Consider the following 288,358-nt stretch of genomic DNA (forward strand, 5'->3'; position numbering starts at 1 on the left):
GGGGTTTTACACCGGTGGTGATGTCACTGCTTTGGCTGACCCTGATTGGTTGGTGAGGGCTAGGGTCCAGTTACACGAAATGGAGGATAGCTCCTCTGCCCTGCCCCACAAGGAGGCAGGGTTCTAGTCAGGAGTTAGCCTCGCCTTGCCCTGTCCTCTCAGACTGTAGCTGGGAACACATGCTAAGCTAGCCAGGTGCTGGGCTGGGCTGTACTTTAATCTGAAGCACAAACTATGGGCAGTGGCCTTTATTCTGGCCCTGCTGTAGACAACATTGGACTTCTTCCATGGTGAAATGAACAAAGATGGGACCTTGGAGGGGAACTCCCTTAATTTTACATCATCAATAAAGATGTCCATGAAGCTCTATCTTCCCATGGGAGTCTCAGAAATTTTTTTTCCTCGTGGCACCCCAAGAACTCTACTTCTACTGATAATTTGAGATCCCCAGCCAATTATGAAGCTAAGATAGGTAGAGGGGAAAAAAACAAAAAAACAAAAACAAACAACAACAAAAAAACAACCACCACTTTTTTGTCTCCCTGGCAAAACCTCCAAAAGCCTCTTGATTCCCCAATCTCTTCATTTCTCCCCTCTCCCTTGCACACCAGACTGCCAGCAAGTGGACTGGAAGGTGAAGAGCAGCTGTGATTTTCCAGTTAAAAAGTTGCTCAGCGTGAGAAGGGGATATGAGGAGGCAGGGAGGAAATCGCTCCCGTCAGGAGGCATGGAGCTCTCTCACCCGGACTTCCTGGGAAATGAAGGAGAAATAATAGGCGGCTCACATTTACAGCCCAATGGCCTAGGTGGTATTCCTTGAAGAAGGGAAGTGCTTATAAACCCCTCCTGGGGCTTGAGCAGGTCTGACAAGTTGGAGGAATTGGGTGGCCTGTCTGCTCTTTGGGGGCAACTTTGGAAAGCTGAAAAAAACAAATCAAGGCCTCAGACGCTTTGCAGAGTTGCTTGTTCATAACTCTGGGAGTACACACTAAGCTGATGATTTAAAAATCTGATTATATGTGACATTAAAAATGTCACAATTATCTTCCTTTCATAGTGGCTTCACTTAGGGTGCCTTATATCAGCTTGGGACCGAATTGACAGGAAGGCTTATTATCCTTATTTTTGAAATAAAAATGGGTATAATCTAAGTGAACCACCTGCTCATTTTTTAGGGGAGTCTAATGGATTATTATTATTTTAAATGTAAAATGGATATCCTATGTTAGGGGTGTCGAACTCAATCAGAGAAGGGGCCAAAATCTAAAATCCAGCCTAAATCGCGGGCCGAATGGTTTACTGAACAGTCATAAACTGTCATTGTGATAGAAACACAGCAGAGTGCAGTGATGACAGCGTGGTGCGGGCCACATTGCAAGGCCTGGCGGGACGGATTTGGCCCGCGGGCCTTGTGTTTGACACGTGTTAATAAAAGGCTAATATGCAAATTGACCAAACTGTGGAATGATGGGTTGCTATGACATGCACTGACCACCAGGGGACAGACACTCAATGCAGGAGCTGCCTCCTGGTGGTCAGTGCACTCTCCTGTGGAAGTGCCAATCAGCCTGAAGCCAGACTCACAGCTGGTGAGCACAGCAGCAGTAGTGGAAGCCTCTCCCGCTTCCACGGCAGCACTAAGGACCCCTTGGGGTCTTGGACTGCAAGAAGGCGCAGGCCAGGCCGAGGGACCCCCCATCCGTGCACAAATGTCATGCACCAGGCCTCTAGTGTTGGTAATAAGAGCCAACCACTTAGCTATGTTCTTTACTAAGGCAATCAAATGCCATACTGCCATTGCTTTCTTTGTTTTTGTAAGAATGTTTCAGATTTGGAGTTCTCACCTTAGGGGAAGAGGGATGTGTGCACAGGTACATTTGGCAAAAATGTTTTGCAAATTTAGATGGAGTGCCTCTGCACATAGGAAGGTTTGCTATGTTTTAATTTTTCTATAAACTGGGAAGACTATGTTTTCTAGCCTGGGAATAACCCCCACTTTCCAGCAAAAACAGAAATAGGCAAACAAACAAACACTTCTATTGAAAAAAATTAAAAATAGTAGGAAGGCCAGAAGCAATCTAATTTCAGTAATATTTTAAATAAATTAATGACCTGTGTTTGTGGCAGCAGACGCTTGGAAAAGATAGAGCTAACAGATGGGCACAAATAAAAGCAACAGGAAAACTGGGAAGGATGATAAATATTACCTGCAGGCCATTTTTATGCCCCTTGTTAATTAACCACCCTGCTCTTCATTCAACAGAGAGGCTTCTTTTCCTTTTTACTCTGAAGTTCTTTCACGTCATATTGTTTTCTTCCAGACTTTCTCATAGGCGCCACCACCCCTCTGCGTTTTTTCTATCCCAAAATCAGCTTCGATTTTTCAATCCCTTGTTCTCTTCTGCTTTTCCTGCAGTGACGCTTCTGCAGGGGAGAAAGGAAGGACATTTCCTTTACCTCTTGTCAGCTTCCTAACACTTTTCTTGCTATTAATGACTAACAACCTTCTAGCCCCTGGGAATACAAATTCCTTTCCTATAAATTGTTGTGTCTACTCCTGTTGCCCATCACTAAAAATATAACATGACATTATTGATCTTCCCCTGCCCCCTTTCTCCCCCTTAGAAGAGTTTTTACAAATGAATTGGTTGTGCTCTGTACCTTTTAATGATTCATATTTTCTGATGTCCAGTTTGGCAGCCTTGGCAGGGTAATTTAGTTGAAAGAACATGGGTTTTGGAAATAGCCAGTCCTTGGTTCATATTCTGGTTTTGTCTTTTATGAACTAAATGACCTTGGGTAAGATTTTTAATCCTCTGGGCCAATCCAAGAATGATTTCTGCCATCTTAGTTTGCTAATGGGTCTCAGGGAAATGTGGTATATACATCACCCGCACCTCCTTTCACCTCTGATAGCAGAATGCCAGAAAAATATGGCCAGTTAAGGTTGCTTTGAGTCAATCATGACTTTACTTCTACAAAGTTTACTACCTTCGTTTTCTGCTACAGAGAAAGCATAGTTGCTGAATCAAATGAAACTTTCCTGTTTTCAACAAGCCTTAACTGGGTCCCACAAAAAAGTTCTTGTCTGGCCAGAAGAGACTGGGTTTGTGATAACATAGTTCAGCAGGCATATTATTATTATTATTTTTTTATTTAAAAAATTTTCTATGTATTGATTTTAGAGGGAAGGAAGGAAATATTAAGAGAGAGATAGAGAGAGGGAGAGAGAGAAAGAGAGAGAGAGAGAGAGAGAGAGAGAGAGAGAGAGAGAGAGAGAGAGAGAGAGAGAGAGATTTGTTGTTTCATTTATTTATGCAATCATTGGTTGATTCCTGTATGTGCCCTGACCAGGGATCAAACCCATAACCTTGATGTATTGGGATGACACTCTAACCGAGTGATCGGTCAGGGCTTCCCTGATATTCTTGATCTCTCCCTTTATTTATATTTCTCATGGGGCTTTGGAAAAGGCAAGAAACAAAACAGGGGATGATGCTGAAATTCCTTTTTTTTGTGTGCAGCAGCCCAGGAGTGGTGGAAGGTCAAAGAGCTATAATGAAACTTACTGCGTATTTTAGTAATTCTAATTTTAGTAATTCCAATCTCAGCCCTTTGTCACTTCCTCAGAGAAGTCTTCCCTGATCATATGATCAAAAGTAATTCCTCCAGTCATTCTCTAATCATTGAAAGGATTCAGAATGAGCCTCCTCAAAATGTGCCACTTGGACATGAAGACTATTTTGACTTGAAGGCAATCAAAACTTGGCAGACTAATCAAACAAACAAACAAACAAACAAACAAAAAACACACCCAAAACTTTTACCCCTTCTTGAATTACCTACAGAAGTTAGATACTGTGTTTCCCCGAAAATAAGACATCCTTTGAAAATAAGACCTACTTACAGGTTTCCTTCTGAGTGAAATATAAGGCATCCCCCCGAAAATTAGCCCCCCCCCTAGACTAAACGTGAGAGATTTTGGTCCACTGATTATGAAAGAAATGGAGTCACAAGAAATTCACCAGGAAATTCAGGAATTGGATTGTTATGATGATGTTCCAGAAGATGATGGCATGATTGTCATTGAATAAATGAGTAAATTCTTGATACTGTAAGATTCACAGTTTGTCTGGTTTGACAGCTACAGTACTACCGTATCGTATACAGGTAATAAATTTCCTTTATTTTCATTTAACAATAAATGTGCACCGTATTCTTCTTCATGGAAAAGTAAGACATCTCCTGAAAATAAGACCTAGCGCATCTTGGGAGCAAAAATTAATATAAGACACTGTTTTATTTTCGGGGAAACAGGGTAAGTGGCCTGACCCAGAAAGAGAGATAATTTTTTACTTGAATGACTATTTGTAAGGACAAACATCTAACTACTAAATATCTGTTCTTTTCTAGTCTTATGAATTTTCCCCCTTTCCCTTTGAAGACCCAAGCCTTTGTCCTATTCCTTGGCTCAGAATAGCATAGAAGCCTCAACTTGCCCTTGAATTTCTGTCTTTATGGAATCCCTATGCATACACAATTAAGTCGGGTTTTCTCCTATTCATTTGTCTTACATTAACTTAATTATTAGACCAGTCAGAAGAACCTAGGAAAATTTTTTTCCTCCCTAACATCATCCTTCTGCTATCATCACAACACTATTTAAAACTTGCTGATTTATGATGACTCAATTATGTTTTCTGTTATGTTCCCACCACTGAACTAGCAACTCTATGACAGCTGGAAACTTACCTTATTTTCTGTTATAGCTTCATTGCTTAGAGCAGTGTAAGGCAAAACTAGGCCCTCAATAAATGCTTGCGACATAAATAATTAAGCTTCAGGCCTTGCTAATGTTGGAACTTACCCTGGCATCTATCCGTGAACGAAGGCAGCAAAGTACCTAGCTTAGGCTGGCTCAGATAACCTTAGCTGGTTCATTAATGTGTCTGCAGGTAAAGTGGGCATGGCAGGGCAGGTTTCTTTATTAGATTCCAGCTGCGTCCCAGTTTAGCACAGTAATGTACCCATGTGTCATGACTCCTCAAGAAGAACTGGGCAGCAGGTACAAACAGTTTTAGTTAGTTCATGGAACAGTAATTGACACAACTGTTCGCTCCTGACTTTTAAAACACTATTTTAGCCTGTCTTCTAGAATGTTACTCTCTCTTAAGTCTTCACTTACCAGCATTCCCTTTCAGTATTCACCATTCCAATCTCTTTCCACCTTCATTTTCTAGGTGATTCATTTACCGAGTTTTCCCGAAAATAAGACATCCTCCGAAAATAAGACCTAGCACATGGAAAAATAAGACATCCCCTGAATATAAGATCTAGCGCATCTTTGGGAGCAAAAATTAATATAAGACACTGTCTTATTTTCGGGGAAACAGGGTAGTTGCATGGCCTCAAAAACTTTCCTATAAACCTCAAGTTTATATCTTCAGCCTAGACCTTTGAATTTCATACATGCATTTCCAGTGGCCCATGTGATAGCTCCACTTGGACAATTAACATTCATAGCCTTGGCCATGTGACTTTACATTTTGTCTCCCTGGAGAGGCAAGGTCCATTCTTCCTGCCACCCCTGCTGAATCTGAGCTTAGCCATCTCACCTGCTTCACCAAAAGTTTGAAGCAGAATTCATAGTGTGCAAGTTCCAAGCATATTTCTCAAGGGAGTGTGTTTGTTTCCACTTACTTTCTCATGATTTTGTCACTTCTTTGAGAAGTACAAGATCAGGCTAGCCTTCTGGTCTCAGGAGGAGGATAAGAGACTTAGACTAGTTTTTCTGGAAAGCCAGACTAGAGCAGATTATCTGTAAACTAGACCAGTTCACCTGTAGACAGGTAACTTGTAGACAGGTAATAAGATTAGTTGAGGGTAGCCTAAAGCAGCTAATCTTCATCAAACCCCCAGCACTATAATAAATAATTATGGCTTTAAGCCATTGAGATTTTATTTAAACATTTTGATTAGTTAATTTGTGTAGTGCAGTGTTTTTCAACCTTTTTTGGGCAAAGGCACACTTGTTTCATGAAACAAATCACGAGGCACACCACCATTAGAAAATGTTAAAAAATTTAACTCTGTGCCTATATTGACTATATATAAAGTAATTCTCTTGAATAGGAATCAAATAAACACAAAGAAAGTATTTTATAATTACTTTATTATGAAATATTAAGTAAACAAAATAGTGAAAAATTATAAAATTCTTGTCTTGTCTGCACCTACGGCACACCAGGCAACATCTCGCGGCACACTAGTGTGCCGCGGAACAGCTGTTGAAAAACGCTGGTGTAGTGCATGTTTCATATTTAAAGAGTATAATTTAACTTTGTATACACTGGAGATCTAAAAACACGTGGTATTGTCAATCCTTTTAATTTTAGCTATTCTGAGAGGTAGGTGGGGGTATCCCATTGTGCTTTTAATTTCATTTCCCTGATGACTAATGAATGGTGTTGGATATCTTTTTATGTGCTTTTGGGCCATTTGTTTATCTTCTTTTGTAACTATTTACTTAAATTATTTGACCTGTTCAAAATTGTGTAATTTGTCTTCATATCTTTGAGTAGCAAGAGTTCCTTGTATATTCTAGATATGTTATTTGTTAGATATATGTGTTGTAAATATTTTCCTCCTATGGCACATTTTGGTTTCTAAACAGCAAAAGTTTTTCAATTTCATAGAGTTCAATTTATCAGGTTTTTAAAAATGGGTTGTGCTTTTTGTGTCCTACAAGCTATTGAATTTTCAGGTGGGTTGTATGACTCAGCACTACCCACTACAACTGAAGCCTAAGAAATATCTCAAAACTAATGTGTGTCCAAAACTGGACCCTTTCACCTCCTTTCAATCTGCTCCTCCAACAATTGTCTTCATCTGGAAAAAATGCAATCCTTTATTCCAGTTTTCAGACACACACACACACACACACACACACACACACACAACTTTTTATTCTCCTATTACTGTCCCATTCCATGTAAAACCATCAGCAAATCCTATTGGAATTCCCTTCAACATATGTCCAGAATCTGACCATCTCTTGCCATCTCTACCTCTATCACATTGGTCCAAGCTGTCATGATTTGTGCCCTGGATTTTTTTGTGATATCTCTTAATTGGCATCTCTGCTCCTGCCCTTGTTTCATTATGATCTATTCTCAACACAGAAGCCAGAGGGATATTTTTAAAAATTAAAGTCCTAATTTTGTCTGTCATCTGCTCAAAATCTTTACAAGGTTTCCCTAACGTTCAGAGTAAAACTCAAAATCATTATAATGCAAAACATCCTGTACAATTTTATCCCCCACCTCTACATTCTCTCAGATATTTTCCATTACACTCTCTCTAACCGAAATATTGCTCCTGCAATTTCTGGACTTCCTGTTATTCTTTGAATATATTATGCAGCCACCTGCCTCAGGGCCTTTGCATCAGCTATTCTCTATATCTGTAATACTTTCCTTCATTATATTTGTGCCCACAAACTCCTTCATTTTCCTCAGGTCTCTACTCAAATGTCTTTTTGGCACCTAGCATTATGTGCCTTACTATTATTTTTTATATAGCACTTCTCACCATTTGATTTTTATACATTTGTTTCATATTTGTTTCTCTTCACTTTCCCCCCCTCCTCTACCTGCCAAACCTTTAGAATATATGTTTTATAAAGGCAGGGATGTCATTTTGTTATTGTTGCACCTTCAGGGTCTGAAAATTGTAGGCAATTCAAGAGTATAAGGATACTATTCACCTAAAATTAATATAATATTGTATGTCAACTGTAATTGAAAACAATTAAAAAATATAAGAGTATATTGATAAAATATTAACCAACTACTGAATTTTATAGCAAACTACTTAATTTTAAAATTAATATTATATTTTTTATAAATAGAAACAATTTAATTGTTCTCTATACTTGGAGAATAATATCTTTTTTTTTAATTTTACTGATTTTTTACAGAGAGGAAGGGAGAGGGAGAAAGAGTTAGAAACATTGATGAAAGATAAACATTGATTAGCTGCTTCCTGCACACCCCCTACTGGCCCACAACCAAGGTACATGCCCTTGACTGGAATTGAACCTGGGACGCTTCAGTCTATAGGCGACACTCTATCCACTGAGCCAAACCAGTTGGGGTGAGAATAATATCTTTACAAATATATGTTTTTATTGATTTTTGAGAGAGAGGAAAAGAGAGGGAGAGAAAGATAGAATCATCAATAAGAGAGAAACATTGATGGGCTACCTCCTGCAGCCCCCCCCACCTCCCCCACCAGTGGATTGAGTCTGCAACCCAGCATGTGTCCTGACTGAGAATTGAAATGGTGATCTCTTAGTGTAGGGGTGTCGAACTCAATCAGAGAAGGGGCCAAAGTCTAAAATCTAGCCTAAATCGCGGGCTGAATGGTTTACTGAACAGTCATAAACTGACAATGTTAACCAGAAATGTGAATTTAAAATGAGTGGAACAATCTTTTCCTTAACAGTGCTGCTAACCAACTCACATGCTATCAAGCAAAACAGTAATATTGGTATCAAGCAAAACAGTAATATTGGAATGTGCCTAAAATGCTCATTGTTTTGTTTTCTGGCTAGATGTCTGACACCGTTTTCCCCGGATCAATGAGTCAATGTTCGGTTTTATTTCTTGGGCTGTAGCAACCCGCAAAACAGCATGGAAGTTGTCATCGGTAATGCGTGATCTGTGCTTGTTTTTGTTCAGATTCATTATTGAAAACATCTGTTCACAAAGATAGGTGCTCCTGAACATGGATAGAATACGGGCAGCATGAAGTCGGAGCTCTGGCATTGAGTCAGGGGGCAGTAGAGGGTAGAAGTCCTCAATTTCAACATCCTGAAACCTTGATTTCAGGCCACTGTCAGACTGAAGCTCGATTATCTCCATCTGAAGGTGATGGGGCACATTGTTGACATCAACTGTAAAAGGATTGGCAAAGATGTCAAAGCCTGAGTGCTGTGTTCTAAAGTCAGAGAAGCGCCACTCAAATTCACTCAGTAAACGGCTAACTTTGGTAGCCAGCCGACTGCAAGGAAAAGTACCAGAAATAGTGGTTGAGATACTCAAACAAACGGGAAAGTGGGCAAGATTGTCCTGTTCCAGTTGGGACTTCCATAGTTGAAGTTTACGCTGGAATGCTGTGATCATGTCAGACATCTTCGTGATGACTTGTTTGCGTCCCTGCAGCTTCAGATTCAGTTGGGCGAGATGCTCGCATATGTCACACATCATAGCAAAATCACATAGCCAGGCGGGATCCGACAGTTCAGGCAAGGGCTTTCCTTTACTTTCCATGAAAAGAGCAATTTGTTCTCTGAGCTCAAAAAATCTTTTGAGGACTGTGCTCTTGCTCAACCATCTTACTTCTGTGTGGTATGGCACGTCTCCATGCTCTGCACCCACCTCCTGTAAAAACTGCTGGAACTGGCGATGATTCAGGCCACGTGCCTGTATAAAGTTAATAGTTTTAATGACTGTGGTCATTATGTCATTCATGTCCAGAACTTTTCCACACATAGCCTCTTGGTGGATAATGCAATGATAAGTAATCAAGGGTGTGTGGCAGTGACTTTTTTGCATTCTTTCCTTCATTAGTCCAACCAAGCCTTTCTTTTCTCCGCACATTGAAGGTGCGCCATCGGTAGTTAGCCCCACCAACATTTCCCAGGGTAATTTAAAATTATTTATAGATTTCTCCACAGCCTCAAATATATCTCTACCAGTCGTCATCCCATGCATGGCAGCTACATCCAAAAGTTCCTCAGTGACAGAGAGGTCGGTCTTCGTAGCACGTATAAAGATGGACAGCTGCGCTGTATCAGTGTTGTCTGTGCTTTCATCGATAGCAAGTGAAAAAGCGAGATAACTGCATGCCTGTTCGGCCAGCGGTGATGATAGATTTCCTGAGAATTCTTGAACTCTATCTGCAATGGTGTTTCTTGACAAACTGACATTTTGAAAACTCTGTATCTGGTCTGGGCATACTTGCTCACACACTTTTAGCATGCATTGCTTCAAAAAGGCACCCTCTGAAAAACACCTTGAAGTACGGGCAATTTCTTCAGCCACTATAAAGCTTGCTTTCACTGCAGCATCATTTTTCGCTGTAGCCTTTGTAAACATTTGCTGCTGTGATTGTAGTTTGCCTTTTAGTTCTTTAACAATTTTATGCTTTTCTTCCAAAGTATATTTGCCATACTTAACATTATGTTTGGTGTCAAAATGACGACGTATATTGTACTCTTTCATCACCAACACTGTCTCATAACACAATATACACACTGGTTTGCCCTCTCTAAGCACAAACATGTATTCATTTTCCCATTTGTCCTTAAATTGTCTGCCTTCACCGTCAACTTTTCTTTTCCTGGACATTCTGGGATCAATATTGGCAGTAAAAGATGTAGTTTATTGGAAATCTGCGTTAGAAGGAAAAAGTTGAAAACTGCACAGGGATAGCTTGATTTGGCAGATGGAGTGGAGAAAAAAAAAGTCAGTCAATAAATGCCTGGCTGGGTACAGATAGCAGATTCTGTTGCGATTTTTATGCCTGCACTTTATGCCAGGAACTGGCAGCTTCTGCTGTGTATTTTTTATGCCCGCACAATCACTCTCTCCTCTGCTCTGCCACCCGCACAACCACATCGGATGCCGGACTATAGGTCACGCCTCCTGAATCTCGCGTGACTTGTTATCTATGTGCATGCGTAATAGATAGCAAGTACAGGCGGCCGGCGAGATCACAAGCCTCCTATGTCACCGCGCATCATTGTGATGGAACGCAGTGGAGTGCAGTGATGACAGCGCGGTGCGGGCCACATTGCAAGGCCTGGCGGGCCGGATTTGGCCCACGGGCCTTGTGTTTGACATGTGTGTCTTAGTGTGTGGGGCAACACTTAACCAACTGAGCCACATGGGCTTGGCGAGAATAACGTCTTTACATGTTGATTTTTTGGAACAGTCTAAATGTTCAGCATTAAAGGACAACAGCTAACACTGGGTTAGAAAGCAGCCATTCTAACTGCTTTTTAGAATGATTTGGTATAATGATTTGAAAATGCTCCAGGATAAGTGGTTTTAAAGTAGAATAAAAAAAAAGATATATGTCATATTAGTAATGAAAAAAATAAAGGTACAGGTAAAAGAAGGGGGGAAAGTACATCATAATTTTAGAAAGCTGATTTCTTAGTAATGGAACAATGAATTATTTGCTTGTTTCTTCATGCTCTTTAGAATTTTTAACATATCCTATACATTTATTTTAAAATCAGCTAGTACCTTTCCAGTACTAGTGCAAACTCCATCTTTACTTTTCCATTTAAGAAAGAATTTAATGTTTATTTCCACAAACTGCAGGAGTCTCCTAATACCTAGATAGGTATGCTTCCCACTACTGATAATGGCTGTAATTAGTTCATTTAAATTTACAACCACCCAAGAAGAGGAGCCTGGCGAAGGTTAGCATCTATTACAGATACAAAAGCTTGGGCTCAGATGTGCACTCAGGACCAGGGGGGCAGACGCTCATTGCAGGAGCTGCCCCCTGGTGGTCAATCCACTCCCACAGCCAACCTTCTCCCCCTACCCCCCACCATCCCTCCAGTCCCTCTAGGCCCTCCCTGATTAGGACTGGGTTAGATGACCACAATCGGCCACGATCGATGGACAGTTTGAGGGACTCCCACCCATGCATGAATTTGTGCACTGTGCCTTTAGTTCAAAGATAAAAATGTTAATCACACCAAAATTTAATCCCACCAAAATTTTAAAAAGATTGTGAAAAATCATGTAATTTAAAAATGGCTGGGCAGAATAAGTATTGCAAACCTTGTTTATATTTTTATACTATGGCTTGTCACTAAGCTGGGGAAAGAAATACTGCCTGGCTTTGCATGATCCTCTAACCATACTGTTGTTTATGTGCATGAAACTCTTACAAGTGCATTTTTAGAAAACTGTTATACTATTATTTTAGCATTCACTGTTATTATTATGTACAATATTTTTACGACCCAATAACAATGTCATTCAAGTATAGTAGTCCTTCCTTATCCATGGTTTCGCTTTTACACAGTTTCAGTTATCCACAGTCAACCAAGGTCTGAAAATATTAAATGGAAAACTCCAAAATTAACAACTTGAAAGTTTTATTTAAAAAAGATTTTTATTGATTTTTAGAGAGTTTGGAAAGGAAAGGGAGAGAGAACGAAAAACATTAATATGAGAGTGGAACGTTCATCATTTGCCTCCTGCACGACCCTACCTAGGATCGGGCCTGCAACCCAGGCATGTGTCCTGACTGAGAATCAACCAAACAACCTTTTGGTGCACAGGACAATGCCCAACTAACTTACAGGTTTTAAATTGTGTGCCATTCTGCATAACATGATGAAATCTCACGCTGTCATGCTCTACCCTGCCCAGGACATGAACCAACCCTATGTCCAGCATCTCCATGTGGTTGAGGCTCCTGACTATAAGTCACTTAGTAGCCTTCTGGGTTAGCAGGTTGACTGTCAGGGATTGCAACGCTGGTATTCAAGTCACCCTCATTTTACTTAATAATGTCAAGAGTAGTCATGCTGGAATTTGGAAATGACAAAGAAAAACCTTAAAATGCATGAGTTGTAAAGAAAACGTTTGGTACTACCTGTGATTGCAGGCAGCCACTGGTGGTCTTAGAACATAAAGCCCCTTAGACAGGGAGGGGACTGCTATATTCATAAAATAACAATGCTCATCCTGAACAACTGCGCCCCCAAATCAATAGGTTTTGACAGGAAGTTATATGTGATAAGATGCCAAGAAGGGCACACAGCCGTGATGAGACACGGAGCTGTTAACGTGGGAGAAGACACTTTGTGAAATATTAGATGTAACGCCAGGGACAGGAAAAGCACCTTTAAAGCAAAATGTGTTACAATTTATAAATGTTCTCTGAGAAAACACCTGTCTTACTTTATATTTATTCCCTGGAGATAATCATTCTTGAATTATGCAAGTTCTACTTACACAAGGTCTTGTGAGATACAGCCTTTGTATGAAATAAGATCTCCCCACATTTTTATCACTAGAAATAATCCAACTTAAAAAAAAAAAGAAGTCAGTGCAGCTTGTCACTTACCTAAACAAGTTCAAGGTTGTCTTTTTAATAGGAAAACTGCATTTTTAGATTATAACCCATCAGTTCAAATTGCTTGGAAAGTGCTTAGCAAAGCCCTATGTGCAAATAGGTGTAAAGAAATTTTTTTTGTGTGTGTGATAAGAATCCGGTAATTAATATTTCTGAAGCAGTTTGCTCAGACATGTGAAGAGCTAAATTAATTTCCGTGAGATGTGTAGGAGAATGCACAGTTATTAATCTAATTCAGCTTCTTATTAGTGAAAAACTCACTGGAATGTTACAGTGGAATGGTCAGCTGTCGAGATGATTTATACCATTTATTATTTTTAAAAGGAGGGATGTTTTGCATTTTTTTTTTATTTCCATGTGATAACCTCGGCAGAATTAAATCCCATTTCTAGTTTCCCCAGTGCAATAAAAACAGGTTTGGCTTTTCAAGTTCAGCCATGTGATTTGTGTGTGTAGTTTCAATTTGTGATGTGTCAAGCAATGAACAGCTGATTTAATAACAGTTAAGAACCTCTGCTACACAGCAATGACTGAAGTGATATTTCTTCAGATCAACAGTATTGCCTGCTTTTACCGAGGCTATAAATTATTTTGTCACATGGTTGCCAAAATGTGAGGGTTTTTTGGATCAATGACACAAACCTATATTGTCTTGGAAGAGAATGACTGTTCGATCTTAGTCCATCAATCAAATCAGTCTTCATTAAATCTAATTTAATGGACTACTGCCTAATAAAAAGAACACTGAAAAGAAAGTCACAGTGCTCTGGCTGGGGTGGCTCAGTTGGTTGAGTGTTGTCCTGTGCACCTAAACGTTTCGGGTTTGATTTTTGGTCAGGGCACATGCCTGGGTTGCAGGCTCAATCCCCAAAAGGCAGCTGATCGATGTTTCCCTCTCGCATCCATGTTTCTCTCTCTCTCCCTCTCCTTGCTCTCTCTCTAAAATCAATAAAAATATATATATATATTTTTTAAAAAGGAAGTCATAGTTGAGGTACCGAGAGCTCTTCTTTTGCTACCAGTGGCTGACACTGAAAAGGAAACATCTCGGTGGAACTCCCTGCAGCTGGATTTCTGAAAGGAGCCTTTTTTCTGATCTTCTTGCTTAGTTCTTCCCTTTTTAATGTAAAAAAAAGAAAAGGGAAAGAAAAAAAAGAAAAAGAAAGCTATAAGGGTATAATCAGGAACCCAACTGATCTTTAATTAGATTTTCCAGGTTTAAAAATAGAGATCATTAAAAAACTTCTTGCCTATGCCCTTTCACACAACTACATATATATTTTTAAAATGTGGTTAAGTAGTATATCAAGAACATATAAAACTTTTGCCATTGTAGACATTTTAAAGTATACAATATAATGGCATTAATTGCATTCAGAGTTCATGCAACCATGAACACTAGATCAAAACTTTTCATCATCCCAAACAGGAACTCTGTGGCCATTAAATAATTAATAACTTCTCATTCTCTCTTCTCTCAGACCCCGGTAACCTCGAGTCCACTGTCTGTCTCTATGAATTTGCCTATTCCAGATATTTCACGTTAGTGAAATCATGGATTACAGGGGTGGACGAAAGGAAGGTTATAGTTGTAATATAAATCAATAATAATAATAACTAGTAAATAACAACACAAAAATAAACCCTGTTTTGTGTACTCACAACTGTAAGCCTACTTTTGCCCACCCCTTTTGCCAGCCCTGGTATCTGTCCTTTCTGTTTGGTTAATTTCACTCAGCATAAAGTTTTCAGAGTTCATCCCTTTGGTAGCATGAGTCATGATTTCCTTCCTTTTTAGGCTCAATAATATTCCATCATATGTATAGATGGAATACTTTGTTTATCCATTCATCTGCTGACGGACACTTGGATTCTTTGCAGCTTTTGGCTGTTTACACAGTCAGATCTGACAGTTATTTCCCCTTGGTCTGGACTGCACATCCTTCCCCTGTCACCTGTGCATCCTCAGCTTTAATGCTGTCACCTAGGAGAAGCCTTGTACCACTCCGGGCAAAGTTAGGCCCTGCCTTTCTATGTCTTTGCAAGCCTTTTTACACCTCCATTTCGGCATGTGTTACACTGCCTTATAATTGTGTTTAAATGTTCATCTTCCTCATTGGAAGAAGAGCTCATCACAGAAATGCGTGTCCTCTCAGCTGTGGTCTCACCACCAGTCCTACACAGAGTGGATGTTAATCAGGGGATGTGAGTCAAGCTCATCTGGAGCTCTGTGTCGCTTCTGAGGGAACCTCCTTCCCTCTCCCCATGACTGACAGATATAGACCAGTGGCCTTTTCTGCTCCTGATCCTCACCATCCCAGGACTGGCCACACTATGAGGCCTTTAGGGGACTCACTATGACACATTCCTGGGGTTCTCAGAATTCAGAAGTACAATTTATAAGTTTAACTTGCAGAAAGGGAAGGAAGAAGAAGGGAAGACATTGATAACATCCTCAGATATGGCAGTGAGAGGGTGAATCCTTAAGATTCAAAAATCCACCAAAACTGGTTTGGCTCAGTAAATAGAGCATCGGCCTGTGGACTGAAAGGTCCCAGGTTCGATTCCGGTCAGGGGCATGTACCTTGGTTGCGGGCATATCCCCAGTGAGGGGTGTGCAGGAGGCAGCTGATCGATGTTTCTCGCTCATTGATGTTTCTAACTATTCCTCTCCCTTCCTCTCTGTAAAAAAATCAATAAAATATATTAAAAAAAAAAAAGATTCAAAAATTCTAGAAGGACTAGTGTCAGAACAGGCCATGCCCACTGACTGAGCAGAGTTGGGTGGGTGGAGTGGGGAAGTTGGGGGAATAGAACAGGCGAAAGCTGCTGGTGACAGTCTGGTCAGGTATAAAAGGAATGTGGCAGAGGCAGCCAGCTGTCCAGCAAAGAGTGGTGCTCCTCCCTAGAATAGAATTGGTGGGAGTTGGCTGCCCTGCCAGAGTCCGTGGTGTCCAGCTGTTCTTGTTTCCATGTGGCTAGTTCTCACAAATGGAACACGAGTGGAAGTGATGTGTTTCTTCCCCACCCACTCTCTTTCCCTGATTATTTGCTCAAAATAAGAACTTCAAGATGTAGAGGATGGCAGGTCCATAAAATAGAAGAGCCTGTGCTTCTGAATGATTATCTGTGGAAGAGTTGGGAAGCGTGGGATCAAAGGGCTCAGTCCACTTTTGGAATCAGGAAAGTTGAAGGGCTTGGTCAAGTTCAAGTGTGGGTGCAGGGAGTGTGGTGAGAAGACTGGACGGCCAGCTCGGACTGGAAAGGTCCTGTACCTGGTGCTAATGATGAGTACCTATTTATTCAAGTTTTCCTAAGACTATACGTTAGCAAGGGTTGCCGTAAAAAAGTAACATAGATGAGGTGGTTTAAACAATAAAATTTATATTTTTACAATTCTGGGAGCAAAATGTCTAAGATCGAGGTGTGGGCAGTATTAGTTTCTTCTAGGGCCTCTCTCCTTGGCTTGTAGATGGGCATCTTCTCCCTGTGTTTTCACATGGCCTTTCCTCTGTGTGTGTCTGTGTCCTCATTTCTTCTTCCTATAAGGACACCAGTCATATTGGATTAAGGTCCATCCAAACAAGCTTATTTTTATTTAATTTCCACTTTAAAGATTATCTCTAAACAGAGTCACTTTCTTAGGTACTGGGGTTTAGTTCTTTAATATATGAATTGTGGGGTACATAGTTCAGCCCACAACACCAGGATATGGACCTTTAGATTGTTGTAATCATGAGAATGCAAAGCATGCTTTTCTTAGATAAATTATATATATATATATATATATATATATATATATGTATATATATATATATACACACAATATATATTTCAGGATAATTTATATGCTCAACTGACATACTAGTATGTTATCAACTCACGCCTAAAGTTGAGCTGAGCATCAAACTGGTAGAGAACTGTCAGGAGGCAGGCATGAGAGGGCAGCATAATGGGCAAGTGATGCTGGGAAAAGGCCATTTATGAAATCCTCCATTTCCATTAGCTTTGGTGTCAGCTATTAAACCAGGTGAGTGGTGAGCATCTGGTCTGTTCTCCAACCATCTTCTCTTTCTGAACACACTCAGTTCCCCTATCTTGGTCAGTAGAAATGCCCACTACAGCCCCAAAACATTGATAGAACATGTTTCTTTTAAAAAATTCGAGCTTTGGAAAACATCTAAAGAAGTGTGTAATTTTGTAAAGTTATAGGTTCAAGGGAAACCCAGCCCCCAAACCTACACATTTTATTAGATAATAAAAATAAGTTTTATACAAAAGTATAACAAATGGCCAGGCCTCTGTTTGTGCTCTGACTGTGTCTCTGGAAATTAGGTCATAAAGCCGATTATTACAGAAGGCAGGACCAATCTTAAGTGATTTGAAGGTGACAATCTTGTTTCAGAGGAATTATGAACCAGACTAAGAATATGTAATTGGTATGAAACAACTACATCTACAAACCCTTATAATCATATACATGCTAAAATTCTGTTCAAGGTAATAAATTACACTTGATTTTAGCCAAAAGGACGAGAAGTGATAAGGTCATAAAATCGACATAAATGTACTGTGCATGTTGACTATAAAATAGGCACTAATGTATTACAGAATATGACTATATTACATTAAAATATAGCATTACTATATCATAAATTTGACTCATTTCTAATATGCTTGCTGTACTAAATGTGTAATTAGCATTACAGTTGTTTGCCTTGTAATTCTGAGGTGCTTTTGTGGTGTACTTTGGATAATCTACTTTTCAAAATCTCTCAATAACACTTAAAGGCCAGGCGGAACTGACATTTTTAGGTTTTCCATGGAGGTATCTCATGTAGTTAACCAAGGAGATATTATTCCTCATGACTGCTCTGAAAGTTAGAGTTATTGTTTTCATCACAGCACCTGTACATATTTAAAGACAGATGCTGTATGAATTGTGTGGATATTGAGATGAGCTGTCTGTTGAGTCTGTTCCTCTTTGTTTTCTGTCTGTCTCCCTCCCAACATCAACTGTCATTTTTGTCTGCCTCAACCGCACTCACTTCCTACTTCCAGAGCCTCTGCTCCACATGCACCTTGTGGACAAGGGGGCTGGGAGGCAGGTCCTCCTCACGCAGCAAAGCCTGAGGTGAGGAGACGCCTGCCCCTTGACAGCAAGCCTGGGGACAGGACTCAGCCTCTGCCAGGCTGACCCTCCAAGCCTGGGACTGAATCTCCAGGGGTTCTGCAAAGATGCAGGGTCAGCTGATAAACAATGTCCCTGGTGTTCACAGTCTGCATCCCATTGGCCTGGAGTATCTAAGCCAGCCAGCCCTTTCCTGGAGCCATTCTTCCTGCTGCCCATCCTTCCTGGGTTTCAACCATTGTCCAAGCCCAGTTGCTCAGACATCCTATGGAGCTTGTGTGCTGCCTGGCATCCTTTTACTTAGGTGAGCTGAGCCGGTTCCTGTGGCTCACAGCTATTTGTTGTGCAGAGAGCATGGGATGGTGAAGCTTGGTACGGTAGCAATATATTGTACATTTGCATGGGGCGTGGGGCAGTTGAATGATGCTGAGATGCTGATAGGATTCTGAGGTGTTTCCTTTTCACACATGGCTGCCATTCTTGCAGCAACTTGGGGCATTTTTTTTTTATTGTATTTTTTAAATTTAATTTTATTTATTTATTTATTTTTATGGGAGCATCCTCATGTTCAGCTTTGTCAGGGGACCTGAGATCCAAGGTTCTTAGTGATGATCTCTTTCAGGCCAATCTCTCTCTCCTCTCTCCTCCCCTCTTTCCCCTTTTTCTTCCTCCTTCCCCCCTACCCCGGCATTCACTTATCATTACTATGATGCTATATCTGCTGGTTCAATATGTGTATTGGCACCATCAGACATATGGACCCTGCCTTTGTGTTGGAACATTTAGGTCTGGATGTTTGGATCCAGGCTACGTCTCTAGAACTCTCTCCTTCCTTTCATTTGTTGAGCTTCTCATCCTGAACCCCTTTTCCTGCCCTCTGGCATCTGGCCTCCGCTGAGGACCCTGAATACAAACACTGGTTGGAGCCTTAACCAGAAGGAGTGGAGGTCTCCAATTTTTTTCCTTCCAAGAGCCCTGTGCTCCTTGGTCAAACCTCCCACCCTCAGCCCAACTAACGAGGGGGTAACAGATTTATACTTAAGTCAATAAAGGGTCACTCTAGTATTTAGAATAAAGAGGTCAGCGCCAAGGCTCCAGAAGCCAAGCTCTACCAGTGACACCAAGTAGCAGTTTCTTTGAGACTAGGAAAGGAATCTAACTGAGGACCTTGAACTTGAGCATTAACTCAGTCTTGGGGTTGTGGTCTCACCTGCTTCACTGTGCATCCTTAGAATTCCTACCGTAAGCACAGAGCATCTGCTTACCCACATCTTTGGGGGCAATGAAAGGATTTTCTTTTCATGGTCTATTACCAGGAAATGAATTCCCCTAGTTATCAAATCTAGAAAGGTCTAGAATAGTGAGGTGTAACCAGGGGGCTCACAGATCTGAATTCCAGCAAAATGTCCATCTATGCATGAAGTTATTTCAGATTTGGATCTAGGTTCTGTCACACTTGCAAAGTTCATCAGAGTTGGAATTCTGTAAAAACAGAATACGTGTAGTAATGTATGATGTGTCATTACTTGCTGCGCTGTCTTGTCTGCAATCTTTCTGGGCATTTCCCAGGTAGCAAAATGCAGCTGAGAACACAATGGGCCAATATATAATTAGACTCCAAAGGCAGCTCTATGTCCCTAAGGGGCATTTCTAACAAGCTATGGAAGCTTAACTTCCTTCCTCCCCCCCTCTTTTCTTTCCCTTCTTCCTTCCTTCCTTCCTTCCTTCCTTCCTTCCTTCCTTCCTTCCTTCCTTCCTTCCTCCCTCCCTCCCTCCCTTCCTCCCTCCCTCCCTCCTTTCCTCCCTTCCTCCCTCCCTCCTTTCCTTCCCCCCTCCCTCCCTTTCCCCACCCCCTGCATTAGAAGACAGCCAGAAAAGGCATTTTAGGGTTGGGATGCATGGAAAAGCCGAATGCCTATCAAACTCCTCTTTTAAATCCTACAGGTAAATTTCATTTCCTCTCTTTAATTCAAGATGCTTTTTTCTACTGTCCTTAATTAGACAGAAAGGGAAATGAGAACAAATGTACCAAATCATTGTTTTATATCAGATCATTAATTATAATTTATCCCAAATATAAGGGCTTTAATTTAGCTTCAAAATTATAGTCATTGTAGCAAATCAGGAAATGTCTTTATAATAATTACTCCTCCCCAGTTTATTAATTTTTTAATAACTGCTATACATTCATGTTAAATTTTTTTAAAAAATATATCCAGTGAAAAGTGAACTTCTCCAGCTTGTGTTCTAGTTCCTGTTTCAATCCCTAGAAATAAGCACAGAATAACCAGGTTTCATATGTAGTTTCCTAGTTCATTTCCATATAAATGTATATTTAACGATTCTTTTTAAAAATTATAAATGGTAGCACACAATACTCATTATTCTTCATATTGCTCTCAGCTCAGTTTTACAGATGAGGACTCTGTTCCATTTATGCTCTGATTCAGATTAATCCGTAGTGTTAGGCTGTGAGGAGGGGACTGGAGGTTTTCTTTCATATCTGCAGTCCATGACCCAGGAAGTGTGCTGAACAGTAGGACCCAAATGCAGCAAATAAAAGGAAAAATTAGGCTTAGAAATTTTTGAAGATGGGCTTTATCTGAGTCTGCATCTGGCTGATAAACTGATGATGATGATGATGATGATGGAGGTGATGATGATGAAGGTGATAATGATAATGCACTCATTTGACAGAACCTATGAATATATATACACAGTGCATTGTGGGTGTGAAGCTGGACAAATACTATGGAGCAAGTTTTGGGATCTTAGCTCAAGAATCTCTCATAACTTATGGTCTATTTGGGGTTAGGGTTAGGGTTAGGGTTAGGGTCTATTTGGGCTAACCCAAAACCATGGACTTAATTACCCTTAGGAGGCAAAAAGAAGCAGGCAAACAAACAAACAAAAATAGTCTTACTACATTAATTCTGAGGGGAACTTTTGAGTGCAAGTGTCCTGACTGGCTGTCAGTGTTTCATCCCGCCTTTTCTTAAAACCTTCTTTCTAATTCATTGGGGGCAAATCACACAAGGTGATGGCGGGGAGGATAGGCTCACACAAGGGTTTGGAGAGAACAAAGGGACTTTGGGGGAATAGCCCAGTTAGTACAATTTAGGAATTCTTGTCTGGTGCAGAGTCAGCCGGAAGAGTTTATTTCCTTCAGGTATTTTAACAATTAATTGTTAAAACAAATACAGATGAAAGGCAACTGCTTTCCTTCTCTGGTCGTGTCTCAGACCTGGAAGTTCCTTTCTTCTCCCTCATTGGGCTCCCTTAGCACCACACAGGTGTCCCTAAGAAGGGGCAATGTCCTGCTATGTCACTTGGTTACCTCCCTACTTTAAGCCCTGGACCGGGAGACCTCCTAGCCAGGGCCAGAGAACCGATCTCTACCTCCTAATGAATCTGAGCTGCTTTCTCTCTGATAGCCAGTCTTCCAATAGTTCCCTGGGAATTTTTGTATGCGTTATTGTCCTTGTAGCGTACCTATTGATGAGAGAGTAATTGTTTTTGGAACATCTACCCTGGCTCGTTTAGCAAAGATAAAACGTGGGGAGCTGGGAGTGCCTGCGATCACGTCTTGCAGGTGTCCCAGCTGCCAGGGCATTGCTTCCAGGATGCAGGTATTGGAGGCACACCGCCCCTCAGCCAGATGCAGCCGGGAGGCGGGGCGGCACTGGCTGCAGCGGAGGAGGACAAGCGCCCTCCTGCGGCCGAAAGTAAGATTGCCGCAGAGAGGAACACGCCAGGGTGCGCAAAGGAAATGTTTTTGCCGCAAATATCCTTGCTCTCAGAGGTAAACAAAGCCAACCCAACCTCCAGCCTCTGCTGCTCTATCACCTTGACTTCACTTTGCTCAGAGGGGAGAATGTTGGACTCTGGGAAAGAAAGAAAGAGCTAAGGGTTTTCCTGTTTCAGCTTTTATCCGCTACCCCCCTGTGCCTATTTGCCTCCCCTTCTCCCCCCTGCTCCTCCTCCCCAGCCCACTGACTAACATAAACCTCTTCTGGATGCTCCTCCCCCAACCCCTTTTCTCGCCTGCTTTGCCCTCCTTGTCTATTATTAGTCTGATTTCACTTTGCCTCTCAATGAAATACGTGGCTCATTTGTCTACCTTATCCACCAGGCTGTATTTCCTAGAGGACACGAGTCACATCCTAGTTCTGTCTGCATCCTGCGTGCGTAACATATTCCATACGGTGCATGCTGAAAATAGGCTCATAGCACACTGAATAGCAGAAAGGAACTTCATGAGCATCTGGGAAGAGTCCTGTATAATTGGTTGCAGTTTAGGATTGTGTGAGCCAAGAGCAGCAGGCTGATTTTACATGTTGGTTCTATCTCTCCCTCCGAGGATTTAGACTTTACTACAAAATATGCAAGTTCACCTGGTTTTATTGGAAATATTCCTTTTGTCTTTGAGTCAGCTGAGTGAAATAGATTGGGAGAGATATCATTTCTTTTTAAAAATGTCAAAGCATGTACACATTAAAGCCAGGTGCTTTGGAGATTGAGCTCAGACTCGTTCATTCATTCAGCACACTTCTGTTTTACACAGCCGTTCTGGGGGCTGGAAGTTCAGATCAAGGTCCTAGCAGATTCAGTGTCTGGGAGGACCAGCTTCCAGGTTTATAGATGGCATCTCCTTGCTGTGACCTAACATGGTGGGAAGGTAGGTATTATTATTCTTATTTTTTAAATCAGGAAAGTGTGCAGAAGTTACAAGTGATTTGCCTAAGGTGCCCGGACAGGGAGTCACTGTTCTCACTCTGTTCTTCTTGCCTCTTTGCTCAGAGCTCTGACATCCTTCCACGAAGTCACCTTTCAGGGCTCATGCCATCTGGGTAAGTAAATGACCTCCACAGACTTGCCCAGGGTCTCCAGTGAGTGAGATAGCTGTTTTCACCCATCAATTTTGGTCCCATCTCCAGCTGGCTAGTGACTCACTGAGCAAATGACATTGAGCAAGTCATTAACCTGTACCTCCATCTCAATTCCTTCATCCTGAAAATGAAGATGACAATAGATGCTTGCTGCCTCCAAAGGTGTCGTGAAGATTAATGAGACGGTGTAAGGAATTGCCCTGAGCTCCCGTGATGAAAGACTTAGCAGAAGCACAGAGTCTAATTATAATTTCTTAACAGTTTCAGAGAAGCCTCTGGAAAGGCTGGCTCTTGCTTCTAAATTTAGAGAGGATGGTTGTGTGGGATGGAGGCTTTTCTCTCTACAGGCAGTCCCAGCTGTCTCCTGCTTATGCTCCTCTTGATGGCTCTGCTCTGACCCAGCAGCGCTTGGTCTACCCTTGGATCTCATCAACAATCCAAGTAGAGCCCTCCACAGGCACTGCCCCATCTTCCACCCTCATAGGAAGGGGCAGGGGTAACCCATTTTGGACAGGCCCCACGGGAATCTATTAATTTTAGGGAATTTGGTTATAGTCCCTAGTTTAAGGACAGGAATGTGCTATAGATCAACAGGAATGTAAGAAGTCTACAGGGACCATGCAGGGAAGGTTTTACCTCCCCGGAAAAAGGAAGGTCCAGAAGAGAACCCATCCTAGCCATGTCCCTGGCTTCCTGCCTTTGAGTGCAGTGTGAGAGCTGCTCCTTGGAGGCACAGTTGCCATCTCATAAGCTGAGAATTGCAACAACATTGGCCTTGACACCATCGAGTCATTTGAGGCAACACAGCAGAGCTCTTGTTTGTGAGAAAAATGAATCTTTCCTTTTGTACACTTTTGTATAACTCAGACAGACACTCCTAACTGATATGTGGACACATCTACTGCGGCGTGGGTCAGGTGCAGGCAGCAGTCGGGATCTCTGGCCTGGGAGTATACTTACAGAGGTTTTGGAACACTGGATTTTATGCAGGAAATCTGTGGCTTTGCTCATTTCCTGCCCTGCTTTAGCTTCCTTCTGGTCACTTCCCCAACTACTTGCCAATCACTCTTTCCAGCAATAAAAGCAGCGCCAGCACGACTCCCAACAGTGAGGAGGTGAGCCTGGTCTCTCTGTTTCCCATTTCTCAGGTTCCTCATCCAGATATCCAGAGCCCTTCATGTCCCTGCCTCTCTCTTCCATCCATGCCTCCTGGGCCAGGCATGCTTCCCTCAAGCAAACACCTCTCTTTCCAGACCTACTTCTTCAGAACCATAATAGGTGGTGGCTTCATGTGGTGTCTACACAGGTGGCTCTGGCATTTCCACTTAGTGGAGACAATGCTAAGCATGACTGCGAAGGAGCCGGCTACTTTACTGACACCCTCTCACTGACATTTCTTTTCTTTTCTGTCCTCTACTCATACACATTTTCAGGTATCTAGTGCCTTCGGGCTGTTTAACCAGATGCCATTCTTGATTCTAGGGGCTCAGATGTCTTCTTTCTTAAATGGGGGTGACAACATTTTTGTTCCATCAGAAACAGAAGATTCTATCCTCTTCTGCCATTGGATCCTCTCTGGATCTATACTCTTTGCTCCCCTGGCACCGTCAAAACCTTTTTATTCTGGCTGTACAAAAATTGCCCAACCAACGCTGCGATGGATAAAAATGTCTTGATGAAGATAATTTATTTCCTTTTTGGCTATTTGCATTTTCAGAGTTGATCTGTTGGGGGAAAGGATGAGAAATGTGAGACCCTCTCTTGGACCCAAGGTGCAGAGTTAGTTACTCTGCCTTTGTGACCAGTCCATTCCTGAAATGAGCACAGAAACATTCATGGTCTAGCTTTTAGCAGACTTTCTTTTGTTTCCGATTTACTATGAGTATGGAATCCAGAGTTACCCATGGCTTTCAAATTTAACAGTTAGTGGTGAAAAGGGCATAAGAAGATGAACTGCTTGTCTCAGAAAGCCACAGAACTTTGAAGTACATATGGATTTCCTAGCCACCCCCTGGGAAGGGTGCCATCTTCCTGAGACCTATAGAAAGCCAGCAGATACTTTGAGATACTTAAAGGCATGAACAAGCAGCTGAGCTAATTAAAACACACAAATATCGCCAAAACTGGTTTGGCTCAGTGGATAGAGCATTGGTCTGCGGACTGAAGGGTCCCAGGTTCGATTCTGGTCAAGGACATGTACATTGGTTGCAGGCACATCCCTGGTGTGGGGTGTGCAGGAGGCAGCTGGTCGATGTCACTCTCTCATCGATGTTTCTAGCTCTCTATCTCTCTCCTATCCCTTCCTCTCAGTAAAAAAATAATAAAATATATATATTTTAAAATAAAAAATAAAACACGCAAATATTAATGGTAAAAGTTCTGCTTCCAGGACCATTTGTTTGCCTTTAAAGGGATATGATTTCAAATGATAAATGGACTGCAGAATCTTGTAGGCATTAAAAAGTTTGAGAGAAGACCATAAGTTGGCCTTTTCTGCATGTGAGACTAAAAACTGTGTGTTGATTGCATTTCAATTCAGAGAATTAGTCCTCACAAGATTGAAATGTGCTGGTCCTCAGGTCATTAGGACTCCTTCCCAGTCAAAATGAGAAATTGGCTTTGCCTTATGCTTGGAAAGAAAGTCAAAAGTATATGGAAGCCAACAGATATCATATCTGTGAGATATATTTGTTAACACAAATAACAAATGAATGAACATAAATTCTGTTGAGGGATGTGGTACATGTGCACAATCATGGATGATATGGCATATGAGGTATCACTTTTTCAGATTAACTTTTAAGACTTAAGTTTCTTAAGTCTTAGGTTTCTTGGTGTCTTCAATGATTAATGATGTTCTGTTAGTTCAAACACTTCAAGCTTGGCTCTGGTGATTGGTTGTTCCTTTGCTTGCCCTGATATAATCATGGATGGAAATGGCATTAATAGACCATGGAATAGTTGGCACCATCTATGGATGGACTGATTTAGATTGGCTACCAGAGGAACCCAGTTTATCATTTGGTAATTGGCCATGAAAGGAGCCAACACCAACAGACTTTCTAATTCTGTTGTTCTAAATCACTGTTTAGTAAGAGATGAGAGGTACAGAAAGAAAAGGAGTAATAGCCACTGTTTGTTCTATAGTTTTCTCAGCAATTATTTTAGAGGCCTCCTGGTGAGCCAGGCTTTGTACTAGTTCTGAGAAGGTGTTAGAGGAGAGAGTAAAAGACAAATAAAACATTGCTTCTGATCTTGATGGAGTTTATTTGGTGAAAGAAGAGGTTAGGTCCCTACCCTAGTTTACTCAACTCAGAAAGAGGCCTGGAAATCATTAAGGTTTAAAGTGCAGGGATGTGCAGGACCAACGGGTCAAGCCTCATCCTGTAAAGACTCATGGTAAAAATGCCAAGCAGGCAGAGGAGTGGGAGAAAATGTAGTTAAAAGTCACTGTATTCATTTCCTACTGCTGCTATAACAAAGTGCCCAAAACTGAGTGGCAAAAAATTCAAGAATTTATTCTTATAGAGTTTTGGAGGCCAGAAGCCCAAAATCAAAGTGTTAGAAGGGTTGGTTCTACCTTGGGGGTACAGAGGGAGTATCTGTTTGTGCTTCTCTCCCAGCTTCTGATGGTTGTCAGTTTCCTTGGCTTGCAGCTGCATGACTCCAAAATTGTCACATGGGCATATTTTCTGTGTGCCTGTCCATCTCTGGGTATAGTGCCATATTATGTCTCTAATCTTGGAATTGTGTGCTGTTAATTTTGAGGAGAAATGGAAACAAGTGAATTGAAATGGTCAATGAAATCCATTCTTGCTCATGGAAAAACAACTGGGAACATGTATTTTTGATGAGCATCAGTAGTCAATATTTCATTCATAACTTCTTAAGAGAAGTTTATTTTTGTTGTTATATTAATCAGGCTAAATTATACTGTGGTAATAAGTAACTAAAATCTCATTGGCTTTAGTGCTCTATTGTATATCATTTCTCCTCTCTATCTCAGGCTGCAAACCAGCAGGAGGAGCCTACTTAATAGTCACTCTGAGATCTAAGGGGACAGGGGCTTCATCTTGGCATTGACATTAAAGATTACTGCAACAAGGGGCAGGGAATGTGGCAAATTCTGCATTGGCTGTAAAGGCTCCCGCTCATGTTTTATTGGCTCCAGGCAGTCACATGGCCAAGTCTCACTATAGCAGAGTGGAAAAGAGCAGTCCTACTGTGTGCCTGACCTACTGTTTACCTGGGAGGGGGAGAACTGGCACATTTGTGAACAGCCGTAATGTTTACCACATTGATGTGGATTTTTTCAGCTCCAGAGTGACTGCACATGGACCCACACCATTCTTTTCAGTTTGGAGAGGAAGAATTCTGTCCTGCAGAATGGAACTTTAGCCAAACAACTGAATACTGTACTATGCTGAGCCAACTCTTAGAACATGGGCATGGGTAATCATGCCATTTATAAGCAAAGACTTAGAAAGAAAAAAACATATGTGGTCATCCCTTGAACAGTCTTATGATCCGTATTCAATAATTTAGGTTCCCAAGTATGCTAATTAATGTAGAGAATATAAAAATAATCTATCTACTTAAGCTTGCTTTTTATCTAGTTTATTAATTTAGGCCTTATTGGAAAACTGTGCCAAGGATGGTTAAGCAACACAACTGATGTGACCCTCATTAGATGGTCACATTTCCCCTGTATTGGCATTTTTAAGTTGAATGTATTTTTGGTTAGAAGGAGCCTATAGAGACTTCTGTGCTGTGAGTTCCTATTTCTGCACCTCAAGTGTCTTATTGTTTTTCCTTTTGGGGATAAAATGGGAGGGTCCCATTATTTCTTTTCCTTCATAGTAGAGCATTTAGTCAGGAGGGATACAAACCAACCATGGTTGACCCCAATCAATTTATATCTTAATGGAACCTTAATATTTATCAATGAACTTAACAATGAGGAAATCATTGAGATGAAAAGGGAGAGATAAGCACTAGCTTTCCATTTCAAGAACTCAAAAGAAAAACAAAACAAAACATCATCTTTTTTCTTTAAAAGAAAGGGATTGCAGGACAATGATCTCTACTTGTGCTATTAACAACAGAACAACTTTGAGTAATGAACAGTCAACCTTCACAGAAGGAAACTATGCCATGGAGAGGCCTTCAATAATAGTGTATTTAATAATTAGAAATATGAGCAGAAATTGACCTTCCAAGTTGGATATACAATTATTCACTTTACGGCTCCCTGTCACAGTGGGTGCTGTCACACAGACTGTGACTAAACACCCTGATGAAGACTTCTCTGCCAAGTCCCATAAATAACCGGGTTGCCCAGTGTGCCTGCGGTGTACATGGCATATGCTTAGATCCATGTGGGAGTCCGGATGTGTTAAGTGGCCTTGAGTTTGCAGAGAATTTGTACCCAGTTTTGGGGAAGGGACACACTGTAAATCTGGCAGCATGCCCTTGTCCTCCGGAAATAGCCTCTTGATCCTTTGAGAGGACATGAACCTGGGCCCCTGATAATGAAGTCCTACCTAATACACCCATTTTTTACAAAAATCCTTACATATATAGTGAAATTATGATTTCTAGAAAGAATGTTAGACTGGAACTTTGAAAGCATGGTCACTTACTCTTTCTCAGATGACTCATGTCGGCTGTCCTCACCTGGTTTCACTGTCCTCTGTGAAGGCCACCTTCACTCCTCCTGGACACACAGGTAGAAGGGATATTAACAATTGGTGGTTCAGAATGAGTTCAGAGCTCATTGTATGTTCTATTGTAATATCCAGAGGAGCCAATGGCACCAACATCACACATGGCTCCACGTCCTTTTCTGGTTTTAGGTCTCTGCTTTGCCTGTTTCAATGTGTGTAAAATTATTTGCGTGAAAGTGCCTAGCACCGTATCTTCATACAGAAGGTGCTCAATTGTCAGCAGTTTCCTTCTCCCCTCCCTGCTCCATAACTCAGCAGCAGTGATGTCAGCCTGGAGCATGCTGATGAAGCCCTGTGTCCCCTCTTGGAGGTAATTAATATTCATCCTCAGGTAATGCCTCTCATTTGAGAATCTCATCTTGCACCATCACATAGTCCAATAGTCTAAGTCCCAAAAAGCCACTGGCAAATATAAAAATGTGAGGTTGATAAAGCTAATCCTCCAAGTAAATGCCAGGTCAGACAGTTAGTGCCCCTCAGTCGGCCAGGGAAGAATGGTAATTAGGATGAGTGAATTTCACTGTATGTGGGCCTGAAGGGGAAACACAGAGAATTGCATGGGTTCCTGGAGCTGCTGGGGAATGCCAAGGGCAAGAGACAGAGAAAGCCATGCAGCCTGCTCTTTGAAGGTTAAGTCTTTCATATTGCAGTGCAGCATTGCACCTAGAGAAAGAGGGAATTCTTCGTATGCTGTCTTTTCGCTGTGGTGCCTGAGGACCAATGGCACTCAGTGCTGTTTTCAGCAGGCACAAACCTTTCTACATTCTCTGTATTCTCTCTGCACTGCCCACATCAATGGGGTCTTGTGAACGGATGGGTCTCTGCTTATTTATCTGGTCATCCATTCCTCCCTACCCCCTGCCTGTCTGGAGCCTGAGAGCTGCTCACAGGCTGCCAGTCAGCTGGAGAGGATTGTTGTTGCCTGCGTCAACAGTGCATTTTCTGAGGCCTCCGTACACTCGAAACATGAAATAGCTGAGTTGAAATAAAAAAAACCCTCACAATCGCACAAAATGAACACATGAATGAATGAATGAATTAGTTAATTCACATCAATGTATGTGTTATAGGTCCAGCCAAATTGATGGGCATAAAGGTTTAATATTTATTTTTTATTTTAAAATATATCTTTGTAAATGTAATATAATGGCTTGTTCCCAAGGGCTGCCATAGCAAATCACCACCAACTGGGTGGTTTAAAACAACAGAAATGTAGTCTCTCACAGCTCAGGATATCTGAAATCCAGGTGTGGCCTGGGTTCCTTCCGAAGGCTCTGAGGGAGAATTCATTCCATGCCTCTTTCCCAGCTTCTGGCAGTTGCCGGCCACCTTGATGCTCCTTGGATTATAGATGCACTACTCCAATCTCTGCCTCATTTTCATATGACACCCTCCTCTCTGTGTCTCTGTTTTTGTGTTAAAATTTCCCTTTTCTTATAAAGGCACCAGGCATTGTATTAAGGCCCATCCTAATCCAGTATGACCTCATCTCAACTTCCTTACATCTACAAAGACCTTATAAATAAATAAGGTCATATTCACATGTACTGGGGGTTAGGACTTGAAATATCTTTTTGTCAGACATGATTTAACTCAAAACAAGTCTCAAAGGTGCTGTAGTAAAAAAAAAAAGTCATTTTCAATAAATGGCACAAGAATAATAAATCCATATGCCAATAAAAGAAAAAGAAAAGAAAAAGAAGAACATCAATTCATACCTAACAATGTACAAAATAAACCCAAAATGGATTATAGATCTAAATGTAAAACCTAAAATTATAAAAGTTTTAGAAAAAAACATGGAAGAAAGTCTTTGTGACCTTGAGTTGGCAAAGGTTTCTTAGAAATGACCTAATCTATGAGAGAACAAATTGATGAATTGGATTTCATAAAAAATAAAAAAACCTCCCGCCCTTCAAAAGACATTGTTAAGAAAAAGAAAAGATAAGGCACAGTCTGGGAAAAACATCTTTGCAAAGCATACCCCTAATAAAGTACTTGTATCTAGAAATAAAAATAAAACTCAAACAACTCAATTAAAACTGAACAAATACATTTGGATCCACCACCAAATAAGATATATGGGTTGCAAATAAGTACATGAAAAGATATTCAACATGATTAGTCATTAGAATATTACAAACTAAAACCACAGTGAGATATAACACTCCTGTGGTAATGACTAAAAGGAAAGAAACAGAGGATACCAAGAGTCACTGAGGAAATAGAACTCTCACACACTGCTAGTGGGAACATAAAATAGTAAAAAGACTTCAGAAAAAACAGTTTAGCCATTTAAAAACCAACCAACCAATTAAACAAACAAACACATATACCTACCATATGATTCCAGCTATCCCATTCCTAAGTATTTATCCAAGAGGAAAGAAAATATATGACTATATAAATACCATACACAAATGTAACTAGAAGCTTAACTTATAGTAGCCAAAAGCTGCAAATAACCCAAATGTCCACCGACATATTAATTGCTATGGAATGAATTGTATGTCCTCCAAATTCATATGTTGAAGCCCTAATCTTTAATATCTTCATCTTCATTATAGAAGGCTTGTGACCACTGTGGAAGTAGTGCTGTGTGATGTCTGAAGTCATAAAAGGTGAGTCAGCTTCTGCCTGGTTTTCTTCTGATGTTCACTCTTGGAACTCAGCCCCCATGATGTGAGGAAGCTCAAGCAGCCATGATGAGGTTTTGTTGACAGCTCCATCTGACCTCTTACTTGTAACCAGTATCAACAAGCCTTTGGATGAGTCACCTCTAGTCTTTGAGTCACTCCAGCTAAGGTCCTGACTTTATGAAGCAGAGAGGAGGTGTCATTGATGTATCCTTCATGAATTCCTGACCCACAGAATTTGTGAGCACAAACAGTTGTCCTTTTAGGATGGAGGAGAAATTGGAATAATAAAAGAAAAAATAGGATCCAGTCCTCTGGAAAAATTAGAGAAGATTTTTGGGTAGTTTTAGTGGCTTTTGAGAGTTAATACTCCCAAAGAAGTGGCCTAAGGTTTTCTGAGATGGGCAGTAGCTCTTGTCATCATGGGTGCCAGGAAGATGACCACAGTAGCTAAAGTATTAAAATGGAAGAAAATCCCTCATCATCAGTCATCTGACAGTCCTTATAAAACCAAGAGTATGGCCAATACATGGGGCAGGATTTGCCAGTTTCCTGACTCAGGAAGAAATATTTAAGAAAAATTGTTTTGGGTTGTATAGTTAACTAAAGGCCTGGTGCATGAAATTAATGCATTTGGGGTCTTCTTCAGCCAAGCCTGTGCCCTCTTGCAATCCAGGAGCTCTTGAGGGATGTCTGACTGATGGCTTAGTCCCACTCCCCGCAGGGAACGGGTCTAAGCTGGCAGTTGGACATCCTTAGTGCTGCCACAGAGGTGGGAGAAGCTCCCACCACTGACACTGCACTCGCCAGCCATGAGCCCGGCTTCTGGCTGAGTGGCACTCTCCCTGTGGGAGCACACTGACCACCAGGGGGCAGCTCTGGTATTGAAACTGAAGCATATGTCTGCCCCCAGTGGCCAGTGCAGATCATAGCGACTGGTCGTTCTGCCAATCGGTCAATTTGCATATTAGCTTTTATTATATAGGACTACACACACTATAAATAAGTACTCATGGTTTTGGCACAACATGAATCTCAAGAGTCAGAAGAAAGAGGATTTCTTTATTTAATTTTGTCCACTCCATATACTAGAACCTTAACCTTTAGAATCAAGCAGAAGCCTCCAAAATTCAGGTATTTATACATACAAATATCTTGAAAGAACTTTAACTCTATTGCAGAGATGGCAAATAGATTTGAGAATAAATCCCTCTGAAAAAAGGATTGCTTCTAAAGTGTATATGTTTCTGTAGTCCCAGAACCATAAAGGACATACTGTGAATTCTGATATCAGGGTCGGGTTCTGGGTCACTAGTGAAGTAGTAACAACCCTTAAGCAATGTGCTTGTACTGATTCGGGTTTGTTTGAATTTTGTCTTCAGAATTTATAGATTATTTCTTATACGAGTCACTCTAATTTGCCTTTGCTAGATGCCATGTTAGGATAGTCTACTTTTTTGATTCAGAAAGTTTATTGCTAATTTTTATCTTTGCTTGTGTTCTTGTTCAGAATACAGTTTTAGGTAGACTTTTAATTGATTTCTATAGATTCTGCTGTTTCCTTCAAACATGTGTATTATAGGCTAGCTGCTTTGCCTGTTAACAGAGGAATGGCTCAGTAATTTCACAGCTCTCTTGCTTAACCTGATCATATTCTCTGCATTCTGTCTGGTGGGGATGGTGTTTGCTTTTCAGAGGGACCAGTATTTGTGGTAAACCATAGCAGTGGAAAGGAAATTTAAAAACTCATTTGGAGAGAAAAGTCTTTTTTCAGCTGAATGTGAGCTGAAATGGATCTCCTATTCTGTGTTTCTCTCACACTTCCTATATTACACCATTAAACATCCTCCAGGGGACTGGAAGCTCCAGGAGGTTCTGTTTAATCACTTCATGCCCCGTATCATGGGTACCACACTTGCAAGATTTGGGGCACGTTATCTCCTGTGGTTAGGATAACAGCTATTCTCAGATTTAAAAAAAAAAAAAAAAAAAAAATTCTTAAAAAAAAAAAAAAAAATATATATATATATATATATATATATATATATATATATATATATATATATATATTATTGATTTTGTACAGAGAGGAAGAGAGAGGGATAGAGAGTTAGGAACATCGATGAGAGAGTCATCGATCAGCTGCCTCCTGCACACCCCCTACTGGGGATGTGCCCGCAACCAAGGTACATGCCCTTGACCGGAATCGAACCTGGGACCCTTCAGTCCCCAAGCCGACGCTCTATCCATTGAGCCAAACCGGTTTTGGCAAAAAAAAAAAAAAAAAAAAATTTCTTTATTGATTACATATGTGTCCTTATTCCCCCATTCCCCCCCTCCCCCAACCCCCCACTCATGCCCTCACCCCTCTGTTGTCTGTGTCCATTGGTTAGGCTTATATGCACACATACAAGTCCTTTGGTTTATCTCTTCCCCTTCCCCCCACCCTCCCCTATCTTCCCTCTGAGGTTTGACAGTCTGATCAATGCTTCTCTGTCTCTGTTTTGGTTCATCAGTTTATGTTGTTCATTATAATCCATAAATGAGTGAGATCATGTGTTATTTATCTTATCTGACTGGCATATTTCGCTTAGCATAATGGTCTCCAGTTCCATAATGCTGTTGCAAGTGGTAAGAATGCCTTCTTTTTTATAGCAGTGTAGTATTTCATTGTGTTGATGGACCACAGTTTTCTAATCCACTCTTCTGCTGATGGGCATTTAGGCTGTTCCCAAATCTTAGCTATGGTGAATTGTGCTGCTATGAACATAGGGGTGCTGACTGGTGTTTCTAGTTTCTAGTTTCTTGGAATATATTCCTAGAAGTGGGATTACTGGGTCCAATGGAAGCTCCGTTTTTGGTTTTTTGAGGAAACTCCATACTGTTCTCCACAGTGGCTGCACCAGTCTGCATTCCCACCAGCAGTGCACGAGGGTTCCTTTTTCTCCGCATTCTCGCCAGTACTTGTTGTTCATTGATTTGTTGATGAAAGCCATTCTGACAGATGTGAGAAGGAACCGCATTGTCATTTTGATTTGCATCTCTCAGATAACTAGTGACTTTGAGCATGTTTTCATATGCCTCTTGGCCTTCTTTCTCTCTTCTTTTGAAAATATTCTATTTAGGTTCGTTGTCCATTTTTTATTGGATAATTTATCTTCCTTTTATTAAGTTATATAAGTTCCCTGTAGATGTTGGAGATTAAACCTTTATCAGTGATAACATTTGCAAATATGTTCTCCCATACAGTGGGCTTTCTTGTTGTTTTATTGATGGTTTCTTTGCTGTGCAAAAGCTTTTTATTTTAATGTAGTCCCATTTGTTTATTTTCTCTTTAATTTCCATTGCCATAGGAGCAGTATTGGTGAAGAAATTGCTTCATCATATGTCTGAGATTTTGCTGCCGGTGGATTCCTTTAGTATTTTTATGGTTTTCCATCTTATGTTTAAGACCTTTATCCATTTTGAGTCCATTTTTGTGTATGTTGTAAGTTGGTGGTCTAGTTTCATTTTTTTAAATTTTTTAAATTTTTTACATGTATCTGTCCAATTTTCCCAACACCATTTATTGAATCACCTTTCTGGTGATTTCTCCTTTTCTTTCCTGTGGGGGTTTCTTTGTCTATCCATTTTTTATCTCACCTACGGGTCTAGATGTGCAGTCATGCAGGGACTGCTCATTGTGTGGCAGTGGCTCCTCTGGATGCGGTTGCTCCTCGGGCAGTCGTGGAAGTGGTTGCTCCTCAGTTGGCAGTGGCTCCTCTGGTGGGTGCTGTTCACAGCAGTGGTGGCTCCTCTGGATGGTTGGGGGAGGCTGCCTGCACAGCTGTTGCTTTTTTGGATGGGGATGGGCTGCTTATGAGGCTGCTGCTCCTCAGATGGGGCTGGACGGCTTGAATGGCTGATGCTCCTTAGATGGGAGTGAGCTTCATGTGCGGCTGCTGCTTATCGGACGGGGGGCTCACCTGGCTACTGCTCATTGGACAGGTGCAGGCTGCATATGGCTGCTGCTCCTTGGATTGATGCAGGCTGCTCAGGGCTCCTGTTCCTTGGACCTTGGCAGTCTGCTCGTGTGGCTGTTGCTCCTTGGACTGGGTTGGGCTGCTCCTGCTCCTTGAATGGGGGCAGGCTGCTCATGGAGCTGCTGCTCCTTGGACAGGGGTGAGCTGCTCACACAGCTGCTGCTCCTCAGATGGGGGCAGGCAGCTGTGTGACTGCTGCTCCTCGGACAGATTCAGGGTGCAGTCTGCGTGCAGCTGCTGCTCCTTATACAGGGGTGCTGCTTGCATGGTTGCTGCCCTTCAGACAGGAGAGTGGGCCACTCACACAGCTGCTACTCCTTGGACAGGGGCAGGCTACATGAGGCTGCTGCTCTTCGAATAGGAGCAGGCTGCTCACGTGTTTGCTGCTTGTGTGGTCACAGTGTCCTGGGCTAAAGTGTTGGGCTGGTCAGAGAGGAACATGCTTTGGAACTCACAGGAACCTGTGCCCAGAGTGGCTGGAAACTCAGTGACTGTGGGACCACAGCTAAAATAGCGGGTCTATGGCACGGGTGGCTATAGAGTCCCAGATGTTATCTGAGGACACCCTGGGTGGAGACTCCCAGTTACAGCAGTTATCCCATTCAAAAAGGCAAGGCCTCTGAGGAAGAGCCAGTGTCCTGGTACTGTTTGCAATGGTAGCAGAGGCTGCCTAGTTAGGCAAGCCTGGTTAGCCTGCACCAAAGGTCCTGCACAATCTAACTGTGACACACAGACACACAGACACACACACACACACACACACACACACACACACCCCACATGACCACACACTCCTCTTTTACTCTCTCCCTCACTGCTGCCTTCTTCCTGCCTTTGTAGTTGGGTTTGGGGTGTTATTGACATGTTCGTGGATGGAGTTTCCTCTCCAGGTGTCTGGTTATGTGGCTCACTCTCTAGCACACATGTGTCAAGCACAAGGCCCGCGGGCCAAATCCGTCCCGCCAGGCCTTGCAATGTGGCCCGCACCGCGCTGTCATCACTGCACTCCGCCGCGTTTCCATCACAATGACAGTTTATGACTGTTCAGTAAACCATTCGGCCCGCGATTTAGGCTGGATTTTAGATTTTGGCCCCTTCTCTGATTGAGTTCGACACCCCTACTCTAGCACATTGGCCCGACAGGATAAAATTCTCCTCGACAAGGTACAACACAAAGGGAACAAAACAAAAATGTACTCATGACACTGATAATCCAAATATAAGTGACCACCTAAGGAAATAATTAGGGGAGAGAAAAGAGAGCACAAATGATATCAAAGGGAGAAAAAAAAGATAAGAGAGAAAAGAAAAAGGAAGAAAAAGGAGGAAAAAAAATATATATGGAGAAAACACCACAGAGAGGGGAAAGATTGCACCTCTGCGAGCTCCTATCCTGTTGGTACTGCATGTTCTGGTCAGCCCTTCAGGCTGCCTCCCTCTGGGCTCAGTCTTTCATGACTGTGGACCCAGATCTAGAATCCCCTGCCACCAACAGTCCTGGGACCTCTTTTCCACAGTCAGATACTGTCTCAAGGGACGCAGTTCCTTGCCTAGCAGTTTCCCTCTGACCCTCTGGGCTCAGAGGTCTGGCAGATCTCTCCTGCCCAGACCCTTGATTTTACCTTTCTCCAGAGGTCCTCTGCTCTTCCTGGCTGCAAATTGTCTCACCAGCTGAGTCTCCTTCGCCAATTCGGGGTGGGTGTTATTCGTTTCAGCTGCTCATTTTATCTGCTCCTTGACAAGGCTCAGGACATGTCAGTCTATTCTGCCACCATTTTGTCCTCTGTACCCAATTTTTAGCACATGTAATGCTGGGGCTGGTCAGCAAACCCTATGTAATAGATGAATGGATTACTCTGATACAATGTTTGCTGTGAAGGAGAGGCCTAACTATAGCAACCAGGCAGCCTGGATTGCCAGCCTCATTAGCCTTTTATTGCAACAGCAGTTTGAGATCAAGTTTATCTTTCAGATACAATCAATAGGGTGAATAATCTTGGGAGGACACATGTGTTTACTAGTACAGTGTCCTCTAGTCAAGGGCATCCAGGGCTTAAGCATAAGGATTCCAGTAAATACCCGGGATCTACACATGCACAAACTTGTTAGGAAAGGTCAAGAAATAATTAGGGGCGCCGCCTTTGGCACTCCCCTAATTCTCCTCTAAGTCGGAATTCTGATAAACAGTGTCTTCCACACACTTTCCTTTTCTCAGAATGTCCTCCTTACAAACTTTCCAACCAAGTCTCATGTGTTCCCCAACACAAAGCAACACAAAGGGAAATAGTCACAACATTGTCCTCAGGGCTAGTGACAGAAAGGGAGAATGTTATAGGGGTTAATTTGCCCACATTCAAATCACTTATTTTTTTAGAGCCTGGTTTGCACTCCTGTTCATGGTTTTGCTTTTCTTTCTTTTTTTTTTTAATTTTTTTTAAAATCAATCTTTATTGTTCATATTGTTACAAAGGTTCCTCATTTCTTCCCCCCTCCACCCCACCCTCCGCCCCCTCCCCATCCCCCATTGTCTTCATCCATAGGTGCAGTTTATGTTCAGTCTCTTCCTCCCTCCCTTTCTCCGATAGTAAATCCCTTTTCAGATAGTAAATCAGTTACTTAGCATTTTCTCATATCAATAATACCACCACATGCCCAATGATACATTTCACACAAAAGACATTTCCAAATAGGTCAACCAGCCTCATCCAGGCCCCACCCAAGGCACTCACAGATCAACACCCCAGCCCTATACTAACTCAACACATCCAGATCTAAGCCTTCATCACTTGATTCAGCAGACCCTCAAGTTCCCACAAAAGTTTCCAGCCATGTCTGAGAGGCAGCCGTGGGGCAGGGGCAGGTGAGGAGCGAGCTGTTTCGGGCCTGGCTGCTCCGGGCCTGGCCTCTGTTGCTCTGGTTCGTTCCACAACCAGCTGCTCTGGGTCTGGTCACCGCCGCTCCTGACCTAGTTGCTCTGGACCTGGCTGCTGCTGCTCCGGGCCTGGCCGCATCAGACCCGGCTGCTCTGGGCCTGGCCACTCCCAGCCTGGCAGCTGCTGCTCCAGGCCTGGCCGCACCAGACCCAGCTGCTCTGGGCCTGGCCGCTCCCAGCCTGGCAGCCACTGCTCCAGGCCTGGCCGGTCCCAGCCTGGCAGCTGCTGCTCCGGGCCTGGCCACACCAGACCCGGCTGCTCCTGGCTGCTCCCAGCCTGGCAGCCGCTGCTCCGGGCCTGGCCGCACCAGACCCGGCTGCTCTGGGCCCGGCTGCCCCGGGCCCGGCCGCTCTGAGTCTGGCCGCTCCCAGCCTGGATGCTCCGGGCTTGGCCACTGCTGTTCTGGACCTGGCTGCTCCCAACCCGGCTGCTCTGGGCCCGGCTTCTCCGGGCCCGGCCACTCCGGGTCTGGGTGTTCCTGGACTGGCCTCCCTGAGCTTGGCTGCCTCCGCCTCAGGCCTGGCTGCCACTGCCCCAGGTCTGGCTGCTCCAGTGCTGGCTGTTGTTGCTCTGGTTCTGGCTGCTGCTGCTCTGGGGCCTGGCCGTTGCTGCTCCGGGCCCGGTTGCCATTGCTTTGTGCCTGGGCACTCTAGGCCTGGCCACCGCTGTTCCAACATTCTGTCCTTTTTTTTTTTTTTTAACTATTTATGTTGCAATGTTGGCTGGTGAGTTGAGTTCTGACTTAGTCTTTGAATTTTCAAGATCTTCTTTGTATTCTTTCTTAAGTAATTTTACTATCTTTTGCTCTCACTTGATTTCTTCACATTGAGAACTTTGGTTTCTTCCTCCTTGTCCTGGGAGCTCAGCAGATTGGCCTGTGGCACCCCTTTGTTCTCCGCGGGCTCCCACACTGCTCCAGCCTGTTGCCGTGGTCGGTGCCGCCCAGGAAGCAGCCCCCAGCCTTGGCTCCGCTGCCCGCGCTCAGAGGTCAATGGCTCAGGGGCACCCCCCCGCCTAGGAGCCCCGTCGCCCGGCTCTTTGCTGGCGCCTGGCTGGCCAGTGTCCGGCAGGGGCTCTTGCTCCCCGTCGCATTTCTCCAGTCTGGAGCTTTTTTTTTTTTTCTCCTTCCCGCTAGGGGAGTCCAGGATCAGAGTCAACAGACTGTCCTCTGTGTGCAGTGCGCGCTACTCTGGGGGCTCCGCTTTTCGCCGCTCCCCTGGGATTCCGCCTCACAGCCCTGTCTCCCCCTGCCCGAGCCTGGGTCCCCAAGGTCTGGTCCAGGACTGGGGTTCAGAGCAATCTGGACTGAGGCTCAGCACCACCGGAGGCTTTGTTTCTTCAAGCTAGGGTAATCCAGCATCAAAGTCAACATTCAGTCCTCTGCGCACATTGTGCACGCGACTCCAGGGGCCCTGCTTTTCGCTGCTTTCTTGGGATTCCGCCTCACAGCCCTGTCTCCCCCGCCGGAGCCTGGGTTCCCAGGGTCTGGCTCATAACTGGGGGTCAGTGCTGCCGGTTCGGGGGTTTAGCCCAGGTTGGGGGTTTTATTTCCTTCCTGCTAGGGAACACCAGGCAGCACCCAGCCCTCTCCTTCTCTCCGGCTGCGACCTCTCCGCGTGCGTGCGTGCGAGCGCGCGGCATGTCTCCGTACCTTAGGCTTTTTTTCAGCTCCTCTGATTTTCCTTCTGGTTTTCTCTTTCCTTCTTGTTGTAGAATTTTCAGTCAGTCGACTACCTGTAGCTCTGGGCTATGTCCACTCTACATTTTAGTTGTATTCCATTGAAATTGTTGTGTGCTGCTGCGGTTAGGTGTCTACCCGAGCAGCCATCTTGGATTTACATCCCATGGTTTTGCTTTTCTAAATTTATTTTACATCACATCTTACATTTAAAGAGGATGTGAGAGAACTGCCTTTCATGGGAGGCAAGGGTTAGTATGCTAAATGAACCACCTAAAAAGCATAAGGCATATCCATCTGGCTTCCAGACCCACATCAATCTTCTCACACATTTCTGCCAAAATGTCTTTTGTACTTGTAAAGAGATTCACAATACACTGTATGGGTGGAGTGAGCCCTAGTGCAAATGGGCTGATAATGTAGTTTTGGTATGTTTGGGAGAGAGAGAGAAGAGAAGAGAGGGGAGGGAAGGGGAGGGGAGGGGAAAGGAGGGGAAGGGAGGGGAGGGGAGGGAAGGGGAGGGGAAGAGAGGGGAGGGGAGGGGAGGGGAGGGGAAGAGAGGAGAGAATAAAAGAGAGACTATACACCAAAATTGTCAATGTGGGGTAAGGCCCAACGAGTTATTGTTTAAGAAGTGTAGCTAGTGATTCTAACACACATGAAAACTTGAGAACCACTACTATAACCCTGACATGCAGAAAATTATTTTATTTACAATTTGTTCTCAATTGCAAAGAAAATTATGTAAAAGAAAAAAAATATCCTATTATCATTATGTACCCATAATACACTTGTTAAGCACCTACTGTATGCAAAGGACTATGCTAACTATTGTGGGGAAAGAGAAGATGAGTAATATATGGTCCCAGCCTTCTGTGAGCTCATCCAGTGTCGATAAGTTGTGAATATTTGGTAAACATATATACATATTTGTTTGTGCATATTTGATTTGCCAATAGAACAGAAATATAAGCAGAGTGGCTCGTCTCATTGGTGGTTATGTATAAAACCTACTCACAAAATGAAAAATATGGAACCTGTGGACACAGACAATGGGGTAGTGAGGACCTGGGAGGATGTGGGAGTGGACTGGAAGAGGTCACTGAGGGGAAAAGGGGATTTATGTAATACTTTCCGCAATAAGATAAAAAAGAAGAAAAGAAAAACATGGGCGAAATTCACCACTGTATTGTGGATAGTCTCAAACCAGCTTTTGCTCTTCTCATAGATGGGGGAATAGTGTTCTTGAAAGGATTAATAGTTTGAATCATAGCCGTTCATCTGTTCAGTGACTGAACTAGAATGCATAGCCTCATACTTCTTCCCCGTTGCTTTGCCTGATGAATCAGCCCCAGTCCCAAGAACCTGAGGCCAGGACAGGATCACCAAGGCTTCTTCTACCTGCTCAGCAATTAAACAAATTAGCGATAGACTTTCCCTTCTATTTAACTTTTATTAAAAGAAGTGCTAAGGTACTGAGATGCAGTACATCATATTTATTACCAAAATTATTAACAAATATACAAAACTTATACATGTAATTTTCTTACATCCATTTATTCTCTATAATACTGATTTTTGTTCAAGTAGGTTATCTACAGTATGTAAACATCCCTTGGATTGACCTTACACAGATTAGGAAAGCCCTCTAACCCATGCTTTTATCAGATACTTCTTTTTATTTGGCTTTCATTTGTAGCATCTAATCTTCACATTTGGCACATGGAAGAGACATCTACAGTGCAAAAGAGGCAGGTTTTCTGGTTTCATTCTGAACAATTTTTCAGGTGCACAGTGAAAGTGCTGAGAGAACAAGAGCACTCTAACTTGATGGAGTTCGATTGGTTGTAATGCCAACAACTCCTGGTTCAGTCATTAAACTGAAGTGCAAAGTCAATGCCTCTTCCTTCTCCCCCCTCCCCTTACCCCTCCATGCAAGGCTGATTTGCCTTCCCCTTGTCTCAAAAAGGGTTAAAAGAAATCCCATCCATCCCAGGACAAATAGGTTAATTCCACCGAGTAACATTATTTTTTTTTTCAGTGTTCTTTTGTGGGGGTTGTTCTGTGCAGTTTGATGAGCCAGTGAAACTCTTAATTGGAAAATACAATAAAATAAAAAAGAACCGCGAGAGTAGAACTATCTGTCTGCTTTCAACCGCCACCCTAAGATCAGAGCTTCTTTGTGGTGGAAAAGTGACAAAGGCCTTCGTGAAAGGCAAAGAAAAGCCAAGCTTGCCGCACTTAACCTTGGACTCCAAGTCTTTGAAGACAAGTGTCCCAAAAGTTAAAAAGAAAAAAAAAAAAGATCATTGGAGATTCTGTCCCCTTCTTCTTGTCTTTCCTTAATCGAACCAAGTAGTAAAGCTGCTCCAGAAACAATTCTGTTCTTCTGCTCACACCCCTTCTCATTCTCCAGCACAGTATTGCTCGTGTGGGTTGGTCGCACTGAGTCCGCAAAGCATGCGCCTCGGATGTCAGGGTTTTGTCGAAGCTCAAAGCTCGGGCTTCGGTCACCACAGGGATGCTGGCCCCTCCGACGCTCCGTAGAGCTCGGCCAACTTCCGGAAGCGGGGCCCCCAGTCTGTCAGAAAGTCGAAGTTCTGCTCCGAGTCTGATGTGGCTGACTGCAGGGAGCTCAGGGACCCCGCCACCGAGCCGTCCCCCTCGAACATGTAGGTCTGGAGGGAGTCGAAGGGAGGGGCCCACAGGTCCATGTCGGCCTCGTAGAGCTTGGCCAGCACGTAGCTGTGGACAGTGCTGCTCACGGCGCACGTCTGAGGCACGTGGCGGGAGAGGCTCTCGATCTCGGGCAGCATGTCCTGCCGCGTCTTGGCGGAGGCGCCGCCGCCCACCTGCGCCTCCCGCGGGTTCCACATGGCCGCGATGTCGAAAGCCTCGGTGTCCTCCTCGCCGCCGCCCTCGTCGTCGTAGCGCACGATGTTCTCGTGGATGTTCTCGTCATCGTCGATGACGTAGGGCTGTTTCCGGTGCCGCCTCATGGACAGGATCAGCAGCACCAGCACTGCCAGGGGGGAAAGGGACAGGAAATTAACCTGAGACCCGCTACGCGCGCCCAGACCCGAGGCGGTCTTGATTAACCAACCACAGGTAGGTCCGGTTTCTCCGCGGTGAGCCCGGAGACAGCATTGGTGTATTCAAAACCACAGAGTCTACCTCGTTCTCGCCCATTCTGCGTGTTAGATCGAGAGTGTAGGCAAATGAAGCCCTATGTGTTCCCCCAGTGGTTCAACTACAAGTTGCATATAAAGCCTCTTTGTATCAGCTTGCCGCCTTGAAATTGTGTGTGGGTGCGTATCCCCAAGCTATCCCGTATCTAAAATCCCGTTAACAAAGCACAGAGCACTGTGGCCTGTCATGGTCATGGAGTATACGCTAAAGGTCAGATCACGTCTTCCACTCTAAAAGGATGGCTGTCAATTGTCCTATTATAAGGCGGAAACCTTATTCTAGAAGTGGCACCCTGCTTTCTTACATTAGCCGCTTAGTAGGATTCTGTTATGTAAACATCACATATTAATGCATTTGCCAAAAATCTTCACCTTTTTATACTTCCTTCAGAAAAGAGAGCCCCTGACCACTGTTTTCCAATAAACTCAGTTCCTCAGAAAAGCCTTTTGCTAGTTGGAGAGGTGGTTTTGCCTTTCTGGAGCCAATGATATTGGTGGAAGGGAGGGAATGAACATGACATTTTATATAATTCATTGTGTTATCAAAGAAGCAACACACTGTTAGATGTGTGGTTGAAGGTTTGGCTAAAATTTTATCCCAACAAATATATATATATTTTCTAGCATCCGTTCACCGAGGTTTAAAGGAGAGAGAGAGAATCCTATTGAACTGTTTATCTCTGTGTCTGAAAATGTTTCCTAGGAAGTGTTGTTTTGTTTTAGCTGTAGAACTACTATTGATTATTTTTCTGGTGTGCATTGTTACAGCTGGTGAACAGGGGCAGCTTGACAACACTGCAAAATAAGACCCCTGCTTATTCAAGGGATGGGGGGATGGCTGGGAGAATGTATGCCCAGTGAGATAATGAATGGACTTAAAAAACTGATAATAATGCTTTTTAAAATTTTAATGTAGAATGTGCATTTTGTAAATTGCAATTGATGATGTTAATACTTAATGTTTTCCCAAAGAGCTTGCATGACAAAAGTACACACAGGAAACAATTATATATTCTCATATATGTGCAAAAATACAGCTCATGACTGTAAGTGTGGGATTTCAGAGCAATGGAAAAACAGGATTCCAAGGAAGTGGAGGCTTGAACTGGTCATTGGAGGTTGGGGTGTGAGTTGGATGGATGCAGATTGAAGAAATGGGATTCCAAGTGAACATGCTGTTTGTGGGATTCAATAAATAGTCGCTAAACTTAAATATTTGCTAAGTATTGTGACAATTCCTGGGGAAGCAATGTAGAGTATGATTACTGCTCTTACAAACATGAGTCTAAGGAGATATAGACACAGATGACTAATGCAGGTCTGTCATAGGTTTTTAAGTGTTGCAAAGAAAATGCAGGGCTGGTTAATTCTTCCTAAGGGTCTCAGAAAAACCTTCACACAGGTGACATTTGGATGTTATTTTAGAAAACACAGCTCAAGTGCCCATTAGTAGATGAGTGGATAAAAAAGCTGTGGTACATTTACACAATGGAATACTATGCAACAGTAAAAGAGAAGGCTCTCACCCTTTGAGATAGCATGGAGGGATCTGGAGAGTATTACTCTAAGCAAAATAAGCCAGTTAAAGAAAGACAAGTTCACATGATCTCACTCATATGTGGAATCTAATGAATAAAATGAACTGATGAACAAAATAGCTCCAGAGACAGAGAAGCATGGAACAGACTGTCCAATCTCAGAGAGAAGGAAGGGGTGGGTAGGTTGGTGGATGGGAAGAGGTCAACAAAAGAACTTGTATGCATATATGCATAACCTATAGACCCAGACAATAGTGTGCAAGGGACTGGGGTGGGCTAGAATGGGTCAATGGGGGGGAAAGGACATTTGTAATACTTACTTTTTAAAAAAAATATATTTTATCGATTTTTTTACAGAGAGGAAGGGAGAGAGATAGAGAGCTAGAAATGTCGATGAGAGAGATGAGAGAACATCGACCAGCTGCCTCTTGCACACCCCCTACTGGGGATGTGCCCACAACCTATGTACATGCCCTTGACCAGAATTGAACCTGGAACCTTTCAGTCCGCAGACTGACGCTCTACCGCTGAGCCAAACCGGTTTCAGCAACATTTGTAATACTTTCAATAATAAAGATTAAAAAATAATAAAAAAATAAAAATTAAGAAAAAGAAAGTGATAATAAAAAAGAAATCACTAGGAAGGAAAATTAGAAAAGTATTTGAGTATCTGCTGGAAAGAATTCTGATGGTGATGAAGAATTAGGCAGTTCATGGAATTGATCTATATCTTGAAAATTAAAGGTTTCTACATATTTACTTTTAGGTAATCTGATTTAAGTAACAAGTATTGCAAAATCAGATTTTGGTGAAAATGGTTCTGTTTAGCTGAAAGGCTTCCCTCACTGAAGATAATCAGTTCTAGGGATGCTTACTCTTTGGGTTCTATTCAGGCAAAGCATATAGGGTCTATGAGATTTTTCTAGGAACTAGATGTATAATTGAGATGTGAAATAAAAAGTCCTGCAAAAATCAAAATTATTTAATCTTACTCACTTTTATGAATTACTAGGGTCCTGGTGCAGGGATTCATACACACTGAAAGGAAATCAATTACTAGAAGAAACATTTTAATATCGCTATTCACACTTACTCTATAATAGAAGTGTCAACCAAATTCACCATCAACAATGCAACACATGCATGCAATTGGTGCCAGTGAGAGCTTTATATATATATATCATGTATGCATGAGTCAACTTAGTCTGTTATATATGTACTAGAGGCCCAGTACACGAATTCGTACATGGGTGGGGTCCCTCAGCCTGGCTTGCAATCAGAGCTGATTGGGGCCGTGGGTGGTTGGTCAGAGGGAGGAGCCACCAATTGGTTGGCCTGCTGGGAGGAGGGCTGTGGGAGCACACTGACCACCAGGGGGCAGCTCCTGCTTCAAGTGTCTGTCCCCTGGTGGTCAGTGTGCAGAGCGACCAGTCATTCGGTTGCTTGGGCTTTTATATATATATACAGATAGAATAAACTTGCTTAATTAGACCTGACTTCTGATTTAGCTAAACTTTATCCAGGTGAAGCATCCTAACTTCTCTTTCAGGCAATTGCCAGCAACACAGCAGTCAATATTAACACAAAATAGATTATTACTCTAGATCACGCAGGGAGAACAAAGGGTAAAATATTTAACTGTAGCAGTGTTTGACTATATTCTACGCAGTGAGAAAACCTGAAGTCAATTTCAAGTTCCACCGTTTCTCACTTTTCAGTCAGATCAAGTTTCTAAACTTTCTAAATTTCCGTTTTCCTAGTTAATGAAAAGAAAATAGGATTCTACTGAGTCTCCTATCTACCTACTCTAGGACTTCTGTGAGGAGCAAATGAGATGAGGCACGTGAAAATGCTTCACAAACACTTAGTTAAAGTTTAGAATGTTTGCACCTGCCTGTAAAGCAAGTTGTGTTCCTGGACTGAAGAAACTCCAAGGAGGCTAGTTGCTAGGGAGAGGAAGCTGGGTGCTGCTATGTGGTGTCATTACCTGGTGCCCACAGCGATCATTTCTGGGCTGGGCTGGGCTGTGGGCCACATTTTGTGCCATGCGGTCTTGGCAGCATTGGCTGTGATTTGGTGGGCTGTTGCTCCAGGGTGGTGGCAGAGCCTGTGTCCCAGTTGGAGAAAGCTGAGTGCTGGTTTGTCAGTGCCAGGTCCACGGTGCTATTTATTTTTAAATGGCCAGTGCGCGTCATGGCAGCTCCTGCGTTGAGTGTCTGCGCCCTGGTGGTCATTGCATGTCCTAGCTACTGGTTGGATGGACACTTAGACTTTTATATATAGAGATATTTAATGAGAGATGTGTATTCATAGAAATAAGAGTGCCTAAACTATGAGGACTTTATGACAGCTCTGTTCAGTTTAGCACTGAACAATATATTTATTCTGTATAATTCAAAAACAAGACAAAATGGATTTGGGAGGCACAACAAATTGTGCTTTACACACCACTTCTAACTTGAGAGCCTCTCCACACCAGCCTCTTCCTATCTGTCTTTCTTTAATGGGCCAGTGTGAACTTAAAATGTAGACATTTTCTGAAGACAGAACTAAGGACAGCCTGGAAATTTTTCTTAGCCAGTTTCATGCAAGGTCTCTTGTAGGCTCTCTTGTTATGTATTCAAGGACTCCCAATGCCACCTTATGGATACTTGGGGAATTGCAGGAAAGTTTTATTTGTCAATACCAACAAGTACCAGAAACATGACAACTTCTCAGGGCTCCAAGGACTTAAGAAGGTTATTTATAGCATTGATGTAGCATTGATCTGAAACATCAAAATTAAACCACATGTTGTATTAAATTTTTTTTCTTTTTTGAAAATATTCCACAGACCTACCTAAAATTCAATCAAGAGTTAATTTAATATTTTGCAGGTAGGCCCTTCTTTCTTTGGTCTGACTGAGTCTCCCGGTGTCACGGTAAACCTGGGTTCAAGGGGATATGTGGGTATCTGCATATCTATTCTAGTTTAAGTCCCCAGGGATTTACTCTTTTCTCTCACAGAGTGCTAGGAATTCTTTCATAGTGGATAATATTACTATCTCATAAGTCTGCTTTTCTTTAAGCAAAATATACATGCTATGAACTCAATCAGAAGAGTTGGGGTATATTTGTGGATACTTTCTTGGTTTCAGTAGTTGGTTTGGGTATTTCATTTCTTGTGTTTGTGGAGTTAAAAAACAATGAATGGCCTTACATACAGGGGAGCTGGCTATCTGCCTTGCAGCATGGCTTGAGATGAAGAAGAAAGAATCCAACAGTGCCCACTCACTGGCCTGTCAACACATTTTTTTATTTCACCAGCAGTCACTATTCCTTATTAGATGACCTCAGTGCCTAGGAAGCTTATTTTCCCAGATATCCATGTGGTTTCACTGTTATTTTTCCAGATCTCTGTTCAAAGGTCTCCTTAATGATAGGCCTTTACTCACCATCCTTTATAAATGGCACCTACCCTGTCTCTTATTCCCTTAGGACACTCTGTCCATCTCCCCACCTCTGTAACACTTAACCATCTCCAGAATCTGGGATGAACATGTAGGAAAAGATGCACAGTGTGGGGTCTGCCTGCATTTCAGTCCTGGCTCTGTCTGTGACATTTGGCTTGGGCTTATCACTCCCAATTTGTGATTTAGGTAGTACAAAATGAAAGGGTTAAAAGAGGTAATCATCATATCCTGTCCAAAACTGTCATTTTAGTTCTGTGTTGTCAGAATGAACTGCTTTGTTCTGAAGTAGACTGTGAAGGCTGGGACATATTTGTCTTATTAATCCCAGCACTTAGAATAGTGCCCTGGCCTATAGTAGATGCTTGATAAATAAATCCCTATCCCCTAGGAAAGGACTGTCTTCAATTACTTTACTTTTTCTCAGCCTTGCCCTGCCACCTTTTCAATAAGCATGGTCTGGAAAGACAGTTCTGAATGGCTGTGCTAGGATAATAACTGAGTGATATCTAAGTAAGCATTTGCAGGACCCACAGAATTAAGGGGAGCCACTTACTTACCTAATAGGACAAAGATGCAGCCCAGAATGGCGATGAGGGCACCCCGGCTCAGAGTGACTGGGAGCATGTAGGCTTCGGGGCTGCAGGACAGGACATGGCCATTGTCATCACAGCTGCACACCTGGATAGTCAGTGTGCCCGTGCTGCTAAGCACAGGCTGCCCGTTGTCCGATATCAGAATCGGCAGGTAAAAGATGCTCTGTTCCTGCTGTCGGAAGCCAGACCTCCTGGTTAGGATGCGGGCAGTGTTATCTGAGGAAGACAAGGATTTCAGGATTGGAAAAGGGGAGAGGGAAAGGAGAGAAGAAGAAAGGGGAAGAATCAAGAAGTGGATTAGTCCCTTGGATTGAGGAAAGTGAGGGGAAGGAACAGGTGTGGGAAGGAAAGGTTGGTCAGACATTCCCTGCAGGTGGTCTGCAATAGCTTTATCTGGATCAGCATATGGATGCAGAAACCAAGATTTTTGCTTGTTTCTAGGCAAAACCCCAAGGCCTAGGAGAGAAAAAAAACCCTTTTTGAGATTATGTCTTACCCTTTGTGACATAAAATGCCCAGGGCGAACTGTCAGGCTTCAGATCTAACTGAAATGTCCCTGGGAAAGCTTGACAGAAATGAACAATCACTGGTGGCTCGAGGTCCTCAGCAGCTCTCTAAGGCCTAGTGCTGCTTCTTGCCTCCAGGAAAAGAATGCTGAGGAGCCTTTGTGGCTGGGGGAGATCACTTATTTTTGCCACTTTGGCTAGAATTCATGTCTTCTGCTGTTTTCTTTTATGCCTCCGAAATGCAGTCACCAACTCCTCCTGTGCTTTCTGAAGAAACTACTTATTTAGAGAAGCTTATTTGAAGCCACCTAATCATATGACAACATAGTTATTTCCCCCTACTTGGTGGTCTAAGTTTAAATAGTTAATGTGATCATTCTTGATCAGAGTACTAGATTTTTTCTCTCCCTCCAGTTTTAAAAGGGATTAGCAAAATTACTGTGTTTCCACAAAGCTGGTGTGTGTGTTGTGTGTGTTTATTATATTTGCCTAATGTGATATATTGGGTTGTGATCTTTTGTTTTTTTAATCTGTGTTTTCAAGTTTCCCCGAGTGGGTTTGAATTATAAATCAGATATTTTTGCAAAGCTCAGATAATTTTCAGCAGAGGAAATGATTGAAAGATAGGTAGGACATAGCAAGCAATGATCCTCAAAGATAATATCCACATGGAAGGTCCTCTGGATGTGTTTTATATCATACTAACAGGGAAGAGTATAGAACTTCACAAAAAATTCTAAAAGTTTACCCAATAAACATTATTAATATCAATATTGATATTTTTGGTTCTCCCTTCTTGGACATAATAAAGGCTTATGGTTTTTCTACCCTTTTGAATTTGGGCATATTTAAATGATGAAAAAAATGAGTAAAAAGTCATCCATGTCCCTTCCAGGCAGAAACATTAACAACTGGTATGTGTTTCTCTGTGCTTTGCCTTGCTGTGGCATCATGAAATAATATTTGAGATGGAGATTCAGGCAACATGGGACACTGAGCTGCACTTGGACAGCCATTCTTGGTCACTGACACCCTTAGTCATCACCATGTAAGAAATTACCTCTAGTTATGTTAAGTCATAGAGATTTCGGTGTCATTTGTTCCTATAGCATAACCTAGCCTATACTGACTAATGTGTTCCCTCTTGATAGACTTTTCCACTTTTTCCTCCTTTGGCTTTTTTCAGGTAGCAGCTATTGTTCATGGAGTGCTTATGTGTCAGGTAGTTTGACTTTATGTGAAGCATATCATTTACTCTTCACAACAAGTTGGTGTTAATTTCACCCATTTACAGTGATAGAATTAAGGCTTAGAGATAATTTGATCAATGTCATTAACATAGTAGCAGAGGTGGAATTTGAACTCTGGTCTCTCTGACTCCAATTTTATACCCCTTGAGTTGTGCCATGTGCTAGTAAAAGCTTATTTAGTTCAGTGACATTAGCTGAAAATCCTTCAGCTAATTGAAATCTCTTCCTGTGTTGGTACAGGCCTTTCCTCTTATTTCCAGATAAAGATAGCAACTGATTGCCAATCTGAGGATTATATTCTCATTTCCACATATCACATAACTCATCCCCTTTTCTGTTTTCCAATTTAATTGCTAAATACTGTTAAATTCTATTTTACAGCTTTAATTTTTTTTTAAACCAAGTTTTTCTAAAGCAAGTCTTTTTTATTTTTCAGTTTAATTGAATCTGGGTCATAAGAAAGCCTGACCAGAGTTGAATTTTTTAAAAGTGTTATAGCATTAAAGCATACTTACTAGATATCATGTGTTTCTTGATCTCAGAATTGGTTAAGATTAAAAAAAAACAAAAAAGATCAGATCATCACATTGTTGAGTCTAGTCCTGGAAGGGATCTGGGACTTGTAGAAATTTTTAGCCACTTGTAGAAATTTTTTGAATATGATAACAAGGGATTTTGTAACCCATTTAGGAAAAGTATTTCCAAGATGAAACAAAACTTTGTATGTGTGGCTAAAACGGTCCCAGCTTCCAGTCCCAATCTTAATATTTTGGACATTTGATTTCTTATATACCAAGTGAGATAGAATCAGGATTAGGAACTCCCTTCAAACCTTATGAATCCTATGTAATAAAAAGGTAATATGCAAATTGACCCTCACACCCTTGCACAAGATGGCTACCCCATGTGGTCAAAGATGGTTGTCCCCATGTGGTCAAAGATGGCCACCACAAGATGGCCAAGAGGGGAGGGTAGTTGTGGGTGATCAGGCCAGAAGGGGTGGGCAGCTGGGAGGTGGAGATAAAAGGGCCTGCAGGGGAGGGCAGTTTGGGGCAACCAGGTCAGCAGGGGAGGGCAGTTAGGAGCAACCAAGCTGGTAGGGGAGGGTAATTAGGGGTGACCAGGCCTTCAGGGGTGGGCTGTTGGGGGCAACCAGGCTCGCAGAGGAGGGCAGTTGGGGGCAATAAGGCCATCAGGGGAGCAGTTAGGCATTCATCAGGCTGGCAGGGGAGTGGTTAGGGGGTGATCAGGCTGGCAGACAGGCAAGTGGTTGGGAGCTAGCAGTTCTGGATTGTAAGAGGGATGTTCAACTGCCAGTTTAGGCCTGATCCCACAGGGGTCCCAGGTTGGAGAGGGTCCAGGCTGGGCTGAGGGACATCCTCCTCCCCCTGCCTCCCCAGTGCACAAATTTCATGCACCAGGCCTCTAGTATTAAATAAAACTGAGCATGGAGAATGCATTTGAGATGGCAAAGTGCTGTATACACACAATACTTTTCATAATGCTTTGGGAATTAAAAAAAAGTAAGGCTTTACTTGAGATAGTGTTCTGTTATGTTCATAAAAGAATATCATGTTTTGGGCATGGGAGTTGGGGGCTTACCAATAGCTCTACAATGTCAGATGTTGGTCAGTTTTTTAATGAGCCTCAGTAAAGAATACTCGCGGGGTAAATTGTCAAGAGGATATTAAAAGTTTATTCTATTAAAGATGTGCTAACTTTCATTTTGGAAAACCTTTCAAGAGATGAGTTATTTCTTTTTATAGTCATCGTGTTCCGGTTGTCTTTTTAAGGTATTGGCTCCATGAATTTGTACCCAAAGTAATCCTTAAAAAATTTGCAGCATTTTGCTCCATATTGTGTCTGTATTGATTCCGATAAATACCAGAGTGAAAGAATAGAGTAACACAGTGGGAAATTTGAAGAAACAGTATAATTTGTTATTCCCCCCTCTAGAGTCTCCACTGTGAAACCAGTCCTGAAGGAGCTGATCCACTTTCTGCAGGAAGGGTTCCCCTATAAATCACATAACCGAATAGTTCAAAATTTGACCCAATGAAAATTTCAGGATATTTAATTGTAGTAGGTCTGTTGTTATAAATTATATGATCTTTCCTTCCTGAATTAGCATAATGATTTTATGATAACATGAAGAACGTTAAAGGGATGACTTGGAAGGATGCTTTCCATTTAGAAGAACACAGGTTTGATGTTCTCAACTTTTAATAACAGAATATCACATGGGGTGGACTTAATACTTTAAGTCTCAAATAACTGATGTTTGAGAATAAGACCAGGCATGCCTAATCACAATTTTTTGTTATCATTGTTTAGATTGTTATAAAGTGACAATTTATATGTTAGGATTGGACTGAAAATGAGGTGACTACAGACCTCCCTCCTCAAGGTCAGACAACTAGTTGGTAGCAGAGTTAGTAACAGACGTGATTCACTTGGCAGATTTAAATTATGTTTTCATTTGCTCTGATCTTTCTTTGAAAATTATCTGGCTAGAGAACAGAAGTCCCTCATTTTCCCATGTGTGCCCAGGGCAGAGTGTGCTGGGACAGTAAACCCCTTAGCTCAGAGGTCCTCAAACTTTTTAAAGTGGGGGCCAGATCACGGTCCCTCAGAGAGCTGGAGGGCCGGACTATATGAACTACTAATTCCTACTATAACACCTCGGCTGCGATCACTGCCCAAAAAACCTGGCGGGCCGGATCAGACTCCTCTGGTGCTGCATGTGGCCCGCGGGCCGCAGTTTGAAGACGCCTGCGGGCTTAGCTCATCTAAGGCTTATTGTAGAAGAATGTCTGGAATTCCATCCCCACAAAACTGTAGTGGGGAGCGTTTTCTGGAATAGGGAAGCCTTAGCTGTGTCTCCCTAAAGTAATAAAGTTGTTTTAATGCCAGAACTACTCTGTGACCCCATGTTTGCCCTGTGCTATCTGTGTTACTTAGCCTTTGCCTCACTTTTATTCTGGGAGCTTTTTACTGTTTCCCCCTTTGATCCTTGCTTAGAAATGTTCCCTCAGGTTTTTCTCTTTATCTCACTCAGTTTCTATCATCTTTTTTTCAGATTCTCCCATAGTCACAGGACATATAAACACAGCTGTGGGGATGAAGGAAGGCTATGTGCCTTGCACAGGGGGCTGAGCCAGCACTCAAGTGTTTGTAAACTGACTGAATGAAGGTTTCAGATTCTTTGTCTTTTATGTTCTGAAAAAAAAAAAAGAAATTTTGAAAGACACCACACTTTAGTATTACTATCTTCCCTGATATTAAAGAGCAGGGGGATTTGAAACTGTTCTTATGGTATAACCCCAAATGTCCAGCCCAAGCAGTAGAAAGCATTGGTAGCCAACCATCCACCGAATTACCTTGGTTGTCCCTTACAGTGAAGTTGGGGTTATTAGCAGCCTCGGGAGCCAAGCTGTAGTAGAAGTGCTGACCAGTGTGTGGGTCATCATGGTCCACTGCACTCACTGTCTGGATCAGCTAAGTGAGTTGGAGCCAAAAGAAAAAGTTTCAGTGCCCAGTGAGATCCCAAACCCTGAAATTCAACAGCAGATTATTTTACCTAATGAGAAGGATATTCTAGAACTTACCTGGAAAATCTTCATAACTCAGGATTTATTTTTGGTTTATTGTTGGGCTTGAGTACATTACCATCACAAGGTGAATAGTACCTGAATACCTCAGATGTTAGACATTGACATAACATATTCTCATACCAAGGCCAGCCATTTTTAGGCAGTCTAAATAGAAGATGTTGAATAAATGAATTGTGGGATTCTACAAGGTTCTGCTTGTCTCCCAGTTTTTCATCCTCTCACCCCACTGATTTAACCCCATTTTGGGGTTAATATTTCAGGGTCAAGTTGTTATCTTTGAGAGACCCTTATTTAAAAGTGACCAATACCTAGAAGGGAAGTAAACATAAACATAAACATAAACATAAACATTGGCTATGGTCACAGGGCAGTCACTCTTTGGTGGTAGGAAGGGGAGCTAGATAAAGTACAATATAGAGCACAAGACCTCCAGAGTGGGGTGTATATGTATGTGTGTGTATATATATATATATATATATATATATATATATGGCCCAGTGCATGAAATTCATGCATGGGTGTGTGTGTCTGTCAACCCAGCCTGCACCCTCTCCAATTTGGGACCCCTCAAGGGAAGTCCGACTGCCCATTTAGGCCCCCATCTAAATGAGCATCACTCTCATAATCCACGACTGCTGGCTCCCAATCACTCTCTTGCCTGCCTGCCTAATTGCTCCTAACCACTTCTGCCTGCCAGCCTGATCACCCCCTAGTCACTCCCCTGCCAGCTTGATTGATGCCTAACTGTTCCCCTGCTGGGCCAATTGCCCCTAACTGCCCTCCCTTGCCTCCCTAACTGTTTGTTCCTAATTGAAACCCAGGCCTGGTTTCCCCCAGCTGCCCTCCCCTGCAGGCCTGGGTCTTCCCCAACTGTTCTCCTCTGCAGGCCCAATCACCCCTAACTGCCCTCCTCTGCTGGCCTGATTGCCCACAACTGCCCTTTCCTGCCAGCCATCTTGTGGCAGCCATCTTGTGCCCCTATGGGAGCAGCCATCTTTGACCACATGGGGACGGCCATCTTGTGTGTTGGAGTGATGGTCACTTTATATAATAACAGACTAGAGTAAGAAGCAAATCTTGGGGCTGAGGAGAGGAAGAGGTGGAGTAGCTTCCTCTGGAGTTCTTTGGCCAAAACTTTGTCTTTTCCACAATGCTTTTCAGCGTAGTACCGTATTTTTTGGACCATAAGATGCTCCGGACCATAAGACGCACCAGTTTTTAGAGAAGGGAAATGAAGAAAAAAAGATTCTGAAACAAATAGTGTCCTAAAATATTTTATGTGCATTAAAACCCAACATCACAGTCATAAACACATGTAATCAACCCTGTAAAGTAAACAGCAGCATTTAGAACCATTTTAGAGCTGGGCAAGCACACAGAGACCACACAGAGCCGGGCAAGTAAAAAAAACTTTTTTTTTAAAGTATATGTGTAGGCTATATTTGGACCATAAGACGCAGGGACTTTTTCCCCCCACTTCTGGGGGGAAAAAAGTGCGTCTTATGGTCCGAAAAATACGGTAAGTTGCTTTACAAAAACCATGATAAAAAAGCTACTAAGAAAGCAGTATGAAATGCACAATTGAACCATTGGCAGGCTGACTTGGGGGGATATAGGAAGGGTGTTGAATGGGTGGTCTCCTTCCTATATGTTTGCTTCTCTATCAACCAATAGTAAAGACTCCTCCCACCCCTCATGGGCCTGACCCTGCAGACGTGATGTTCCTGCTGTTAAAAGCCAGCAGTGTTGGGGGGGTTGAGGACAAATATGTGATACGTTAATCAATAAAGAAATTAAAAAAAAAAAAGCCAGTAGTATTATGCTAGGGCAGAAATCAGAACAGCAAAGTTCAGCCGGGGCCAGGTGGGCTTGTTTAGTCTTCATTTCTTCAGCTGTAAGTTAAGGGAGCAAATGCTACCCTGACAGTATGCTGAGGATTAAATAACAGTAAAGCTCTAACAAGGGGACTTTTTGTGAACAGTGTGCTGCTCAGATTTCCCTTCATTGGTGCCCCAGACTTCAACTGTCTGTCTCTTTGGGGACTGTCTCAGTTCCTGAGAGCCACCTTGTGGGAACCCTTAACATGACCCGTGTGATTAGGGCCCATTCAGGGTCTGGTTTCTGGAGGAGGCCACACACTAAAATGAAGAGAGAGACTAGAAAAGAGTTAATTTGGGAATTGGGGGGCCAGGCAGGAGTCAACCTCTAGTGGGAAGACTCCACTAGGCTCTGGCCTTGCTATCCCTTTTATTGAGGCTGCTAAGGGATATACCCATTACTCTTAAGCAGCTTTGGGAAACACCCAGTACCCTTAAGCAGCTTTGGGAAACACCCATAACCCTTAGGCTGGTAATAAGCAGATTCATATCAGTAAGGATTTACATGATTACAAGATGGGGAAGTTGCCTCAGTTACTATTGTCTCAATTAGGGTGTGGTTGGCTCTGACCTTTCGGAGCTTCAAGGTTGACCAGCCTCTTTCTATTAGTGAGACAATGATTGGTTTCCAGCACCACCCATCCCTGGTCACCACAGTCTTCCAGGGGAATCCACATCCAGTGACTGATGCATTAGTAGAAAGGTCTGACCAACCCATCTCAACTTGGGAAAACTCTAGTTCTAAAGCAACATGAAGTCATACAAGGCTGTGAGTGGGTCTGCATTGCAACTAGACTCTCCTTTTGCCAAGTCCTGCCAAACTCCTTCCCTTCCACAGGCATTGGCCCAGGGGCACTCCTTAATAAGCATCTTATACTAAAACACAGTCTCAGTATATGCCTTCTGGTGAATCCAACTGTTAACTGGCCTCCGTTGAATCTATTGATAAAAATTGGGGGAATGGTGCTGCAATAAAGGATAGGGGTCAGGAGAGTACTAAGGATAAACTTGCCCCATAGTCTAGCCTGGTGTCATACACAGGTCACCCTATTGTTCCATCCCTGTCCAGACAAATCCTGTATATTCCATCTTGCTCATAGTGCCAAACATATAAAGACATAACATATTTGTCAATGCATGTTATAAATAGGTGATTATGTATAACTTGGTAAACATAATTGGAAAGTCAATTCAGAACATCTGATCGGTGAAGTCGTGTATATATATTAGTGAGAGGGGGGCCTGAGGCATAATACTGGTTGATTACAGGGCTTTAAAGCATAAATGAACAAAGACACTGCCTTTGAGTGTGAGGAGCATCATGGCCTGCTCTCCAGCCCTCCACTCTCCATGCACTATTCCACGCAGCAGGTTTCATTCTGCCCTCAGCTCTCATCAAGTATGTCTTCTGATTTCTTCATGGGCTTCCTTCATATCTGCTCACTAAGAGGAAAGCACACGTCCCAACTTGGCAGATGCAGAGCTGTTGACAGTGTGCAACAAGTCTAACTCAAGGAGGTCGATTCTTTATAAACCAACATACCTCGTGGCCTGTGTGCTTTTGAAAATCTTCAAAACATGTCCCAGAGCCAAAATCAAAGGGTAGGATTTTCATTATTTTGAGCTAACGATGATAGATATGACAGATTTGTGGCTCATCACCTGAATTTTAAGTCACAGATAAACTGTGCTTCAAAGGACTTTATAAAAGACCATTAAAAGCTATATTTAGAGATGTAGAAAGGGAGATGTGATTGTGTGCTAAAATGAAAGGTGGTTAAAATGCTATTAACCTGTCAGAATGCAACTTCTATTCTGAAGCCCTTTAAGAAAGGAATGTTTCATTTTTGGAGGGAGAGAGGTTTAATTTACTATGCTACTTATCACTGTCTTTTATTTATTTTTTATTATAGATTAAGAATTGGCCTCTTGAGCCCTATCTGGTTTGGCTCAGTGGATGAAGCATCTGTCTGTGGACTAAAGGGTCCCAGGTTAGATTCTGACCAAGGGCACATGCCCAGGTTGCGGGCTTGATCCCTAGTAGGGGGTGTGCAGGAGGCAGCTGATCAATGATTCTCTCTCATCATTGATATTTCTATCTGTCTCTTCCTCTCTCTTCCTCTCTGAAATCAATAAATTAAAAAAAAAAGAATTAGCCTCTTGTCATATTGTAACTTAAAGAATTATACATTTGTAATATTATAGTATAATCTTACCATATAATATTTTGTACATTATGTTTTTATAATAAATTATAAAACAAAACATTAACATAAAGACCTAGACCTCCTCACTGAAAACCCATCTGTACATAGTAATTATTGTTGGTTTTATATCTTATCTCTCAATCTTTCTTCATAACAGACATAATTTTACATAACTTCAAGCATGTATATGTAGTCTTTATACCTCTTTTCTTATAATAATACTGATTATTTCTTGTGCCATAAAAGCCTTCATTGTAACTTTTATTAGTTCCATAATATTTCTGGTCTTTTTAGACTAGAAATTCAAGTAGAATTATCATAGACTTGTTGAAAAAATTTCAGAAGTGCTATATAGACCATGGACACAGAGTCAATGGAAGGAATAATTTAGAACAAATTAACTATAGGATACATTTTTCTTCCTGGGGTATGAGAATCACTTTTTGCTCTTAGTAGAATGGTAGCGATGTGAGTCAGTCTTTGGTGAGGTCAAGAAGCTAATATAAGCGTGGATTGTACAGACATAGTCTCTCTCTGCCACAGGATGCTGGAGGTGATGATTCAGGTAAGTGAGAGAAGTGAACACAAAAAATGCATTACAGTTGGAAGTCCTGAATTGCCAAAGTAGGAATTCATCTTATAGACATGCATTTCACAAACTTTCATTCTGAAACTATATTGACCTGTTTGCAACCCACCATCAGAATCCATAGGGCCACAGAATGTCCTGCAGAGGGAAATAGGACCGATAGGGAATCTGTTGGGTCATAGGTGTAGAGGAGGAAAGAATCTTACAAAGCAGGAGCAGAAGGCGGAGATGGCCTATGATCTGAGGTATGGAGGGATGGGTTCAGGTGGGCGATTGCCCTACACATACATTAATACAGGACCACTCTAAGCAGAGTTTCAGATGTTTCTCAGCTACACCACTTGGAGTTTGATCAACAGAACATTCATGTAGGTTTAAAAGCAAGTTTAAAAAATTTGCAATTTTTCCCTAAAGTTATTTCAAATAAGTAGAAATTTGCCCATTCAGATTAATTTTATCTCAAAATTTACCTGACATGAACAGCGCTAACAAATGAGAGTTTTAATTGAGAGATTAGAGGGAAGAGGTAATTCTAGGTCACAAAGCGTTCTGAGAATCTAGCAGGCAGCCCCGAAACAAGGGTACTTATTGCTAGAAGTTAAGAAATGGGGTTGGAGGATATAAAAAATACAATTTTCCTACTCTAAACATTTTTAGGGATTAGTGCTAACCGAGGAAAAGAGAAGACTATTCTTTCTTCTGGTCTTCATGGTCTCTCACTTCCACGACCCAGAGCTCATGTTATTATAGTTGCTCTATACACTTCAGTTACAAGGTGGGTAGATGGCTTATTATAGGCTAGCCCATGAATCAAACCATCATCAAAGCAGTCTTTAAATCATAAAATACAATGGAGACTCCAAATATAATTTAACAAATAAAGTGTTGCAGCGTGATATATAGAAGTTGGGGAATCTGGAGTCTAAACTTGACTGGATTTGGTTATCTGTAAGTCATTTCCACATTGGGGAGTGAACCAAGGTGCCTCACAGGCTGCCTTACCTGCCCTGATTTGGCATTCTCACAGACAAAGGCTTCATAGAATCTGGAGAGCTCTGGAGCATTGTCATTCACATCTAAGACTTTGATTGTGACAGAAACACTTCCAACCTGGGAAGGATTGTCTAAAGAGAACACAAAGAACACCAAAGGTGAATGTTAGCAGTGCAAGAAAGCACTTGTTGCCAGTTAGGTATTTATTTTCCTTGCAGCCTGGTTTTTAAAGAATGGATAAAGTACGTGAAAATGGTAGCACAAGCAGAGGATGCATGTATTACCTAATAAGAGTGTAGCTAGAGCACAAGCACGGACAGAGAGGGTGTATGTTTGAGAGAGTGTATGGTATCAGGATGAGGGGAAGGGCCAGACTAAAGGGGAAGCTGATACCACAAAATGAGTTTTTAAAAGGTTTTGAACCTCTTACTTGGCTCAGATATCAGGTTCTGGAATTAAAGGAGGTCAGTTCTGTCTGGTTGTGCAAGTAGCCCATTTTAATTGGAGGTATACTACATAGCTTGGCTTTATTCCCGTGAAATTATCTGTTTTTTGAATTATATTTTAGGAGGTTTCAACTTACAGGAATACAGATAACATTACATGTTTATTTCTGCTTAGGGTCTAGGAAGATATTACAGGATCAAACACACCCCAAATCCATATCTTAGGTTGGGGCAGAAGAAGTTACTCATTGTCATTCATGGGGAAATGTCTTTTTGGTCAGTCTTTTGCTTGGCATTGCTACACAAAGATAATTTCATGGCCCCAGTAGTTCCCCTCCTGTCTTTTTTTTTTTTTTTTTTTTTTTTTGTGGTCACCATCCCAAGAAGATAAAATAGGAATTATAAGACACAGAAATTATTCTTGGTAAATAACTTTTTGTTAAATCTCAGGATGTTTTATTTTTCTGGTTCATCTTTTCTTTCTTAAAAATACTATGCTTTACTGTGTTTTCCCTGTAAATATTTCTATTGCTTGGCCAAAAATGTGGACATATTTAAATTTTTAAAATTAAACTTTAGAACTTTTTTTATAATGAAAATTCCAGAAAAACACAAGGATAAATATGATCCACAGTCCTTATTCATTATTATGATATATGTAAAATTGCATATGTATCCAAAAATGTGGACACAACACACACACACATACATACTGTAGTCAAATGACATATAAAAGTTGTATTCAGAACTTTTAATATTTTAGGTTAAGATTATCTTGTGTCTTTGGAATATTCTTTGAGCCCAGGTATTAATATCTACATGGTACTTTTATTTTATTTACTTTTATTTTCCTCAGGATACATTTTCATTGACTTTAGAGAGAAAGTGGGAGAGAAAGAGAAACAGATAGAGAAACATTGGTTGCCTCCTTTATGTGCCCCAACCAAGGATTGAACCCACAAGCTAGATATGTGCCCTGACCTGGGATTGAATCCAAAACCTTTAGTGTACAGGATGATGCTCCAAATGACTTAGTGATTGAGCCACCTGGCCAGGGATAATTTCATTTTACTTTATGATTATACCATAATTTATTTAGTCAGACTCCTATCCTATAAAATAAAAGCCTAATATGCTAAGTGTCTTTTCGACTAGTTGCTATGATGTGTACTGACCTCCAGGGGGAAGATGCTCTGACTGTAGGTTAGCTTGCTGCTGGGGTCTGGCCCATCAGGACTTAGTAAGCAGGCTGGATACGCCCTGGAGCCCTCCTGTGATCCCTACCCGGCCCCAGTTGTGCACTGGTGGGGTCCCTGGCCTGGCCTGTGCCCTCTTACAATGTCAGAGAGCTGGTTTCCGTCCAGTCCCCGCAGGCCAGGCTGAAGGACCCCACTGTATGAATTTGTGCACCGGGCCTCTAGTTATTAGATATTAAGGTAATCCTAATTTTAAATAATAATATTGTAGACATTTTGGTATATAAATCTTTGTTGATATTCTAGTATATGATTATTCTCTTAAGATAATTATTAGAAGTAGAATTCTTGAGAAAAAGAGTACAAATTTCCTACCAGCATAGATCAGTGGTTGAGTGCTGACCTATGAACCCAGAGGTCAGGGTTTGATTCCCGATCAGGGCACATGGGCAGGTTGCAGGCTTGATCCCCAGTAAGGGGGCGTGTAGGAGGCAGCCAATCAATGATTCTCTCTAATCATTGACCTCTCTCTCTCTCTCTCTCTCTCTCTCTCTCTCTCTCTCTCTCTCTCCCTCTCCCTCTCTCCCTCTCTCCCTCTCTCCCTCTCTCCCTCTCTCTCCCTTTCCCTTCCTCTTTGAAATCAATAAAAATATAGTATTTTAAAAAAGAGTACAAATATTTTAGAGAATCTTAATTCAAAAGATGAATTGCCAAACTGCCTTCCTAAATGGCTGTATGTGCTTCTGCCAATGCATTAGGGTCTGCCATTTCTCCAAGCCATCACTAGGTGCTATGAAAAAAAGTAAACATAGTAGAAAATAATCTAGTTTTTGCTAAATTTATAATAAACCTGCTAATCTCAACTTTGTTTCTTTTCCATTCCATTTTTAAGTTTATGTTAATCTGCATTTTATTTTTAACATGTCTGAAATTCTTGAATGCATGTATGTGTGTAATAAGGCTCATCTGTTACAAATGCTTCCTTTCATCCAGTAATATTTTCTACTTTTTGTGCATTCCCAATCTTGTCAAAGACTGAAAGCCTCTTAGATTTTTCAGGAACTGTCCCTTTTCTTCATATGAGTCTTGCTTCTTGGTTTAAGGATTTTTTTTTTTTTTTTACAGCTTTTATATGCTTTTTTTAAAAAAATGTATTTTATTGATTTCAGAGAGGAAGGGATATGAGATAGAATGATTGACCAGCTGACTCCTACATGCCCCTACTGGGAATTGATCCTGCAACCCTGGCAGGTACCTTGATTGGGAATTGAACCATGACTTCCTGGCTTATAGGTCAGTGTGCAACCACTGAGCCACACCAGTTGGGCTGTGCCTTTAAAAAAAAATCTCTAGCCAGGACTAGCTATACAAGCAGATGCTGAATAAGTATTTGAACTAATTACATTCACTCACTTGTATGAACTATGATAATTTTTGTTTCTTCCTATAAATAATACAATTCTTATTCCAACAGCTCTAGAAACACCCACATTCTACATTGCTTATATTTGTCACTATATAGAGACCAATTTATTGTGTTACTTACTCATTTCCATAGCAAGGATAGTGATATTATGCCAAGAAAATTCTTCCCGATCAAGGGGTCTTGCAGTCATTAGGGCACCTGTTGTAATGTCTACATAGAAGAATCTTCCAGGGTCACTATTTCTGTCAATGGAATATCTGCAAAAAAACCAAAACAAAACAAAAAACCCACAGATTAAACACATCATTGCATTTGGATAAATATACTATAGCATATTACAGGAGAGAACTGAGTGAGTACCATGTGAAACACGACACCACTAGTTCTGAATTATGGACACTTGGAAGAATGAATTTACTGTTTTATTATGCACCTCCCTCCCCAGCCCATCCTTTCCTTCTTCCCCCGTAAAAAAACCACAGCAAACTATTACTGCTTTAATTTCCTGATTCACAAAGTTAAATAGAAAGTGGTGCTAACCCTTAGGGCAATTGTAAGCTATTTAAAGATCAATTTCAGCTATTTAAAGCTGGAGAACTGCCCAAGGCTTTTTGGAACACTCTGAATAACAACCCCTGTGTATCTTTGTTCAAAAACAATTTATTCAAATAAGTTCTGAAATGCTAAATTGGAGCTGGAAAACATGTAGTTCAGTGATTCGATTCCCTGTAATTAATATCAACTATTGAAAAGAAGAGATTTTCGTCAGGTCCTTTATAAATGTGCTAATGACTGACATGTTGGCAAACACAATAATATATTTACTCACTGAAGAGTCTTTATCTGTGGAATGTTTTTAACAGGAAAGATCAGGTCTGTTTAGGTTGCTTATTGTAAATAAGCCTGGAATTTATGAATTTATGGGGCACAGCTTGCTGGAAAATGTCATATGAGTTACTGGTACATAATTAATGGGGTCTAAAAAACAGATGTTTCTTATCCAAGATGGCTTCTTTTCTTCAGGCAGTGCACTGAATAGCAACATCCATTGTTTATACCTTTCGTGTTCAGTGGACCAACATGTATTCGTACACTGGAAAAGAAGGATATCTATAGGCACTTGTGCCTGTTGGTTTCAGACCTTTCCAAAGAAAGAATGCTTGGCCTCCATTTTGTTGTTGTCTGTATCCTTTGAGTAATTATTTACCTTGCTACTGGGTAAGATCTATAATTCCTGTTGAAAATTATCTGGCAGTCCAACTCTTTTTGTTATCTCATCTACATCATCTTACTTGGTTCCCATCTTAGGAGATTCAGTAAGTGTGGAGGGAGTTTCAGGCATCTGTATGTTTAAAATCCTCACAAGAGATTATGGTATGTAACCATGATTGAGATCCATCCTTGAGAACCTAATGTAGTCCTTGGTAATGGCTAGTAATTATAATAATAGCTGCCATTATTGAAGACCAGACATTTTATAGCTTCTTTTTAAATTCTTACAACATTTCTAGGAGGTAGGTATTACTTAAGTTATTAGAGAAAACTAAGACTTTGAAAAGTTAAGTCACTTTCAAACAGTTACACAGTTGATAATTTGTAGAAGACTTGAAAGCGCATGCGCGCATGCACACATACATACACACACACACACACAAACACACTAATGTATTGGGTTCAAAATTCTATTTAAAGTTGCCAGCAATAGGGTAACCAGGAAACTGCATTTTGATGGGAGTAAGCAATTTTTTTAGTGTATTGTTTTCAGACTGCGGGTTAGTTAAGCCAATATGGTGGATTATGACTAGTGTTGAAAGAAAATGAAATAATATGTATGCATGCCATACTCTCACATGCAGTAAGAATAAATGTTGATGGTCAAACTTTTGTCCTAAATATTTGTAAATAAATATATGGAATATGCATGTGTATTATTTGGTAAAATGTTGTGGTTCAAATACATATTTTTTCCCTACAGGATGGCTGTTCAGAGAATTATGAATTAATTAAGAGCTAGAGAAGTTGGAATCATTTCAGTTATAGCTGTCCAAGAGTTGGGAGATTTAAGGAAGCAAATTAATATCTCTGTCTGCTTGTGACCCTATTTAATGAACACTGTTGTAGTCAGGCATTCACTCCATACACCTTACTTATATTGACTCATTTAATCCTTACAATAACCCTACAAGGTAGGTACTATAATTATCCCCATTTTATAGGTGAGAAGACTGAGGAATGGAGAGGTTAAATCCCTTGACTAAGGTCTCACAGCTGGCAATCAAGAATAGAGAATTGAGTTTTAGGTTCTTACTCCTAACTACCAGGCCATGCTGCCTTCCTGCACATGGAACTAATGATAGTGTTTGAGGAAACACAACCTGATCTCTTCTTGAGGATAGATTAAGCCATGATAGGGAACAGTTGACTTTTTAATAAAGAACAAATACATGCTTACAAAGTTCATTTAAAATTCAATAAGTATTTTTTCTAGGTATAATTAGTGGTTTAGTTTTAAAGTTTACCAATTTTCCAGGCTGATGTGGTTCAGTGGTTTAGTGTCAACCCAGAAACCAAGAGGTTGTTGGTTCAATTCCTGGTCATGGCACATGCCCAGGTTGCAGGCTCAATCCCCAGTGGGGGTCATGTAGGAGGCAGCCAATCGATGACTTCCTATCTCATTGATGTTTCTATATCTCTATCCCTTTCCTTTCCTTTCTCTCTAAAATTCAATAAATATACACACATATACATATCCATACATATATACATACACATACATATACATACGTGTGTGTGTGTATGTGTAAGGTTTACCTGCTATTTTAAGAGTTGAATTTGTCTTAGGAAAAAAATACTGGTTGGCTCATGACAGTCTTTTCTTTCACTCCCCACACGTGAGTAAAGCAGCCATTTGGCTCACAGAGCCACAACTCTGATGGCAGCTTTCCAGGCTGTAGGCATTATGCCTAGAGAGAGCAGCCTCTGATGACCAGCTTTCTGCACTCAGATTTACAAAGCCATGGCAAATGTCACAGATGGTGTGGGAGATGGAATGGCAGAAATAACTAACTGAAAGAACCCATGGCAGTCCTGCTTCATGACACTCTGAGCGGAAGCTCCCTATTAAGGATAGTTCCTTCCTGACTTCCCTAACCGGGCCCGAGTTTAGGCAGTGATGGCATCTATATCTCTGAATATGGCACCGGACTGAATTTCAGGAGACAAGAGAACAAACAAAAGGTGTAGATACAGATGGAAAATGAGGAAGTTGGGACGTACTGGTGAATAATGCAGGTGGTTTTCCTTTTTCCAACCATAATATTCTCATCTATTATGGGTAGACTGTGCACCACATACACATACACAACTCTCTTGAACAAACAATGGCTGGTGTTCTTTTAGCTTCCTGCTTATTTGCTTGGCTCAGGACATTCACTGGATTTGGAAGCAATTTGGAGGCAGGGAATCAGGGGCAGCCTCACTAATCCACACATACTCCAGGATGGCACCAGAGGGCTGGCTGTTCTCACACAGCAGAAGCCTATTTCAGTTGCAAATGGTTCAATTTCTCACTTGCCAGAAATTCCTTGAGCAATTACTAAAATCTCAGGAAATCCAAATATTGTATTTTTCATGTACATTTAACTAAATGTGGAGACTAATTTGAGGGTTTATTCTATCTAATAAAAGAGTAATATGCAAACTGACCAGTCCAACACAGAAGGTGGCTGCCCCCATGTGGTCAGAGATGGCTGCCCCCATATGGATATAAGATGGCCAACACAAGATGGCCAGCAAGGGAGGGCAGTTGGAGGGACCAGACCTGCAAGGGAGGGCAGTTGGGGGCAATCAAGCCTGCAGGGGAGGGCAGTTAGGGGTGACTAGGTCAGCAGACGAGGGAAGTTGGGGGCGACTAGGCCTGCAGGAAAGGGCAGTTTTGGGGGACCCAGGCCTGCAGAGTTAGAGCAGTTGGGGGTGGGGGGATCAGGCCTAAAGGGGAGGGCAGTTGGGGGAGAACAGGCCTGCAGGGGAGGGCAGTTAGGGGCAATCAGGCTGACAGGGGAGTGGTTAGGGAGTGATCAGGCTGGCAGGCAGAAGCAGGTAGGTGCAATCAGGAGGTCAGGCAAGCAAGCATTTGGAAGCCAGCAGTCCTGGATTGTGAGAGGGCTGTTGGACTGCCTGTTTAGGCCTTGAGGGGTCCCAGATTAGAAAGGGTGTAGGCTGGGGTAAGGGACATCTCCCCCTTCCACCTGTGCACAAATTTTGTATAATACAATGGGCCTCTAGTTAGTAAATAATGACCAGTATATATGCCTGAACATACCACAGGCTTCCTTAAAAGGAGATTATAAAAGCCCTAATAACCTTTTTAAAAAGTTCAATGGCTATTTGTTCATAATATTTAAACCTTAGGTAATATGTTGGTTTTTGGGTAATTTAATATTTATTTTCTTTTTAGGACTATAAACATCATCTATCCTATATAATAAAAGCCTAATATGCTAAGTGTATAGTTGTCCGGTCCTCTGTTCAACCAATCAAAGCATAATATGCTAATGATATGCTAAGGCTGCTCAACCATTTGCTATAATGTGCACTGACCATCAAGGGGGAGACACTCAACTGGTAGGTTAGCTTGCTGCTGGGGTCCGGCTGATTGGGATTGAATGAGACAGGCCAGATATGCCTTGGAGCCCTCCTGCGGTCCTTCCCCAGTTGGCCAACATCCCATGTCCCTTCCTGGCCCCAATTGTGCACCGGTGGGGTCCCTCGGCCTGGCCTGTGCCCTCTGGTGATCTAGGACCCCTCAGGGGATGTCCAAGAGTTGGTTTTGGCCTCATTCTGCAGGCCAGGCCAAGGGACCCCAATGATGCACAAATTTGTGCACCGGGCCTCTAGTTTGTAATAAAAATGCAGAAGTTGAATTAGATAGCCAAGCAGCAGATAACATATGCAAATTATTTCAAAACAAGATAAATTTTATAAGAAAAATAAGGATAAGTGAACAATTTGGGGAAAGATAACATAGGAAAGTAATTCCCAAATGGTTTAATTAAATGATAGCCAGACATTAGACTTTTAGGTGCTTTTCCCTATGAGAGTCCAGGACCCCTGATTTTCTGCTTGGGTTCAGGGATCATTCTTTGTTTCTGGAGGATAATACAAAGAATCAGGGACCCTCTATTTAGCAATATGAACTCTGTCCCTTCTTTGCAACTGGTTATGATAAGTGGAATCTGTTTTGCTGCTGTGCCTGAACTCTTAACTATTAACCCCAAGCTTGTGGCTGTTGCCTTGTTCTTGCCAGTTTCTCTCTCAGGACCTAGAGTCCCACCATAGAAAAAGCTCAATGGACCCTGCTCTGTGCCTCCATCCTGGTCACTCTTGGATTCTTTCTGATTGGGATCTGTTAGAATAGGCAGGCATTTCATTATGAACTTCCATAATGTTAACTGTGTATCATGGTGGCCATCCAGTGGTTCTCAATGGCCCATCATGTGAAGCAGCACTCTGTTAGCGAGGTAGGATTCCTTCATTTGCTCCATACCAGTAGTGGATCTAGGCCTGCTATTTCTCTTTCTTTCCTAGATGTCTTAAGATAACAACTGTAGTCCTGAAAAATACACATTCACTCTAGGATTTGTGCGTGTGTGTATTTTCTGATAGTGTTCAGTCTCTTGTCATTTAGTAATGTGACTCCAAACAAAACCATATTTCCAGTGCTTACCATGTAGGAGTCCAGTGTCAATCTGGAAAGAACATGTGGAAATATTCACTGAATAGTCTAATTGACTCTTTTAGTAATGAGATCTGATTTTTTTCAAGCTTGTGCTTATTTCAACCTCCTCCCCCAATGAAATTTTATTCTCTAAAGTTTTCCCTCTAGTATCTTCTTTGATATGAATAGATTAATTGATCAAAAGGTGTGTGTGTGTGTGTGTGTGTGTGTGTGTGTGTCTGTGTGTGTGTGTTCATTAAAATGGTAGAAAAGAGGTAAGGGGAAGAATAATATATACATTTGGCTTCTGAAAATATACATTTATAGTAGAATTAATTTTATTTATAATTATTTTAGGGATGATATGGTTTCACTAACTTCTTCCCATCCTGTTGTACATTTAAAAAGCTTAAGGTAGAAATATCACTCATATAAAGTTGTTATAAATATTAGTTTACTTCTAAAAAATCAAATACCATAATTCAAAAAAAGAAAAAATTTAAATTGCTTACTAATTGGTTAGAGGAAGCGAATTTCCCCTAGTTTAGTTATTCTCAAGGGGAAAACATTTTTTTTTTTAAGCTGCAAGAGCACATTTTCTTTACATATAAAATGGCATCAGATGAGGGAAGTACTAGTAGCTGACAGAAAAGGCATTCAATACATTAGGGAGTGTTTAAAATGTGTTATTTGCACTAAAGCTTCAGATCCATTTGTGTGACTTCCAACATTTAACATGACAGATGGCTTCAAATGGCTTTTCAATCTTGATCTTTTGTGTCACGCCTCAGAGGCTTGGCAGTTGCTCTGGAAGGTTGAGGTGTCAACCTGTCCACCAGCTGTTTGCACTTTGGTTTCCAGGGTTGATGTAAATGGCCATGGCTATAAGAGCAGCTCTCCTGTTTTGCCCCTTCTTGAGGGGGACGCATCTTGGTTGGAATATTTAAGTTCAAATCACATTTTGGAAAGATGGATACACGGGCTTGCAGTAGAAAGCCCTATCTGACCAGTGTACATAGCATTGAAGCCAATAGCAACACAAATAGTTTCTATGTGGTTTTTTTTCTATAGAATTTGGAAATATATATTGTATGTTATTTTTTCTTATTTTTAAAACTGAAAATGTCAAAGGTTCATCAAAGTCAAAAAAATGTGCAATGATTACCTTTATATTCACCACTAAGATTCAATAGTTTTTAATGTTTGACACCTATGTATTGTCTGTGCTTTATCTGAATTAGTATTTCTCAGTTTGGGGTAATTTTGTAGCCCACTCTCTTCAGGGATATTTGGCAATATTTGGGGACATTTTAAGTTGTTACAACTCAGGGTGCTACTGGTATTTAGTGGTTAGAGGCCAGAGATGCTGCTGAACATTGTACAATGCATAGGACAGCCCCATGACAAAGAATTATCTATCCCAAAATGTCAATAGGGTTGTGATTGAAAACTAAGGGTGTGTGTGTGTGTATGTGCGCACACACACATGTGTTGCTGAACCATTTGACACTAAGTTGTAGATATAATGATACTTCACTTCTAAATAACATGAAAAGACTATGTTATTTAAACAGAATGAATTTAAAGAATCAGGAGAGTCTCCAGAAATAGAAAAAGCAAAGGGGAAAAGTGCTAGAAAATTTGATGCTGGGGAAGGGAAGATTCCATGAAAGGTATAATCTGTGGCAAAACCTTATTGAGTTGTTGGTCACATCTGGGTCCTTGGCAGAAATGATCTGTATGGTTGTTCCAATAGTCACATCTTCAGGTACCTCCACAAAATAAAAGCCAGGTTCAAATACAGGGGGCTCATCCACATCTTCCACACTGATGTGCACTGTGGTTGTGTCCTGAAAGGGGCCCAGGTTCAGAAATCGCATCTCTAGGTGAGGATTGGCTCCCTCCACTTTTAAGGTGTAGCTTTTCTTGCTTTCAAAACTCAGAGGCTGAAAAGTAATGGCAGGAAAATTGGTTAGCCAGCAGCATATATATCAGGGTTCCAAAGGATGACTGTCATTGATGGCTGGTGGGTAGATTCTTCAATTCATTAAAATGGTAGAAAAGAGGTTCGGGGAAGAGTAAAGGGGATTTTTTCTTTTGTTCTGTAGTTCTTGGCCTTCATGTCAGTTCTAACAACTTGGGTAAAGAAGGTAAGAAGATGCTAGATGCTTCAGAGATAGTGAAGAAAGCCAGTGTGCTGGTTAAGAAAGCCACTGTACTCTGAGCAAGACTGACTCTAAATAGGTCTACTGTTTATCAGCATGGTCTCCTTGTCTTTAGAGATGTTTATTCATTTGAAAAGATGTCAATAATTAAGAGAGAGTTCAGGTTATCTTTCAGACTCTACATATAACTGAAATCTAAGCTTTTTTGTTTTGCTTTATTCCTTAAAGAGAAAATTTCCAAGTACAAAGGCAATAGAGATTTTTCTAAGAAACTATCAACAAGAGTTCTCAGGACACTGTCAGATCAGTATTTGTGTATTTAGTTTATATCATAGAAGATCTTTTTTTTTTTTTTAATCCTCACCCGAGGATATTTTTCCATTGATTTTTTAATTTTTAATTTATTTATTTTTTTTAGAGAAAGTGAAAGAAAGAGGAAAAGATAGAGAAATACTGATGTGAGAGAAACACATCTCTTGGTTGCCTCCTGCATGAACTCTGACCAGGGCCTGCAACCCAGGTATGTGCCCTTGACTGGAATAGAACCTGGGACCCTTTGGTCTGCAGGCTGATGTTCTATCCACTGAGTCAAACCTGCTGAGACATACAGTGTTTCCCCAAAAATAAGACATCCTCTGAAATAAGACATAGCGCAACTTTGGGAGAAAAAAAATAATGTAAGACACTGTCTTATTTTTGGGGAAACAGGGTAGATGATCTTTTAAAAAAATCTCTTTTAAAAACTGAATCCAATGCCACATTTTCCAGTTGAAGAAACAGACTAAGAGAATTCAAAGACTGAACTGAGCTAACATGGTCACATAGTGTCAGAGTAAAATGCTGCTCTAGATGTTTAAATGCCTCATCCAGGGATCACCCACAAAATAAACTACATGTCATAAAATCTTATTTTTTTGGTGGTTCTTTTTTTTTGATCTAGCCCTACCTACATTCAGAATGGCAGAATGTGAACTTGAATGCCATATTGCCATATCATAAGAATAATCCATTTATGTTTTCTTTTTTTTTCTTTCTTTCTTCCTTTTTCACTGACAATATTTAAATGTTTTAAGCAACAATTACCTCGAAATATCATCAATAAAAATATCATGGAAAGTTAGTCCTATAAAATAATTACAGAGGATAGCAAAGTATTTTAAGTTAGTAAAGCTTAAAAGTCACATATGCATTTGGTGATGATTTAAAATTTTGTAGCTACTAGTAAATATTCATTCATGGCTTTTTTTTTTTTCAATAAAATATTCTGAATTAAGCACATTTCTTGTTAGAAAGAGGCATGTGTCAATTTAAGCAACTGCTTGCTTTAGAGAAACAGTAGTAGTTGCTTTAACTAAATTTATTTTCAAATTCTAACAAAATGTTTTTGTTTGTTTTGCTGCTGTTATTGGGTTTCTACTTATTCTGTATTTTCTTAGCACCATACATTGTATACCCATAATGAAAACCTTACCTTTTGACTAAGAACTAGGGAGGCAGATTGCTTGGTTCAAATAGGAATGTGAAGCAAATATGTCTGTGTCTGCAAAGGTTTTTAAAAAAACCATAAGCTAATGAATAAGAAAGAATTGCATCATTTAAATTGGCAAGAGTTTTTTTTTTTTTTTTTTTAATATATTTTATAGATTTTTTTACAGAGAGAAAGAGAGAGGGATAGAGAGTTAAAAACATCGATGAGAGAGAATCATCGATCAGCTGCCTCTTGCACACCCCCTACTGGGATGTGCCCGCAACCAAGGTACATGCCTTTGACCGGAATCGAACCAGGGACCCTTCAGTTCGCAGGCTGACGTTCTATCCACTGAGCCAAACCGGTTTCGGCAAGAGTTTATTTATTTATTTATTTATTTATTTATTTATTTATTTATTTATTTTTAAGTAATATATAAACAATAATGGAATTTACATTTTGTGGACATTTTAGGTTTGGTGAAATATAGGAGTTTTGCTCTTTGTGGCCTGTTTAAGAGGATAATGGACTCAAAACTATTGCTTATTGTGTGCTGAAAGATGGAAGGCATGCTGAAGACGAGTGACATAATAGCATGCTCATAGAATAAAGGACATTCTTAAAAATATATATTTCAAGTTATCTTTAAAGCTGTTAAGATACTGAAAATTAATTGACTACTTAAAAGCCAAAAGAGCCAAGATCCTGGGTAGTAATCAGAATGGTTTTATGAAGATCCAATTCAATCCATTTAGCTTAATTTCTCTTTTTAAAAAATAAGTATGTGTTTTTATTTTAAATATATTTTATTGCTTTTTTTTTTTTTTTTTTTTTTTTTTTTTTTTTTTACAGAGAGGAAGGGAAAGGGATAGAGAGTTATAAACATTGGTGAGAAAGAAACATTGATTAGCTGCCTCTTGCAAACCTCCAACTGGAGATGTACCCACAACCAAGGTACATACCCTTGACCAGAATCCAACCTGAGACCTTTCAGTCCGCAGGCTGATGCTCTCTCTACTGAGCCAAACAGGTTAGGGCAGAATGTGCTTTTTAGATGAATGATAGGCCTTAGGGAAATTAATCAAAAGCAGAAATTTTGTTTTCATTTTGTAAGACACTAGAGGCCCGGTGCATGAAATTTGTACATGGGTAGGGTTCCTAGGCCTGGCTGGCCAGCGATCAGGGCTGATAAGGTTTCTTGTCTGTGGGACTCCCTGCCTCCTCCTTTTCTCGCTCCCTCAGTACCCTGCTGCTGCTGCTTGCCTGCCATGTTCCGCACCCCTCTCTCCTCCCCTTACCCCCCAGTGGTCAGTGCATATCATAGTGAAAGATTGAACTCCTGGTCTCCCAGTAGAACTCCAGAGGAGACAATTTGCATATTAACCTTTTATTATATAGGATTACTAGTAACAAAGTAGGAAGATGGGTGTGGATTAGGGATCTGAGTGAATTGTTCTAAACAAACAGCTTGAACAGTCAGTAGCATTTAAAGTATTATATTTATTATATTTAACTTGTCCATCTACTCAACTTATTGACCTCTTTCTTAATTTCATTTTCTGTCATCTCATAAGTTTGGAAGAGAAATATGAATGACCTTGGCAAAACTAATATCTGTTTGGATTAAACATGTTTTAATCCAAATGACAAGGAAAAGGAAATGACAAGGAAAAGGTAATGACAAGGAAAGACAGTATTTTATCTTGTGAGGTTTAATCTTTTCTCTAAGCAAGGGAGCTGGAGAAATGACATTTTGGGGTTCCTTTCAGATACAAAATTGTAATAGTTAATATCTTTAAAAGAATATCTCATAATAAGGAACAAGCTATCTATATAGACAAAACCATAATATGCAAATAGACCCAATGGTGGAACAATCGGTTGCTATGATGTGTGCTGACCACCAGGAGGTGCGTGTGGAATATGGTGGGATGGTGGAGCAAGTGAGTGGGGGTGCCAAACCAAGACAGGGTGCCGGTTGCTGTCATTGGGGCGAGCCTCTGGTGGTTACTGAAAATTCTTTGCTCCTGTGTGCCTTGGTCCCACGGGGTGTGGGTGCCAGAGCTGCCACTTGCACTTGCTTCTGACACCCTGTGCCAGTCTGATTGCTTGGCGCTGTCAGTGGGTATGAGCTTTTACTGCCGGCACTGATTGCCCTTCAGGGCTTCTCCATCTCCTCCTGTTCCTAAGGGGCAATTGGGGTAGCAGCCACCACTTGCAACCACTGAAAGCGCTGACCTCGCTCGCACCCACTGCTGGCACTGCCCCCAATCATTCTGCACCGTCAGCGGGTGTGATCAGGGCCAGTGCTATCAACGGGTGGAAGTGGGGGTGGTGGGAGAGGGGCTGCTGGAAGACGGGACCAGGAGTCTCAGCGGGAGGGGCTGGGCTGAGACCTGCCCCTGTGCCCACCACAGCCTCTTGTCCCACAGTTCCTTTCAAGGTGTACACATTTGTGCACTAGGCCCCTAGTATTATAATAAATTGATATAAATTAATATTGTTACATTGTTATTTAGAATTATCTTTAAAAAATATATATATATTTTATTGATTTTGTACAGAGAGGAAGGGAGAGAGATAGAGAGTTAGAAACATCGATGAGAGAGAGTCATCGATCAGCTGCCTCTTGCACACCCCCTACTGGGGATATGCCCGCAACCAAGGTACATGCCCTTGACCGGAATCGAACCCGGGACCCTTCAGTCCCCAAGCCGATGCTGTATCCATTGAGCCAAACCGGTTTCGGCTAGAATTACAATATCTTATATATTATTTTAAAATATAAAATTTCAAATGTATTGAGAATTCCAAAAGCTCTTTTTTTCTGATTGCTTAGTTTTTAAAGAGAATTTTTGCTTAAAGGATCCACTGTTAATAAAAAAAATTGAGCATTTATCTGTTTACAGTTAACAGTCATGATAAGTGATGTATTATTAATTGTTAACTTGAGCCATATCATGTATTAGGGAATGTTCTTACTCCTGTGTCATGCACTAAACTGGTATTACTTCTAGTCATCTTTTATAATTCTAGCATATGCTGTTCTCAAAGGATGAGAATAAAATAAGAAACTATAAAAATTTAAATTACATCCACATTTACTTGATTATTCCAGATTTATTTAATCTCAGCATTTTGCACTGTTCTGAGGTCATTGTGTGCTGGTTATAAAGATTTATGATTGGTGATTTGCTGGATGTATTTTTTCTTTTGCTTTATTTTTATTGTACCTTAAATAAAACAGGATAAACATAAACTCTTCCCTTTTAAAGGAGCGTTAATTCAACTCTATGGAACAACATAGAATAAAGTTATTAAACACACTAACTTGTGCTACATTGTAAATTATAACTTTGCTACTTTTGTCAAGGTCCTCCATGTTCCTAATGTCTGTGGTCAATTTTAGTGTTCTTGTATGACCCGCAGAAGTATTTGTCACAGGTGATTATTCCCTTCTCTTGGAAACAGTTTCTTTGTGCCTTCCAGACACCAACCTCCCTTGATTTTCCCCCTTCCTTTCTGGTCTCTCCTCAGTCTCCCTGCTTGTCCTTGCTCTTCTCCTTGACCTCATGCTGCGGTGCTGCAGGGCTCATTTCACTGTCTTCTCCATCTGTGTTCTCCTTGGAATGTAATCCTGTATTATTTTCTTTAAGTAGCATCTACATGCTTATAACTCTTACATTTAATATTTCCAGCCCAAGACTCTTCTCCAAAATCCAGACTCCTGTAACAAACAGCTACTACACTTGGGTGTCCAACAGACATTGCAAATGTAACATGTCCAGAACTTAATCCAACATTTGCCATCCCCTGCCTCCTTCTCTACTTGTAGACTTCCCATCTCAGTTAATAACAACTTTATTCTTTTTGTTGCTCAATTGACTCCTCTCTTTCTTTTGTATCTGCATCCAATCTGTTAGGAAATCCTGTTGGTTGTACCTTCAAAATATATCCAGAATCTTATTACTTCTCACCACCTCCATTCCTACTACCCAAGGCTAAGCCACCATCTTCTCCTATGTGTATTATTGCAATAGCCTTTCAGCTGGTCTCTCTGTTTCCATCCTTGCCCCTATGGTCTTTACTCAACAGAACCTACATAATAATTTTTTTTCTGATGAAAGTTCAGTCATGTCACACATTTGTTAAAAACCTCCAATTGTTTCCACTTTTCTCAGAGTAAGACTCCATGACTTTACATCAGTTTATAAAGTCTTACACAATCTGGCCCTCTTGTTTTCTGAATTTTTTCACTTCCCACTAATCTTCTCCTCCACTTAGTCTTATCAAACTCCCTGTTCTTGAAACAAACCAAGCAAAATTCTACCTCAGGGCCTTTGCATTTGTTGTCCCCTTTCCTCAATATCTTCATTCCCATTTCTTCATCTCCTGGCTGCCATGTACAGTTCTTATGGAAAGTCATTTATAGGGCACCTCCCCAACATGAGGCTGTAACTCTTCCCCCATAAGTAAGTCTTTGCATAAACATCAGTTCTCTGGGGGGCCAATCCCAACCACCTGATTTAAATTTAATGTCATTTTGGCTCTTCTGATACCACTTTTGTTCTATTCTACCCCTCCCTTTGGCACTTATCACTTTCTAATATACTACAGGCCTGGTGCACGAAATTTGTGCACTTGGAGGGGGTCTCTAAGCCCAGATTGTGAGAGGGCACAGGCTAGGCCAGGAGACCCCACCAGTGCACTATTGGGGCTGAGGAGGGACGCAGGAAGTTGGCCAGCTGGGGAGGGACCATAGGAGGACTCCAGGGCGTGTCCAGCCTATCTCACTCAAATACGATCACCCAGACCCCAGCCACAAGCTAACCTACACGTCGTAGCATCTGTCCCCTGGTGGTCAGTGCACATCCTAATAAGTGGTTGAGTGGCCTTAACATATCATTAGCATATTATGCTTTTATTGGTTGAATGGACGGCCAGACACTTAGCATAGTAGGCTTTTACTATATAGGATTACTTTATTGACTTCCTATTTTGAGTATTTTCTTCCTCTTCCATGAGCGCAAATATTTTTGGCTATTTTATTTATTCTCTATATTAAATGCCTAGAGTAATACCTGGCACATAGGTAGACACTCAACAAATATTTGTTGAGTAAATAATTTAAGATATCTTGGGTTTTTAATGTATTTAAAATAGAAGAGAAGGAAGATTAAATCAATGAATTTTTGCATTAATGTGTTTTCTCAGATATATATTTACTAAGATATTAAAACTTTAATTTAAAAAAAGTTTTGTTTTTCATCTAAAGATATTCATTCATATGTGCTTTATACCATGCTCACAAAAAATTGATAGCTTATACTCAGAAAACTTGGTAACTTAACATGAAGCAAAGGAGTTTTAAGAGATAATCTCACTTCAGCTATGTTTGATAAAGCATTTCCAGGTCTAATTAGAGTCTGTGGGTCTTTAAATAGCAATTAAAAATCCCTACATATTATTTATTGATTTATAAATGCTTTATTGTTATTTATGTATTTATGGCATACTGTGGTAAAAACGAAGTCATTCAAATACAAATATTGATTAATCATTAACATCATTAGGGAATTAAGTTATAACAGTTTTTTAAGTGACTAAGTAGTGAGCTAGGAGAAATGGCATTTATAATTTATTTTTATCACGACCTTTTACCATCTCTGTAAAATGATAACACAGCCAGTGTTTACATGTAAGCAAAAGGAGTAAGAGTTGTTGTTTTCTTTTAATGGTAAAAAAAAAAGAGTGCTTATCATAGGATTTGAAACAATGCCTTTAATAGTACAACAGCCCTGAAAAAGTTCAAAGACTCCATTAAAATGATTTGGATTACCTTCTTCACAGTTATGATGCCAACTTGGAAATTGGGGTCTGTGTTAATGTCAAAGGCATCAGCACCGTCTCCATCCACAATAGTGTACTTCATCTCTGCATTGATTCCCTCATCCAAGTCCTTGGCAAACACTCTCCCCACAGTGGAGCTAACAGGAGCCGATTCCAGTACACTCATCTGATAGTGTTCTGTGAAGAAAGGTTAGAACCTGTAGTCTTATAATCTGCCTGATGAGACTATAAAAAATGTCTCATCAGTATCCCATCATATAAGGCATGCTGTACTATACATCTTTCTCCTGGTTCAACAACTAAATCTTGAGCTTTACAGATGAAAACTGAGATCCAAAGAGGCTGAACAAACGGTATTAGGTCGACTGTACTAGACATTTGGTAAGGAGGGGCCAAAGTAGCTTGATTGTAATCCTAAGAGTAGGCTAGGACAAAACTAAAAATAATTCTTCTTTAAATTTAAAAAAAAAATTATTTCAGAGGAGAAGGGAGAGGGAGATAGAGATAGAAATATTAGTGATGAGAGAGAATAATTGATCAGCTGCCTCCTGCACACCCACACTGGGGATCAAGCCTACAGTGTGGGCATTTGCCCTGACAAGGAATCAAACCATGACCTCCTGGTTCATAGGTCGAAGCTCAAAAATTGAGCCATGCTGGCTAAGCCCAAAATTATTTCTTATCTCAGTGAATCTTCCTTTTAGAGTGGCAAGAAGTATAACACTTTCAATCTTTCAATTCTTCCTAATGGACTATTTCCCCAAATTTTAATTCCTTCTGAGAAAGAGAGAAAAATCAAGAAGCAGAAATCTGTGTTTTTTTTATTTGTTTCAGTTCTCTCCTGCCTTTTCCTTAAATCCTTATTGCTTCACATCTGGATCACTCTCAAAGCCTCCTAATGGACTCTCCTGCTTCTAGTTTCCATCCCTGCCAACCTATGCATGACTTTCTAACTAGGCTTTCCTTTGTGTCTACCCTTGCTCAAAAACCTGTCAGTGACTTTCATTGGACAGAACACATTTGGAACACAAAAGACAGGTCTTCATTTCATTAAACATAAAATATACTTGCAACTTAATTTGCAGGTCTTTATATACATTTCTATCCTTATATTCAGATTTCTATTTGAATGAGCTCTAGGAGAGCAGAGATTTCATTTGTTTTGTGTATTGTTCTATATCCCATACAAAGAAAAGTGCCTAAACCAAATAATTTTTGAACGAATGGCTTCTCCCTTCTAGAATGTTCTCCTTTCTGCCTATTTACATGCATTATATTCTTCAGCCCCCTGTTGAGTTCTCATCCTTTTATGAAGCCTTCATTCATTTTAGTTTATTGTGAAGGCTTCATTCTGCCCTAACCAAGTGGTATAGCAAATGCTGCTTCTGGGTTAACTTTTGATGAGTGTAGAAACCCAGGCCTGGGTTTCAAATATCTTGTTCCCCTCATGCCCAATGCCCTTACAAAGCAGGTACTTTGTTCCTGCTTGTGAATTGATTGGTTAGGTGGTGAGGTGAGTCACTACTTTAGTTTCCTGTGTGCATTCTCAGCTGGGGAGTATCACCCCCTAGGGTACAGAAAATGGTTCTTGTTGGGGGAGAGGTGAAAAAACCTTGGATAATACAATGGCTCACCATTACCCAACAAAACCTAATTCCTTCATATTTAATTTCATGAAGGGATAGGCATAGCAATTAGGGAAAAAGTCTGAAAGGGCTCCTAGGGAGGTGATAGTGAAAAAATGCTATGGGACATAGAAGGGAAATGGTTATGTGAGGTTTGCATGATAATTATAGGGCAGGTATCATGAATAATTAAACTTAAAGAGGAACCAGGTCTTTCTCTTTCATCTCTGTAACAAGTGACCCCTCTGGCCTGAGAACCTGTACTCTCATTGGTTAGATACTCACTCTGGGGAAAGCGGGGTGGATTGTCATTGACATCTGAGAGGGTGATGTTGACTGTTGTAGTCCCAGATAATCCTCCAAGCTGCCCTCCCATGTCCTTAGCTTGAATAATCACTTCATAGTATTCTTTGGCTTCTCTGTCCATGTTAGTGAGTGCCGTCCTAATTACACCTGCAGGATAAAAATGATTTTGTTTTGTTTTTAATTTTTGTTGTTGTTAATCCTTACCTGAGGATATATATATTTTTTGCTTTTCAGAGAGAATGGAATTGACAGAAGAAGGGAGGAAGAGATGGGGAGAGAGGGAGATAGACAGACAGATATTGATGTGAGAGACACATTGACTGGTTGCCTCCCACATGTGCCTAGACTAGTGATGGGGAGAGAATTCACAACCATCTATGGACCCTTCACTAGGAATCAAACCTGGGACCCTTTTGGGGTGCAAACTGATGCTGTAACCACTGAGAAACATGAGCGGGTGAAATGACTTTGTTTTTAAAAACAAAACCTCAAGTCCAGTTTTTAAGATTGGGTTCTCCCTTGTGCATTGTTAATATCTAAAGTCCATATGCAAGTCACCTCTATTTTATTGAACTTGATGTCAGAATCCCAGCTTCAAGAAAGTGCTGTGCTTACACAAATGAGTGAATGCAGAGGGCATTTCCTCTGTCTGCATTACTGAGATATAACAGGAGGTGGCAGCAACGGTTCTCTGACAGATTTGAGCTAGCAGTCATGACACTGTCAGGCTGTTCCATCTCACTAAAGGAAACGGGCTTAGGGCCCAGAAAACAGAGCTTCATGTGTCTGCAAATCTATGATTTTATTTAATTAATTAATTTTAAAAAATCTTTATTGTTGAAAGTATTACATAGGTCCTCCTTTCCCCTCCATTAACCTCTCATTAACCTCTTCTAGAACCCCCCCCTCCCCCCCATTGTCTGTGTCCAGGGGTTATGCATATATGCATACAAGTTCATTGGTTGATCTCTACCACAAATCTGTGATTTTAGATCAATTCTTCTTCAGCTCCAAGAGCCCTTGTAGAATGAATGACTCTTCTTTAGGGAACTCACTCCTAGTCTGCTTTTCCCTACCTCCCCAATCCCTATAAGCAGGGTTGGAATTCTAGTTTGATTTCCTTTTGTTGTATATTCATTCTGTTTTGTTATATACTGCTAGCATCTGTGCTTCACTGAATTCCATGAGCTAGGACATGAAAGTTGCTCTGTGAGTTGTTTATATTGAACATGCATAAGAAATGAACTTCCACAGACAGTAAGAAGAAGCATAGCACAGTGCTAAAACTGTCTCATTAAGCAGGACTAAATCAAACTCCAGTGAAATGTGTTTTAATCCTGCCAAGATGTGTGGTCATGTTTTATCTACTTTTTTTTAAGCCCTAGGCAAAGATTCAAGAATTGTTTACTGCAAGTTTACAACATGATCCTTGGCTAAATAGACCTTTACATGCTAAGGGAAGGGACTGGGACCATAAACCAGTCCACAGTTTAATTCTTGTAATGTATATACTGCATTTAGTAACAACATTCTAAAGTGAAATATGCAGCTTTTTCTTTCTTTTTTTAATGCCCTATGGGCACAACAATAACTATCTTTTCATGTATTTTTGACCTTAACACTAAAGATACCCCTTGGGAGCTGTCAAAATAATGTAAGGTTCCTCTTATGATATAAAGGACACATTACCCTCTTCCTGTCTGTATTTATCCTCCCTGTGACACTCTATACTCTTACCCATATTTAGAATTGTTAAAGTTACTGCTTTAAAGAAGTCCTTAACTACAATCTTTTTTTCTTTCCTCCTACTAATTTACAGTCCTTCACTTTTTGCTTTTATGATATGATTTTATGAATGCCTGATTCCCCTTAGGACTTCTGAGGAGAAAAAAAGTATCAGGTTGCTCATAGAAATGCATTTTTTCTCTTTTTAATAAAGAGATGACTTTGAGCATGGACCATTGACTTTACCTCTAGGGCTATAAGTTTCTTTACTCAAGTCCCTAAGAGTTATTTACTCTTAGGGCCTCAATTCTCTTGTATGTAAAATGGGAATAACAGTACTTCCTTATGTTTCATAAGTTCATAGGAATATCTGGAGACTCAGATATGGAAGTATTTTAAAAGGGAGAAAGCCTGGCACAAGTGCAAGATAATAAGGATATACTCATTATTCTGCCCAACTCAGAAGTTTTAAAGGGACATCTTCACAAATAAAACAAATTCTGCAATGAAAGCTCTCAGGTAAAACTGAAAACAAAACAAAACAAAAGAAAACAAATCAAGCTTCCATGGATTTGTCCTTTTTTGCCACATTGCTCCTTGCCCACCTGGTTCTCTGTGCTGTTCTTCCTATGAGAGCTTCCTGCTCAGCATATGCCTTTTTTTTGGGGAGGGGGAAAGGGGATAACATCCTATGCTCTGCACTTTTCCCTTATCAAACCTGTCTGTACCAGTGTCCATTCATTCTGGTCTTTTACTCTGCTTAGTACAGGGTGGTTCAGTCGAAAGAAATCAGACTACATGTCAGGGGACATACCTACAACTAGAAGCACATTTTTAGGTCTTAATTCCCAATTTCCTTATCTAGTAAGTGAATTGGTGATAGATTGGATGAATTCTCTTTGAGCTCTTTCTAGTTTCAAAATCAGTGGTCCTGGTTCTATTTTGAGCCAGGTTAATATGTCAATCCTCTCAGGTCTTCTTAGAGTTATAAAAGACCTTAATCCCTGGGAATAAATACAGCCATAGGATTTTTTGAAGGCTAATGAGAAGGTAATTATGTGTAGGCAGGCCTTTTGGTCTCTCCAATCATGCTCTGTATTTGTCTATACATAGCACTGCTCTGCTCTTACCCTCCTCTTTGTTTTTCTTTCTTTCTTTTTTTTTGTCTTAATCCCAAAGCTTATAACAATTTTCTCTGGTTATTACACTCACTGGAGAGTCCTTGAAAGAGGAGTTGGGTCTGTCATAGTAGCAGTTATATTTACATTATTAGGGAATAAAACAAATACCCCTGACTTGACTTGCATCAAATACCTGTTTTGGAGTCCACAGAAAAGTATGGTTGGCCCTGGAGAATGCTGTATACTACCCGGGCACTGTTGCCATAGGTTGGGTCATCAGCATCAGTGGCTGTCACTTGGATAACAGAGGTCCCTGGGGAAGAGAGATATGGAAATCTGTTCAAATTGAATTGCTAAAGGCTGGACACAATCCCAAATAGGCAGTCTTAAAGCATTTGCTAATGTTATGTTTGCTTCCTTTTCTAGGTCAAGCTTCCATAACTCCTATCTTGTATCTCTTTGGAAATTAGGGATGTTTATTTTTATTTTTTTAAAATATATTTTATTGATTTTTCTTACAGAGAGGAAGGGAGAGGGATAGAGATCTAGAAACGTCAATGAGAGAGAAACATCGACCAGCTGCCTCTTGCACACCCCCTACCGGGGATGTGCCTGCAACCAAGTACATGCCCTTGACCGGAATCGAACCTGGGACCTTTCAGTCCGCAGACCGACGCTCTACCACTGAGTCAAACTGGTTTCGGCAGGAAATTAGGGATGTTTAATTTGTACTTATGTTTTAAATCTTAACCAATAAGGACAACTCAGTTTTTTGATTCTTCACTACTGTTTTATTTTTATTTTTTTTATTATTTTTTAAAATATATTTTATTGATTTTTTACAGAGAGGAAGAGAGAAGGACAGAGAGTTAGAAACATTGATGAGAGAGAATCATCGATCAGCTGCCTCTTGCACACCCCCCACTGGGGTTATGCCTGCAACCAAGGCACATGCCCCTGACGGGAATCCAACCTGGGACCTTTCAGTCCACAGGCTGACGCTCTATCCATTGAGCCAAACCAGTTTTGGCTACTACTCTTTTAATTATTCTAAAATGCTTCTCCTCTATGAACCAAACATCCATCCATCCACCCACCCATCCATCCATCCATCCATCCATCCATCTTTGTTTTTGAAGAACTAGAACTGAATAACAACACTAGCCTTGTTATTAATTTTATATTTTACTATGGCTGTTTTCAGTGTTTAGGTAGTGTCCTGCCTAAGGAGTTGGTTGTCACTTTTGGTTCAGTTTCATAGTTTGTGAGCTATTCTGAAAAATCTTCTGTGTTTAGACAGGAAGACCTTCTATAGCTGAATCACTCTATGAGAATCAGTGAACTCCACCTTACCCACTGGTGACATTTCTGGCACATTGGCAACGTAAGGTCCGTCCAGAAACTTGGGCTCATTGTCATTGATGTCTTGGATTTTGATGATGAACTCTGATTCTGGCTCCATTGGCCTGCCTGTCCGCCTGTCCAGGGCTTGAGCCCTTAGAGTGTACTGAGCCCTTTCTTCTCGGTCAAGCCTCTGAATCGCATGAATGTCCCCAGTGGTGTCGTCGATGGTAAACACAATACCTGCACCTTCTCCTGAGAGGATGTATTTGATGGATCCATCTCCCCTGTCCATGTCTGAATGAAGCTAGGAGGGAAAAGTACCAAAATCTCATTATAGATAATTAACAGTTGTCAGAAATAAATGTTCAATTCAGTCCTAACATATGATCTCCTTTCAAATAGAATTTTTTTCATTCAAATGTTTACAGTGTCTATCTACAAAGAACTAATATTCATTGAACATGATTGTATCAAATAACAAATATAGGTTGATGAATAAGTAAAGTTTTTCACTTTGCATTTAGGGTCCTAAACTTACTGCTGTTTTTTTAAGGATTATATACGCACATAAAGAAAAAGGTGTTAGTATGCCCGATTCTTCTCTGCTCCCTTCAAACCTTCAGGCATGCAGCAGAGATGGTAGAAACCTGTTGGCTTTTTAAAATGCATAGTGGGGTGGTAAAGCTGCAGAAGACTGCCTGAAGCACTGCTGGGAGAGTGTTACTCTGAGGATTAAGTGGTATAGACACCAAGAAGACACCTGAAAATATATGCACAACATCCTCAGACAAGGATGAGTTTGGAGGTTGTGGCTTTGAACTGATCTCAGATTGACTCGAGGCCAAACCAGGCAGACAGTGATTTTGCTGCCTGTAGGAATTCAGCTGTGTCTTATCTAGGGAAGGGAAATAAGAGAACAAAATTGACCGAAAAAATAGCTGGGAATTTTTTCTACTGAAAGAATTCTATTTAGAATATGAAGTGCTCACATTTCCTCATTCCATATACAGTATTATTATTTTTCACAGTCCAAATCTTTTATTTATACAGTTAGAAAAGCAGAGGTGCCCAGTTCTTATTGTGTAGAATGGAAAGCCATTTATTCAGATCTGGCCATAAAGAAATGAAAATCCATTCCATGTGGAACTTTGTTCCCAGGCAGCACAATGGAATTGGGAAGAGGACAAGTACCAGGATTTCTTTAAAATTAAAAAATATATATGCTTGCATGTGATTACAAATATATGTAAATATACATATAAATATACTTGCAGATATTTATCTTTTCAAGTTATATTTGATTAACCTGGATAGGTTAATTCAGGTTAAGCAGGTTAATTCAGGGCTTTGAAGATTATTTAAGGGAAAAAGAAAGAATGGAAACTGATTGTTTTGAGCTGTTCTATTTGTCATCTAAATGGTTTTGTTCAATAACAGTAACAAAGCTAAGCAAAGTTGTGATCATCATAGGCCAAATTTAAGTTCTTTGCCCATAGAGAGAGCTTATTAAGTAACTGAAGGCTAAACATCGTTGCTGCTGTGGCGGAAGTTCTGGCTCCTCAGTGGCATCTGGCTCTCTGATGCCAGTAGTCTGGGCTAAACCTCAGATCTGTTATCTTTGTTTTAATCTAATATGGATGAACTGGAAGAATTTGAAGAACTCTGTAGACTGTGAGCTCCTTGAAGTCAGGAACCATGTGGCTTTTATCTTAGTGTGGGTCCTCACATGTATTAAATGCTCAGTAAAATTTTATTGAAAAAAATAGTGTGAGATGTAGGATTATAGTTACTAGTAAAGCTGTTTGTGAAATCACTTCACTTGTGATTGAAAGAGCTAGCAAGCATCTTTCAAGTAGCTTCTGAGTGTGTTTGCCGTTGCATCTGTAAGAGCAAGGGAAGGAAGGATGGAGGGAGGGATTGCAGCAAATCAGGGGGTAGCTCTAATGAAAGGAAGAGTACCAGCTATGAAAGGGCAGTATCTACTTACAGAGAATTGGTTTCTGGGGAATATAATTGTTTCAGTTCAGGATCCAATCATGGAACAAATCTACACTAGTTATTTTAGCAAAGAATTTAACATGAAAGGCAAAAAGGGAACCCTGAGGTTTGGGAGGGATAGTAACACCAGGACACAGCTTGGGGAGCATAGGGCAGAGATTGGATCTCTTAGAATCTACATGTTGGGAGGCGGCTGGGCCTCAGACCTCTGAGATGGAGTGCTGTCCACTGGGGCTAAGGATTCTGGAGCTTAGAGAAGGTGTGCCCAGCAGTTACTTTCTGTAGAATTGAGCTTTCTGAGAAGGGGTTGCCACCCACTGGTGCTGATATTTGTGAGGGATAGTGATAAGGCTGGTGCTATGAGTGTGGAACGAACCCAGAAACTGGAATCAGTTGCTGGCTGGATAAAAGTAGCAAGTCCCTTCTCCCCCCTCCTGCCTTGGTGGTTCTCCATCCAGAGCATTCTACTCTCAGAATCCACCAGGGAACTGGTTGGAAGAGAAGAAATTGTGGCTTGCAGAGTCCCAGCACCAGCAACACAAAGTGGAGTATGGAAAGGTGAATATAGAGCAGAGAGACACTAGCCTAATGACCAGCACAGCAGTGTGCTTTCAGCATTAGAATTTGCCAGCCATAGATACATATTTGGTTGGGAAAATTGTGAAGAGGCATTAACAGCTTTTCTAAGTCACTCAGCAAATTGGCACTTTAATAAAATGTTTTATATACATATCCTTATTAAATTCAGCCAACACCAACTGAACACTAGCTCATTAGAGGAAGGAAGGAACTTCTAGAGTGGAGTTGGCAGTATATCTTGGGAAAACATTTTTCTTCCCCAAATCTCCTAGACAGAATGAGATGGGTGTGTAGTCTACTTAGCCTAATAATTCTTTAGTCTATAAGATCTTCAGCCAGAGGAGTAGTGAATGATGGGAACACACCGATTACTAAAAATCTTAGTTGATTTAGGTTCTTAAAAAACAAGGTGAGTTTCAGTCCTTTTGCCATTTTTCATAGTGTCTCATATCGTTCCAGAAGTGCAGTAGTGCTTTTGATTTGTAGTTATACAGCTTCTGTGTAGTTGTTAACCTCAGTATGACTTGGAACTACAGATTTGTGCACAAACACGAGCTCTCTGCATCTCTCCCTTTGCATATGCCAATATAACCTAGCTTTACCTTGACACTGCCTGTCCCTGGAAAGCCCAGTGTGGATTTTATGAGGCCACACCAATTACAACTGATAATTGTTTCAATACTCCTTTCTGAAATAAGCAAATACTCAGGCAGGCTCTCTAAACAGACATTTTCCAGAGCTCAGAGTGACAAGCTCGTGCCCCTGGCGTGTAAAGGGATGAAAGGTAGATGATTTCTCTTTGAAAAGTAAGTAAGGGGGTAAAGTGCCTGGGTAAGTGAAGAGATAATTGTCTTCTTCATGTGGGGGTAGTACACCCAGAACAGCATGAAAACTCCCACTAATTGCTGGTGTGTTGTCTGGACAATGACTTTAGGGATGCATGATGTGTCCTGTGTCCTAGGTTGGGATAATTAGAAAGGGTAAACACTTATCATGAGAACTAGACAGTGCTACACAGCTAAGTATTTCCAGCATCAGGAGACAGTCAGGCTTGGTTAGATTTCTGGCCCTACCATATCATTGACTCTTCTGTGTATCTTTCAGGGCTTAGTCTAAAGTCAGAGCCACATGTATATAGAGCAACATAAAGGAAAGCCAATTGCTCAGTGTCAGATTTTGGTGTATATTTTATCTGGGCTTTTACTGTTACCTGTTGTATAACTTGAGCAATGACAATGAGCTCTATGAGCTAAGTTTTCTGGGCTAATTACCTAAAAGTGGTGAACTGTATTTACCTCAAAGCATTGTTATGGCAATGAAATGATCTCTTTGTGAATATGACTGACTGACACATAGTACTGTAGTAGCCCAATAAAATGTTAGGTACCCTTGTCTTTCTGCAATGCTGTGCTGGGTTTCAGTGTTGGGGAGTATAAGGAAGGCTTGGAGTGATGTTTCAGTTTCTCTCCTTGGGAGAAGAAAAGAGAGCTCTAAATTGTCCATTCATACAAAGCAGTTACTGAATACAATTTTATTTTCTTAAAAGTAATTTATCAGTAGCCATGTACTAGTATATCTATTATAGTTGGAAGAAATGTTATACAGATATTGAGTAACTGGAAATCTTTGGAATTCTGAGTAGATAGAAGGTGTGTTCATATTGGAAATGGTTTTTAAAGTGGGCCTAAGGAATTTGAATGTGATTGAACAGAGAGTAGGTGACTGCATGTCTTGGGCAGGACAGTAGCATGGGCATACTTCTGGGGTAGGGACAAATGTGGTACGTGTGGCAGGATCACTAAGGAGACCCAGCTCAGTTGGGATCAGGACTAGATTTGAGAAATTGTAGGGAGGGCTGGTTAAGGGAGAAGGAGTCATTTTATTAAAGTCCTCAAACTGTATGCTAAGAGTTCTCCAGTGCTTTCTTAATCAGAGGAGCAATGTGATGGAAAGGGTGCTTTAAGGAGATAAATGTTCTGAGTCCTGGGGTGAGGGATGGATGAGTTTCTCCACAGGGAGGCAGGCAGCATCTGCTTAGTGAGTCTAATCATGAAGAACAGAAGGACCACAGTAATGACAAAGATTGGAGAAGATGAGGTGAATCTGAGAAAAAATGGCAAGGAATAGGGATAGGATGTGGAGACTGGCTGTGTGTGAAGAAAGAAGACAAGGAAAGGAAAGGAAGTCAAGGAAAACTACTACCACTATTAGCACTATAACTGTTACTGCCACCACCATTACTACTGCAGGGTAACGTTTAAGATTTTCCTCCAAACTAGACACTGTGCTAACAGTTTTCCATGTGTCAGCTTATTTAATTCTTAACTACATCATTTTTAACATCTTCTATATAATAGGTGCTTTTTGGGATTTGAGAATAAAATAGAAGCAATATCTTTGTCCTCACTGATTTTATAGTCTAGTCTGGGACTTCAGACATTATACATGTAAGTAAACACTTAAATTGTAGGTTGTGATTAGAACTATGAAAAAAAAAATAGTGAGAGAGTCTAATAGAAGGGCCTACATTAGAGAATGGTATAGAAAGATCCAAATCTGAATGAAGAGGCAGCCGTGAGAGAAGCCAGGGGAAGAGCATTTCATTGTGAGTTAACAATAAGGCAGAGCTTGACAAGTTATAGGAACTGACACAGCTATGCCCCTGGAACACAAGAGTGAGGGAAAGAATAGCATGTGATGTGGGAGGCCAGGAGGCAGACTGGGTCAGGGAGGAATGGCATTGTAAGGTGTGTGTGTGTGGGGTCTGGATGATTCAAAGTACAATGGAAAGATACTGAAGGATGTTACCTGGTGCACACCCTATCCATGGCCCAGATCAGAGCTGCTGGTGTGACCTGGTGTTCCCATCCACAGGTCATAGGACCACATTGCATGTTCACTGCCAGAAGGTCATAGGGCACCATCCTGATTTGGGTGCCAGGACTGCACAGTGAATGCCAGAGGGCCCTCAGGAACTGTGCATGTGTCCCTTCAGACCCCGATAATCTGAAGTGGTCAACTGATGGACCAGAACCTTGGGAGAAGGGGTACAACTCAGAGCAGAAACAATAAAGGTGTGAAACCCAAGGCAGACCCAATCTCTAGTCTGGCAAGACCTGGATCATTAAACCACTAGGGGCTTCAACCTCTTGGGCCAGAAGCAGGGAGCCCAAGGCCAGAAAGAGAAAGAAAAATGGGTAGACAAAGAAATAAATCCCCAAGGAAAGAAAAGGAGGAAGTGCCAGAAAAAAACAAAATGAAGTGGAAGAAAGCAATATGTCAGAATGTCAGAGAAATAATTCAGAGTAAGGGTCATGCAATTCCTGAAGCGGCTAGAAGAGAAAATTACCAACATATTTGAGAATTAAGAGGAAATGAAGAATGATATATCTAGCTACAATAAAAACACAATGGAAGGTTTCAACAGTGGACTATATGACCAAATCAGTGAGTTAGAAGACAGGGTAGAAAAACATACCCAATCTGGGGGAGGAGACAAGATGGCAACCGAACAGACGGACTTGTTCTGACCCTGGTCCCAGAACAGATAAAAGCAGCGTCTGAGTCACTCAGGGACTATTGATTGGCAGCTAAGGGGCAGTGGAACTCTAAAGGAAGGTAAGGAAGGGTCCACTGGACAGGATTGCCTAACCAAGCAGCCAGCACAGTGGCGGTGGAGACCTCTCCCGGAGCTACGGGCTCAGCGGGAAGGCTGCGCCATCTTACCAGGAAAGGAGGATCTTCTCTGAGGCCTGAAAAACCCACAGCAGAGGAGACCAAGGAGCAGCTATGATGCCCCAATAGGCACAAACATGTGGATTCAAGGGTGTTTTTCGGTCACCCACGGAAAGGTCAGAGTTTGCGGGGATAGCGTGAGGGTTCTGGGTCCCCACTGCACCGGCAGCGACTGCAGCTGCTGCATGCCTGAGCGGCCCCACCGCAACTGCAGCTGCTGTGCACTCGAGTGGCCCCACCGTGACTGTAGCCGCAGAGCACCCGAGCGGCCCCCTCGCCGAGCTGTGCCAAAAGAAGTCTGCAGCTGCAGCGAGAATCCTGCCCTGCAAGACCCAGTGCTGGGTTTGGCGTAATCTTCCCCAGAAGCGGGACTTTTTTAAAATGCCAAGGGACACGGGACAGATTGTTAAGAATTGGGGCTGTCCTGCCAAGGGCGGAACCTTCACCCCCTTGCTTCTGAATACTAGGGAAGGACTGTCCAGTTGGGCATATCCTGGGAGACTGCAGGGGGAAATTGCCTTCCTGGAAATGGGGGATTGGAGCCAGAAGAGAGAGTCTGGGAGCCAGCCGGCACCCTGGCAGCTAGAGCCATAGGAAAGAAGGCCAGAGCAACCAAAAAGACTGGGAGGTCAAACCAGAAACACTGCCACCTAGGGGCTGAATTACAAACTGCCTTTTTTTTTTTTTTTTTTTTTTTTTACTTTTAATTAATCAAAAATAAATGGACACAAATAACTAAGATAAAGCCTACTTAAAATTAAGGACTACCTTACAAAACAGGTGAAGTGGAATGCTGGGAACTGCAAGGCGTGCCAAATACAATAACAGAGGAAGTGAATGACCACTACTAGACATTTTTATGCTAATTTTACTATTCTTTATTTTATTTTCATTTTTTACATCTTTTATTTTATTTTCATTTTTTACATCTTTTAAGAAACGATTTTTTTTCTTTTTTTCTTACGTGATTTTACCTTTTCAATTACTACATTTTTCAATCTCAATCATCACTATTACTACTGCTATTTTGCATTTTTTTGTTTCCTTTTTCTTTTTTTTCCTCCAGTACATTTTATTTTCTCTTTATTTTACATTGGGATTAGCCTTCATTCTATTTTAATCTCTACTATAGCATCGTTCAACCCTATCTCAACTCAACCTTTACACCATCACTTTCTTACTAACCTTTACCCTTTTTGTCTCCTGTTTATCCTATTCCTTTCCAGCTTTAGTTTTCCCCCTATTCTTTCTGTATACCCCCTGCTAAAACTCTCACCATACTTATTGACCTAATTTCCAACCCCCTGATCCAAGTGTATAAATACCACTCTCTTCATTATATTAACTAGTTAAAAAACAAACAAACTGTTCTCCTCCTATCCTTTTGTCATTGTTTGCGTGAATGCTGATTATAGTGAATTTTTATGCTTTTTAGTGAAATTGTTTTGCTTATTCTTGTGTTGTTATTGTTGCTTTGTATTTTATAAAAATCCTTTGTTTTTGTTTGTTTTTTACTTTGGTATATCATAGCCTTACTTAATAATAGTGGATATTATAGTTTGTATTAATCTCCAAGTATTATTGCAGGGATTGGCTGGGATTAGTGGTTATTCTATGGGAATTTTCTCCATATATATATATATATATATATATATATATATATATATATATATATATATATATATATATATATAGTTTGTTTCCCCTTTCTCTCTTAGTCTGCTTCTTCTCTCTCTCTCTCTCTCTCTTCTTTTTTCCCTGTTCTCTCTTTTTTCTTTTTTCCCTGTTTTCCAACTTCATTTCGTCATTACTTTTTTTCTTCTTTTTCTATCTCTTTATTTATCCCTCTATTTTTAAATTTTCTTTATTTTTAATTAATTTTTTTTTTTTTTTTTTTTTTTTTTTTTTTTTTTTTTTTTTTTTACCTTTCTTCCTTCTCTCCTATCCCCTAATTTGCCTTTCTCTAGTGGTCACCTTTATTAGAGGTTATTAATATTGCAAATACATTCCTGTTAAGTGCCTTTTGTGTTGTACCTGGTAGTGTTGTATTTTGTGCCTTTAAATCAACACAGGAGAAGGGACGTCACATAACCAGACATCCTGAAAAGAGAGACCATAGGGAGACAAAGAAATAGCCCACAAATGAAAGAAAAGCAGGCATCACCAGAAAAGAAAGTAAATGAGTTAGAGGCAAGCAACCTACCAGAGCAAGAATTCAGAGTAATGATCATAGGATGGCTAAAAAGAGTGGAAGAGAATTTGACAATAACCAAGAAGAAATGAAGAATAACAATGAGGAATTGAAGAAGAACCAAGAGGAATTGAAGAAGAACCAAGAGGAAATGAAGATGAACCAAGAAGAAATGAAAAACTACATCGCTACCATGAAGAATTCAATAGAAAGCATCAAGAGTAGACTAGATGAAGCAGAGGACCGCATCAGTGAGCTAGAAGACAAGATGGAAAAAAATACCCAATTAGAGCAGCTTCTAGAAAAAAAAAAAAAAAAAAAAAGCAGGAGAGCCTACGGGAGCTTTGGGACAATACAAAACAAAATAATATTTGAATAATAGGGGTTCCAGAAGGAAAGGAAACTGAGGTAGACATGGAAAAAGTATTTCAAGAAATAATGACAGAAAACTTTCCTGAGATAGAGAAGAAAAACCCCACACAAACCCAGGAGTCCCAAGCAAAATGAATCCCAGAAGATCAACACCAAGGCACATTAGAATTAAATTGGCAAACACCAACGACAAAGTAAGAATCTTAAAAGCAGCCAGAGAGAGCCAGAAAGTTACATACAAAGGAACCCCCATCAGACTAGCAACTGATTTCTCAACAGAAACTTATCAGGCCAGAAGGGAATGGGATGAAATATACAAAGTCATGCAAAGGAAGGGTCTGAATCCAAGAAAACTGTACCCAGCAAAGCTATTAATCAAAATTGAAGGGAAAATCAGGAGCTTCACAGACAAAAAAAGACTGAAGGAATTTATCTCCACCAAACCAGCAATGCAAGAAGTGCTAAAGGGTCTACTGTAAAAATAAAGAAATAGGAAGCGAAGAAGGAACACAGGGGTATAGAATAAAAATGTCATCAAATGAGTACCTATCAATAATAACCTTAAATGTAAATGGATTAAATGCTCCAATCAAAAGACAGAGGGTAACAGATTGGATAAGAAAACAAGACCCATACATCTGTTGTCTACAAGAAACCCACCTCAGAAAAAAAGATTCACACAGACTGAGGGTAAAGGGATGGAAAAAGGTTTTCCAGGCGAATGGAAATGAAAAAAAAAAAAGCTGAGGTAGCAATACTTATATCTGACAAATTAGATCTCAGAGTGAAGGACATAACAAGAGATAATGAAGGCCACTTCATAATACTAAAGGGAGCAATCCAACAAGAAGAAATATCTCTGGTAAATATATATGCACCCAATACGGGAGCTCCCAAATACATAAAAAAACTGCTGGAGGACATTAAGGGAGACATTAATAGCAATACAATCATAGTAGGAGATTTTAATACCCTACTGTCACCCTTCGACAAATCATCTAAACAAAAAATCAGCAAAGAAATATCAATCCTAAATGACTCACTAGACCAGATGGAATTAATTGACATCTTCAGAACATTCCACCCCAAAGCCACAGAATATATATTCTTCTCAAGTGCACATGGGACATTCTCAAAGATAGACCACATTTTGGGACATAGGCAAAGTCTCTTCAAGTTTAAGAAGATAGAAATCAAATCAAGCATCTTTTCAGATCATAGTGGCATAAAACTGGAAATTAACTATAATAAAAATAACCCAAAGAAATCAAACACATGGAGACTAAACAGCATGTTATTCTCTGGGTTTCCAGAGAAATCAAGGAAGAAATTAAAAACATCCTGGAAACAAATGACAATGAAAACACTACAATTCAAAATCTATGGGACACAGCAAAAGCAGTTTTGAGAGAGAAGTTCATATCCCTACAAGCCTATTGCAAAAAACAAGAAAAAATGGTAACAAATTATCTAACTCTACAACTCAAAGAGTTAGAAAAAGAGCAACAAGAAAAGCCCAGTGTAAGCAGAAGGAAGGAAATAACAAAAATCAGAGCGGAGATAAAAGACATAAAGACTAAAGAAACAATACATAAGATCAACAAAACCAAGAGCTGGTTCTGTGAAAGGATAAACAAGATTGATGAACCTTTAGCCAGGCTAACCAAGAAACAAAGAGAGAGGACCCAAATAAACAAAATCAGTAACAAAAGAGGTGAAATAACAACAGACCCCGCCGAAATACAAAGGATTGTAACAAAATACTACGAACAACTCTATTCCAACAAACTGGACAACCTGGAGGAAATGGACATATTCCTAGAAAAATACAAACTTCCAAAACTCAACCAGGAAGAATCTAAAAATCTCAATAGACCAGTGACTTGGGAAGAAATTTAAACAGTCATCAAAAAGCTTTCAGCAAACAAAAGCCCAGGGCCAGATGGCTTCACAGGAGAGTTTTACCAAACATTCAAGGAAGAAGAACTAAAACCTATCCTCCTCAGACTATTCAAAAAAATTCAAGAGGAAGGAAAACTTCCAAACTCCTTCTATGAAGCCAGCATCACCCTAATACCAAAACCAGATAAAGACAACTCAACGAAAGAGAATTACAGGCCAATATCCCGCATGAACATAGATGCCAAAATCCTCAACAAAATTCTAGCAAATCGGCTCCAGCAGAACATCACAAAGATCATACACCATGACCAAGTAGGATTTATTCCAGGAATGAAAGGATGGTACAATATCTGCAAATTAATAAACGTGATGCATCACATAAACCAATTGAAAGATAAAAATCATATAGTTATATCAATTGATGCAGAAAAAGCATTTGATAAAATCCAACACCCTTTCCTGATAAAAACTCTCAACAATGTGGGAGTACAAGGATCATACCTCAACATAATAAAAGCTACCAGTATATATGATAAACCCACAGCCAACATCATACTCAATGGGCAAAAACTAAAACCATTCCCTCTAAGAACAGGAACAAGACAGGGATGCCCACTCTCACCAGTCCTGTTTGACATAGTACTGGAAGTACTAGCCATTGCAATTAGACAAGAAGAGGAAATAAAAGGCATCCAAATTGGAAAAGAAGAAGTAAAGTTATCCTTATTTGCAGATGACATGATATTATACATAAAAAACCCAAAAGACTCAATTAAAAAACTAATTGACTTAATAAATGAATTTGGCAATGTAGCAGGATACAAAATTAATGCCAAGAAATCCATGGCATGTCTATACACCAACAGTGAAATTACAGAAACAGAAACAGAAACTAAAAAAGCAATTCCATTTATCATCGCACCAAAAAAATTAAAATACCTAGGAAGAAATTTAACTAAGGAAGTAAAGGACCTATATGCGGAAAACTACATAACAGTGAAAAAAGAGATAGAGGAAGATGTAAACAGATGGAAGAACATATCATGTTCATGGATTGGTAGAATCAACATCATCAAAATGTCCATACTTCCTAAAGCAATCTATAGGTTCAATGCACTCCCCATTAAAATAGCAACAGCATATTTCACTGACCTAGAAAGAACTCTCCAAAAGTTCATTTGGAACAATAAAAGACCCCGAATAGCCACAGCAATCCTGAGAAAGAAGAGTAAAGTAGGAGGGATCTCAATACCAGACTTCAAGCTGTATTACAAAGCCACTCTTCTCAAAACAGCCTGGTACTGGCATAAGAACAGACATATAGGTCAATGGAATCGAATCGAGAACCCAGATATCAACCCAAATCACTATGCTCAATTAATATTTGACAAAGGAGGCACGAATATACAATGGAGTCAAGACAGTCTCTTCAATAAATGGTGTTGGGAAAATTGGACAAATACATGCAAAAGAATGAAACTATTGTAGATCACCAACTTACACCATACACACACACACAAAAAAAACCTCAAAATGGTTACAGGACTTAAACATCAGACGGGAAACCATAAAAATACTAGAAGCATCCACAGGCAGCAAAATCTCAGACATATGCCAAAAGAACTTCTTCACTGATACTGACCCTAGGGCAAAGGAAGCTAAAGAGAAAATAAACAAATGGGACTACATCAAAATAAAAAGCTTTTTTACAGCAAAAGAAACCATCAACAAAACAACAAGAAAGCCCACTGTGTGGGAGAACACATTTACCAGCGTTTTATCCAATATTTTCTCCAAAATTTGTTGGGAACTCAGACAATTTAACAAAAGGAAGATAAACAATCCAATCAAAAAATAGGCAAGAGAACTAAATAGACACTTTTTGAAAGTGGACACATAGTAGACCAAGAGACATATAAACATACAAATCAAAACAATATTGAGGTACCATCTCACATCAGTCAGATGGTTATCATCAACAAATCAACAAACAATTGCTGGCAAGGATGTGAGGAAAAAGGAACCCTCTTGCACTGCTGGTGGTAATGCAGACTGGTATAGCCACTGTGGAAAACAGTATGGAGTTTCCTCAAAAAATTAAAAATGGAACTCCTATTTGACTCAGTGATCCCACTCCTAGGATTATATCCCAAGAAACTAGAAACATAAATCAGAAAGGATATATGCACCCTTATGTTCATAGCAGCACAATTCACCATAGCTAAGATCTGGAAACAGCCCAAGTGCCCATCAGCAGAGGATTGGATTACAAAACTGTGGTACATCTACACAATGGAATACTCTACAAAAGAAAACTCTTTCCATTCACAACGACATGGATGGACCTGGAGAGCATTATGCTAAGCCAAATAAGCCAATTGGAGAAAGATAAATATCACATGATCTCACTTGTAGAATATAATGAACAACATAAACTGATGAATAAAAATATATCCAGAGCCAAAACCTGTTTGGCTCAATGGATAGAGCGTCAGTTTGGGGACTGAAAGGTCCTGGGTTCGATTCTGGTCAAGGGCATGTACCTTGGTTGCGGACATATCCCCAGTAGGAGGTGTGCAAGAGGCAGCTGATCGATGACTCTCTCTCATTGATGTTTCTAACTCTCTATCTCCCTTCCTCTCTGTACAAAATCAATAAAATATGTATTAAAAAATATATATATATATCCAGAGACATAGAAGCATTGAGTAGACCATAAAACCTCAGAGGGAAGGCAGAGGAGAGTAAGAGTTCAACCAGAGGACTTATATGCATTCATATAAGCATAACCAATGGACACAGACAGTAGGGGGATGAGATCATGTGCTGGGGGTGGAAATGACCAGAGAGAGGTCAATGTGGGAAAAAGGAAACATATGTAATATTTTAAATAATATAGAATTAAAAAAATCATGCTGGGGCTGGTTTGGCTCAGTGAATAGAGCGGACTGAAAGGTCCCGGGTTGGATTCCCGTCGAGGGCATGTGCCTTGGTTGCGGGCACATCCCCAGTAGGGGGTGTGCAAGAGGCAGCTGATCAATGATTCTCTCTCATTGATGTTTCTCTCTATCCCTCTCTCTTCCTCTCTGTGAAAAATCAATAAAATATATTTAAAAAAAAATCACAAGATGGTGAATCCTCCCAGGGAATGAGTTTGGGTAGAGGAGAGGTCCAGGGCAGAGCTTATAAGACCTCTAGTAATTGAGGTCAGGGAGAGGACCAGCAAGAGGCTGAGAGGATTGTGAAGGTCATGAACCAAAAATGATCATGAATCAAGAAGAAGGGGCTGGCTAGCATTGTCAATCAACATAATGAAACCATTGGCTTTGGTAGTGGGGAGGTCCTTAGGAGCATGGGAAACACAGCTATAGTGCAGTGGTGGGGATAGAAGTCAGATAACTAGGTTAAGAATTGAGTTGGAGGGCCCAGCCAGCATGGCTCAGTGATTGAACATTGACCCATGAACCAGGTGGTCATGGCTTGATTCCAGGTCAGGGCATACGCCCGTGTTGTGGGCTTAATACCCAGTGGGAAGGGGGCATGCTGGAGGCAGCTAATTAAGGATTCTCTCTCATCACTGATGTTTCGATTTCCCCTTTCCCTTCCTCTCTGAAATAAATAAAAATATATTTAAAAAAAAGAAATGGGTGGGAGGAAAGCATTTATATAGACAACTCTTGAAAAGTTGTAGTTCTTTTATTATCCCCATTAAACATTTGAAGAAACAGAGGCTAATGGGGCCTAGTGAACCTGTCCTAAGTCACTCTGGAAGCCCTTGGCAGACCAGAGTCTGGAACCCAAATGTGTCTGATTCTGACTCTGAAACCCATTTTCTTAGCTTTAGTGCTAAACAAGTGTTTAAGTTATTATTAAAATGAATTATTTTCTAATTAGTTCCTTGTTTCCCACTTTCTCTCACTTGGTTGCTTTCATAACATGGTCTCTTATTAACAACCAAATAATGTAAACATAGGAGAAAGCTTGGATTAAAAATAAAATGATAGATATATCAAGGGAATTTGAGTATAAAGTTTATGAATATATTCATTGATTGTCTCCAGTTATCCTTTAGGATAGAGCACATGCTAAGATTTTTTGAAATGAAGAATGTTGTTTTCTCATCCCTTCTCCTTACATTTGGGCCTTAGGCTATACCTGTGGAAATGCTTTGAAGAAAAAAAAAAAAAAGCAAAAAGCCCTCTGCTTCCTCCTTTGCATGGAGGAAGTTTCTTTCTTCCCTATCCTCTCATTCTTAAGACTTACTATGCTTCTTTTGGGACTTGAATGACTTGAATGGCTCTTGCAGGGGCCCAGGCTTTTCCTCCAAATCCCACTCAAAACACCCCGCCTGTCCACTTCCCCACTCAGAGCAGATGCATGAACAAGGAGATAAATATTTCCTTTCTGACTGGTTATCTGACAAAGTAAAAATTAGATTCAGCTAGCTGTCAAGTAACATACCACTTGTTAAAATTGTTCCAAGGCTTCAGACACAGTCTAGGTGAGCTTTCATACTCAATTCATATTCAATTACAGCATTCGATATCCTGATCATTTATCTTTTCTTTGACAGTTCTTACCTTCCCAACATACAAAGGGTCAGTTCCAGTGTACTCTTCCAGAACAAAAAACTGGTTCCAAACCCAGCTCCTCTTTGTCCTTGAGTGTGGCTGTGGCTTGTCTGACAGGAGCGCTTTTAATTTGCCTGGTGGTGTTGGTGTGCTCGAGAGAACGGTGGTCGTAAGGTCCATCAATCCCCAGAAGTACAAGGACATGCCAAGTCCAAGCCAGCTCTTTGCATTGCTCATTCTACCAGAAGTCCACGTGGGAATGCCAATTTTTCAGAAAGTAAAGTACAGGATGGTAAGCCACTGGAACTTGAGTATTTTGCAAGTACAATAAAAAAAAAAAAATAGCAGTTTATTGGATACTTACGCTTCCTAAATGAGATCCCAATTCAAGTCAATGTGCTTGAAGTTGACTTCCTGTCAAGTTAAGGAAAATACATTGTAATGATGTCAATTTCTTTCCTGTGGGATGGTAGCAAGTTTTCAAGAAATGCCACTACTGAGTTTTCTACTTAACAAATTAAAGAGTCATCACATGTTATTGCTTTAGAAATGTTTGAGTAATAAATAATAATTTGATAAAAGAATAATTTTTCTTGCTATAACCAATCCCAAACCTTTGGATATGGATTTCAGTGGGAATAATAGTAATGCATAAATTTCGTCTCATTGGTAGTGTAGCTGGAGGGTTATGCTGTGTTATTGATTGGCTTGAATTAAGAGTGTGCACTTTGAAATATTTATGATCAGCCAGCCTTCTAAACTCTTAAAAATTATATCCATTTCCAAAATTTACAGCTAATAACTAATATTTTCATTAACCCAACTGCTTTTCTTGGCTCATTAAAAACTAAAAGCAAACTTTATTTTTTTTTGCCACCCACAATTATCTTATGTTGTTCCATGTTACTGATAATATTAGGAATCTTGGACTTCATTTCTCAGCAGCCATGGATCACTTCTGACTTTAATCATTCTCTGAGCTCATAGTGGAATTGCAGTTTCACACTCCACTGTTTCAGCTCTCATGCACTGATAGGAACTGCTAATGTGACCTTTCTAGGATTGAATGGTCAGCTAGTCATTGCATCATTCACAGGAGACTTTAAAATGCTGTTAGTCTCATGCTACCGTGGGCACACTAAGAGTCTAGCCTTCACTTTTTCCCTCACTGAAAGGATGGGGATGGCAAAAAGATATTGACTTCTACTCTGGGGACATCTTTTCATCAGTTTAATTTCTTTTGTTTTGTGAGGTCAGAATAGCTTGTGACCTCACTCCTCTGCTGTGACCTCATTAACCCTTCGTTGAGCTGGGCTTAATGAGGTGGTATAGCACTCAAGCCACTCATGCTAAAAACAACCAAGATGTCACTGTTAATGTGGAGAACTGCAGTCATCTTCTCAGAACAAATGTGTGTATTTGGGATTTCAGATCTTTGAAATTAATTAATGCTTCATTTCTCCAAGTGGTTTAAAATGAATGCATGGATGCTAGCTCAGTTACCACTTTCCACCTATCATCATCAGAACTCATTTTAACTTTCCTCCCAAATACACAATTATTAACACGAACAAAGGAATTAAAAAAATCTTATAATTATTTCATACAGTATGCCATTTCATTTTTGTACAAGAAATCACTTCAATGAGGACTGAGAAAGGGAATAAGCAAGGAGGACTATAGAGTTTTTGTAACAGAATGGGAGCTATGCCTCTCATAAGTTCCAGCTCTAAAGGTGGACTGATGGTTCAGTGAAAACAAACCAAGTGTGCCTTATTTAAGGTGATGTGTTTGTTAATAAAGAGCAATGGCATGCCAAAAGGTGAGTTACCAAGTATTAGTGTCCCCTCTCTTTGGACCAATAGATGGAAACCCAGCTTATATTTCTCTGATTCCTAAGGGGAGATGTTCTGGAAGAAGGAACATTAATCCAGGATATGAATTAATGATATAGATTGGCGAGAAATAGCTAGTAGAAGATAGACTAAAGGATATTGCCAAAATAAAAAAGAATACTGTGATTAGTAACCATAAAGGGAATATTCCATTTGTTATGAGACTGAAACCTAAGAGTCAATCACTTTAACTCTTCGTTCTATCTTCATTATCTCTGATTTGTTTACTTCGATGCACTTTTGTTTTTCATCTGTTAAGCAGGGACAATACTGCTTCTCCCACCTCAAGGACTACCATGGGTATATGTTGGGATAATGCAGGTGAAAGCACTCTGAAAATTACTAAGGTGCCCACCGGCATTTGAACAGTCACATAGGAGAAATGACTTAGGTAATGTGTAAAACTGATAAAGCTAAACCTGAAACATTTCCCGGATACTTTTTGTACCAAAATTCTTAAAGGGCTTAATGTATATATACATTATTTCATGGACTTCTACATCTGTGATAAGTTCTACTATTTAGTGGGTTCTGTTCCAGTCTAATTGTAATAACCAAACATGGTTTTTCCATATGAGGAAAATTAATGAAGGACTGGCTATTGAAAAACTCCCTAGAATAGAAAAAATTATTACTTTTGGATGGCATTCAATAACGATAGAACTCAGTTTATCTAGTATATTTCCTTTAATGCCTGTGTTTCATACGTGTACATTTTGCCTAAGAATGACTTCTACTTATTTATTTTTTTTCTGGCTAGTTTTAGCACATTGCTTTGAATTTGAAGTGCACAGGTGCACATACATGGATGGGGTGTGCAGATGTCCCCTATCTTGCTCCCCCTGGCTAAATTTATGAACAGAATGAGATTTGAGGAAATTTTGAGGGATTTTAAGTACTTTCCCTTATATTCTCCCATCTCTTACAAAATGGACATGCATTCTTGCCAATTAAAACTTCCATCTTTACTTATAGATGTCATCTGCAGACATCAAGGGAGAAAATTGATCTTTGGAATCTTTGTGATGAGTGTTTTATAGGTGGGTCAGTCCCTTCAGCTTCTATCTCTCTCTTGTCTACTTTGGCCTCCTACCCTCCAGTGCAAAGCCCTCGTGTTCTTCTCACTGAATATTGTCAGCTTTGGCTTTCTACACTCCAGTGCAAAGCTTTGGAGTGTTCTTCCCTCTCACTGAGCATGTGCAAAAGTGGCCTCTGATTGTTTAGGGCTGGAACCCTTGGTGATCCTGTGAAAGCTCTGATGGCCTGTGTGCCCCTCTCATGTCTCCTTTTAAAATCTTTCAGCATCTAAGCCCACAGTTTTCATACACTTTTTTATGTTAAATAACTTGATATCTACAGTTAATGCAGAACACTTTATTCCTTCTTTTCCATGGTGGAGTGCAATGAAAAGTACTTCCTGCCTAACTTTTTAAAAAATATTTTAAATCTATATTTTTGATATTATTATAGATGTCACTCTTTTCCCCCTCATAGATCTCCTCCACCGGTTCCCACCCCACCCCAGACTCTTGCCACCCTATTGTCTGTGTCCATAAGTAATGTATACATACATATAAGATCTTTGTCTAATCTCTTCCCTCACCTCCCACACCCTCTCACATGGATGTTTCTCTGAAAATTTATTTCTGCTTTCTTCTGACATTCTTCACAATTTCCTATTCATGTTATCCTAAACAAGTTGCTCCCCAGATGCAACCAGTGTTGGGATTCTGAGCCAGGCAGGAAATTGTTTGGTATTCAAATCATACCCATCCTCTTTCCTCTGAGAATCATCAGTCTTTCCATTTCCATGTCCCTGATTCTATTCCATATACCAGTTTATTCTGTTCATCAGATTTATTTATTTATTTGATATTTAGATTCACTTGTTGATAGATATGTATTTGTTGTCACTTAGTTGTTTATAATTTTTTATCTTTACCTTTATCTTCTTCTTCATCTCTTTTAAAAAAAATATATTTTATTTTTTACAGAGAGGAACAGAGAGGGATAGAGAGTTAGAAACATTGATGAGAGAGAATCATCGATCAGCTGCCTCTTGCACACCCCCTACTGGGGATGTGCCCGCAACCAAGGTACATGCCCTTGACCGGATCGAACCCGGGACCTTTCAGTCCGCAGGCCGACGCTCTATCCACTGAGCCAAACTAGTTTTGGCTTCTTCTTCATCTCTTAAAGAATACCCTTCAGCATTTTGTATAATACTGGTTTGGTAGTGATGAATTCCTTTAGCTTTTTCTTGTCTGTAAAGCTCTTTATCTGACCTTCAATTCTAAACGATAGCTTTGCTGAGTAATCTTGTTTGTAGATCCTTGCTATTCATCACTTTGTATATTTCTCACCACTCCCTTCTGGCTTGCATAGTTTCTGTTGAGAAATCAGCTGACAGTCATATGAGTACTCCCTTGTAGGTAACTAACTGCTTTTCTCTTGCTGCTTTTAAGATTCTCTCTCTGTCTTTTGTCCTTGGCATATTAATTATGATGTGTCTTGGTGTGCTCCTCTTTGGATTCCTCTTGCCTTTCTTTTTTTTTTTTTTTTTTTTTTTTTTGTGCTTCCTGCACTTTTAAGTCTGTTTTGCAACAGGTAGGTGAAGTTTTCTGCCATTATTTCTTCAAATAGGTTTTCAATATCTTGCTCTCTGTCTTCTTCTTGCACCCCCATAGTTCGGATGTTGGTACTCTTAAAGTTGTTGCAGTGGCTCCTTACACTGTCTTCTTATTTTTGGATTCTTTTTTCTTTTAGCTTTTCTGGTTTGCTGTTTTTTGTTTCTTCATATTTCAAATAATTGACTTGATTCTCGGGATCCTGTAGTCCAGTGTTTCCCAAAGTGTTGTACGGCTACAGGAAGAGTTTGGTGGGGGTATGGGTTGCACCGGAGTTTGGTGGGGATATGCACTGCACCGTGTTTAGCTGCGCCTAATTCTACGTTCTCTTGAGTACAAGGGGTACTCAGCGTTACAAAAATTATAGGTGTACTCATATGTCAAAAGTTTGGGAAACACTGCTATAGTCTATTGTTAAACCCCTGTGTATTATTCTTTATTTCAATCAGTGTATGCTTAATTTTTGACTGGTCCTTTCCCCTCCCCCCCCCCCCCCCCCCCCCCCCCCCCCCTTTTTTTTTTTTTTTTGTATTCTCACTAAGATCCTTGAAGTTCTCACTTCCTTGGAGGTTTCTGGAAGATTCTTGGAGTAACTTTATAATTGTAGTTTTGAATTCTATATCCAGTAGTTTGCTTTCTTCCATTTCTTTCATTTGTGACATATTTCTTTCTCTCTGCATTTTGGCTCTTTCCCTGTGTTTGTTTCCATGCATTGGGTAGCTGCTAAGTCTCTTTGAGTTGACAGGGTGGTCTTGTATAGTAGGTGTTCTATAGGGCCCAATGGCTCAGCCTTCCTAATCACCTGAGGTAGACACTCTTGGTGCACCCTTTTGTGGATTGTGTGCACAATTTTGCTATAGTTGAGCCTTGATTGCTGTCGATGTCACTGGGAGGAATTGAATTCTAGGCCAATTGGCTGTGGGGACTAGCTGCAACTACAGTGAGAGAGCTGCTGTGCAAGACACACTGTTATGGAGCAGGACTTGCTTCAGTGGGGCTTTGGTGCTCACTGAGTCTTCCCCTTAAGTGTGTCACTTATGGATTAGAAGAGTTGAAATCTAAAATGGTCTGACACTGACCCTGGGTACACTGGCTCTTTGGTCTCCAGGGAGGTGCAAATTCAGCCACTATCTGGGGCCACCCAGCAGGACCTACAGAGAGCTGCAGATTCCTCTTCTTTGTATCAGGTTTGAAAGTATACATGCAAGGCCCAGCTGTGAAGCAAGGTAGGCTGGTGCTGGTGCAAGCCTTGGGCCTTTTATTGATAACTTTGTGGCTCTCTGACCCAGCTGCATCTTGTTTGACATGTTTTAGGCTGAGAAAGGACAGGCCATTCATATACAAAAGCCATTGAGCTTAGCTCGAGTAGGGTTCTAAATTGGGTTGGGTTTCAGGGAATCACCAGGATAGAGCAAACAGAAATGGCTGATAGTCAGCCCTGCACCAGGGAAGACCCAGCATGGGGAACAATAACCACTGTGAGCACTTCCTTCTGGAAGAAAGCTGCCCCTGAGTTCCTGCTCTGATGCCAGACAGTCCAGTTACTCTCAATATGAGTCTGTGTCCCCCAGAGCTTCATCCAGCACTGGAGCTCAGAGGAAGTGGGAGCTTGTAAATCCAGTTTGTAGTAACAGCCTTTTAAGAGGAACAGCTGGGTCTCCAGCAGCCTGTGTGTCACTCAGCTTCAATCCACACTGGTTTTTACAGTCCGTAGTTCTTACGGCCCATAGGGACTTCTTTCCACAGCTCTGGAACCCTGGGCCTGGTGGCTGGTGTGGGGCTGGGATGCTTTGCTCCTCTGGGCAGCCTCCACAGAGGTGATCTCTCTCCCAATTAAAAAAGCAGCACACCAGGTGCCGGATCAGCCCATTTTGCACCGTCACACCTCCTACCAGTCTCAATGTGCTTTCTTCTTTACCTCTCTAGTTGTAGTACTTCCACTTAGATCTTTCCTGCAGTTCTGGATGATAGTTGTTCTGTATTTTAGTTGTAATTTTTATGTGGTTGTGGGAGGTAGCAAGTGCAGGCATTTACCTATGCCACCATCTTGGTTACTTCCCTGCATAACTTTTTAGAAAGTAAAATCTGGGTTATACAATAGTTATACTACTCTTTTTACACTTAGAGCTGTTTTTTTATACAAGTGAAGGGAAAATCATTCCTATCAGAAATACCAGATTGCAATTATTATAAATAATATGGTTCTCATTTTCATGTTTTCCCCTGCAGGATAAGAATAACGATTATATTTGAAGGTTAGCTAATTTCTGTTGTTGTTATAAAAAAAAGAGGCTAATGTATGTATATTTGTGTATATAGATCTGTTTTAGAGGACCACATATTCCACACAAAGACTACATTAGTGGAAATTGACTTCTTTGTTAAATGAGTCTTTTAAAAGTTTCCTTCTCCCCCTCCATACTGCCTGAAGAAAGCAAATAGCTTAGTAATGAACAACACAGTAGGAAGAAATTAAAGTTGTACATAAAGCGTGCTCTTGGTGAATTGTTTATTTTGTTGCTTGAATTCATTGTGATATTTAAATTTGGGGGAAAGGATGGTTACTGCTTTCTTATTGAAATGCACTGGGCTCTTATGGTTTCCCTCTGATTTCTTTCGTCATTATTTCACGAAATAATTTATTTCAGTTTTCCCGAGCTTTTCATGGTTAATGGAAGTACTACTCAGTAAACTCAAATGACATCTCCATAGTAGCAGAAAATCAATTGCCTCTGCTAGTGACTCCCTATGAATGGAGTGGGTGTTAATTTACTGATATGGCCGCATGCCTTTTTACAGGTAAAAACAGACAGTGTATCATGGTTTTAGTCAGCTAGACTTCTTAAGCTACCATTTTACTTATAGCCTCAAAAATGCACTTAAAAACAAAAAACAAACTTGTCAAGATTCTAGATATGCAGGAGACCATGAGGTGCCTCAACATTAAATCAGAACACAACTCAGTGCCACGTTACCCTGCTTCTCCATCAAGGTTCTTTCTTGAGAAATACAAACTAACATGTTTACTTAGAAGCCAAAATCCTTCAGTATGGAATATCAAACCCACAGAAAACAAAAGAGGTAAGAAGGGGAATGAAAAAGCATATGGTGATGATATCTTTGAACATGTATAGTTCATAGACAACAAGATTTTCTTGTGGAATTCCATAAAGAAAATACTTTCAGTGCTTCTGCAAACAATCTTCCAACACCCCTGAATCTGAATGTGTATGTCTGTGTTACTGAGCAAATCCTACCACTGAGGGTCTGCTTTGGAAAGGGTGTATATATTGGTAGTATGGTTTTGTAGGCTGAAAAAATGAGACAGTTCTCTGACTTACAGTCTGTTTCATTTACATCATACTTTCCATGTCATGAATAGATGCTTCATCCCTCTTTTGTAGCCATCAACTTACCAGCCTACTCAAAGCTAACTACGACCAACTCTCCACAGAACTGGAAGAGGTTATCCGGCTCTAGATTTTCTGCATTTGGGTTATTACTCTCACTTCTACACTCTCCCTCCACATCTCATGACTTGCCTCATGACTTTGCCCCCCTTCCCAGAGTTAACATTTCTGAAATGGAATATACCTTAAAACCAATGTTCACATTTAATGTGATCGTATTTTCATTCCCAACTCCTCAGAGAAGCTGTAAACAAATTGATGATGTGACTGGATTTGAGGAATTATGGTATTACTTTCTTTTATAATTGAACAGAAAAACAAAGCCTACTTAATTTCAATTGAAATTTCTTAAATAAGATGGCTATCACTTTTACTTATTCTAATTTTGATTCCTTATATTTCTGTGAATTCTGTTTCTCAAAAACTGTGGAAATACTGACCTTAAAGGTTCAGCTCTTATAGTGTTCACTGAAGCTATTCTCAGTCTCTGAACTCTTCCCTTTCTCACCACTCCTTCTTTTGTCTCCTGTTCCTCCCACAACCAAACTGCTTTATGAGAGAGAGTGCTTTTTTGAAATCCAAAAATGGAACTGTGGGGTTGATGTGGTTGAGAGGGACGTATACAAATGGTTTAGTTGAAGAGCTTGGTAACAATATCTGGTTTTATATAAGTGTAGACGTATGTGTGGGCGAGAGGAGTAGAATAAAAAAAAAAAAATGGAAGAAAGCTTGAACGATGTAATTAAAAGCTGGCTTTGAAAAACCTGATCAGTCCCGTATAAAACCTGCTTTGTGTGTCCCTAGCTAAGGTCACAAATAATGGAATTTCCACTTTAGAAATCCTTTCTCTGGAGTTCATGCCTAATTCATTTTTGCTTTTCATTCTCATTATAATAATTTTTTTCCCATTGAGTGATGCCCTATCTTTATTTCCATATCTTCCAAGGATGGGAAATACGTTCTTACTGATCCTTTCATACACATTTAGAATCTAGGAAATGTTTTAACCCCAAAGGAATCAGGAAGTTTTTGACCTACTTTACCCTTCTTTCTGTTTCACTTTTAATCAAAGCTAATGAAATTGCAGTTCAGTCCATGGGCAATTTCTATGACTACAGTTAGACAGGAATGATCAATTTTTAATTTTTAGAGTTGTTTCACATGTTCACTAATTTTTAGTCTTATATGACATTTATAATTGCATTAAATTTGTACTTGTTCATTTCAAAAAAGCATGTTATTTTAAATATAAAAATTTGACTAAAGATTTTTTATAAAAAATCTTGCAAATTATTGCTACTCAGTGTTTTCTCTTACAACTTTGCCTTTGAATAGAACATTTCTGTAGCCTTCCCTGGGCCATAAAAATTAATCCATAGGAAGAAGAATCTTAGGTAAATGTTTGCTATCTACATGTTCCCTTTCCCTCCCTCAAGGTATTTACAGTTTAGTGGGGGGTGATAATATCATTCATACTAGTAGCCGAAAGAGTAGATGTAGGCATAGGCATAGGCATAATGCTGTTACTAGCAGTGGTGATACTGTTGTAGCAGCAGTAGAAGTAGCAGAACTATAGTATGGAGTGTTTATTTTATGCCATGCTGTGTTAAGAAATTTACATTTACTTCATCATTTAATTTTTGTAAGAATTCCATGAAAAGGTATTCATTTCCCATTTTACAAAGAAACAAACTAAGCGTAGTATGCAGCATTGCTCCTCTTAGCTCTATTGAGAGCCAATTTTCACATTCTTCCCAATTCCTTAAAATCATCAATGGTATGAGTATTTACACCATAGCTATTGGCAAATGCTACATAACAATGATGTGGATGAACTGGGATTCTTCTTCAGTGCTTCTGCAGCATGTGCTTCACATATGAATGACTGTAACACAGATCTGTTTGTTAATGGCCACAAGACCCCTAGGTCAGGTAGAAGAGAGAGAAATGATGTCTATCAGGGAGGAAAGGATTCAAGTAGCATATAAACTAAACCTTGAAGAACAGAGAGGAGTGCATTTCAAGTGAAAGAAAATGCAAATGCAAAGGTGCAGATGTAGGATGCAAAGGGCCTGTCTGGGAGAAAAGGGTCTATTAAGGAGAGTAATGAGAGATGTAGGCCAAAACCATTAGGAACTTAGAATATTGCTGGACTGAAGTGTTTTGAATACATTTAGTTGCGCATAGTGAGCAATTAAAAGTTTCTGAGCATGCAAACCTAACTGATTAAATCTCTTTTTAGTTGTGTTGCTAGAGAGGAGAGAGGTGGTGGGAGAATCAGTTGAGAGTCCAGGGAAAACTGGTATGGAGAACTTCAAATAGAAATTCCAGAGTTTGGAAAGATTAGAGAGCTGTCTGAATTTGAGGAGGCAGAGTCTCCAACATTTGCATACAACATTTGCATACAAAAAATTGAAGGAAGATGTGTGTGTTTTTGTGTGTGTGTGTGTGTGTGTGTGTGTGTGTGTGTGTGTGTGTGTTGAAACAATGGTTTTAGACTTAGGGATAAAATATTCTTCTTTGGTTAATTATTAAGAGAGTGAGACTAGAACTTTTGTTCTCTTTTTAGTCCAAAACTTCAAAGGATCTTTGGGCATAAAGAATGGGAACTCCTTTTTTTTTTTTTTTTTTTTTTTTTTGCATGTATCTGTCCAATTTCCCAACATCATTTATTGAAGAGACTGTCTTGACTCCATTGTATGTTCATACCTCCTTTGTCAAATATTAATTGAGCATAGTGACTTGGGTTAATTTCTGGGTTCTCTATTCTATTCCATTGATCTATATGTCTGTTCTTGTGCCAATACCAGGCAGTTTTGAGAACAGTGGTTTTGTAATACCGCCTGATATTTGGTATTGAGATCCCACCTACTTTGTTCTTCTTTGTCAGGATTGCTGAAGCTATTCAAGGTCTTTTTTTATTCCAGATGAATTTTTGGAAAGTTCATTCTAGGTCTGTGAAATATGCCATTGGTATTTTATTTTATTTATTTTTAAAAAATATATTTTATTTATTTTTTATAGAGAGGAAGGGAGAGGGATAGAGAATTAGAAACATCAATGAGAGAGAAACATTGACCAGCTGCCTCCTGCACACCCCCTATTGGGGATGTGCCCACAACCAAGGTACGTGCCCTTGACCGGAATCGAACCTGGGACCGCAGGCCAATGCTCTATCCACTGAGCCAAACCGGTTTTGGCTGCCATTGGTATTTTAATGGGAAGTGCATTGAATTTATAGATTGCTTTGGGTAATATGGACATTTCGATGATGTTGATTCTACCAGTCCATGAACATGGTATATTCTTCCATCTGTTTATGTCTTCCTCTATCTCTTTTTCAGTGTTGTGTTGTTTTCCACGAATAGGACCACTAACTTACACCATACAAAAAATTAAACTCAAAATGGATCAAGGACTTAAACATACAATGGGAAACCATAAAAATACTAGAGGAATTCATAGGCAGAAAAATCTCTGACATATGCCAAAGCAATTTCTTCACTGATACTGCTCCTAGGGCAATGGAAACTAAAGAGAAAATAAACAAATGGGACTACATTAAAATAAAAAGGTTTTGTACAGCAAAGGAAACCATCAATAAAACAAGAAAGCCCACTGCATGGGAGAATATATTTGCTAATGATATCAACGATAAGGGTTTAATCTTGAACATTTATAGGGAACTCATGTAGCTTAACAAAAAGAAGATAAGCAACCCAATAAAAAAATGGGCAACTGATATAAATAGGGACTTTTTGAAAGAAGACAGAGGGAAGGCCAAGAGACATATGAAAACCTGCTCAAAGTCACTAATCATCAGAGAGATGCAAACAAAACAACAGTGCAGTACCATCTCACACCTGCCAGAATGGCTGTTCTCAACAAGTCAACAAATGACAAGTGCTGGTGAGGATGTGGAGAAAAAGGAACCTTTGTTCGCTGCTGGTGGGAGTGCAGATTGGTGCAGCCACTGTGGAGAACAATATGGAGTTTCCTCAGAAAACTAAAAATGGAACTCCCATTTGACCCAGTGATCTCACTTCTAGGAATATATCCCAAGAAACTAGAAACATGAATTAGAAAGGGTATATGCACCCCTATGTTCATAATAGCACAATTCACCATAGCTAACATTTGGAAACAACCTAAGAGCCCATCAGCAGATGAGTGGATTAAAAAACTGTGGTAAATCTACACAATGAAATAGTATGCTGTGGTAAAAAAGAAGTTTTTACTGTTTGCAACAACATGGATGGAGATGTAGAGCATTATGCTAAGTGAAATAAGCCAGTTGGAGAAAGATAAATATCACATGATATCATTTGTGGAATATAATGAACAACATAAACTGATGAACAAAAATAGATCCAGAGAGAGAGAAACATCAATCAGAATGTGAAACCTCAGGGAAGGTAGAGGACAGTGGGGGTAATGGGGAAAGATCAATCAAAGGACCCATATGCATGCATATAAGCCTAATCAATGGACACAGACAACAGGGTTGTGGGGGCATGAATGGGAGTTGGGGGGTAATGGAGGAATGACACATATGTAATATCTTAATTAATAAAGAAATTTAAAAAAAAGAAAGAATAGGAATTCCGATCCTAGCTGGCTTGGCTCAGTGGATAGAGCATCAGCCTATGGACTGAAGGGTCCCAGGTTTGATTCCAGCCAAGGGCACATGCTTGGGTTGTGTGCTTAATCCCCAGTAGGGGGCATGCAGGAGGCAGCATATCAATGATTCTCATCACTGATGTTTCTATCCCTCCTTTTCCCTTTCTCTCTGAAATCAATAAAGAAATATATTTTAAAAAAGAAAAAAAAATGGGAACTCCTTTCTCTCTCTTAAAGGTGTTCTCCCTGCTCCTAAGTACACACACTGCACAAGTTCATTGATGCTGGCTCATCTGGGGCCTACTGGGTGAAATGGATCTAGAACTTTACTCAGTTAGAAACTGTTTGAGCTCCCATATTGTTCCTCTTACCTATTGTACCTTTAACCCCAATATCACATTGAGGTAATGGGCATTTCATTAACTTTTAAAAAATATTCATGGTCATCACATAACTCTCCTCTGTGCCCTGTCAAGATGTGAAAACCCATCTTTTTTTTTTTTTTTTTTTTTTTTTTTTTTTTTTTACTCATTGTTATATCTTTCAGTTGGAGAAACAGAATTTAGGCACTAAACAGTTATCTAAAAGTGGAAAATCTACTCTTAACACTATGCTAGGATGAACTAATAGAGTGAGCTATGTTATGTTAGAATTAGCTTATCCTAGACTGATAGTATGTATCTACAGATCCCCTTGCCTTTGTAGGAGGTAATTGTAGAAGACATTGTTTATAAGCCTGAGATTCAATATTTTCTTCTTGATACACCATCCCTTGATCTCCCCAACAGAGCATGCCCAGCTGTACATATGTGACAAGAGTGGTTTTTTTGATTGATAGAGTATAGCAGCAACCTATTTCCAATGTATACTAATAATTGGGTAATATGCTAATTAGACCAGATGGTCATCCTATCAGACAAAGCTGTAGTGGCTGCCTGAGGCTCAGGCAGCCATGGTGGCTGCCAATGGCAGCAGCAGTGGGGTGACCCAATTGGCTAGGTCACACAGACTGCAGCTTAGGCTGAGGGCCAAGGGCGATCAGGCTGGCAGGGGGGAGAGTTAGAACATCAGGATGGCAGGGGCCAAGGTAGGGATGATCAGACCAGCAAGGGGGCAAGGTAGGGGCAATCAGGTTAGTAGGGGGGCAAGGTAGGGGTGATCAGGCCAGCAAAGGGGTTAGGGGCGATCAGGCAGACAGGCAGGTGAGTGGTTAGTCCGGGATTGCTAGAGGGATGTCTGTCTGCCAGTTTGGGCCTTAACCAGCAGATGGATATCCCTCAAGGGGTCCCAGATTGGAGAGGGTGCAGTCCAGGCTGAGGGTCCCCTGCTCCCATGCATGAGTTTTATGTACTGGGCCTCTAGTCCTATATAATAAAGAGTTAATATGTTAATTAGATCGAACAGCAGAATGACTGTCTGGACAACCTGGACGAAGCTGGGGCTGTGAGAGACTGCAAGGGCTGACTGAGGCTGCCAAGGGCTGTGAGGGCTAGCCGAGGCTCTGAAGGCTGAGTCCCTTGCATGAATTTTGTGCATCAGTCCTCTAGTTACACGTAACTAGAGGCCCAGTGCATGAAATTTGTGCATTGGTCCCTAGAGGCTGCCAGCCACCAGCTGGGCCCTCCTTTCCCTTTCCCAACTGCTGGCCGGGTCCTTCCTTCATTCCACGCCACCCCTTGGTGGTCAGCACACATCATAGGGAGTGATTGAACTCCAAGTCACTTGAACTCCAGAGGGAACACTTTGCATATTAGGCTTTTATATATATAGATAATAATATAATCATGGGGCAGATATTGGTTAAATGTCCTCATTTTCCTGGACCATTTTTATTCCCTGATGGTTCTTCAGTAGTGTTCTCTAGCTCAATACCTGAAGCCACATTTCAAGCAAAGGTGTGAGGTCTTAATTTGGTCTCTAAATAGAGCCCTCCTACTCCTCAAAGACTAGTCCAATTAGCTCCTGATAGAATCATTGGAGGATCATAGTGGACATCACTTTCAGTTTGACTCCTGATTTCTTTCTTTGTTGGGTCTCTTGGTTTGCTTCCTTTAGCCTGGGAATGAGTGGCACTTCTAATCTCATCAAAGTAGAGATTCAGACATCAGTCTACCCTGACTCCTTCCATTCCCCAACCCCACCCATATTGGGTTACTTAAGTGTACCAATTACACCTTCCAAGTCTTCCTCAAATCCATCTTTCCTCTTCATTCCTTCTGCTATTACTGTAGTTCCATTTTTGTAAATGTCCTACATTCACCACTGCCACAGCTTTCTAACTGGTGTCTCTGTTCTACCCTATTATCCTCTTATCAGCCATTCACCTGCTAAAAGGTCTTTAATGGTTCCTTATTTTATAACTGATAAAAATCTAAATTCTTTGACAAGGCACTTAAGGCCCTACAGTATCTGGCTCCTACTTACTATTCTAGCCTCATCGGTCCCATTTCCCTCACTTTTTTTTTTTTTTTGTCCATCAAAATAAACAACAGATGCTATGTTTTAGCACCTTCATGCTTTTGCTCAAACTTGAATGCCTTTCCCAGGCTTTCCTTTGTTCAGCCATCGCTTTTCCAGGAAGTACTTGTTGGTTACCAAGCCTCATTTCTGTTCCTCATGCCACTCTGTCCTTAAGGCCAGCATAGCCCCTATGGTCTGCTTTCCCCTCTATCCTGTGAATTCTCTTAGGGCAGTGACTGTTGCCTCTGTATCTTCAGAATTAGCATAGTGTTTGGCATCAAACAGGAATTTAGTAAAGGTTGGAATAGAATCCAATTAGTAAAAGTGTACAATGATTCAGCAATACAATTTTTTCATTTCCAGAGAATTGTGGTACTTGTATAGCAATATTAACAGATAGGAATCTGCAGAACCACCATGTGTGACTGGGATCCTCAGCAGAGCTTTGTTAGTTTTGGGAGATGAGGATGGAAGTTTGGAGCAAGTGCAGAGGACACGAGGCCCTAAAGATGAAACCTTCAGTGGCCAAAGAAAGGAATCTTTAAGGCTATTGGGGGAAAAGTCAAGGTGCAGTTTAAATAACATCCACATTTTAAAAATTCCTCTTCCCTGAAGATGGGCATCTCCTAGGGGTTAGGAGCAGGGAACATGGCTTTAATCAGCAGCAGGCGAGATTTAAACAGGGGCGGATATTCTGACAGTGAAGTTTATAAACTAGGACAGGTTGCTTATGGAGATTAAGAAGTCTCCTGCCCTGTTTTGGGCAGGGGCTGAAGCTAGAGCAGCAGACTGACTGCGGGGGAGGAACTTCCCCCGCTGACTTCAGTGTAGGTCTGCCAAAGGTGGGCACGGAACCAGAAGGCTTCAGGTCTTTCAAAAATCCTGTAAATCAACAACATTTTCAAATGCTGACTTTTACATCATAGTATGCATTTACAGCATTGCACTCATTTTTTTTGCCTAGGAAAAACATTGAATTTACAGGCATACAGTGAAAAGACTTAGCAGTCTCACTCTAAATGCAATCAATTGATGATGATGCTCAGTGGTAGCTATATCTACTTTTATTTACTGTAGAATATCACTAGAAAAAGGAAAAATTTAGATGATACGCTGATTGATCTCAGGAAGCACTTGTGGCAAGATAGGATTGTTAGCTCTGCTGTGTGGAAAACTGTGTACCTCTCTTGCTTTCTGGCTGGTACCTCCTTCCCCCCTTCCTGGTATTTAAATGTCATATAGCAATGCCACGAAGATGTTCAAATGTTACTAGTGGAAATGAATTTGCAGTTAAAATTCTTCTGGATTTCTTTTCTATGTCAGTAAAGGAATTGGGCTTCTTTGGAATGGGAAATTTATCTTTTGCAAAATTTAATTTATTATTTCTTTCTCTTACAATCCCTTTCATCTTTCTTATACAGTAAAGTTGCATTAAAAAAAACCATATAAACTCTGCAGGTTTTTGTTTTTATACTGTAAAGTTATGAAGAGTTTAACAAGAGTCAGTCTACATACTTAAATCTATATTAAGGAAAAATATTTTGCAAATGTTTGTCTTCAAAGCACTAAAAGTAAATGAAGGTTAAGGAAGGAGGCTAAAAAGAAAGCCTTATTAATGGGAAATACATTTTGATAAATCAAACTGATTCTGATCTTAACAGTCAATTTAAATAATGGAATTGGTTAATAGCACCAAATCAGGATTAAAGAAAGGGATAAAATCTATTTCCACAGGTTGTTTCAAAACAAGACATTCACTGGCTGATACCATATTATTTAATCTGATTAAACTGTATATAATAAAGCATGCACCACCATAAAATCCTGCTGGGAGATGTGTTTAATCAGATGCCTTTGATATTATTTGAGCAAAATCTACTTTGGATTCAAAAGAATCAAAGAGAAAAATCTTTAGCTTTTGCAATCAGTCTTAATCCACTGTGGATGCTAGTGCTCTTCACACAAACACCATCCTAATCTACTCCCAAATACAAGCACAAGCTGACTGTTGGGATTTCAGATTTGTCTTTTCAAAAGCCATGAACAGAAATTTGTTTTGTTTAATAATCATGTTCCACACTGACTGTTCATTTCTAAGCTTTTCATAAATCAAGTCAAGATAAAAATTTTCTATGGGCAGGAATTTTAATGGACACTGGTGACTACAATTAACAGCCACCCAATAATAATAATTTAAAATTACTATCTTAGCTAGCTTTGTTTGTCTCCCACAGGAACTACAGTAAATCAGCACAACCATTTCCTAAGACAACCTTTCTATGTCACTGACCAATTTTAAACTAATTTTTGTGAATATATGTCATAGAAATAACACATAGCATGAAAAGTTTTATAACTTACTTTTCTCCTTCTTCCAGGGAGTGCACTATGTTTGCATCTTCCTGTGCTCATCACTTTATAGTTGTGGAGTTCACGTCATGCTGCCAGCTCCCACTGTGTCTCAGAACAACCTAAAGTGGTCCTGCCTTTGCCAGTTTGAAACTGGTCTTTGACTGACAGTTGGTTCTAAAGGAGACCGTTGGATGTGGGGAATTTAACTTTCAGGGGGAGAAGTCTGCACCCATCTAAGTCTTTTCTTCACTCTGCCCATGCCATAGGGTCAGAATGGAGGGGGGGGGGGGGATGGGAACAGGGGAGGGAGGATAAGACCCAGCCAGCTACTGAGTGGCTGACAACCCAAAGGTTCTTGGGAAGGGAGTGAGAACAAAAGGCATCACTTATGTTAGGTGATTAGCGGCAAATGATGTATGGGGGTGGGAGGGAGCTTGGTGTATACAAGGAAGGGGGGCTGGCAGTTGCCCTTGTCTAGAGGGGGGAAGGACAAAGAATGCTGTCCCTGAACATTTGAGGCCCTAGGGGGATTTCTTAACAGAATCAAACAGCAAGGGACTATTAGCATCATTGTATAGTAAGAGCTAAACTTCTTTGGACATATTGGCCTTACAGACAGCTGAAAATATCTAGTGGCAAATACGTATCATCTACTTACGTATTTCAGAAACAAAATAACATGGGAAGGCTAACAGATTGCATGTCTTTTTCACTTACCATTGCTTAGTGTTTCCAGTAAGTATGCTGTATCTTAGCTGAGCTGCTATTTCACGTTATTGTTAATTAAATAATACTCCCTAATAAATCTGTCATTAATGCAGTCAGGAATGGGTTTGTTGAGTTTGCCTGAGGCTGTTAATGCTCCTACAAATGGGCTCTTAATTGCCATAAGAGGTAATTTCATTGAGGATTGTAGTTCAATTTTCCCAACAATTTTATAGGATATTTTATGTCTTAAACTTCTGTTTGTTTCTATGTCTGGAGTTTGATAAGGCTAGAGAGATCATTCTCTAATGATTACTCTATTCTCTATAATGGAAAAATGCATATTGTTATTGAATCTGCAGTTCTCCTCCCACATTTCCAATATGACTAAAGAGAAGCAACTAATAACAGATTTTAAAATTAATTTAATTAATTTAGTTTTCCCCTATTTATTTCATTACTTATCTTGTGAAATAAGTGACTTTTGTTGGGAGAAACGGTTTCTGGCATGTCTTGGACATGACTCTGACATTACTTCATAGTCAACGTTTTCTGAGTAGACAGGAGTGTTGGACAGGTAGACCAATTATCATTAGATAGAGTTGAAAGAGAGGAAGATGAGGACATTCAGCCTTACAGAGGAACAAGTGCCATGGTCTAGAATTTAAAGTGACCTTTTCTTCAAACATACTCTTCTCTTCATGAACAGAGAATAAGGACAAATATTAAGAAAAAGTCACCTTTTCTTTCAGTACTAAAATAGCCTTCATATGCCATTTCAAAAAGAAGTGTTATTTCAGCCTTTTTTTTTTAAATGACCTCTTTTTCATCATAATGTAATATTTTTTCACCTTTTGACTAGTACTTTGATTTTTAATAAAGTTACATACTAATTTCAGAGGAATTACACTTTAGAATGCATCTTGGTGGCATTTCATCCTAACAGTTTGATTTGGTTGAATTAATGTGCAGCTCTAAGTGAAGTGTGGGGTTGAGAAGAGAGAGAGAGAGAAAGAGAAAGAGAGAAAGAGAGAGAGAGAAGACTAATATAATCCTATATGATATAATCCTATCTTCTAGCATAACTTTCTTTAGTTTCACATTTTAGTGTCATAGTAACCTTTATCTGTAATAAAAGCATAATTTATCTGAATACTACTAAGACATATATTCATGTTCTATCAGTGATTTACTGTTCTGTGGTCAAAATAGTTTCCTTTCTTCTTCTTTACCAAGTTCAGGTTTTGTTGCTGCTGTCAGTTGATAATCTTTCATTCTTCTTTCCTCCTCCTACCCCAGGTTCTTGTCTCTCTCTTTTTCCCCATTAAGATGTGAATGGGCAGGCATCTCAGCCAATATGTCTATACATGGCTGAATACACTTGGAGAAAAGCGGGTCTCCTTTTGTCTGGACCCTGGATGGCTCTGTGTCATTCTGCACCAGTGGGCAGGGCCTCCCTCACAGTAGGAACTTTGCAATAATTGCCAAAACAAATTGAGCTCAGGCTTATTGGTTCCTTTATCTTCTCAGTTGGAAAATGGAGGGAATGGGAGAACAAGGCCATTTTTGACCAATGACAATACAGCATAGAAATAGATTGGATACAGCCAGTGCCCACTCATGTTTCAGACAACTCATGGGATATATTGTGTACAGGCATGATAAGATGTGATCCCACAATCAGCAGGCTAACCAAACCTTGTTCTCTCTATACCTCCTGGGTGTTCCAGTGTTAGTGATTGATGAGCATACACAACAGTTAGCAGAGGTGAGCACAAATGGATGAGACTGATTGGTGCGTGTGTGTGTGTGTGTGTGTGTGTGTGTGTGGTGAAGATCAGCAGAGGCAACATTTACATTGTTTTCACCATGGAGCAATGAGAGAAATGGTCTTTGGTAAGAAAGTTGAATACAGGGGAAAGAAACTCATTTAAAAATCAATTATATGTTTTTATTACATAATTTTTTTATATCAGAATCTTTCTGAATCATTGATATACTTTATATATTTGATATCTGCAGTATATCTAGATCTCTTTCTGTGTTTAGTGTATATTTGTGTGTGTATGTGTGTGTATGTGTGACTACATGTTTTTATTCATTCCTCAATTCCACATATATGTAGATAGCTGAAAACTATAGTAACATATGTAAATGTAAAAGCAGAGGTATATATATATGTATATATATATATATTCATACTCCATAGGTTGATTTTTTTTAAATCTACAAAATACTACAGGTTACTTCCAGAGATCCTTCCACCTTAATGAGGGCTGTGTTGGGCTCAAAGGTTACATGTACAACCAAGACTGTGTACTGTGTTCTCACTACAGGAAAGGTGGGAGGCAGGGCCCTCAACAAACTGGGCAGCCAACCTCGTCTATCACACCACCTGTCTCGGTGAGAGCCAAACCTATGTATTTTTAATAATGCTATTTAAATAAACGTGTGTGTGTGTGTGTGTGTGTGTGTGTGTGTGTGTGTGTGTGTGAATTTTCATTTAACAGGGCTTCAACTTTTCTCAGTTGCTTCCTGGAGGTAGACAGACAAGGCTCTACAGCCAGCTGAATGGCTTTCCATCTGCCCTCTTCTTTGCCTGGAAATAACTAGCCAAACCAACTGTTTTTGCTTTTCTTTGGGTTTTTATTTTCTTTTCAGCTGAAACAGAGGCAGACATGAAACAAACATGGCATTTCCTATTGTAAATTGGATTCTGAAATTGGCTTCATCTTTCCAGAAGCAGTTCTATTGCAGTTCCTTCCCAGTTTTGTGACTATAATAAACAGTTTGCATACAAAGCTCCAAATCTGCAGGCAGTTACCACATTAGGTTTTTGCAATTGGGGGCGAGGGTGCTTATTTATTTTTTTGCTGGTCATGAAGGGATATGTTGTAGTGGGATGAATGGAAATGATTTTCCTTAAACAGGGAGGAATGAAGAAAATGTGGGAACAAATTAATAACAAAGAGCACAGTTGCCAGTGTTTTATTAGCTATTTTGAAGGAGACACAGCAAAATGTGAAGTCATGCAAAACGTTGCTTCTTGAACTTCATTAGCATCACCCACCAGCTATTTGTAATAATAAAAGGGTAGTATGATAATTAGACCAGATAGTCCAATGACCTTTTGGACGTCATTCTGGATATCCTTCCAGATGAAGCTGTGGTGGCAGGAGCTGAGGCAGAGGCTCTTAGGGGCGATCAGGCAGGCAGGCAAGTGGTTAGGGGTGATTAGGCAGGCAGGCAGACATGTGAGCAGTGAGTATCCAGCATTTCCAGATTGCAAGAGGGATCCCAGATTATGAGAGCATGCAAGCTGGGCTGAGGGGGACACCCCCCCTCCCTCTGGTGCATGAATTTCGTGCACCAGGCCTCTAGTAGTTTATAATAAATGGCCACTGAGCTCCCATAGGTCACGGCCATGGCCAACTCATTGCAACTGAAGTGATGCTTGCTATAAGGAAAGTCTATCATACTCTGGACATAATGTATAAGATATGGATAGTACATTAAGCCAGTGGTTCTGTAGTGATTGGAAGACTTTTAATATAGCAAGCAGAGAGAAAAAAAAATGTACTAGAGGAAAACGGTCTAGCAGAAACAGACAAAATTTGCTTGTGCTTAAAATCAGAGGTAAGGAAAAGAACATTCTCAGAAGAGAGTTATCATTGTTCTTTAGAACTATGCCCTACTGCTTCCAAAACACACACACACACACACACACACACACACACACACACACAACTGCACATAGAAATGAAAAGAGATTTTTCTCATTCATAACACCTTAGCCTATCTGGATGTGTTGAATCCTAGAGGATATAAGGAAAATATGTAGTGGATGTAGTGAAATAAGGATTTGTGAATCCTGGCTACCAAGACTGTCATTTCTTTCTATACACATGCAGTGAAAAGGCGAGCTATACAATTTTAACTCAGTTTCTCTTTGAACTTATGATGGAATCATGGCTGCTCTCACAGACAGAATTGACTCAGTAGTGAGAGCTGTCATGAATAAGGGCTGTGCACCACCCACAGAATCAAGTTCTCCAGTGGAGGCAATCTTACCTGCCATGCAGCTGGATTGCCTGGGTCCTAATCTTTGCTCCACCATCTACAGGCTGTGTGAACTTGGGCAAGGACTTAACTTCATTATGCTTCCCTTTTCACATCTGTAGAAGGAGCTGGTAGCAGCTAGTTCATAAATCTACTGCCTCCGTCAGTATATGTGAAGCAGTATTAACTGGGCCTTGGTGCATGGCCAGTATCCCGTAAATACTAGCTATTGGTGCTAGTGAAAGAAACACGTGGGCTGTGGGATTTGGTAGAATGAGGTTTAGATTCTACTTCTAGGTTTTTGTTTTTTTGCAAATTATTAAAAAAAAATTTAATCCTCACCTGAGGACACGTTTTTATTGATTTTAGAGAGAGAAATAATGATGTGAGAAAGAAACAATGATTAGTTGACTCCCGTACATGCCTTGACTGGGGATTTTACCTGCAACCTAGGTATGTGTCCAGAGCAGGAATCTAATCTTTGGTATATGGAATGATGTTCCAACTAACAGAGCCACCTGGCCAGGGCATATTATTTAATCTTTTTGAGGTTCAGAGAGTTTTTCCAATCCTCAAAGTGGCAGAGTTACTCTAAGGATTAACTCATCTCATGTATGCAACAAGCAAAGCATAGTGTGTAGAATATAATAGATGATAAAAAAAAAAAAAAGTTGAACTCTTTCCAAAAGTAGAGAGACAACTCTCCTTATGGTGCAAACTGTAATGTTCATCTTTTCTCATTATTGTTTGGATCTTTCCCTTCATTTTTGTGGGGGTAATAGTTCTTTTCAACCTGGGATTTCACATAACTTATTGGTCAGTTGTGGTAATTTCCCTAAAGCTATTGAAGTTACAAACCCATATTTGCTGGATAGTAGGAAATAGAAACTTATTAGTAATGGGAAGTAAAATTTTACCCGGACACTATTTTTTGGCATACTTTAGGGGAAAAACAGACTGAAACTTGCTTGCTAATTTTGAGTATGTGGGAACTGTCAGATTCTCAAGAGGAGAAAAAGGAAAATCATGCCACATAGATCTGTCTCTCTAAATATAGAAGGAATATGAAATGTTTTTTCTAATAAAATAATTTACATGTGATTCTGATGATAGAACCTAACTGAGAACTTCATAGCAGTATGTCTCCCTAATGGCAGACTCACTATTATGTATGATCCTCTTACTAGAAATTGTCCCACATACCTTTGGGGGTGCCTGTGCAACTTATTCTTCCTCCCCTCAAAGAATGGGTATCTCCAGGCTTGTTTGTAACAAAGGACTCTGCTCCTCCCCAAGGCCGAACTATTTGGAACAGGGGTGGATATTTGAGTTAAGCTGTGTGGGCCAAGAAGGTTTTGTTACCTTGGAATGTGCCTCTGCCTCCTGCAGAGGCAGCCCAGAGGAAGTCTGACAAAGAAGAGAGAGAGAGACACAGGGGGGCAGGAGAAGAGAGAAGGCTATTCTTCCCAGTTCCATCCTTCAGGAAGTTGAGCTAAACCTTCACTCTGGACTCTGTGTGCTGCATCTATAATTGTGCACCATCTCCTTTTTGTTCTTAAAACAAGCCCAAGGGAAGTTTGGTTCCCTCAGACCAAAACTTTATTGACAGAAATTTTATCTCATGGAAAGCTGTTCTCTAGGTGTAGATCCAGAGAAAAAGTTTCAAGTTTTTTTTTGTTTATAAAAAATATATTTTATTGATTTTCTACAGAGAGGAAGAGTGAGGGAGAGAGAGTTAGAAATATCGATGAGAGAGAAACATCAATCAGCTGCCTCCTCACACCCCTTGTTGGGGATGTGCCCACAACCAAGGTACGTGCCCTTGACTGAAATTGAACCTGGGACCTTTCAGTCCACAGGCTGACACTCTATCCCTGAGCCAAACTGGTTTCGGCAAGTTTCAAGAAGGGCTCTGGAAAAGGCAGTGACATCATGAGCTATAACTGCCTGACTAAAACATCATGCCATGGAAAGATTTATGAACATTGATTCTTAAGAAGATGAACTGTAATACAGCCTTTAAGTGAAGTACAATAGTAACTTTCTATTGTAAATATTACAAAATAAGTTTGAACACATGTGAAATAACCAAGGTAGAATTCTTTCTTTTTTGTGAAAAAGTGGGTGAAGAATCACTCTCAGAATTATTATCTACTAGAGGCCTGGTGCACAAAATTCATGCACTCCGCATGGGGGTGGGTGGGTGTGTGGGGAGGGATCCTCAGCCCAGGCTGTGCCCTCTTGCAGTCTGGGAGCCCTCAGGGCATGTCCAACTCCAACTGACAGCTTAATGCCTCTGTCAGTTGGACATCCTTAACGCTGCCTTGGAGGCTGGAGAGGCTCCCACCACCGCTACTCTGCTCAGCAGTTGTGAGCATGACTTGTGCTGAGTGGTGCTCTCCCTGTGGGAGCACACTGGCCACCATAGGCCCAGCTCCTGAGTTAGCTTCTGTTCCCTGGTGGTCAGTGCATGTCATAGCAACTGGTTGTTCATTGTAAATCATATATATATATATATTTAAAAAAATCATATATATATATATATATATATATATATATATATATATATATATATGATTTTTAAAAAAATTAATGGGTTGTTTCAAAGAGTGAAAAGAAGTTGTTTGCTCCTAAGGGCTATGCCTTAATTCAGCTCTATATTATTTAGTCATGAGTATACTTGTTTCCCAGGGCAGAGCCCCATATCTGGGTGGGTTAGGGTTAGGGTTAGGATTAGTGTTAGGGGTTAGGTAGAATAAGGATAATGTTTATTGACTGTACTAAAAAATATTCTTTCCCTTCTATTTTCTGGAAGGCAGCTATGCTCATCAATGCATCCCTTCTATTTTCTGGATGTTTTGATGTACTATTCAGTTCAACCTTCATGTTTCATTTCAATGTTAATATTTAAAATGAGCTATTAAAACTCACCCAGTATTACAGCAAAATTCTAGACCATTACTCTTTTCTGAAAATTAAGACTATTTTTATCTCCAAAATATGAAATTTTAAAAGTATTTTGAAGACCAAATATCAATTTATTTTGCAAACCTGGTAACTCTAACCAATTCCTGGATTTTTATTGCCTCTTTAGCTTTATTTTCTTTATTGTGATGGGTAATTATGTATGTTACTAGCAAAAGGTTCTTACAGTTAGAAGATGGGAATGGTGCCATACTTTGTAAGAAATGGGAGTTGTAATAACAAGATGCAAAGTTATGGTTGAGAGAGGCCAGGGGGCTGAAGGATGACTAGAGTTAATAGTCTTTGTGCTGTTATTTGCTTTTTATACTTTAGTAGTTGCAGGAGTACACATGCATGCCAGTGCCTGTTTTTGCTTTCAATTAAAAATATATCAAGGAAGACTGGCCCTTTGGCTAAGTGGTTGAACATGGACACATGAACCAAGAGGTCAGTGTTTGGTTTCCAGTCAGGGCACATGCCCGAATTGTGAGCTCGATCCCCAGTGTGGGGCATGCAGGAGGCAGCCAATCAATGATTCTGTCTCATCATTGATATTTCTATCCCTTTCTCCCTTCCTTTTTCTGAAATAAAACACACACACACACACACACACACACACACACACACACACACATATATATATATATATATATATATATATATATATATATATATATTTTTTTTTTTTTAAATCTACTTAAAAAATGTATCAAGGGATGTTCTTGGGCAACCAGGCCAAGCAGTTTATTTCTAGTGAGTTCTTTAATGAGCATGTTTAAAATACTCTATAAGATTTACTTGGGGGTTGAAGTTGTTCGCTGTCTCAAGACATTTTGGAAATCATTGATACCAGTGTTGGACACTGTCATTTCCTAGATAGATACTATTGAGAATTTAAGAAAATATGATGAATTGCTCCATAGATTACTTTGGTAAGAATAATTCATATGTAGACTATGATGGAAGGTTCTAACTCAATCTCAACTTTGAGCCCTGTGCTTGGTTCATTAATGTCTGCTTTCAAGTTTGAGAGGTGTGGTTATTTTTCTTTCTGATGCTCAAGTTTTTTCCTAGTCTCCAATAATGATAAATGGGTATGGCTGCCTTCAGCTTTTTTGTGGCACCAAGTCATAGCCCACATTCACTCCCAGCCAGTGTTTAGGTCAGGGGTTCTGTAGTGAGGAGAGGTTTTGACAGGCAGCTGCCAGCTCCCATAGCACGCTCTGCCCTGGCTATCGTTCCCAGACTGTTGGGGTAGAAGAGCATATTAATCAAAGCTTCCAGAAGCACATGGAAGGGGATATTCCTGGAGATTCCCTCTTTCCCAGGAGTGTCAGAGGACAGTGGGAAGACGTGTTGTGTGGAGGGTGAAGGGAGGCAGATAAGGGGAGCACCAGAGTTGAGGGGTTAGGACAGGAGGAACAGTGAGGAAAGTGAGATTCCACAGCTGCAAGAAGAGGTTGAACTTTTTTATTTTTATTTTTTACCTTGTTAACCTACTAAAATGTTCTTCCCTTAGATGTTTCCTTTCATTTTTTCCCTAAAAGTTAGGAACAGATGACCAGACTGTATAAGCAGAAAAGCTCAGAGCTTACATAAAGTGTATAATACTGTTATCAATAAAATTTTAAAAGCGAAATTACCATAGTGGTACATATTTAATTACATATGCACTTCTTACTGTGCTCTATGGTAATAATAGCAAGCAAATCACATAAACAGCGTAGCTGGCGTTACTTTTAATAAGGAAGGGAACTAATATTTATTGAATCCCTAATATCTACTATGCTTCATGCTGGGTCCTTAACATATGCGATCTCATTTAATGTTTAGCCAAACAAGACATTTCCAGGGCCTGTGTGGGTGAAAGAGTGAGAAGTTATAACTCCAGGCCCCTTAGAAGACTCTGGATTCCTTTTTCTTTGGCAGGAGTAGCCATTTTTGCCATAGTGTGAGGGCCCTTGCCCTCTCCCTGGTTTGGGAATCTGAATGTCCTGGGCCCTGGAACCTTAGCCTCAAATGGACTCAATGAGGACATAACTTTCCCCTCCATTTCTGATCTTACCTTCAGGTTTCCCTAAAGGCTGGGAGTTGACCTTGCAGCCTGCACTTCACCCTTCAGATGGGAATTCTGTTTGAAAACAAGGAAGTAGAACCTTAAGGATCTCCTTAGAATTTAAGGGAATGTGAGTAGGAAACTAGGTGCAGCCCCCAACTCTGCTCTCTCCCTCTCCCCAGCAGCAGCCTCATAAAGGGAAAGGAGGAAGCCAAGTGGTGAGCTTCAGGAGGAGGCCCCTTTCTTTACCCCTACCCCTCACCCTTTTCTACAAGGTTACTGACATTTTGCTATTTAGAGTATGATTTATTTTTTTTTATCCTTTGGGATTAGGGAATTCTTTGAAAGTTTGATAACAATCTTGACCTCCACCTTCCAGAAAAATGTACCAATATTTACACTTCAAGCAAAGGTTACTTGATTTAGAGATCCACACAAACTGCCATTGAAAACCTGTGGTAGAAAGGGGAGGGTAGGTAGGGAGAGTGTATGAGTCACTTGTTCTTTAGTTGGATCATCTTATTCATTTACTTATCTGAGATATGCTTAAGGTAGCAGGAGCTCAGGAAAGGAGGCTGGTAGAGGTGGTAAGAGATTATTTTGCAGTTTGAGATCTTTTGGGGAAAGGCAGGCCCAACTAGGAAAATAATAGGGCAGTCAGGTTGTATAGTCTTTCCACACAGAGTGGCCCATGGACAGTGGCAGGGGTATCACCCAGGAGCTTGTTGGAAATGCAGGATAGCAGACCATCCTCTTGCCCCACAAGACATGATGAATCAGAATCTGCACTTTGACAAAGTCCCATGTTCAGTTTTGGAGGCATGGATGTGTATTTAGGACACTGGGATAGGAATAGGGAACTGGGGTTGAGATGAGAGGAAGCCAGCAACTGGGATAGTGCTGCTGAGAGGTGCCTGTGAGGGTGCCCATGAGCCTTCAAAGAAGAGAAGGGAGCTCAGACTGGAGGATAGCAAAGAGATAGTAGAGAGGGCCTTGAAGTGGTACTCAAGGGGAAGTTGGGAACATTGTAAGTCTGGGAAGAAAGTGACATTTAAAATCAGGCACAGAAGTGTAACAACAAAAAGAAGTGTACTACAATATGTTAAATCTTGCATGATAAATATCTCACTAGTGTGAATTATATTTCAACTGGTATCAAAGAATTATCATATGAAATTATTTATGATAAGGAGTAAATGACTTTAGACAGACTTCTATCTCTGCCCTTGTGATGAATATTTTGAACATATAACTTTGTTTTCTTAAATCCTATGCCTTACTTGAAATCTAAAGGATCTTAAATTATTAGTGCCTGTTAATTGGTGCAGATGTCACTGATACGCCCTAGATTCCTTTTCTTCTGAGATAACATTTATCAAATACTTGTTGGATACATTACATTAGCAGTGTTGCTTGATTTCCAGCAAAAAAAAAAATTTTTTTTTTTTTTTTTTTTTTTTTTTTTCGAATGCAAATGAAAATAAAAGACAATTTTTGGAGCACAGGGAAAAATAATACTCCTATTTTGGTGAAGTTATAAGCTATACTGTGTCACTGAGAAAATGCTAGGCCTGTGTTATAGGTTGTGTCTTCCCACCAAAAGATATGCTGAAGTCCTAATTCCTGGTACATGTGAATGTGGCCTTAATTGAAACGAATCTATTTTTGCAGATATTATCAAGCTAATATCAAGCCACAAGGGTGGGCCCTTAATTCAGGAAGACCAATGTCCTTATAAGAAGAGAAGACAGAGACACAGAGGGATGGTGGTCATGAGAAGATGGAGGTTGGATTGATGCTGACTGTCAGAAGCTTGAAGAAGCAAGGAAGGACCTCCCTTAGTGGTTTGAAGGGAGGAAGGTCCTGTAAAAGCCTTGATTTTGAACTTCTAGCTTCCAGAACTTTGGGACAATAAATTTTTGTTGTTTTAAGCCACCGAATTTAAGGTACTATGTTATGGTAGCTCAGAAATGAATATAGCATGCTTAACTATTTTTCTGTAGTTAGTAATAATTTTGGTCCAATTTTAATGAGTTTATTAGTTTTATATACTCCTGTTTGAGATGGGATTATAGACATAAAAGAAACAAACATTTTCACAAAAACTAAATAGGCCATTTGCATAATTTTTATGTAATTTATATATGCTGTGGTTCAAATTTACCATTTTATGAAATGCCAAAGTTTATATTTTTCTTTTAAAAAGGAACCCAGTAGTTAAAACACTCATTTATATTATTTTAGTGAAAAAATATAACAATGCCAAACATTTGTTTAGAACTATCACCTGAGATATTATAAACAAGACTAGAGGCTCAGTGCATGAAATTCGTGCCCGGGGATTCAGGGTTGGGGGTTGGGACATCCCTTTCACAATCCAGGACCGCTGGCTCCAGAATGCTCGCCTGCCTTCCTGCCTTATTGTTTCTAACTACTTCTGCTTGCCAGTCTGATTGCCTCCTAACTGCTCCCCTGATGGCCTGATCGTCCACAGCTGCCCTCCCTTGCCATGACCCGCCTCCTCCACATGAGGTGGCGGAGATGCTAGGACCAACCTCCCCCACGCTGCGAAGTGGCCACTGGACCCTGCCTCTACTGTGCACTTGGACATGTTGTGGTGGCCATTTTGTGGTGGCCATCTTGTGATGACATCGTGCTAGGGTGTGGCATCAACTAGGCTTTTATTATATAGGATTCGGACGAAAAAATATTGAAAGATGTACTTATTCCTGAATCAATAAATTATTTGAAAAGCAAATGAAAAAAAAAGTAGTTAAATATTATCTCACAGCAGCTGTAACTGTGCCTAGGATATCTACTTATTGGGGGAAAAAAGGCAAAACCATGTGGAAAATACAAATGGCTAAGGAAAAAGGAAACCGCAAAATAGCTTATGTAATAAATACATCATATAGCCGAGGGATGTAAAAAACCTCAAATGTATTTTGAGACCAGAGTCAATCTGACCCTGCAAATTACCTTCAGGAAAGGATGGTGGAGCTTCCCACATCACACCCATGGGTGTGTCATGAGTGGGAGGTGCAGGACTGTGTTACACTGCCAAGAGGGCAGCTTGTCCTAAGACTCTATTTACTGGGTAAGCACAGCCTTTGCAGTGGTGATTGCCTGTTTAAGTTATGCCCTCCCTGTATTGCATGCCATTTCTGTGACTGGCTTATCTACTTAAATTAGATGTGTTTTGTATCCTACTACACTTCCCACTTTTTGTCATTTGCCTGAGTGAAATCTAGCATATTTTGCACGCAAAGGAAACTATCAACAAAATGAAAAGAGGACCCACTGAATGGGAGAAGATATTTGCCAATGATACATCTGATAAGGGGTTATTAGACAAAATTTATAAAGAACTCAAACAATTAATAATATTATAATAATTATGTATGGTACCAGTTTGGTAATGGAAATATCAGGGAGAAAACTGTGTAAATAAAGTATATAACTGTCTAACCACTGTGTTGCACACCTGAAACTAATAGAAAATAATATTGGACATAAGCCTTAATTGAAAAATTAAAAATTGAAATTTAGCATAAAATATATTATTTTGAACACAATGTCAGGGAGACTAGTTCAAAGGAACTCAGAGGAGCTTATTCTCATATGGCTCTGAGATATGAATATTATTGTCGAATAACATTAAGATCACTTGTATTTATTTTCTTCTAAACAGTTTTTGACTTTAAAATGCCTTTGTACTTACCAGCTCAAAATTCTAATCGCCTTCAGTGAGCTCAGTCTCTATGTAAAACTTGCTTCCCACCTGCCAAATTGAAAATGTCTGGATGGAATACTGAATTTAGGTCAGTTTTTAAAAATGTGTCCTTCTCTAGAAGAAAAGAAATCAAATCCAATAACAACACACAGAGAGGAAGGTAAAATTATTCCAACAAGAGCTTTTTGTTTCAACAGTTGGTTGGAATTAAATGTGTGACAATTTCCCTCTTCCCCGTCTCTATGTTGGATTTGAATTTTTAAAGAGTTACAGCTTTTTTCTTTTCATATGTCTATAGCACTATTTCTGCCAAGAGGAATGACTAGTATTCCTAGTTAGTTCTTGAGGTTAATCAAGGTGGACTTTCTATCTTCCCAGTGGAGTCTCTGGGCCAGGGCTGCTCAGACTGGGAAGAGCATAGGACTCCTCTGAGGGTCTTGTTAATGTGCACATTTTATCAGGTCTGCCTGGGATGGGGCCTGAGCGTTTGCATTTCTAAAAATCTCATTGGTGATGTAAATAGCTGCTATTTGGTGAACCATGTCTAGAGAACAGTTGGTCCACTTTGGGTGTATCTAGCTTCAGACTCATTTTCTTGGGTCAGTACCTCCTAACCCCTGACCATTTCTGGGCTAGTGTTGAGTGCATTTTGGATTTAGCTTTTAGCAATATCTCCCACACAGTTCCACAGTTAACCCTTTCTCCTTCATTCTCCTTCTCTCCCCACTAAGTGCACTAACTGAAAGTTCAAAAACTCAGTGCACACAAATACTTGCCTTACAGAGGAAACATTTTTAACTGTGTAGAATGAGGGGAAAAAAGAAAGATGTATCTACATTGAACTCATATTCTATCATTGAAGAATTCAGAATATAATTTACAAGAGGTATTAGTTTCACTAGTATTCACTTATTATTAAGGTAAGCAATAGTTGGAATGATAGCTGATTGAGGCATATTTGAATTTAGCTTTCCAGATGCTCTAAATAAAATAAATTATAATAATATGACACAAGTTATTATATCCATAGCAGCACTTAAGAGTGATAGATATAATATTCCACTTAGGAGCTATCATGGTACAATTAACTAAATGGTATTTAAAAAGTTTCTTAAAACACTTAAAGTTGTAAAGCTATTCAGAAGTAGATCTGTGCTTCTTAAGTAAACACAAACAAGGACTGGAGTCATTTTAATGGATAATAAAAGAAATCAACAAGCTGAATTCTAGCTCCCTGTAGATGAGATTTAAAGCAACAAATCTATGCTACATTATGCAGTTAACATAAAATATACTTAAATTTAGAAGATTTACTCTGTCATCACCTTGCCACATGACAAAACAAATCCTGGACTAATATGCTTTTATCAATTCACAAACCGTTGTAGGGCGACTTTTGTTCTCAAATGCTTATGCACAGTCTCCTCTCAAATTAGGTTCCTGCATGTGGGCCCTTTAGCTTCTGTTCAGCTTCTGATGGAATCATAGGTTCCATCAGAATGAGCCTGTCAGCCTGATTCCCCAACCCAGCAGGCTGCTCTTTTGATGGATGTAAAATCAAAGAGGTTTGTGGAGAACAATTTCTTGGCTGTGTCTGGCAGAGCACAGACCCAGCTGCTTTGCTTTGGAAGGGAGGGGACTATGGTGGGCCTCATGTGGGAAGAGATACTTTCTTTTTGACAGGCTACTTTCCAGACTTCCTTTACCCTGAATATTGCAGGAATGAGACTAATAAATTATGAGTAAGGACTAAATAAATCATTTACAACTTCAGGTATTTTGGGGTCCTTTTTGGAAATGGATATTTAGAATACTTCACTAGTCAAATAGGCAAAATCCTATTTTGAGAGAGTTAATACTAGGTGATCTATTGGTTCAATATTATAATCACAGTAAGCTAAGAGAGAATGGAGGGTCACAGGGAGGAGATCATAGAGAATAAGAAGGTAACTAGATTTGAGGGTCTCATATCAACAACAAGGCAGACAGATAGGAGGACAGAGAACTAGACATGGAAAGAAGATGCAGAGAGGCAGAGGAAATAACAGAAAGACGTGCTGTCATGTTCGTTTAAATACTTGTGCTGTGCTCTGTGTATTTTATTTAAAAGTGTTTGAAGGAAGACTGATTTCTTTGCTCATAAAAAGAGTCAATTGACACAGATTGTTCACTGGAGAATCTGCATTTTAAAAATAGATACAAAATACAAAGGAGGTTGCAGCTATGGCTGTCGAGGCCCCAGGCCTGACTGGATGGAAAAGGGGGAAGGGCTGAGAGGCTGGAGAATCCGCAGACTCCTATGTTTTCAGTGTTGGTTTGACTCTGGAAAGCACTCAGTTCCTTCCGAAATAGCTAAGATGTTGTCATGTATGTTATCTATTCTATATTTTGTATTTTTATGACTGTTCCAAAGAAGAAAAACCCCCCAAACATATTCCTCTCCCATCATATTTGATCTTTCCAACAATTTTGTGAAGTAGACAGGACAGGCATTAATACTGATGTTATCTAGTCCCATGGCAGAAGAGGAAATTAATGATATTGAATTGCTTGAAGAAAATTACCCAGCTTGGAAGGGTAAATATCTATACTAATAATAGACAAATATGTAAATTGACCATACCTCCGTGATGGCCACAGCCAATCAGGAGTATGCAAATTAACCCAACAGTGCCGAGCAGGGCCTACATGCCCAGGCACTAAGAGACTTGGGGCAAGGCTGGACACCAATCCACTCTCCACATAGCTAGGGCAATGCGGTGGGCATCCCTGGGAACTCCACTTGCTTTGAGCCTGTGGCCAGCTCCTCACATGCCAAGCGGCCGGAATCCTGGGGACAGCACTGGAGTGTCCAGTCTGTTAGCCCAGCTGGGGGCAGCTGGAATTTGCAGTCCTTTTTTTTTTTTTTTTTTAAACATATTTTATTGATTTTGTACAGATAGGAAGGGAGAGAGATAGAGAGTTAGAAACATCAATGAGAGAGAGTCTTCGATCAGCTGCCTCTTGCACACCCCCCACTGGGGATATGCCCGCAACCAAGGTACATGCCCTTGACCTGAATCGAACCCGGGACCCTTCAGTCCCCAAGCCGACGCTCTATCCATTGAGCCAAACCGGTTTCGGCTGGAGTTCGCAGTCCTTTTGGTTTCGCAGCCCTTGGACCAGAAGTGGAAGCCCAAAGCATGGAGAGCACCAGGAATGCTGGGAATGGTAGTTTTGGTGGCAGAGCAGTTGTGAGATCTCCTAGACACTAGAGCAAAGTGAGCCTGGAGCAAGTTACTCTTGCAGGTGGGGAAAGCAAAGGTGAGAGACATAAGTAAAGTCACTTGAATATTCATGTACCAGGTCCCTAGTAATTAATATTTATAGGGCTGAACATAGAGTGTTATTTGGGCAGATTTTAACCTGTCTGTGCCTCAATTTCCTCATTTGCAAAATGGGAGGACTATAAGAGCACCTTACTTGCAAAGTTGTTATCAGTATTAAATGAGACAGTACAACAGGCACTGAGAACAGTGCCTGGCAAAACTCTTAAGTGCTGAGAAAAGGCTGGTTATTTATTATTGTTTTTTAACCCTCATCTGAGGGTGTGATTTTTTTTATTGATGAGAGAGAGGGAGAAAGATGTTGATATGAAAGACATCAATTCCTTGCTTCTGTATGTCCCACTGGGGATCAAACCCGCAACCTTTTTTTGGTGTATGGAGGAACAACACTCCAGCCAGGTAAGGCTAGTTAGTCTTATTGCAGTTATTAATGAAGACTCAGCCATTCAGATCTGGTGTTCTGGATTTATAGCCACAGCTCATATCAGTAAACTGTGGTTAGGCAACCACTGCAGCATCAGTGATTAACTACAAGTTTCGGATTCTGGGAATGTTTCAAAGGGAAGATGGCTGCTCTACAGCAGAAGAAAGAAGAGTTTCAGACAAAAAAAAAGGTCAATTTAGAAATTCTGATTAGAAGATCTATTGGAAATTACTTCATTAATCAAGGAGCTTTTTTTTTTTTTTTTTTTTTTTTTTTTTTTTTTTTTTTTTTTTTAAGATAATCTGTTTCTGGAAGAGTACAGAAAAAGCTGGAGTGGATTTCATTAAAAGGAAAAAAAAAAAAAAAAAAAAAAAGACTAAATGGAACCAGCATTCTCTGGAGTTCAGAGAGGTCTCCATTTTTCAGTGTGATCCTTTCTTTTCTGTGTTCCTCCTTCATGTTGACCCAAAACCCACACACTGATGGAGTTGGGCATTCTGAAAGAGGAAAAGGATTGGGTGGCATATGGTGTGACACCCTGGAGAATTATGAAACAGGTTCTGCATCTTACTGAGTTTCTCCACTAATCCATAATCACTGGCTGAGAAGTCATGGGGATGTTTTTCCCTCTTGAGAGAAAAGAACAAAGTAATTAGTTATTAGAAGGTAACAGATTTTTATAAGATTATCAAGGAACTCAGTCAGAGAGATCAAGTGAATGTTTATCAGTGTTCTCTTTCCCAAGCTCACTACAAAACCCATACTACTTCCCTCTACCAACCAAAACAATGAATATCAAATACACTTCTAAATTATGAAAAATAAATAATCGGTGTCCATTGAAAAACATCTCCCATGCAAATCTAGATTCATGTGGCTAACATGCTAAATGGCATATACATGATGACCCTTTAATTTTATCTCAAATTAATACTTATTACATAAATTGAAAAATTATCATCTCTCAAGACCTCTCCTTCCAAACTTTGTTGTGTTTTCTTTGAACAACTAACATTTTAAAATTTTAATTTATTTATTGTCTAAAGCAAACTTTGTTTTTAATAGTTATGTGATTCTATAGTTCTGTTTAACCATAAATAGCTTTTATTTTTTCATCATAAAAGCAGCTTTATTACAATAGATTAGAAATCTTTAAGCATTGGAAAAGATTGGTCTGTGAGTCTTCACTACCAAATCTGAGAAGTACAGAAGCTAGTGGTATTACCCATGAACAACAAATAGCCAACTACAGGTCTGGCAGAACTTCAGCAGTTTGTACCAAATCCTTTGCAGAGCACAGAACACAAGGTCACGTTGTGTATTTGGTAACTTGAAAGAAGAAAATAAAAAAATTGAACCGAATACCATCAAATGTACTAAAATTTATTATCTGTCAGCCAGTTGAATTTTATACCTACTTGGAGCAAATCAGAGGAATGGGACCACCCAGATTATAGGATAGAGGATTGAGTTTCACAACTTACTGTTGAATAAATAATTTAAGATATCTTGGGTTTTTAAAAGTATTTAAAAAGGAAGAGAAGGTTAAATTAATGATTTTTTGCATTAATGCTTTTCCTCAGATATCTATTTACTTAGATGTTAAAATTTTAAAAAGTTTTATTTTTCACCTAAAGATATTGATTCATATGTGCTTTATATTATACACACAAAATATTGATACTTTATATTTAGAAAATTTGGTAACTTATATGAAGTAAAGGAGTTTCAAGGGATAATCTCACTTAGGAGCTATGTTTGATAAAACTTTCCAGGTCTAATTAGTATCTATGGATCTTTAAGTAGCAATTAAAAATCTCTACATATTACTTATTGATTTATAAAGACTATTATAGCCATTTCACTCTCATTCATTAATTAAACAAATTTATTGAGAACCTATTCTGTGCCAGGAACTTCTAAGAATTGATTTTACAAGCATATAAAGTTGTTTGAGGTAGGAGATTTGCCACAATATTTTTATGGAAACAAAAAAAAAATGAAAAAACAAATATTCATCAATAAGGGATTAAGTAAATGATGGTTCATTGATATAATAGAATACATTGTGAACATCAAGAATGAAACTGTAGATCAATATTTGTTGTAATGGAAATATATCCATGGTACATTTGAAGAAGAAAATCAGCAGGTTTTAAAGGTGTATATAGTATCATTACGTTTTGTAAAAAACAACATATCATGTGCCCACTTATTTTTGGAGAAAGTCTGGAAGGACATGCACAATAGAGGCCAACCTTTCTATTGTGAATGAATGGTTGTATAATAAACATGTGTTACCTCTAAAATTAGAAATATCAAAGCTCTTTCAATTAAAAATTGCTGGAATAATTTTTTAAATTTATTTCATAAGTGAAACATGTTCTAGAAAAAGGGGTTTAAACTGGGTGCTGAGTCTTGCTTTGAATTTATACCATTCTCTCTACTTGGGTATCTATTTTGAAAAATTCTATAATAAAATGTAAACATTGAAAAAGGGTGGGGGGTTGCATTTTATTCCAGTTTCTCTCTCTGTGACCTAGACTGAGATAATTTTCCACTCTAAGCCTTATTTTCCTTATCTGAGAGGCAGGACAGACTTTCCTCTTACTGGTGACTTTGAACCAATTATGTAAATGCTCTGTTGTTCAGTTTACCTAAGTTTGGAACGATAGTAATAACGGCATTGATAGTGATAGTAGTAACTACCTGATAGAGTTGTTGTAAATGAATTAAATACATCACTGGCGTTTAACAAGTTTTGATTATAATTCTTGTCTGCATAATGGGATTCTGGTGATGATGATGATAAAGCTGGTAATGAGGATGACAATGATGAGAAGGAGGAGAATGCTAAAATAAGTCTTGAAGGTTTGTTTTGGGGATTAAATTAAATACTTGACACCTAGTAAGTTTTTACCAAATGATAGTTGGTCACTGGAGGTAATACAACAAAAAACAGAGTTTGAGGAAGTTGAGAGAATAGCCAACATTATTTATCTTAGGTCACATCTGGAAAATAGATAACAGAAGATTGAATGCAAGACTCTTGATTTTGATTCATTGAGTAAAATACCCCTTCTCTGTTAAATTATCCAATATATCTCCCTATTTTTAAACCTGGACTTTCATATTAAACAGCATAAATATTTCTATATTTTATTTCCAGAAATACTTGTTGGTTCACTTTAATTCTTTATTATTCCATTTACCTGAAAACAGTTTGCACTACTTGCTTGAGATTCTTTTTAAATGGAGGCTATGCAATTATGCTATTTTAAATAATTTAGAGTGCTGTGTTTCCCACCACCTACTCATTTGTATAGTGTATTCTGTGTGCATGGCTATTGGAAACCAACACACTACCTGGTCTTTTCATACAGAGCCATTGGATATGTGAGGATCAGAAATGATGTCTGTGTTAATGATCTATATTAATTTAACACATCAGCAAAGGAAGGTTGATCATGTTTAGTTACAAATAAGGGAAGAATTCACTGCTTAGGAATGTTCAACTCACAGGTGAGTAGCAAAAGGTTTTTATTCCTTCCCTGACAGAATAAATTTATCTTCTTAAAAGTCACCTTTATGCTTTCTACTTGTCATTAGGAAGGCTGCATTCTGTATTTCAATTTTATGTGGACAAGACCTTAATTTTAAGAGAAAGACATTGTTCTCTTCTGGAATTAAATTAAGTTATTATTGGTTTGAGTAGTAAAGGTTGGGGGGGGGTTGTAAGCTCATGTTTGACTTTAATGAGAAAAGTGCTAAGTGAATATGGTCCTCTTGACTTTTTTGGCATTGAAAGAAAAATATAAATGGGCAATGGACTTGAAAGCCATCAGTAGCCTCCTAAGTACCAGGAATCAGGGTGTACAGGTGATATAATCAGAAAGGGCATGTGGTATAAGAATATATCAGTCCTTTCTCAGTGGAGAGATTGATATGACCACTTGGAATTGATTTTAGATAGAGGAACCCAAAGAGCATTAACTTTTGCTGTTGAGAAGGAGACCTCAAAGGTCACCTAGTTTAAAGCAAGTTTAATCCTTTCAGCAATAATGTCTATCTGTTTCTTAAATATCTCCAGAAAGAGAGATTTAGTCATGCCTCCTGATACATAAATGTCATCAAATTGTCAGGAAGAAGAGAAAGCTGGTCATTAGAACAGGATGAATATTTAAAACAACCTTAACACTTCAAATTTGAGAGACAATAAACGAGATTTTGCTCAAATAAAACCAAGAAGACCAATTTTGCTCTATTCAGGGAAAGTTTATGCGATTGTAGAGGAGCACCAGTTAATTACAATTAAATAGCGTCTCCTTCTCATTCCTGCAGTAGCCACACTTCTGAAAGGAAAATTCATACAGTTTTCACTTTCTCACTTCCTGTTCACTCTTCTACTTAGTGATTATTGGCTTTGCCTACCTTAATCAACTGAAATGGCTTCTGAAACTTACACAAGGTGTTCTTGCCTAGTCCACAGACACTTTTCAGGCTTATATTGTATTATTTGACCTCCTTGCTGTATTTGAGAGAGTAGGAGGTTCCTTATAAGTACACTGAAATACATGCTCTCCTATTATTTCCTTAAATGGTAGGGGTGAGGGCTGGGCTTTCTCTAGCTTCCCCTCTAAATCAAGGGAGGTTGAATTGTCCTAAACACTTTTCTAGGGTTGTTTTTGTTTTGTTTTGTTTTGTTTTGTTTCTGTTTTTGTTTGAAATTTAATGAACAGTAGGCCAAAAACTGTGGTCTGTAGCTTACACATAATAGTATTATCTGATTTAAAGTCCCACAATATCAATAGGAGGGAGGTAACTTCACCTTTATTTTACAGATGAGAAAACTGAAATGCATAGTGGTTAGTATTTGCAGAGGGTTATGTAGCTAGTAAGTAGTACAGCCTAGATTTAAACCAGCATTGAGCCTTTGTCAAGTGTAGAATAATAGGATTGCTAAGTACTCAACCTGAGCAGGAATTGACTATTCAGGAAACAGTTAAAAAAGGTGAACCTCTAAATGAAAATTTAGTGTTTGACACTTTTTAAAAAAGATATATTTTTATTAAAAAATATATTTTTATTGATTTCAGTGAAGAAGGGGGAGAGAGAGAGAGAGAAACATCAGTGATGAGAGAGAATCATTGATTGTGTGCCTCCTGCACACCCTGCACTAGGAATTGAACCTACAACCTGGACATGTGCTCTCAACCAGATAGAACCTGGGACCCTTCAATCAATATGCTGATGCTGTATCTACTGAGATAAACCAGCTAGGGCTGTTTGGTACTTTTCTCAGTGATGCTAAGGTGGTTGAAGTTTGTTATTTTTATGAGTAGTGTAGCAGGATGGAGGTGAAATGGGCGAGAGATTGTGGGATAGTATATGTTGTAATTTTAAAACATATTGGCAAGTTCTTTGATATTTTCCCCATAAGAAGTTTAGTCTCATATACCTTCCCTCAAGTAAAGGCAGGCCTTAATGATTGGTTTCTAACAAATAAAATGCAGTGTAAGGGATGTTGTGTGGCTTCTGAGATTAGGCCATAAAAGGCGATACAACTTCCATCTGGCTGTCCTGTGGGATGCTTGTCTTTGGAGCCTAGTGTTTCGAGGAAGAACAGGCCAAGTAGGGAGACCCAGTTGGAGAGGCACTGAGGTCTGTAAACTTAAGCCTAGGCTGAGCTCCCAGCCATATCCAGCACCAACCTTTTAGTCCTGGCTGTGAATCACTTGGGAAGCAGATCCTTAAGCCTTTGGTTGGACTACCCCAGTTGATACCACATGGAGCAGGGAGGGGCCTTCCTGCCACGCCCTGCTCAAATTGTTGATTAGTGAGGGAAATACATGATTACTAATATTTTAAGTCAAGTTTGTATGCAGCAACTGAAAATGGGAATGGAGTTTCAGCAAGGTAATATGAACAGACATGTTTCTCTATATCAGTGTTTCCCAAACTTTTGACATATGTGTACCCCCTCTATAATTTTCGTAATGCTGAGTATACCTCATACTCATGAGAATGTAGAATTAGGCGCAGCTAAGCACGGTACAGTGCATATCCCCACCAAACTCCGGTGCAACACGTACCCCCACCAAACTCTTCCTGTACCCCTGGGGGTAAGCATACCACACTTTGGGAAACACTGCTCTATATCATTGTGGTCCTTTCAAAGAGCCAAAATGTCTGGGACCCCTCATCCCAAATTCTTCCCATATCTACCAACTTCAGTCTCTTTTACAAGCATCTTGGCCTTAAAGCATTTCTAATACTGTATTTAATAGTCAATGAACATATCTTTTGTCTTGGACAAAAAAATCAAGGTATATTCAACAGTTCCAAAGAAAGGTATATGTCAGCCTCTGAAAACATTTTAAAAAATGTTTTATTATTTAATTAGCATGTTGTGTGTGTCTGTCATATACATCTTTGCTATAATAACCATTCACCTCATATTTATAGAGTATCTGATATGTATTACATACTGGTATAGACCCCTTATCCTCTTAGAGTTTATAAAAATATATGATGGGAGTTGGGAGGGGGTGGCAGTGATGAGGAGGAAGACAAACTAATAAGCAAGTTTCACTAGAAAGAGCATCCATGACATGCAATATATCTTGACCAACTATAAGCCCCAAGCTCTTAGGTGCCTGAGAGAGTGCATGTAGTTGTTGGGCATGTTATAATAAGAAAGGGAAAGAGTAATTGGCTTAGATGGCTGACCCTCTACTTATCTGTCCACATTGTGCACTCAGATCCACTGGACTTCAGGCAGGTCCTACTTCCCTGACTTAGTCTTGGGCTATTCATAAACAACTTCCTATATCCTACTGGGGTTCTACTGTCTCCTTTCCTCTTACCATTCCTGATTGGGTACTGGGCTTCGAGGATCCAAGGTAGTGGTCCATTCCAGCACCATGAAGAAGATACCTGAAAGTTTCTCTCAAGACTAGTGCTATTCAAAATGTTAGCTGCAATGAAGTGAGGAGCTTGTGCCTTGCATCTGCTATAAATAAAAACTTACTATGGAAAAGATGTAGGCAGAACTAAATGCTGTTCTCAGTGTTGCACTGATTTACATTCTAGTATTGGCTCTCTATCTTGTTGCAGATTTGGAACAAGTTGTTTGTGCACAGGTGCTGATCTGAATACTGTGCTTTGAGTAGCAATGCTCTACAGGGTAGGTTGAAAATTGGCTGCATCCAACCTGCAGATATATTTTCTTTAGCCTTGCACACTGTGGTCAACATATTGAAATGGAAAGATGTGCATAAAATTTCACATTTCCAATAACTCCTAATCATGCCTTTGTTTTGTATTCCTTTAACATCTGATGTCTGTGATTCCACATTCCTACATGGCAGTAGTAATATGGGACTGAAAAGTGACTCTCCTTTTTATGTGGGGCATGTACTGTCAAGGAATCCAAGGGATCCTTTTGGCCCAGTTTTTAAAATTTATTTATTTTTACTTATGTTGCCTGATGGCTCCTAGAGACATTTGATTTTATGACCTTTAAGCATCATGTGGGTCACTGAAGCAAGTGTAATTGTATCTCAGCCCCAGTAGGAAAAAGAACTGGGTTTGGGTGTGCTTAAGAATGTTCCTCCTCGCAGAAACTGGTTTGGCTCAGCGGTAGAGCGTCGGTCTGCGGACTGAAAGGTCCCAGGTTCAATTCCGGTCAAGGGCATGTACATTGGTTGCGGGCACATCCCCAGTAGGGGGTGTGCAAGAGGCAGCTGGTCGATGTTTCTCTCTCATCGACGTTTCTAGCTCTTTATGTCTCTCCCTTCCTCTCTGTAAAAATATCAATAAAATATATTAAAAAAAAGAATGCCCCTCCTCTTCTTCCTTTATTTTTCCATCCATTCATAGAGTCTTCTTTCATATCTTCTCCATCATAAAAGCCTTCAAAACTTATTGCACTGGTCGAAACCAGTTTGGCTCAATGGATAGAGCGTTGGCTTGGAGACTGAAAGGTCCCGGGTTCGATTCCGGTCAAGGGCATGTACCTTGGTTGTGGGCATATCCCCAGTAGGGGGTGTGCAAGAGGCAGCTGATCAATGATTCTCTATCATCGATGTTTCTAACTCTCTTATCTCTCTCCCTCTCTGTACAAAATCAATAAAATATATTAAAAAAAAACAAAACAAACAAACAAACAAACAAAAAAAACTTATTGCACTGAACCTGCTCAGTTGAGGTTGGGAGAGGTGAGTGGAAGAAAGGTGATATGTATATGCTCTTTCATGCACAGCAAAGTCACAGTTCCCATCTGTCAAGCATCATTTTCCCGGTTAGCTGGGGAGTCATTAGATATATAAACCTGAGTGCAAATCAGTGAGGGGTGAGAGGGGATCTGAGAGGGCCAACCCTGCCTACCACTGCTAAGTGCTTAGAGATGAATTACTATTAACTTTCCCCAGAGAGGAGGTTATATATCAAAGTACTGCTTTAGAAAGTGCCTTTTGGTTTTCTAATGGTTCAGTGATCTTCCTGTTACAAAGATTTTCATTTCAATGCTCCTGCTAAACCTTACAAATTTCACAAAGTAGTGTTTGTTCTGACTTCTCTAAAAGCACACAATAGTCGCCATTTTATAACTTTACCCCTTTTAATGAAGTTTCCTTGGGTTAACAGTATTGTTAAAACAGGAAACTATCTTTCTTCTACTTAGAAATCTTGTAGTAAACAAAAAGTCATATATGCAAGTGTAGGCTAATTATAAAGTGTTTTTAAATTTGAACTATAAAATGAGTTGAAAAAATTAAACAATGAAATAAATTTATTTATTATAGAAATGCAGGACTCTACCTTTCACATAACAGGCTATATAACAGAAGAATTATCTAAACACCTTATATAGATGGTAGGTCACACTCTTCTCTGAGAGTCTTAGAATCTTGATAAAGTGTTTTGTGGTTGACTGCTAATATTGCTTCTTTCATTTGATTGAACATTGCCACTTTACTATTTGGGAAGTATGGCACTCCCAAAGTTACTCTTCTTTGTTAAAAAATGAATATATACCAGTATCTTAATATCTACAACTATTTATCAGAAAAATTGATTTGAAATAACATTGAAAAAAATGAAGTACTATACATATTGTTGGTTGGTTTGCCCTATGGACTTGCCTTTACAGGTGATCTCTGTCTCCCTGTCTCCCTGTGTGGATGTGTCGGGCCATGTGTGGAGGAGAGTCAGAGCCCTTTCCAGAGTTACTTTCCACCTTCTCTATCTTCTTAGAATCAACCCATCTCTTGTTCCTGACACCAGTCATACACTGAGCATATATGATGCCAGGGAATAAATTTGTTAGGTCTTTTCGGAGTAATGGATGTCAGAGGAGTAGAGCGAAAAGAAAGCAAGAGATAGAGGCAAAAACACAATAAATGATAAGGAACTAATGTGAGGACCAGTGCACAAGGGAAAGGTGGAAACAGACATAAGCAGGTTTGAAGGTAGAAGAGGTAGTGAGACCTTCCAGCAGAACTGAAATACACCTATTGAGATACCATTGATTTAACTTTCTGGCTTCAAAATATTTATTCTTGCTCATATACACACTTCACTCTACTACCCAAGTCCTCTGTGCTTGGTTGGCACATTTGTGCCAAGTAAAAGCAATTTGGGCAATTGTACCTTGAGATTCTCTGTTTCATTCAACCCAACCTGAAAACACAATATGGATGAAATGAGTATAGATTCACCAAGGGGGAAAAAGAGTAGTAGAAATAAATTCTGCAGTAGATATTTTTGTGGAATCAAATAATGCCAGAGCTGGAAAGGAACCTAGACACTATACTGTCCAACACCTCATTTTATAGATGAACCTAATGTCTAGAGAAGGAAAGTGACTTGCTCAAGGTCAAGTGAATGCCAGAGTCATTATTTGAACCAAGCTCCTGTCCCCTGAGCTAGTGCTGTTGATCCAGAGCTTCCTTTCTAAGTACTGCTTTGAACCATTTAACAATATATTTATTTATTTATTGCCATTTCTGTAGCATCTGTGGGGTTAAGGAATCCTTTAAGCATGCCTGTTCAGTGTGCCTGTTCAGTGTGCCTGTTCAGTCTTTCATTTAACAATATTGAATAATGTCTATTGTAAGTTCTGAATATTATATAGTAAGCACATAGGGCCAGTAACACTATGCATTCTCATTAAGAGTGAAGTTGTAAGGGCCATAAGTGGCCTGATGGAAGAGGATGATGAGCATGATGGCTCACAAATCATGGCTACTCAACTGAAAGAACTGAGAGATAGTGCACATGAATTCTTCCTGTCTGACAGGCCCCCAGGGAGCCACCTGCCAACTGTGCTGAACATATAAAGACATCTTCCATCTATGTTTTGTTCTGGCCAACAGATTATGGTAGCAATGGAATGCTTGTCCTTACTGTTCATTAATCTTTACTGCTTGCTTCCATAAATTGAATATTAATATAATGTTGAACACTTACTAAGTTTAGGACCTTGTGCTAAGAGTTAGGTCATAATAATAGCTCCCTTATAGGTGTCTGAGGTCAGCATGTAAAACACTTATTACAGTGCTGGGGGCTTAATAAAGGTCAATAATACCATACTTTGAAGACACTCTCCACATAACCTGTAAACCAAATACAGAGTTCCATACCACATCTTATAGCAATTTACCTTCAAATCAGTTTATCATGCATTTATCATTGCCTATAATGCCAGAAACTGTGCTAGCTGAAATGGACTGGTTAACTGACAAGAAGATTTATGTCATCAGTGCTCCTTTAATTGATTTATATACATCATGTTTTTTGTTTGTTTGTTTTTTTAACATACAGAATGCTACATGAAAATATATTCAGAAAAATACAGGTCACTTATGAAATACATACTATGTCATAGTGGACAGGGCTATTACTGCTGTTATGTTGGGGCTCTAGAAGAGTTTATATGCATATGTGTGTCCCAAAGTAACAAACCCTCCCAGACTTTTGTCCAGGGAAAATTTAGTCCAATACCGAGGAATTCAGTACCTTGCCTTTGTGTTGTATTGATCCTAACTCTGAATTTGTTTCCAAGGTTCCGTTTTCTAAGAGTAAATAGAAATTACACTTTGTATATTGTTTTCTGATTTCTTATTTCTCAATTATGAAAGCCAGACTTCTGCTCTTGAACAACACAAACAACAACAGCAATGAAAGCAAACAAAGAAGAGTCCCCCCAAATAACAACAAAACCCCAAGAAGCAATTGTTCAAATAAAATTATGAAAACACCAACTTTAATTCATACTTTGGTGATAAATACTCTGAGGTTGTTCCCTAGAGCTCATTAGGCCTCTTGCTCAGCCCCAGTCCTCGATGGCACATCTAGTTTGAGGAGCTACTATTCATGAGAACAGGGGCTGCCAAAGATATCATTGGCCGAGTGGCCCTGTTTTCATGTGTAAGACAAATAAGGGTAGTGATGATCCATAAGGAAATAAATGATAATCCTCATGAGTTTCTAAAGTAGTAATAATATATGATACTCATTAATTATTTTTAACTTATTTTCTTCCCATTATATTTCAAAATAAAAATGCAGTACGATGACATAAATACAAAAAATGATAATCCAGATCTATATTTAATTAGAAAGAGTTCTGTATTTTGTTAAGCAAAATATCAGGTACCAAATTGGGAATGTTGGTATGATCTCAGGTTTGACAAAAGATGTATCCTATATAATAAAAGCCTAATATGCTAAGTGTCCAGTCATTTGGTTGGCCATTCAATCACAGCATAATATGCTAATGATATGCTAAGGCAGCTCAACCACTTGTTTCTACATGTACTGACTCCATAGGGGGCAGATGCTCCGACTGGTAGGTTAGCTTGCTGCTGAGGTCCGGCTGATTGGGACTGAGCGAGATGGGCAGGACATGCCCTGGAGTCCTTCCGTGGCTCCTCCCCAGCTGGCCAACCTCCCTAATCCCTCCCCAGTCCGATCATGCACTAGTTGGGTCCGTCTACCTGGCCTGTGCCCTCACACAATCCTGGACCCTTTGGGGGATGTTGGAAAGCCAGTTTTAGCCCAATCCTGCAGGCCAGGCTGAGGGACACCACTGGTGTGTGAATTCATGTACCAGACCCCTAGTTATTAATAATACTATTTGTTGAGCACATATTCAATTTTAGTACTGTGCCACAACATACCATAATAAAGTGATATATTATAATAATAAATGCTATATAGTATCCCACTATTTTACAGATGTGAAACTGAGTGTTACAGAGTTTTAGTAACTTCTTCAAGGTCACATAGCCAGCATGTGTGAGGGCCAGGAAGTTTTTGTCTCCAGCAGTGCTCTGCACATTTGGATGCTGCCCCTAGCAGATAGAGGGGAAGGTACATACACATGTTAACAATGTTATTCTTGGATGGTGGAAGTCTTTTTTTAGTTTATATTTTCTATTTTTCTTCAATGAAATTATTTTGCATTAAAAAGTAAAAGGGGGAAATAAATTGAACTATTAACAAATTATACTTACTAAAGCATAAAAAGGAGGTGGAGTGAGAAGGGAAAGTAAGATAGAAAAAGGAAGAAAGAAAAGGGAATGGAAAGAAAGGAGGGATGGAGGAAGTAAGAGAGGAAGAAGGGAGAGAGAGCAGACTGTTCTCCTGTGGGGGCTGTAAGTAGTGTATGCATACATTGCTGTACCATTATGACTCCTCTTGTTACTGGCATTGAATACAGTCCAGCTAAGAGGACAGGAGCAGAGGAAAATGTCCGTCAAACACAAAGGTTTGGGAAAGGCACTGCCACACTCAGAACACTGTGTTCTTTCCAACTATGGCAACTTGAGTATTTCAGTACTGAACTGAGTTGTAATTTATATTGAAGACCATATATTCTACAAAGAATAGTCACTTGGCAAAATGTTTTGAAGATTTTGGCAGAAGACGATTAGTTATAAAAAAGCTTACTCTGTTTAATGGCCAGAGCGTGTTTTGGGCACTAGTGGGGTAAAGGAATGGAGTAAGGATTAGCAGCTGGAGTGGTAGTACAGTTACGTGGGAGAAACAAAAACATGAGGGCAGCAATGGACATAGACCGACCGCATAATTTATCTTCTTAAAGGACAGCAGACATAAATTAGCATTGTTCTTGACAAACTGGGAAGTTTGATCACCCTGGAGAAGCCAGATAAATCGGAAGAATAAAAAAGCTACATGGACCACATAAAGGACATGGATATAAAATATAAAGACACACTTTTTAAAAAGTCCAGCCTGATTAGTAATCAAGTAAATTTAAGTTAAAACAACAAAAATATTTAGGTAAAATGTTTCAAGAGCTGTAAAAGTATTAGCTAAACTGGTCAAACATGCAGTCTCCAATCGAGAGGGCCAACAGCATGGAAAGTTAGGAGCAGAGTCTCCAGGGGAGACTAGGGTGGCAGACCTGGGAGGCAGCTCCTAGACTCAAACCAAAATGTGGGCATTTTTACATTCCCCTGTAATCAGATGAGAGCCAACATTTTATCAAATCTTGGGACCTGTCCCTGATGGTAATGGGGAAATAAAGCATTTGATTATGGGTGAATGCAACAAATTTAGTTAATCAGACATGTTTTCTTGATATTTTTCAAGAGATTTGTTCATTATTTACCTCTGAAATCAACTGACTGGTACAGGTATTTGTTGAGAACCCCTTTTATTATTATTCAGAAAAAGAAAAAAAAAAGATATATGCTCCTATTCCTAGAGAGTTTACAGTGTAGATAATGTGAGGTTTATGCCTGTAAGCATGACTGATCTGCAAAACAACTTAGGCATTTTCCTCAAAAATAAGAAGGAAGGAAGGAAGGAAGGAAGGAAGGAAGGAAGGAAGGAAGGAAGGAAGGAAGGAAGGAAGGAAAGAAGGAAGGAAGGAAGAGAAAAAGGAAGAAAGGAAGAAAGAAAGGAAGAAAGAAAGGAAGGAAGGAGGAAACCTAATGGTATGGGGGCAGTAACGGGGAGCCGAATATTCAGTCCTTATTTAGCCCTTCTAGGAGCTCTGTGCTGTTAGGGCACCTGTGTGGGTCACCTCTGAAGTTATACATATGCTATGCAACTTCCTCACAGTTACACATATGCTATGCCACTCAAAACATAGGATCTGAAGTGTAAGGATTCTATAGGCTTTTGTTCAAAATCATATCAAGTACAAAGTCTGTTGAAGTAACAGAGAGAAGGGTAACTATAAATCCAAACAAGAAATGAAAATTAAAAACCGTCACTGTTTACCTAAGATTAGTGAAGAATTACTTCTCAAATGAACTCCCCAAAGTTTCTCTCTGTTCTTGATTTGATAGGTATGCTGGTAAGGCTTTGAAAGAATTGCCAGGTGGTTTACTTAACTCTTTTGTGTTGGAGATTATAACAGGAGGAGAGGCCGTCAGGTATGCCAGAGAGGAGGAGAGAAAAGTGCTCTGCCCTTCTTCAAGGTGGTTTGGGAAAGATTAATCAAATTTGGAATAAAAGTTAAATTTAAATGAAGTTGTGGCTGCATTTGAAAAACAGGATTTCCCTTAGGGTAGAAATCACAGGAGATGTTGAGTTGACTTGATATTTATTAAAAAAACAAACATAGTAATTATGACTATCTGGATGGTATAAACAACAAAGGGCAGAAGACACAAAAAATATCTTATTTACCCCAAAGCCAAGTTTTAGGCAAGTTACAACAATTGAGAGGGAATACAATTCAAGAATCTATAGGTGGTATCCTGTAAAATTCCCAAATGTAGCTACAGAATCAACACCCAGTGCAATGCCCTATGTTTGGGAGGAGAACAATGGAGAAACAAAAGTCAAAAGATATGTTAATTAGCCTCTAAAAATTCAGCACATTATGATTTCCCATAAATGTCCCTTTTTTGTGACTGCATGTAGCAAATAGATCACAGACTTATGATTCCCTACACACCCTTATGCCTCCCAGAGATTCAGATAAAATTCCCAGTGCCATGTGGAAATTCTGTAACAGTCACCATTGCTGCCTGAACTATGATATATTACTGGATATGGTGTCGTGGAGACTTATTGAATTTGGAAGTCACTGTGGTGCAAGCAAGTGGTGGTAATTAAAAATAAAGAAAAGGGGAGGAAGCATATTGTTGAATAGGTGTTCTAGCCTAAGCCTGCATCATGCCTGATGAGACTGGTGGTAGGTCTGCTTTACTGGAGAGAACTAAGGGGAATGGGTTGATTTTATATCAGGGAGAGGTGAAACACACATCTCAGAGAGCCATGTGTCTGAGAGGTACAGAGAGTCCATCGGTGTCCTCCCAACCTCAGGCTGTGAATTAAGACCGGAGTTCTGTATGAGGGGAATGAAATAAGCACAATGGAAGAACAAGTTGAGTGTAGGAGATGAGATATTGAGATGCAAGGCATTAGCACTGATGGGCTCTTTAACTTGGTGGATAAGAGCTCTTGACCCTGTAGCAAGACCCTCATTACTGGGTGCAGGAGACTAGTGACCATCAGTGGTTGAGCTGTTGCTTACTTATATGCAATGTCGATGTCACCACAGTGAATCAGATGGGAATAGGAAGAAAATGACTCATGATGTCCCATAGGAGTGGTTGTGGAGTACACATTAGACATTGTATGGCACCACCCAGACCTCTTTGGTAATAACAAGGCACGAGAGGGGCAGAATTGCTATAGTATGAGTGAGGACAAAGCCCAGTTAATGCTCTTTTACTTGACTGGACATTTCATTTTCATGCTACCCTGACACTTCTCATCCTATATTCAGGTGGTAAAAAGGATGGGTTGGGATACACAGGTTTTATTCCTTTTGTTCCTTGAAAGGGGCTGAAAGGAGAGAGGAAATAACATTTTTCTGTTAGCTTTTGTAACCTAAAATGTCATCACTTGCAGCATATGATGTATGTTTTTGTTCTTCCATCTAGAGTCTGAGTTAGTGCAGGGGGCTGTGTCTTTATCCTTCTATTCTAGACACCAAGTACAACACCAGAAGTAAAACAGGTGCTTGTAGATGAGTGGAAGATATCTAACCTAAAGTGGACACTGTGGTGGGCACTTTATTTTTTAAAATATGTTTATTGTTTTAGAGAGAGAAAAAGAGAGGGAGAGATATAAACATCTACGAGAGAAAAACATTGACCTGCTGCTCCTGCACTCCCCCTACTGGGATTTGAGCCCACAACCCAGGCATGTACCGTGACTAGGAATGGAACCCAGACCTCCTGGTTCATGGAATGACATTCAACCAATTGGGCCACTCTGTCTGGGCTATTTAATTCTAAATTTAACATCTGTTGGAATTAAGTTTCTGTAGGGAAGGGAGGGGGAATCTGAGCAGCTTTTCAAAATTTGCCCTTCAGAACCACAGAGGAGCTCATTAGTTAGTACTGCACAAACTGTGGTCCATGAATTGTGATAAGAAAGTACTGAAAGGGAGAGCATTTAGAAACTTTTATAGGAATTTGACATGACAGGAACATCTGATCCTGTGCTCATTTTTCTAGTACTTCCTATCTATATATATAAAAGGCTAATATGCAAAGTGTCCCCTTGGGAATTCGACCAGGAGACTGGGAGTTTGATCGCCTGCTATGATGCGTGCTGACCACCAGGGGGAAGCACGGAATGAAGGAAAGTCCTAGCCATCAGCCAGAAGGCCCCGATCAGCCCTGATCATTGGCTGGCCAGGCCCAGGGATCCTACCCATGCCTGAATTTTTTGCACTGGTCCTCTAGTTCATAATGTTAGCACAGTATTGCTTTATGAAGAACTAAAAAGGAAAGAAACAAAAAGGTGTGTCTTTTTTCCATCTCAACAAAACTTGGAGATACAAATGAGGTGCAGTTCTCTGACTTCTTAGACAGGATGTATGCATAATGACTGAGCCTTTGGGTCCTGGAACAAGGCTGTCCAAATAGGAGTCTTCTGCTTTGTAAATGGGTGACTTTGTGCAAGTTACTTAATCTCTGGTCCTCAGTTTTATCTTCTGTACAGTGGGTTATGATGAAGATTACATTTTTAGAACCTATTGTACCTCAGCATGTTGTAAGGATAGACTGAATTGACATATTTAAAGCAGTTAGAACCAATAAACGTTACATAATTATTGACCATTATTATTTTTGCATATGAAAAATAGACTCAGAGAAGTAAGAAGCATCGTTTGAGGTTACATAGCTCAGAAAGGGGAATCTGGATCCCCACAGATTCTTCTTTATATTTCCTGTTGGTCTACCTAATCACCCTTTACCAATGATAATAATATTCTCTTACTGGTAATTCTTGCATACTCTTTTCTCTCTGGGCTCTGACTGCTAATTTGCTCTGGGCCCCTTTCACACTGTTTATTCTTAAAGCATGTTTTAGTCATTCAGGTCCCTGCCTACCTGACCACAGAGCGAACCCTTACCCTCCAAGTTCAGGGGCTTTAATTTCCCTGCTGGAGTCAGCACGGAGATGACCAGGGCTAGATGGTGTCCTGACAGAGCATATAGACTGCTCCTTAACAGGACAACAAGGACGTGTCACAGAGCACTGCCACAGAGATGAGCAGAGACTGCCAATGTTTATGAGAATGATGACTGATTGTCCTATACAGCAAATGAATCACACAATGTGCTGCCGATGCAGGCCATTAAGTCAGGCCTTGTGGGGCAGGCGATAATGACTTATCATGGAAAGAATAGGGAGACAACGGACAAGATGTTATACTCCTATTAGATTCTGCAGTGAGAAGGAGCTGATTTACCTGTAAGACTGGAGTTAGAGACTTTCTTCCATTTGGTCAAAAAACAAAAGAAGCAAATAAATGAAAAACAAACAAACAAACAAACCCCCCTCCCCCCTCAAACTGCTCCCTTCCCTGTTTGCTAGGCCTAATAAAACATTCTATATTTTGAGAAGATAAAGAACAGCTTTGCTCATACAATTCTTTTCCTATCCCAAAACTTTGAGAAATAATTTTCAAACCCTTTGTAAATATTATGTCCTAGGACATCTTGTACATCGTATTATATTTCTTTGAAAATGATTTAGTGAGGGCTTATTGTGTGCTGGGCCCTCTTCTGAGAGCTTATGTATGCCAACTCATTTCATCCTCACAATCTCCCTGGGAAGTACGTTCTCTTTATCCCCATTTTACCTTGAGCACAGGATGATGTAGTGAGTTGCAGAGTGAACATACTCCAGGCAGGTGTCAACTGAGGTCACTGTCCCCCATACCTCTCTTTTGTTTTCTGTGTTCTTTAGAGCTTCATATCTGAGAGTATAGGACTAAACTTTCTATCATATGGGGCAATAACAGGGTCGGCAATGGAAGTTCTCACCACTTCCTGTTCACTGTTCTCTCTGCTTGAGAATAAATCTGAATAATAAAGTTGGGGGGGGGGGCGGTTTGTAAATACAGACCCTACAGTCTGACATAAGCATCTCTAGGACTTTGGCTTTCCCCTCAGAAATATAATTGTCACTTTGTTTTGCATTTTCAGTAAGATCTTTGCAAGCAGAAGGGAGAGAGAGGAGAAGAAAAAGAAAATTACTGTTGAATAATAGGAGATATTTTAGATGTTTTGGAATAGAACAATTTACCCTACCATTGATTAACTTCTTTATTGCTTATTAACAAATTGGGATGAGGATATTGAGGAATTCCCTAAAATGATTTGCAGTCAATGGCCAAATTCTTGTATCACTTCTTTTACTGTTGGGAAGCAAAAATATTGAAGGAAGAATAATAAATGTAAGCATAATCTCATTTTGGTGGGTTTTGCTCTATTATGCTTCACAGATGTTGCTCTTTTTATTTATTTATTTATTTTTACAAATTGAAGGCAAGATCTTCCACCAGCAAAAATGACATTTGGAAATGAAATATTATGACTCGCTTTATTGGAATATTCACTTTATTGTGATGGTCTGGATTTGAACCTGCACTATCTCTGAGGTATGCCTATATGGGATTTAAAATTATATAAGCAGAGGGGAGCTTCAAATATCAGGTTGGATTCCGGTATATTTCCAGAAGGCTACCATATATAATGTCAAAAAATATGCATCCTGGTGAAGCTGGCAAGGCTCAGTGGTTGAGTGCTGACCTAGGAACCAAGAGGTTATGGTTTAATTCCCAGCCAGAGAACATGCCTGGGACACAGGCTTAATGATCCTCAGTAAAGGGGAGAGGGGACATGCAGGAGGCAGCCAGTCAATGACACACACTCTCTCCCTCATCATTGATGTTTCTTTCTCCTTTCCTCTCTGAAATCAATAAAAATATTTTAAAAAATATGCATTTTGGGAAGTGTTCCCCCCCCCCAGATTATATTAACTAATCTTAAATCAATACTATTTGACATTAAGTAAAATTAGTATATGCAAAAGTATAGATGAATTAGGTATCAGAAGAGTAAGGGTAATCACTGTTTATTTCATAAGCTTCTATAGTGTGACAGATATTGTATTGATTGGGAAGGGCATCTTTTTAAAAAAATATATATTTTGTTGATTCTTTACAGAGAGAAAGGGAGAGATATAGAGAGATAGAAATGTCACTGAGAGAGAAACATTGACCAGCTGCCTCCTGCACACCCCCTACTGGGGATGTGCCCGCAACCAACGTACATGCCCTTGACCAGAATCGAACCCTGGACCTTTCAGTCCGCAGACCGATGCTCTACTGCTGAGCCAAACCGGTTTCAGCAGGAAGGGCATCTTTTTTAGAGCATATTCAGTTTAATTTAGACACAAATAAATAATCGGCTATAATACTGCCATGTTGTACAATGCCCAGAGAGATAAGATTTTTAAAATTTCAATTGGCTTCCCATTTAGAAAATGCTGTAGAAGACAGTGGGTGAATCTTCAATGTCTAGCACACTGCTTGTGTGACCATGCATTTACTTGAGTTTGCATTGGAAGCACTGCTGGAGGTTGTCTTGCCCATGGATTTCTGGCATAGGAGAGTATAGGAAGACTAGGCTAAAAAGGTTATGCCTAGAATAGGAGAAAGAAAATGGGGGGAAATTACAAACTTTAAGTGATTAAAATCTTTGAGAATGAGATCTTTGCCTCTTTACATACATTATATCCTTTAATTTTGTTGCTTTAGGAAATAAAAAGGTACTTCAGGTTGAAAGAATTTAATCTAACATTTGAAGTGAAACAGGCAACATGTTTTCTGGCATTTGGAAATGAAATGTAAACATCTTATATTAAGAAAAAGAATTTGCAGAACTTTAGATTTATAGAATTAGATCACAAAGCCTTGAATTTAGGGATTTTTATGGAGAGACAGATAGGGAGGAGCAGGGATGGGAAAGTTTTAAACACATCATGATTAAACAGTGGCTCTTACTGGCTAACTGGCTAGATATTATAATCAAGCATAGACCTACTAGTGTTAAGTTAAAAAGAAAGAGAAGTTTCTGGAGAGAATCAGTGTGGGCTTAGGAGATGCTCAAACTTGTGATACAATCATATTCAGGGGAGTCAGAGTAGAGGAAAGAGAGGGCTTTGGTTCTAGTGGATGAAGCAGAAATCACTGACATATTGATTAATGAGGTTATACCAATGGTCGGCAAACTCATTAGTCAACAGAGCCAAATATCAAAAGTATGACGATTGAAATTTCTTTTGAAAGCCAAATTTTTTAAACTTAGACTTCTTCTAATGCCACTTCAAAATAGACTCGCCCAGGTTATGGTATTTTGTGGAAGAGCCACATTCAAGGGGCCAAAGAGCCGCATGTGGCTTGTGAGTCGCAGTTTGCCCACTACTGGGTTATATTATCAGAGTGTAATAGGTGTACCAGTTAATAATGCGGCTTTTTTTCAATAGATGGAGTCACATATATGTTGATATATATGCGATTTGATATGTATGCTATTTTGTTGTATTGACAGCAAGCTTCAAAACTTTATATGTCAAATTTTCTGAAGGTGTTAACTTCATAGATACTTTTACACTTAAAAATGTTGAATTTAGTACCAACAAAAGAACATATGTGGGAAGTTTTAATTCATTACTTTATTTTGAAGAAAAGTGCTGCTGAAAGTTATCGTATACTTTGGGAAGCTTATAGTGAAGATGCTCCATCTCAAGGTATTTGTGAATGCTGGTTTAAACACTTTAAAAGTGATGATTTTGATGTGAAAGACCAAGAACATCCAGGTCAACTGAAAAAAATTGAAAACCAACACTTACAAATTGGATGAAGATGCGTGTCAAATTAAAAAACAACTTGCAGAAAGATTAAATGTTGCTCAGCAAACAATTCCCAAACTTTTACAAGCAATGGGAAAGATTTTAAAGGAAAATGGGTGCTACATCAACTGAAGGAAAGACAAATGGAAAACTGAAAAGTCATCAGTAAATTGTTGCTTCAATTACATGAAAGAAAGTTTTGTGTGTTTTTTATTGTTGCTGGTTTTTTTTTGCATCAAGTTGTGACTGGTAATGAAAAGTGGATTTATCTTGAGAATCCCAAATGCACAAAATCATGAGTTGATCCAAGTCAACCATCAATATCGACTGCAAGGCCAAATGGCTTTGGAAAGAAGACAATGCTCTGCGTTTGGTGGAATCAGGAAGGTGTGCTGTAATATGAGCTTCTAAAACCAAGTGAAGCCATTACTACTGATTGCTATCAACAACAAATAATCAATTTGAACCACGCTTTGATCAAAACGAACCAGAATGAGCCAGGAGAAACGGCAAAGTAATATTGCTTCATGATGGCGCACCATCACAGACTTCAAAACCAGTTAAAGACACGTTAAAAGATCTTGCCTGGGAAGTATTAATCCACCTGCTGTATTCACCAGACCTTGCTCCTTCAGATTACCATTTGTTCCGATCAGTGGCACACACTTTCTGAGCAGCAGTTCAAAATGTACAAAGAAGTGGAAAATTGGGTCTCTGAATGGTTTGCCTCAAAACAAGAAAAGTTCTAGTGAGATGGTATCCACAAATTACCTAAAGATGGGGGAAATGTGTAGCTAGAAATGGACATTACTTTGAATAAAGCACTTTTGGTGTTTCTCTTGAAATTATCATGTTTTCTTTGATTATAAAATCTGCCATTATTAACTGGTACACCTAGTAAGTCACAGAGTTGTGGATTCTCCACACCTAGGGATGAGTCCTCAGTCCCACTCAGAGGAGCTCAAGAAGAAAGGAAAGACTGGCTGTGTTACAGCCACACTGAGTGCCCTGATGGAGTCTGCCCTGGCAGAGCTGACACGAGGGACCCCTAGGAGGCAGTGACCCCATCTAAATCATATCCTCCCTGGGCTTTGAATATCTTGACCTCTGCTGCTTTGATGCTGACCAGAGCCTGATGACCACACCTTTCGTGGGCCACCCTTCAGGTGATTCTTCACCTCCTTAGGGTTTGTTCTTATCCCTATTTCTTCCAGTGAATGAAACCATTGATATCCTCTATATTTGATGTTTCAGTTTTAACAACTGCCTGGCTTACCAAGCTTTGGCTTATTCACATGTTTTCCAAAGTGAAAACATGATTGCCAATTTCATAATTTTGCTTAATATGGACCCTTATGTTGATCATTGTGTGTAGTAGCTAATTCTAACTGTGATGTTGGGAAAAAAAAAAAAAAAGGAACAGAAAGCAGTGAAACTAGAGGAGAATTAGAATGTTATCCTAACTAAAAAATTAACAACTTTATTTTTTCCTATTACTTCAGGGAAGGTTAATTTGTCTAGAAGAAGGGGAAGAAGAATCGCAAATGTTTTAAATATTTCCTCCTTTGCTAATTGGTAATGTTTAAAGACTCAAAACAAATACACAAAAGTAATAGAAAAAGAGCATTGCTCTTTGTGCAAAAGAGAATTCCCATCTGAACAAAATCAAAAGCAAAATATCATAATTTTTGGAATAGAGTTCCCCTGCTGTTTCATAGAGTAAGTTTATGTTAAATAGATGAGTGATGGGCAATTTTACTTATGTATTACAGGCCCTTTGACACTTATTAGTTCTCTTTATAAAATATGGCCAATAATATAAATATATCTTTAGAATATATTTAATATATGTAAAAATATGTGTGTATTTATATATTTATTATATTTATGTAAATAGAGTATTTAACACATACATATTTTTTCTTCTTTATGATGTGTGCTATGAATAATTTCTATTAAATCCATGTAATCAAAAGCTCGCCATGTGATGATCTTCAGAATTCTGGCTCCCATGCTGAGTAATAATTTTTGTCTGAGATGTAAAAATAGTTTGAGTTTCTTTAAAAATATAATTTACAGTTATAACTATGTAGTGTTCATCTAGTAACAGCTCCTCTCAGAAACACAGAGCAAGAGTCATTAAGAAAGCCTGGCTAAACAGAAAGCAATTAAATAAATTCTCATTAATTTGGTTATTTTTTTAACTTGTAGAAATATTATTTTTTCAGTAAAACACTAATTTGTAATTAAAGAAATATCAAAACACACGAGGATGTGATGGAGAGAGATAAAGAATTTGAAAAGCCACAGAGTAGCTTATAAAGAACCAGTAGTTTTCTTATTTGACTGTTAGCTATCACTTGCTTTTCTCAAAGTTGTATCAGACGTGCTCAAAAGAATATTCTTGAAAGTGAAATGAAATACATGTTTGATTTTGTCTGTAAGCTAATGTAGGAAATCACTTTTCTGTTCCACGGAACAAAAGAACTACTCATGTTAATTTAACATTGCACTTCACAAACTTTTTATATTATCATCCTGATTAAGGCCATTAATACAGGGGTTTAAAACCATTTTAATACCAAATTACTATACTTCTTTTGTGATTTTACCTATTAGGTGCAGTGTCATTGTGTGTAGGTTTAGAAAAGTGACTGGAGAATGAGTCACATTATGATATGGACTCTACTGAAATTGGAATTTGTAACTATTCAAATGAAAACTATTTTTTTTCTCATTGATATTAACCAGATTAAACTAGTTTTCCCAGTGGTATTATTAATTGTATGTTACCATGTGCCTCTTTGAAGAAGCAACACTTATACTTTGCATTTGTAAGAGACATGCAAATCCAGGGATAGAAGGTAGTTGTGGATGTCATGATGAACTGGTGAAACATTTAAACTCAGTCTGCCAGAGACTCAGAGATTTAGCTCCTGGGTTTCCCTTTTGGGACATGCTTGTAGGATTTAAGTTTCTGGTGATAACAGTGCATTTGCAAATATTATTAGAACATTATGAATTTCATTAATTGAACATTATTTTCATGTTCATTGTATTAGATTACACTACATTCAGCATTCTGAGTTTGTTGCAGTGTTCTTGCCATCCTCTATTTTCTTGCTTGGCTTTATTTATTTATAAAAAAGATTATTGGGAGAGGAGACAAGATGGTGACCGAACAATCGGACTTGTTCTGACCCAGGTCCCAGAACAGATAAAAGCAGCATCTGAGTTGCTCAGGGAAGGTTGATTGGCAGCTAAGGGGCAGCTGAACTCTCAAGGATGCGGAGTCCATCGAGCAGCTGTGACGCCCCAATTGGAGCAAACACGTAGATTCAAGGGAGTTCTTCAATCACCCACGGAAAGTGTTGTATTTTGTACCTCTAAATCAATGCAGGAGAAGGAACACCACATAACCAGACATCCTGAAAAGAGAGACCATGGGGAGACCAAAAAAAAAGTAGCCCGCACAAGAAGGAAAAGCAGGCATCACCAGAAAAGGAAGTAAATGAGTCAGAGGCAAGCAGCCTTCCAGAGCAAGAATTCAGAATAATGATCATAGGATGGCTAAAAAGAATGGAAGAGAAATTTGACAATAACCAAGAAGAAATGAGGAAGAACCATGAGGAACTGAAGAAGAACCAAGAGGAATTGAAGAAGAACCAAGAAAAAATGAAAAATGACATCGCTACCATGAAGAACTCAATAGAAAGCATCAAGAGTAGACTAGATGAAGCAGAGGACCGCATCAGTGAGCTAGAAGACAAGATGGAAAAAAAATACCCAAGTAGAGCAGCTTCTAGAAAAAAAGATTAAAAAGCAGGAGAGCCTACGGGAGCTTTGGGACAATACAAAACAAAATAATATTTGAATAATAGGGGTTCCAGAAGGAAAGGAAACTGAGGTAGACATGAAAAAAGTATTTCAAGAAATAATGACAGAAAATTTTCCTGAGATAGAGAAGAAAAAACCCTCACAAATCCAGAAGTCCCAAGCAAAATGAATACCAGAAGACAGACACCAAGGCACATTATAATTAAATTGGCAAACAACAACGACAAAATAAGAATCTTAAAAGCAGCCAGAGAGAGACAGAAAGTTACATACAAAGGAACCCCCATCAGACTAGCAACTGATTTCTCAACAGAAACTTATCAGGCCAGAAGGGAATGGAATGAAATATACAAAGTCATGCAAAGGAAGGGTCTGAATCCAAGAATACTGTACCCAGCAAGGCTATCAATCAAAATTGAAGGGGAAATCAGGAGCTTCACAGACAAAAAAAGACTGAAGGAATTTATCTCCACCAAACCAGAAATGCTAAAGGGTCTATTGTAAAAATAAATAGGAAATGAAGAAGGAACATGGGTATAGAATAAAAATGGCATCAAATGAGTACCTATTAATAATAACCTTAAATGTAAATGGATTAAATGCTCCAATCAAAAGACAGAGGGTAACAGATTGGATAAGAAAACAAGATCCATACATCGTTGTCTACAAGAAACCCACCTCAGAAAAAAAGATGCACACAGACTGAGGGTGAAGGGATGGAAAAAAGTTTTCCAGGCAAATGGAAATGAAAAAAAAAGCTGGGTTAGCAATACTTATATCTGACAAATTAGATCTCAGAGTGAAGGACATAACAAGAGATAATGAAGGCCACTTCATAATACTAAAGGGAACAATCCAACAAGAAGAAATAACCCTGGTAAATATATATGCACCCAATACGGGAGCTCCCAAATACATAAAAAAACTGCTGGAGGACATTAAGGGAGACATTAATAGCAATACAATCATAGTAGGAGATTTTAATACCCCACTGTCACCCTTCGACAAATCATCTAAACAAAAAATCAGCAAAGAAATATCAATCCTAAATGACTCACTAGACCAGATGGAATTAATTGACATCTTCAGAACATTCCACCCCAAAGCCACAGAATATATATTCTTCTCAAGTGCACATGGGACATTCTCAAAGATTGACCACATTTTGGGACATAGGCAAAGTATCTTCAAATTCAAGAAGATAGAAATCATATCAAGCATGTTCTCAGATCATAATGGCATAAAACTGGAAATTAACTACAATAAAAATAATCCAAGAAATCAAACACATGGAGACTAAGCAGCATGCTATTAAATAAGGACTGGGTTTCCAGAGAAATCAAGGAAAAAATTAAAAACATCCTGGAAACAAATGACAATGAAAACACAACAATCCAAATCTATGGAACATAGCAAAAGCAGTTTTGAGAGGGAAGTTCATATCCTTACAAGCCTATTGCGAAAAACTAGAAAAAATGGTAACAGATGATCTAACTCTACAACTCAAAGAGTTATAAAAAGAGCAACAAGAAAAGCCCAGTGTAAGCAGAAGGAAGGAAATAACAAAAATCAGAGCAGAGATAAATGACATAGAGACCAAAGAAACAATACATAAGATCAACAAAACCAAGAGCTGGTTCTTTGAAAGGATAAACAAGATAGATGAACCTCTAGCCAGGCTAACCAAGAAACAAAGAGAGAGGACCCAAATAAACAAAATCAGAAATGAAAGAGGTGAAATAACAACAGACCCCACCGAAATACAACGGATTGTTACAAAATACTACGAACAACTCTATTCCAACAAACTGAACAACCTGGAGGAAATGGACATATTCCTAGAAAAATACAAACTTCCAAAACTCAATCAGGAAGAATCTAAAAATCTCAATAGACCAGTGACTTGGGAAGAAATTGAAACAGTCATCAAAAAGCTTCCAGCAAACAAAAGCCCAGGGCCAGATGGCTTCACAGGAGAGTTTTACCAAACATTCAAGGAAGAACTAAAACCTATCCTCCTCAGACTATTCAAAAAAATCCAAGAGGAAGGAACACTTCCAAACTCCTTCTATGAAGCCAGCATCACCCTAATACCAAAACCAGATAAAGACAACTCAATGAAAGAGAATTCTAAAAAAGATTATCGAATGTTTTTGTAGACACCACACCATTTTGATAGTTTTGCTACTTGTACTTTTGATCAAACAATGCCAAACTTAATCACTAATTAGCTATTTAAGTTTGGAAAGACCAAGTAACATCCCAACCTTTTGTTTAGTTTAGTGGGCACAGCTTTAGCATGGATTATTTGGTAGAAGTTTTCGAGCACTCAGCATGGGCTGAGGGGATGACTTGGGGCCAGCATGAGCATTGCCATTCCTCACCACACTGCATGCTGTGAAGTCAGGCACCATTCTGAGGTGTGCACCTGTGGTCCCAGCACTAGGACAGCACCTCTCACCTGCTCACTACTAATCTTTTGAAAGAACAGAGAAACAAATCTGGTCTATGAAAACTAATATTAGTTTTTATTTTGATGTTTAGGTTACTCATTGGTAGGCTGTGGGATTCTATGCATCAAGTATCTCTGGATTTCAGTTAAGATATTGATCAATTGATGCATGACATCTTTCTAGGGAGGACAGTTTTTGTTAGATCACAGCTTGCTACTTTAGAGACTGTCTCACAGTGGGCACTAAAAATACTTGTTGAAAGGAAAATAAAAGATTCTGAAAAGAAGCTGAATGGCATGTTATTACATTCCTACTTAATACTTTCCCCTTGAGATGCATGAAGATATTCATAAATTAGGGGACAGCACACTTACAGTTCTTAGAGAGTTCAATGGGCTGATGGGATAGATAGAAAGTGAAAACATACAATATTAAAATAATGCAATTGCTCAGCACCTTGGTTCAAAAAGCGTAAAAAATATAGGCTGACCAAGATGTGATTTTCCAATAGTTAAAAATATGTGAATCAGACTAGAGATATAGTTTATTGCAAACTACATGTGAACAAACATTAATGTGATGTGACTACTATGATGTAACTGATTTGGTGCTGCATCAATAACTGATTAACCTCGGGTCTGTGGTTCATAGAGCCTCTGATATTGTATGTATTGTATGTATGTGTACTTTATTTTTTTTTAGGAGAAAGCATTTATAACTTTTATTAGATTCTTAATGAGAACAGTGACTCACAAAATATAAATACCTACCAGTTCAGAAGAAGATAGGTAATAGTCCTATTTTGTACACAGGCTAGTTGTAGCATTATAATCAGTTCTTGGAAATACATTTGAAGAGTGACACTGACAAATTGAAGTATCTCCAGGAGGCAAGCTGGGATAGTGACAGGTCTGAAAACCATGACCTGTAAAGGTAGGATTGAAGAAATTGCAGGGCTAGGCTTGGAATAAAACATTCTAGAGATATTGCATGTGACTTCAAAAAAAGTAAATGTTTCATATTGGGAAAAGATACAAATACTGATAGTGTCTAGTACTGGTAAGAATGCAAGGAAATGGAAATTCTCATAATTTGTTGGTGGGTCTGAAATGGTAAGGTTATGTTGCATAGGAATGATTAATTTTTATAAATAGTCATTTGATTGTAGGTAATTTAGAGAAATTTTGTACATAAGTGCATACACACAAAGGCACATATACAAAGAAATTTATAAGGGTATTTACATTGGAAGTTTTATTAGTTCCCTAAATTGGATTTAATAATAGTTAGATTGTATCTTTACTACAATTATGGAATACCATGCAGCAGTTAAAAGGAAAGAAGCAGATCTACAGATTTGACATGCAAAATACTATCAAAATTTATAATATAAAATCCTAAGTGACTGGAACACTGGAACAACCAGAATGACCAGTGACTATGATATGCACTGACCACTAGGGGGCAAGTGCTCAATGCAGGAGCTGCCCCTGGTGGTCAGTGCACTCCCATAGCCAACCTCCCATGGCTGGCCAACCTCCAGGGGTCCCTCCACCCATCCAGCAGGCCCTGCCCAATAGCCAGCAGCAGGTAGGAAGGCTCTGGCTGGCAGCCAGAAGGAAGGCCCCAGTTGGCACCCAGAAGGCCCCAATTTGCCCTGATCGCTGGCCAGGCCTAGGGACCTCACTTGTGCATGAATTTCGTGCTCCAGGTCTCTAGTTAAGTGATAAAAAGGCATGTTGAATATAGTGTATATGTATTATAATTTATGGAAAACCCCCACAAAATAATATAGGTCATTCCCTATGTGCATAAAGAATTACAGATTTGGAATGATTCATAACAATCTGATAATAATGGTTCCCTCTGTGGGATTTAGGGAAGGTCAAGGGGCTCTTTATTTGTATAAACTGTAATTTTTACATAAAAATCTATTCAAGTAGTTTGAAATAAGAATGAATAAAGTGGGAGTTATAAATTAATAAAACTGAATAAAATTTTGAAGATTTATACATTGGAAATTAGTTAAATTCCTTTTTCTATGTAGTCCAAGAGAGAAAAAAGGGTAAGTTGTATTAGAATTATTTTAGTTCTATTTGATGAAGAATTTCCAAGAATTAAAAGTGTTTTAAAAAGGAATTGGTTGCTAGTTATTGGCTCCAACCTCATTTGAAGGGTTTATTGAAACAGAACTTACTTAGATAGTAGCTTACAAAGATTTTTTTAAAAATATATTTTTATTGATTTCAGAAGGGAAGGGAGAGGGAGAGAGAGAGAGAAACACCAAGGATGATGGAGAATCATTGATCAGCTGCCTCCTGCATGAGCCCACAACCTGGGCAAATGCTCTGACTGGGAATCAAACTGTGACCTCCTGGTTCATAGGTTGATGCTCAATTACAGAGCCATGCCGCTAGGCAGCTTCTGAAGATGTTTTGAAAAGAATCATCATGTACAATGGGAAATATTATTTATAAAATAATTTTCAATTTGTGAATTAATGTCTTTCTGGTTAGCTAATGTCTAAATGTTCTTTTAGGTATAAATTCTGTAATTCTAAGAATGCCATTGGCCTAGCAGGCAGTCTTTGTCTCTCCCTATCCTCAGTTTACCTGTATAATCTTAATCTCCTCTGATGATTCTTCACGTTAGCCCAGTGGTCGGCAAGCCGCGGCTCTCAAACCATATACGGCTATTTGGCCCCTGAATATTCTAATGCCACTTCTTAAAAATAGACTCACCCAGGCTGAAAACGGACTTCTGGGAGTGGGCCATGAAGTTTCAATCACACTGTACGTGTGCATCTGGTATTTTGTGGAAGAGCCACATTCAAGGGGCCAAAGAGACGCATGGGGCTCTCGAACCATGGTTTGTCGACCACTGCTTTAGCCCAGCCTTTCCCAAATAACAGACATTTCTTTAGTAAAGAAGAAGAGAGTAATGGACATTTGATAGGAAACCAATATCTTATGCCACAACTACCCAAAACAAGTGGGGAGCACAACACATACAAGAAAACTTTGGGGAAGGTTTATAAATGATTTACAGAAGAATAAAGATAGCATGAAATTTTTAAAATTAATTTTAAAAATTAAAAATAACTCTTGCTCTAGCCAGTTTTGCTCAGTGGATAGAGCATCAGCCTGTGGACTGAATGGTCCCAGGTTCGATTCTGGCCAAGGGCATATGCCTGGTAGGGGGTGTATAGGAGGCAGCTGATTAATGATTCTCTCTCATCATTGATGTTTCTATCTTTCTCCCTCTCCCTTACTCTCTGAAAAAAAAAATTCTTACACCCTCTCCTCTGATAATCATGTATATTAATCAAATTAAAACTCAAATTGCCTTCAGTATAATGATTTCATTAATGACTGGTCTCATTCTTACTCATTCCTTTATTTTGGATGGTCTACATGTTTTTGAACAGAATTGCTATTAATTAAATATAGTACTATGCTAATATGCTCATATAAGGATATATAGAGTATATAGAACCAGCGTATAGATGCAACATGTAGAGCCCTAAATCACTCACTTTGACACTTGTATACAGTGGATCCCGTATCAACTTGAGAATGAATGAATGTTTTAAATTAGTATCTCTATATATCCATGTATACATAATATATAATTAAGCTATCAAATGATTAAGTTCTTCAATTCCCATAATTCTTTTGGAGTTACTGTTTTGTACAATGTGAGATCATAAATGGCCACTATATATAGGGCTGAGATGAATTGATTTTGGCGAGTAGCTTCCTTTGTGCCTCTCCAGTTTCTGAGTCAAGCTGCATGTAACAAGATTCTGAGCTCTTCTTACACTTGAATAGTCAGTATCCAAGACCCACTGGGGTCCAAGCTTTGCATGTGTTCCTTACTTGTCTGGTTTCCCTCTGGTTTAATTTCATTCCACATTATTTATATTACCATCCACACTTACATCTAATAATATTTTAGTGTCTGGAATTTGATGGAGGAGCCATGAAGTCCATAAATAACAAGTTTATAAGAATTCAAATAAAGGTAATTTTGATTAAGACCAGGAGGCAGGAAAACACAGAGCAGAATAAGAGATAAAACCGTGTCCCCATCAAAATTAAGTTTCTCTAGATCTGTTGAAGTTTATTATAAGCCAGTTTCCTAATAAGCTAATTTTCTTGATATACTGCATTATAGCAAGGTATATGGAGTCTGCATAATGAACTGTGACACAGGAAAAGTGTTTTATATGATCTCTTTGAAATTTCTTTCTATTTGTATGCTTAATGTTACTGTCACATTTCTAAGAAGACTCTGTTTTTTTCCTAAGAAATTGAAATGCTTTTGTATTCTATTTATTGCACATATTTTCCTGAAATAATAAAAAAAAAGCATTTCCACCAAAGGGGGCCTTTCAGAACTCCTTCTGAGGATATAAAAATTTATTGTAGCACATTGTATTGATGTCAACAGAACTGTGTTTTCAATTCTGGTGTGATGTCAGAACAATGCAGGGCATCTCTCACTGTGCCAAGTCCCTGGAATAAAAGACCCATTCACAGAGAAACCTGGGGATGGTCACAGTTTTTAGGAGTTTTTAATGCATGTCCACACAAGCTTATAACTTTAATTTTTTCTTACAATGCATTATATTCTCTTCCCATTGCAGCTGAGCTTTCATATTGAAAAGTATTTTTATATACAGTAGCTAAAACATATAGTCATTCTTCAGTTTAAAAATAAAAATGTTTTGCGGAATGATTGTATTCCTAAGCCAGGAGTGGCACATTTCATTCATGCTACTTTGTGAAACCCCTGGTGTTATGATTGACTGCAGAACATGGACTTCATATATCCTGCCATACAAATTCCAACAACTCTCCCCTCCACCCCCAAACCCAAATAAGGGATTAACAGAGTTTGTATGGTATTATGGATACTTTGGAGGTGAAATTAAAACATTTTGTTCTTAGATGTATAAAACAAATATAAAGCATTTCATTTAGGTGCTTGGGGTTTGGGAAGAAAGAAAATAAAACACTCTGCCATAGTTCAGGAATTCTCCCAAAACTCCATTTCATTGTTCTTATTAAAATTTTTATATCCTTAGCTATAGAAATTGGTTGTGATTATTGAAGAAATTGGACAATACAAATAAAAAGAATAAATTAAATTACCTTGGAACATCTTATCCACCCAGAGATATCCATTGTTAATATGTTGATATGAATCCTATTATAAAATAACCCCATTCTGATTAGTATACCATGAACCTTTTCATCTTTATGCTAATATTCTAAAGCATCACTTTCAATGATTGTAAAATATTTCATTATGGATGAAGCATAGTTGTAAAGCAATAACTTGATTATGACATTATTTTTTATTTATTTCTATTTTAATTTTTTAAAATTTACACCCCTTTACAGATGAATTGCTATGTCTCTGTCTACCCATATTCCTCAGTTGATGGATTGTTAGGCCACTCATTTTTTTTTGTTTGTTCTATTTTAAACAAAACTGCCTAGGACATACAACTGTGTACACATGGTAGTATTTATGGAATATCGATTCCAGGAAGAGAAAAATTCGAGTAATAGAATGTGAGCCTTTAATAATTTTAATAGATATTGCCAGTTTGTTGATCAAAAAGTTGTAACAATTTATTTCTGCCAACAACAATGTGAATTCCCATTTTCCATGCCCTCTTGAACATTATAAATAACAAAATTTTATCAACTTTGTAGGAAAAAGTTAACATATGACTTAATTTTCATTTCCTTAGTGATTAAAAAAATTAAACATCTTTTCTTTTATTCTTTTTTACTTGAAATTTTTATTGATATAGTTATAAAGCATCTTTTCAATTTTCATTGTGTATTGTATGTATTTTGATTTCAGTGAATCATTTTCTGTTTGAATCATTTGTGTATTTTCTACTCAATTATATCTTTTTTATTGATTTATGGAAACTTTTAACCCTTTGTCTTTTATATACCCAGCAAGTATGTTTTTTTTCAAACCATCATTTATCTTTTAGTTTTTTGGGTTTTTTTTTTTTTTCCCATATACATATTTTTTAGTTGTAATGCAAATTTTAGTAATTTTCTTTATGAGTTCTAGGCTTTATGACTAGATTAAGAAAGGCGTTCTCGCCGAAACCGGTTTGGCTCTGTGGATAGAGCGTCAGCCTAAGGATTAAAAGGTCTCAGGTTTGATTCCTGTCAAGGACATGTACCTTGGTTGCGGGCACATCCCCGGGGTGTGTGTGTGTGTGTGTGTGTGTGTGTGTGTGTGTGCAAGAAGCAGCTGATCGATGATTCTCTCTCATTGATGTTTCTAACTTTCTATCCCCCTCTCTTCCTCTCTGTAAAAAATCAATAAAATATATTTAAAAAAAAAAAAGGAAAGGCCTTCTGCTCTCAAAAATTATAATTTTCTATGCTTTCTTCTAGGGCTTTTCTGTTTAGATGTTTAATCTATTTGACATTAGTTTTTGCTTGATAGTATAAGGAAGGGATCTAACTTTATTCGCTTTTTAAATATAAAACAAAATTGTATTGATTTTTAGAGAAAAGGAAAGGAGGAGAGGGAGAGAGAGAGGAACATCGATGTGAAAGTGAAACATTGCTTGGCTGCCTCCTACATGCTCCAAACTGGGGATCAAACTGGCAACCCAGGCATGTGCCCTTACTGAGAAGTAAACTGGCAACCTTTTGGTGCCTGAGTGATGCCCAACTAATTGAGGCACACCATATTAAAAATACGTATATTTCAATAACAGCTCATGCTTTAATTAAGAAGAATGTAATGGTTGATGCAGGTGCAGGATAATTCTGAAACTAGGAACTTAGAAACTTGCTACCACTAGGAGGCCAGGATAATAGTAGCCACCCTTAATTTAGGTCTCTTCTAAAAGCTTTATATTCCCTGGCTTATTAAATACCCTCAGCACCACTATGAGGGAAGCACTAGTCAACTGATCCTCTCTAATGAGAACTGAGGCTCAGGGAGATACACACTTGCCCAAGTCCACACAGCTTGTAAGTGGCTGGACCAGGCTGTGAATCCAAATAGTTCTACAAAGGTTCTCCTGGGTCTCCTGTCTTTTCCCCAGGACAGCCATGGGCACACACTGAAGGAGTCATCCCTAGGATCAGGCCAGCAAAGGCAGAGACAGTTGCCTGTTTCTTTGTAAGCCATGCTCCTAGACATAGAAATTTTGAGAAGGAACAAAGTTAGAAACATCACACTACTTGATATCAAACTACACTATAGTAATCAGGAATAAACACAGACACATAGATCAATGTTATAGCAGAGAGAGTCCAGAAATAAACCCACCCCAATATGTTCAATTAATATATGATAAAGGAGGCAAGAAGATACAATGAGGTAAAGACAGTCTATGCAATAAATGGTGTTGGGAAAATTGGACAGATACATGCAAAAAAATGAATCTAGACCACTTTCTTATACCATACACAAGAATAAACTCGAAATGGATTAAAAACAAATGTAAGACTTGAAACCATAAAACTCCTAGAAGAAAAGAGGCAGTAAAATCTCTGACATTTCTCTTAGCAATATTTTTTCTGATATAGCTCCTCAAGCAAAGGAAACAAAAGAAGAAAAAAATGGGACTTAAAGTCAGGCTCTTAAAGTCAGGAAAAGTGGAGATGAGAATGCTGTCCCAAAAGCACCATGGGACCTCACTTCCCCACAATCAGAAGTGTGAGGAAGACTTGCCTTATTTTTTTTATGACAAAATCATATATCAATGAAAACATTACTAAGCAACCATTTCAAAATATACCCCAAATTCTTTGAAGGCATAGCATCAGTTTATTGTGAAAAGTAGTAACATTTTAGTTCCCTAAAAAGTCTTCTTACCTAGAAATGTGCAGGTTGTATTTATTTATTTTTCAAATGAAATGCAGAGTAGTATGTTACTGTTTTATATGATTTAGCCAGTGGCCCAGTGCATGGGTTTATGCATATTGAAAGGGAAATAATTAGAAGAAATATTTTAATACTAGAGGCCCAGTGCATGGCATTCATCCATTGGTGGGGGTGTGTGGCCTGCGGGCATCCACCTGCTGTGGGAGCGCTGCTCATTCTGGTCAGTTGAGCATCTGTGGATCTGCATCTGAGTGGCTGCTCCTACTGTGGAAGTGCCGATCGTCCTGATCAGCTGAGCAGCGCTCCCACTGTGGGAGCACACTGACCACCAGGGGACAGCTTCTGTGTTGTGGTCAGTGCATGTCATAGCGACTGGTTGACTCTGGCTGTTCTGGTTATTCTGCCATTCAGTCACTGGGCTTTTATTATTTAGGATTGCTGTTTTCCCTTCCTCCCTCAGCGCCTGGAAGCCAAGTGGTGGCCCCACCCTTGGTTTCAAGTCTTACATTTGTTTTTAATCCAGTGCATTGGAACTGGCAGCATCTTTACTGCTGCCCACTACCAGTACCGTGTGGCTGCCACCCACCATGTTCTACACCACCCGCTAATGGTCAGCGCATGTCATAACGAGTGGTCAAACTCCCAGTCTCCCTGTTGAACTCCTGCTAGTCTGCCAACCCAAGGGAACAATTTGCATATAAGGCTTTTATTACATAGGATTGTGCTTACTTTTAAGCTGTAATGTGGCAGATGAGCTAATACTAGGATTATAAATGTCAGTTCTGTCATTTTTCTTGCTAGTATTACCTTTTTATCTGCATTTGTCAACTTTGTGAAGTTTAGTTAAAACTAGATACCTTCATCTTATGTAGTATGACTAATTAAATAAAAAATAGATGGTGAGAGTTTTTTTGGTATTTGTATTTTTTTTTCTTTTTTCTACAATTGGCTAAATTAAGAGGACCAAATGGTTCAACCAGGGTTTTAGATATCCCTGATTTCTTACTGGTTTGCTAGTTAAGATTTAGGAGTAATTTAGGGGGCATATGGAGAAAATGAAAAATGAATCCAAAACTAAATATTAATGAGAAACCAGTTTTATATGTGCAGGTTGTACTTTGTACACAGGGATTTGAAATGTCTGTAGCTACTTTTGTGAGGAATCATATTAGAGTCATATATTAAAGCTGGATTTGTGAAGTGACATTTGAGGAGATGTTAGAATTATAGGTTATCTTGCCTGAAATCTTGTGTCTCCCTTGGTTCTATCTGAACAAATGGCTTATCACAACAGTTACTTACATTAAAGTCCTAGAAATGATCTGTCCTTCATTCCTTATACACAGATCTCTAAATACTTTCAATTCCATCTCAGAAATACACCTTAGCTCCTATATATTTTCCATCTTTGCTGCCACCATCTCCAAACTCTAAGCTCTCACCAGGCCTTTTTTCATTTACCTCCTAACTTCTCTCCTTCCCGCACTCCATCAGTTTATTCACTCAGTAGCTTACTGGTAAACGATATTTTAAAAATATTACAATTAAAAATTTAAAATTTTGAAATAATTTTACACTTAAATAGAAGTTGCAAAAACAGCTCAGAGTTCCCATATGTCCTGCACCCAGCTTTCCCTGATGTTAACATGTTACATAAGCAATTATGGAAACCAGAAAATTAATATTGATACAATATTGTTGACTAAGGTACCAGATCTTATTCAACTTTCACCAGTTTTCTCACTTAAGTTGTGGTCTGAGGTCCAACCCAGGATCAACATTACATTTAATTGTCAAATCTCCTGAGTCTCCTGAAATTTGTGATGGGGCCTCAGCCTCTCTTTGTTTTTTATGATCTTGATATATTTGAAAACAACTGGTCAGTTCTTTTGTAGAATGCCTCTCAATTTAGGTGTGCCATTTTTTATAATTAGATTGAGGTTATGCATTTTTGGCAAGAATTATCACAAAACAATGTTATGCTCTTCTCAGTACATCCTATAAGGGGGTCTTATTAAAGAAAAATAGATCTTGTCACAAACCTTCAGTGGGTTTCCATTTCTCTGAGAATAGAATGCAAACTCTACTAAGTCCCTGCAGAATCTATTCTCTGTGTAATTTAATTCAGGCTTGTAAGGGCAAAAATGAAGGAAAAATAAGAGGTTTAATTCTCCCTGTTGAAAATCAAGGAAGAGACTTACTCCCACTTCCTATTCTTAGAGCATTTACTTTAGAAAACTTGTAATTGTAAGTTATCTATCTCTAAAATGTCTGTAAATCTTTCTAAAGCTAAATAGACTCATGTCAGCTTTAGGGTCCAGGAATGTCTTTCTCAAGGACTTAGGAACCATATTTTTGATGAATATAGAGCCCTTATCACCCAGTCTCTGTGGGAGGGGAGGAACATCACTTCACTGGGTGCCTCACTCTGAGTTGAGTTACCAAACTACTTCTCTTCTTGTCATAAAGAGAAGTTTGTTTTTCTTTTGGATAAAGCTATTAGCCAGCACAGATGGTCACCCAACTAAGTAAATTTAGGAGAAACTGTGTGTGACAGTGGTTTTGTCATGTACTCTTAGTTGACTAGTGATTGTTTTTCTTGAGAACAGGGATGTATCTGCTTAGCTGAATAAAAGTGAAAGATGTCATTCAATCTTGGTATTCTCTTAGGGGGTTGCTTATAATGAGTATCACGATGATCTTAACACAATAATACCAAAGACCTGTCACCAGGAGGTGCATGGAGCACCTCTCTGTCCTGGGACCCACAAGCTCTATTGCAGCAAGGCTGGCTGCGGTGGGTGGGCGGGGCCACATAGTGAAGAGGGCGTGGGGGATGGGAGCCCGGCGGGGAGTGCAGTGCAGGTCCCCAGGTGGTGAGCAGAGGTGCTTCGCTGCAGGAGGGGGGGTGGGTCGTGGGGGGAGGGGGGGTGCTGGATGAGGAATTGAGGCATAAGGTAAGAGCTGTTACTAAGGGAAAGAGCCAAATGCTTTGGAGCAGCCAACAGCTCAGATACTCAACCCTGGGGAGAGAGAAATGGGACCAGCCAGGCACAAATGAGCTAAGGAGATCCGCAATGGAGGCAGCGGGGCTCTGGGGTCTGGAGTTCCACCTCCCCGCAAACCTGGCGCCAACAGTGTCGGGAGCCTGTGAGGTGTCTCTGGGTGGCCCACATGGCCCTGGTGGCAGGCTACATCTAGAGGACCCTATGTGCCCTGTGCTCTAGTTCAATAATAAAGTTGTTTTCTTTCTCTCCTGTGTTGTGGAAAGGTTTTCTGTAATGGGATAAGATTTTTTAAAATTACATATTTCCACAATGTTCTACTCCATTGACTATGGCTTTCTTTCATGTCTTGAAGAGCAGCAAGTTGTTACTTACTGTAACTAACCTCGACCTGAAATCCCCCAATTTCTTCCACTTCTTTTTATAATAGGCTCCTTCATTCTTCAAGACTGAGCTCAAGTATAATCTGCTTAAAGAGGCCATTCTAAACTACCTTGTCTAAGGAAGCTATTCTTTCCAGGGATCCATTATCAGATCAGCCTGTTTATATCTTGTAGAGTACTTAACATAATCTGTAATTATTGTATTTATTGATTTGTTGACTTTTTTTATAGTGTGGTCTCATCAATTAGAGTGCCAAATCCAGGAGGAAGAGACTCCTCAAACTCCCAGCTCATATGTTTGTTTTGTTCTCAGCTGAATCCCCCATGCATAGAACAGTGCCTGGAACCTAATAGGTGCTCAACAAGTATTTATGGAATGAGCAAATGAATGAATGAATAAGATAGGCATGGTCAGCCAGTTTGGGTAGTTATTTAACACACATTTTTAGTATATAATGCATAATGCATACACACATGCATATTACACATATGCATGTATATTACATATATACATATATGTACATTATATGTACACACCCATCTGCTTTTATCACATTTTTTTCAATTTGTCAGAGTCTTAAACTAGTGTTAGTATTTAAAAAATATATAAAATAATTATATGGAGGAAGTAGTACATGAATGCAGCACATGAGTACACCTTTATACTTGAATCAAAATAGGTCTAAATACTTGTTTTGTCAAATAGGAAAATCTGGTGTTTTTAAAAAACACTCATATTTCAGGAAACCTTTCATGTTAATTCTGGATACAACTGGGGCCATTTAAATTGTAGCATTGACTAATTGGCCAGTGTGAACTTAAGTTGGTCCTGACTAAATAGCAGGAGACAGAATGCCAAAGGGAAGAAATGAGATTGTGATCATTTAACAAATCTACTAGGATTCTTCACATCCTCACAGCAGAGGCCTCAGGGTTATGCTGACATTTGAAGGAAGGTCCAAAACAGTGTTTCTGAAACTTGAGCACATATTGGAGGGCTTATTGCTGGACCCCACCCTCCAATTTTCTGATTTGGTAGGTCTGTGTGTGGGTTGGTGGGAGGGGGGGCAAGAACTTGCATTTCTAACAATTTACCAGGTGCTGGTGCTGGCCTAGGCACTGCATTTTGAGAATCATTGCTCCAAAGTGTCCTAGGACTGAAAGTAGCTGATGGAGTTTGTTTATGACAATATTTTAGAAGTGAACAATACCTTCTTTCTAAAATTAAACAAATGTTACATTGTTTTTAATTGTCAAGAAAAGGGTCTCTCTTTTGCATGCTCCCTGTCTCAGGTTCCTATCTCTATATTTCAGCTTTTGTTTATTGACATGCATTAGTTATACACATTATTCTTTTAATCCTTAAAATCATGTGCAAAAGTAAATACTATTATTTCCATTTTACCCAGGAAGAATTAAATTTCAAGGTGGTTTGATTATTGCCCAGGGGTTCACACCTGCCCAGTGATGAAACTGCAGTTTCAGTAGGTCTATTTGCCTCTAGGATTAGGCCTCTTTTCCACTTATGCTGCTTGTCAGCCTGAGGAAATTCAAACTAATTTTAAGATTAATTAGTGATACCTTGGGTGTTATAAGGCTAAGGTGGAAGTTACTCATTAGCTTGAAGTGTACCTGATCTGATGTAGAAGGCTGGTGAAGACAAAAGTTCTTAAGTGAATCAAGAGGCATTGTTACCCAAGAAAGATGACATATTTTCTCACTAAGAAAGGAGGGCTATTACAAACTTAACTCTATCAAAACACTCATTTTTAATACCATTTTCTATATTAGTCTGAGTAATTTTTCTTAATTGCAAAAACAAATTGACTTTCTTTTTTGGGGGAGGGGCACTAATTGCCTACATGATTCAATGAATTCTCTGTCAAAAGACACCAAGATCAAAGAGATTCTACTTCACATCCTAGGAATGCATGGATCACCTTGAAGATCTCTGAAAAACTAATAACAAGAAGCAAATGACTGAGTTCATAATTGTTTCCCTTTCTCTAAGCCAAAATTGATGGTCAGTAGGAAGGCAATGAAATCCAGTGCACACGGACACTATTTATAGGGTCTTAATATTTTAGGCTTGTATTGCATCAGTTACCCTAGGATCATAAAAGTGGTTAAAATGTATACCATATTAATCTGATTAACACTAAGATAAGTAAAAACAAAAGACTGTGGAGAAATATTTATTTCACAAAGGTAGGGACTTTAATATACAGAAAGCTGCATAAATCTTCAGATGTTCCAATTAGATTCAGATGAACTGCTTCAGGATGTAGGATAGCATGGATTTACTCTGCCAACAACTAAGAGCAACTTTTCTGATGCAAAACATGTTCCTCTTTTAATATTGGAATATAAAATATGCCAGCCCAAGGGATAGATGCTTTTCACATCAATTTCTTCATTGGCTCAGATTCCTTTATCACATATGTTACTTCTTTATTATCTATATACTAGAGGTCTGGAGCATGAATTCATGCACATTGAAAGGAAATTAATTAGAAGGAATATTTTAATATCGCTACTTGCCCTTTCTTTGTAATAGAAGTATCAATCAAATTCATGATCGACAATGACAAATTGAAACACATGCACATGTTTGGTGCCAATGAGAGTTTTATATATATTGCACATGTGTGAGTCAACTTAGCCTTTTATATATGTAGAATAAACTTGCTTAATTAGACCTGCTTTCTGATTTAGCTAAACCTTTTCCAGCCCAGTGAAGTACCCCAACATCTCTTTCAGGTAATTGTCAGAAACACAGCAGTAAATAGCAAGACAAAGCAGATTATTATATATATCACATAGGGAGAACAAAGGGTAAAATATTTAACTGTAGCAGTGTTTGACAATATTCTGCACAGTGAGAAAACCTGAAGTCATTTTCAAGTTCCACCATTTCTTTCTTCTTTTCTGTCGGGTCTAGTTTCTACACTTTCTAAATCTCCATTTTCCAACTAATGAAAAGAAAATAGGAATCTACTGAGTCTCCTATCTATCTACTTCAGGACTTCAATGAGGATCAAATGAGATGAGGCATGGGAAAATGCTTTACAAACATTTAAAGTGTAAAATGTTTGGACCTGGCTGTAAGGCAAGTCATGTTCCTGGGCTAAAAAAACTCCAAGGAGGCTAGTTGCTAGGGAGAGGAAGCCAGATGTTGCTATGTGATGTCATTACATTGTACCCATAGCCACCGTTTCTAGACTGGGCTGGGCTGTGGTCTACATTTTGCATGATGGGGTCTTGGCAGTGATGTCTGTGATCTGGTGGGGTATTGCTCCAGGGTGGTGGTGGGGCCTGTATCCACTTGGGGGAAGCTGAGTGTTGCTTTGTGGGTGCCAGGTCTATAGTGCCAGTGCAAATCACAATAGCTCCTGTGTTGAGCATCTGCTCCCTGATGGTCAGTGTGCATTGTAGTGACCAGTCATACAGTTGGACACTTAACATATTAGCCTTTTATATATCTACTAGAAAACCAGTGCATGAAATTTGTGCATGGAGCAGGGGGGGGTGGGGGGGGTCCTTTTAGCCCAGTCTGCATCCTCTCCAATCCGGGACCTCTTGGAGGATGTCTGACTGTAGTCGGACATCCCTTTCACAATCCTGAACCATTGGCTCCTACTTGCTAACCTGCCTACTGGCCTGGTCACCCCTTACTGCCCCTCACACCAGCCTGATCGCCCCGTACTGCCCCCCCCTTCCAGATTGGTCACCCCTAACTGCCCCCTCCTCTGCTGCCAGCCAGTTTGCCCCCAGCTGCCCCCTCTCTGCCAACCTGGTCACTCCTAATTGCCCCCCTACTAGCCTGGTCACCTCTTACTGCTCCCCCTTGCCATCCTGGTTGCCCCCAACTGCCCCCCCTGCCAGCCAAGTTGCCACTCACTGAGCCCTTGCCAACCTAATTGCCCACAACTGCCCACTCCCTGCCAGCCTGGTCTCTCCTACTGGCCTGCTCACCTTTTACTGCCCCGCCCTGCTGGCCTGGTCACTCCCAACTGCCACCCCTGCTGGTATGGTAGCCCTAAACCATGACTGGTAGTTATGATGCACACTGACCCACCAGGTGGCGGACACTCAACACTCAGATATGGAAACATGGAACAGACTGATGAATCCCAGGGGTGGGGGCGGACAGGAAGAGTTTAACCAAAGATCTTATATGCATACTAAAAGCCCTGTGCACAGACCAGTGTATCAGTGGGGTCCCTTGGCCTGGCCTTCAGGGATTGGCCCAGAATTGGTAGTCCGATATCCCCCAAGAGATCCTGGGTTGCAAGAGGGCACAGGCCATGCCGAGGGATACCACTGGTACACATAGTGGGTCTCTAGTAAGACATAAATAGGATTTGGTAAATGTTACACTAATGATACACTTCACAGGCCATACTATCTGGAAACCTATTTTCTGTTAGTAGATCACCAGACTACTGTCAAACAAGTTATGTATATGGTCAGAGAGCAGTTTAGGCCATGAGAAAACCTGACTCATAAAAAGGATGACAATAAGGAATGAAGGGGTGTAGTTCATGAGTATTTTTGTCAGTCAATTTCCTTTTTTTTTTCTTGATTATATGTCATTTTTAATACCAGGAAATTATTTATTTCTGTATGCTGACAAGTAAACCTACATCTTCCTACATTCAGAAGTACTTCAAGAAATCTTACCAGAGTGTTTTTTGAGGCCCAAGTTATACAATAGAATAGGAATCCTACTCAATCTCCAAAAGCATGGGGATCCATCCCTTTAGAATTGACTTGTAAAAGTTACTTCAATGGCAGAAACTTCATACTTCTTTAGAACTTGGCTGTCAGATCCAGCAAGACATTTTGATATAACTTTCAGCTTTTGGAAGGCAAGGTGAGGGAGAATGTTCCTCTTCAAAGGATATCAAGGATGAGTGTGAGAGAGGCTATGTCTAGACCTCATGTTCCATTGACTACCCCATAGACAAATCAACCTTTGGTCAATATTCTCTCAATTACATTTGATAAGACAACCTATTCTCCTTAATTAAAATTTGCCAGCAGTCTTCATGCTAATTTATGCCAAGGATTTGTTAGAATTTTCTTGTTTTGCCCTAACAGGTTTGGCTCAGTGGATAGAGTCTCAGGCTGTGGGCTGAAGGGTCTCAGGTTCGATTCGGTCAAGGGCATGTACCTTGGTTGTGGACACATCCCCAGTAGAGGATATGCAGGAGGCAGCTGATTGATGTTTCTTTCTCATCAATGTTTCTAACTCTCTATCCTTCTACCTTCCTCTCTGTAAAAAATCAATAAAGTATATTTAAAAAAAGAATCTTCTTGTTTTATAATTTCCCATTTTGAATAAGGAAGGAACAATTTCATAAAAGCCTTTCTGAAGGAGAGACTCCATAAATGATAATTTTATCTCCTTCATAATATTTTTGGATCTTTGCAGTTTTATGCGGAACAAAAAAAATACATTGCCCAAACATGCTGTTTTAATTTATTAATTAAAAAATATAGTCATATAAAGCATTTGCAAGGAATTGATTTGAAATAGAAGTTACTATGGCATAAACATTAGTTTGTAACCTTAGGAAAAATTAACATAGAAAAATCAACATTACTTATAAACTTACTAGCTCCCTATTACTGTAGAATCTGAGTCAGGAATATTATAAAATATGTAGACCCATGTTTCTGCATTTACCTTTTTAACCCATGGTTGTAGAGTATCTCAGTGACATTACTTCGTTTTCCTGTGATCCTAAACATAAACTGATAACAATAATAAAAGAAAAACCTAATTGCTCAAAGACAAAAACAAAACTGAACTGGTCACTGATGTAAAAACAAACAAACCCAAACAGTGCTTATAACATAAAAGGGACTCAATAAATGTGAGTTTCCTCGGCCCATCCTACACCCCCCTACTCATTTCTTGGGCATTTTCCTTTCTCCTTTCTCTTCTGTGAAAGGGTAGATTGGGAATAAAAAAGGAGATAGAATTGGAATAAGTTTATTAGAATGCCTGGTAGCACAACATACAAGAAAATATAATATTGGCAGATGAGTTTTAACATGGGTAAACTGAATACAGTAGGTCCTTGGGTTACATCGGAGATCCATTCTTATGGCACGATATGACGTGATTTTCACTGTAAGTCGGAGCCCACCTACATAAGCACCTATGTCACTCACATGAAGCACATACACAGCAGTAATGAAGTGGAACAGTAAAAAAAATAAAATAAAATAAAAAAATTAAAAGATAACAATCCCTGACCTTTATTTGTGGTAAATACAGTAAATAATAAAAAAAAAGCACATATGTACATACATGGAAATGATGGAACCTTTTTTTTTAAAATAAATGGGAAATGGGGATGTAATCACAAAACGACATACCTCGAGTCTGACATAACCCGAGGACTGTCTGTACAAGAATAAGTGCCACTTCTGATTCCAAGACAGCTTTCTCTATTTTCATGGACACTGGCGATACAGCTGCCTGGGAGACAGAGTCGAGTCTACCAGAGCTATGGGGTATTCCAGGGAGAACCAGTTCCTCAGGGGAGATCAGATGCTCTCAGCCCAAGGCCTGTCGTTCAACTTTATGATATGTTCAAATGGCAGCCACTGTTCTTTCCCATGACTCAGAGCCTGGTCATCTGGCCATCTAATCTCTGATAATAGTTTAGTCTTCACTTACACAGTTCATATTGAATGTCATTGGGACATCAAAGACAGTCTTGCCCTAGCTGATTTGGGTCACTAGATAGTCATCCTGCAGACTTAAGTGTCCCTGGTTCTATTCCATTCAAGGGCATATGCCCGGGTTGTGGGCTTGATCCCTTGTAGGGGGCGTGCAGGAGGAAGCCGGTCAATGATTCTCATCATTGATGTTTCTATCTCTCTCTCCCTCTCTCTTCCTCTCTGAAATCAATTAAAAATATTAAAAAAAAAAAAAAGAAAAGAAAGAAAGAAAAAGACTGAGCCTTGGTCATCCAGTCATCCCTTGATTCTTAAATCCCAGATTTCTTCACCATATAGGTTTCTGCTGAGACACTGCCCTTGCTGAAAACACAAAATTTTGTTTTTATCATATGCTGCAAAGTAACTAACTTACTCTTTATCCACTATCATTTGATACCTCTAGATAAGATATCTTAGAAATAAAATGGTGTTGGTATTACAGTAGCTTGTGTCCTTGAATCCAGAAAGAGCACTTTCACAATAACCTTATGAGAAGAGAGAATAGTTGAGGTTGTGTTGCCTCTGCTTGTTTGAACTGAAGGAATTACATTGTAGTAGCAAGACTCCCTTCAAATATAGGCTTCCACACTTACTGTGTCCCTTTTGTTACTTTCATTTGCACAAAATCTGAGTTATGTGGCACACATCAGAGAAAGAAACTGGCTTTTGCTGTTAAATCTTTCACAAGTTGACTGAAGAAAATAAGGAATTTTTAGATTAATATCTCACTAACCAAACCTCCCATGCTAAATAAGTACCTACTTCATTTTGTACTGTCTGTCTAGACTTGACAGTCTAGACAAAGTTCAAGCTCATTAGCAGGCTGGGGAGGTCCTTGGATCTTATTCGTGATATCACACTTTCCCTCTTAGGATGGAATTTGGAAAGGGGCTGAGACCACAGGTTGGTGAGAGGGACATGCAACAGGAAGCAGCCCTGTTGTCCCCTCACTTGGCAACAACCTCACAGTACAGCAAGACATTCAGCTCCCAGGATAAAAGCAGGTGTTTTGCTTTAATTAAGAGCAACAAAGACTATTCTACTCTCAATAGGCTTATATTTTTAGACACTAAGGTAAGGAGGAAGGAAACATTATCCCATTCTGTGCATAAAAATAAAGATTCAGCATGAACTACATAATTAAGAACTGAAAAGGGGAAAATGCAATTCAATTAAAACTGACAGAATAATACATGGAATCAATGACTTCATTTGGTGTTTAATGATGATACTGTTTTCATTTCATTATACATGAGTCATAACCAGCTTTGCCTCAGTTTAATTGTATTCCTTACAGAGTAAACCCGAAGTATGCAATTTGCAGTAGAACTCAATTTAAACAAGGCTTATTTAAGATTATCATAAATTGATCTTTGAGACTGAACCAATTTTTTTCCCATTCCAATATATCAGTTTATTGGACTGAAGAACAATTTTAGGCAGGAATTAAGAGAGACATTGGTGGGGGAGATGAGGAGCAGTGTGAAAGGGATAAAGCCTGATTTCCATCAAAATAAATAATGATAGTAAGTATGTTTTCCAGTGGAGAAAATGACGTGGCAATATATTTTTGATCCAGTGAGCTGAACAAAACACGATGAAATTTTAGGCTGGAGAGAAGAGTGTTAGATTGAGCTGCCTATATAAAATGAATTATAGTATTGGCACAAAATCAAGTGTAACGGGGAGATAGCATTTCTATATGTGGCCCTTTAGCCATAGAGATTTTTAAATTGGGTATGGAGCAAAGGAAAGCAGGAAAGAAAACAGTGCTAGAAGTTAAGCTACTTGAGTATGTCATGGAATTTAGTGGGCAATATAGAACATTTTGCTCCTAGGCACATTTAGCACAGAAGACTTCTCAGTGATGTTACATATCATTTGCCAGTTCTCTCTAAATCCATCTGAGGAACTAACATGAATTAACAATGAATATTGAATGATTATAGGGTCAGGATCTGACAGGTTGGTCATAACAAAAATTCCTCTATCTTATGTCTTTATTTCATTAGTTATGTGGATAAAAGTTTTCTATTCCCCATGCTTGACTAAATTTCAAGTGTACTGTATAAACATACAAGTTAATGGATTTTCATTTACCCTTGACAGCCTGCTCTTAAGAGCTGATAATGGATAGGATCTGGGGAAATAGTACTTTTCCTCCTCACCAGGGTGTCCTCCTTGATGAGCACAGGCCACCCAGAACATACTTATGTAGGCTGGATCTTCTAATACTAACAACCTTCTAATTAATTGCCATTTTTATATATCAAAATAATCTTTTTTCTGACTGGGTAGTGCTAGACCATCTCCCTATGCCAGGTATTTCTTTATAGTGACCTACAGTGGATAGAGAAAAAGCAAAGCAAAGAAAAAAGTACATAAGCAGGAGCCTTAAAGCCCACAAAGCAAGGGGTACAAGAATGCTTGCACTTTGTAGATATGGTAGATACACTTAAATTCATAGTAATGACTCACCTTTAAGATCATTTAAAAATATATTTTTTATTGACTTCAGAGAGGAAGAGAGGGGGAGAGAGAAACATCAATGATGAAAGGGAATCATTGATCAGCTGCCTCCTGCATGTCCCACACTGGGCATTGAGCCCACAACCTGGGCATGTGCCATGACCTCCTAGTTCATAGGTTGATGCTCACCCACTGAACTACACTCTTTGGGCTTTAAGGATAATTTTTGTATTTTCTTACATCCTTCTGATTTTCATTTTTTTTTGTTTCATTTTGTTTATGAACATTGAAAAAATGTCATTATGTAGATTAGCCAAAAGGTTTGCAGATACTTGACTCAAAATTTTTTTCTCTGCATAACCAGGTGTATAGGTAAACTGTATCTATACTTACATTAATTTTATATATGTGTAAATGATTTTATGGAGATCAGAATTAAATTTCTATTACTCTTTTCAAGTTCTAGGTTTATTGGAAAAATTGCAGTTTTCATAGGATGAATAAAAACCAGAGTTATCATTTGCAAAGCAGGTGAAATTAAGAAACTATGGTAGATAAGACATGTCCTAAGTATCATTTATACACTGTGACAAACATTGACCCATTTAGACTTTCTCATTCCTAACAGCTAAAAACAGCACTATTCCATTGCTAGACAGCTACACAGGCTTAGAGATTAAGTTAGTTGCTGTGGAACGATAAACTGTGCTGCCCTTTGTAGGATGTAAGCAAATGACCTTGAGTCTCATTGTGCTGTGTTTCAGCTGGCACATCAAGTGAGTCACAGATGTAAGATTATATATATGTTTGAACTTATAGTATGTATGTATGTATGTATTCATTCATTCTTTTATTAATTTTCACATTCATTAAATACTAGGGGCCCATTGTAGGAAGATTCCTGCAAGAACAGGGCTTCCGGCAGGCTTCCCTCCCGCCACTGCCTGCCGCCACCTCCCTCTCGTGGCCACAACCCATCCTGCCTGCGCTTTTCCTCCCATAGCCGCCTTGCTTTCTGCTTTCTCTCCCTCTTCCTTCTATGCTGTCTTCAGTCTTCACTCCTCCCTCCCTCAGCATATGGAAATTAACTGCCATCTTTGTTGGGTTAATTTGCATACTTGCTCTGATTGGGTGTGGGTGTAGCTAAGGTACAGTCAATTAGCATTTTTCTCTTTTATTAGTGTAGATGTTTTGAGCATCTCATATGATTTAGATATTATAACAAGTGCTGGTGATTTTGTCTAATAAACACTTAATAACACTATATGCCAGTCATTCACTTACTTGATTATCCTAACAAATCTATGGGGTATGTTTCCTGCATTTTACAGAGGAGAAAACTGAGTCACAGAGAGATTGATTAACTTGCCCAAGGTCACACTGCTAATAAGTTGACAGAGCTGAAATTAGAGTCCAGTCAGGCTAACTCCCAAATCCATGCTCTTATCCCCAAGACAGGTATAATCTCTGCTCTCCTGGAATTGAACCTCCACAGGCAATATATATAGCCAACAGGCAAACAGGAGTAATAAGAAATGAGCTGTAATAGGGCTCTTAAGGAAAAAGGGAGATGAAGGGAATGTGTGGCTCTTTAGAGTGATCAGGGGAGGCTTTGTTGAGGAGTTGACACTTAGACTGAGGCAGGAAGGGTGAGAAGGAGCCAGCTAATTGGAGGGCTGAGAGAGGAGGCCAATGGAATGTCAAGTGCTCAACAGGGTCCAGGGAGGCTAGAACAGGATATTGTGTGCTTGCTGCTTTAGGAAGGGAGTGAGCTAGAACAGGACTCCAGACAAAATATCTATAATAATCTTTATGTGACAGAGAAAACTATTCTCCCAGTGGATAAAGATATTTGTTGGGTTGTGGGAAGTTTGTATGAGGATGGGAAAGCATATGGAAGGGAAGTAGGAGGGCAGAGATGTAGATGGGTCCTAGAGATAGTTTTAGGGAGTCACTTAGAAACTCAAAGAAATACCAAGAAACTCAAAGATGCTGAGATCAGGGGCAATCTTTTCCCTATGTCCTGGGCAGATGGCCATAGAAGCAATGACCCACTCACTTACCAGAAGCATTAGCAGTATGTTAGAGCTAGACAGATGGATAGCCTCATTGAGACTCTGGAGCACCAGCATGGCACCAAAGTCAGTACAGTTCCTGGACCACCAGAAACATAAATAGTGGGGAGAACATCCAGGCTTGAAGGGATCATGCAGACAGCCACAAGGTTGTCTTGGGAAAACTTTGTATGTGGACAAATGGTGAACATCTTCAGCAGTCTCTTGCTACTGTGAAAGCTTTCCCCTCTCCCCAGAAAGGTCAACCTTAAGAAAGGTGGAGTTTCTGTTGGAAGAGCTTTTATATATTATTAGAGGCCTGGTGCATGAAATTCATGCATGGGGGGGGGGGTGTCCCTCAGCCCAGCCTGCACCCTCTCCAATCTGGGATCCCTCGAGGGATATCTGACTGCCTGTTAATGCCCGATAGCACCCCTTTCACACTCCAGGACTGCTGGCTCCCAATTGCTTGCCTGCCTGCCTTCCTGATTGCCCCTAACTACTTCTGTCTGCCAGCCTAATCAACCCCTAACCATTCCCCTGCCAGCCTGATTGATGCCTAACTGCTCTCCTGCCACCCCTGTTTGCCCTTAACTGCCCTACCCTGTAGGCCTGGCCAACCCTAACTGCCCTCCCCTGCAGTCCTGGTTCCCCCCAACTGCTCTCCCCTGCAGGTCTGGTCCTCTCCAACTGCCCTTCCCTGAAGACCTGGTTGCCCCCAATTTCCCTTCTCTGCCAGCCTGGTCACCCCTAACTGCCCTATCCTGCGGGCTTGATCACCCACACTGCCCTCCCTTGCAGGCCTGGTCCCTCCCAACTGCCCTTCCTTATGGCCATCTTGTGGTGGCCATCTTGTGTCCACATGGGGCAGCCATCTTTGACCACATGGGGACAGCCATGTGTGTGTTGGAGTGATGGTCAATTTGTATATTACTTTTGATTAGATAGGATAGAGGCCTGGTGCATGGGTGGGGGCCAGCTGTTTTGCCCTGAAGGGTATCCCAGATCAGAGTGGGGTTTCCCTTGGGGAATGGGGCGGCCTAGGTGAGGGCCCTGTGGTGGTTTGCAGGCTGGCCACACCCCCTGATGACCCAAGCAGAGGTCCTGGCATCTGGGATTTATTTATCTTTTATAATTGAACTTTAGCCTTGAGCAGAGCCATGCCTCCTGCTTGCTCTATGGCTGCAGCCATTTTTGTTGGGATTTATTTATCTTTTATAATTGAAACTTTGTAGCCTTGAGTGGAGGTCTAGGCCAGCCAGGGTATGCAGAAAGCTTGACTTCCTCCATTACCAGGAAAACTCAAGCCTCCTGCTTGCTCCTTGGCCCGCAGCCATCTTCGTTGGGTTAACTTGCATACTTGCTCCTGATTGGCTAGTAGGTGTGGTTTGTGGGTGTAGCGGAGTGATGGTTAATTTGCATGTTAGCCTTTTATTAGATAGGATTACTCCAATTTTATAGCTGAAGAAAATGGGGCTCGCAAAGATTGATAAACTTGCTACAGTGGCATTGCCAGGAAGTGTCAGAACTATTTCTCAGATCCAGGCAGTCAGAGCACAGCACCTCCATAATAAACCACTTTGCTCTGCTGTATCAGCGAATGGTGCAGTGACAGCAGGGACCAGGAAGCCATGGGTATAGCGTGAGCCTTAAAGAAGCAGGAGTGCTTGCAAGGGGAAGAGGAAGACATAGTTTTGGACAATTCAAATTCTTGGCCTAAGTCATAAGGAGTATGAATCACAAAACTGCTTATAGCAGGGAATATACAGATGATGAAACAAAATCCCTGGCTTCAAGGACCTAGAGTTGGAGGAGTAGGCAGAGTGTGAAAATTCATATAACTAAAACACAAGTAGGATCTGATACATGCTGTGGGATACAAGCAGACTGTTACATAAATGTAAAGATTATTTGAAAAGGAGTGTGAGACCTTGGAATTAATTTGTGTTTTTAAAAATTGTACAGGTAAAAAAACTCATTTCCAGCGATGTCAAATGATCTCTTGAAAGAAGATCTGCTAACTGTAAGTCCACTTTTTCAATTACATTGTATATGTAAACACACTTGCACACCTATTTTCTACTATGTCAAATGTGTTTGAACTGTATTATTTAAAAAATTACTCTATATATAATTGATCAGGAAAAAGATTACATAAGTGGAAAATAAGGTTTAAAATAAGTCATAGATGTTTACATCTAGAACAAAGTGACTGAACTATTGACTAAATATTGACTTTAAATCTTCAACCACCTACTATCTACAGATGCCAATTAGCCTATAGTTGTCACTATTTAAATTTGCTGCCAAAATGCACAGTATTTATTGAATTCTTTATCTTAAGCCATATTGAATCAGTAGTCTTCTTTTCCCTTAATATCTTTCATCCTCCTGCATGAGATCGGGAGAACCTAATTGGAGATATGGGCTTTGTTCTGCACACTGGCCTGAATTCTTTACTGTATTGATAGATTAACACTGATTATTGCTTATGCAGTTTGACATGTTAAAAATCCAGTGTTGAACTCAATAACCATGGGGAGCAAAATGTCTGTCTTGAGTTTCATAGGTTGTTAGGGGTGGATTTGGTGGGCACTGTAGTGTATGGTGTGGAAAGCTTGAAAAAAAGAGAGAAGATGAAGAGGAAATTAGTCTCACCCTTTTGGGTTTATAGTGAAATTTCCCCAAGAAAGTGAAACTGTCTTAGGGCCATAGAAAGAGGGGGAAGAAGAATTTGTGAATCATCCATCTAAACATAGACTGTTTGACTTACTGTATGCAAATGGAAAATAGAATTGGCTTTGTTATTGACAACATTTACGGAATCAGGGCTCTGGCTTAGAGATTGGTCTGATTCTTGGCATCAGAATGTGACCCTTCCCTGGAAATTAATCTGCCATCTTGTTTTGTGGTAGTGAGGAATAATAACCAGACAGTGTACCATTAATCCTCTGACTTGGAAAGAATAAATAGTAGAAAAACACCATACTACCTGCTTTTAAGAGACTATTTTTTAAAGCAGTTTTAAGTTTACAGCAATATTGATCAGAAAGTTTAGTGATTGCCCATATATTCCCTGCCTATACCCATGCATAGCGTCCTCCACTTCCCCTCACCAGAGTGGTATATTTGTTGTAATTGATGAACCTACATCAACACCTAATTAGCAACCAAAGTCTATAGTTTAAGTTAATGTTCATTCTTGTCTTTGTATATTGTATGGACAAATGTGTAATAGCATGTATCCATTATTATAGTATCATATAGAGTAGATTTATTGATCTATAACTCCTCTGTGCTCTCCCTATTTATCTTCCTCTTCCCCATCCCTCCTAATTCTTGACAACCATTGGTCTTTTTTTTTTTTTTTTACTGTTTTCATAGTTTTGTCATTTTCAGAATGTCATATAGGTTGTTACAATCATATAGTATGTAGTCTTTTCAGATTGGCTTCTTTCATGTAGTAACATGCATTTAAGTTTCATTAATGTGTTTTTATAGCTTGACAGCACATTTCTTTTTAGTGCTGAATAATATTACATATTCAGGATGTACCAGTTTATTGATCCATTCATATACTGAAGGACATTGTGGTTGCTTTCAATTTTTGACAGTTGTGAATAAAGCTATTATAAACAAGTGTGCAGGATTCTGTGTGGACCAAAGTTTTCAACTCCTTTGGTAAATACCAAGGAGGGCAAATGATAGACTATATTCAGTATGTAAGAAACCACTAAACTGTCTTCCAAAGTGGCTATACCATTTTGCATTTTTACAAGCAATAAATGAGAGTTCCTGTGGCTCCAAACCCGTGGCAGCATTTGGTGGTGTCAATGTTTTGGATTTTGGCCTTTCTAATTAAGTGTGTAGTGATATCTCTTTGTTGTTTTAATTTGTATTTCCCTAATGACATATGATATGGAACATCTTTTCATCTTCTTATTTGCCTTCTGTATATCATTTTTGGTGAGGTGCCTGTTTATTACTATATGGTTGAAAATTTATAATGGATGTATACATATTTTATTATAATAATCCAGAGACTATTTACCTCTTGGTCTTTTAAAAAATATTTTTTAAAATTTATTTCTGGGAAGAAGGGAGAGGGAGAGATAGAAACATTAATGATGAGAGCGAATCATTGATTAGCTATCTCCTGTACACCCCCAACTGAAGATCAAGCACATAACTTGCGCATGTGCCCTGAGTAAGATCTGGTTCATTGGTCAACACTCAACCATTTAGCCTCACTGGCCAGGCCTTTTTATTGATTTTTCAAGTAACAGAGCACTGAGTCATTACCCCTCTCTTTTCTTCTACCCTCCCTTCCTTCATTCATAAGGTATTTCAGTGCCTGAAAGTTTAGTCTCTAAATTACATTTAATATGTAAGTGATGCATAATGATGAAGAAAATTGACATGGTCCTTGTCCTCAGCCTGTGGAAGGAGATGAATCGTAATGATATAATCCATAAATATATAATTGCAAATTATGATAAGGTGATCAAGGAAAAAAGAAAGAGAGCATGGGAGTTTGTAAACGGGATGCAGACCTAGGGAGTGTGGTTACGAAAGACTTTCCTGAGGAAATGTCTGTGCTGAGTGCAGAAAGTTGCAGAAGCAGCGATAGGCTCAGTGTGGAGATGGAGGTGCATGGTTTACAAGAAAGTTCCAGATAGAGTACAAGTGTAAGGGACCAGGGTTGGAATGGTCAGGGGAAACAGGTTCAGAGTTCTTCTCTGGCTATAATCTCACGACTAGTAAATGAAGCTACTGGAAGTAGAGCCCAGTCTTCTATGTCTTGTCTAGGCAGGCCTTTATATCACTACCATATGACTTCCCCAACTGGCTTTTTGTTGATTCAGTGGAGTCTGTGGTTAAACTATCAAATGATTTCTGCTAGAAACTATTACTGTATAGTAGTACTTACTGTTGTGCACATTTTCACATAGGTCATAAACCACTTAAATATATTTTCTGAATATTGTTCCACATCTGAATTAGCTGAATTACAGAACCTTTAATCAAATTACTAAGAAATAATGAGCTGTGAGGTGCCATTATAATTTCTCAACAGAAATCTCTAAAATGCAAATCAAATGAATTGACTGAACACTTAAATCTGTTTAATTCTGAAATCAGTTTCATTTTTACATAATCTCCACATTGAGACAGATAAAGCATATAGCCTTATTTAATGTGGAACATATTAAAATAAGACCAATTGTAACCCAAATGCATATTGAGGAATTAAAAGTTAATCAAGATTAAATATAGGGTTGGAAGAGGGTGACAATTGGAAAGGCTGTTCAATAAAAATTAAACACTCACACACAAGGGCTATAACCTCAGATTAACTGCCCTTCCCCTTGCATGTTCTGAGTGTTCTCATGCTGACCTCTCTCTCTGAATGCTCTTCTTGATCAGATAAAAGCACTGCTCATTTTTTCAGGCTCCTTACATATACTGCTTCTCTGTGATGCTCACTCAACCTCATGGCTCCTCTTCCTTCCTGGAGAAAATTGACCTTCTCTTTCCCTGGGGGCTCCTTGAGAACTTTGCACTGTGGCCATAACACTCTTCATATAGTTATATAGCTAGTTGTCAACTCTCTCCTCCTTGCCAGGTTTTAATTTCTGAAAGGGCAGACAATATTATACATCTTAAAGGTTTAGCTTTCTTTCCTTTTTCTATTACAAAAGTAATATATAATCAATAAATGAAAATTTGGAAAAATGTGAAAAAGTTAAAATAGAAAAGAATCATTTTATCAATCCACTAGAGACCCAGTGCATGCATTGGGAGTTGGCAGAGGACGGGGGGTCCCTCAGCCCGGCCTGTGCCCTCTCACAGTCCCAGAGGTCTGCAATCTCCATCCATTGCCCCACAGAGGGAGGCCCTGCCCACCCATCGCAGCCCATGGAGCCCCCTGATTGATCACCCTGCTCACCAGCCAAGGCCCAGACCAATTGCATTGCACCCGCTTTGGCAGGCCTGGCACCAATGGGTGTCATAGTGTCCTCTAGTTAGGTCATTCTGCTGTTAGGTCATTCGGTTGATTTGCATATTATGCTTATACTGTAGATTACCTTAATACAGTCAGAGTTTAGAATCTGAAACAATTCATTCTAATGTTTTCTAATGGATAAAATGTTGAGTTTAGTTGGGAAGACATTATTGATGTTACATGGTATGTGACAGTTTTATCTTTACCCTAAAAAATGTGTTTCTTACACTTTGAGCATGAACCTTGGCAATTATTTACCTCAGTTTCTTAGTTCTCATTCTCTGCTTCTTTTGGCAGGACTGACAGTCTATGCCACACTGAGAAAAAGCCAGCCTCCAGAACAGTGGGAGAGGCGTGCCTGCTGGGGCCCACACTGTGGTCACCTGTATTCTTTATTCCAGTGAACATCAACAGTGTGATGGGAGCAGTTTCTTTTGTGGAAGTTGAATAGAAGTATGGGTGAAAACACATCACAGATCCTAGAGCTTCTTGCCAACAAAAATTGAGATAGTTTCAAAATTTTCACCTAGTGGATATCATTAGTTGAGACCCCCTAGTTTTTCTAACATTTTTTTAAGAGTGTAAAAACTATCCAGGCTTTCTGTAGAGACTTTGGAAAATATAGGAATTCACGAATGTGTATATAAAAATCAATAATACACCTACTGACTACTTGTGCTTTTTCTATACATTTTAAATGTCTTTTATGTGGGTTTTTAATGCTCTTCAGCATTAATTTTTTTGTTTGCCAGTAATATGATATTGCCTGTTGGTTTATGGTAAATGTAATTTATCAGATTAGGATTATTACATTATATTCTTTTTTTTTTTTTTTTTTTTTTTTTTTTTTTTTACCAATTGTATATGTAGTATATTGGATTAATTAAAGTCGAGTTTTAGAAATAAGGTCTCTAAGCCTTAAGTTTTAAATGGAGTTGTCTGATGCCATTTTCTGGATAAGGTTGATGAAATGGTTAAAGTAGATAATGTATCTAAACTGTACATAGTAGTTAGCTATTATTTTTACTATTCTTAGGAAAAAGTAGGAATTTTAAGAAATAACTTCTTGCCCTAGCAAGAATGTTTGGCCTAGTGGATAGAGCATCAGCCTGCGAACCAAAGGGTCCCAGATTCAATTCTGGTCAAAAGCATGTACCTTTGTTGTAGGCTCCTCCCCCTTTGGGCACTGGTCGGGGCACATGCAGGAGGCAACCAATCAATGTGCTTCTCTCACAGTGGCATTTCTTTTGTCTTTCCCTCTCTCTTTCACTCTCTCTAAAAATCAATGGAAAAATATCTTTAGGTGAGGATTTAATATATATATATATATATAATATTTAATATATATATATTTGCTCATAAGATTATATATATATTATTTGCTCAGCAGATACTAAAAAGATTATATATATTGTTTTATATTATATATAAACAATATATTATATATATTGTTCAGTTTATTGTTTGTTATACTGATGGGATAAAGTACTTGGCTGCAGTGGAATGTTCTTGTGTGTGCTCTCAACTTAGATTTGCTGCTAGTTATTTTTTAAGGGGTAAATATTAATGTGGATCTTTTAATAATCCTTCAGCTACAATTTACCAACTTAAGCAATTGATTATTTAGAATTAAGCCATAAATGCTGGAAGAATACTTAAGATTCTGGAAGAAAATTATATCAGTAAATCGGTATGCTTTATCTATCACAAATTTATTTAGTGCTTATAACTGCAGTTGGAGGACATTTTCAGGCAGTCTTTTAAACCCTTTTGTTTAGATTTTCTGAGAGTTATTGAGAGTGAGCCTATGAGAAAACATGGTACTTGTGAGAGGGCACAAAAATTCTTTAGTTTTCTTGGCCTAGGGCTGGCATTTCTTTCACCTTTGGAAGATTTATTCCAAAGACTGAAATATTAAAACTGTATTAATTTATTGTCAGAATTAGACTGAATTAGGACTGTTAATCAGGACAACTCTTATTTTTTCCCACCCATTGAGATACAACGTTATGAATGATGATGATAAATGCTTTTAGCCTGCCTTCGGACTGAAAATTGAGTGAAGATACTTTTTTAGTCTGAGACAGTACACTGTTAAAAATGTAGTAGGCAGTTTTCACCAATTCTTGGTAAAAATGCAAGAACCACTGCCCCTGTTTTTCTCAATTAAGGGAATAGGAAAAAGAGATTTTTCCCAACACAAGAGCAGGGCACAGTTGTGTGAATCACAGTGAAAAATAGCAGAAGCCTTGATTATCTGGGGGATTTCTGAGTCTGGTATTCATCACAGTATCCAGTTAAAAGAAAAGCCATTTTATATTTTGCTTAATCCATGTTAGGTTGGATTTTTTTTTGTTGCATGTGATATAAATAATTTTTAAAGTAAGAGGGGTTGGGAATTTGGGCAACAAGGTCTTCCTACTCTTTACCTTAGTTTCAGTTAAATAGTATGGAACATGATTGGTGAATTTCTAATATGCTTTTCATTTTTGTAGCAAGGTAATTTTATTCACTCCAGACAACTAGAGTGATAGATACCTCTTTTTTTGAAGCAGGCAATGAGGACAAGACATCAATATTGCTCTAGCAACACATAATTTTGAAGTTCTATAAGAAATTGAAATAAGTAGACCCCCTCCAAAATCCTCTATATTTATGAATAGAGCAACACTGTTCTTCATTTTCTTCTCTGCCCAAAAGATTCTTCCAGATAGTATTTAAGGTAAGATGCCCTATCAGAGATTAAATGAGGCATTCATAGCACCTACTTTTAAATCCTACATCTGCTCTTATTAGGCCTAAATATAATGCCTTACTTATGAACACACATGTCAGTGTGTCTCTTAACCTCATTTCAGCTCCATTGAATGACTGCTAACTTTGTGATATTTTCTTTTCTTCTTCATTTAAAGAGTAATTTAGTTTACAATTAACAAATAGGTAAGCAAAAAGTGCTTTAAGCCTGCTTCTTCAAAATGAGCAATGCCCCTATCCTCAGGGGCTGTCAGATTTATGTCCTTAGATGAGCAATAATTACATTAATAACTTTAAGGGCTAATTAGCATTTTATAGTAAACACATTGTTCATCACACTAAGGGGAGGTACGGCTGTATCCTTTCTGCAGAATAATTGCTTTTTAAAATCAGAGCTCATTTATCTTACTTCAGCAGTACGTGCTACCAACTGACCAAGATATACGTCCATGACCATGCTGATCTTTCTTGAGCCCCAGACTTGTTCACTCTTACAACAAAAAGTGCAGAAATTCAATGAAATGTGAAATAACTATAGTTTCTACTCATGTGAACCAAAATAACACAACCAATGCCTTGTCACCTGTTCCTCAGATACTTCACTTTTTTCAATGCTTTTCCTACCTAATTTTGCTAAGGCATTTATACTATATTTCCAGTTTGAGACACATTCCCCACTTCTCTGTCCTCAATCCCAAATGCAGTATAGGAAATTGCCATGGTTACTTTTTTTTCTTTCTTTTTTTTTTTTTTTTTACATTTCTTGATTTCAAATTTTATTACAAAGTTATAGTAATCAAGAGAGTATGGCATTGTTATGAAAACAGACACATAAACCAATGGAATGGCATAAAGAGCCCAGAACTAAACCCCTGCATATATGGTTAATTAATTTACAACAAATGAACCAACAATATACAAGGGGGAAAGGATAATATCTTCAATAAATGGTGCTGGAGAAATTGGATATTCACACGCAACATAATTAAATAGACCACTATCTTACACCATGGTTACTTCTTTATTGAATCAAGTATTGGAAATACACTTTGATTTCACTTTAGATTTTTCAAGTTCAAAGAACTTAACTATGGATAAATCCAAGAAGACTTTTTATCAGGTTATTGACCCTTTTCCCCAGAAACCCCCTTTAGGGAGGCTTTCTCTGCCTGCAGCTACGTCCAGTACTTCCCAAAACCAGCAAGTCTGAATCGACAGTCTTGTCAGAACAAATGATCTAAAGTAAACATCCACTTGTCTGCCTGCATTACTAATCCTGACAAGGAGGCTTAGCCTGTATGAACTATGAGCTGATGGTCCTTAGAAACACTTTGTTCATTGCCTCAGTCCAGCAGCAGATAAGGCTTATAGAGTCTTACTGGGAATGGTTTATGACACTAAAATCCAAAGGAAATCATCGAAGGCTTACCTACCTGCTTTCTTCCCCTGGGCAGCCTTCTCACTGAGAATAGTTATCGCATTTAAGCAAAAACCTGTTTTGTCTGCAGATCACATCAGAATACTTCCAACAATCACCAGTTTCTGTACAAAGACACTAGAAGAGACAGATAAATAAATCTCAAGTCCAGTTTTGTAGCCTTTGTTCCCCCTCTGATATTTTCTTAACTACTTAATGCACACTAAAATTTTGCTATCTTTGGGATTCATACTGGGAACTATCTTACAGTAGTGAAACTATCAGTTGATAACAGACATTCTATCTTTTAGGTCCTAAAGAATATTTTGTAGGTCTTTCCTTACTCTTATTAAGCTTTACTGCTAATGAGAATAATATAAAGAGAAAAGTGGCTAAGTTTGTATATTCTGTATCTTAAAACTGGGAAACCAATGCAATACCATGAAGGGGTTTTTCTATTAATGTTTTAAGGCTTGGTGTCCTTCATGAAACCAATAAAATTTCGACATTACGGTTTCTCAAAGAGCCTTAACAAAAATGTTAAGGGAGCAGAATGATGCTTCAAGTCTGCTGAAATTATATATGACCAGCACAAGTTAAGTAGAAATTGCTTGTAAGCTTTATCAGATCAGTTAAAAGAGCAGTTGGAATAAAAGAAATCTACTCTTATGCTGTAATTATCTGAATTGATTGTATAATATGTTACACTGTTGAGTCATTATCGTTTTTATACATCATTTCAAGAGACACAGATAGCCTAAAAGCCTGCAAATTATTTTATAAAGGAAAAAAGCAATTGTGGATGTTATTCTTAAATTTTTATTATATGTCATATTTATACAGCTATCTCAGAAAGTCTTTAATACTATGGGAAAACTATTGTTCAAATTTATCACAAGATATTATTAAATTGCTACATATTCTCTTTCTATTTGCAGTATATATTCTATTTCTGATAAGTAACTCTGTATGTCCCATATTAATTCTGCTTGGAGTGTGGTTATTTCCTTAAATATATATCCCACATCACACCTAAGGTGAAGTGCCAAATGCCAGTTCTTTAGAATTGAAAAAACAAAACAAAACACAATTGTTTTCCCATTATGTATTTGATATTTTTGCCATACTTGACCTAATTCAGAACTTTTACTAAAGAGAATGACTGTCAACAGCCATGATGGTTAATTTTACATGTTTAAGTAACTGGATTACAAACTCCTGATATTTGGTTAGGATAAACATTATTCTGGGTGTATCTATGAGGTATTTCTGGATGAGATTAACATTTGAATCAGTAGACTGAGTAAAGCTAATGGCCTTTCCCAATGTGGGATGACATCCAGTCCACTGAGTGCTGAATAGAAGAAAAAGACAGAGTTAGGGGAGTTTACTCTCTCTGTCAGACCATCTTTGAGTTGGAATGTTGGTTTTATGCCTTCAGACTGGAATTCAGACTAGAACTTACACCATTGGTTCTTCTGGGTTTCCATTTTGCCAACTAAAGGTTTTAGGATTTCTATCTCCATGATCATGTTAGGCAATTTGTCTCTCTCTCCCTCTCTCCCTCTCTCTCTCTCTCTCTCTCTCTCTCTCTCTCTCTCTCTCTCTCTCTCTCTCTCTCATCATGTCTAAGACATCAGTTAACCAAAGTTAACATAATCTTGAAAATGAAGCTATTTCATAATACTGTGTAACATTTAATTTTAAATACTCGTAAAAGTATTTAATCTGAACCAATGGTGAATAATCTAGTATTTAGCATTAATATTTTTTGATATAAACAGAGTTCTATTGCCATTGGGGCTCTGCAAGGAAGATAGGAGCATCAAAGTAATGCCTAGATTTCAGCATTTATACCAATTCTCAATTGGTACAAATTGCTAAAGGTTCAGATTTCTCCTGTTTGGGAAGATCCTTTCTTTCTTTCTTTTGTATGATATTTATTTATTTATTTATTTATTTATTTATTTATTTTTAAAAATTCTTTATTGCTTCAAGTATTACATATAGTATTACATATGTCTCATTTCCCCCCATTGACCTGTTACTGCCTCCCCACCTCCCATAGGCAGATCCTTTCTTAAAGTAAGACCTTACATTTCCAAAATGTGCAGTAAGTAACCTGTTATTTGTTAGGACTTGGACTCAATCTAATTAAAACATAGCAAGTGGCCTAATATGTGAGATCTATGGGGTACAGTGGAACATAGATCCAATATATAATTTCTTCCCTCAAGATTTAGACCCACAACATAAAAACAGATAAATGAAGTACTGGGGACCCCATAGTAAAGTGCTCAATAAGCACCCATTAATTACCTCTCAGTGTTGTTCTTCTCTTGGTCCACTGAAAAAAGACTTTATTTAGGTACATGGTTGCTCTGTTAGAGACTGCACTCCCCATACTCCTTTGCAGCTAGATGTGGCAATGAGACACAGTTCTCTCCAGTGAAATATAATGGTGTACTAAGTATCACTTCTACAAATATTTGTCTGGGAGAAAATTACTTGCTCCAAAATAATAAAGTGACACATCCAAGGAGATATTTGAGATTCTTATATATGCTAAACTTACTTTACTCATAGAAAAACTATCTGTGGAATAACTGTTCTTACCAGTAAAGTTAAAGGATAAGGTTTTCAGCATGTTTATTTTCTTTTCTTATTCTCATTCTCTCTCTCTCTTTCGTTGTCTGTCTCTCTTTGTATGTGTTTCTTTAAAATATATTTTTATTGATTTCAGCGAGGAAGAGAGAGGGAGTGAGAGAAACACCAATGATGAGAAAGAATTATTGATTGGCTGTCTCCTGCACGCCTCACACTGGGGATTGAGCCCACACCTAGGCATGTGCCTTAATCGGGAACTGAATCGTTACCTCCTAGTTCATAGGTCGATGCTCAACCACTGAGCCACACTGGCCAAGCTGTATGTGTTTTAATAATAGTGAATTAGAACAGGTAGTTACAAATCCAATAGAGGCACATTTTTTTTTGTTTGTAAAGATTAGGTTGAAAAACTTCTGTTTTCAGAAGAATCAACATCTAAATAGCTTTCCAGTTGTGCTTTATAATTAGTACAAGAAATCCAGCAATGCTAATGGTAGTTTAAGGAAAAGTGACTTTCTGATGGAAAAAGAATAGATAGATGTGGAAATTTTATATCCAGATATAAACCCAAACTAAGAAAAATAGTATATGTAAAAATTCCTCATAGCTAGTAATTTATTTTTCTTCAGAATGGAATTGTTTAGTTTATAAAAATGCTATCTTAAGAGAGCTGAGTCATACTGCCTTGAATCTTTTAAACATTTGATAGAAAAATCAGGATAGAGAACAAATTGCTATATATAGAGCTATGCATCCCTTTGATGTGTGAACAGGATCTACTGGAATAGTCTTGGAGGTGAGCTGATTTCACACCTCATGATTGGCCCACAGAGAATCTTGGTGGCCTTAATCTATAGTATTTTAAGGATGGAGGGCACATGTCATTGTGTTGCTATGAGGTTTCTTTTATAATACATTTTATTGAATTTTTACAGAGAGAAAGGGAGAGAGATAGAGAGTTAGAAACTTTGAAGAGAGAGAAACATCGATCTACTGCCTCCTGCACACTCTCTACTGGGGATGTGCCTGCAACCAAGGTACATGCCCTCGACCGTAATTAAACCTGGGACCTTCAGTCCGCAGGTTGGCACTCTATCCATTGAGCCAAACCAGCTAGGGCTGAAGTTTCTTTTAAAAATGTTTGCAAGCTAGAACTGCATTTCAGAACTTCATTAAATAAAAAACATATTCTGCCAATTTTGGCATTCAGGTCAAAAACTAAAATATGTTTATGTGAATTTTCAGTAGATACTTTTCTTAAGTCAACAGGTAATTCTTTCCTACTTACTCTGGGTCTGGTTTGAGGCCAAGATTGCTTTTCCATTGAATGGAGAGAGTCTACAGAGTTAAAGGAAATATTTATTAGTTTGACTAATTTATTTATTACTTGATCTATATATATATATATTTATAAACATTTGTTAATAAATTTATCCTATATTATGGGTTTAGTTATTCTCATCTAATGTTATTGCTTTCCTTACAAAGTCCATAACCTCTCTAGTTATTGATAAAGACACACAAATTGAGTGGAAGAAAACCTGATAAATAATATAATAATATGTACCCAGAGTGGCTAGACCAGGAAATTATGCCCTCTGCAAAATGCGTAGACCCATGTCTTTCAGTTGTGCTTGCTCTATGTAGACAGGTTTCTCGAGACTTCAGACTGAAACTGGAAGGACATAATTAAACCTTTAATAGATAACTAAAAGCCCAAATATTCAAGTCCTCAAAAATCTAAAAACCATGAAAGTAATTAGAAATGGTTTAGAAAGGAAATTTTTTTGTGGATTTAAAAAAGGGTGGGTACATGAATTTGTGTAAAATGCTGATTTAGTATTTTTAAAAAATAAATACAATCATAACATAAAAAATACTCCTCTTCAGCAAGGAGTTTACTAATGTGCTTCTATATACTTTTTTTTTTTTTAATAAGTAGTACTAATTTTATTTACAGTTTCTGTCCAAAGGACTAAACCTAAAATTTTATGGGTTTTTTTAAGATTGGAAAATTACCTTTTAAAGAGTCACAGGAATTTCCCTACATTTGGAACAGACCTTTTTATTCTTGGAAGATCCACTCTGGTGGATATTAATAGTTATGCAGATGTGATGCAAATACGTAACCTTTATTCTCAGTATATATTAATAATAAGATAATTCAATAAAATTGTGTTAAAAAATGGAGATTGGCTATATGACTCATGAAAAAATTACCACTCTGTACACACAAAATAACTTTAAATGCAGATGCTTTATGCATGAAATTATGATTTAATCTAGGTATGATTATAAGTTAAGATAGGACTCAGAGAGAAACGCATACCTGATTTTCTTGTCACTTCATGTTAGAGAAAAGATTGTGGCAGAGAGTAGAAGACAATTGAGATGCTGGGCTAACTGTGCTGACAGACTTGGATTTCTGTAGTGTAGGCTATGGTGTTACATCAGTCCCTAGCTTTTGAGGACATTGTTTCCGTTTAGAAGAATGAGTATCTGGAGAGAAGGTTAATCTCCCCAGACATGGAGTAAAATGTGAAGTGGGCCTTGAGTTGAGAAGGACAAATTTCTACACCTCTGATGAAGGTTCAGTTAATCCCAGATACCAAGGCAAGGAGGTGGGTGGTAATTTCCTAGAAATTAGTGATTCTGGTTCCAGTGGTTTTGGAGCTATGGGCTTTGAAAGTAGCCATTCGGGTAGCAGTTATCAATTATGTTTTGTGTTGTACATTTTTCCATCATATCTTTTAAGCCTTTATTAAGGCTTGGTCTCAGATTCTTAGAATCAGAGTCTGTCCTATGCTTTGGAAAGAGCAGCCAGGAGAAAAGAAGTCATCAACTTAAAGTCAGATGATAGCAGTCGCCATGGGAGGCACACCTGGTCTGAAGAATGGCATTCACTGTGGAGGGACAGAAGTCCCCACGAAACTTATTAAAGAGCTCTTGAGGGCCGTGACCTGAGGAATCATAGGAAAATCTGATGGGTATGAATTTCAGGAATCTCATGAAATAGTACTTAGATATAAAATAAATATAATGTTTTCTTAAGTTGGGAATATATAGATTTTATGCACAATAACTGTCATTTCTATAGGAGAGAATTAAAACATAAGACAACAAAACCAAACAAAAAACACTGAAACCCCCAAGCAGAGTGAAACTGAGTTGGGTCAAGATAAAAAAGAAAGGATAAGTTAAAATCCTCCCTCATAATGACATATCAGTGAAAAGGCATTGAAATGTGGATTTGGTTGTGGGATTATGACAGAGCTGAAAATGTACAACTTGGTGTACTGGGGCATGTTGCAGTTTAGATAAGGGATTGGCAAACTTTCACTGTAAATGGGCAGATTATAAAACTTCAGGCATTGTGGGCCCATCGCTTTGTCACAACAACTCACTTGTGTGACAAAGAGCAGTCAGAGACCAGCCATAACCCAATGAGTGTAGAGAAATTCCAATAAAACTTTATTTACGAACACTGAAATTTCAATTTTGTGTAATTTTAATGTCACAGAATATTATTCTTTTATTCCCAACATTCTTAAGCCCCTGGGTTGGATGAAGACAAGCGATGAGTCCTATATTAGAGATTCTTCTTTGGGTAGATATTGTCCATTAGGGAGCATTTGAGAAATTTTGGAGACATTATTTTGGCTTCCAGTGAAGTCTTTCTTGAGCATTTATGTATTAAAAACATTCTATTTTATTATGAAATATTTCCTTTTACTAATAAGTCATTATCAAGTGAGAAATGGGTTGAACATTTGAATGGATCAATAGACACAGAAAACGTTTTAGTGTGGGTATTCTGTGCAATAAAGTGAAACAAAGTCTAGGACATTGACATTAGGGGAAAAAAGAGATCCTGAGAAATTTCTAGTGTGCTAGAGAAGACAGATGGGAATTAATAGTAAATACCAATTATTTCAAAATTTAAAATGAGCAAAACATTTTTATTATTATTTTTATTTAGTATGTAGCTCTTATACACATACAATACATGCACAGATATTTAGTGAGTGAAAAGTGTAAGGGCTTTCATAGATTCTTCTTGACTGTGACCTCCAGCCTCATTTTTCTACAGTGATATTTTCTCAACTTGCAATTTTACTCCCACAGGGATTTTTAAGAACATGACATTCATGTTTGAGGAGGGAATGACTGCAACTGAAATATTGTTCTTGAAGTCAGTACATTTCTGACTAACCAAGCTATTTACAGGTATCATTCTTCTACTAGAATCATCTATAAACATGCTGACTTGCAGTGGTGTGTATTCCTGTTTTGTAATGAAAGAAGGGAGACCATTTGGAAAATGTAAGGCCAATCATCATATTTGTCACAAATTTAGCTGCAGGATATAAAAAGTCATTGCTTTCTAGCTCTTAATGAGCTATTTGCTTTGGGCCATTTATTAGCCTTTCCTGAGACTAAGCCCTCTAGGCAGCTGTCAATCATTACCATGTATTGACAGATAGGACATGAGTATTTTTAGAAACAAAATACCTCACTTTTCTCTTTAGTTCCATTAAAAAGAAGTTTTTTCCTTATGTCCAAGGAAAGGCGTATTTTATATCCATACATATAAATGGATTACAAAATATGTGTGACCTTATTTCACTGAATCTAGCCTCCTCAACTTAGTAAATGCAGTGTTCCAATACTATGGGTAGCATGCCCAAAGAGGGTTATAGTGATCACTGTACAATACCTATATCAAGACAGACATTTCATTATCACCAGTTAGTTTTTATTGAATAGGAAACAAAAACCAAAAACAAGCCAAGCAGCACTAATGAAGAAATACTGCCTTGATGCTCAGTCTCATTGGTTACAATGGAAAGCGCTTTGATTAATGAGAAGTGCACAAATAGTGGTTAATTGCAGGTTACTAATTCCTTTTTTATTTTTTCAAACCTAAAAAAACATAAATCCAAGAAAAGAAAAGATGACCTCCCTTTTTAATGAAATTTTCTTGTTTTAAAATTCATTCTTCATCCAGAATATCTGAGATCATAGCCCTATCAGGGGATAGGGGAAGATAGACGAGGGTAAAGGGGGGGTATTATAATAAATGGTAATGGAAAGAGACTTGACTTTGGGTGGTGAACACACAATGTAAATATAGAGGGTGTATTATAGAATAGTACACTTGAAACCTACATAATATTATTAACCAATGTCACCCCAATAAATTCAATAAAAATGTAAAAAGTTGTGTTAAAAGGATGCTTTTGTCATTTAACAGATTTTACTGGCTGGCTAGTGCGGCTTAGTGGTTGACCTTCGAACTATGAACCAGGAGGTCATGGTTTGATTTCAGGTCAGGCCACATGCCCTGGTTACGGGCTCCATCCCGTGTTGGGCACACAGGAGGAAGCTGATCAATGATTTTCTCTCATCAATAATTGATATTCTCTTATCTCTCCTTCTTCCTTCCTCTTGGAAATCAATAAAAATATATTTAAAAAGTAGATTTTATTATTCATCAATAATTATTGCTGGAGCTACCTGCTTTGTCTAATTGTTTTTTTAGTTGTAGAAAATTCTACTGTTATTTTAAAAGACTGTACTGATGATGGCTTTCAAGTTAAAAATTGATCTGTGATCATCCTTTAAAAAAAGATACTTTTGATGTTGATTTATTATTGGAACAGCCAATATTACAAAGAAAAATTGAATACTGGAAAAGTAATATGGTGATCATATGACATCAATTATGAAAATTATCCTACTTTCAGTAGGGATTAAATTTAACTGGACCCAAAGCATAGCTCTACCTACTTTTAAACAATCTGAATCAATGACTAAATCAGAAACATCTGAAATCCGTTTTGGAAAAAGGACATGCCAGGCAGCAAACAGCCTATGGACTTCAGAGCATCTTGTAAATAAGATACACTATGCTCAAGATGAGAGACTTTGGGGTGTTTTATTTCCTTAGCACAAAGGACTTACTAAGAAAATCAAGTGGACAAAACAGATTATGCACCCTATAGAGTTACAACTGTCTTGCTGAGAGCAAAAATCCTATGTAATAAAAATTCATAAATAAGAGATAACTCTTGGAAATGAAAATTTAAACATGGGCTACAAATCCCTTTTAAAATACTAGCATATCACCTAAAACTACTAGGTTTAGCATATAATCATTAACATATAAGCTGGGTATTTTAAAGATAATTCTTAAATTAAATGTGTATTATACATAGAGTTATATACTCCCATTAAAAATATATCCTATAAGTGAAGAGAATAGAAATCTATATACTATATTTTTTTTCAATTTAGAGAAGCAGCATGGAGTAGAACATGAGCTTTGCAGTCAGAGAAGCTCGAGTTCCAGTTCCAGTGCTGCCCCCTTATATGTTGTTTGAGCTTGGATAAGTCATGGAACTTCTCTGAGCCTCATTTTCCACAATTTAAAATACTACCTACTGCCGAAGCAAGTTTGGCTCAGTGGATAGAGCGTCAGCCTGCGGACTGAAGGGTCCCAGGTTCGATTCTGGTCAATGGCATGTACCTACGTTGTGGGCACAACCCCAGTGGGGGGTGTGCAAGAGGCAGCTGATCGATGATTCTCTCTCATTGCTGTTTCTAACTCTCTATCCCTCTCTCTTCTTTTCTGTAAAAAATAAATAAATATATTTAAAAAAATAAAAAATAAATAAAATACTACCTACCTACCTTATAGTATTGTTACTTGAGATACCTGTATCTATCCCATGCATAGTAGACCCACATAACAAGTGGTGCTACTTAGTTTTTTTCTCCTGATATATTGTTCGAATCCTAATCCCAAATATAGTTTCTACAGAACATTTTCTATAAATTATTTTTATTTTATGCCTTATTTTAAGTAAAATTATTATTTATTAGAAATTAGGTTTTTAAATTATTGTGAGGCATAGCTATTCTATGAGACAAATAGAATGGGGGCAAAACCTGATTTTAAGATCACCTAACTAATTTGGAATTATTTTTTTCTGAAACAGAATTAGTTCCTATTTTATTTTTTCCAAGGATGGCTTTATGTAAATTCCATATCTTGCTTATAAATTTTACTTCCTTTTTGCCACTTGAGAAAGATGTTTTCCTTCTCCAGAAGGATGATTTGGAAGTAATATTTATTAAATTGTGTATTTATATATTAAATGCAGTTGGCTACTAATTTGTTATTAAGAGATATGATATGTGATATTAATGTAATAATTTTTTAATATATGGTATTGTAGAGGCTGAAAGAAATAATATAGAAAAATTCCCCTGCTAGCCCAGACTTCCTGTGAGAATGTGACCTTTAGAACTGCCCCAGAAAAAACAAGGTATGAGCCACACAGCACCAGACCACCAAACTCAGCCCCTAGGCAGGGGTGTCGAACTCAATCAGAGAAGGGGCCAAAATCTAAAATCCAGCCTAAATCGCGGGCCGAATGGTTTACTGAACAGTCATAAACTGACAATATTAACCAGAAATGTGAATTTAAAATGAGTGGGACAATCTTTTCCTTAACAGTGCTGTTAACCAACTCACATGCTATCAAGCAAAACAGTAATATTGGTATCAAGCAAAACAGTAATATTGGAATGTACCTAAAATGCTCATTGTTTTGTTTTCTGGCTAGATGTCTGACACCGTTTTCCCCGGATCAATGAGTCAATGTTCGGTTTTATTTCTTGGGCTGTAGCAACCGGCAAAGCAGCATGGAGGTTGTCATCGGTAATGCGTGATCTGTGCTTGTTTTTGTTCAGATTCATTATTGAAAACATCTGTTCACAAAGATAGGTGCTCCCGAACATGGCTAGAATACGGGCAGCATGAAGTCGGAGCTCTGGCATTGAGTCAGGGGGCAGTAGAGGGTAGAAGTCCTCAATTTCAACATCCTGAAACCTTGATTTCAGGCCACTGTCAGACTGAAGCTCGATTATCTCCATCTGAAGGTGATGGGGCACATTGTTGACATCAACTGTAAAAGGATTGGCAAAGATGTCAAAGCCTGAGTGCTGTGTTCTAAAGTCAGAGAAGCGCCACTCAAATTCACTTAGTAAACGGCTAACTTTGGTAGCCAGCCGACTGCAAGGAAAAGTACCAGAAATAGTGGTTGAGATACTCAAACAAACGGGAAAGTGGGCAAGATTGTCCTGTTCCAGTTGGGACTTCCATAGTTGAAGTTTACGCTGGAATGCTGTGATCATGTCAGACATCTTCGTGATGACTTGTTTGCGTCCCTGCAGCTTCAGATTCAGTTGGGCGAGATGCTCGCATATGTCACACATCATAGCAAAATCACATAGCCAGGCGGGATCCGACAGTTCAGGCAAGGGCTTTCCTTTACTTTCCATGAAAAGAGCAATTTGTTCTCTGAGCTCAAAAAATCTTTTGAGGACTGCGCTCTTGCTCAGCCATCTTACTTCTGTGTGGTATGGCACTTCTCCATGCTCTGCACCCACCTCCTGTAAAAACTGCTGGAACTGGCGATGATTCAGGCCACGTGCCCGTATAAAGTTAATAGTTTTAATGACTGTGGTCATTATGTCATTCATGTCCAGAACTTTTCCACACATAGCCTCTTGGTGGATAATGCAATGATAAGTAATCAAGGGTGTGTGGCAGTGACTTTTTTGCATTCTTTCCTTCATTAGTCCAACCAAGCCTTTCTTTTCTCCACACATTGAAGGTGCGCCATCGGTAGTTAGCCCCACCAACTTTTCCCAGGGTAATTTAAAATTATTTATAGATTTCTCCACAGCCTCAAATATATCTCTACCAGTCGTCGTCCCATGCATGGCAGCTACATCCAAAAGTTCCTCAGTGACAGAGAGGTCGGTCTTCGTAGCACGTATAAAGATGGACAGCTGCGCTGTATCAGTGTTGTCTGTGCTTTCATCGATAGCAAGTGAAAAAGCGAGATAACTGCATGCCTGTTCGGCCAGCTGTGATGATAGATTTCCTGAGAGTTCTTGAACTCTATCTGCAATTGTGTTTCTTGACAAACTGACATTTTGAAAACTCTGTATCTGGTCTGGGCATACTTGCTCACACACTTTTAGCATGCATTGCTTCAAAAAGGCACCCTCTGAAAAACACCTTGAAGTATGGGCAATTTCTTCAGCCACTATAAAGCTTGCTTTCACTGCAGCATCATTTTTCGCTGTAGCCTTTGTAAACATTTGCTGCTGTGATTGTAGTTTGCCTTTTAGTTCTTTAACAATTTTATGCTTTTCTTCTAAAGTATATTTGCCATACTTAACATTATGTTTGGTGTCAAAATGATGACGTATATTGTACTCTTTCATCACCGACACTGTCTCATAACACAATATACACACTGGTTTGCCCTCTCTAAGCACAAACATGTATTCATTTTCCCATTTGTCATTAAATTGTCTGCCTTCACCGTCTTCTTTTCCTGGACATTCTGGGATCAATATTGGCAGTAAAAGATGTAGATTATTGGAAGTCTGCATTAGAAGGAAAAAGTTGAAAACTGCACAGGGATAGCTTGATTTGGCAGATGGAGTGGAGAAAAAAAAAGTCAGTCAATAAATGCCTGGCTGGGTACAGATAGCAGATTCTGTTGCAATTTTTATGCCTGCACTTTATGCCAGGAACTGGCAGCTTCTGCTGTGTATTTTTTATGCCCGCACACTCACTCTCTCCTCTGCTCTGCCACCCGCACAACCACATCGGATGCCGGACTATAGGTCACGCCTCCTGAATCTCGAGTGACTTGTTATCTATGCGCATGCGTAATAGATAGCAAGTACTGCGGCCAGCGAGGCGGCCGGCAAGATCACAAGCCTCCTATGTCACCGCGCGTCATTGTGATGGAACGCAGCGGAGTGCAGTGATGACAGCGCGGTGTGGGCCACATTGCAAGGCCTGGCGAGCCGGATTTGGCCCAAGGGCCTTGTGTTTGACATGTGTGCCCTAGAGGTATTATCAACACAGCACCAGACCACCAGACTCAGCCCCTAGAGGTAGTAAACTGGATGTATTATCAACGTCCTGCGGCGGTTCCACCCTGTTTCTTGTGATAATGTCTATCCTCCCCTCAAGGAATTCCTGTCCCTCTTTCTGGAAGACCCCCACCCCTTGTCCTTTGTTCTAACTTTGCGGTTTTTGCCTTTATAAGCCTGTAAGAAGTTCTGCTCGGGACTTGACTTGGCTGCTCCTGAGTGAGTAACAGGTCAGGTCCCAGCGCGCTGGAATAAATCCTCTTGCTGTTTGCATCAAGTGCTATCTCTTGCGTTTGACTGGGTCGTCGCTTATCCTGGGTCAGGGCAGGGGTCTCCTTCGGGGGGTCCAACAGTATCAACATAAAATAGTCTTACAGGACTTTTTGCTATGTCTGCACATTTAAAATTTTAATTAAAAAAATATTATATGTGTTGCATCTATTTTCATAATTGCTAGAATGATCTATTTCACCTTTAAATGTATTTTGCCCCTATTTACATTTACCAGCTGCTTCACCCTTCACTGAAACAGCAGTTTTTTCTAATAGTCACCATTTATCAATTATTTAAAATATCTCAGGCATCAACACATAGCAGGTATACCATATTTTCTAATAAACATTTGCTGTTAAATAAAAAAAGAAAGTGAGTATGATCCATAGAATAATGATCCCCCTAAAGACATCCAAGTCCTTTTCCCCAGAACTGGTTATAATGCAAAGGGGAATTCAGGAAGCAGATGGAGTTAGGGTTGTTAATCAGATCTGAATAACTACTGAATTATTCAAATAGGCCCAGCATGATCACAATGTCCTGTAATGGGTGCCCCACCCCCATTCCTACCTTGAAGTCCTAACCTCCATTACCTCAATATGTGACCTTATTTGGAAATAGGGCCTTTACAGTGGTAGTTAAGTTAAAATAAGTTTATTAAAGTGGCCCTACTCAAACTTGATGAGTATCTTTATAACAAGAGGAGATTGGTATAGAGGGAAAATGATGTGAACATACAGGAAGAAGGCTGTCAGCTGTAAGCTAAGGAGAGAGGCCTGGACCAGATGTTCCTCTCACTGCTCTCAGAAGCAACAGACTCTATCAACACCCTCATCAGGACTTGTAGCCTCCACAACTGTGAGACAACACATTTCTGGTGTTGAGGCCACGGGCTGTGGCACTTAGTTATGGCAGTTTGTTACTAGCAAACTTACACAGGCCTTTTAAATGTGGCCCAGGGAGGCAGAGTCCCTTAGTGATTCAATGAGAGAAAGATGAGATGTGCCATTGCTGACTGAAGATGCAAGGTCCACAAGCCAAGAACACAAGCAACTTCTAGAAGCTGGAAAAGGCAAGGAAACAGATTCTCCCCTGGAGCTTCCTTAAAAAAATGAATGCAGCTCTGCCGACACCTTGAGTTTTGGCCAGTGAAACCCATTTTGGACTTCTGTAAGCTGGTGAATGTGTTGTTTTAAGCCAGTAAGTAGTAATTCGTCACAGAAGCCATAAAAACCCTAGACAGTGAGTGAGTTTAATTCCTCTCAGGTATGAAATCTGATTTCCTTGGGGTTCTGCTTGAATTCTTTTTGTTCTGGTTTTATCTACAGAGGACTCAAAGCTTTGGGGCTAATTTTTCCTTATCTGCTACTTCAGAGAACATGTAAAACATTTTTAAAGGAGCTCGTCATGCTGCTTCTCTTCTCACTTTCTTAAGAATGGCAAACTCTTTTAGGATTTTCCCTTGCTCTACATCACAGAAAATGTTTTAGAAACGTGTACCATTTCTAAAAAGCCTAGAGAAGCCCTTTATACTAAGGCACACAATAGACCCATTTTCTTTTTCCTCTTTTCTTCTCTGAAATTGCAATCCTGCATGTAACTCTTAAGTCACACAGAGATGGCCACTAGTAGACTAAGGATTAGGAATTGATTTTGCCTGTTTCACCCCTAATATACTCATTTTGTATTCCTGCAAGATTCCTCTGTAATTATAGTTTTTAATAGTAATTTAAAATAATTGTAAAGTAACAGTTAATAGATAATTTTTAGATAAAATACTACAACCATGCAAGAAGAGATTTTGTTATACCTTTCTGCTTTGTTTCACTGTTGGAAATGAAATTAGAAAAAGGAATTATGAAAAGTGTGTGTGCAACATTATAAATCTCCAAGTAGCATTCAATTTTTCTAGAATAAACTGTGTAACAAATGTTTTAAAATGATAACTTTAAGGTATACTTAAATAAGAAGCAGTCTACTTATTATAGACTCATTTCATTTCATGTTTAAAATTAGGAAATACAAATTCCATTATTTTTGTAACTTATACAAATTGCTACTCTTTAAAAAATATCAAAACCTGTTATAAAAACACAAGAATGTATGGGCATGCCCAATTCTTTAATGCACATATTAGAGAAATAATGCCACATTCATATTACAAACATTACATTTTCTTCACAATATAACTTTCATGATGACTAAGGAAACTAAAAGTGGTCCAAAGGATGCCATGGGGAAGCAGAGCCCTTTTATTCTAACTTGAATACCAAATGCTGACTGCACTAATGATGTTGGTTCAGGCTCCTTGCTTCAAATGGCAGAATGTGAGTTTATTTTTCTCTGGCCCCTGACATTTACACAAGAAATGAATAATATCTAGGATAAGAGAATTCAGGCGGCCAGTTTTATCTTATTTATTTATTTTTAAATTATATTTTATTTTTTCCAATAACCATTTATCCCCTCTATATGCCATTGTCCACCTCTACCTGCCCCCTCCCTGGCCATTGCCACAGTGTTGTCCATGTCCATGAGTTCTCTCTCTCTCTCTCTCTCTCTCTCTCTCTCTCTCTCTCTCTCTCTCTCTCTCTCTTTTTTTTTTTCTGCCATCTTTCTACCCCCAACCCTCCCCTTTCCCCCACCCCCTGAACTGTCTGCCTGCTCTCTATCTATGAGTCTGTCTTTATTTTGCTTGGTTGTTCAGTTTGTGCATTAAATCCCATACATGAGTGAAATCATATGGAGGAGGCCAGTTTTAGAACCAAGTGAAACTTGAGAATTTAGTATTACAGATGAATTGATAAAAATCTCACAATATTACTGACTGGTTTGGCCAAGTGGATAGAACATCAGCCTGTGGACAGAGATCCCAGGTTCGATCCTGGTCAAGGGCATGTAAGGTTGTGGGCACATCCCCACTAGGAAGTGTGCAGGAGACAGCTGGTCAATGTTTCTCTCTGATTGATGTTTCTAACTCTCTATCCCTCTCCCTTCCTTTCTGTAAGAAATCAATAAAATATATATTTAAAAAATCTCACAATAGCCTATATTTATGAGTGATCACAATGATCATCAAATTAGATAATACGTATGAAAACCATAAGTCACTTAAATGTGCAATGTTACAAGTAATGTTGATTTTTAAAAGAAGTTAAAGTATGTATAACAACAAAATTCCAATATTGTTACTCAAAAGTTTTCCTCTAAAGAGTTTTAAAAATTTTAGATACACAAATTATCAAACATCAATTCTATTTTGTAAAAGTATTGAAGACTTATGATACCTTCCTAATGTTAGGCCAAACATTTTGTCACTCTAATGTGAGTTTTACTGGTTCAGGTACAAATTTATAGAATCCATGAGTTCTAAGAAAACATTTACCTGCCAAGGGACTCCATTTCCAGGAATCTGTAAACCCAATATATCTATAAGAGTTTTTAGGTTTGGAAAATATATCTTCTCAACTATTCAATCAACAGCCTGACTTCCCTGATTTATATTTGAGAACAAAAACCAAACAACAACAAAAAATTTAAAAAGGGGTGAAGGGAATCCCTTCTTGGTCTTTTGGCCAAGATCAAGTATAAAAAGGGGTGACAGGGTTGTGGTTCTGAGCTGCCAAGAAAGAGTTACCAAAAAGCTCATAGTTTTACTCCTGGACCCTTTTTACTCCTGGGAATATCACTGGAAATCCATTACTATGCTAAGGTATCTGAAAAAATGAAGTGTGGAGGCCTGGTTTTCTATGAGATTAGAAATTACTTAAACTCTGAATAGGAGTTGAAACCCATAGCACCTGGGACCAGTTAACATAGAGGCAAACTGTCCTGCAATCCTGAGGAGGACCTGAGGAATCTCTGCTGCAGTGCAGCTCAGTAATGCGTGTTCACAGTGATGCCTGGCTCTTCAATGACAGGATCCTTTTGAAGGTACTGCGGTAGTCATGGTTTGGGCACTGCTGATTCATTCCACAAAAGCTATTGATTACTTACTACAGGCAAAGCAGACATGAATGAAACATGCTTTCTGCTCCTGAGGACTGTGCATGTGATCGATTAGGGCAGAAGACAGATGTGAAAATATGTAATTTCTATATAGAAAGTTAAATGTCCTGAAAGTGGAGACAGAATACTCTGGAAGCACAGGCTTTTCCTAGTTAAGAAAATTCGATTTCTGTCCAAAATAAAACAATAAAAGTAGTTTTGATGCTTACAGAAGCCATAGCGTTAGCTTGTTTAGTTTTTAGTTTGTTTTGTTTTGCCTAATAGTTAACATATTACAAATATGATTTTAGTAGTTTTAACTCATTTAAATTAATTATAGAGATGGGTCACTGTTTAGCTGGATTAAAGAGTCAGTTCTAAGCCATACTAACACTTTCACTTTGGCATTGCACAGGATGACCTCAATAGCACTGCACTGTATGAAGATGAGTTTCACTAGTACTTCGGTTTCATTCATTACTATATATATATATATATATATATATATATATATATATATATTTTTTTTTTTTTTTTTTTTTAACAATATAAAGAACCACTCAGGGGAGGACCATCCATCTCATTTCATTTAGGTCATGCAGTTACACAATCAAAGGCCAAATCCTCTTCTGTAAGCTGTCATTAACTCTGATATCATAAAAGGCTGTTACTACCATCCTGTGGGATGAATTTCCTGGCTCTTGTTTTAAGTAAAATAAAATAAAAATTTATAGACCTTCTTCATAAACCCACAATAAGTCATTTCTCTCTGTGACATGCAGCACAAGCTCAGAAAATAAGCAATACTTTAAGCCACATGAATTAAAAATGTACACATTATCATCCAAAGAACTAAAATAGTTAAAATGTGCTGAAACATGCTTTCATTTCTTAATTAAAATCATATCACTCTAAAGGAATGCCATGTTTCTATTTTTCTGAGTTTTTCTTAGTCTTAGTTCTTATTCTTGAGAAATTCTCTTTTGCCTCCACCCCATAAATTAGCTGAAATGGAAAGAATGACATCATTGCATGTTTATCACGTTATTATTTGACAGAGGAGACTTTTGGGGTCCCATAAGAAGTACATTGCCCAAATAAAGAGATTCACACCCAGCCTTCTCAACGTGCCCTAAATCCTGCAACATCTTACAGTTATTACTGTTTACCTTCATTCCAAACGCCTTTGGGATGTTTGAAGTATGTTATTTTTTATCACCCAAGCTTGAACTCTCTAAAGGCAGGGCCAAATATCTCCATCCTTTCTCCACAATTCAGGCATAGATCTGGGCATGTTAGGAGAGCAGGTTGGTCACTTGTTAATTAATCATAAAAGGTGCACCTGCTATTATTCATTTCTGCCATTGGATTATGAAGATGGCAAGAACAGGATAGAACTTCCCCAGGGCATTTAAATCTTCAAAGTCTCTTGTCTCAAAGGCTTTGCCTTTTGTGAAGGTTACTGAACTATTTTGCTCCTAAAGCAGTTCCTTCATTGGCCAAAACTGATAACACTTTTTTTTTTTTTTTAGAAACTGAATGAATAAATTATAAGCATGTATAGTAATATAAAAAAGTATACTTATTTAAAAGATGCTCTGTGGTGTGTACTATGATTACTCTGCTGGAAATGATGTTTCCCTGGCTCTCTCACCCCTCCTCTTCTCTGTTTATCAGCATAGTGCATGTTTGATTAATTTATTTTGATATTTATTATTTGTTTGTCCCCACTAGAATGTAACCTGCAAGACACTGGGATTTTTTTGTTCATGTCATTAACATCTAGGTTAGCCTTTTGTGGTCAGCAGGCACTCAGTAAATATGTGTTGAATAAATAAGTAAAAGAGGTGGTGTTTACAAGTGGGAAGGACATTGGGCCCTGAGATGTAACATCTATTTAGCCTTGGCCTTTTGATAAATAGAACTTATATTTTTAGTTCTCTGATTTTCCCCTCTGTATAATAGAAGGAGAGATGGTGTATGTTAATATCTCTGCTGATTAAAATGATCCATAAATAGAAAATTTTTAAACACTAGATTAAACCATGCCTTAGAAAAAGTTTAAAACATTTCTTCCTAATATTGGTAGATTTTCTGAAATATTAATTTTAAGTGATGGTTTTGAGTTAGGATGGGAGAGAAGAAACCTTTCTTGGGGTAATGGGGCTCTGGGTCCTGGTCCTAGGTCTGCCTCAGACTTTCTGTGTGACCTTTGCTAATTCACTAGTCTCTCAGGAGATGAAGTTCTTCATCTGTAAAGTGGAGATGAATGATTAGCAAGATTGCTATCAAGAGAATGCTACTGAGGGAATGTTTGAAAAACATAAAGCTCTGTGCAATTATAAATTAATATTGTAATTATTATTATAATTCTGAGGATTATCTTAGATCAGAACATCAAACCATCTGTGTTGACTGGCTGGCTTTATTTTCTAACCTATTGTGTTCTGATGCTTGCATAAAATACAGGAGACAAAATGAAAAAATATTTAAAATATAAGCTAATTTAAGATGTATTTTTAGATTTAATAGACAAAATAAATTATATGAGCTAAATATTTATGAACTGAGAATTTCTGTACCTGGCTGGTCATGGAATGGCACTAGCTGGCACTTAGACCTCTGAAGATTCTTCTTGTTTGATTACTGTAACCAATGAGTGATTGATCAGACAGATATATTTGTAAAATTATTATTTTCCATTCTTAGCTCAGCAATTGTTAGATTTTTTTTCCTCTGTATGCATTTCAAAAAGCTAATTGACTTAGATCAGCAATTTTCAACTTTTTTTCATTTCATAGCATGCATAAACTAATTACTAAAATTCTGCGGCACACCAAAATACAGATTTTCTGCTGATCTGACAAAAAATAGGTATAAATTTGATTCATTCACACTGGATGGCTGTTGTTGGGTTGGCTGTTGTCATTTTCTTATTTTGACAATCTAAGGGAGAAGAGGTCAGTGCCCCTGACTAAATAGTCAGGTGCTGCATGTTTTAAAAATTCTTGCAGCACAGTGTGCCTCTTGTTACATACCGGTTGAAAATTGCTGACTTAGATGATAAAATTCATAAACAAAAATCAGGTAAAGTGAACTTATAGAAAAATTAGAAGGAAAAAAAAAAACCCACGACTGATAGAAAGAAAAGGCACTGTAAAATCTTCTAGAAAGGCAATTTTCTCCCTTGTTTTAAAATTTTATTCAAGTGTACAGCACTACCAGGAATCTGTTCAACGTGGTATTGAAGGTGTCCTTGAGTTCAGGCATTCACTCTTCTCCCAGGTCCTTCTCTAAACTCCTTCTCTAAGTGTCTCTTCCTAGCTCCTTCTCCTGGCTCCTCCTAGCTATTCCTCTAGCTTCTTCTGGCTTCTCCTCCTAATTCCTCTTTTGGCTCCTTCTCTTACCTTCTTCTCTAAGCTTTTGGTTACTACCATGCTTTTAGCAGAAGGGAAAGGTAATCACAAAGTGATGGGGAAAAGTGAGTGGAATTTTCTTTCTTTCTTTTTTTAGCATATATTTTATTGATTTTTTTTACAGAGAGGAAGGGAGAGGGATAGAGAGTTAGAAACATTGATGAGAGAGAAACATCGACCAGCTGCCTCCTACATACTTCTACTGGGTATGTGCCCGCAACCAATGTATAATACATGTCCTTGACCGGAATCGAACCTGGGATCTTTCAGTCCTCAGACTGAACCAAACCAGTTTCGGTTGGAATTTTCTGTTGCAAACTAATTGAAGTACTTATAGTCACTGTATAGAGCTTAGTGACAATCAGATAGTCTGTCTAGATGACAATCATATTAATTGTACACCTTATGATATTGTGCCAAGGACCCAGACTGAGATTTATTTGCTTGAAAATTCTGAGGCAGAAATCGTGGTAGTTTCTTCACTGCTAACCTGATTGTGTCAAATAGAGTACCGGTATGCTTTCTGCAAACTGCAACTAATACATAAGAGAAAAATTTGAGAGCAGAAAACAATTCATGGTTTTGATGGCAACTTAAAGAAATGGTCTCCCACCATCTTTCTCCCAGCACCTAGCCTTGGAGCAGGCAGAATTGGAAAAGTTTTGGATCCTTTGTCCTGACTGTGCTTTGGCACTCTCTGCTCCTCTCTGTGATGTTCCCACCTTCGTCACCAGGTACATTCTTATTAATTCTTTAAGTGTTATCTTCCTTCTGGGGCCTGAATCAGTGCATCCAGGCAGAGCATGTAGGGTGCCTATCTCTACAGCACTTGGCACAACTTAGCTGCTCAGCCCAACCCTCCACGTGCCACTGCCCTGCATGCACTATATTATACACTCACCACTGGGGGTTGTGGCAGTTTGTGTATCATTCACAAGATGGAGCACTTCTAGACAGGCTTTGTTTCTTTCAGTTTGCATTCCTTCTGTTTATATTCGTGAATAAAACATTTAATGTATTCCTTTATACGTGCATGCTTGCTTTTTCTTTTTCCCCATTCTGCAATCTAGTATTTATTATCATCAATTTTGAAGAATGGCTTAATTGTTAAGGCGTAAGCCCCACCACTCCCCTTTGCTCATTTAAATAGTTTGGGGCACTTTTTCTCAAAGTGTAGCCCGCAGATCATCTATATCAAAATCACCTGAGGAGCTTGCTAAATGAAGCTTCCTAGAAGAAAAAAAAACAAAAACCTAGAGACTATACAGTCTTAATTTAGTACTATCTTTACTTCCACTTCACTCAGATAATCTATGCTACCATCCCTATTCAGGGGAAGTAGAATGGAAAGAAAAAAAATTATTGCATTTTCCTACAAGCTCTCCAGTGATTCTTGGACACCCTAAAAGTTGACAGCCACTATTTCTTTGGGATGTTGCTAATGATTATTTCATAACAGATTAGAAAAGTTTACCTTGCTCAAGGGACAGTTGCCTGTGTTTATTGCTTCTTTGAGCACAGGGATAGAGCCAGGGCTTGATGCCAAACCCTGGCTGGGCAGCCCAGCACCTACCCTTGGGTTTGGGCTATCAGAAACATAGCTGTAATGATGGATGATGGATGATTACCAGTGACCGCAATTCAAGTCCAGAAAGATCAATTTTGGTTCACGTATGAACAGCAGTCTTTGTTTTCACATGTTTAACCCTCCTTCTCAGTGTATTCAAATGTTTTTGTCTCTGTAGAAAGAGCCCCCAGGAATGGGACAGTTTGATCATTTTTTTTAATGTACCATGCCGCAGGCTTCACAAGAAGAACATATCCTGGTATAGCACTGTTTTTACCTCTACTTTATCCAGATAATGCATGATCTCCACCCTTATTCAGTGAAGTTAGAGAGGAAAGAAAATGAATTCTTAGAAGATTGGTCATGAAAAGGTACTCATTTATGCCCATGAGGGAAAGGGAAAAAAATTCTAAGCTTGGTGCCTTCTTTGTTCTTCTTTCTTTTTATTTATTTTTTCCTGATCTCCTAGCCTTTTGTCCCTGCAGCGGGACAAATGAATATAAAGGAAAAAATCTGTACCAAAAAAATTTCTGAATATAATGAATGCTAAATCTTTGGGATAAGGAAATTTATTTCCTTTATTCTTCTCTGTAGAATGTATCATGGGGGATGCAAAAGAAAGGTAGAGTAGGGAAGTCACATTGAGGTCATTTATCATGTCTACCAAGTTTGCATCAGAAACAAAAAGCAGACAGTCAAAAACATGTGTGTTCAAAGATTTAGAGATCTGTCTAACAGTAGAATGTGAACATTTAATGTTTCAACTGTTTACTTCAAAAGGGATCTAGAGATGTTTGTGGGGAATTATTTAATGTATGTTCTTGGACTTTAAGAAAGAAAAGGTGCAAGACAAATTTTGAATAACAGTCTCTAGAATACAGAAAATGAGAAAAAATGCACAAGTGTTTACAAAATTGAAAGTAGAGGCTTATAAATGATGGAATAAAAAGTCCAGTGCATATACCAAACAATTGGAAATAATTTCCTCAAATACATTTGATGGCCAAAAAAACTATGCTTTCAAAAGCCAACTAAGCAATATGGAAATTTAAGAAATTATGAAATGTAAGGAAAATTTCAAATAGAATCAAGCAGCATAGTGTTATTACTCATTTCAGATCAAAGACAAGTAAATAAGAATGCAGTGAAAAGAAGGGTTAAAGATTCAGGCTGGGTCAGGAGAACCATTGATCCATTCATTAAGTTATAATCAGGCTATTACTGCAGCACCTACCCTGTGCTAGGTGCTGTTAGGGCAGTGGATATAGCAAAGACAGAAAACTTCACTATTATGAGGTTGTATTCTACAATAATGCAGGTAGGAACTAAGCACATAAACAGACACAATAAACTATTTCAAATATGAAGAAATGCTATGAAGAAAATAAAGTAACAATAGAAACAACAAATATTAAACAAAAGAAAAGCTAGAGTGAGACTGAAGATGGGATGGGAACTATGTCTGATGAGGGGTCAGATAAAGCTGCCTATAGGAGTTAACATTTGAATGTTGAGAAGGCATGATCTGCGCAGCCATCTGGGGAAAAAGCTCAGGCAAAAGGAACCACAAATGCCAAGATAAAGAGAGAGGAATGAGGAAGGGGTGTTGGAGGGACAGAGGGGCTAGAATGGTTGGGCATGGAGAATGGAGTGAAGAGCTTAGGAAATGAAGGAACAAAAAATTACAGCACTGGATTTTTTCAAGCTGCAACAGACTTGTGACATTGTCTTCGACAACAAGATGATGACTATTGGATGGAGATTCTGGGAAAAAAATTATTTTCCTGATTGAAATCATAGACTCAGCTGACATGCAGTACTTTTATCCTTTGCTATTTCTCTTCTTATTGCCTGGAATACAGACACAGAGCCTGAAGATAGAGCAGCCATTTTGCAACTGAGAGGACAAAAGCCACCTGCTGAGGATAGTGGAGCAGGATGCCAGAGAACATACGGTTCCTCAATGGCTTCATTGAGCAGCTGTACTAGCCCTCAGCCTCTAGATCTTTACATGGGGGGAAAAAATAAACATTTTACTTGGTTAAGGGTAAAGTGATAAATCTCTTGCATGTTCAAGTGTTACATTTAAGCTATTACAGCTGGGTTTCTAATTCATGCAGCTGAAAGTGTATTTGGTCAGGGACAAGACCATGTAGGGTTTATTTGCCAGATAAAGACTTTTGCATTCATTCTAATTGCAACTGGAAGCCTTTAGAGAGTTTTAAGCAAAAGGGTGATATAATCTAGTTTATTCTTGGATAGTATTCTGCCTGCTTTATGTAAACTAGCAGAGAGGCAAGATGGAAGCAGAGAGAACAGTTAAAGGCTGTTGCAAGAGATGATGTTCTTTCCATTCATTTTACAACAAGTATTTTGGTATATTCCTGCCTTCACAAATTAGATGTTGCATTAGTATTAATAGCTGGGCTGTTTGACAAATTCTTATGTGTGTGGAATATAGAATTAGGCTCTACTCTTTGTAGCAAGTACTTCAAGTGCAGGGATACTTGGGTATCTTCTTTTAGCTTGCATATGTTTAAGTGACATGAGGTAATCAGTGGTTATGTACTTTGTCTCCTTGCCTCGCTTATTCTCACCCTTGTAAATCCTTCTCCACCTTGTTTTTTTTTTCTTTCTCTTTTCTATTTCCCTTGCTAGGGATCATTAAAACATTAGCCAGAGCTATCGCCAAACTAATTGAAGGCCACCTACCTTAAGAATCATCCTAATGAAAAACAAGGGACTTGGAAAATTGATCAAATTAAGTGTCTTAACTGCCTGTGAACTGCTATTAGCTTGGGAATTAAAATAAGGACCAAAATAAAATAACACATATTCACAAATTCTAGATTAGAAAGTTGTTTTTCCCTGTTTAACTAGGCTGTAGAAGAAAATAAGTATTTTCTTAAATGACAGCAATCTTCATTTTAGTGTTATTAATATAGCTCAGTAGAAGTAATATTTTCTTGAAGAAGTAATATTTCACTTATAAATACCTAATTACAAATATATGATTTCAAGTTTAAAGAAAAATAATCTCTATGAGTAAAACATGACAAAATAAGAAGACAAATGGAATAATACTATTGTATATAGTATCCTAACAATATCTTGAAAATAGAAAAGATGCATTGTATATAATTGCTACACATTATGGAGATCCAAAAAATAAATGACAAATCCAGAGTTTATTTTAATTATAAATGAGAATTACATTTTCAATGGATAAAAGAAGCCTTAAATAAATATATATAGAGAACTCTTGGATTCAAGTCTGTCCATGTAGATTTTGAGGGGTGGTGCCACTACATAACTCCTGCCAAGGTCATTCTGCGTCCAAGACTTGTTTCTTGAAGGAATGAAGAAACAAGGGCAGGGATTATGAAGGACTTGACTAAGGATCCAGGGTTTGTTGGGAATGGAGCCCAAACTTGGTCTCTTTCCTTGGTTTAAGTTTAATTTTATTATTTCATCCCTTTCCTTTAGTTTTATGGTATGACCTTTATTTGACTTTTAGCAACTTTAATTTATGGGGCTTTTGCCTAATTTTCACCTTAAATTATTCATATATCCTTTTATATAATAAAATGGTAATATGCAATTGACCTTAATGGTGGAACAACTGGGAAAATGCAGGAGCTGCCTCCTGGTGGTCAGTGCACTTCCACAAGGGGAGCGCCACTCAGCCACAAGCTGGGCTGACCAACTGCAGTGGAGGAAGCCTCTCTCACATCCTAGGTAGTGCTAAGGATGTCTGACTGTGGTTAGGCCCCGTGGGGAATGGGCCTAAGCTGCAGTAGGCAATCCCCTGAGGGCTCCTGGGCTGCCAGAGGGTTGTATGACTGCCAGGCTAAGCCAGATCCCCTGGGGAGCAGGCTTAAGCCAGCAGGTCAACATCTCCTGATGGGTCCCAGAATATGAGAGGGCTGAGGGACGCACCACTGAAACTGCAGAAATTTTTGTGCACCGGGCCTCTAGTCTCTAAATAAAAATCCATGAAAACAGGCCTCCACATAAATCAGTATTTTACTATTATGTGGGTTTGGCAGTGCTACATCACCTTTTTCATTTTTCACACTTGTTTTTGTCTTTACTTTAAAAAACAAACAAACAAACAAACAAAAAAACATGGTACACATTCTATGGATTAGGATTTTACCAAGATTTTGTTAGCCCAGTTGCCATAGATGTAAGGCCAGGGAAAGTTAATGATTTACTATAAACCGTAGATTTTCTCCAAATTGACACTTTCACAAATAAAATAGTATATGTTGAGTAACTTTCCAAACAAAATTGATATAAATATTCTTTCCTTTTGCTTGAATCTTAAAATGAAGTCTCAAGTCATTGTTACTCTATCATGTACAAGGGACAGTTCTTTGTGAACCTCCAGAGTCTCTATATAGCAATAAGAAAGATATGAAAATTTTGTAAATTTTTATTCCACTCATTTATTTAATGTATAAATTTTATTTCCATTTCTAACTATATTTTCTTCTTTTATGAAAAAAAAATTCTGTGTTAGTTTAATTATTAAATTCTGAAAACAATGAGATGATTTAAACTTAAGATATTTATGTCTCATGAGAACCCTATGAATTAATTGGAATAATATGGCCCCAGGTTAAATTTTACTCAACCTATTAACAGACTTTTGACTAGCTTAGTTGTAATTCTTTATTGATGGGGCAGTAGTTCTGAAGGTGTTATTTTGTGAAAAAAATTCTGTCCATCCTGGTCAGCCTCATAGTCCCATATAGCCTATATCTAAGTATATATTTCCACAGCATTCCATATCACTCTGATGTGTCCCTGATTGGATGACAGGTTATGTAGTCACCCTACTTACAGATAACATTTTTAATAACAACTGATATGAAGTCAGAAGAAATATATAGGTGACACAAACCTAGGATAGGATCGCTTAAAACATGCCAGAATTAAACATTAAAGATCTTGATAAGCCGGGTATATAGAATAAAGTAGAAAAGAGTAAATGTATTAGGGTTAAATGGGGTAAGCAGAGGGAAATTACCCTTATATCCCCCACAGTAATTACTTAAGGATGGTATCAGGGAAGTTTAGCTTACAAGCTGTTCATTTAAAAAAGACCTGGGGATTTTAATTAGCCAAAGGCTTGCATACTGTTTGACAACAGTGTGATGTTGCTAATCACACAGCAAGGAAAGTAGTGCTTCTATCGTTGGAATAGTGTCTAGACCTGTGCTCTCCAACAGAACCATCTTCAGTGGTGGATACATTCTCTATCTTGCTGTCCGTCCACATATTAGTCAGATGTGGTTAATGAGAACTGGAAATGTGGCCATTGAGATTGAGGAACTGAAGGTTGAATTTTGTTTAACTTTAATTAATGTGAGCTTAAAACTAAATAGCCGCATTTCCCACAATGGCAACTACATTGGAGAGTGTAGGTTGAGATCAAGACAGATCTCATTGAGGTTTGGGTTGGCAAACTTGGGAGATTGTGGTCAAAAGGCACTTGATAAGTTGCGTGCTTTTAATACAATTGAATAAAATGTTAATGAACATTAAACTGTGTGCATAGCACTATGGTATGTACTCTGTGGTTACTCAGGAGCAAGTAAGGATGCCTGTGCAAGTACAGATTTCATAAGGTCCTATTTAAATAGATGGGAACACAAGTAAATAAATTATTCAAAAGAAAGTGCATTTCATGGGAATCCAGGGGATGGCGAAGCTATGGATTTGAGAAGGTTTGGTGAAAGAGGTGGGCTTTGAAAAGTAGTCAGACTTAGCTAGAGGTCAGCATTTACATGAGAAAAGGCTCAAGGTCAGAAAAATATAATGGAAGGAAGGATGTGATTTGGTGTATGTTGTCCAAGCATATTTGGAAGCAGAAGATGGAGAAGCTAATGCAGCCTAAAAACTTAGTGCTTTGTTCCCTAAATAATTAAATTAATTTTTCTAAGTTGGAAGTTGACTTATCAGACCCTTCTTTTGTAGGTAAGAGCACACATCATGGAGGGATTAGAAATGAGGGAGCAACTGTTAGAGGGTAACCATGGGGTGGAAACTGAGGGCAGCAGATGCCCATGATTACTGAGTGGAGGCTACCTGTGAACCCATGCTGCCTTTCTTGATATATTTGAAGAGCTGTTATGACAAAAGAAATGAGAATTATTTCATGCAGTACTAGAGGACAAAACTAGGATTTCAAATATATGAAGGCAGATTTTGTATCAATAAAATGAGTAATTTTTTAATAATGAGAGCTTCCATAAAGGGAACCAATAGTTTGTGAATTGGTGAGTAAGCCATGACCACCTTAGGATTCTGTGATGGGATGTTTGTTACAGGAAAGATTCTGACTGGTTTCCAGATTTTGAGATTTCAAGGACTCGTCAAAACAGAGAAAGGGAGTATTGAGTGTTGCTAACTTTTAATTTTGCCAAGTAAGAACATTCAATATCTCCAATATAACCATCTAGTTTTATCACCTTTAAGATTTTAAAAAAAGGTCATTGTAATACTACCTGCCCACAAAATAGGGAGAGCATAATTCTATCTAATAAAGAGGGAATATGCTAATCGACCCTCATGCTGTTGCAAAAATGATAGTGCCCATAGCCAATAAGGAGGAAATATGCTAATTGACTGCCACATCCTCAAAGATGGCGGTGCCCACAGCCACAAAATGGTGATGCCAACCCACAGCCTCACTGGGGCAGCAGGTGCACAGCAAGGCCAGGCATGCCCCCAAGCGGGACTGGCCTCTCTGCGTGCCTACCTCCAGAGTCCACCAGTCCCCTCAGCTCCCCAGCCACCCAGGGTCAGCCTGAGGCACAGGCAAGTCTCAGATGGTGGCTGCCCAGCCTCCCAGGACCACCTAAGGCTCAGTTAACCAGGGCAGGCTGAGGCCTGCACTACTGGCAGTGGCAGCAGCAGAGGTGTGATGGGGTGTCACCTTCCCCTGATCATTGGGTCACCTCCCAACCCTGAGGGATCCCGGACTGTGAGAGGGTGCAGGCTGGGCTGAGGGACCGCCCCCCTATAGTGCATGAATTTTTATGCACCAGGCCTCTAGTTTTAAAATAAAGAATGGTACATTCTGAAGAAAAGATAGTGGTCACCTGAATTCCCCCCACAGTGTGTGCTGTGTATCTCTGAGAACTTCAGCTTCCCTCTTCTCTGTAGCCTGGCCAATACTAATAAGCAATAATTAGTGTTTGTTTAATTCTTGGAGGCAGCTAAGTGGTCCTGTAGCTCAGGTAATTATTATTTCTCTAATTTAGCCTGGGAAAATCCTCATTGTTGAAACAGTTATGATGAGCCTCCAGGAATTTGACAGAAGAGTTACAGAAATGAGATGATGGTCTAGGTACAGAATAGTGTAATAATTAGGACAAGTGTCCTTTGTAAAGCCTCCAGAAATAGAAAAAAAAAAAAAAAAAAAAAAAAAAAAAAAAAAAGAGAAATACTAGGGAGAAATGGTTATCACAGAGGCCAAAACTTTCTATTTCTTTATCATCATAAATCGTGGTGCTTCATTGATGCCTATTTTATTCATATTTTATCACAGCACTCTTGCCATATGTGATCTGAAATTTCTGAGTATATCCCCAGGGACTACAGTTACCGCTATAGATAATCAAGAATTCCCTTTATGCTCCTCTCAACACTGCCACAGCTCAGATTGAAATTAGCATCTTTTACAATGAAATTCCAGTTACTGTCACAAACAGACATGACAGCTGGACAGAGAGGCCTGTTTATCCAGCTATTCTTCATATCCTCAGTTCATTATGGTTTAGTAAGATGTGTACTGTAAGTTCCTGAATGAATGGATGTGAGTTTTTGCCATGATTATTATTTGAATAGAAGCATCCAGAAGCTGTTGTCAAATGGAGGTGGGGCAGTGATAAAAGTCACAGATCAAATATCACCCTTATAAGCATATGCTTGAAACTATGATCATTTATTTTATTAAAACATGTCTTATTTTATTAAAAGATGGCGTTTTTTCATGTGTATGGAAACATTTGAGAGGAATTACTACTCAACAGGTGTTAGGTACCTGCTATGTTGCAGGAATTGTGCTGGGTATTTCTACATTATCTCATGATATAGGTAGTCATGACATCAATCTTGTGACATAGGAAATAGGAACATATTATAAAGAAGGACATAAAGTTACTTGGCCGAAGTCACACTGTTCATACCTACCTTTAGGTATGAGACCAAACCTGCTGTTTTTAAATGACTGAATACCACCTAAAATTTTTATTTTAAAATTTGATTTTAGAGTTAGTTTTATTGGCTAGAGTCAGTGCAGAGGCACACAATGAATGCATAGCCCCTGTCTTCTGATAATATTTGTAGTTAACATTTCTTGTGTGTTCCCTTCATGTTAGGGAAGTAGGAAATGCTTTCTATAGATAATCAAATGGAAGTTCTTTGAGATTGGCTTCATTACCCCCATGTTTCGAATAAGCAATCTCCATCAGAGAGAAGTAACTTCTTAAGGAATCTAAGTAACTTGCTCAGGGAGAGTCAGGAAGAGTGATTGAAAGCCAAGCAGACTCCAGTGTCTTATGGATCTAACCCCAACCAATTCTACAGGAGCTAATCATCAGATGGGGAGAGTGGCACCCACAGCCACAGAAATGAGTAGGCTGTGGGCAATGTGTAATCAGCAGCACCAGCTGTACTATATTGATTCATGAGAACATGCACTTAACCATCATACAGGACTCTGTGTTATATCTCCTGGGATTTGTTAAGGAGTTTGCATTTCATGTCATAGCTAAGTTGGCATTACTGAGAATTATTTGTTCTCTTACTTATTTCCCCATCCCCAATGCCACCAAACTAGATGTGTTTACCTAAGCACAAGATGTTTCCTCCTGGTGAAGAAAAGGTTGTGAGCCATGTCAGAGACTGGCCAGCTGGTAATGAGACCCATTTCCTCTTCCTGGGCACACAGGAAGAGAACATTTCCCAGCCTTCCTTACTGTTAGCTTGGTTATTTGGCAGGGCTCTGATCATTGAAAGGCAGTTGGAAGTGATAGACAACATTTTTGTAATTAACTGTAAAATATTCTGAAAGATCTCCCACATTTTCCATCTTCGCTACTCTGCTGACATTGAGCAAAGATTTGTGTCCTTCGGGAGGGAGAGTCACAAGATGTCTGAGCTTGAATTTTTGAGACACTGCTTGGAGGAAAAATTCTCAGAAGAACCACCTGACATCAAGCCGAACTTTGATTTGAGCAAGAAATAGACTATCATTGTGTCAAACCACACTTGGTATTTTCATTGTAGCAGTTAGCAGATATTACCCTAACTTCTGTTCACAGTAATGGCCTTTCACCCTCAAGGCACCCTTTCTCTTTCCAGTGCATAACGAGCTGAGCTCCAGGCATCCACTTATGGTTCCTTTGATTGAAGAAGGAATCTTGAAGATTCACTTCCGTCTGCATAACTACCTTGACACATCAAAGATACCTGGGATTCTCAGTCCTAGAACCAAGGGGATTATTAAAGGGAGTGCCATCTTGTTAGAAAGTTAAGCATCCTGGCAGAAGATGAGAATGGAGGCTGGAGATTAGCAATAATTTTATGCCAGAAATTTAAACAACAACAATAACAAAAATGGGGGATTGTGAGGGAGCACTATATTCTGCCACCAAGAACAATAGCATGGGGTCCTGAAATCCAGTCTTAGGTTAGTCAGATACTATATGACCACTGAGAAAGGCACTTAATGTAGTGGATTCAAATAGCTTTTAGGGATTCCTTGGTGCTATGTCAATCTAAATGAAAAAAACAAAACAAACAAACAAACAAAAAAAAAACACACCAAAAACAACAACAACAACAAAAAAAACCCAACAAAACACCTTAATAAGCTTTATTGGTTGAAATGTCATTGTTATGAATTGAATGTATGTGCCCCTTCTTATATTATGTTTAAAGAGCCCTGACCCCAATGTGACTGTATTTGGAATAAGGAAGTAATTAAGGTTAAATGAGGTCATAAGGTTGGGGCCTTGATCAGACAAAATTAGTACCCTTATAAGTAAAGATACTAGATCTCTCCTTCCCCCTTCCCTCTCTTCCCTCTTCTGATGTACCCCTCCTCTCTTCTTTTTCATCTCTTCATCTCCTCCTTTCCCCCCTTTCCCTTGTACACAAAGAAGAAATCATGTGAGAGCACATTGGGAATGAGGCCATATAAACCCGAAGGAGAGAGCCTCATTAGACACGGATGCTTTTGGCACCTTGATCTTGGACTTTTTGTCTCCAGGACTGTGAGAAAATAAATCTGTTTTAGCTACCCAGTCTGTGCTATTTGTTATGTCAGCCCTAGAAGACTAATACACCACCTTTGTCCCTATTCTCTTTAGTTATTCATTTAATCTTCAGCTTATGTGAGCTTGTGGAGACAAAGTAAATTACATTGTAGTAAGCTACAATGTGAAATTGACCAAAATATCCAATTATGATCTTGCTTATTCTTCTTTTGTCACATGCATGTGGCAGTTAGGAGTGTGTATAGTGCTTTGGCCTAATTTGGGATGTTGTTGCATTTTGTTTTTAGTGTTGGTTTGGAGACGATACTGTTTGAATGAGTATGTTCTGATTCTCAGTATAGAACTTCTACCTGCTGAATCTGTATATATCTATGGAAAAACAATCATCATTGTACTGTGAGGAATGAATCTCTAAAAAGTGAATGCCAATGACAGTGAAGAGGGCATATTTCTTTTCAGTGGATTTAGTATGGAATCTGTAGGAAACTTTCATTAAAATCTCACATCCCTTCTAAATCAGCCTATTTCTTGCATGTCTCATATTCATACATCTCACTCTGGGAAGGCATATTCAGAGAATAACTGTGCTTTAGGTTTAACCTGTAAATGAGTAATTCAAACTGCTAAGCAATAACAAATTTTTCTAGTTTTCCCCAGAAAAAGGACAAACTCCAGGACCTAAATCCACCCATTCACTTTGGATTTGGGTTGGGTTTGTTAGGAAGAGGCTGTTGACTAAGGTCACAGAGAAGATCTTTTAGCTGGTAGGGCACAGAGAACAGATTTACCGAAATACCACCTGGTGCCTGGGCTTCAGAGATGGAGAGAATGGTCAGTTGTCCTGGTAATTTCAGTGTTCCTCCCAACTACTCACAAAGAGAATATATTTCAGCCCCTGCCGTCTTCCACTGTTCAAGCACAACCCAAGTGCCATTTAAAAAGATGTTTACCTAACACATCACAAAGCTATACTTAGTTTCCAAGAAGTAAACCATAAATGTAGTTATTCATATTTTTAAAAAGCTGAACACTTTTTCTCTTTTCTACATAGTTCTGCCTACTGCTCCCTCCCAACACCTTTCCTAGCTTTTTATTTTCATTTCTTAGCTCTAGCTGTGCTCTCGGGTCCTTCATTCACCACCTTTGCAGCCCCTGCTTTCCCAAAATGGCAGGGACCATCTGGAGTCTTAATCTTTCTGTGGCTGTATCAGTCAGAGAACACACTGCTGGGGATGTGGACTTAGCTGGCACAGTGGAATGTTTTAGAGGTGTAAAGCACCAGGTCATTGATGTTGATGAACCCCCATCATTCAGAGAGGAGAACTCTGTGCCTTAGAAAAGAGAACATTCATGTCTCTGCTTTGAAGAAGTTGTGACTCAGTTAGAGGAGTGATGGAGAGAAAATATCCACCTGGACAACCACTATCGCTGGTGAAAACACTGTGCAGCATGGCTCACAAATGTGTTAGAGTCCAGGTGAGAACAACAGAGTCTTGGGAGTGGGCAGAGAAATCTATGGCCAATTGAGTTCTCACTCAGGACGAGAAGTTTTGAGCCATCTCTGAGAGAAAAAGGATCAGATATAGTTTGAAAGAAATGTGGTTTCCTCCAGAAACATGAGCAAGGCAATGGCAGGAACAGTTGCTAAGACTGAGAGTAAGAAAAGTGACTTTTTTGAGCATGGAAAGTCATACTCTTATTCAAAAACTAAAGGCCCGGTGCACAAAATTCATGCACTGGAGGGGTGTCCCTCAGCCCAGCCTGTACCCTCTCTAATCTGGGACCCCTTGGGGGATGTCTGACTGCCAGTTTAGGCCCGATCCTTAATCAGCAGTTGGACATTACTCTCACAACTGGGACTGCTGGCTCCTAACTGTTAACCTGCCTGCCTGTCTGATTGCCCCTAATTGCCTCTGCCTGCCTTCCTGATTGCCCCTAACCCTCTGCCTGCTTGCCTGATTTCCCTACCCCTATGCCTGCCTGCCTGATCACCTTTAACTGCCTTCCCCTGCCAGCCTGATCTTGCCCCTAACTGCTTGGATTCTATGCCAGTCAGCATCAAAAGCTCCACCTCCTATGCAGCCATCTTGTGATGATGTGATGAAGTGAGGGTCAATTTGCATATCATATCTTTATTATATAGGATATTTGTTAAGACTTAAAGTTTTCCAGTGGACTAAAGAAATAATGTGAAATCAATTGTAGTCAGGAGAAGGGTTTTTGGCATATGGCATTGAAAACATAAAATGGCACATTTAAAACTTTACAAAGTCAAAGCTCCAAACACCTAAGGTCATTTTTATTGTATAGTCAGAAACTGAGTATTGGGTTCTGAAATGCATAGAACACTGGAGGGAGGATAATTGTAATAATTGGCCAAAAATATATCACAACTATTAATATTAAGAAAACATGAGCAACATATCAACCTGGAAAGAAAGAAGAGTGCTTTTTCTATGAATTTCTCAGTTTCTGAAGAGCTACATAAGGAGTTTCCCCTTCAAAATTATATTGGGAAAACTCTAGATTATCCTGGAGGAAGCCCATGTGAGGAGAGAGGTAGAGAAAATATAAGCTACAACGTGGCTGCTCCAAGGAAAATCATAATTTCAAGTTTATTGACAGCATCTCATCTCTTTAATTATGGCTTTTTGACAGCTATTCACTTTGCATGCATAGAATCCCTTTGAAATAATTAATAATCCAATTTGTCTTGGGACCAGACAAATGTTTTAAGAGAGATGGTATTTTTGTTTATGAGATTTTGGTAGTGGTAAATAGTCTGCAAATTGTTAGATCTGGGGCTGTGTTTCTTGGGTTAACTTTCTCAGCACCTCCTCCAATCCCCCATACCCCATACCCATTCATTTCATAATAAAATCTCATGAGCTCTGAGGGAACAGAAGGCAAGAAGACAGCTGATAAACTATCAGGTTATCTGGCATACACAGCAGAAAGTAACCAGCTTTGGTCTGGTAAGAATAGCCCACCACCTGCTGAAACCGGTTTGGCTCAGTGGATAGAGCATCGGCCTGCGGACTGAACGATCCCGGGTTCGATTCCGATTCCGGTCAAGGGCATGTACCTTGGTTGCGGGCACATCCCCAGTAGGGGGTGTGCAAGAGGCAGCTGATCGATGATTCTCTCTCATAGATGTTTCTAACTCTCCATCCCTCTCTCTTCCTCTCTATAAAAAAAATCAATAAAATATATTAAAAAAAAAAAAAAAAAAGAATAGCTCACCAGCACCTCAGGACAGTTAGAGAGGAGCTAAGCTAAGAGAGAAGGGGAACAACAAGACAAGTTTTCAAACTTGGACATCTAACTTCATTTATGAGACTTCATTATCTTTATAAAATTTAAAATGCTATATTCCTATGATTACCTATATTCAAATCAAAGGCCAAAAACACTTCCCCATTCAACTATCAAAGACTTTGGGTCATTTATAATTTTACATAATCCTGACCTCTTCTCTCAGTTAGCATAGATAATCATCGTAGAATTAAATTTTGCAGTTAACCTCATATCTAGATATACATACATTTTTTGGCCAAGTCCCAAAGAAAAATTATGTGTCAAAGTTGCATTTTATTTTGTATTTTTGTGTTCCTTGAAAAATTCTACTTATACTCACGAATAAACAATACTTGTCAGAAGCTATGCTTTTCAATTTTTTAAAAAAAACACATTTTTCTTGGGCTCCTTCCATAAATTGTTTATTGTTTAAATATGGGTGTGACTTTTCAATGCACTTACTTATTTTTGATGCCTTCAATTTGGCTTAAATATTTTTTTTACCCAGCACCAAAGGTATGAAAGGTTCCCTTTTATCTCAAAGACACAAGATGTATCTTTCATAGGACATAAATAATGGTGCTTTGAAATGGGGAAGGGAAGGTAACAGATCTCTGTTTTAAAGGCTGCATATCATAATGAAATGAGCTTTTAATGATGATATATTTCCTCTCTACCCTTACACTAAATAAGGCCATGCCTTAGCGGTCATTCATTTTCTCCTCTATACTTCACTTACTCCTCCCCCACTTATTCATATCCCTTAGCCAGTGACTTCTAAAGGTGGCATTACAAGGCCGGCTACACTTTTCAGAACCATGAATGAGGGTAGAAATTGATGTCACATGGCTTTTGACATCCACACTGACTCAAGGAAATTCAAGGTCAGGTACTACAGCAACATTTGGTTGCATGATCCACTCCTCAGTATTCATAGGATCTTTCTTTCTCAGGTCAATTTCTAATTTATTCTGTTTGCATTCTCCCAATAACCTATCAGATCCTACATTCTGGGTAACTCACATATGATTAAAGGTGTGCTTTCCTGGTTTCACACTCTATGCTTCTTGGAGTTGTAGAGATGTTTGCTGTGACATGTTCATTTAGGAGATGTCTTGGTTTTTGATTTAGAATATTTCCCACCATAACATATACCGAGAATGCTCTTTTTAAAAATGTTTTTCCTATGGAATAATGTAAAAACAGGAAATCTATGAATAAAAAATCAGTGTGCTGATCTCCATTCTACTTCATAAAGTCAGATAAATGTCTTCAAGCCACATTTCACCTGGTGGAATGGTACCCTGATTAGCAAATGTATGGTAAGATGCTCAGCAAGGAAGTTATAGTATACATGTGCCTGGGTGGGTGGGGAAATGGCACAAGACGATTTCATTAGCAATAGATGGTCCCCGTCATCAACAGATAAAGAACAGGCTTTTTGGCCAAGTCTTTGCCTTTTGGCAAAACAGTTGCCTGCAGAGAGCTGCATAGGATGCCATTTAAAATCCTATGATAAGTGTTTGGGCCCTTCCTACAATGTCCTTGATATTTTGCATGAATGATAAACATAGAATTATGGCCTTCAGTAAGTGTTGAAGTGCATATAATTCCAGGCAACATTAAATTTAAAAAGCAAATGCTGAACTGGGTTTTAAGTCCTGTGGACTATTGTCTGGAATGGTGTGAAGGAGGCAGTGTTACTGAAGAATAGGAAATTGCCAGATTAAATTGGTGAAGTTGACATTATTTTCAACTAAATCAGAGTTACCAATAGGCTGAATCCAAAAATCAGTGTTTTTTGGCACTGAAGTAATAGAGGCAGAGAAAATAATTTTTAAAATCAGTTTGGTTTTATGAAGTATCCAACAAGATAATCATAAAAGAGAAGATAATCCAATAAGAGATTCCTGATAAGAAAAAAGCACATCTCTAATGATATAATTGTCTGAAAAATGTGACCATTAGAATACCCTGAATCTGTGGAAATGAAAATGATCAGTCTTGTTTCATGCTGATGCTTTCAGCCTGGAGACCTGGGTTCTAGTTGCTTCATTTATTGAATAGTGTCAGAAATGTCATTACTAATCTTTCTTCTGTAGACTTACAAGACCCCACAAACCTCTAAAACCCCTCTTTGGCTCATTTACTTAAAGTTAACTCATAGGAATTTGCACTGTTTGAAGGGAGTGGAAATAGAAAACCACAAATTATTTTTTAAATGATGCATTTTAAAATATCACTTGGAAGATGTTTGGGGTATTTGCAATTAAATAGCTGTAGGTGTCAAATTCTAGAAATCACCAACATTTTGAACAGAAGCATGTACCCCTGCTAAAGATTTAGGTGATATACTGTAGTAGTTTTGACATAGACTTGGCAACTTTGTACTGACCTGGGTCCAAGCAACAAGGCTGGAATTACTAGCTGTGTGATCTTACACAAGGTACATAACTTCTCTGTGACTAAGTTTCCACAGTTACAAAATGGTGATGATACCGGTTCCTATTTCATGTTTTTTTTTTTCCTCAGAAATAATATGGAATAAGGCTGGTGAAGTACTTTACACAGTACTTGGCACAGAGCAGGTGGTTCTTATTCTGTATGGACACGGTAAGATTTCCTCTCTTGCTTATTCAGTTTATCCCTATGACTCTAAATATGTGGATTAGAGAAAACATAGATTCTGCTTTTATTAATAGAATTACAGGGTAGTTACAAGGTCAATGCTAGCCTATACAAGGGCTAGAAAGCATCCAAAGAACCTCTGGCACTTTCCCCCACCTGTTTGGGCTCTGCCTCCCATAGGCCAGTCATTTGCATGTTCCCCTCTGATGCCCAAGAGCTCACTACTCCCTAGGGGAGCCTGCTCAAATGTAGGACAATTCATCTTATGGAAAGAAGCTCATTATTATGCTGGGGTAAAATTTGCTGCTCTGTTGTAGCTTCCATTCAGGGGCCCTGGTTCAGTTCTCCATGGCAATGCATACTTAATTTAATTTCTATTTCACATAGAGATATTTCAGATAATTGAAAGTGACTATTATGGCCTCTCTAAGTATTTTCCACATCAGGTTTGCCATTTTGAACACCTTTTACCATTTCTCTCATATGGCATATTTTTGAGCCCCTCAGAGGCAAGCAGGAGCTATATTTTTCAGACACAACTTTGGTAGAGCACAGCGAGTGGACAGCATGAGACACCTCAGATGTGTCCCGAACAAGATAGAGCAAGTCCAGGATTGACTCATCCCTGGAAAGAGTGGTGATCAAGAGGCCTCGGTCTCAGTCTTAGGTCTGCATTTCCTTGGCTGAGGGCCTTAGCATGCCACTCAACCTCCAGATGATTTGTTTCAACTTTTTACACTTAGCCCATCCTAGCAGCTTTTTTCATCCTATTTCTTCACCTAATGTATTATCTATTCCTTCTGGTTTCATTGTTTTATAAATATGATTGGCGAACCATCCTGTGCACATCCATACCACTAATTAAAGCAAAACGTAATAATTTCAAGTCCAAAACAGAGGCCTGCAACAGAGCATTCAGCATCTGTTCTGGGTTAACCATGATTTTATTCATTTGTATAGAAGTGTTTATTGATCACTGACAATGTGCTAGGTATGACCTTTGGTTCAAGGGATGTAAAAATGAACAAGAGAATTTCCATCTCTTCTCCTGGAACCTGGAGTCCAGTGGACAGACTACTACTTGGCATTTGGGGCACTGTGATTAAAAAACTTTTTAGCCATTGTACCCGTCTTTGTTGATATAAATAAATAATCACAGAACTCAATCACCCAATTTGGGCTCCAAAGGAATTGAGTTTAACAGGAAAAGATGTGATGCTAATAAAGGCATGTTGACTTAATTTTTTCTCCCAAAATTTTGTCTAATCTTTTTTTTAATAAAATCATTTGTAATGTGGCTAGCATAACTATGATAATTGTTTATATTGTACTTTGAAAAATGGATGGCTTATACTTAAATTGAAAAAAAAAATGTGTTCTTTAATAAGCAATATGTGGAGGTTAAACTTGGCTCTATGGCAGTGGTTCTTGATCAGGAGTATTTTTGCTCCTCAGGAGACATGTGAAAATGTCTGGAGACTTTTCGGTCATCAAAGCTGAGAGGATGCTACTGGCATCTTGTAGGTAGAGACCAGGTATCCTACAACGTGCAGGGCAGTTCCTTTCTCACCCTTCCAAAGAAGAGTTAAGAATTGTCTGGGTCCAAATGTCAATAGGGCTGAGATTAAGAAGCCATGCTCTGGGGGGAGGCGGTGGGACTATCTGGTTAGGAGTACAGATGTGGGGCCTGGACAGGTCTGCGTTTGAAATCTATCCTTAGTGACTGCTTCACCTGTGCCTCAGTTTCTGCATCTGCAAAATGAAGATGGTAACAATGCCTGCTTCACAGAGAGGATCAATGAGGTCGTGCCTATGATGCATGTAGTACAATGTCTGGCACAGGCAGGGCTAAATAAAAGGGCAGTTATTTTTATTGCGCTGTTTGCTTTCTCTCTAAATGCTACACATTTTAATTGACACGAGAAAGCCATATAGATATATCCAAATAAATGGACAGCACTTCTCTGTTATGGAGAAATCTGTTGTTTTCCTGTGTTTAGTGAGCACTCCTCAGCAATTTGATCACCAAATGCTCACCAGCCCCTGTGCTTAGCTGCCTGAGTATTCCACTGAGACACCGAATTGCCAAATGGATTAATTTTTTTAATGACTACTTGAGGATTTTGTTTCCAAATGCAAGTATGCCTCACATTTTTAGACTGAAACAAATATTTCTGATATTATGGAGATGAGAATATGGGCTAAGAGTAAAGCTAGATATAACTATCACATTTCAAAACTATAACATTAATGAAGATGTCCTTTGATTGCAATATACTATTTTCTTTCAATATAATTTGTAGTGATAATAATGCAAGCACACAAAGTGATACATAATAAGTTATTTATAAGACTAGAGACCCAGTGCACAAAAGAGTCCTAGGCCTGGCTGGTGATCAGGGTTAATTGGGGCCTTCCAGCTGCCAACCAGGATCTTCCTTTGTTCTGCACCACCCTCTGGTGGTCAGCACACATTATAGAGAGCGGTTGTTCTCCCAGTCAAACACCAACAGGGACAATTTGCATATTAGGCATTTATATATATATATATATATATATATATAGATGAACATCATTGCGAGTTCTTGCCAATTTGTGAAAAGTATGGGTACAGATTTATATTCTTATTTAGTATAAAAAAAAAGCTTATAAGACACATGCTCTCAAGTGTGGCTTCTTTTAGTGATGTGATGATGCTGCTGTTGCAAATTCATACTCTAGGTGAGCCCAAGGTTCAGAGATTCAAGAGATTTGAAAGAATGCTATTGGGGCTTGTATTGTTTCTAGAAAGTGAAAGTAAGGGAAGTCTATGGGCTTGTGTTATAGGGGCACAGAGATGGCTATAATATCTATTTTGTTTTCCCCCTTGACCTTACAAGGTGGTAGGTAGGTGATACTGTCTAGTCAAAAAAGATCTTAGATGCAAAGATTTGAGTGTCACATCTGTTTTGATACTTTTATTAGAGTGCTAATAAGCTTTCAAATTTAAAAACATGTATTTGGTTGCTTTTAGAAATTACTTCTAAATGAAATGTCTTTAGCCAATTTCTAATTAAATTGCTAAATGAAATTACCTCAGTTGCTTTAAAAGATTGGTCTAAAAACAAATTAAAGTTCTTTGATTATTCATAATATCTACAAATTAACCCAAATTGGGACTTGGTAAGGGTTCGATGATATTGACTTTATAAAATGAAACAAAGTAAAACTCATCTTTCCTATATAATAAAAGCCAAATATGCAAATTGACAGACCAGCAGAATGACTGGTTGCTATGATGTGCATGGATCACCAGGAGGCAGACACTCAATGCAGGAGCTGCCCCCTAGTGGTCAGTGTGCTCCCACAGGGGGAGCACCACTCAACCAGAAGCCACACTCATGGCTGACGAGCACAGCAGTGGTGGCGGGAGCCTCTCCCACCTCTGTGGCATCATTAAAGAGCAGTGAGCCCAGTAGTAAGGAACAGTGAGCAGGCGAGCGGGCATCCCCCGAGGGTCCCAGATTGCAAGAGGGTGCAGGCTGGGCTGAGGGACCTCCTCGCCCTAGTACACGAATTTTATGCACCGGGCCTCTAGTGTGATATAAAATATACATTACTTCTTCAATAAAACATCATATACATTAACTTTAGCCACAGATTTTTATAAGTGCATCTAAGTATTTATATTCAGGTACATACTTAAAATGTCTATCCATTAATTTGCATAAGCTACTATTTAATAAACCATACTTTAATTTATTGCTGGAAAGTAGAAGTCAAAGTTTGGTTCCATCTAAAATTATCAGCCAGAGAACAAGAGTCTTGCACTGCCCATCCTGCCATGCTATTTGACCACAGCTCAACTTGAATCCTAGTAAACCATTCTCTCTGGGTACAATATGTAACTGAATCTTCATGCTAATTCTATCCTGGTTTTCTCTTGACTGCTAGCCCCCAACTATGCCAGTAAATTACACTATGTACTGTTCACTAGGAAAACACTAAGACAACCTTGTTAATTCAAATAAGGTCAGATCTAAAAGAAAGAAAAAAGTCAGACTGATGATTTATCTAGAGGCATTTTTGTTCCTTATAAGCCCTTTTTTAATTTTTGGTGGAAGGTTCACATAGCTTATTTTAGCTTTAAATCAGGAGCAGGGGCAGATAGGTGTAATATGTTGGGCATAGGGTTAGCTTTCTGTCTTTTTGCCGGCTGTTGAACACAGTGTTGCAGATTATGGTTGGGCTTGACCAGTTGCCATATGTCAAATAAACTTCCTTGACAACCAGATGTGGCCATTGCCATGACATAAAATTATTATTTTATTAATTATGTTTACTCTTAACATGGTCATGACATTAATGAGAATAAAGTCTATATTTTTTATTAGATTGTGAAACATTCTTATAATTAGCAACTATATTCCTATTTTAAGAATTGCTGGAAAGGTCTTTGATATTTGTACTTTTCATGGTATTTTTATATGACCAGCTGTTATTGCTTTGGGAGAAAAATGAGTGGTATCATTATAACTTGGCATTTTCTTTAAATAGATCCACAGTTTATAGCTTTTCTTACTCCTTTATTGTAGTTATTTACTGATGTATTTCCATACCAAATGTGCTCTTTTTTATGATTCCTTAAGCTTAAAAAATATTGCATATACCTTGAGGAGAACTGGATCATTTCTATTTCGCACTGCACTTGAGTAATGCTTTGAGTTGAATACTCTGAGGGTTCTAAAATTAAGTTAATCCATATGTAATTAGGAATGTTCTTAACTAGAGTCGTGGTTAGCAGGAGATTGGCAGGTTATTCTGGAAATCTAGCAATTAAATGAGAAAAAGCTAAACTTCTCTTGAAAACATGTTATTGTCATAACTTAATATGGCAACATGATTTTCTATTTTTAATTGCTGTAAACCAGTGGTCAGCAAACTTATTAGTCAACAGAGCCAAATATCAACAGTACACCGATTGAAATTTCTTTGAAAGCCAATTTTTAAAATTTAAACTTCTTCTAATGCAACTTCTTCAAAGTAGATTCACCCAGACCATGGTATTTTGTGGAAGAGCCGCAGTCACGAGGCCAAAGAGCCGCATGTGGCTTGCGAGCCGCAGTTTGTCGACCATGCCTATAGACAATTTGTAAAATAGAATTTTGCCTTGTGAAAGCTTGATAGTTCTATAATTTTGTACCACTTTTTAGCACTTGAGTAAGTATTTTGCCCTTGCCAGCCCTTTTGATTTATGATGAATAAAATAAACTAAAGGTTAGTAAAGATAGTTTTGTACCTTTTAAATACATTGAGACTAAATGAATATCCTGGAGAAATTAAGTATTTCTCTTTTGAGACTCTATGACTTGTGTCATTTACTATGCTTTAAAAAAAATACTATGTCATTTACTATGCTTTAGTAAAAAATTTTATTCCTAGGAGCATTATACTTTGACAGTAAAAGTTGTTCCTTTTTTAATTCAAAGACTGAAAACTTTGCTTCGTACTCCATGTCAATATTGGGATTCAGGAAGGATTTGAATGTGCTAACACATGATTCTGTCCTCTCCTCAGATGCCATGTACTTAATCCTCTCTGTAGTCCCTTACTTGTTTCTTCATTTGCACAAGTCATTTCAGAAGGAATTTATGACGGTGATATCTTTTAGTAAATAACAGTAAGTTACAGTCTACTGTGTATAATAACTGTAGATGCTCAGCTGCTTAAAATTACCTTTATCACTTAAAATACATTTTCTTTTATCTCTCAATTAGCATGAAAATACAGAGGAGGTTATTTCTTCAATTAAATGTGCAAAATTAATCACTAGGTAATTTGTTTCCCATTATAAAATAATTAAATGTAAAAAATGGAGTATTTACTTATTAACCCCTACGTGCCTATGGAAAAAAATGTTGGAAAAGTGCAAAAATAGAGTGCTATTTACATATATTTTTATTGAGCCAACACTAAGGCTTGCACCTAACTGGAATCAATTAATACCAGAACTACCTAAGTTATTCATTCTTACTGTGGTTTCCCATGCTGTTTTATAAAAAGAGATTTTTCCCCCATATCCAGTGTAGAGCCTGGGGCGGGGGCAGGGGTATGTGCAGGGATGTTAGCAATAGGTCTAGCTCTTCAGTGTTCTGGGAACAAAGATAAGTTTTGTTTGTTTGTTTGTTTGTTTGTTTTTTAACTACCAGGATTTTCCAAAGTGCCATCAAAGTGAAGCAAGTGAAGAGAGAGGTGGCGTGTTATTTTCCTGCTTTGCCCTTGCTCTTATTTTCACTGCTCTGCACTCCTGATTGCAACACCACCAGATCAGAATGAACAATTAACTGTCTAATTATTCTAGTCACACCGGCCCACAATGAAATCTTTATTCCGTGTTTACAGCAATCGTTGGCAGAGGCTGTCTTGCTGTTTCTAAACTAAGAAGAACTGCCCTTTGGCTCCTCTCAGCATCAGCTGCCTTGGTTTCAGCCCTGGATGCCAATAATAAGACTGTTTTTTCTTCCAAAGTGGACATTTTTTTTTTTTAGGGTGAAAAGACCTATTCTCATCACCCCCCATATATTCTGGCTGATTTATGTTCTAGCCACTGCGGCTCTTCCTTCCGTATCTCTTTACATTTTTCCTCTGTCCATAGAACACCAGCAGGCAAACCCCCATTCTAAGTCTAAAACTGGAAAAAAATCCTTAGCAAACAGTGCCCACTACTATGAAGGAAAGAAAAATACAACTGTTGGTTTATGGGGAGAGGGAAGTCAAGGAAATCCCTCCTGCCTTTCTAAACTGCTAATTTTCTAGCTCAAAAGGCATTCAATGACTTCTCCACCAGGGGAAAGCATATTCACTTTTCAGTGGCTCTCTTGATTACTTCCAACTGTTTACTTAAATTCACCAATAGTTGCATGTCTTTGGGAAGCTTCAGAGGTTGGGGAATATTTACAAATATATAAGGGGCTGAGAGAATACCTCTGAGTCTCTTTGAAATGGCAAGGGAGAGCTATTGCAGTGTACAGGCAGGGCCAGAGAAGTTAACACCAACCCAAAGATAAGATGCAGGCAATGCCTTTACCAAAGGGAAGAGGGAAAAACAACACCTGGGTTGGCCCTTCTTGAACCATCTGATCTGATGAAGTCTCCTCCCTGGACCTGAGAGCAGGTGGTGGCCAATGCTGGGTCTCCCTGCTCAGCTGTCTTTCCCCAAAGAACATTTTCCTGTTTTGCATGGGTGATGGCATCTTTGTTCCCATACTGGTCTCCAAACCCTCTGTGACGGTTCCCCTAACAACCGATGCTCTCGCCTCTCAGCTCCCAGCACTTACTACATTCACATGGCTGTTCCTGTGAGAACTGGGTCATAAAATTTTACAGGGGAAAAAGGTAGAAGGGGGCGGTTCAGTAATGTAAACACTGATTAAATTCCCGGGCAACTCGCCCCAAATGAAAGATAATTTTTCTACAAGTATGCACAAGCATGTCATGAATGCTAAGTCATTTTATGTGTTTTGATTTCACACTGCCACATGGCACACATGCTAAAAACGTATCTATCTCCTTAACCTGCAGTGTAGCAAACTTCACAGAACATGAAAAGTGCATATTTTATAGACTGTTCTTTCCCAGGATGCTCAAAGCATTTTGGGTATACAGAATGACAACGATCCTATTAGGCAGGCATGGCTACGGGCACACTAGCAAATAGGGAACATCCGCACTGGAAAGGAAAGGTTAAATCCAAGTCAGTGGCAACAGTTTCCCAGACTGAGATCTTGGTTCCAATTCATACTACTTTCTGCTGGCTCTTCATTTGTCTCTCTGACAGGAAGGGATGTGGCCAGCATGAGGTTTGACCTCATCTCCCATACTGGTTTAACTCGGACACTGTTCTCCCACACTCCTGCCCTATTTTCTGAGCCATCAGCTGGGCAAGCCATTCCATGCAGGAGCTCTAACCAGGGGCCAAGCCAAGAGGAGGCAGCCGCAGGTGCCCTTGTGGCTGCCTCCAGTGTTGGGAACTGATGCCAGGCCCTGCCAAGTAACATGCCTACTGAGACTGCGAGGGTCACACTAAGAGAAAAGTTAATTTCCAGACAGTATAATACACGAGAGGAAAAAGCTGGGTCAAGCATGGGGTTCCAGACTGGCAGTGTCTTCAGGGTTCCATAGCCAGATGAGGCTGAGAAACGTAATCACATAGACATTAATATTCATCTGTGGCTTTGGTGCATGCACATTACATAGCTGTGACTTTTTCTTGTTCTCAGGTAGACCCAACTCCCTAGCTGGATCCCTGACACTGCCGTATCTCTGTGGGGTGATTTTCTTTGGTGGAGAAGATACATCAGAAACTAGAGGGTGTCAGGGGACATTTTATTTGGGGAGAAGCAGGCTCAGTTTCCAGGCGAACAAAATCCTTTCTGGCATTCGTGCCAACAACAACATCAAAAGCGTTAATACCAGTGATAATAATGGCAATAATAATGAAACAACAAGCTGTGAATCTTTCAGGCGACCAACCAACACCCCCCTGCACCCAGTGATCTGCTTTCAGTGCTCTTACTCCCTGCCTGGTCTCCGCAGGAAAAGAAAGACTCTGGCGCTGCCTCCGGGCTGCCCTCCAGGTTTCAGCCCCCAGCCCATCCTGTCCCCGAGGTGGATAGCCAGGCTTCAGCCTAAGTCCAGCCCACAGTCTCTCCTGTTGCTAAGGGCCAGTTGGGATTCCGCTGTAACATTTCCTTTACAAATCTGCAACTTTCACCTCGCACTGCCCACTCACCCTCCATACTACTGCCTTTCCCAGAGCATCAACAAGGTGCAAAGCCCAAACAACCCGCATGCAATCCAGCAATTCAGAGCTTTCCCTGCGAGTGTCAAGGCCCGGGGACAGGAAATCCGGGGAGTTAGCATGTCCAGCAGGTGGTGGGGACACAGTCACCACCACATTCTTCTCTGAGCTCCAGTGGGGGTGCGGTGCGGCTCTAAGCACCACTGCAAGCGGACCCACCGACCCACAGGCGCCCGGCGTCTCCCCGGAGCCGGCATCTCCAGTCCCCCTTCTCCAGCGCGCATCCCTGAGCGGGGACGCAGCTGGCTCTCCTCCATGGGCAGCTGGAGGCCGGCGCCGCCGCCCGCAGGGCAAGCGAGAGCGAAGCCCAGCCTAACGCCCCCGTGAGTCTTCCTACCCCCGCGTGTCCAGCTCCGGCTGCCAGTGAGTGGCATCCTCCAACCCGCTGCGCTCCAGCTTCCTTCTCCCAGAGAGCAGTTCCCCAGCCCAGACATCCCTTCACTCCCCTTCCTCCCAAAGTGCGAGGAAGTCCCATTCCCACCGCCCGCAGACTCGCGGCGGAGGCGGGTATTTGAGGGGATGGCGAGTCAAGGAGCATGACCCCACGCAAAGCCTGAGATCGCCTTCCCCCCGAGAGACCGGGTTCCCCAGCGCCAGGATCCGGGAACAGACGCTCAGCCTGACCCGAGCTCTCCGCTTTACCTGGCACGGCCGGCGACTCTCCGAGGACGTTCGGTCCAGGATCCTCCAGGGCGGGCGTCCAGCTCACATTGCTGCCAACCCCACAGAGCGACCGGCGTCCTGCTGGGTCCCTTTGCCCCCCGCTCGCGGCTCTGCCCCCTCTCTCCCCACCCCCCACCCCCCTGTTCCCTCCGTCAAAAGTGTCACCACAGCTTTTCTGCCTCCGGATCTTTTGCAAAGTCTCCGCGTGGCCACCAGGAGTTGGGCGGCGATGCCAGGCGCGCTTACTCCGCGGACGCCCTGCCCCTTCCTTCCCTCGGCCCCCTGCGCTGGACCCGCCAGGGAGAGGACCGCTTAGTTGTGGTCACCGTCCCCGGAGCGTCCCCTGAGCGTGGTGCGCAGCCCGCTTGCACTCCCCCGCGCCTTCCCTAGCCCGAGTGGCTGCCGCCTGCCTGTGCCTCGGGTCCTCATTTCCCTTCTCATGAATATTCTGACAGAGGCTAATGCCGGTGAAAATTGAATTAGCCAATTGGTGCCAGGAATGTGCGCTCCGCTTCTTCCTTCTGAGGAGCTGTCAGAACACCACCAGAGGAAAGCAATTAGCCTCCGATGGGCACCCTGTGGTTTAGACCAGTGAGGGGCAAAATGGGTTAATTCTTTAAATGCAGTTTAGATGCCTTTTTAAACTCCTCTATTGGCTGAGAGTGAGGAAATGTTAAGAGGAAAAGAGGAAAGGGGGTAGGCAGACTTGGTGGGGGAGGGGGCATATCTACATCCAAACCCATTGAAATCAAAGTTGAAGTGACTTATTCTGCATAGATTCTAGATTCTGGAAGAGGCAGTTGATGGGAATAGAAAAAGATGGGCAAACCAGGATCAGAAAAGAGGTGGATAGCAGCCTAGGTTTAACCTTGACCTTGAGGATGCAGAGGATGCTAATTTTCAAGAGGAGGAGTGAGGAGAGATCGCAGAGGGAGAAGAGAACCTCAGTCATTGATCTACCAGCAAGGAGAGGGTCAATGGGGGAACATCTGTCATACTTTCAGCAATAAAGATCAATTTTAAAAAAATTTATCCAAATGCTCATATTTCCTCCCATTACCATCATAACAAAATCATAGAGTTTTAAGCCTTTGGATGAAGTAGGGTTGGAGCAGAGGTACCTGAAAGGGCAGACGTTTCAGAGGAGGAAGCTGAGACTGCCTTGGTGAAGAATGCTTCCCAGTTTACACAGTAACTATGGCAGAGCCATTCTAGAAAGTGATTCTGACTCGTAGACCAATCTTCAGTATTCTAGGGTCAAATAGACAAGGTAAACAGGATGGACAATCTCTCTCTTGTCTCCTGCCCTACAATGTCAACTTCTTCAGTTACTGATTACAACTTGGCTTTAGCCAGTTGGTAGAGAGGGACTCTGCCCAGTTCTGCATTCACTTCTCTGTTCATAATCTTTACATGTGGTGCTTTTAGAATTTCCTCTCCCATCACTGATTTTCTAAATATAGAAAGTTATTTTGATTGAATTGCCTGGTTACTAAATGATCCACTTGTGCTTTTGGTCAAATGATCTGTGCAGATAAACAACTGATAAAACAATGTGCATAAGTAACTGATAAAATACAAAATGTGTGCCAAAAGAAATAAACACCCTGGTTAAGATTCTTCCATATTTTAATATGTATCAGAAAGACCTAGAATTGGAACTCACAGTTACAACAGTAATTATTAACATTAGAGCAGCTGTTTATTGAGAACTTTTATGTGACAGACATGCAATACATGAGTCATCTCATTTAATCTTTCCAACTATATCATCTCCCCATTTTAATAGATGAGGAAGGCGAGACTTAAAAATATAAGTAGTGTGTCCATGGCACCTAGCTCATAAGCAGTAGAGATGAACTTTGACCTAAATCAGCCTAATCAATATGCCGGAGCCTTTAGGTCCCAGCAGCCTATACTGCCTCCTTATCTACAATAAAAAGAGAACCAGATTCTTGGAGTTTTGTTGAAGTGATTTGTCCTTGGTGATTAATTTATTACAATTTAGAGGGAGAAAACATTTTTTTTAAGGAATGATGTGATTAATTTTATGTGTCAGATTGACTGGCCACAGAGTGCTTGCATGTTTGGTCTAACATCACACTGGGTGTTTCTGTGAAGGTGTTTTGTAATGAGATTAACATTTAAATTGGTAGGCTAAATAAAGCAGGTTGACCTTCCCAATCAACTGAAAACCTGAATAGAACAAAAAAGCCAACCTTTCCCTTAGTAAGAGAGATTTCTCCTTCCCAGTGGCTTTGAAACTGGGACTTGTCACTTCAGTAACTGCATGAGCCCATTCCTTACTATCTATCTTTTATTCTGTTTCCCTGGAGAACTGTAATGCAGGTGGATACATTCAGTAAATACTACTATTTGTGAATTTCCCATGATGGTATGAATATTTTCATCTTCCAACATATTATCTGGTACATAACATATAATAAATATACATTTGTACTTAACATTTTTCAGACCTATAATCCTACCATTAATAAGGGGAAAACTATATATATATATAAATTATGTAGAGGAGACATAATCAAATTTAATGAAATTTTACATTTGAAGAGCTAAAAAGTGGACTAAAATAGACTGGCTTAAAGCAAAATTTATAGATGTTATTATATGAGGGGAGAAATTTTAATATTAAAATTTCAAGGGTAGAAGTGATCAGGTTAAATTCAGCAGTAGTTCAGTACCTACTAAATACAAGACACATTTCTATTCAGATATTTTTCTATTAAAGTTCAGTCACTTAAAACAGCAGCATTTTACTTTCTGAAACTTTGAGTAGTTTAAAACCCTTTGTAAAAAAAAAGGATATTCTGTTTTATTCTTGCATTAAATATTTAAGATGTTCCCCATATGATTCCTCCCTTACAATGCTCTGTTGGATACTTCTTTTAAGGAGAAGTATCCTTTTAGGATTTAGAAGCAACATTTCACAGAAAATGTTGGAATGTTTCCATATATGAATATGTTAACATGATTTTAGAAACCATAAAATGTTGTGAGGACAAGTGCTTTCTGTAAGTGCTCCATTGTTGCAGTGGGCAGTGTGGGGGGAGAACCACAACTCTGGGTAGGGGTGTGGGGCAATCTTGATAAGCCAGTTACCTTTGGAGTGAACCAGATTATCGTCTCCATAAAGTACAAATAAAAATACCATATTTCTTGGGCACTTTTCTGCATACATATTGCTCTACTGTGTGCTCTCTTATTCCATCCTCCTGGTAACCCTGTGAGTTCAGCATTGTTATCCATATTTAATTGATGAGGAACATCAAGCTCACAGAGATTTAGAAACACACATAGCTTCTAGGAACAGGTAGAACAAGAACTATAATTCAATGAAAAAGTCACCTTCTCATGAAAGACATCTTTGATATCTCCCTCTATCTGCACCTCCCTACATACATTTCTTTTCCCAGTAGAAATACAGTACCCTCCATTGTGTCCTCCTGGGATTTCTAAGATTCATAAATAATAATTGGAATACAATGTGTTGTCTCTACTACTAAACAAAAGCAGCCTAAAGTTAGGAACTTTGTCTTAATAGTTTTGTATCCCCAAATTTAGATTAGTGGAGGTGCTCAGAAAACCCACTAACACCAATTCTGCACAGTTCCAAAAATATGTCTTATTGACTTTACTGGGCTATTAGGATTAAATGAAATAGTTGGCAGGCACTTTGGAAACTTAAAAACACCATGTAATCATATAATTATTTTCACTGTTCAAAAGTAGCTTTAGGAATAAATATAATAATTTTAGCTTTGACCTCTGATTGGTAAGTTCTGTTGATAAGAAAGCAGTTTGATACTTTTTGTCAGCTACTGTTACTTAGGACATGGATGGATAACACTTGCTCAGATAATAATTATCTGATTAATAATAATACTAAACTGGCTTATTAAGCAAGAAGGTAATAGTCTGAGAAAGGTGAATGAATGTGTGTGTGTGTGTGTGTGTGTGCGCGCGCAGTTTAAGATTATTTCATCTTCTGCAGTTTATGATTGTTTTCTGTGAATGAGCAGCAGCAGCTGCGAGGATAGCTGTGTTTTCTCTAAGAAAGGGATCTGCTTTTCTACTATGGAAGGATCTTTATTAAGAGCTCCCGAGGTCACAGCGTGAACGGCTGAGCTGGGGCTCCTGACCCTTGTTCAAAGCTATTTTCGCTACCTCACACTGACTGTGATTGGCAACCACTATACGGTGTGGTTTATGGTTTTACAATTGAGAGAAGCAATAAGCAGCTCAATACCTCCTTATAATTAGCCTCCTGAGTCAGCTAATACCCTTGTAATGCAATTTCATGATGTAGATTTTTTAGTATTATCCATTCAAGATATTTTTGGATTTGTAATGATCACTATTTAGCAGAACTGATGACAAAGACACACTAAAAATACTTTGTAGCTTCATAGCATATCTTGACCATGAATATTCATCATGGAACAGTTGTTTTGGTTAAAAATACACACACACACATTCACAAAATTGGGAATTCCTGTTATCTGTAGGTTCTTTATTTTCTATACAAGTCAGAGGAGGCCTCTGATTTTACTAAGGCCATTTCAATTCTGTTACTTTACTTTTGTTTTGGTGTAACATATAATCCATTATATCCTTTGACTTCATGCGTTGATCAGTGACTTTCAGAAGAAATTGGTTCCCTCACTGTTGATGCCTATTGGGTTTACTGGGTTTGTGAATACAGTACAGACAGATGCCACCATCCTCTCTGAGGAGAAGTAGCCACAGAAGCATCAGTGTTTGTGACAACATCTGGAAGTTGACAATTCTGATCTAATCAGTGGAATCTGACAAACTTGAACACAGTGTCCTTGCTATGGGCAAGGTGCTATGATGGTTGCTATAGAGGTTTCAGAGAGAAATAAAACTAGTGACTGCTCTCAAGACATTTATAATATGGGAAACGGGCCTTCATATATAGCAAAATAAAGGATCCAAGGCAAAAATGAGGATATCTATTAAAGGATCAAAACTGGAATGTTGTGGGAGCCCTGAGGAGAGAGATTATTTTCTGTGGACAAGGGATAGGAGACTACTCTGTGGAAGGAGTGATGTTGGGTCTGGGTTCTTTATGAATGGGTAATATTTGGACACACAGGAAAGGGTGGAGTGACCACCAGTGGACAAAGGTAGAGACCTGGTAAAGCACAGCATGATTTTGAGCTACTGCTGTAATTACCATCAGCCCATGTGCTGTTGGCATTAAATGGGGATAAAACTAGAAAGGGAGCTGAGCCCAGAGGGTCTTGAATAGTAGTGGAGGAATGTAGATGTTATTCTGTAGGCAATGAAGAATGGGTCGCTTTAGAGCTTGGGCGTGACACATCACAGCTGTGTTGGAGTGTGGAAATGTTTCAGAGGTGGGAGACCACCAAGGGGTGGAGACCAGCTTGGAGACCTGCAGGATCTGAAATAAGATGTGATAATGGCCTGAGCCAGCAATGAGGCAGTGGGACCTGAAATGTATCAGTATGTGTGTCAGTATTACATTGAATTAATATTTTTTGCTACTTGTCTTGCATGCTCCTGTCTCAACATCTCTCTTTCTCTCTCTGTCTCTCTCTCTCTCCCACCCACACTTACACAAATACACATGATCGAATGCACACATGGAGGTACACACAGGCACATACCATACCCACATATGCACGCACACACAAGCACACAGATATGTACACATGCACATATACATACACACTTGAATATACACACACACCTAGCACAGTGCAAAGCATTTTATTGGCCCGAGGTAATTGTTTGATGCATGGAATAACAAAACAGTTGATGTGGGGCAACAGAGTAAATGAGGAATTGCAAAATATTGATCCTGCTGGTGTTGGATTTTGTTAGGCAAAGTACAAAAATTCTCTTCTGTCCCTTACTAATTGGCATTGGAAAACAAAGAGCATGTCTGGAGTCAATAATGACTTCTGATTATAGAAATGTCTGAGAAGATGAAAATATTTGGTGAATCTGATGGAATCGAGTGCTGGGCAGGACCACGGCATGTGGGAACAAAGATTTTTCAGTAACCAACAAAGGCTCACTCCGATGACAGTATCCAGTGCCCCGCCTTGGTCTGGTGCCCACTCGCACCTGCTTCACCATCCCACCCTGGCCAACACCAGCCATGTTCTGTGCGTGTCCCCTGGTGGTCAGTGCTTGTCATAGCAACCAGTTGTACAGTTGTTTTACTGTTTGGTCTATTTGTATATGTATTAGCCTTTTATTATATAGGACTAGAGGCCTGGTGCATGAAATTCATGCACAGGGTGTGTGTGTGTGTGTGTGTGTGTGTGTGTGTGTGTGTGTTTCCCTCAGCCCAGCCTGCACCTTTTCCAATCTGTGACATCCCTCTCATAATCCAGAACTGCTGGCTCCCAACTACTTGCCTGCCTGCCTGCCTGATTGCCCATAACCGCTTCTGCCTGCCAGCTTGATAACACCCTAACCACTCCCCTGCCAGCCTGATTGACACCTAACTCCTCCCCTGCTAGCCCTATTGCCCCTAACTGCCCTCCCCTGCAGGCCTGGTCACCCCTAACTGTCTTCCCTTGCAAGCTTGGTTGCCCTTAACTGTCCTCCCTTGCAGGCCTGGTCCCCCCAACTGCCCTTCCCTGCAGGCCTGGTCCCCCCTAATTGCCCTCTCCTACTGGCCCAGTTGTCCTTAACTATTCTCCCCTGCAAGCCTGCTTCTTCCCAACTGCCCTCCCCTGCTGGCCTGGTCTCCCCCAACTGCCCTCCTCTGCTGGCCTGATTGCATAGCTTTCCTCCCCTGCATGCCATCTTGTGACGACCATCTTGTGTCCACATGGGGGCAGCCATCTTTGACCACATGGGGACAGCCATCTTGTTGGAGTCAGGTCAATTTGAATATTACTCTTTTATTAGATAGGATTACAGTTCAGAATGCCCCAAACTAAACTAGCTATGGTTGTGTGATGTTCTAGATTCAACTATAGAAGTATGTTTTGTTATAAAATTCCCAATCTTGGTCTGAATATAGTATACACAACAGCTTTAGTGGTGTGAAGGCAGAGTGTTTGTTCTTTGATTATGTCATACTGGGTGGAGTGAGGGGGCTGATGATTTTGAATTAAGCTCCCTTTGTGATCCCTCAGACAGTACTCTGAGATTGGACACTAGCATCTCAAGAGTTGTGAAACACAGTATGGATGCACAAAATTCATAATGTGTGTTTATAACCTTGTTTGAGTCACCAAGTCTGTGCTTTACTGATACAAAACAATCATTTTTCAATTTTCATTTTTATAATTCTCTTTCAAGTGGCAAATCTTTTGGAAGAATATCTTTAATTGTTGTTATTTATATCACAGGTGTCATGCGAGATAATTTAATAATTCAAGTAAGATAGTAATAATAATATTAAATGTAGCTTTGTATAAAAATGTAAGTTGTCAGTAACTGAGTAGGAATTTCTGTGTTTTAGCAACATACAGTGTTGCTTGTTATTTTACTTTGATGCTTTATCAAAGAATACAGTAAATGACAGAAAAGATGTTTGAACTATATTCACTGTTAAACTCCCATGTAGGCTCAGTATGACACATATGCACAATGATCACTCCTTATTCATAACAGAGTTTTTATAACGTGGGCAAAGTGCATGTTATTTAAAAATAAACTGTTTCCTAAAATTATCATGGGCTATAAATTTAATTTTTAAAATATGAGCCTCTAGTAAGTTTTTCCATACAGATAAAATTTCTGTGACTTTTGATATTCAACTACAGCAAATGTTAAGAGAACATAGAGCAGCCTAAAAATAAAGTATAAAAAAGGATGACTAATTGTATGTGGAGAGGTTTCACAGATGAAGGAAACTCAATTTGCAAGTCCTTTGTAAGTAAAAACTATTTGTTATTCTTGGCATTGTTGTGAAATATTATGGCAACAAATAATTGCAAAAAACAGTTCTAATATGCTTATTGATAATGTATTAAAAGCAGACTTGTAAATGATTTAAATGATAAGAGTCATGCTGTATTACACTGGAAAATTAGCAGCCACTAATTACATATTTTTTCTCTCATTGGAACACATAAAAAAATGCAGGCAGTAAAGGCTAGTGACTATGCAGGCTGCCCCTGGACTCTGTCTGAGTTTGAGTCTTGGCTCAGCTATTTGCCAGTGACCTTGAGCAAGTTATTAAATCTTGTACCTGCATTTTCTCATTTATAAAGAGGGTACAAATAGTAGGGTTCTTATGAGGATTAAATTAGATAATACATGACAACTGTTTAGCACATCTGATACATAGTAAGCCTACATTAAAGAATAGCCACTATTAGTAATACAAGGGTTATGAATATCCCTGTGTTTCTATGCATTTTAATATAATCTTTATCAAGAAAGAAGAGGGAAGCATTTTTTGTCAATATAATTTATACCAATTGTTAAAATAATAAATCACAGAATTTTTGAGTTGAAGAGATCTTAAAGATGGTTAAATCCAGCCCTCTCATTTTATTATTGAGAAAACCGAGGTATAGAGAATCAAAGGAACTTGCCCAAAGTCATTCCACTTTTCTTCTCCATGTGCATAGAGGGTATTTCCCTTACTTGTGGTTTTGTGAACCTAATTAAATTTATAGGACTAATTAATCTGATTCTCACCCTTGCAAAGGGTGGCAAGCTTTATCAGTGTGAGATACAAGGACAGAATAATGGAAATTAAAATGTTTTCCATGGGAGGGTGGTGGGTACTGAGTCATCCTGTTGACAATATGCGGGAAGGGCCTCTTTTTGTTCTAGAAAAAGTGGTGGGGTTATGAGTTTATCTGTGTTTCTAATCATCTAATTTAATTTCTTTTGCTTTCATTTTCTCCTCTTAATTTGACATCGGATCAGACTGCCTCCCAGGTGGCCAGGAGCTCAAAACAGATTGAGCTGTGAGAGATGTACCAGCAAGAGGTTTGCATATGTTACTTTTATTATAACAGTGGCCTAAGAAGTAGGCAGAGGCAGTTAGAGCTAAGGTGGGTCGGATTCTTCAAACCTCATGCTGTAAATAATCTGCAGTTGTGGAACAGAGGACTTGGCTTATGACTTTTTAGCCTGGAGTGGGATTTTGGAAGAGGTTTGAGGAAGGGAATGATTACAATTCTAATGGCTGCTTTTGTCTTTTGCCTTTCATATAGTTTACAGGTAGGAAGGAACAGAACACGTAGAAAGGTAAAGGACATCTAGAAAGTCTGTGAAAGAGGACCATAAATATGCTGTCAAAAGTACAATTGTTATGAGGATTCTTTTTTTTTAAAAAAAATACGTTTTATTGATTTTTTACAGAGAGGAAGAGAGAGGGATGGAGAGTTAGGAACATCAATGAGAGAGAAACATTAATCAACTGCCTCTTGCACACCCCCTACTGGGGATAATGCCGGCAACCAAGGTACATGCCCTTGACCAGAATTGAACCTGGGACCTTTCAGTCCACAGGTCGATGTTCTTTCCACTGAGACAAACAGGTTTTGGCACAAGAATTCTTTTTATACTGGGTAGGGACATCTGTCCAACAGGAGATTATACGCCTGACACCCTGACTATCAGTTTATTAGGATGTACCCAAGATAAATATTTTTTACTAAAACAGAGTCTTCCCAATAGGAAGTTTGTTGTGAGCTTTAGATCAATAGAGAAAATTGATTTATTTTGGTGGTTTTATAGGAGTAAAAGGTACAGGAGTCTTGGAAGAAATTTGTTGAGTTTTTACTAGCATGTTTAGGAATAAAAATTCTCACCATTATTTCAAAAAATAAAACAGTGGGATTGAACAATTGGGGCTTCTTTTAGGATGGTGATATTTTGGAAAAGGACATATTTGGGGATATAGAAATATATCCCTGGGAGATGGAGTTAAACCACATTCCAGGAATTTTTCCCCTATGGAACAAAGAGCTGCAGTTTGTATATGAGAGGGCTGATGATGTTGATGATGACAAAAACCATAATAACTAGCATTTATTGCTTGTTTACTATTGGGCAAGGACTGTACCTAGCATTTGCATACATTATATCATTTAAATTGCATCACCACAATTTAAGGTGGCTACTATTATTACCTCATAGATAAGGACAGCGAGGCGTTAGTGAGGGTAACTAATTTTAGCAGAGCCAAAGACAAACAGCTTTTAGGTGCAGTTTAAGAAATTATTCTAGTAAATAGGCTGTTAGTGGAAGTCTTTCAGGTGTGGAGAGCAAGGGCACAGCAATGATGTCTTTATGTAGATAGCGGAGAGTCTTGGTGAGAGAGAAGGGCATACTGCGCAGTTTCTGGAGGGAGCAGTAGAGGACAGAGCTGGCGCCATCTGCCCTTACCGCTGCACGGGTGCCACCTAGAGGCAGAAGGTGAGATAGTAGGAGGGGCCACAGGAAAAGCGAGGCAGGATTTGATGGGGAGGGAAGAGAGTAGTGAAGGGCAGCAAACACCTTAGAGACAAGACAGAAGAGCTGTCAATAGCAGTGCATGAAGCAGCTCCCGCTGAACAAAAGAGATGAGAATTGATTGTCCCAGAAAGGGCAGGTCCACAGTGCGAGGAAGAGGAGGAGGGCCCGTTAGCCTGATTAAAGGACAAGAGCTATAGGGGAAGAGGGAAGAAGCCTTGAGACTTAAGAAAAGTCTGTAAGGCAAGTAATTGCGGAAGGTAGGAAATGAGTGAGGCGGGTCCTCGAGGCAGCTTCAGCAGGGAACACCGGGCAAAGGTGTGGAAGAAGGAAGGTCAGGGTTCCATACGGGCATTCTTGCACAGCAAGAAGTTAGATTGCGGTTTTATAACACTTGTCAGTAGGCTTATATTTGTGATTCAGGAAGGGCTGGTTAGGTTGGGGTTAGGGTTAGGTCAGTGATTGTTCTAAAGGCACATAATGTGAAATCTGGGGTGGAGGTTATATGATAATGAGCTTCAATCAAGGAGGAACAAGGTTGGGCTTGTAGGTGTGTTAAATTAGGAACTGTATCTCAGGGGAAAAAGGGATACAATTGAAAATAAAGAGTGACCGATGGAGGTGAAGGGTTAGTCAATGTGATCAAATAGATTGATGTATCTCTCTCTTTTCTTTCTTTTTCTCTCTGCACATGCATCCTCCAACCACCAATAATGATAGTTGACATGGACTGAGTGTCTGCAGTGGTCTAGGAACTGTAGAAAGAGAGGTGCTTGCACTGACACATTAATTCTTCCCAACCACCCTACAGGGGCTACTGTTAGTATCCTTTCTACCATAAGAAGGGCACCAAAGCTGCGCAGGGAGTAAGAGGTAAGCAGGCATTTGGACCCAAGTATCTGGTTTCAGAGCCTGTGCTCTTTCCCACCACATTGCCCTGCTTCTCAGCACACCACTGTGCACTACTTACATGCCAGAATATATTACCAAAATGATGAATGGGTTCCTAAAATTGACAGATGGATGTATAGCACAAAATATAAAATGTGACTGAGAAGTGAGCAAGTTTCCTTTTGGTCCTAACTAGCTTATTCTTGGCTGCATTTGCAGGTGATTATATTATCAATAGCTACACGACAAATTATTCCACATTTAGTGGCCTAAACCAGCAAATATTTATTATTTCAGTTTTTGTGTATCAGGAAGCCAGAAATGGCTCAGCCGGGAGGTATTGTTGCGGTGACAGTTAAACTGTTGGGAGCACTGCTGTCATCTCAAGGCTCCACTGGGGGTTTGGGGAGGTGTTTATTTCCAAGCTCACTCCACTGGCTGCTGGCAGGTCTCCCTCTGTTACCACAGCAGTTTCTTCCACAGCTGCCTGGCATGGCAGCTGGATTCTCTTTCTCCAAGACTGCCTCATGACATGGCACTGGCTTCTACCAAGTGTTTCAAGAGACATCAAGAGAGAGTACTCCATATGGAAGTGGCAATCTTTTTATAACCCAACCTCCCTCACTTCTGTACTCTACTCAAAGTAAGCTGCCAAATTGAGTCCATACTCCAGGAACAGAATTACACAGGATGTGAATATCAGCACATGGGGTCATTGGGGATCGTCTTGGCTACAACCATATTCATGCCTTCTTTCTTAGTAATTACTCCTCTTTCTGTTTCTTCAACTTCATGTTCCTCTTTTTCTGCCTACATTGATAATGGCCTTTTAGGCTTTTAATAACTTCCCTCTTTTCTCTGTCCTTATATGTATTTCTTCTCTTTATGCTTTATGTTCTCCCTGGTCAATATCCTACATGCCCATGGCTTCAAAAATATACTGACTCCTAAATTATATATCTCTGGCTCTAATCTCAGTTTTGAGCCCCCACCTGAATCACTGCCTGTTGGACACTTTAGCCTGTTCCATAGCCCATCTGGCTAAAGAAACCAAATTCATCCCCCACATCCCCTACCCTCACCCCCACTTTTCTCTATTTGAGTTGTCCATCAAGTTGTGCAAGTCAGGATTCCAAAAGACTCCTAAAATGTTTTCCTCTCAGTCACTCTCAATGCCTGACCAGTCCCTATGGTCTGTTCATTCTAATTCCTAATCGTTTCTTGAAGCTATATTCTCTCTTTTATCCTTACAACTACCTGTCAAATTAAGATCCTCACCATCTCTTTCCTAGGTTATTAAAACATTAAAGGCATTCCTACCTACAGTTCATCTCTCCTCAAACCAGTTTTCTTCAAAATGCAAATTTGATTGAGTTCCTCTTCCATATGAAACTGTTCTGGCTTTCTAACACCTATGGAATGAGATCTGGAAGAAATCTTGGAATAGCAGGAGAAGTATGAGTTATGTAATCAGAATTAACTTGGTTCAGTCTTGACTCTACCATTTATTAATTGATTGGATAAACTTAAAAATAATCTTTGAGCCTGTTTCTTCATCCATAAAATGGAAATAATGCCCTCATCACAAAGTTGTTAGAATGAAATGAGGTGACAAAAACTGCTGAGTTTTCCACAAATATAGGCTGTTGTTAATAAACTGGGTGCATAATTGGCTTTATCTTTGTAAAGGCAATTAATACATGTAGTTCCTTAAATACATAATTTTTTCTACTCTTCTCTGACTTTGAAGGTGATTTTTTTTTTTTTTTTCTGCTTGGAACGCCCTCTCCTGTCCACTCTCCCACTTGATACCTAGCTTGCTGATTGACACACTTCTCCCACTTCAACACTTTGCTTCCTCTTCTGTTGGGACCTCTTATCACTTTCTACCAATGGAGACTTCTCATACGTCCCATTGGCTGCAGTTGTTTCTCTACACACTTAGCTCCACAGTAAATGTTGACACTGTGAGTGTGACAGCGGGTATCTTCATCATTGGTATATCCCAAAATGCCTGGTACAGTACCTATTAGACAGAGATAGTAAACAAATTTTTTGAAAAACCATTTTCTAACACCTGAATAAATACTGCCTTTTCCTTTTAATTTTTAAGTAATAGCCAAATTAATTTGTAAAGTCTGGAAAATTTAGTTAAGCTCTATTATGGAGAAATAAATTCACTTTAGAATATGTTGAAATAAAGAGATGTAAGCCAGTAATTCAATTTTAAAAGAACATGGAAACATGCAACAAGTATTAAGTAAGCAAGAAAGAGAAAGCATTTGTCTCTCCCTATCTTCTTCAAAAACCAAGTATGGAATCTTCCATGAGGAGCTTGTTTTCTGATCATAACAGTTATGTTGAATCTTTTTAGAGGCTTCTCAGTAATCCCATGGAACACCTGTGCATGAAGGAATTCTTGGACAAGCAGCTGCCAGGCATAATAGCAAAGGTTGGAGACAAAAAAATCAGAAATTAAGATTGTGTAAGCATTGGCAGAGGTGTAGGTGAAATTGATCTTCAAATTTTCTATAAGGTGCAGCCTCAGTACCAAGGAATTCTTATCAACAATGAAGTTGTTGAACCAAGTGCTGAACAAATTGCAAGTACAAAGGGTTTGTAGCTAAGTCATCAAACCTCGAGATCGTAAAGTTTTCTTGGCATGAGGAGACATCATCTGAATCTCCAAATAGAATAATGGAGAAAAAAAGAACTTAAGAAGTGAGACTTTATTTATATGATTCAGATGCTGTATTATGTAAAAGGCATCCCAGCTATTCTGAAAATTTTCCATAGTCTCTTAGCTACCAATGCTAAGATTTTTATTATTCTTGTGTCAGGAACCAGTGGCTGGGACAAGCTATGGAAATAGTACAGATTCCACTTACACTGGGATGACCTCTGACAGTATGTCACGTTGACTGATCTTACTCAGATGGTGGACAAGTTGGTGATTAAGTATGAGTGTTTTGACCTTCTGTCCACCATGGACATAGCTGGTTATTTTATTGATGGCAATGAAAATGGTGACCCAGTTTGGAATTTTTTTTATGGAAACTTGCAACGTTAATATAATAGCACCACCTAATCTCAAAGCAGAAATTGTGAACAATCTACAAGAACTTGAATTCAGTGTAAAGAAGAAAGGAAAGCTCCTTTTATTTATTTATTTTTTATAATATCTTTATTGATTTCAGAGAGAAAGGGAGAGGGAGAGAGGGGTAGAAATATTAATGATGAAAAAGAATTATTGGTCAGCTGCCTCCTGCATGATTGGGGATCGAGCCTGCAGCCTGAGCATGTGCATGTCTGGGAATCAAACCATGACCTCTTTAGGTCAACACTCAACCACTGAGCCACTGCAGTTGGGCAAGAAAGGTCCTTTTAATAATAGTCTTAGTTGAGGCACAAGTATCAATCATGAGATTGTATTCAAATTATATTTTAAACAATGTTGATTATTTCTGTATTAAAATTACAAAAATATAATGTAAATAGTTCATTGTCTTTTATATGTAAAAATCTAGAAAATTTCAAGACATTCTTGGACTACCATGTATAATCAATCATATATGATATTGCTAGTCTTATCCCATCCCTTTTCCAGGTAGAGACCACATGTAGGCTAAATATCACCTAAGCTAGAAAGTGAGGCAACTAAATTTCACTGGCTTACTGACAATAAAATCCTTTCCATTTGTTGATTACATTGGAATTTCCTAGAACACCAATAAAGTACACACTATGGATTCTTTAAATACTAGTAAAGAGCATGCTTATTGATACTTTAGTGGGGGAGAGAGCAAGAGAGAGAATGCTTATAAGACATGAATAACAAATCAAAAAATAAAGGAAGAATTTATATATAGGATAAGTTGATAAAGAAAAGAAGTCAAGCAATGGCAAATCCATCTGATTTGCAAGAAGAAAAGGAGTGCTTGACAAGGTGAGGATACCAAATTAGACTGAATGGTGCTTAAAGAAATAATGTGAATAATGAAGTGCTTTTAAGAACTGTTTCCAGAGCAGGAAGAGCTACAATCTGAGATTAAAGGATTTGAAGAAATACACGAGAAAGACCAAAGAAGTAAAGCAGTTAATGGCAAAGAAAAGCAGTTAATGGCAAAGAAACCTTCAACCTCTGATGTTCCATGAGGAGAGGGTCAGCTGGGCCTTGTCATCCTGACTCAGGCTGTTTAGGATTCTTCTGGTTATCCCACTGTTTTCACCGGGTAAGCCCAGCTCACTTCCCAAAGTCAAGCCCAAATAGTCCTGGCAGACAGGATAATCATTAAGAGATAATAACTTAAAAGGGTCTGAGTGTGTAAAGGCACGCGCGTGCGCGTGTGTGTGTGTGTGTGTGTGTGTGTGTGTGTGTGTGTGTGTTTTAAAGAAGCCAGTTAGTTTCCTGCCATTCAAAGAACATCATTAATAGTATCTTTTGAAATACTTACTTGCAGCTCAAAGTTAGCAATATGATCAAATTCTTAGGAACGGAAAACAATTCTTAGAATGGATTCTTTCTACATTTTTGTTAAACCTGGGTGAACAAATATACAAAATTCTTTATGGCACATGGGAGCAAATTAAGATGACCAATAAAGAAGAAAAGAGGAGAAGACAGGTACTAAAACTTGATTTCATTGATGTTTCGAATGCTACAATAGTTACAGAATTAGTAGGATAATTCTGCTTACTGGAAGACCTGGCAATATCAAAGAGTGTTAAATAGGTTTCTAAGCACTTTTACAGATCCTCATGGGCAGAAGACAGATGACTGATATTGGTCTTAGGGAAAGAACAAGGAAGAGTGCCAAAGGAGGGAATTTTACTAGGTTTAGACTGAGAACAACCTTGGGTCCAACAGAGTTTTTTCTTAAGATTATTGAAAGCTGCGCATTACAGCCAAGTTACTGTTACATGTGAAGAGTCTACACAAAAGTGAAAGGCATCCGTTTTTACTCTCAGTGGTGGAGAGGAAATCATTGCAGGAATAAGAGGCACATCATAGACCTTGTCATATTGTGGATTTTAGACATTTTTTTAAGAGGGGAAAAACCAGGGAGATATAGTTACCTTCTTTAAGGTTGGTAGATTATAAAGATGAAAAGAAATAGCAGGTAGCCTAATCCCACATTGACATATGCAGAAAATGTCCCACTGGTAATGATTGAAAAAAAAAAAAGAGTCAGTATTTGAAATGTAAGAATTGAAATGTAATGGAAAATTGACTGTGTCATCTCCAAACAAAGGGAAAAATCCTAAAATGAAGAAAATGGAAAATATTGAAAATGCATTCATTGGGGACAGGGACAGTACAAATTTGGGCAAAGTGGTTTAGAGTGACAAAAGAAACAACATTAACTAGAAATGGAAATAAAAATGTAGGAAAAGTACATATTGGATGCTAGAAGCCATTATTAGGGAACACGGGTTACATTTTGTTTGTTGATAATTTTATGTTTAGTCCTATGGAAAATCTGGTCATATTCAATTGACACATTTTGCTATAGGCTATAAGTACCGGTGAGTTATGATTGGAGTTTGTATGATTATCTGTGAGGAACTGGGATGTGATAACTAGGGAACAAGCTTCTTGTTTTATCCTCCTGATGGAAAGGAATGTCTGTAGGAGAACAAATGTTCTGGAAAGCAGGAAGAGACAGGCGACTAGACTAGAGGGATATGGTGAGGGAGATGATGGAATGGGGGGATAAAGGCTGAATTTCTTACTGGGAAAACCAGCAAAGTGTCACACACAAAAAAGTGCCGAAGAAGGTTTGTACTTATAAAACAGAAATTGAGGGATTTAGAGTGAGGAGATTCATATCATCCTTAAAATCTTCAGGAAATGGAAAAGCTAGGGCAAAAGTGTCAGAGTCATGTGTGATGTTTTATACAGCAGGTTCCTGCAGAAAGCCAGTATAATATCCCTGAGACGAATCCATTGGCCCAGGAAAAGCATTGGGAGGAAGTAATAACACATTTCATCTCCCCAAATTTGGGCAGCAAAATACTTTTGAGTCAAGCAGACAAGATTATGAGGGAAAGAAGAGGCAAGTAGAAGTAACCAAAGAAGGTTCTTTTTCAAGAGAAAGCACAACAGCAAGATCTGAGGTGGTAAGGTCCCTTTAGCTTGGTATGGTTAAGTGTGGGAGACTGAGTGATTTATAATACTCCAAAAGTACTAGTAGGATGGGCAAAATAGAAAAATAAAGATAAAACAAGTGATGAGTTAAATAAAATGGAATATGAACATATTGAGTTTGTAATAAATTGGTATGGCATATTTCTAGAATTATAGTTTTGGAAAATATACATCTGTAAATTGTATATAAATTATTTTTATAATTTATTCAGTGATAAGAAATTAAGGGAGGCACTTAAATAAAAGATCCTTTAATACTTGGAATTAATAGGATTCTAGTTATCCTATATGGATCTCCACTTGAGAACATTCCTGTGATTAGAGATGCTTGAAAGTAAGATTTTCTAACCACAGTTTTAATTAGGCTTCTCTGAAGGCTCGGGTGTGCTCTGGGTGGCTGGAGATGCAGAATGCCATTCTGGAGACTCCAGGAACCTGTCAAAGTTAGACATAAATAGAAAAAAATGAGTGACCACTTCTATAACTCATACTGTATCTTTTTGAGGCCAAAATAACAAACAACAACAAAATGCTGTCAAGCAGTTTTTTTCAGATGAGACCCAGTCCTTGGTTGACTAATTTCTTTTCCCCATGAGAACTGGCCAAATATTTAAGTATCACATAGAGAATAGTTTTGGAAATCTGCTCTTGTGGTTGGATTATGCCACAAAACACTAGAAAGCCCTTTAATTAATATAGTGAATAGAAATGCATATAGAGAAAAGCCCTGGGCTGCAGTTTGGACAGCTGTTTATTAGAGTAGCTAGTAACGGAAACTAGAGCAGCACAGGAAGATACTGTCTCCAGGATGGGCCTCCGCTAATGAGAGCACCAGTGGACTGGTATGTTTGTGACTTCTGCTGGGTGTAGGGGACAACTAGACAGCCTCTCCAGTGGGCCGAGCAGGCACGTCACTAAGCCAGCACTTCTCTCCAAGCCTACAGAGCTCCAGGCCAGCAACATGTAGGGCAGGCTGACTAGCTCGCTGATAGAGTCCTGGCTGCTTACCCTGTGCCAGTTGTTGGCTGTACCATGTCGCTGGTCTCAGGGCTGTTCAGAAATGGGGAAGCCTCTTATCACACCAACTGGTGGGCTGCTGAGTCAGGCTACAGCAGGAAGTGCACACGCAACATGCCACAACCTCATGTACAGTCATAATGGAGGATGTGAACTTGTGAATTCTATTGACATCACTTTCCTTCACCTTTGTGTGAATGACAGGCAAGGGACATGCTTCTGGGAAGCATGTCTAGTTTCATCCAAACCAAGTCCTGTCCTGCACATTCTCTGTCACCATCAGGTGCCTGTTTCAGTTGGACTTTGTCACCTCTATTGTTCTTCCTGGAACAGCCAAATCCTGTTTGTTCATTTGTTTGTTTGTTTGTTTTAAAGAGAGAAACAGAAAGAGAAACTGGAAGAAAAATAGTCCTTTCCATAACCCGAGGTTCAACATTGAAATACAAGGATGGTAGCAATAACTACAGAGCTCCACAGAAATCAGATTTTCATATAATTCTTCCAAAAAAGTAAACCATTCAAAATCCTCTTGTGCATCTTTTGCAGGATGTAGGATTTGGAGCGTTCAGATAAAACAGTGGCTGACCTTTAAAAATAAAGGATCACTGTGATAGGGAGAGGAGAAACAACAAGTAACGAGCATGATTAAAATATTAGTTAATATTTTTTACTCTGTCCCCTTGAAATACTGCCAGTTGGAACACCTGTCTTGCCAGGGAGGCAGATGAATGGGATGTTCCAACACCCATCACTGCGCAGCAATGCCTGCCCTACATTGTTTGCGTTCTGTCTCAGAGAGCCAGGCAAGGATTTTTCATTAAATGCATCATTTACAGCTCACTGCAGTGGTTCCACAAAGTCAATACACATCTTTAACAGAAAGCAAAGAATGAAGCATGTGAAAGCAAAAGCGAGACAGAGTCTGAACCCAGCAACTGTCAGAGGAGTCCTGGCCATGCATTGCATCCATCCTGGGCTCACTGCAGGCAGCTTCAGCGGCAGGCAAAGAGGAAGGCCATTTGTCCTCATATCTGTCTACCTGATTCGGGTTCCTCCAAGTGGGGCTAGGCATCTGGGAGCAGAGTGGGAAATAGTGAGCAAGTATAATTTTGGGGGAAGTTAATAGACCAGTTGGGATATACTCATTATATTCTAATCCTCAAAGGAACAGAAGATATTATGCTGAAATGGTGTAAAATGACCAGGAATGGGTATCCTCTTTCCCAGCAACCCTTAAAACCCACCGGAAGAGGAAACAGAATGAAGTTCTCCTCTCAGTGATTCTTTGGGCACCAGGCCATGAACACTGGTAATGGTTTAGACCACTGGTCGGCAAACTCATTAGTCAACAGAGCCAAATATCAATAGTACAACAATTGAAATTTCTTTTGAGAGCCAAATTTTTTAAACTTACACTTCTTCTAACACCACTTCTTCACAGTAGACTCGCCAAGGCCGTGGTATTTTTTTTTTTCTTTAAGAAAGTGTGACTTTATTTATTTTATTTTTTATTAAATTATTATCTGTGAGGCCGTGATATTTTGTGGAAGAGCCACACTCAAGGGGCCAAAGAGCCGCATGGGGCTCACAAGCTGCAGTTTGCCGACCTCGGGTTTAGACTAATGTCTTATGAGAGAAGTTGCCTTAACTCGTCACAGATCTCTGAAATGATGCCATGTATACATTAGTAATTCAGGTGGTAATTCACTTATTTCACAATTTCTGAAGCCATATTACGTGTTGCACACTGTGTGAGATAAGAGGGCTAAAAACAAATAAATAATAAGAAACAGTCACTTTCCTCAAAAAATTTAAAGTCGATCTAGCCAGCTATCATAAGGCTAAAACCATAGAAGGCCCTTGTCAAGAATATCTGACAAATACCTGAATTAAGGTTAATATAGCTCTGTTTACAAGACATAGTTATTTTAATAACAGGAAGTTTAATTCATCAGGAAATTCACATCTTAATAGAAACAAAAACTCAGTTGGGATCATTATTATTATTTTGCTTTATATAGACTGGTCTGTATATAAAAATAAAACTAACAGTATGCTTCTATAAAAAAATTAAAATATTTGTATGTTTTAAATGTACTGTGTTATTAATGTAAGAGGCCTAATAAGTTAGCCATATATTCAAGGAGCTCTTCATGGAAAGTCTGTAAACCTTGAGTAAATTTGTACTTTTTTTAGTCTTTTCAATTTTTGTTTCCTTTGATTGATTCAAAATCGGTGCTTGTGGAGGAATCCTGAAAATGTCTATTAGGAAAAAATACATCCTAGGAGACTTTATTTTCAGATAGTCTCTTCCCCACCACTTCCTTTTTCCCCCCAACAGCTTTTGATGGTTTAGCCAACAATGTGAATGAACATACCCATGGAGTGTTTATGAAGAGAGCAGGGATATCAGGAGAGCATTACTTTAGAATAAAAATTCTTCACCAGCACAGACTTACTTTTTTGACTGGGTTCCAGTGCGAGCAGCCAAGGTCTCAGCAAATCTCTAGGAGAAATAGAGTTTTACAGGTGCTTCAGTGCTCTCTGTGGGTTTTTGAGAATTTACTAGAAAGTTGAGGGAGTACTCTGGTGAGCAGCCCTTCTGAGCTGAAACAAAAAACAAAGGAGTTAGGATTGACAGGGGGATTCTGGCTGCTGACTGCCTTGCCTTTTCACTGTGCTTCTTTGTACTTTTTGTGTTCGGGGCCTCAAAAATGGTTAAGACAACTAGCTTTGAGCTGGCAAGCATGCCAACTTGGCATAACTCAACACCATTTAAATGTCTGCACTTGTCGAAGCAGATCCAAATGTTTTTTTGTGAAAGGATTTCCTATTTGGGTATAGATCTTTTTTTTTTTTTAGAGTATTAATTTTTTCTTCTGCTTTTTATAATTTTTGGTTACATGTCTATTATTTTCCCTGCTACCTTCAGTCTTTGGTGGAAGATGGAAATGAATGTGATTGAAGGTGAAAAGAAGGGCAAGGGGAAGTAGAATTGGATTATCTTATGAAAGTCAAGGGAAATATAGCAGGGATGATGTGGTTTGTAGAGCTGCTTAGAATAATTGTCTAATGTCTTCTGAGATTCAAATATGGCTTTTAGATTGTGTTTGTTTGTCATTTGGCTTAAAACATCCAAAGCAGAATTTCATTTCTGTGTTTCTTAAATATGAAATGCTTAAATCCACAGAAGCCTAGAACTGCTCTGCTGTCACTAAATTATGTATTTCTTGTTTGGAAAAAAACTTCCTAAGTTGACTATAAATAAACTAACTTTAATTGTTAATAAATGAAGACATTTTTTATTGATTTCTCAGGACGCCTAATAGGTTTCAGGATTTTAATGACTATTTTTAAAATATAAAAGTTTACATGTAAAACATTTTATTCACCTAAATTAATTTTATCTTTTCAAGTTAGGCATTTTAATCTCAATAACATTATGGAATTTTTCTGCATTACTAAAACTTATGCATATTTTACACACATGCAAAGTTTAAAATGTAAAAATGGTATACAAGTAACAGTAACAAGTATAAGGTTATTGCCAGATTTATAATAGGAACTTAAATATCTGTTGAATGAATTAATAAATGATAATGACTGACATTTTCAAGTATTAAATATGTGACAGTCACTGTGCTAAAGGTATTTTTAAAAGTATTTTTTATTCAGTTTTGGATAGATTTGGGAGGGGGGGAGAGAGAGAGAGAGAGAGAGAAACCAAAGAGTGATTGGCTGCCTTTGCATGCCCCTGACTGGGGATGGAGCCCACAACCTGGGTATGTGCCTTGACTGGGACTCGAACAGGCAACTTTTGGTGCAGGGGATGACACCCAACCAACTGAGCCACACCGGCTAGGGCACTAAATAGTCTTTTGAGAATAACTTCATTGAGATGTTATTCACATATTTACAATTCACCTATTAAAGGGTACAATTCAGTGGTTTTTAATATATCCACAGATATATGAATCCATAATCAGAGTCAATTTTAGAACATTCTTGTTGCCTAAAAATAAACTTCATCCACTTTAGCTATATTTCTCCTTTTCCTCCATCCCTACTTCCAGCCCTGAGCAATCTCTAAACTACATTCTTATAGTTTCATCTATTCTGGACTTTTCTATGAATTGAATCATAGAGTATCTGGTCTTTGTGATTGGTGTCTTTCACTAAGCATATTGTTCTCAAGACTCATCTACTAGTAAATTGTAGCAGGTGTCAGTACTTTGTGCTAAGTTTCTCACACACAATTCCAAAACAACCTTTCGAGGTGAGTTCTGTTGTATTTCCATTTGATATATGAACAGAATAAGCCTCACAATAACTAAGTGACTTGCCCAGGTCATCCAGCTAATAAATTTCCAGCATCAGCAATCTTAGCCATTCCTTTGTTGGTGAGAAGCTTTTCAGTTTGGGCAGTCTCAGGCTTTGATGACTTCGCGGAGACTGATGCAGAAAAGGGTCTTAGGTAGTCCCTGCTGTCATCAGGGAGAGAGCAGGATCATGATGGGGTCCCTGGGTGATGATTGAGCCTTCATTCAGGAAATTGGAGGTATTGTTTGGAGCACATGCTACTATGAGGGGAACTAAAATAAATAGGTACCTGCACAATACCAGATTCTTCTCAGGTTTATGGCCCAAAACCTCCTTGGTGATTGGAAGTGAACACACTCTGGGGGATAGAGTGTTCTGCTTTGTGGTCAAGGTGATGTGGAAGGAAGTGCTTCCCACAGGTACATGGAAACCTCTCCTCATGCTTCCTCCCAAGTCTGGAGTCTCACAAATGGCTTATTTAAACCTCATTTCACTTGTGTGAGAGTATTAGGTTAGAAAAGGGTGGAGAAGAAAGTGATATCTGGATTCTCAGTTGTGGAACTCTGAGAAGACCTGTAGTGCCTGGTCAGTGTTACATGTTTGGTGAACTAAAGAGTAAATAATCGAGGTGGTGGAGAGCAGTCCTGGAATATTGCCATGGGCTTCAGAGGGAGAGGGTCAGTTTCCTGCTCAGTCTCTACAGCTCTGGAACGGGGGATGTGGAGAGGTGTCTCTGATCCATCCAGTCATGCTCCCTTCAAAGAAAACCCATGGCCACTAGACCTGTGTTGTGTTTTGGTGGACTATCATAGAGTTCCAGATTTCTGCGTGACATATTTATATGCCAAATGACTCCTGAAAATGAAGACATTTGTGATCTTCCCCACACCAACTAGTCAGTTCTCAGCATAAAGGACTGATTGGGTACTTTGTTAATTCAGTGAAGGATTGCTGAGCACCCCTCATGTGCCAGCACAATCCCAGCACATGGGACATAACAGTGGCTAATGATCCCTGTTCTTGTGGAGCTGCTACCCTAATGCTTTATGTCATGACCATCCCATCCTATCCCCGGCTATATTTAAGTTGCTTTTTTTGTGTGTTTTGGAGTGTGTATTTTTTTATTTTTTTAGGCATAACCCTGATAAACAGAATCTCCACTAGAGGGAAAGTTGGTCAGGTTAACAAAAACGACTTTATTTTGTGATTTCAGTTCTGAGACAGTCATTTTATGGAGTTGTGCTTTCACCTAATAGAGAAAATGCTGTTTTTACATTATGCTCATATTTCAATTATCTGTGCTAACCCTTATGCCTATTTCCATGGGTAACTTAGAGCTGCCTTTACTTCTGGAGCCTGTTCTGAAAGGGTCTCATTTTGTCTTGCTTCAGTATCACTGTCAAAAAGGAATTGGGAGGTTTCCTCAACACATAAAGAACGAGGGAATATATCATATATTGTAGTCCCTTTCTTCAGAAGGATGATCTAGATAAATTTGTACATATTTTATTTCTAGCCCTCACAGCACAGCACAACACAAGCTACTTCAATTACCTCAGCAACAAGCTAGCAATGCAACTTTATCATTTCAATTTTTCATTTTTTCTCTTTGACTTGATGTGTGTTCTATGCACTATATCAGCAAAATCTCATCAACCTCAGCCTCCTTTAGGCTAATAAATCTCAGTCACAAATTAATCTCACACAAAATGAAAAAAGGAAGATCACAACAGGAAAAGGCTAATGGTCACAGTCAGTCAATACTCTCAAGCCATGCTATGGAAGTTTCAGACTCTTCAGCCAATGCCAAACTGTTAACACATTGGACTGTTGCTTTCATTTCTTTAACCATCATGATTCTGTGGGGATAGTGTGACCTCTGGGCAATTTCTTATTCAACCAATGAAGTCATCAGTGTCCCAATCACATGGGTGGGAATTGTTTACGTGGTTTAAATGGTGATCATGTTCCTCATTAAACTTGGGTCTTTGGTTATATCAGACTTTCTTTTAATGTATAAATAGGATGCATTTCTGTCATTAGGATGGAAATGTACCTTCAAATACCCAGAGGATCCAGAATCCACTGCCATGGTGGTGTTATATCCCCTCATTCTTCCTTACATGGGGAACTCTCTGCTGTAAAAAGTCTCCAGGCAACAGCCTACATCATCATGTATAAAGAAACAAAGAGTCATGTTTCACAATCATGGCAAATTACTAAATGTTGGAGGAAACAGAAAAAACTAGGATCTGGATTATTTGTTTCTTTTTTCTTTGCATCTGAAACAGAGGCCAAAGTTATGAGACAATACTGCAAATGAGGACATTAAAATACAACTTTGTGCCAAATGTGTTTAGTTAATCATAAGTGATCTTTCTGGAGAATTTTGCCATCTAAGGGTAGAACAACTGTTATCATAACCAAGGGCACATGGTTACCTTTTAAATAAACCTTAAAACAGAGTCACCAAAATGTAAATATTACTTATAAATCACCTCTGCTTTAAAAAGTTCTGACATGGGTTTTGTCAGTGTGCTAAGATATTTGTCACTCAAAGGAAAAGAAGCCTTGAATTTATTCTCTAAAATGCTGCAGAAATCTGGAAACTAATTAAAATTATATGATATTTGAGGGGCCAAAATCAGGTTTGTTGAAAATCTTTGAAGTCACTAATTAAAAATGAAAATCATTCAAACATAAACACATGGTGCTTTCCTTCTTTATTGGGTCAGTAACATGAAGCCATCAGATTAAATTCTCTGCCTCAAGTTGCATTCAGGCTTAGCACTAACAATTAAATTTTCTGCCATTTATTTCCTTAGTTCTTCCATTAATTGTGAAAAACAATTCAGAAGTAACCCAAAGGAGATGGGGTACTGTTGTCACAGCACTGACATGCTTGCCGAATGTTTTTTTTTCATTTTTGCGTTCCTCCCTTCCTTTCTCTTCCTCCTTCCCTCCCTTTCTCTCCCTTCGTCTTTCTTTCCCTCCCTCTCCTTGTCTCTCCATGAAACTGAGGCAACCAGTGACAACCAGTTCTTTGTTGTGGCTCCTTGGGTCCCTTCTTGATACTTGATAAAGACTGAGACTAAAGATTTTTTGATACATCAAGGAACGAAATAGCAATATAATAGTATCACATAGGGCCAAAGAGCAATTGAGAAAAGCAACATTGCAAAATGCAATGATTGCAGGATCAAAATGTAAGTAACTATGACTGCCAGGGAGGCTCACCCTTCAGACTCAAGGGGCTAACTCATTGTCTTCAATCCCAGTATGATGAGCCTATATAGTTCCATGGGATTTTTAAAATATGTATTTTTGCTTCTTTTTAATTGGTTATTTTACTTTCAAAACTGGAATTTAAGGACTGAAATAACAAATGATCCAGGGATTTCTTTGAACAAAGCCAGAATTTCGTTCTTATTGCCACTCAAGGGTCATAGACTAGGTATCAGATGAAAGGTTTTCTTCACCCAGTGAAACTCCAGAAGGGCCTTGGATTTTTCTCGATTCCCCTCCTGGCCATGTGTATTGATAATTCAACACAATAAGGATACAGAAAAACTTATCTATGATATTCATGTTAACCCCTATCATTGTTCATTTAGATTATTTCAGATTTTTAGCTGATGTAGATACAGAAATTCTGTAATTAATAATTTTATAAAAACATTTTTACACATTTGGATTTCTTTAGGATTAATTTCTATAACTAGCAAAATAAATAAGGAGTGCAAACATGTTTTATTTTATACAGTCTGCCAAAATACCCTTTAGAAATCTATAGATATTTACTCTTTAAATAGAAATGTATATATATTGTCTTTAATATTTTTTGTTCTGAAAAAAAAATCACAAAAAGTTTAATGGACAGAGGAAAGAAAAGCAGAGTGATGGAATTATACCTTTTTTGTTGTACAAAATTTGTAGAAGCCAGAGGCCAAAGGAACTCATTTTTTATGAGGTTTTCAAGAATTCCTCTGTCAAATAATTTTTCTTTTAAAAATTCATTTTGATTTATTTTTTATATTTCTTTCTCATCCTCTCTTTTACTTTGGGGCATCCTTTAGGGCTTTTGCTGTATCAGAAATAGCTATTGTCAACAATTTTCCACTGTTGGTAAAAACTTTTGGTTAAAAGCAGTTCTTAGGTACAAGATCACAGGTCTCCCCTCTCCACAAAGTAGGACGGAAGTGCTGGTGGGCCTTTGCTCTTGGACAAGGAGTATCATCCATCAGTTAAGGCAGCTCCTGAATTTGAGATGTGTTCAGGTGCTCAGGTTTCACTATGAAAAAAAAATGTCTTCACCCACTTCTGTTTTTCTGTTTGTGATAATGCCATGTTTCTTTCACGCACAAAATCTTGACATTCTTTGACTATCTAATACCATCTCCATTGCCAACATCACAGCTGACACCACCATCTCCTCTTGTCTGTACTGCCATAGTAACCTGGTAACGACTCTTTGTGCTTCACTCTTGCATACAGTCCATTCTCTACACTATTATTAACATAGCACCTGTCACTCATCACTCTCTATAACATTTACATACTTTATTTCAGAGCATATATTAGAATCTGAGATTATATTATTTCTCAGCCAGAAGAACCTGAGCTCTATGATTCAGATACCTTGTTTGATATATTCACTAGTATCTAAAATACAATTGATACTCATGAATATTTATTGAATGAATTATTGTTAAAACATCTCTCTCCCATATCCAATCAATTATCCTATTCTATTGATATTTGCTCCTAAATATTTCTCGCATCTATTTTTCTTTTTTTATTAATTTTTTTATTAAATTATTATCTGTGTACATATACCATTGCCCCCTCTCCCCATACATGCCTTCCTTCCCCAGAGTTTTGTGTCCATTGGTTGTACTTATATGCATGTATACAAGTCCTTCGGTTGATCTCTTATCTACCCCAGATCTCCCTCCCCTCCCCACTGTAATTTGAGTCTGCTTGTTGCTTTACTGTCTCTATATCTATCTTTTGGTTCATCAGTTTCATCTGTCTATTTTTCATTGTCCTTCTCCACTTTAGTCTAAGCTTTATGTTCCAAGTCCTAGGTTACTGGATGTGACTTCTAACTGGCCTCCCTCCAACTCATCAGGTACACTTATTAAGAGAATACTTTGGTCTTATGATTTTCAGGTTTATAACTTTCAGTGGATTTCTATGGCCTAAAGACACCTATTAAGCCATCTCAGTACCTTCTTTTATTATGGTTGCACAGTGAGCATACATCATTATTGTTAATAGGCATGCTTTCCTCTGAGTTAGCATGTGATCCAGGACCCCATTTTTCTGGATTCAAAGTCTTCCATTAAACCCATAAATGAATATTAAGTGAGAAAGTCTTTTTCTTTTTGCTGAGTTGTGAAGTTGGAGAAGTTGAGTCTCATGCAGGCCAAGATTCAGCTTGATGGTGATAGCCCATCTGCAGCAAGACAGAAAACAAAACAAAATGACAACACATCAAAGAAATCAGAAGGGATTATAAGAATGAGTAGACAAGAGAGATAAAGAGCCCATAATATAATTTGAGTGCTTGGATCCAGCTGTATCTGACTTACCAATTGGAGGATCCAATAAATTCCTACTTTGGATTTCTGTCACTTTCAGGAAAGATTTCTGATTAATATAATTTGGCTTTCAGACCCTCCTACAATTTGATCAAATCTTAATTCTTACCCTCATATCTTTCTTCTACTCCCCACTCACTGTTCTCAACACATCTTCCCAACTTTGATTAAAACTTTTCCACCTCTGACTTCTACTCCTGTCACTACCACATCTGGGATAACTCTTCTTCTTTCTGCTTGTTTAAGTCCTTTCTGTTCTTTAAAATTCAGATTAAATTTTCCCTTCTCCATGAAGTTTCGGAGAAGACTCAGGGCCTTTTCCTTCTCTAAAACCTTCTAGAGTTTCTTGCTTGTGAAGTTATTTTACAATAACCACATGCATCTTATAATATTGCTGCTATTAGTCTTTGTATTATAGATTAGGATGCCAGAAATGCAACTGCCTGTAAAGGTCAGGTATTTGCTGTACATACGTGTGTCAGGATAATATGATGAGGAGTGGTGACATGGTGAATAGAAAAGTGTATATCCTGCCTAATGGCATTCTACTTTACAAATTTTAAAAACACCATGTTGACCAAATAAGACATGCAGGTTGGATCTAGTCCCTGGTAGTTAGTTTGCAACCTCTTCATTTATTTATGTGTTTACTTTTTATGTCTTACTTGTTGGAACATATTTTAAGGACATTAAACTAGGGACCTTGCATTTACACATTCTTTATCTCCTGCAATGCCTGAAGTACAATAACTACTCAATATGTAGCTGTTGATAGATTGATGTGCTGGCTGTGCTATAAGGTTTATTAACTATGTTATTTTCCCACCATCCCTCCACCCCCAGCTCTTAATCGGACATTTATGTTTTAGAGAGGAGAAATCAAGGTTGGGTATTTTGTCTTTACTCTCCTCTAGGGGACCATCAATGTCACATTCCTTAGAAACATAATTTTGGGAAAGAGATTAAAAAATTTTTTTAAGAGGACAAACATTTTTTCAAGTTCACAGTATGTTTTTCCTGCCCACATGATCAATCAGTCATCACATTTTGGACGTGGAAAGGGATCTTACAAGTCATGTTTTTTCAGTCTTTCCCCCCCTTCAGAAATGCTGTTTACAACATGACAGATGGCTTCTTCTTGAGTATTTCCAGGGAGTGAAAGCTCAATCCTTTGTTGAGAAAGCCCATTTCTTTGTAGAGCAGTTCTAATTAGAAAATCCTTTCTCCTAGCAAGACAGAATTGATCCCTTAAACTTATTGTTTTAAATTTGTTTAACAAATACACAACATCTGCTTGTTATGAATATACACATGAATTCAAAAAGAAAAGTGAAAAGAAGTTATATCAAGCCCAACTTTATATATGCTTTGAGTTACCATGATTTCTTAAGATATCTGTTAAGGGTATAGGAAAGAGGGACACAGCCACGACTAACTTGCAGTTATGCAGTGCTTGGGTTTAGGAAGCACTTTCAGAATATAATGTATGGCGCTCATAATTGCAGGCTATTTGTTACTGTCCAAATTTGTGTGCTTAATACCACTGCAGCTTCAATTTTTCAAGAGGGAGGTAACTTCTGCAGCCCTAGCCTCCACCAGCAGTATCAGTACTGACTCAAGTCTCCAAATTTCTTTCTGCCTTTTTATTCTCCTTTCTTTGTAAACACTCAGCTGGAAGTCAGGGGGGCGGGCAGCACTGTTTGTCTCATAAGTATCTCCTATTGAGACTTTTTTAGTTTGTTGTTCTGCTTTTATTAAGATAGAAACAGAATGAGATTTTCATAAAAGCCCATTTTTCTTAAATTTCAGTTGCCCTAAATGCTCTCCATATTTAATCAAGACCCATCTAATCTTTGGAAATAATTTAATAATTGGTATAGAAAATCATTATATAATAGGCTGTGATATGGGATGATATGATATTATACTTATTAATCTTATTTTTTCATTTTTTATTAAGGTTATATGTGTACATATCTTACTATTGCCCCCCCATCCCACTCCCATACATGCCCTCAATCCCCAAAGTTTTGCGTCCATTGGTTATGCTTATATGCATGTATATAAGTCCTTTGGTTGATCTCTTATCTCCCCCACCTCTCCCTAACCTTCCCGCTGTAATTTGACAGTCTGTTTGATGCTTTACTATCTCTGTAGCTATCTTTTTGTTTATCTGTTTATAATATTCTTTATTATCCATAAATGAGTGTGATCATGTGGAATTTTTTTTTCATTGACTGGCTTATTTCACTCAGCATAATATTCTTCAATTCCATCCAGGTTGGTACAAATGATAAGAATTCCTTTTCTTTTTTATAGCAGCATAGTATTCCATTGTGTAGATGTACCACAGTTTTCTGATCTAGTCATCTGCTGACAGGCACCTAGGCTGTTTCCAAATCTTATCTATTGTATATCCTAAGAAACTAGAAACTCCAATCAGAAAGGATATATGTGCCCCTATGTTCATAACAGCACAATTTACAATATACTTATTACTCTTAAATTTTATTTAATCAGACCTTTCAACTTATGCATTATTCTCTGTGTGTTTACAGTAGGGATTAAACCAAAATGCTGGGTTGCCTAGCAAAGTTTCTCTAAACGTCTGGGTAGAGGCTTGAGCTGAGGAATTTGTGAAACCCCAATGACAAGTTAGTGTTCTTATTCCATTAGTCACTTCTGACAAAAGGGTTACAGTTATTTTTACATAGATAATACTATAAAATACTTGTTACCATTTTTACCCTGAGAAATCAAAATGCCGAACTGAATAGTGGAAGAAATGTCTCTACTCCTAGTTCACCCTATAGTTTGCTCTCCCAGTTGCTAATGACCATGCTTAGCATAGGTGGCGCTTGTTCTGATCCCCCACAGACAGGGTACATCTTTCACCTACCCAAAATTTTGTTCAGATGTTAAACTGATGATGCCATACATGCCCAAAGGTTTATTATTCACATACTGAGGATTTCTGGGGTAAGCAGGGCAGGCTTGCAAGCAGGTGGGAGAGAACAGGGAATGGAGATTGGATTGTCTTTTATTGTGATTTGGGGATGGGACTGGAGTGACAGTTCCCTCACATGGGCTGAGGCTTGTGAGTTGGACCTCTTGTTAGCACCAAAGCAGGGAGCACTAGGCTTTCATACCAGGTTGGCCAGGTATGGAGCAGAGGGAAGAGGGACCAAGGAGCTTGAAAGCTGTCTGCAGCCAAGTATTAAACATGGAGTAGACTCTTTCCTACAGTGCAAAGCACTGCTTTCAGGTAAAAGCAGAGTTTTCTGGGTAGGTGCACTCTGTCCAGCTTATGAGCTCACAGATTTCCCATTAACCTCTTGCTACCTCTTCCCTGTGGGATCCTGCCTGTACCTCAGCCTCAGCAGAAATATTAGTTAATCTTAAACTTTTGGCTTAGGCTCTTGCTTTTCTTACTAAATTTGGATTCCTGCTTCTATCTATTCATGTTTGAACAAATATGTTTGTCCTAGACACGTGTGTATAGGCTGGAGGGAATTCAATTTCCTTTCTTCCCTTCAGGTTAGGAGTGTGTATTGACTTTGTGGAATGGTGGCAGCACATTGTCAATGATGAATGAACAGGATATCTCTCTCCCCTCCTGGAGGAAGTGGGCTGCAGAGAGCTGAGAGAGTGTAGGTGCATTTTCCCACTCTCATTGCATTTACATTGTTTGTGAGGTTATCTGCTAAGGCTGAGTTCTTCAGTAGCACAATTTGGAAATTGGACATGAGTGAAATGCAGTCATTGTACAGACGGTCATGCCATTAAAAAGAACATCATCACACTAAGTGTGTTTTGTACAGATAGAGCGCAGAGTCAAATGCTTTTTGCACTTGTAAGTTCAGAAACCATAAAGGGACTTTGAAGGAGAATTTGACTTGAAAAGAAATGATCTGATCCTGGATTTTCAATAGGTCTGTTTTGGTCTATGCAGATAGGTTGTGTTTATGCTTGTTTAATTTCAAGTTTTTATCTTTCTCATGAAAAAAGTTCTGGAAAAGCCGGGACCGGTTTGGCTCAGTGGATAGAGCGTTGGCCTGCAGAATGAAAGGTCCTGGGTTTGATTCCGGTCAAGGGCATGTACCTTGGTTGCGGGCACATCCCCAGTTGGGGGGGTGCAAGAGGCAGCTGGACGATGTTTCTCTCTCATCGACGTTTCTAACTCTTTGTCCCTCTCAATTCCTCTCTGTGTAAAATCAATAAAATATATTTTTTTTAAAAAGAAAAAGTTCTGGATAGATGTTGGGCAAAGAAACTACTTCTCACTCATTCCTAGCAGTAAAAAAAGTATTAAAAATAGAACAATTTCGTTGAAACAAATTCTACCAAGTGATTAAAGACATTTGAAATTAAAGCTTAGTGCAATCTTACTAATGATTTGAAAATATTGAAATTAGAATCTGTCAGGTGCCAGGTGCCTAAAGAACAGAGCAAATCACACAATTAGGCAAAGTCTCAGGTAAAATTCACCCTGTTTCAATTAATTCATGTAAGTTAAGTGTATCTGCTGGTCTTAGACATGGAGTGTAGTTGAGAGTGCCAACTTCAGAAGTACTTAAGAAATCTTGCTCTGCTTCAAGCAAGGCAAGCCCTTGGTTGACTACTGTTGTTACTCTCACAAAGATTATATGTCAACACTGTCATTCTTATCAAAGTAAACACAAAGTATTAGAGGCTGTTACAGTCTATATTACAGCACACTTTCACTACCATATTTTAAAATCATTCATGTGTTTTTACTTAACATTGGTATAATGCTTTCTGCTGGAAGAACTCTTTGAATTTTCTCTTATTAATAATCTTTCAAGTAACCCAGTGAGATAGGTTAGTACTCCTGGAATGATCTCATACCCTGGAAATCAAAAGCAGAGGGAGGTCATTGTACTTGGACAAGATTATATTTTAATAGAATGAGAACTGATTGCTCTGGAGTTTCCAGTTTGTTGTTTACTTAGCTGGCTTATGTCCCTCCAAGTTCCATTATTTGTATAAATTCAAGAGAACTGTTAGGTATCTGAAAGATACATCTTAAATAGGAAGCAAACAAGAGGGAACAGTTGAGCTTAGTGTTCTCTCATGAGAATACTCTTCAACTCACTGCCTTCTATAGAGTTACTTTCCCCCTTCAGAAACCATACAAGAGGCATGGGAGGAGAATTTGATGTGGAAAGAAGTGATCTCACCCACATTTCATTCCTATGTTATATCACTCCATTTATAATGCAGAAGAAAAACTTAAAAAAAAAGACTTAAAGAAAAAGAAAAAAACTTAAAGAAAAAGAAGTTAGCCAGAATTTTCTTGGTGTTTCAGAGCAAAAAAATAAATAAAAAATTAAAAAAAATCTGAAATGTTTGTGGGAGGTCTTTGTTTCTTTGTTTTGACACATAAAAGTATTGGATTTGGGAGCTAAAGTGTCAAGAAAGAATTTCTTCAAACCAGAAGGCAGTCAGAGAAAAAATGAATAACAGAGGTGATAAGAAACACCCAAAGGAGGATGTTTTGTGCTGTAGACTTTGGTATGTTTAGAACATCAGGCAAATCTGAATCTGATAATACCAATGATTCATAGGGCTTTTTCATAGAAATGAAGTAGAAGCTTAGTAGGAAATCAGGTGTCCATGTAGAACATTTTTAGCTATTTGGAAAAAAGCATTGGCCAAACAAAAGAATTCAGATGTTTTTGGTTTCAGCTGATGTGGAATAACTTTTTATAGTACATATTCTATCATGTGGCATCATTTTTGAATTTTCTAAAATAAAAAAGGCAGTCTGTTTGTGGGCTTTGTCTGTAAAAATAAAATACCTACGTTCTATGAAAGATAAAATTCACAGCTTATCAACATTCAAAATAGAAAAAGGTTGCAGTGTTTAGGGAGAATGTGTGAACTGGAGAATTGTTCATGATAATCTTCCTAATATATGAGACATGATTTAGAAAATAAAAATTGAAGTTTTGTATTATTTGTTGCAAGGGTTAGAAAGTAGTCATAAAGAGATTCCCAGGAAGCTACAAGGCAGTATAAAAAAATTCTAGATGAGATGAATTCTTTTATTTTCTTTCAATATTCTTTTTCAAAAAACAAATTAATTAATTTTTTTTCACATAAAAGAAATCTGGATAAGCATTTCAGGACAAGCATGGTGGGTCCATGCTCACTGGTCACTAATTGCATTAGAGGGCTTTCTCCTGCATGTCCAATCTTCCTCTTATCTTCAATTATCTATCCTTCCTTAGGAGATCTACCCATCCTTCAAGACTCAGCTTACATTCTGCCTCCTCTGTGTTGCATTCTCTGATTACTCCATGGGGACCTCAAGATCTCTCTTCAGCTTCATGCTTCAATAGATGGACTTACAGGGAACAGATAAATCTGATCCTGGTTACACTCATGGTTACAGTTCATTACAGTGAAAGGACACTAATTAAAGTAAGCAAAGGGAAAAGGCACATGGCAAAGTCTGGGAGAAATTAAACACAAGCTCTCAGGTGTACTCTCCCCAGAGAATCAAGTCACTGTGCTTAGTTCCCCCAGAAATGATATGTGACAACACATAAAGTGTACATGCCAGGGGAAATTCACCATTGCCTTGATGTCCAGAGTTTTTATTGGGGTTTATTTACATAGGCCTGGCTGACCTCAACTACCCAGACTCCAGTCCCCTAAAGCAAAAATAGGCATTCACCATAAGTTATATTGTTAACACAAACCATCTGATCAGACTGGTATTGGGTGGCTCAAGGCTTCAGGCATACAAAAGCACTCCTATCAGGGAGAATATTCCAAGGGCTCAGAATTTATCTTCCAGGAGCCCGCAAGTACCAATCCTAAAGAAGGCATTTTTGAGAAAGTGCAGGGTTTGAGGCTTCCCTACAAAGTCCACCCTCCTGGCATTTAGCCTAGATTCTTTTCCTAAAATGAACTTATTTTTCTGAGTATATACATTCAGTATAGCATTTACTGTTGTATGTAACAGATATAGCAATAATATGCCTAACCTTGGAAGATTCATGTGGGTAGAAATAAACTTAAAGAAACAACCAATCCATCTGTGATGACATTATTTGTACCAATTTGATTACTTTCTGACTGCTTTGATCTATTATTATTTGTACCTTGTGATAAACTTGTATAGAACTGTTTAGCATATAAATTACCTGATGTTTAGCTAAATCCAGTTTTTCCTCAGGCCAGTCATTTTCCTTCAGTATTACATCCTAAAGAGGTTTGAATTCCATCTTACATTTGATCATCAATATGAGTATTAATGTATAATTTATTTACATAAGGCAATTGAATCTTACCAGTAATGCCAATGCTATACCATATTGCAATATAGTCATGGTATAACAATATAGTCATTTGTTATTACAGAACAAATCAGTAAGAATTACAGAGGTATTTGTAATGTTTTCCAAATACGATAAGTCCTTACCTATATAACAGATGTTATTAGGGACAGGAATCATCAAAATTGAGCATGGTTTGGTTATTCCTGGGTTGCACGTAAGTTGGGGACAAAGCCAGTACCTTGACTTTGTCAAAGTGTTGTATTGTGTACTCTTGTAAGCCGAATTCAACTGCTCAGTGTGGAGAGGATACTACTGTTACCCAGAATAGTTCCTATCTCTGATAACTCTACTGTAGGATATCTTTCTGACCCCTTTGGGGGTGAATAGTAGTCAGTGGGCATTCTTATAAATTACAGTTGCCCTAGAGAATTTCCCTAGGTTTGGAGATCCATAAAATGCCACAGGTATACCCTTAGACCTCAGCAGTCGAATGGAGTAATCCAGTTTCAGTCTGTATTAAAATAGTCAAGAGGTGGTGGTGGGTCAGAATGTGAGTTCTTTCTCAGTGCTGGGTTCTAGCAGGATACAGCATTATTTGTTGAGTCAGACTGACTCACTTCACTGAAGTCTCATTTTCTGCCTTAGCTAATCCTTGCCTTCCTCCTGGAAGAGTTCCTTACTCTTCTTATTTAGATTCCAAAAGCAAGGGGGTCTTGGCAAACATATGACTTCATCCTGATATAATTGCACTGGAACAATATCATTGTCTTGATCTGAAATTCCCTCAAAGCACCAATGTAATGCTGGATTTTCTTTGTTACAAAATCTATTTATATTCATTTCTTTATCATCAACTACTGTCCCCCTGCTCTTCCTCCCCTCACGCACCCCCCCACACACACACATTTGTCATTGATTTTTTAAAACTAAACTTTCCTACCTTTGGAAGGATTATTAGATTCTGCCACTCTACTGGTCCAGATGTCCTTAGAAATACCACTCTAGCAAGTGTCTTCCCCTAGCAAGGGCCTTAGTCCATTCTCAGTCATGTAGAGTAGGTACTAAACTAGTAGATATCTCTGTTCACTGTTCACCCCAATTTTCCAGGTGGGATAAAAGCACTATAAGTTATTTATATGGGAGCACTCTGTCTCACATAGTTGGTGCTCAATAAAAACTTCCCAATTGATTGATTGATTAATTGATTGATTATGGGACTGTCTGAATGTCATGGACAACTAATAGAAAGTGGCTTTATTTCCATCCCCCCCACCCCTGTCTATGATGTTTTCCATCCCTTGATTACCTCTCAGGCATATTGTGTAACATTCTGGTCTCCTTTTTGTAATGATAAATCCCTTCTCTGTAATTGTGATTCATTCAAATATTTTTTAAAAATCCAGTCAAGTAAAAAATTATAATATTTGTGACATGCAATTGACAGACTCTCTACATTTGCACTGGGGAGAAGATACAATTGTACTTTATTCCTCCTCCTGTTCTCCTTGCTTTCCTGACTTTTGGAGAAGTAAGGGATTAGAGGAAGAAGGTGTTGACATATTACTTAAATGGTGCTGCTTTGTTCTGGGGCTGTATGCCTCAGGTGGTAGGTTGCCTTGTGGGTATCTATAGGTCAGGGTAATTTGTTGGGTAATTTAGAAGTCCTTCCAAAGATGACACTTTGCATACTTCCAAAATACTGGGTTCACTTTCTGGTTGACTAACCTTCCAACACTTGTTTTGTGCCCCTTGCAATATGTCTGTAACCTCATGCTGCGAGGTCTTTTCATCCTCATACTCTTGGTTGAGGTATCTGCAGTGATGGCTCAGGTCCTGCTACTCTTCAAGTACTTAGTTAGCTCTATGGAAACAAGACTATCTTTGTCATATTCCATAGAAGGATATGTGACTGACCCACTGCCTCCCTCTTTTTCTGTTTTGTTTGTATGGATTGTTGCTGCCTTCCAAAATTTCCCAGATAAGGGGATCTAGGTGTCTTTCTGTTCATATAACTCCAAATGGTACACATCAAGTTTGCTTAAGAACCTTGTTGCTACAATCTGCTCTGATGACAGTGACAGAGCTAGCTGGCTTCTGCAGATCTCCTAGTGTTCAGCTGGGCAGTGATAGCCAGTGTCCTTCCTTCATCCCCAGGCTCCTTGAGTGCTTCTCTGGAGATACTAGTAGATACACTTTCCTCTATATTCCCAAGGCCACCACTTCCCCTTTAGATTCTAATTCTATTGTGTTTGAATTCCCACAGGGAACTCTTAAGCAGGTTGGAACTGCTTCTGCAGGACTGAGCACCACAGTTAGAACTTCCCAGCTGACTTGGTCCTACAGAGGGTTGTGCTCTGTAGGACATGTCCTGTAGAGGAGGCATTTCCACATCTCTTACATCTAATTTGTTTATTCTGCAGGCAGAGAGAGGGAGCTGAGGAACAACACGTTGTGTTCCCTTTTATGCTTCTTAGATACTAACATTTATAACTAATTTATAAAATTTGGACATTATCACATTTATAGACAGAAAAAGGCCAAGATTTCTTAATAGCTTTTCTGGAAATAATACCTTGTCTCAACCTTAATTGCTCCAATCATTTGTATGCCTGTTATGGAGTTATATGTAAAGCAGTCCCTGAAGATAAGTGGATTTTAGTCATTTTCACTTTTATAATTACAGTTATATAACTTCAAGAGAGGTTAGAGGCTGGATGGAGAGGTTTCAAACCTGTTATCCTCTCTAATTCCATTTACTTTCTTTATATCACTGTGTTAATCAGAGATCTGTGTCTGATTCTAGTGATTTTTCCTACTGAAGCTAGATTACCTATGTTTTTTTTCAATACCTGCACAGATTTTGGATTGACATATCAATCACACTCTGCATTTTATGTTTAGGTGCATGCGAGCTTAGTATCAGTGCAGAAATTCAGCTTTTGAATCTCGAGCATGGTGCAGACATGCCCCAGGAAGTAGGGACTTAGAAAACTCTCTAAGTGACTCAGGTGAAAAGCATTTTGGTCTAAATGGAAGTTTATGTAGTTTATCGATGGTCCCAAATAACTGCAATTTTCCCATTTGCTTTCAGAATTTGCTGTGAAAAATAGCTCAGCTCAACTTTTTCATGGTCGGACTGTCCTAGAGAATAGTTATATAGTTTGTGACATATTGCCAGGTGCTTAGATATTATTTTAGTACAAGAGAATGATCTCCTGTGGAGCCATTAGACTACAAGTTTTTGGAGATCATATAATTAATTGTGTTCTTTATTATCTTCCCCTAACACACAGTGCTGCTGCTCTATAGTTCATACCTAATACATATTTGTTGAATGGAATGAGACCCCTGCACTTACTAAGTGCCAAGCTCTGTTCTATGTCACAAAACCACTTTTAAGTAGGTGCTATTGTTATCTCAATTTTATAGCTTGGAAAACTGAGACAGAGAGAATTAAATAACTTCACCATGTCAGTGGCAGAGCCGGGTCTAGAGCTTGTACTTTCAATCACTATACAACCTACCACTCTTCCTGTATATGTACAGGGTATCTTGTTGACATCAGAGAACTATATAGCTGTGCCTTCCTGGTATGCCTGGTTAAGGGATCACATTTCCAAATAAGTCATGGGATTAATGTATTGCATGGTGCCTAGCCTACATAATGAAAGGCTAATATGCAAATTGTCCCCTTGACTGGGAGTTCGACCGAGGGGTGGGGCTGGCCGGCCAACCACCTATAGCCCCTCCTCCCTGCTGGCTCAGTTTCCATCAGCCCCTCCACCCTGATCAGGGGTGGGGCCAGCCTGCCAACCACCTACAGCCCTTCCCCCCAGCCAGCTGAAACCCCAACCATGCACAAATTTGTGCACCAGGCCTCTAGTAGTTGACAATACTATATTGCATATTTGAAAGTTGCTAAGAGAGTAGATTTTAAAACTCCTCATCAGAAGAAAAAAAATTTGTTATGATGTTTGTGATAGACATTACCTAACTAGAAAAGAAACAAGAGAGAGAGAGAGATAGAGAGAGAGGGAGAGAGGGAGAGAGAGAAGGAGATCTTTGGTAGATCTTTGCAGACTAAAGTTTTCCTAGGCAAGGTCTCTTGTCAACAGATATTTTATCAACAGATATTTTCCCAGCAACTAAAGCTTTATACTGTCAGCATGAGGCCCTTATAATCCATTCTTAATTACTGCGTGGATGTTTTCATCAGAATTTTTACATTTAGAATGGTGTAACATTTGAGTCCATGTTAGAGTTGCCTTCTTACTCTATTGAGGGACTTCCTGCTTACCAGTAGTCCTGTTGAGCATGGAATCTCACTGGGGCTTGCTTGGGAAAGACTAGCTGCCAGAGGCTTCAGCAGAAACCCATAGCTATGGGGCAAAATGAAATTAATGAAATGGAAAAAAATCCCATTAGGATGCATGGATTACTGACTCACCTAGAGCAGAGCAAAGATCCCAAGTAGATATACGATAGAGAAGATTCAGACTTCCACATTGAAATAAGTAAAGTAGGGATTAGAGAGAGATAATGGAGAAAATGGAAAGCTCAGTAGTTTTAGGACTAAGGAAGCTTATATTTATTTGGGGAGCCAGGAGGAAGTTGTGCCTATGAATTTTAGTGTGAGGCTAAAGGAGTACTAGGAGCCATTCACACCTTTCCTTTTCTGACTTCATAGGCTTCAGCCACAAAACTGAAGTAAATTGTAATGGATCCAGCACTTAAATGGAATATTTTGGCACATGAAGTTTGAGGCGTCCCCTCTCCGTAACTCCAATGATGCAGTCTTAAAATAATTCAAAGTGACATTGTTATGTCTGTCAACTGCCATGAAAGGATCAAATGCTATTATCTGTCTAATCAAAACTACAAGCATTCAACCATTCATTTACCATTCGGCAAATATTTATTGAGAGCCTGGGTTAAACACTTAAATAATGGAAGCCAGAGACATATTGGGAAGTTATGGCTCTGCTATGAAAATACACCTGCTCAATTTTAGAGTGCTTGTTATGATCTGTAGAAATATTTAGGACACAGCTTTTGGATTCATATAAATCTAGCTCTTTTATCTGTATAAGGACCATCCTTGCAAAATCCCTGGATCTGTTTCTGTTACTTTAGGTCAAAGTCATTTTCTCCTTTACTTGTCTGCTCAAATCCAATTGGCATATTTATATCTGGATTCTATCCTCAAATCTAGATGGGGAATTTTCTGTGGACAATCCTGTGTGGCCAAGACTGTAAATGCTTTGAAACGAAGAAGAGTGAGGGAAGCAGAAATGAAATGAGAACTGAAGTCATCACTTGGGGAATAAATATTTGGTTGGGTTTTTGGTGTGAATTACCTGGGCTGCATCTTGGAATCTAGTTTCCTCCATTGTTTGCAGCCACTTATATCTCTGGGTAGTTTACTTATTTTTAATTTTTAGCCAGGCTTCACAGGGTGTCTGCATAGCTTACTGCTGAGCCAGTGACTTGGGAAGAGGTGGTGCTCACACACGTTGAGCCTATCGAACTTCAGCCCTCTGCTGAGGTTAGAAGTGTAGTCCAAGTTCTGCCATTTTTAAGTCTCTCTTGGTTTTTCTTTTCCCCTGTGCTTTTTTGGATTCCCCCTCTACATCAAAGGATGTGTAGGGAGCTTCACCAGCCTTTTTGTGGCTCCCTCATCTGCAGTTCCTGCCACACCTGTGATCACAACCTCAGGTAGTTTCCTCCTGACCGCTTCCTATTGAGGCCATCATTTTAGCAGAAAGCCATGAGTTGTTTTCACCCCACCCCACCCTACCCCAAATTCAGGTGAAGACTTCAGATACAAGTGGCTGGTTTTCTAACAATGCCAACTTTGGAAAAACTACCACTCTTATCTTCTGAGTTGGGGGTTGGGTATGTGCTCAACCCCAGGCAACAAGGCCACAGTCTGTCTGTGCTTACCCGAAGCTTGTAGTTCTTCCAGATTAAATACTTTGCAATATGCTGCCTAAGATCTGTTTCTAGAGCCCCGAAATAGTTGTTTTTTGAAAATTTTGACCAGTTTTACATTTGTGTGTGTGTGTGTGTGTGTGTGTGTGTGTGTGTGTGAGGATTTGCTGATCTGTTCACCCTGCGTAGCTGGAAGTTCATTTCCCATATACTTTTGTCAAATGTTTTATTTTCAATCTTGCTGCCTCACTTAGTTTTAATTTGTCTTTTATGAAAAATCAAGCGTTGTGTTTTTTGTTTGTTGTTGTTGTTGTTATCTAATGTTAAATGTTTTTTTCCTTTTAAATTAGTGAGTTAAACTTATATTTCTTTACTTGACACATAGGTTGTATTTGATCTTAGTCCTTTTGTATTATTTTGTATAATGTTTTTAAAGTTTTAACTATGATCTCTTTTGGTCTATTAGTTTGTACATGTATGGGTATATTTTTTTATTTTTATTTTATTTATTGATTAAGGTATTACATATGTGTCCTTATCTCCCCATTGCCCCCCATCTCCCTGATCATGCCCTCACCTCCCTGGTGTCTGTGGTAATGGCATTTAGAGAAGTTTATATTTTTGTTCTAGTGATTATCATTATAATTAAAATTTTTATTATTTTTTATTTATTGTCCAAAGATTTACATATGTCTTCTTTTCCCCTGATTGACCACCCCCTCTCCCAGCCATTCTCCCCCAGCCTCCACTTCCCCAGTGTCTATGTCCATTGGTTATGCTGTTGCATCTCCCAGGTGGGACAGGTGGGAGGAAGGATCAATCCTGGTCTTGTCCCTACAGACACATGGCTGTGGTCACCCTCCCAGGCTTCTTCTTTTAGCAAGGAAACTTCTCTGAGGGTATGATGTCTCGCCTCCCCATCCTGGGTCTATGATGATTCCCATGGCTCTGTCTGCATGACACAATAATTTGGGCTGGTTTTCCCCAAAATCAGCTCCCCAGGGCCTTTTGAATGTTCCCACCACAATTACTCTGGTTCTCTAGGGAATCCTGGCAAGTGGGAGATAGGCATTGCCTTGTTCCAAGGTGGCTGTGACACTGCAACCTGCAAAGGGCCCAGTCACCCACAGAGAGGGATGCTTTCATAACTTTGGCTCCTGAAAGAATTTGTTTGAGTACCTTCCTCTCTGTTTCTCAAAATAAAATAAAATTCACCCTGAAGAGTTACTTTGTCAGCTTTCTTCCTTCCATTTCCTCATCCACCTTCATCCTTCAGGTATAGAGGTTTTGGGCTTCAGTGTGAAGTTCACTTGAAGGAAGTTTGTTTCTTCCCAGCACTTTATATGGTCTGCCAGCACTCTTAGCTTTTTCTCTCAATGTGGCTTTATTTCTGCTAATTTGGGAAGGCTTTATGTATGTTTATGACTCAATGGATTATGTATTTCTTTTCCTTTTACTGGAAATAGGATTTTAAGTTATTGTTTTCATTTTGTTTCTTAGATTTTAGGATGAGAAATGTAAAGGTAATTCTTGCTCAGAGATGTTTATGCTGAAAGTCACTAGTAACTTATTGAGTGATTACTTTCTGCCCAACACAGGGCTAAGTACTATACATGAATTCTATCCTATTTAATTCTCATCCTAGTGATAAGAGATAGGCTGATAGATATTGCAGATTAGATCTTTTATATCCATTCTGTCTTCCTTTTAGAATGTTATATTGCTGCTCGACCTGAAAAGTCAGTCTACATTTCTCACATTTCTTTATAGCCTGGGTTTATGTATGAGCCTATGTGCCACCCAGCTGCTTAGAATCCAGACACGAGGTAATCTACATTCTGTTTCTGAAAGTACCATAGGGGAGGCATTTGCTGGGTTGCAACAGTGATAACAGGGTGGTTGGAGAGAGGTAGAGGGAAGGCATTTACTAATATTCTCTGGTGGTGTGTTACAGAAGCCTGCAGCTGCAGTGGCAGTGTTGGATTTCTAGATCCAGCAGAAGCGCCACATGATTAGCAGATGGAACAGTGAGTTCTGATTCTCTTGATTGCAAAGTATGCCAGAGACAGCATCTTCTGTGGAGGACCAGTGGTGTGGGACTGTCCTGGGTGGTGTCACTTCTGAAAGCTGAGTCCAGAACCTGTTCTTTCAGCTCTTTTTTACAAAATGCTAATCCCCACACTGAATCTCCTGATTATGCTGGCCAGGATGGGTTCTGCTATTAGAAATTGAACCTTGACTAGTAGATACTTCCATTGTTACAGAAAACTGGAGAAGAACCAAGAAATCCTTAGAGAGATGAAGTTACATTTATTATATTAATAATTATGTGAGGGCCCAGAGAAAAATGTCTCTCAAATTCTGGGCCCCAACAAGGAGGAACTTTCCCTATTTATATGTTTTTATCTTTGTCTCCCAAATATGGGCTCTGTTTCTGTACCCTTTGCAAGTTTTTAAAGAGCTCCTATGTGCTGGGGCTTTGAGACCTTGACCAAGGCTTGGCCTGGTGCCAGCCTTGGTAACTTTGTCTAGGGAAGGTTTAATGGCTTCTCTGAAATGGAAGTAGTCTTATTTTCCTTACTATTTAAGCAAGCAAACATTTACAGAAGCCAAAATAGCAGGGTTGAATTTTCAAACAGCAGTTTTAATATAAGATGGATGCTTCACCATCTCCATTTCATAGGGGGAGAAAGGTCACATAACTAGCTAGCAAAGAAACTAGGGTTTAGTCCAAGTTTGTCTGACCTTAAGAGTTTCACTTCTAACACTTTATAGCATTTACTATCTTCCAGACACTATTCTAAATGTTTTAAATTTGTTAACTCACTAATCCTCACAACAATCCTATAAGCCAGTCATCTATACTAATAAAAGAGAAACATGCAAATTGACTGTCCCTCTGCTATGCCCACCAGCCAATCAGGAGTGAGTATGCAAATTAACCAGACAAAGATGGTGTGGCCATGGAGCTGGAGTGAGCAGGAGGCTTGGATTAACCCTGATGATGAAGGAAGCCAAGCTTCAGGGGGGCTGAGATTCTGGATCGCCCCTTTTCTTTGATAGGATATTGTATGGCATTATTGAATCATATTGAAATTAGAGTTAATTAAACCTGTAACACCTTTCAACTCAGACAGCTGTTAGGATTGCCTCGTTTACCCTGTATTTCTTTGGACCTGTCCCCTCTTGGTCTCTGATCTAGTCACACTGGATTGTTTTCAGCTTGTTGCTATACCATAGCCACGTCTGCTTAGGCCTTTATATGTGTGTGTGTTCCCTCTGCCAGGATTGTGAATTCTTCTTTTAACTGCTCCAGTTCTTCTCACCTCTGTGTTGTGACACCTTTCCATTTGATTGGTTATTCGCAGAGCGCCTAAAGTTTTCCATGTATACCAGTACGTTGTCTACCATGGGCAACCTTTCCTGACTTTCTATTTATGATAGGTTTCCCTAATACACACTCCAAGACTCTGTCCTTCATGTACTTATCTCACTTGTAATTGTTTTAAATGTATAATTTTCACCTAAGAAAAAGAGTTCTAACAGCTTTCTTGTTTACTTTTTATTCTCAGTTCCTGGCACATGTTCAAAATGCACATACTGATTAATAGATAACAACAGGACTTTAAATAATTTCATTAAATATTATTTTGTTGTTTTGATCCACTTAGTTCATCAAAATCTTTGGGATTCATGACTGTATCACTGAGAATATTTGCCAAGGTCATTCACAGATTTGGCCAACTTTCCGTTCATATGTTTATCCAGCTGTGGGCTAGACTTGTATATTTTAATACTAGAGAACTCACTCCAGGCTGATGTCAGCTCTTTGAATTATATCCATTCAGATAAGATTGAATTCACTTTGCCATGTGACCATTCAACTCATATTTCTTTAGTTTGTATATATGATTTCAAGATAGACATTAAGTGGTTTTTTGAATTTTGAAAAGAAAAAAAGAATTAAATCCCATTCAATTTCCCTGAAATATCTTATCTTCTAAGCTTCCAAAAATTAGTATAACTTAATTTAGTAAACATGCAGCTGGCTTCTAATAAACATGATTTCTTCTTCTAGGCTCTTATTAACTAATTTGAAAATAGAATCTTGCTTAACATTATCTATATACTATATATAAAAGCCAAGAAATCGAAACGCTGGAACAACTGGAACGACCAGTTGCTATGATGCACACTGTGGTGGACAACTGGCCCAATTGGGACCCCAATCATCCCCCCAACCTCCTGTGGTCTTTCTCCCTGGCTGGCCCCCAACACCCAGATCGAGGGCAGGGCTGGGTGGCCAACAGCCTGTGGCCCCTCCCCTTGGCAGACCCTGCCCCTGATCAGCCCTCCCACATTGTCTCCCCCCCCCCCCCCGCCCAATCGGGCCCCCTTTGGGGCAGGCTAGCTGGACCCCACCTGTGTACTGGGCCTCTAGCGATATATATAATATGTATATGTTTAATTTTGGTTGAACTGTTTGAAAACAAGGAAGATTGTCACAAAGAACATTTTCAAAAACATAACTACAGTATATTTTTTGCTCACAAGAAATTTATCATTAATATATTATCTAATATATGACTACTATTC

At 39.2% G+C, this 288,358-nt stretch overlaps 1 protein-coding gene and 1 pseudogene across 2 annotated transcripts; one reads left to right on the forward strand and one right to left on the reverse strand.

Annotated features, from left to right (window-relative positions):
* Positions 1–41,618: 41,618 nt before the first annotated feature.
* CDH20 (cadherin 20) lies at positions 41,619–242,557 on the reverse strand. Of its 2 annotated transcripts, XM_036419047.2 has the most exons (13): positions 242,079–242,556; positions 100,093–100,142; positions 99,738–99,966; positions 84,390–84,684; positions 83,230–83,349; positions 80,170–80,337; positions 78,249–78,436; positions 70,469–70,722; positions 63,181–63,317; positions 60,002–60,123; positions 54,093–54,210; positions 48,921–49,172; positions 41,619–43,207 (listed from the first exon to the last, which is right to left on the reverse strand). In XM_036419047.2, the coding sequence occupies exons 3-13, from the start codon at positions 99,963–99,965 to the stop codon at positions 42,696–42,698; spliced, it is 2,394 nt and encodes a 797-aa protein (XP_036274940.1). In that variant the 5' UTR covers position 99,966; positions 100,093–100,142; positions 242,079–242,556; the 3' UTR covers positions 41,619–42,695. The 2 variants fall into 2 exon arrangements, with proteins under 2 accessions (XP_036274940.1, XP_036274938.1); XM_036419045.2 differs by having other exon boundaries at positions 99,738–100,142; positions 242,079–242,557.
* Positions 242,558–255,747: 13,190 nt separating this feature from the next.
* LOC118707989 lies at positions 255,748–257,191 on the forward strand (annotated as a pseudogene).
* Positions 257,192–288,358: the final 31,167 nt, after the last annotated feature.

Source organism: Pipistrellus kuhlii, unplaced genomic scaffold (genome assembly GCF_014108245.1).
Source record: "Pipistrellus kuhlii isolate mPipKuh1 unplaced genomic scaffold, mPipKuh1.p scaffold_m20_p_6, whole genome shotgun sequence".
In the NCBI taxonomy this organism is placed as follows: Eukaryota; Metazoa; Chordata; class Mammalia; order Chiroptera; family Vespertilionidae; genus Pipistrellus; species Pipistrellus kuhlii.

Excerpts from the sequence above, each read along its gene's own strand:
- CDH20 (XM_036419045.2), bottom strand. The coding sequence starts at position 99,965 with ATGAGCAATGCAAAGAGCTGGCTTGGACTTGGCATGTCCTTGTACTTC. Across the intron at positions 60,124-63,180 it reads TATCCTTGCTATGGAAATGA|ACAATCCTTCCCAGGTTGGA; the intron begins GTAAGTAACACA and ends TGTTCTCTTTAG. Across the intron at positions 49,173-54,092 it reads CACTGTAAGGGACAACCAAG|ATAACACTGCCCGCATCCTA; the intron begins GTAATTCGGTGG and ends TGTCTTCCTCAG.